The sequence below is a fragment of the Thamnophis sirtalis genome, unplaced genomic scaffold, assembly GCF_051295495.1.
Source record: "Thamnophis sirtalis isolate CommonGarterSnake01/CBP01778 unplaced genomic scaffold, rThaSir2_p1.2 scaffold_3, whole genome shotgun sequence".
In the NCBI taxonomy this organism is placed as follows: Eukaryota; Metazoa; Chordata; class Lepidosauria; order Squamata; family Natricidae; genus Thamnophis; species Thamnophis sirtalis.
The window spans coordinates 9,594,873-9,879,458 of record NW_028261383.1 but is presented as its reverse complement, the minus strand read 5'-3'; the positions used below and the strand labels follow the sequence as shown (position 1 = coordinate 9,879,458).

At 42.7% G+C, this 284,586-nt stretch overlaps 15 protein-coding genes and 1 pseudogene across 22 annotated transcripts; 4 read left to right on the top strand and 12 right to left on the bottom strand.

Moving 5' to 3' along the window:
• Positions 1-12,877: 12,877 nt before the first annotated feature.
• On the bottom strand, positions 12,878-35,999 carry LOC148047124 (uncharacterized). Of its 3 annotated transcripts, XM_087708304.1 has the most exons (5): positions 35,918-35,999; positions 28,730-32,329; positions 15,291-15,379; positions 14,035-14,198; positions 12,878-13,206 (listed from the first exon to the last, which is right to left on the bottom strand). In XM_087708304.1, the coding sequence occupies exons 2-4, from the start codon at positions 31,151-31,153 to the stop codon at positions 14,036-14,038; spliced, it is 2,676 nt and encodes an 891-aa protein (XP_087564430.1). In that variant the 5' UTR covers positions 31,154-32,329; positions 35,918-35,999; the 3' UTR covers positions 12,878-13,206; position 14,035. The 3 variants fall into 3 exon arrangements, 2 of the variants coding, with proteins under 2 accessions (XP_087564430.1, XP_087564431.1); XR_015695838.1 differs by lacking the exon at positions 12,878-13,206 and having other exon boundaries at positions 14,061-14,198; positions 28,969-32,329; XM_087708305.1 differs by lacking the exons at positions 12,878-13,206; positions 14,035-14,198; positions 15,291-15,379 and having other exon boundaries at positions 28,624-32,329.
• Positions 36,000-41,737: 5,738 nt separating this feature from the next.
• LOC148047122 (uncharacterized) lies at positions 41,738-83,285 on the bottom strand. 2 transcript variants are annotated; one of them, XM_087708321.1, is made up of 2 exons: positions 82,878-83,278; positions 41,738-49,239 (listed from the first exon to the last, which is right to left on the bottom strand). In XM_087708321.1, exon 2 carries the CDS (start codon positions 48,043-48,045, stop codon positions 46,024-46,026), a length of 2,022 nt encoding a protein of 673 aa, XP_087564447.1. In that variant the 5' UTR covers positions 48,046-49,239; positions 82,878-83,278; the 3' UTR covers positions 41,738-46,023. The 2 variants fall into 2 exon arrangements, 1 of the variants encoding a protein (XP_087564447.1); XR_015695839.1 differs by lacking the exon at positions 41,738-49,239 and adding an exon at positions 52,658-52,909 and having other exon boundaries at positions 82,878-83,285.
• Positions 69,022-74,679, bottom strand: LOC148047123 (uncharacterized). The gene is made up of 2 exons (XM_087708322.1): positions 74,137-74,679; positions 69,022-72,399 (listed from the first exon to the last, which is right to left on the bottom strand). Exon 2 carries the CDS (start codon positions 71,157-71,159, stop codon positions 69,162-69,164), a length of 1,998 nt encoding a protein of 665 aa, XP_087564448.1. The 5' UTR covers positions 71,160-72,399; positions 74,137-74,679; the 3' UTR covers positions 69,022-69,161.
• A 6,268-nt stretch (positions 83,286-89,553) lies between the features above and the next one.
• On the top strand, positions 89,554-107,010 carry LOC106555205 (uncharacterized). Of its 3 annotated transcripts, XM_087708311.1 has the most exons (7): positions 89,554-90,587; positions 91,075-91,198; positions 91,775-91,857; positions 92,418-92,544; positions 100,315-100,397; positions 102,466-102,592; positions 104,029-107,010. In XM_087708311.1, the coding sequence occupies exons 2-7, from the start codon at positions 91,099-91,101 to the stop codon at positions 106,197-106,199; spliced, it is 2,691 nt and encodes an 896-aa protein (XP_087564437.1). In that variant the 5' UTR covers positions 89,554-90,587; positions 91,075-91,098; the 3' UTR covers positions 106,200-107,010. The 3 variants fall into 3 exon arrangements, with proteins under 3 accessions (XP_087564437.1, XP_087564435.1, XP_087564436.1); XM_087708309.1 differs by lacking the exons at positions 89,554-90,587; positions 91,075-91,198; positions 91,775-91,857; positions 92,418-92,544 and adding an exon at positions 98,627-98,960; XM_087708310.1 differs by lacking the exons at positions 89,554-90,587; positions 91,075-91,198; positions 91,775-91,857; positions 92,418-92,544 and having other exon boundaries at positions 100,318-100,397; positions 102,485-102,592.
• A 3,284-nt stretch (positions 107,011-110,294) lies between these two features.
• On the top strand, positions 110,295-143,950 carry LOC106549518 (uncharacterized). The gene is given in 16 exon segments (XM_087707951.1): positions 110,295-110,426; positions 113,348-113,436; positions 116,809-116,935; positions 118,499-118,787; positions 119,938-120,384; positions 121,707-121,758; positions 122,327-122,655; positions 123,154-123,353; positions 124,766-124,806; positions 135,995-136,444; positions 136,937-137,057; positions 137,221-137,303; positions 137,939-138,065; positions 139,344-141,713; positions 141,716-141,803; positions 141,805-143,950. Coding segments are annotated over 16 exon segments (5,091 nt in total). The 5' UTR covers positions 110,295-110,326; the 3' UTR covers positions 141,983-143,950.
• Positions 143,951-149,259: 5,309 nt separating this feature from the next.
• On the top strand, positions 149,260-159,798 carry LOC106549517 (vomeronasal type-2 receptor 26). Its single transcript, XM_087708316.1, is given in 5 exon segments — positions 149,260-150,659; positions 152,553-153,368; positions 156,039-156,269; positions 156,921-157,047; positions 158,900-159,798. Coding segments are annotated over 5 exon segments (2,385 nt in total). The 5' UTR covers positions 149,260-150,347.
• A 5,045-nt stretch (positions 159,799-164,843) lies between these two features.
• LOC148047121 (uncharacterized) lies at positions 164,844-166,215 on the bottom strand (annotated as a pseudogene).
• A 2,868-nt stretch (positions 166,216-169,083) lies between these two features.
• On the bottom strand, positions 169,084-187,137 carry LOC106556358 (uncharacterized). 2 transcript variants are annotated; one of them, XM_087708327.1, is made up of 6 exons: positions 179,123-179,240; positions 174,909-175,501; positions 174,537-174,591; positions 173,150-173,232; positions 171,785-171,911; positions 169,084-171,199 (listed from the first exon to the last, which is right to left on the bottom strand). In XM_087708327.1, the coding sequence occupies exons 2-6, from the start codon at positions 175,425-175,427 to the stop codon at positions 170,190-170,192; spliced, it is 1,794 nt and encodes a 597-aa protein (XP_087564453.1). In that variant the 5' UTR covers positions 175,428-175,501; positions 179,123-179,240; the 3' UTR covers positions 169,084-170,189. The 2 variants fall into 2 exon arrangements, with proteins under 2 accessions (XP_087564453.1, XP_087564454.1); XM_087708328.1 differs by lacking the exons at positions 171,785-171,911; positions 173,150-173,232; positions 174,537-174,591; positions 174,909-175,501; positions 179,123-179,240 and adding an exon at positions 185,938-187,137 and having other exon boundaries at positions 169,084-170,957.
• LOC148047118 (zinc finger protein with KRAB and SCAN domains 1-like) lies at positions 187,023-209,210 on the bottom strand. Its single transcript, XM_087707949.1, has 6 exons — positions 209,046-209,210; positions 191,833-192,357; positions 189,837-189,963; positions 189,204-189,286; positions 187,872-188,057; positions 187,023-187,142 (listed from the first exon to the last, which is right to left on the bottom strand). The coding sequence occupies exons 2-6, from the start codon at positions 192,286-192,288 to the stop codon at positions 187,023-187,025; spliced, it is 972 nt and encodes a 323-aa protein (XP_087564075.1). The 5' UTR covers positions 192,289-192,357; positions 209,046-209,210.
• LOC148047120 (uncharacterized) lies at positions 199,147-204,914 on the bottom strand. Its single transcript, XM_014061239.2, has 3 exons — positions 204,503-204,914; positions 203,822-203,948; positions 199,147-202,033 (listed from the first exon to the last, which is right to left on the bottom strand). Exons 1-3 carry the CDS (start codon positions 204,575-204,577, stop codon positions 200,577-200,579), a joined length of 1,659 nt encoding a protein of 552 aa, XP_013916714.2. The 5' UTR covers positions 204,578-204,914; the 3' UTR covers positions 199,147-200,576.
• On the bottom strand, positions 204,924-206,881 carry LOC148047119 (zinc finger and SCAN domain-containing protein 12-like). The gene is made up of 2 exons (XM_087708337.1): positions 206,365-206,881; positions 204,924-205,235 (listed from the first exon to the last, which is right to left on the bottom strand). Exons 1-2 carry the CDS (start codon positions 206,818-206,820, stop codon positions 205,059-205,061), a joined length of 633 nt encoding a protein of 210 aa, XP_087564463.1. The 5' UTR covers positions 206,821-206,881; the 3' UTR covers positions 204,924-205,058.
• Positions 209,211-212,251: 3,041 nt separating the features above from the next.
• On the bottom strand, positions 212,252-226,351 carry LOC106552117 (uncharacterized). The gene is made up of 6 exons (XM_087708317.1): positions 226,127-226,351; positions 222,897-223,477; positions 221,688-221,808; positions 221,460-221,542; positions 220,002-220,128; positions 212,252-216,647 (listed from the first exon to the last, which is right to left on the bottom strand). Exons 2-6 carry the CDS (start codon positions 223,284-223,286, stop codon positions 215,086-215,088), a joined length of 2,283 nt encoding a protein of 760 aa, XP_087564443.1. The 5' UTR covers positions 223,287-223,477; positions 226,127-226,351; the 3' UTR covers positions 212,252-215,085.
• Positions 226,352-229,333: 2,982 nt separating this feature from the next.
• On the bottom strand, positions 229,334-235,855 carry LOC148047117 (uncharacterized). Its single transcript, XM_087708326.1, has 6 exons — positions 235,384-235,855; positions 233,998-234,589; positions 233,511-233,643; positions 232,876-232,961; positions 232,279-232,405; positions 229,334-230,610 (listed from the first exon to the last, which is right to left on the bottom strand). The coding sequence occupies exons 2-6, from the start codon at positions 234,466-234,468 to the stop codon at positions 229,550-229,552; spliced, it is 1,878 nt and encodes a 625-aa protein (XP_087564452.1). The 5' UTR covers positions 234,469-234,589; positions 235,384-235,855; the 3' UTR covers positions 229,334-229,549.
• A 313-nt stretch (positions 235,856-236,168) lies between these two features.
• On the top strand, positions 236,169-248,211 carry LOC106549527 (uncharacterized). Its single transcript, XM_014067215.2, has 5 exons — positions 236,169-239,141; positions 239,303-239,357; positions 239,613-239,695; positions 240,488-240,614; positions 243,340-248,211. Exons 1-5 carry the CDS (start codon positions 238,740-238,742, stop codon positions 244,950-244,952), a joined length of 2,280 nt encoding a protein of 759 aa, XP_013922690.2. The 5' UTR covers positions 236,169-238,739; the 3' UTR covers positions 244,953-248,211.
• A 6,375-nt stretch (positions 248,212-254,586) lies between these two features.
• On the bottom strand, positions 254,587-265,622 carry LOC106549528 (uncharacterized). Of its 2 annotated transcripts, none has more exons than XM_087708314.1 (6): positions 265,566-265,622; positions 262,700-263,330; positions 262,420-262,546; positions 262,158-262,243; positions 260,825-260,951; positions 254,587-258,949 (listed from the first exon to the last, which is right to left on the bottom strand). In XM_087708314.1, exons 2-6 carry the CDS (start codon positions 263,132-263,134, stop codon positions 257,346-257,348), a joined length of 2,379 nt encoding a protein of 792 aa, XP_087564440.1. In that variant the 5' UTR covers positions 263,135-263,330; positions 265,566-265,622; the 3' UTR covers positions 254,587-257,345. The 2 variants fall into 2 exon arrangements, with proteins under 2 accessions (XP_087564440.1, XP_087564441.1); XM_087708315.1 differs by having other exon boundaries at positions 260,825-260,954; positions 262,170-262,243.
• A 5,350-nt stretch (positions 265,623-270,972) lies between these two features.
• On the bottom strand, positions 270,973-282,504 carry LOC148047116 (vomeronasal type-2 receptor 26-like). Its single transcript, XM_087708332.1, has 5 exons — positions 282,244-282,504; positions 278,937-279,740; positions 276,587-276,817; positions 274,500-274,626; positions 270,973-271,898 (listed from the first exon to the last, which is right to left on the bottom strand). Exons 1-5 carry the CDS (start codon positions 282,385-282,387, stop codon positions 270,973-270,975), a joined length of 2,232 nt encoding a protein of 743 aa, XP_087564458.1. The 5' UTR covers positions 282,388-282,504.
• Positions 282,505-284,586: the final 2,082 nt, after the last annotated feature.

The window sequence follows — 284,586 nt, the reverse complement described above, 5'->3', positions numbered from 1 at the left end:
AACATGAGGTTTGTTATGGCAAAAACCACCTATGAATAATGCGATAAATGTCTCTAAAACGTACATTTCTAACTGACCCCCTGCCCTGACCCCCTGGAGGCCATTCAGTCCCTGAGTTTCCAGCGTCCGGCGTCCAGACTGAATGAGCCTGGTAGTGGGCCTCTGCCTGTCTCATTCAACCCCCCCTGCACACACACACTGGAGACTCACACTGAATGGCCTTCCGGGGGTCCCACTGGGTGACCCTTCCCAGTCCCTGAGCGAGCAGTGAGGGCAAATCAGCCTGGAGGAGTCAAGAGCGCTCAGCTGCATTGCCTCCTCCAGTCCCTGAGGACCCCCCAGTACTCCGACTGGAAGGGAATCCTTTCGGACCTCCTTCACTCCCTTAGGAAGAACGCCAGTACCAGCCAGACTTCTTAGCCCTGAAAGTAAACCTGGTGATGCATTTTAATGCGATGCCGTATGCAATGCAGGACAGGATTTGTGGCTGAGGTTTGAAATGAGTTGTCTCTGGTGCTCTCTCAGCTTGGTCTCCTTGCAGATGTTTCATTGAAGGACAAGTGAAGAGTTTGCTCTCCACTTGCATTTTAGTGGCTTGTTGTTTCAGTGTTGGTGGAAGTAGCCTTGGAGGTTCTTTGGTTGAGCTATTTATTTACTGCATGTTGATCTGACGTGAATCTTGGATCAATTTGTTTACTTTTGGACTTGTTGATTGTCTCTTGTGGAAAGATTATAGACAGTGTTGCGTGATGGCTAATTTGAAAGAGTTGCTGGACTTTTAGAATTTTCCTAATCTCTTGGCATGCTGTGAGTCTCCAGACTGAAACTAGGGTTAAGTTTGTCAATATCTGGTGAAACTAGGGAGATTTCATGAGTTATTTGGATGGCTAGTTTTTCTTATCGCATATATCTTTCTACATTCCATCCTAGGTTTAATGTTATCCGTGGTTCTTAGAACCAGAAAACAGCTCAATGGCCCATTTTAAGGCTAGGCACGGCTGTTGACTGTTAGTAGATTTTAGAGATTTCTTGCCTGGTGTAACTTTGGCCATGGCATGGTTCTTAGAACCAGAAAACAGCTCAATGGCCCATTTTAAGGCTAGGTGTGGCTGTTGGCTGTGAGTAGATTTTATAGTTTATTTGCCTGGTGTAACTTTGGCCATGGCATGGTTCTTAGAACCAGGAAACAGCTCAATGGCCCATTTTAAGGCTAGGTGTGGCTGTTGGCTGTGAGTAGATTTTATAGTTTATTTACGTGGTGTAACTTTGGCCATGGCATGGTTCTTAGAACCAGAAAACAGCTCACTGGCCCATTTTAAGGCTAGGCACGGCTGTTGACTGTGAGTAGATTTTATAGTTTATTTGCCTGGTGTAACTTTGGCCATGGCATGGTTCTTAGAACCAGGAAACAGCTCAATGGCCCATTTTAAGGCTAGGCGTGGCTGTTGGCTATGAGTAGATTTTATAGTTTACTTGCCTGGTGTAACTTTGGCCATGGCATGGTTCTTAGAACCAGAAAACAGCTCAATGGCCCATTTTAAGGCTAGGCATGGCTGTTGGCTGTTAGTAGATTTTAGAATTTACTTGCCTGGTGTAACTTTGGCCATGGCATGGTTCTTAGAACCAGAAAACAGCTCAATGGCCCATTTTAAGGCTAGGTGTGGCTGTTGGCTGTGAGTAGATTTTATAGTTTATTTGTCTGGTGTAACTTTGGCAATGGCATGGTTCTTAGAACCAGGAAACAGCTCAATGGCCCATTTTAAGGCTAGGCACGGCTGTTGGCTGTGAGTAGATTTTATAGTTTATTTGACTGGTGTAACTTTGGCCATGGCATGGTTCTTAGAACCAGAAAACAGCTCAATGGCCCATTTTAAGGCTAGGCACGGCTGTTGGCTGTTAGTAGATTTTAGAATTTACTAGCCTGGCGTAATTTTGGCCATGGCATGGTTCTTAGAACCAGAAAACAGCTCAACGGCCCATTTTAAGGCTAGGCATGGCTGTTGGCTGTGAGTAGATTTTAGAGATTTCGTGCCTGGCGTAATTTTGGCCATGGCATGGTTCTTAGAACCAGAAAACAGCTCAATGGCCCATTTTAAGGCTAGGCACGGCTGTTGGCTGTGAGTAGATTTTATAGTTTACTTGCCTGGCGTAACTTTGGCCATGGCATGGTTCTTAGAACCAGAAAACAGCTCACTGGCCCATTTTAAGGCTAGGCACGGCTGTTGGCTGTGAGTAGATTTTATAGTTTATTTGCCTGGTTTAACTTTGGCCATGGCATGGTTCTTAGAACCAGAAAACAGCTCAATGGCCCATTTTAAGGCTAGGCACGGCTGTTGGCTGTTAGTAGATTTTAGAATTTACTAGCCTGGCGTAATTTTGGCCATGGCATGGTTCTTAGAACCAGAAAATAGCTCAACGGCCCATTTTAAGGCTAGGCATGGCTGTTGGCTGTGAGTAGATTTTAGAGATTTCGTGCCTGGCGTAATTTTGGCCATGGCATGGTTCTTAGAACCAGAAAACAGCTCAACGGCCCATTTTAAGGCTAGGCACGGCTGTTGGCTGTGAGTAGATTTTATAGTTTACTTGCCTGGCGTAACTTTGGCCATGGCATGGGACCCAACCCTGACCTGGGTGACCGAGACTCTCCAGAGATGCTGCGTCTCTTGTGCCTTCGAAAGAGACGCCGCTGCAAGTGCGCAGGAGAGGGGGGGAGCCCCTCTCCCATCTGCGCTTCCGCAGCTGAAGACTTCATTCCTTGACGGGACGGACGGCCTCTCGCATCCTAAGGTAATTCTAGCGGTGACTTAGAAGATGTGTGAGGTGGGATGCTAATGAATACACTTAATTTAGCGTAGTAAGCATAGCACAAGTGGTAGTTTTAATTCTTAAATGTTTATTTTTAGGAGTAAAACTATGCTTAGAAGTAAAAAATAAGCAAAATATGTGGGGGAGTAGAATTTTCAATGAACTAAAGGCAAAAGTTAACTAAAATTGCTTCAGGTCCAGGAACTGACCCACCTTTCTTGCAGGAAGGTAAACTCCCAGGGCCTGGGGCAATTTTGGGGATGTCTTCCTGTTCTTGGAGAGAAAGAGGATCTCCAGGGCTGGAGGCCATATCTTTGGGAACAGGAGAAAAATCTGCTCTGAGGTTTATTCTCAAGGGCCCAACATTCCTATTCTTTGTATCTTGCTTTTTTCACTGATAGGATAAAAGCTCCTTTGTGAAATTGTTGAATTACTTTTCTAGTCTTTGAGCACCAGGTGGACATTTGGTGATGTTGAGTTTTTATTTATTTCAGAGGCACTCAATGAGTAAAATCAGTCAAAACTGAAGACATCAAAGGTAGGACATTGGTTTCCTTAATTATCCAGTGCTGCATTTAGCCAAGAAGCCTGGCAGGTACTATTGGCAACATGAGGTTTATTATGGCAAAAACCATATATGAATAATGCGATAAATGTCTCTAAAACGTACATTTCTAACTGACCCCCTGCCCTGACCCCCTGGAGGCCATTCAGTCCCTGAGTTTCCAGCGTCCGGCGTCCAGACTGAATGAGCCTGGTAGTGGGCCTCTGCCTGTCTCATTCAACCCCCCCTGCACACACACACTGGAGACTCACACTGAATGGCCTTCCGGGGGTCCCACTGGGTGACCTTTCCCAGTCACTGAGTGAGCAGTGAGGGCGAATCAGCCTGGAGGAGTCAAGAGCGCTCAGCTGCATTGCCTCCTCCAGTCCCTGAGGACCCCCCAGTACTCCGACTGGAAGGGAATCCTTTCGGACCACCTTCACTCCCTTAGGAAGAACGCCAGTACCAGCCAGACTTCTTAGCCCTGAAAGTAAACCTGGTGATGCATTTTAATGCGATGCCGTATGCAATGCAGGACAGGATTTGTGGCTGAGGTTTGAAAGGAGTTGTCTCTGGTGCTCTCTCAGGTTGGTCTCCTTGCAGATGTTTCATTGAAGGACAAGTGAAGAGTTTGCTCTCCACTTGCATTTTAGTGGCTTGTTGTTTCAGTGTTGGTGGAAGTAGCCTTGGAGGTTCTTTGGTTGAGCTATTTATTTACTGCATGTTGATCTGACGTGGATCTTGGATCAATTTGTTTACTTTTGGACTTGTTGATTGTCTCTTGTGGAAAGATTATAGACAGTGTTGCGTGATGGCTAATTTGAAAGAGTTGCTGGACTTTTAGAATTTTCCTAATGTCTTGGTATGCTGTGAGTCTCCAGACTGAAACTAGGGTTAAGTCTGTCAATATCTGGTGAAACTAGGGAGATTTCATGAGTTATTTGGATTGCTAGTTGGTCTTATCGCATATATCTTTCTACATTTCATCCTAGGTTTAATGTTATCCGTGGTTCTTAGAACCAGAAAACAGCTCAACGGCCCATTTTAAGGCTAGGCGTGGCTGTTGGCTGTTAGTAGATTTTAGAGATTTCTTGCCTGGTGTAACTTTGGCCATGGCATGGTTCTTAGAACCAGAAAACAGATCAACGGCCCATTTTAAGGCTAGGCGTGGCTGTTGACTGTTAGTAGATTTTAGAGATTTCGTGCCTGGTGTAACTTTGGCCATGGCATGGTTCTTAGAACCAAAAAACAGCTCAACCACCCATTTTAAGGCTAGGCGTGGCTGTTGACTGTGAGTAGATTTTAGAGATTTCTTGCCTGGTGTAACTTTGGCCATGGCATGGTTCTTAGAACCAGAAAACAGCTCAATGGCCCATTTTAAGGCTAGGCACGGCTGTTGACTGTTAGTAGATTTTAGAGATTTCTTGCCTGGTGTAACTTTGGCCATGGCATGGTTCTTAGAACCAGAAAACAGATCAACGGCCCATTTTAAGGCTAGGCGTGGCTGTTGACTGTTAGTAGATTTTAGAGATTTCGTGCCTGGTGTAACTTTGGCCATGGCATGGTTCTTAGAACCAAAAAACAGCTCAACCGCCCATTTTAAGGCTAGGCGTGGCTGTTGACTGTGAGTAGATTTTAGAGATTTCTTGCCTGGTGTAACTTTGGCCATGGCATGGTTCTTAGAACCAGAAAACAGCTCAATGGCCCATTTTAAGGCTAGGCATGGCTGTTGGCTGTGAGTAGATTTTATAGTTTACTTGCCTGGTGTAACTTTGGCCATGGCATGGTTCTTAGAACCAAAAACAGCTCAACCGCCCATTTTAAGGCTAGGCGTGGCTGTTGACTGTTAGTAGATTTTAGAGATTTCTTGCCTGGTGTAACTTTGGCCATGGCATGGTTCTTAGAACCAAAAAACAGCTCAACCGCCCATTTTAAGGCTAGGCGTGGCTGTTGGCTGTGAGTAGATTTTAGAGATTTCTTGCCTGGTGTAACTTTGGCCATGGCATGGTTCTTAGAACCAGAAAACAGCTCAACCGCCCATTTTAAGGCTAGGCGTGGCTGTTGACTGTTAGTAGATTTTAGAGATTTCGTGCCTGGTGTAACTTTGGCCATGGCATGGTTCTTAGAACCAAAAAACAGCTCAACCGCCCATTTTAAGGCTAGGCGTGGCTGTTGGCTGTGAGTAGATTTTAGAGATTTCTTGCCTGGTGTAACTTTGGCCATGGCATGGTTCTTAGAACCAAAAAACAGCTCAACCGCCCATTTTAAGGCTAGGCGTGGCTGTTGACTGTTAGTAGATTTTAGAGATTTCGTGCCTGGTGTAACTTTGGCCATGGCATGGTTCTTAGAACCAAAAAACAGCTCAACCGCCCATTTTAAGGCTAGGCGTGGCTGTTGACTGTGAGTAGATTTTAGAGATTTCTTGCCTGGTGTAACTTTGGCCATGGCATGGTTCTTAGAACCAGAAAACAGCTCAATGGCCCATTTTAAGGCTAGGCATGGCTGTTGGCTGTGAGTAGATTTTATAGTTTACTTGCCTGGTGTAACTTTGGCCATGGCATGGTTCTTAGAACCAAAAAACAGCTCAACCGCCCATTTTAAGGCTAGGCGTGGCTGTTGACTGTGAGTAGATTTTAGAGATTTCTTGCCTGGTGTAACTTTGGCCATGGCATGGTTCTTAGAACCAGAAAACAGCTCAATGGCCCATTTTAAGGCTAGGCATGGCTGTTGGCTGTGAGTAGATTTTATAGTTTACTTGCCTGGTGTAACTTTGGCCATGGCATGGTTCTTAGAACCAAAAAACAGCTCAACCGCCCATTTTAAGGCTAGGCGTGGCTGTTGACTGTTAGTAGATTTTAGAGATTTCGTGCCTGGTGTAACTTTGGCCATGGCATGGTTCTTAGAACCAAAAAACAGCTCAACCGCCCATTTTAAGGCTAGGCGTGGCTGTTGACTGTTAGTAGATTTTAGAGATTTCTTGCCTGGTGTAACTTTGGCCATGGCATGGTTCTTAGAACCAGAAAACAGCTCAATGGCCCATTTTAAGGCTAGGCATGGCTGTTGGCTGTGAGTAGATTTTATAGTTTACTTGCCTGGTGTAACTTTGGCCATGGCATGGTTCTTAGAACCAGAAAACAGATCAATGGCCCACTTTAAGGCTAGGCGTGGCTGTTGACTGTTAGTAGATTTTAGAGTATTCTTGCCTGGTGTAACTTTGGCCATGGCATGGTTCTTAGAACCAGAAAACAGATCAATTGCCCATTTTAAGGCTAGGCATGGCTGTTGGCTGTGAGTAGATTTTATAGTTTACTTGCCTGGTGTAACTTTGGCCATGGCATGGTTCTTAGAACCAGAAAACAGATCAATGGCCCACTTTAAGGCTAGCCGTGGCTGTTGACTGTTAGTAGATTTTAGAGTATTCTTGCCTGGTGTAACTTTGGCCATGGCATGGTTCTTAGAACCAGAAAACAGATCAATTGCCCACTTTAAGGCTAGGCGTGGCTGTTGACTGTGAGTAGATTTTAGAGATTTCTTGCCTGGTGTAACTTTGGCCATGGCATGGTTCTTAGAACCAGAAAACAGCTCAACGGCCCATTTTAAGGCTAGGCACGGCTGTTGGCTGTGAGTAGATTTTATAGTTTACTTCCCTGGTGTAACTTTGGCCATGGCATGGTTCTTAGAACCAGAAAACAGATCAATGGCCCACTTTAAGGCTAGGCGTGGCTGTTGACTGTTAGTAGATTTTAGAGATTTCTTGCCTGGTGTAACTTTGGCCATGGCATGGTTCTTAGAACCAGAAAACAGTTCAACGGCCCATTTTAAGGCTAGGCGTGGCTGTTGACTGTTAGTAGATTTTAGAGATTTCTTGCCTGGTGTAACTTTGGCCATGGCATGGTTCTTAGAACCAGAAAACAGATCAATTGCCCCTTTTAAGGCTAGGCGTGGCTGTTGACTGTGAGTAGATTTTAGAGATTTCTTGCCTGGTGTAACTTTGGCCATGGCATGGTTCTTAGAACCAGAAAACAGACCAACGGCCCATTTTATGGCTAGGCGTGGCTGTTGGCTGATAATTAAGGGGTGTATGGGGTGTTCAGGGAGGGGTAGCACCTCTGGTGTAGGGGCATGTCGTGCCCTTTTAGGGCAGCTCTTCCACCTTTGGCCCCCACCTGTCACTCAGCTCTCACCTGTGGCTCCTAGTAGCTGTAGCATGCGCAGCGGCCACACCCCGGGCAACAGCTTCGACAGGCTGGCTAAACCAGGTTGAGAGTAGCCGCTGGGTCATTGACCTTCGGTGAAATAGGGACTTGTCTCTCCTGAAGACAGATTCTGGCAGACTGTGCGGATGAAACCTACTAGACTTGGACGAGAGTCATGAAGGCAGTCTCTGCAAGTGATGGGGTAGACTATGGTAAGACACAAAGATGCTCTGGTCAGTCCCTGCGCCCAGCCCATCTCCAAGTGTCTCTTGTCCTGCTATTGGAGCAAGATGGAATCTGGGAAGAGAGAGTGAGGCTGACTAGGCGCACCCCTCCCTCAATCTAATCCAATTCACGCTTGTCTTGAGATCCCCCCAATTCCCATGAGTAGATTTTAGAGTTTTCTTTCCAGCCCCTTGAAGGCGTGTCTCTTTTTCAAACCCCACCCCTCTGACCCTGGCACCTGGGGCTGCTGCCATCCACTGAAAAGACCGAGGAGCCATCCCTCATTGTGGGGATTGGCTGGCGTTTAGTTGACCCACACCACAAATTGGCGAAGAATATGTTTCCTTGGGTGAATTCGTCATAATCATGCGAAGGTAGGGGGGGCAGGGCACCAGTGTGTGGGGGGGTATGGAGTGCTGGCGGAGGGCCAGCTGAAAATGCCTAAGCTAGGTCAGAAGGAGCCGAGGTGGTGCAGTGGTTAGGGTGCAGTACTGCAGGCCACTTCAGCTGACTGTTATCTGCAGTTCAGCGGTTCTTATCTCACCAGCTCAAGGTCGACTCAGCCTTCCATCCTTCCGAGGTGGATGAAATGAGGACCCAGACTGTGGGGGGCGATATGCTGACTCTGTAAACCGCTTAGAGAGGGCTGAAAGCCCTATGAAGCGGTATATAAGTCTAACTGCTATTGCTACTGCTATAGCTGTGATAGGGGCTCGGCTGAAGTGAGCTCGAAAAACTGCTGCGATTAATTCTCCCATTCCACTTGCTGTATATGATGTCAAACTGAACATTAATCTGCACATTATTAGATGAGCAACTAGGAGGAGCATCTGGATGATGAATGCAAACCTACCTGAGCTGTGCAACACCCCCACCCCAATGATTCCTGAAATTGTATCGCCTGTCTTTGAGCCCACTAGAATATTCAAGCAGGGAATACTGTTGAGAAACTAATGCTGGCTCTCCCAGCGGATCCTTAGTTATCTTTTGGATGGACACTTCATAAACTATTGGCAGTGGGTCTCTGCATTTACCAATAATGATAAAATAGTCTGTCAGTAAGAATGAGGCTCTAATGGAGTTTCAGGGTAAGAAAGGTGAGGCACGCCTGATTTAGTCATCTGGGGGAGCCAGATGAAAAGCAGAGCCCAAAAAATACGATATAAAAGTGTGTGATTTTATCAAAGAAAGAACAGGCACCCGAGTTTCCTTATCTCCAGGGCAGAGTCTGGAACTGCTGAATGGAATGATTCCGGAGACCAAATTGTCAAGAAAAATTGGAATTTTAACCTTGACCCTATCAATGCATTGGCTAAGAGAATTGTTCTGTGCAGGTAGAAGCAGGATAATATTCCCTCTCTGAGGGGATTTTTTTGTCATTTTTTTTGTGATGTAGAGGTGCTCTTTGACAACCATAGTGGAACCTGCCCATCGTGGTCATAAGTCATAGTAGTCGTAAAACAAATCTCCCCCTTATGACTGATGATTTTACGTCTCTTTTTGCAGCAGTCATTAAGTGTAAAGTATAATTAATTTAGACACTGGATCTGAAAGTCCATTTTTGCTTCTTTGCCCCGAAAATAAGCTGATTTATTTATTCATTCATTTTTTTATACGCAGACCCAAAAGCCACAAACTGGAAGTGAGCACACCCTCAATGCTATAAAGCATATAGCTGAGATTAGCACATGCGTAGACCCCCCCCCTTCCCACAAAAGGAGGCATCAGCAGTATAGCATTTCTAGGCATCTGGTTTATTTATCGATTGGTTTTACTGCTTCTAATATACAAAGAAGGGATAAGAAAAGACAATAACCAAACATAAATTGAAGTGATAACACAAAAGCAAAACAAAACCAGAAAGAGACAGGAATTTTTTTTAAAAAAAATAGCAAAGAACAAGTAATACCCATCAGAGCAAAAATCTCCATAGAGCAAAATTCAGGGCCATTTTTGCTATGCTTGCTGGCATTTTGCCATAAACAGGGCCAGGGGGAGGGATAGAGAGAACTGGGGAAGCTGTGCAGGTGGAGAGAAGACAGGTGTTGAGGGGGGACAGAGTGGATAATGATGCCCTGGAGCTGTGCAACTTCAACTTTTACGGCAGTGCTCCAGAAGAGATTGGAAGATCCCCCCATTGATCCTAAAGCCAGAATGCAAATAAAGATCGCCAGCCAGAGCCAGAGACCTGTGGCTGCCCACGCCCAAGAATTGATAAAACCAAGTGCTGCATGAACACCTGTATAAAGGAGCCCCCGTTTGATCCCTGGTGGCGCACTGGTTAGAATGCAATGCTGCAGGTTACGTCTGCTGACTGCTGGATTGCTGGCAGTTTGGCAGTTCGAATCTCACCAGGCTCAAGGTGGACTTGGCCTTCCATCCTTCCAAGGTGGGTAAAATGGGGGGACCCAGATTGTTGGGGGCTGACTCTGTAAAACACTTAGAGAGGGCTGTAAAGCACTCTGAAGTGGTATATAAGTCTAAATGCTATTGCTAGTTTACCTGTATGATATTTTAAGCGACATTGAAACTCCTGGCTGTTCAACTGTACGCTAAACACTCCAAGTGCGAATTCCGCCAGAGCAAAATTGACCGTCTTTGGTTTTGTATCTCCCACAATGGGATAAAAATGGACCCTGAGACGGTCCAGGCAGTCCTAGAGTGGGCTCCTCCCTGCACCAAGAAACAACTCCAAAGTTTCTTGGGATTTGCAAACTTTTACTGTCAATTAGTCCCGTGATCCTTTGTTCAGGTAGCACTGTGTTATCACTAGCTTACAGAAAACAGAAGGGGAGGGAGAAGCCCAAACCCAATCAGCCACTGAAATGGACAATGGATTGCCAGGAGGCATTTGAAAAACCCAAACGCCTCTTTGTGGTGGAGCTGGTACTAAAGCGTTGAACCCTAACATCTTCTTCGTCATCCAAGCAGACACCGGGGAGATGACTCTGGACGCAGAGCTGCTGCATAAGGGACCTTGCAGTCGTGTGCCCACACTTCCAAAAAACTGAGCGAAACAGCACAGGTGGGTAGTATGAGACAAGGAACCTATGCAGTGAGTTGGGCACTACTGGCATGGAGGCATTTTCTAGAGGAGAACAAAATTCCTTTCGAGGTCTGGACACGGCATAAAGACCTAAAACTGCTTAAAAAAAGAAAAATCCCAGACAATTGTCCCCCAAGCAAGTGTGGTGGGCTCAGTACTTTAATTATTTGAATTTCACTTTACGGTACCTCCCAGGCAGTTAGAACCTCTTGGAGGATGCCCTTTCATGGCTACCCCAATAAAACAGCTCTAAAGCTGAGATTGTTGCCCATCCAAGCCATTGGCAGCACCACTCCCTACTAGAACTCAAGGACAATGCTTCCCCAAAGGTGCCAGATGATCTTGAAAATAGAGTTGAAGGAGGACAAGTGGTTCAGGGACCACCAAACAGACTATACGGTACATGAGGACTTAGCCTGGGTGGGGTGGGGTGGGCAAATTGTACGTGCCTGAAAGCCAACAAATTGTAGTGCTGGAGAAACGCCACAATTCAAAAACTGCAGGGTGATTTGGCTTTGTGAAAATCTTACATTTCATAAAGCGCCAATTCTGGGGTGGCTGTCACTAAAGAAGGACACTTATAAGGACACAGCCTTTCCCCTCATCTAGGTGGACGCTCGGCATGTTAAGGCCTCGAAGCTCCTTCATACAAGCCATAGAGAGTAACCAGGTAAACCCCAATGAACCCAATCTAATTGTTCTTTCCTTGTTTCTCTGTTTTTTTTCCCAGGACTAACGTCCATGTCAAGGGGGACCAAATGTCAGCACTGCCGTCTTCGCTAACGCTTGCTCGGGGAAGCTGTGCAGGTGGAGAGAAGACAGATGTTAGGGGGAAGGGTGAACCCTGACAGGAACCAGAGGTGCTAAGCAGCTGCCTTCCACTGCTCCAAGGATACCTGGCTTGGGAAAGAATGTGAAACCGCCTAGAATCAAAGTGGTTCTGAAAACTGCAAGCCAGGATGCTATTGGACACTGGTGTTCTGGTCAAGGGGGGAGGGCCACGAACAGGGGGGAAATCTGTAACTTTGTGCGGAAATACTCAGACTTTGCCTGACTTTTAATGCAACCTCTAATCCTTAATAAAAGAGCCCATTGCTTGATCCAAATGGAGTCAAAGATCTTTCTTTCTTAGGGACTTACCTTGGGCAGATTTGGCCATAACCCCAAATGGCAAAATATATTTTTGTAAAATAAAAAAAAAGAAGTGGGGGGGCTGTAGTGCCAGCTCTGTGAGGCAGGCCAGGCAGGGACACCAATGTCTGTCCATTAATGTCACTTTCATGATGGTTGCAACTTCAGGATCATGAAAGTCTGGCTGGGCTCCCTCCCGCCTTCCTCTTCAGCCTGGTCTGAGTCACTCTGGCTGGATTGCCCGGGCAGCAGTTCTTAATCTTCCTTCTGCCCCTTTCAGGGCAGAGCTGGAGGGCAGGACTGTTTGTGAATGGGGCCGAATCCCCCGAAAGAGCCATGGGGGGGGGGACGACCCTTCCCTGCTTGCCATTTTGGGTGCTCTCTAGGACCTCCCCCCCAATCAATCCAAAGCATCTCTGGGGCAGGAAACGGGTGCAAGACCATTCTAATTGGGGGCACATGATGCCTTTCCCTACACTTTCCCTACAGAGACTACCTGGGTTGGGTTCACAACACATTTAATCGGCTACTGCATTCCCACATTTGGGGGAATGGATGGTAAATTTGCCATAGGGGTTGAGTTCACTCTAACCAAGGTTCAAACAAGGTGTGTGAATATGGAGCTGCTGGTCTTTAACTGATCCAGTTATAGGCATCCTAGGCTTTAGGGAATTTGGGGATTCCTTTGTCCTTTTGAAACAGTTCCATTCTCAATCCATCCACCCTGCAATTTGGGAATTATATCAAGCCATAAAAATGGGTCAGTATCCAGTATGACATGGGGATATCTTCAGGTTAAAACCCACACATCTTAAATTTGACAAGTTTGAGAAAGATTGTTCCCACACATCTGGAGGACACCAACTTAAAAAAAAAAATTTGTATCATCTACAGATCAAATTCGGAAGGCAGAAAAGTAAGCCTGCTGCATTCCTTGATCAAATGCTTTATTGAAAATGTTGCTTAATATTCTAAATTATTCTTGAGTGTCTGATTGACTGAGTGATTGATTAAAACTGGCAGACCACTCAAATTCAACAGAATTCTAAATCTACTGGCAGACTAAGAGAGATAGAAGAGGGGGATCTATGCTACTATTGATCTCTCCCCCCTTAGTATTTAATGTAAGAAAGGGTCACGTCTCCATCAATCTCCAGGGTGCGGATTTGTTTGATAGGGACATAGTGATGGGTGTAGTCGAAGAAGGGCTGGTCGTTGGCATAAAACTTGAATTCACGGTTGTCACAGTGGATTGAGAGCTGGGAAGAGAGGAAGGATGTTAACATGGCTGAACTAGCACATCTGGATCACCTACGGCCCTCCACGCAGGGGGGCACGCAATCCACACCATCCATAGCTTGCATCAAAACCAAAAAGCACCCCCTATATATAAGGGATGGGAACTTTAAGAGCGGGGTTCAGAACTGCCATACTGTTTTCTACACAACACACAAACACACGCATGCACACACACCAGCCTTCCAACTGTTCAGATTTTAAAATTGTGCTAGCTGGGAATTATGGAAGATGGAGTAGTCTGTTTTACGTAATTTGAAATCACCAGCTGGATCTTTTTCCCTACTTCTTGCTGGCAACCAGACAAGCTCTTTGCTGGAATCCAGGGGTGTCTGCATAACAGTGGTGGGTCCCAGATCTCATTGTAATCGGTACGGTGCAACAGGGCTGGGCGTTCACCACATGAATGCGCGCAAATGCGCACAACACGCACGTGCATACTTACCACCTGCAATGCTCCACAACGCCCCCGCGATGTTCCAGCTGCTCAGCAGAGCACTGCGCAGGCGCCATATGCTTCCTGCACATGTATGTAAGCCCCGAACCGCTCAAATACCGGTAAGGAGCGCAGGCAGGCGGGTGGGCCCTCCAGAGCACCGTACCGGAATGGTACCTGGTGCTCCCGGCAGGCACCGGTAAGCCCATCTCGGGGCGTACCAGTCATAACCCACCCCTGCCGCATAAGGTAAAATATGGCCAATATATCGATTTCGTAGCAGTGGCAGCGATATTGACTTTTTTGACCTCCTCCCTGTGGATCCCCCTCTCTGCTGGAATCAAAGCCAACTCACCTTAAAAGTCCTGTCCAGGCTGGAAAGGGTAAAAGGTCAATTTCCGTTCCTCATTTTCCCAGTCGCCATTCAAAAAACTATTACGTACTACAGCTCTCCACGGTTTCATGCGAAGTTCAACATGCAGAGCAATATCTTGGCCAGCCATAAAATTGATTTCAAACCTTGGAAAGAGAGAAAAAAGCAGGCATATTAGGCTAGGTCTTTGAAGTAAATAACAGGAAATCCGATTCCCCCCCCCTGCCCCTTAATCCAACAGCAGCCTGCCAGATCCTTCCATGGATGAAGGCTAAAGCAAAAAACAACAACTCTTGTTCCTTTTTCCAAATATTATTTATTGGTGGGCTGCTGCTGAATGTGTAAGTTCCAGTTAGCATTTTAGATATTTATTTGTTCATTGCATTTACATCCTGCCACGGTTTAACCAACTCTCAGTGAGTTATAAATTAGACAAACACATATTAAGGAACCCTGATGGTGAGGTCAGAATGCAGTATTGCCCACAGCCTAGAGTTCGACTGCTCCGGGTTGACTCAGCCTTCCATCCTTCCAAGGTCAGTAAAATAAGGTCCCAGATTATTGGAGGCAATATGCTGACATTGTAAACCCCTCAGAGAATGCTGTAAATCACTATAGGGTATTGTATAAGTTTAAATGCTATTGATATTGCTAAAATAAATATATATATTCAGCAGCAGTCTAGCAGTGACTAGAATTCTTCTGATGAAGAACAGCTGATCACTGCTATATGACAATTTGGCTCCAAATCTTTCTTCAAATCCACCTCCTAACCCAGAATTCCCCAAACTCTTTCCTTGCCAAACCTTTTATCAAATTTCTGATTCCCCCACTTTGGGGGACCCTGCCTTAAGCTAACGGCCCTTGCTTCTTCTTGTGGCACTGAGTTCCACAGACTGTGTTTATACTGTGCAGAATTGTGCTTCCACTCCCCTTAATCTCCTTGTCCTCTGGGTCAAATCTGTGGATGTGTAGAGACAGGAGAGTCGGAGAAAGGAGATGAACTGGGAAAGGACTACGAGGGGTTCTAACACTGGTGCTTTGCTGTGCCAACCAGAGTCCCAGTGTCTAACTCTTGGGCAAGGTGGCAAGTTGGGCCGAAATGTGTGATGCCAGGGAGATGCCAGCAGGGTGGGACCTGTGGCTCTGACTGCAGAAAGGCAACAATGCACAATGGTTACGATTCCATTCCTCTGCCTGAATCCCCAAACGCATGTCAGAAAAATGAGTTTTGAGACCTTTTGCCGTTCTTTGGAATAGAGCCTCGCACTGTGATGGTCCTCTCAGCTCCCAGACCTCCAGGGATGTCACCTGTGTAGGGCACCGGCTGAAATAGGCAAGAATACAGGTTACACTTAACACTCTCCAATCCAACCCTGTGGCTCTCGTCCCTGCTAGTTAAAGGTCAAGGAAGTTGCAGTCCACTAGGTCTTGGGGTGCCAAAGGGGAGGCCCACCACATGGGTGGGAGGCAGCTTGCAGGATCTTGTGTCAGGTGGTTACAAGCATCTCTTCCTTTAACCAGGCAACTCAGCCATTGGCTGCGTTCAAGGGGTTTGTTTGCTCAGTAAAGCTGCCTGCAGTGGGTGGTCAAAATATTCAAGGTGGAAGCCTGGATGGAACCAACAAAGCCCAGGATATTGTCCCATGTGCAATGGACACAGAAAACAGGTGGGCTGGTGATGTTGCTGGTGGGGCTGTTGTGTTGACTTTTTGAATCACAGGCTGTGAAAGACCCTGCATCACAGAAGACTGAGTTTACAGATAAAATCATCAACCTTGGTTCTACCAGCTGGTTTCCTGGTGCAACATATAGGTCTTTCTACTCTGCCCCACGTTGACCCAACAGTAAGGTGACCAGATTTTCAGATTGCAAAAGAGGGACACCCTTCACCGGGGGGGGGGGGGGGGCTTGATTAAAAAAATTTTTTTTGTCAAAAGGTCACCCCAGGACACTGAAACCAGCATAAATACGAATCTGTTGCCAAACAAAATTTTGATCACGTGATCATGAGGATGCTGCAACGGTCGCTAAGTGTGAAAATGGTCGCTAAGTGTGAAAATGGTCGCTAAGTGTGAAAAATGGTCATCATATTGCATCACAAAGATTTGCAAAGATCACATTTGCAAAAAGGAACATTTCTTGTAGTAAATACATTTTATAAACAATTTAAAAGTAAAATTCCCCCCAAAATAATAAAAAAGGTATTCTATAAATAAAAGAAATCCTTAAAAACCATTGTTAAGTATTACACCAGCAATAATTTATACTGTCACCATTTCAAACTATCATCAGAAATACGAATCTGTTGCCAAACATCAACATTTTGATCGCGTAACCATGAGGATGCCACAACGGTCGCTAAGTGTGAAAATGGTCGCTAAGTGTGAAAAATGGTCATCAGTCACTTTTTTCAATGCCATTGTAACTTTGGTCACTAAACAGCCATGTTCCTGACTTAACAACCACCATGATTCACTTAACGTGGCAATAAAAGGTCGCAAAATGAGGCAAAAATCATTTAACAAACGTCTCCCTTAGCAACAGAAATTGGGGGATCAATCCTGGTCGTAAGTCGAGGATTACCGGTAGCCAATTGCAAAAGGCAACTTTACTTGGAACAGGTGAGATTGTGCCCGGATCCCTTTCATGCCAACATCCCATCCTGTCCATGGGGAGAACTCCACAGGCGGACAAAAGCCCCAATCCCCTCTCAACCTCCAGCTGACTCTGCCATCCGCCATAACCACACATGCCCCTCAAAGGCAAAACTCAGGGGGCTGAATTCTACAGGGGGAGGAGTAAAGGGGGGATTTGAGGGGCAGCCCAAAGCACCATCTGTCTAAATTTGCATCAGGCAGGCAGTAACATTTTCATAGACCATGATCAGAGGAGCAGCTGATCCTATGGAGAGACTCCTCCTGCATTCAGTCCCAGGCCTACAAGTGGAAGTACCCTTCCTTCCTTCCTCCTTTCACCTTCCTTCCCTCCCTCCCTCCCTCCCTCTTTCTTCCTTCTAGCCTTCCTTCCTTTCCATTCTTTCTCCTTCCTTCCTCTTGCCTATCTGCCTTCTGTCTTTCTGCACTTTAGATCTCTCTTCCTCCTTCCTTCCTCTTTCCATCCTTTCACCCAAAATCAGGATGTTTTATTAGCATCAGCATCATTCTGCTGAAAATGCCAGATTCTGTGGTACTTCTGGATGAGATTTAGAAAATTACAGAGACATGAGGAACCATTATATAATTTCACTTGGCAAAACTCTGATTAAAATAATAGCAACAAAATGTAAGGTTTTTTAATTTTAAAACTCTAGCAAAACATAGATTTATTTCTAGTTTAGTTAATTAATGCCATTATAAACAGGAATGCAATTGATTAAATAAAAATGACTTTTTCTTTTATTAAGAATACTTATTCTACACTAAACTAGAAAATATTTCATAGGCCCTTCAACAAGTTTGTTACAAATTTTCAGGATTGCATGCATTCTTGAAACTGATACCATGTAATGTTAAAAAGCAGATCACTAACTAAGTACACTAAAAACCATGTTTAATTATTTGCTAGAGGCCAATAGCAATGATGAAGAAATTTCTCTCATCCTCAGTGACAATATTTTTAGGGCCAAAAAATAAAACTCTGTATATTGGATCTGTTGAATGGAGAAAGGCCTGCCCCCCCCCTCCCCCAAATGAGACACCTTCCACGATAATAGGAGAGGAGAGCCTGGAGACAGCAATCACAAGGCAGAACGTAGCTAAGAGAACGGGGCAGCTAAGAGAACGGGGCGGGGGTTGGGAGAAGGCATGGGACTGGCTGGGAAAGGAGGGAGGGAGGGAGGGGGAGAACATGAGTGTGTGTATCCCTCCTTCCTTCAGCCCAACACTCTTGCTGGCATTCTGGCCAGACGAGAGGGACTGCAGAGGGTCTAGGGCAGCGAGTCATTCAATCAATGGGAAACTTGCCTCTTGGAAGGAATGACCCGGTTTGGCTCCCACTTTCAACAATCAAACAGAGAAGCGAAGAGGCAGGAGAGACGAAGCGAGAGCCAAGCCGAGCTAGAGTGTTGGGCTGAAGGAAGGAGGGATACACACACTCACGTTCTCCCCCTCCCTCCCTCCCTCTTTCTCTCTCTCTCTCAAATGGCAAATCGCTGCTGGGAGCCCGGTCTCATTTGGGGGAGGGGGAGGAAGCAAGCCTTTTTCCATTTCAAGGAGCTGCCGCTCCTCCCCCCCCCACCTCTTAGAAGTCCAGCCAGCTGCCCGCCAAGCTCTCCACGGAGACTCACCCAGAGTTTTCACCGCCACAGGCTCTGCTTGGGAGGACCAGGCTATGGAGGGCATAGCATGGTCATCTCAAGCGAAGCTCCACTCCCCCGCATAGCTGCATTGCCCACACGGGCGGGGATTCAAAGTATCCAGCCGGATTTCTTGAATCCCCGCTTGTCTGGCCAACGCAGCTAGGCAGGCTCTGCTTGGGAGGACCAGGCTATGGAGGGCATAGCATGGTCATCTCAAGCGAAGCTCCCCTCCCCCGCATAGCTGCATTGCCCACACGCGCGGGGATTCAAAGTATCCAGCCGGATTTCTTGAATCCCCGCGCGTGTGCGCAACGCAGCTAGGCAGGTTCTGCTTGGGAGGACCAGGCTATGGAGGGCATAGCATAGCATGGTCATCTCAAGCGAAGCTCCCCTCCCCCGCCTAGCTGCGTTGCCCACACGCGCGGGGATTCAAAGTATCCAGCCGGATTTCTTGAATCCCCGCGTGTGTGGGCAACGCAGCTAGGCGGGCTCTGCTTGGGAGGACCAGGCTATGGAAGGCATAGCATGGTCATCTCAAGCGAAGCTCCCCTCCCCCGCATAGCTGCATTGCCCACACGCGCGGGGATTCAAAGTATCCAGCCGGATTTCTTGAATCCCCGCGTGTGTGCGCAACGCAGCTAGGCAGGTTCTGCTTGGGAGGACCAGGCTATGGAGGGCATAGCATAGCATGGTCATCTCAAGCGAAGCTCCCCTCCCCCGCCTAGCTGCATTGCCCACACGGGCGGGGATTCAAAGTATCCAGCCGGATTTCTTGAATCCCCGCGTGTGTGCGCAACGCAGCTAGGCAGGTTCTGCTTGGGAGGACCAGGCTATGGAGGGCATAGCATAGCATGGTCATCTCAAGCGAAGCTCCCCTCCCCCGCATAGCTGCGTTGCCCACATGCGCGGGGATTCAAAGTATCCAGCCGGATTTCTTGAATCCCCGCGTGTGTGGGCAACGCAGCTAGGCGGGCTCTGCTTGGGAGGACCAGGCTATGGAAGGCATAGCATAGCATGGTCATCTCAAGCGAAGCTCCCCTCCCCCGCCTAGCTGCATTGCCCACACGGGCGGGGATTCAAAGTATCCAGCCGGATTTCTTGAATCCCCGCGTGTGTGCGCAACGCAGCTAGGCAGGTTCTGCTTGGGAGGACCAGGCTATGGAGGGCATAGCATGGTCATCTCAAGCGAAGCTGCCCTCCCCCGCATAGCTGCATTGCCCACACGCGCGGGGATTCAAAGTATCCAGCCGGATTTCTTGAATCCCCGCGTGTGTGCGCAACGCAGCTAGGCAGGTTCTGCTTGGGAGGACCAGGCTATGGAGGGCATAGCATAGCATGGTCATCTCAAGCGAAGCTCCCCTCCCCCGCATAGCTGCGTTGCCCACATGCGCGGGGATTCAAAGTATCCAGCCGGATTTCTTGAATCCCCGCGTGTGTGGGCAACGCAGCTAGGCGGGCTCTGCTTGGGAGGACCAGGCTATGGAGGGCATAGCATGGTCATCTCAAGCGAAGCTCCCCTCCCCCGCATAGCTGCATTGCCCACACGCGCGGGGATTCAAAGTATCCAGCCGGATTTCTTGAATCCCCGCGCGTGTGCGCAACGCAGCTAGGCAGGTTCTGCTTGGGAGGACCAGGCTATGGAGGGCATAGCATAGCATGGTCATCTCAAGCGAAGCTCCCCTCCCCCGCCTAGCTGCGTTGCCCACACGCGCGGGGATTCAAAGTATCCAGCCGGATTTCTTGAATCCCCGCGTGTGTGGGCAACGCAGCTAGGCGGGCTCTGCTTGGGAGGACCAGGCTATGGAAGGCATAGCATGGTCATCTCAAGCGAAGCTCCCCTCCCCCGCATAGCTGCATTGCCCACACGCGCGGGGATTCAAAGTATCCAGCCGGATTTCTTGAATCCCCGCGTGTGTGCGCAACGCAGCTAGGCAGGTTCTGCTTGGGAGGACCAGGCTATGGAGGGCATAGCATAGCATGGTCATCTCAAGCGAAGCTCCCCTCCCCCGCCTAGCTGCATTGCCCACACGGGCGGGGATTCAAAGTATCCAGCCGGATTTCTTGAATCCCCGCGTGTGTGCGCAACGCAGCTAGGCAGGTTCTGCTTGGGAGGACCAGGCTATGGAGGGCATAGCATAGCATGGTCATCTCAAGCGAAGCTCCCCTCCCCCGCATAGCTGCGTTGCCCACATGCGCGGGGATTCAAAGTATCCAGCCGGATTTCTTGAATCCCCGCGTGTGTGGGCAACGCAGCTAGGCAGGCTCTGCTTGGGAGGACCAGGCTATGGAGGGCATAGCATGGTCATCTCAAGCGAAGCTCCCCTCCCCCGCATAGCTGCATTGCCCACACGCGCGGGGATTCAAAGTATCCAGCCGGATTTCTTGAATCCCCGCGTGTGTGTGCAACGCAGCTAGGCGGGTTCTGCTTGGGAGGACCAGGCTATGGAGGGCATAGCATGGTCATCTCAAGCGAAGCTCCCCTCCCCCGCCTAGCTGCATTGCCCACACGGGCGGGGATTCAAAGTATCCAGCCGGATTTCTTGAATCCCCGCGTGTGTGCGCAACGCAGCTAGGCAGGTTCTGCTTGGGAGGACCAGGCTATGGAGGGCATAGCATAGCATGGTCATCTCAAGCGAAGCTCCCCTCCCCCGCATAGCTGCATTGCCCACACGCGCGGGGATTCAAAGTATCCAGCCGGATTTCTTGAATCCCCGCGTGTGTGGGCAACGCAGCTAGGCGGGCTCTGCTTGGGAGGACCAGGCTATGGAAGGCATAGCATGGTCATCTCAAGCGAAGCTCCCCTCCCACACCATCCGCTCGCGGCTCTTAATACTCACCAGTCAGCGCAGCTGCAACCTCTTTCGTCTTTTGGTGAAAGGAAATGGAGACTCGCGCAGGCGTGCTGAAAATTTCCCATCCCAGCCAGCTCACTGATTGGCTGGAGTCCAGGTCAATCCAATCAGTGAGCGGGCAGGCTGGGCTGGCTTAAATTTGTAGGTAGGTAAAAAAGCACACTTTTTTTGGCGCTCGCAGCTCCCGCCCATCAGCTGCTAGCTTGCTGGGCTGGCTCATCGGTAGGATAGAGAACAAAACGATGAGCCAGCCCAGCAAGCTAGCAGCTGATGGGCGGGAGCTGCGAGCGCCAAAAAAAGCGTGCCTTTTAAAAAGGCGGGCGGGACGCGGGAAAACGCATTGAAAGGCGGGGGTGTCCCGCCAAAAGCGGGACGTCTGGTCACCTTAGGTATGCAGGAAGGCTAAGATGTAAAACAGGCAGGAATTACTTTAAGCAGTGGTTCCCAAACTTTTTCAGTCCACCGCCCCCTTGGTGCTACAAACTGATCCTCAGTGCCTCCCACCCAGTGGTGGAATTCAATTTTTTTTACTACCGGTTCTGTGGCCGTGGCTTGGTGGGCATGGCTGGGGATCATGTGACCGGGCGGTTTGTAGGACGGAAGGAAGATAGTAACAGTAAAATTCAAAACTGTAACAATTAATTGCACATTTATTCAAAATCCAATTAAAAAACCTTTTTAGTTAATGTTAATTCAACACAATTGTTGAACATGATCCAGTGATACCAGGTTCTCAAAGTCTGATAGTCATTTTTCAAGAACGTTAGTAACGTAGTAAACTCAGTAAAATTTAGTAACTACTTCACTGTTCAGTAAATTCTGTGTAATGCAGTGCATGCCTGATAATTCACATACACACTGCTGCCTTTCCCCCCCCAAAATAACAGGGTGGGGTGGGGGTAGAGAAGGAAGAAGACTTTGTTCTGTGGTATCTGCCATTTCAGAAATGCTCATTAGACTGCCCCACGTGATCAGTCTTTCCGTATTCCTCAATATATTGGTGCCCAGCAGCTGGTCAAAATCCTAGTAGTACTTATGGAACTGTAGATGATACTATGGCAAAATACAAGCCTTGCAGCTCATGTATACTCACACAACATAAGAGTGATTCCATTATCCAGGTTTATCTGTGACAAAGGTCTCACTGTGCATAAATATCAAGATAGGAAGGGCACTTTATTAAAAAAAAACTGCAGTGTTTTGACTCCATTTGGTTATAAAACATCTTGTTTGGAATACTGGAACATTTGTACAGCATTTTCTTCTAATATGGAACGTTGTTCTATCATAATTTTGTTTTGCTTTGTTTTTTTCCTGTATATGACAATATCCAACTTTAGACAGTAATTAGACCACTTTTTAATTTACTTTTTAAATATGTTGGAAATGCTTATCCCTTTTCCACAATCTCCCCTATATTTCAGTGTTCAATTAGATTACTTTGTAACTCAAAGTTTGAGAAACCACCCCAAGTACCCTTCCTCCCGCTCCTCGCTTTTTAAGGCCACTTCTATCCTCTTTCCCCCCCTCCCTGCATGTTTACCTGTGTTGCATTTCTAAGGTGGGAGGGGTAGAGGCAGGCAAGAGTGGCGCATCCGTGTGGAGCGGGGGCAAGAGGGATTGGGGGGGTGGCTCTGTTGCACACGCACGCTGCTGCGATGCAATCCTCGCGGAGGCAGCTCGCAGCACAGTCCCGGAAAGGGAGTCAGAAGTAAAGCCATTTATAAAAGCGCGAGAGAGGCAGGCGAGCGCTCTTGCGTAATGACATCGGACTCTGCTGCGTAATGCAGCACCAATTCCCAATCCCTGAAATGCAGGCCCAAGGACAGCCCTGTTCAGTCCCACATCTCTTCTCCATGCACAGCACACGTATCAGAGGAGAAATGCAGGCAAAAGGCTCTTCTCTTTCTTCTCTGCCTCACTCCCCCCCACCCTGCAGCCTGACATGCTTGTATGCCTCCTGAGCGAGCGAGCGAAAAATCCTTCCAGTCTTTGGGACGTTAGACTGAATTTCACCCCTGCTGGAAGTGCTCAGATGACTGGCGGCCAACAGAGCCCTAGGCAGAATTGCGCCCTGCGAGGGGACCATCTCACGTACTCCTCTGCCACCTCCTTTGCCTCTTAGCGCCTCCCTGCTGCCCCCTTGCCTCTTAGCGCCCCCCTAAGTCATCCCACCGCCCACTTTGGGAACCATTGCTCTAAAGGGAGATGAGAAAATTCTTTCTGACTCTTGACTTGTAAACTGTGTGGCAAATGCTGTGTAAAAGCCCTTCAGTGGACGTTAGTGGGGATAAAGGCTTTGAGAGAGATTTGTTGTTGCTTACAATCCCAATGTGTTCAATTGGAGGCGTGGGCACGTCTGGTAAGGCGGCTGCAGCCGGAAAGGTAAGGAAAAACCAAAAGTGCCTTTGAGTCCAGAAGGATCTCCTTCCTTCTTTCAACCAGATGGCAAGAGAAATTCTTGAGGAGGAAATGGGGAAAACGCCAGGAACCTTCTCTCTGCAGACTTCAAGCATGCTCTGTTAGGCTTGGAGCTGTTTTACTATAGGAGAAATAGTTTGTACAGGTAGTCCTCGACTTACAACAATTGATGCCAAATTTTTTGTTAAATCAGTCACGTTTAGTGCAATTTGCTCCATTTTGTGACCTTGCCACAGTTGTTAAGTGAATAACCACAGTTGTTAAATTAGGAACACAGATGTTAAGTGAATCTAGTTTTTCCCGTTGACGTTACTTGTCAGAAGGTTGCAAGAGGTGATCACATGACCCCAGCACACAACGGTCATAAATGTGAGTCAGTTCCCAAGTGTCTGAATTTTGATCACGTGACCATGGGGATGCTTGAACGGTCGTAAGTGCAAAAAACGGTCGTAACTCACTTTTTGTAAATTGCAGTTGTAACTGAACGGTCACTACATGAAATGTTGTAAGTCAAAGACTATCTGTACTGTGTAGAAGTAGTTTTTCTTCTGAACTTCATATATGTGTACTTTTAAATGGAGGGCTTAAATATTTCCCCGCTCAGACCTTTTAAATAGTTAAATATTAGATATTTCCTAGTTCAGAAGTTTTCTTCTGCTTCAAAGTGGTATGGTTAATGGGGCTCTGTTATGGAGAAAATAAATGGTTCTGCATTTATTGGGGATAGTATTAGAATAGAATAGCATAGCATAGAATAACAGTTGGAAAGGACCCTGAAGGTCTTCTAGTCGAGCCCCCTGCTTAGGCAGGAAACCCTACACCAGATAAATGGTTATCCAACATTTTTTTAAAAGCTTCAAGTGTTGGAGCATTCACAGCTTCTAGAGGCAAGTTATTCCATTAATTGTTCATTGTTAGGAAATTTCTCCTTAGTTTTAAGTTGCTTCTCTCCTTGATGAGTTTCCACTCATTGCTTCTTGTCCTGCCCTCTGGTGCTTTGGAGAATAGCTTCACTCCCTCTTCTTAGTGGCAACCCCTGGGATATTGGAACACTGAAAAAAGCAGAAAAAATCCCCCTTTCATCTTTATTCTCTTTTGGGGCAAGAAATTTTGGATTGAATTGCGGTTGTCTAATACATCTCAAAGTTGTATTGCTTTCAGACGTGTCCCTTGACACTTCAAATACAGGTAGTCCTTGACATATGACCATATGCAGGACAGCAAAAAGAACATATATTGCCACTTGGTTGCGTCCGCTGAGTCCTGCCCAGCTTAGGATAACCCACTCCCTCCTAAATAGGAGGGATACGGGGGACCCCCTGCAGGGTAAGGCTGAGGATTATGTCCAGTTCTTAGCGGACAAAGTTGCTCGGTTTCGGTCGGACTTGGACTCCACCTTCGCAGATCCAGCCGAGACACAGGGGGATAACTTGGCAGACCATCTCTGGGTTGAGTTTCAGGATGTTGCCTCTGGGGATGTGGACAAGGCCATACGAGCTGTGAGTGCCTCCACCTGTATTCTGGACCTGTGTCCCTCCTGGCTGGTTGCCAACAGCAGTGAGGTGACACGAGGCTGGATCCAGGCGGTCGTTACCGCCTCCCTTCGGGAGGGGCACTTCCCCGCCACACTTAAAGCGGCGGTAGTGAGACCCCTCCTGAAGAAACCATCCTTGGATCCAGCCGTTTTCAACAATTACCGTCCAGTCTCCAACCTCCCCTTTGTTGGGAAGGTTGCTGAGAAGGTGGTGGCCTTCCAGCTTCAACGGTCCTTGGAGGAAGCTAGTTACCTTGACCCCTTCCAGTCCGGCTTCAGACCTGGTTACAGCACAGAAACCGCTTTGGTCGCATTGACCAATGATCTCTGGAGAGCCAGGGATGGAGGCCATGCGTCCATCCTGGTTGTCCTTGACCTCTCGGCGGCTTTCGATACCATCGACCATGGTATCCTTCTGCGACGACTGCGGGAGGTGGGGGTGGGAGGCACTGTTTTGCAGTGGTTCTCCTCCTACCTCTCGGACAGGTCACAGTCGGTGTTGGTTGGGGGGCAGAGATCGACCCCGAGGCCCCTAACATATGGGGTGCCGCAGGGTTCGGTCTTATCCCCCCTACTATTTAACATCTACATGAAACCGCTGGGCGAGATCATTCGGAGGCACGGGATAAAATACCACCAATACGCGGACGACACCCAGTTGTATCTGTCCGCCCCGTGCCAACTCAATGAAGCGGTGGACGTGATGAACCAGGGTCTTGAGGCCGTTAAGAACTGGACGAGAGCTAACAAACTGGTACTCAACCCGGACAAGACCGAGTGGCTGTTGTGCTTCCCTCCCAATAATTTGGCCAGTGTTCCATCGCTCAGGCTGGGGGGTCAAATTTTACACCCCTCATATAGGGTTCGCAACTTGGGAGTCCTCCTGGACCCACAGCTGACTTTTGACCATCACTTGTCAGCTGTGACCAGGGGGGCGTTTGCCCAGGTTTGCCTGGTGCGCCAGTTGCGACCCTACTTGAACCGGGAGGCCCTCACAACAGTCACTCGAGCCCTTGTGATCTCTAGGCTGGAATACTGCAATGTGCTCTACATGGGGCTGCCCTTAAAGAGCATCCGGCGACTTCAGCTACTCCAGAATGCGGCCGCGCGAGTGATTGTGGGCGCACCGCGGTTCGCCCACATAACACCTATCCTCCGCGAGCTGCGCTGGCTACCTGTTGATCTCCGGGTGCGCTTCAAGGTGCTACTTACCATCCATAAATCCCTCCATGGTAGTGGATCTGAGTACTTGAGAGACCGCCTCCTGCCGATTACCTCCCTTCGACCGATTAGATCGCACGGATTAGGTCTCCTCCGAGTTCCATCCGCCAGTCAGTGCCGACTGGCGACTACGCGGAGGAGAGCCTTCTCAGTAGCAGCTCTGACCCTTTGGAACGATCTCCCTGTGGAGATTCGCACCCTCACCACCGTCCAGACCTTCCGCACAGCCCTTAAGAACTGGCTATCCCGTCAGGCCTGGGGATAAGATTCTAATCCGCCCCACCCGAATGCTGAATGAAAGTTGCGTTTTATTTTTTATTTTTTATTTACACACTGTCTTATGTTTTATCTTGCACTCCCCTTCCCATGAACTGTAAGCCGCCCTGAGTCCCCTCAGGGAAAAGGGCGGCCTATAAATAACAAATAAAATTCTAAAAATTCTAAAAAATAATTCTGTCCAAAATTTCTGTTGCTAAGTGTGACTTTTGGTAAGTTGACTTTTGTGCCATTTTAGCATAGTTCTTGCTGTGGTTGCTTGAATCGCAATAGTTGTTAAGTTGGTAATAGAGTTGCTAAGCAAATCTGGCTCCCCCATTTCTTGTCCGAAGGTCACAAAAGGTGATCACATGACCCGGGGACACTGCAACCGTCATAAATATGAGTCAGTTGTCAAGGGATTGTTAATTTTGATCACGTCACCATGGGGATGCTGCAGCTCTCTTTAAGTGTGAACAATAATTCTAAATCACTTTTTTCACTGCCGTTTGTAACTTCGAACTAAACAAACGGTTGGAAGTCGAGCACTGCTTCTGAAGCAGCAATGGATTATTTGTTATTAAGGGACAATCACGACTGTTAATCATTTTATGGAAATACGTTGTAAGTTGAGGACTACCCTGTTAGAATAGGTAGACACGACAGACTCCTTTTCCTTATGGAAACCTTACAGAGAAATTTCCTGACAGGACAATTAATCAGTGGAACAACTTACCTCCAGAAGTTGTAAATGCTCCGACACTGGAAGTTTTGAAGAAGAGATTAGACAACCAGTTGTCTGAAATGGTACAGGGTTTTCAACCCGAGCAGGGGGTTGGCTCCGGAGGGTGAAAAAAGGCCCTACGACCAAACTGGAAGTCATAGTTCCTGAACTTCCAGGTTGCCCATAGGGCCGGTTTTCGCCCTCTGGAGGCTTCAGGGAAGATCCTCAAGCTTCTGGAGGGCCTCTAGGGGGTGGGGAGCCTGTTTTCACCCTCCCTAGGCTCCTAGAAAGCCTCTGGAGCCTGGGGATGGCAAAAAAACAGCACCAAAAGTGTGGGGGGGAGAGCGCTGTTCGCACACACATGCATGCTGGGGTCACATGCATAGCATGGGTGTGGGGAAGCCCATGCATGACCCCACTGCCCTCCTCCCACTTTTGATACGCAATCCAAAAAACGTTAGCCATCATTGATATATGTCCTTCCCTCCCTCCCCAATATGAGGTTCAGAGATCTTCAAAAGGTAAGGAGGAGGGTGCGAGGTCGGGTGGGGTGGGACCCTGGGGGAGAGAGTGAAGGGCCAAGGAGACCCAAGGGTTAGGAAACAAAGCAAAAGGATGTCTTGGAGGGTGGGGGGGGCTAGAGATGCCTATGGCAGGCAGGCCTAGCCCTGCGCTAGGCCTCCAAGGAGTTTTTCCCAGCTCTGAGTAGATAGTGTTCTGATTAGCGACTCACATATTTGATTAATGGCTGCATCAGGGAGAGCAGGGGGATTCGGGTAGTTAAGGAAAGCAATTTCACTTCAGAGCCATTGCAACCTGCATCCTTAATTCAAAGCCCATAATAGTTATATCTTGAGAACTACTTATATGCGGAATTCTGGGGCTGAAAATCGGGTGAAATCAAGGTACAGTTGCGAGAAAACATGTACTGTTCGTGTAGTATTATTTTCAGCAGACTCTGTTTGTCTATTGTTGTGACTTAGGTGAAGTTCAGAGCACATTTTATGACCAATTCATGGAAAACTCCATGTAATCCCAAAGGGTTCACATACTTTTTCTTGCAACTATAGAAGACTGAAACTCCACATGTGGGAATTCCATGATCAACAGACAAAAGCTCCACCCAAAATTCCTTTTTGAGGAATTCCTCTACTTTTGGAAAAGGAAATATCCAGACGTTTTGCTGATAACCAGAAACTAGTAGTTAGTCATTTTCCTTTTCACTCCACTTACAAATTTAATCATGAGAAATATTTGAGCAAAATGAATCAGGACAAAAGTTAAACAATCAATTTCTCACATATACTGGGAGATCACAAATGAAATTCAAGCATTCTCTAAATTCATCTAGCTTTCCTCATATGAATTACCTTGTGTGCAATAAGGGATGATTTATGCTTGAAGTAATGACCACAGACTCGACAATTCAAAGATTTCTCCACGGTGTGAGTCCTCTGGTGTGCCACCAGATTGGAATTCTGACTGAAACCTCTCCCACAATCAGGACATTCAAAGGGTTTCTCTCCTGTGTGAGTCCTCTGGTGTGTTGCCAGATTAGAATTATCACTAAAACTTTTCCCACAGATATGACATTCAAATGGTTTCTCACCTGTGTGAGTCCTCTGGTGTTTCACCAGGCTGGAATGATCACAGAAACCTTTCCTACAGGAAAGACATTCAAAGGGTTTCTCTCCTGTGTGAGTCCTCTGGTGTGTCACCAGATTAGAATTCTGACTAAAGGTTTTCCCACAAATAGGACATTCAAAGGGTTTCTCTCCTGTGTGAGTCCTCTGGTGTATCACCAGATTGGAATTTTTACTAAAGCTTTTCTCACAGAAAGGACATTCAAAGGGTTTCTCTCCTGTGTGAGTCCTCTGGTGTATCCGTAGGCTGGAACTCAGACTAAAACCTTTCCCACAATCAGGACATTCGAAGGGTTTATCTCCTGTGTGAGTCCTCTGGTGTCTCACCAGATTAGAATTATCACTAAAGCTTTTCCCACAGATATGACATTCAAATGGTTTCTCACCTGTGTGAGTCCTCTGGTGTTTCACCAGGCTGGAATGATCACAGAAACCTTTCCTACAGGAAAAACATTCAAAGGGTTTCTCTCCTGTGTGAGTCCTCTGGTGTGTCACCAGATTGGAATTCTGATTAAAGGTTTTCCCACAAATAGGACATTCAAAGGGTTTCTCTCCTGTGTGAGTCCTCTGGTGTGTCACCAGATTGGAATTTTTACTAAAGCTTTTCCCACAGATAGTACATTCAAAGGGTTTCTCTCCTGTGTGAGTCTTCTGGTGCTTCACCAGGGTGGAATTATCACTAAAGCTTTTCCCACAATCAGGACATTCGAAGGGTTTCTCTCCTGTGTGAGTCCTCTGGTGTCTCACCAGACTGGAATTCTGATTAAAGCTTTTCCCACAATCAGGACATTCAAATGTTTTCTCACCTGTGTGAGTCCTCTGGTGTTTCACCAGGCTGGAATGATCACAGAAACCTTTCCTACAGGAAAGACATTCAAAGGGTTTCTCCCCCGTGTGAGTCCTCTGGTGTGTCACCAGATTGGAATTCTGATTAAAGGTTTTCCCACAAATAGGACATTCAAAGGGTTTCTCTCCTGTGTGAGTCCTCTGGTGTGTCACCAGATTGGAATTTTTACTAAAGCTTTTCTCACAGATAGGACATTCAAAGGGTTTCTCTCCTGTATGAGTCCTCTGGTGTGTTCGTAGGCTGGAACTCAGACTAAAACCTTTCCCACAATCAGGACATTTGAAGGGTTTCTCTCCTGTGTGAGTCCTCTGGTGTCTCACCAGATTGGAATTCTGACTAAAGCTTTTCCCACAGATAAGACATTCAATGGGTTTCTCTCCCATGTGAGTCCTCTGGTGTGTCACCAGGTAGTAATTGTCACTAAAACGTTTCCAACAAATCGGACATTCAAAGAGTTTCTCTCCTGTATGAGTCCTCTGGTGTGTCCGTAGGCTGGAACTCAGACTAAAACCTTTCCCACAATCAGGACATTCAAAGGGTTTCTCTCCTGTATGAGTCCTCTGGTGTGTCACCAGATTGGAATTCTGACTAAAGCTTTTCCCACAAATAGGACATTCAAAGGGTTTCTCTCCTGTGTGAGTCCTCTGGTGTGTCACCAGATTGGAATTATCACTAAAGCTTTTCCCACAGATAGGACATTCAAAGGGTTTCTCTCCTGTGTGAGTCATCTGGTGTGTCCGTAGGCTGGAACTCAGACTAAAACCTCTCCCACAATCAGGACATTCGAAGGGTTTCTCTCCTGTGTGAGTCCTCTGATGTCTCACCAGATTGGAATTCTGACTAAAGCTTTTCCCACAGATAGAACATTCAATGGGTTCCTCTCCTGTGTGAGTCCTCTGGTGTGTCACCAGGCTGTAATTATCACTAAAACTTTTCCCACAAAGCGGACATTCAAAGGGTTTCTCTCCTGTATGAGTCCTCTGGTGTCTCACCAGATTGGAATTCCAACTGAAACGTTTCCCACAGTCAGGACATTCAAAGGGTTTCTCTCCTGTGTGAATCCTCTGGTGTGTCACCAGATTGAAATTTTTGCTAAAGCTTTTCCCACAGATAGTACATTCAAAAGGTTTCTCTCCTGTGTGAGTCTTCTGGTGTTTCACCAGGCTGCAATTATCACTAAAGCTTTTCCCACAGTCCGGACATTCAAAGGCTTTCTCTTTTGTGTGTGTGGTCTTGTGTCTCAGGAGGTGGGAATATCTAATGAAACTTTTCCCACAATCTCCACACTTATAAGGTTTCTCCATGGAGTGAATCCTCTGATGTATTACCAGGTGGGTATTACGATTGAATCTTCTCCCACACGCAGGATATTGAATGGGTTTTTCTCCTTTATGGTTCCTCTAGTGTTTCACAAATTGGAATCATAACTGAAAGTTTCCCAACAATCAGGACATTCAAAGCATTTATCTCCTATCTGAATCTTCTGATGTATCACCAGGCTGGATTTGTGACTTTCCCATAATCAGGACATTCAAAGGGTTTTTCTTCTGTGTGAGTTGTGTCTCTTCAGATGGAAATGTCTAATGATGTTTTTCCCACAATCTGGATACTCATACAGTTTCTCCCTGGAGTCAATCTACTGAAGTGTCACCAGACTAAAATTGTGACTAAATTTTTTTCCCACAGTCATGACATTCAAAGGGTTTCACTTTTGTGGGAGTCCTTGGGTGCTTCACCAGGGTGGAATTCTCACTGAAACTTTTCCCACAGAAAGGATGTCCAAATGGTTTTATTCCTGTGTGTGCATCCTTTAGTGTCTCACATTAGAATTTCTAATGTAACTTTCTCACAATCTGCAGTCATACGTTTTCTCCCTCCTGTGAGTTATCTGATGTAGCACCATGTTGCCATGCTCACTAAAACATTTACATTGGGAGCACTTCCCTCTTGTGTGGTGATACTTCCATGAACCACAAGGGAGCTGTTGTGACCATAGTTTTTGCCACTTTCAGGTAATTTGTATGGATTTTATCCTTTCTGCCCCCTCTAGTACATAATCAGTTGTGATTTGCAATCTGTGCTTTTCCCACAATAGGCAAATCTATGGAGCTTTCCCACAGCTGATATACTTGAGGAGGTCAAAATTATGGACAATGTCTTGTTTAGTGGTGCTTTCATTTAAGTCGTCTTCTTCCTCACAGAGAGAGGCCTTCCTCCCCACGGACTTCCACATATATCCCTCTTTTGCTGAATGATGTAAAATCTCCGTTCACCTCTCATTCAATTTATCCTTGAGTTCTCCATATTCTGCTTATTCTTTCTCAATTTTCTCTCTTTTGTCAGCTGCTGGAGGAGAAGATTTGTATGGTTTTCTGCAGGAAATGGAAAATATTTTGATTTCTGCCTTGATTTTCTTCCCTTTTCACAACTGATTGTTATTTTGCAGTTGTCCAGAGTGCTCTTATTGCCATCCTGGTCATCTGTAAGATGCAAAGAAAAGTGTAACTTTAATTGTTTATAAAATGGTTAGAGATGAGGTGAAAAAAGAAGAAGTATACACCACTTTTGTTCATGGAAGTCCTCAGCTGCAAATAAGGGCAGAAAATACTGTCTACAACCCCTCCGGTGACATCCTTGTTGTCCTCACTTAACCTCCCACAATTGGAAATGATATTTGCATCACTAAGCAGCTCAATCATTAAGCATCGTGTCACATGACAGTGCCAACTTATATCTGTTCCTCTGTAGTTGCTAAGCTAATTACTATGGGTTGTTAAAGGCAATTTCATATGACCGTGACTTGCAATTTTCTGCCAGTATATCCAGTGATTTTGCTTGTTGGAAGCTAGCTGGGAAGGTCACAATTGGGGATCATGAGTGTGGGATGCCGCCACCATCATAAATGTGCAACTATCGGCAGAACCCAAATTGGTGCAATTCCTTTTCCTGCACCTTCAAAACCAGTCACTACTTTAGTGCGGTCACGGAACAAGTGCTAGGATTACCACAAATTTTGTGGACCAGGTGCACATCTGCTTCTAGTGTGCCATAGTAACTTTGAAGGCTCAGGAAGGAAGTGGTAAGTGAGGACTACCTGTGCAACGAAGATACCAATAGCTATTTTTTAGAAAGTGCTGGATTAAGCACAATTGAATCCGATTAATGTGTGAGTGTTTTCAACTGGTAAGCTGATTTTATTACTCAAAGAGATACGGTCCGCATAAAAATTTAAGCTAATTGAAACCAAAGAACAGAAGAATCTAGGGGCGAATTGTTTTTTTTTTTTTATGGGTTTATGGCCGGTGGTTACCCTATTTCTTTAATGTTTTAAATGCTACTTACATGGATAAAGGAAAGATTACTTCAACATCTCCTCTGACTCTCTTTAAGTGGGCTGTAAACCAATTTACTATAATTTGGCTCCTTACAATTTGACACTTTTATTGCTTGGCTGTGTTTGTCTAAGATCAGATAAGATTGCACAGCTCCCAGCTTGTTTTTACTTGCAAATACCTTAAAGCCTCTAAAGGAAGAAATATTAGCTGCGTCATAAACATGGCGTCTATGCAAGTTTCAAATGATTCATTTAAAATGATTTTCTCCGCGTTTCAAAAGTTGTCTGACACGTATGATAGATTTGAAAAAAAGCTGGACTATTTGTTGTTTTTAACATCAAAATATGAAGAAAAAAATGAGAACGTTGAATGTTTGAATGTTCCTGAAATACAAATGAAGAATGTCAGAAATGAAGTTTCTCAATTTGCTGACACGCCGGGCATCTGGTTTACTTCGGAGGGAGAAAGAGATGCAACGTTTGAAAGGGGGGCAGCCATACAGAAGATTTATTTCAAAAGACAGAGCGCAGGAGGAATGAGAAGCATTAAAGAATTTATACTTTATGAAATATCATTTGCAGAATTTCTGATACCACCACTGAGAATTAAAGACAAGCTGAAAAGTGCAACAAGCGTAGGACAACGATATTATATCAGAGGCATCTTAAGCAAAAAGGTGCGAAGATATTCCTGTTTGGACTTGCTTATAAAGACGTTTGGTGAACTTGTTCCATGAACGGCAATAGGATTAAGGAGGTTTTGTTATTGGAGAGACACAGGCTGATAGATGGAAGAATACAATTCAAAATTAGCTAAACCTAATTACTCTTATTTGTAATAGACATCGCTGAATAATTGATATTGATAGTAATGTATATAATGTGGAGTTGATATGATAAATAATAATTGGATATGAGAAGGGAAGGTTGGAAATATTTTTGGACCATATACAAAGGTTATTAATCACAATAATTATCACTATTAAAAATAAAATAAAACTATATATACAGTTAAATGTTAACTAATATGGGGAAAATGTTACGATATACGATATAATTACATAAAGAAGGGAGAATGATTATAAACTATATGCATGGAAGATGGAATTTTTGGTATTAAATATTATGGATGTTCAGCTAAAACAGGATATGAGGATTTGATGTTAATAGAGGATTTTACAAACAAGTAAATGAAATGCTAGCATGTGGTTATGGATTAAATCTTTGGCATAGTTAAGGATGAAGGATGTTTAAATAACTGTAGTCAACTAAAAGTGGAGGTATAATGATGTCAATATGGTAAACATTTGAGTTAAGATATTTGAATTAATATGGATTAATGGAAGAGATGCACCAAAACATGTTGTACCAGCTGATATACTTTTTTATAATATATACCTGTGTTTTTCCCCCCTCTTTTTTCTTCTTTTGTTTTTCCTTTTTTTCCCCTGCCTTGTTTTTTGTTCTTTTTGTCTTCTCTATGTTTTGATTTTTTCTTTTCCCACTGGTGTGGGCATGTGGTGTTTAAGGAACAAAATAAAAACTTTTTTTTTAATAAGAATAAAATGACAATTGTTAGTACTAGTATTATGAGAATGACTATGTTTAATGTTACTATTGTATTTTTATTAGAAGATATATTAAGAAGGAAATGTAGAGCTTTACAATGTTTTTAAATGTTCAATGTATTATAACATATGGAAGAATGCTGCACAGAAATATTTGTACCCAGATGACAAACTGCTTATGGAAAGATGGAATGTTTATATTTTTTAAAATTGAAAATAAATACATAAAAATTTTAAAAAAAGAGATAATAGGAGACTTTAGCTACCCTGATATCAACTGGGAGACAAAGTGTACAGCAAGCAGAAGATTGAATAGATTCGAAACCAACTTAGCTGACAACTTTGTCATCCCAAAGATAGAGTGAACTAGTGGAAAAACTATACTCGACCTAATTCTTACTAATAGGGAAGCGACAGAAGGAGTTGAAGTTGTCGGAATCTTGGGCGAGTGACCACGTCTTACTGGAATTCAATGTAATGCAAACACAAGCAATAGAATATAACCCAACAAGTGTCTTAAACTTTAGAAGAGCTGATTTTAACAAATTCAGAGCCTAAGCAAAATTTCATGGATAAAAAAGAGAAAACAATGCAGGGAGTGTGGGAAACTAGGGGTGACATGATAGCCATCTTCCAATACTTGAGGAGTTGCCACAAAAGAGGGAGGGGTGTCATCCTATTCTCCAAAGCCCCTGGAGGCAGGACAAGGACCTGCATGGACACTCATCAAGGAGAGAAGCAGCCTAGAATTAAGGAGAAATTTCCGGACACTTCAGAAGTTGTGGATGCTCTATCATTGGTGGCTTTTAAACAGAGACGTTTGTCTGAAATGATATTGGGCCTCCTGCTTGATCAGGGCGTCGGAATAGAAGACCTGCAAGGTCCCTCCCAGCTCTGTCACAAACCCTCCAGTGATGGGAGCACCCACAACCTCTGGGGGGAAACCATTCCCGAAGAATCAACCTTCACTGGAAGGAGACTTTTTCAATCTTCCCATCAGAAGGGAAATTGCAGCCACCAGTTTCACAGCGTGCAGCACCAGTGGACTTAAATTTGGGGAGGAAGGGAAGGAACCTGCAGCAGCAGCTGAGATGCTTCAGCCCAGTTGCTTCTTTGCTTCCAGGCCGTGGAGGAAACCAAACAGCCCGACTTACTCCCGGACTCACCTTCCAGCTGCTGCTTCGATCATGAGAAGAGCAAAAAACCCGCTCTGCACACCACTCTCCTCCCATGAGTGATCCGGAAGAGGAAGTTCAGCTGTCTTAAAGGTGCTTTTTTCAAAAGGCAACTGGACTTTCTTTCTTCTACGCTTCCCGTCGCTTTCCAACCTTTCTAGCAACACAGTACTCGATGGTTTTAACTCCTTTAAGCTCAACCACAGGTATTATCCGCTTTCTAGGCATAGGTGTTGCCTGTTTGAGCACCATCTTCAGATAGGAGGCAGAAAAAAATCCTTCTCCAGTTTCTACCTAAGGCGTTTGCAACAAGTTTCCACTGATTAAATGCTATCAAGTCATTTTTTACTTCTAGCAACCGACTAATCGAGGAGAAAAGCAACCTAGAACTGAGGAAAATTTCCTGACACTGAGAACAATGAAACAGAGGAAGGACTTGCCTCCAGAAGTTGTGTCTGCTCCACCACTGGAGGTTTTTAAGAAGAGATTGGACAACCATTTGTCTGAAATGGTATAGAAAACTGGCAGCCAATGGGACAGATGTGTCACACGTAGGCCACACCCAACGCAGCTCCGTGAAGGGGAAAAATGTGAAAGGTCATGTGACACTGCGAGTTTGATACCGGTGGTATAGAGGTTAGAAGACCTCTGTTATTCTGTATTCTGAAATAACTGAAATAAAGGACACGTGTGGGAAAGAGTGATATGGAAACCATAGCAAGCTTGCTAAAAATACATTGCAACAGGATGTAGGCATGGCTACTTTGGTACTTTCCTTACTGTGCCATATACTGTCAAACAACCAGTTCTGTGGTACTTTAATGTGTAAATTCATGGCTGAGATCATCTGCCTCTGAATCCAATCCCTAGTCCTTCCACCCTTTTCAGTTTTCCTCTCACCCAATGTTAGCAGCTTCTATGTATTGTTGCTGTGGCTGCAAAGTACTGGTACTTAAATGAACTGATTATTATCTGTTATTTTGTTACATTATCGGGTTAAAAAGCACACCCAGAGAGCTCAGTTAATTCAATGCACAGTTCCCCATACTTCTTACGGAATATTAGTTTAACCTGTGCAGACCTTCAGTAAAATGGGAAAAAGTTGCAAAAGATGAGCAAATTCTAAAATGTACAATTGTGTGCAAAACCTTCTGGTCCACATTAGGTGGTGGTTGTAGCAAGAGTGGGATGACCATGTACAGTTATATCTGACTCTCTCTCATTGGAATACAACCAGAAAATTCAGTTGCCTGCAGTATTCAAAAATTCAGAAACAGCTTTCTGAGGGTAACGTGGCAAATATTTAGTGTGACCTCCCTCCACTTTGCTCCTCTAAAACTAAATAGACTGGAACCCTGCATGCTGTCATTGCTACCACCTGTATGTGCCCTACTATTTCATGCAAAAATGACTGTTGTCTATCTTTTATACCAGGTTTGTGCAAGACACACTTGAGCACTCAACAGTGATTGGTATTTCACTCTGCTTATTCCTTCAGTGTGATTTGCATCATTTGAATGATTGGCCTGGGACTCCTAGATAGTCTCATTAAATAACCACAACTGAGTGCAAAATGCCTGTTGCTAAAAGCGAGATTTGTTAAATGGGTTTTGCTTCATTTTAAGACTTTTCTTGCCGCAGTTATTAAATGAATCACCATAGTTGTTAAAGTTAGTAATGTGGTTATTATGCAAAAATGGCTTCCCCCGTTGACTTTGTTTGTCAGAAGATATCAAAAAGGGATTCCCATAGACCCGGGACACTGCAACCGTCATGAATATGATTCAGTGGACAAGTGGTTGAATTTTGGTCTCGTAGTGGATGCTGCAACGGTCATAAATGTGAAAAACAGCCACAAGGAACTTTTTTCAGTGCCGTTGTGGCTTCAAACAGTTACGAAACTACTGCAAAATCCTTCGGAGGACTGCTTCCCTGAGGTGGTCTCATGGTGATGTGTTTTAAGCCAGGGGATCACAAAGATTGTTTAGCTGCCATTGTGAAATAATTATCAACTCTGTGTTGTGGCTCAGGGACTCCTGAGTGTAGGATTCCTGCACTCTTTTGGGCGGGGGGGCTTCTTCCTTGTCTCCTATGCTTGAGCTTGACATTTTGTACAGAGACATGTTGTATGAATGTAATTCATTGACAGCTTCCCAATAAGACCAACGTTCCATATCATTCCAGTCAAAATGCCAAAGGACACAGAAATTGACAGACATAAAATCTTACTTTTGTATCACTGGCATTCTCAAAGGGAAAACAACAAACAAACATTGGATATTCAAGACATGGTATTCAAGATTGAAAATTATGGAATGGTTGTGAAAGCTTTGCTAAAACAACAAGGGGGAGGTGACCTAAGACTTTTGCACCGTACTGTGGCTTTATGGGATAAAAGAACTTGCTGAAGGTGTGCTCAATGTGGATTTTGAGCCAATCAATCAATCAATCAATCAAACCAATCAGAATAGAATTAGAAGCCACATTGGAGGTCCTCTAGTCTAACCCCCTGTTCAAGCAGGAGATCCTATAACATTTCAGGCAATTGGCTATCCAGTCTTTTCTTAAAAAACTCCAGTGATGGAGGAGCACCCACAATTTCTGAAGGCTACCCATTCCATTAGTTCAAGGGTGTCAAACTGGTGGCCTGCATGTGTCACATTGAGTCCACGCCCACTCCTGCTCCATGAAGTGAAAATGCATCATCAAACGTTATGTGTTAGCAACGGAACACCACGAGTTTGATACCCGTGCACTAGGTTAGTTGTTCTCACTGTCAGGAAGTCTCTCCTTAATTCCAGGTTACTCTCTCCTTGATCAGCTTCTATTCATTGTTTCTTCTTCCGGTGCCTTCTAGGTTGACCTCCTCTATTGTTGCAACGTTCAAATACTGAAACTCGGCTATCATGTCACCCCTAGTCCTTCTTTTCTCTAGACTGGCCATACCCAATTCCTGCAACCGTTCTTCATGTTTTACTCTCCAGGTTTTTAATTATCTTAGTTTCTCATCTCTGCACTTTTTCCAAAATCTCCACATCTTTTTGTAACATGGTGACCAAAACTGCATGCAGTACTCCAGGTGTGGCCTTAATAAGGCTTTATAAAGCACTACTAATACTTCACATGAAACCCCAAAATCAAAAGTAAAACCCAAGGTTTACTTTTATACAGGAATGAAATGTTGAACCCCACTTTCCTTGACTTGGCACGATTCTTTGGCTCGTTGCATTGGGTAAAATTAACTCAAAGTTAGATTGGCCCAACACATTCAAGTTCTATCTCATCAGCAGAAAACAAAGGAATATGGGGTTACTGCTCCTGTGGAATTGGCCAAACCAATAATGCATTACCTAGAGATGTATCTCTAGCCAAAGAGGCTCTTTGCACTTTATGTTTTTGAAAAGTTTCTCCAGAAATGATGCAAATTTGCCCTGCCTGGAAACTCTGCAGGTGGAATATGGTCATCAAGAAGAGGAGTTTCAAGTAGTTCATTGAAGTGTTCATTGTTAGGAATATTGAATGAGTATGTTGTGTTTTTTCCCCTCTCCCTGTGTCAGAAAGGGAGTCAGAAGTAAAGCCATTTATAAAAGCCCGAGAGAGGCAGGCGAGTGCTCTTGTGCAGTGACATCGGACTCCAATTCCCAATCCCTGCAATGCAGGCCCAAGGACAGCCCCGTTCACTCCCGCATCTCTTCTCCATGCACAGCACACATCAGAGGAGAAATGCAGGCAAAAGGCTCTTTGCTTCTTTCTCTGCCCCCCTTTGTCCCCCCCCCCCCCAGCCTGACATGCTCGTATGCCTCCTGACCAAGCAAGCAAGCGAAAAATCATTCCAGTCTTTGGGACGTTAGACTGCATTTCACCCTGCTGGAAGTGCTCAGATGACTGGCGGCTAACAGAGCTCCAGGCAGAATTGCGCCCTGCAAGGGGGCCATCTCCAGTACTCCTCTGCCACCTCCTTTGCCTCTTAGCGCCCCCCTGCAGCCCCCCCTTGCATCTTAGCGCCTCCCTAAGTCATCCCACCGCCCCTCAGGGGGCGGTTCTGCCCACTTTGGGAACCACTGCTCTAAAGGGAGATGAGAAAATTGAAAATGTTGAGGTGGAGATTGTAGCCCCCACTTGTGTCAATGGGCCATTAAAATGCCCAAGCTTGTCTATTCTACATAACAAAGTTCTCCCCTCTTCCGCTCCAGAATGGTGAGATTAAGGCATGATAGTATTAGCCCTTTACCCATCTCACCATAGGGCACCTGGGAAGTGGTAATGCTCAACCAAACTTGGACTCAAAGCACACGTTATAGAGCTGCCCCTGTATGGCCCCATGGCACCAATCAGCCTGACAACCAATCAGAATACAAGCACAGATTTAAAGCTCAAAGGGGGTCTTTCAGCATCTTTTTCTTCTTCACCCAACATCTTGAAGGAGGTGATCACCTTTTTCTTCGGCATCTCAAGCCATGTGACCCTGTTCACCACTAAACCATCTTTCCAAGCAGCCTCCATGTTTCCAGTGTTTCTTCCCTACTTGGAACTGAACCCAGAAGGACATTTCTTCCAACAATTCTTAGTCATTTTAGGAGATATGCTGGAAGTTGAATACTGCCCTGTTAGGATCAGTGAATAAGGCAGCCACCTTCCCTTCTCCAATAACTGGGGTTCATCCCCTCTCTTTCTTCCGTTTCTCTGGCTGACTCGGGGTTGGACTTGAAGACCTCCAAGGTCCTCCCAACTCTGTTTTAAAGGGCGATCCCCTCCCCACTTCCCCTCCCTGGGCTTCGTCCCCTCCCTCTCCCCCCCCCCCCGTTTCTCTGGCTGCCTCAGGCAAAGAAGCAATGGATTCGCTGCCCAGCTCACCATCCCAGGCCGGGGGCTGGGAGGAGCAAGCAGGGGGATCCTGCTTGGATGGATGAAGGACTGGATGAAGCCCTTTATGATTTTTTTTATGATTTTTTTTTTATGATTTTATTTAACTTTTATAGGCCGCCCTTTTCCCTGAGGGGACTCAGGGCGGCTTACAATAGTAAGGGAAGGGGAGTGAAAGACAAAATACAGAAAAAAAATGTGAGATAACAAAAAGTACTAAAACACAACATTCACTCAGCATTCGGGAGGGGCAAGAAAATTTATCCCCAGGCCTGACGGGCTAGCCAGATCTTGAGGGCTGTGCGGAAGGCCTGGACTGTGGTCAGGGTACGGATCTCCACGGGGAGATTGTTCCATAGCGTCGGAGCAGCAACAGAGAAGGCTCTCCTCCGGGTGGTCGCCAGTCGGCACTGACTGGCGGATGGAATACTGAGGAGGCCCGCTCTATGCGATCTGATGGGACGCAGGGAGGTTATTGGCAGGAGGCGGTCTCTCAGATAGTCAGATCCACTACCATGGAGCGCTTTATGGGTGGTAAGTAAGACCTTGAATTGCACCCGGAGATCTACAGGCAGCCAGCGCAGCTCGCGGAGGATAGGTGTTATGTGGGCGAACCGAGGTGCGCCCACTATCACTCGCGCGGCCGCGTTCTGTACTAGCTGAAGTCTCCGGGTGCTCTTCAAGGGCAGCCCCATGTAGAGCACATTGCAGTATTCCAGCTTAGAGATCACAAGGGCTCGAGTGACTGTCATGAGAGCCTCCCGATTCAGGTAGGGCCGCAACTGGCGCACCAGGCGAACCTGGGCAAATGCCCCCCTGGTCACAGCCGATAGATGGTGATCAAAACTCAGCTGTGGATCCAGGAGGACTCCCAAGTTGCGGACCCTATCTGAGGGGTATAAGTTTTGTCCCCCCTTTCCGTCCCCCAGTTTTGTTTTCCTTCCTGCCTCCCTTAGTCAGGATGTTAATTTATAGAATACTGTGAACTCTTCTTTTTGATTGATTGTGCCAAATGTTGATTACATATGTGCCTTTGATGTGATAACGATGTAATTAGCTTTGCCTAATAAAAAGGCTCTCTGAAAGAGCAGAGTTAAGCCATTTTCACCCAAGATCAGCCTCGTGTCATCCTTTAGCGTGATCTTTAGCATTAAGTCGTGAAAGTGCTTCATTTAGTTGGGGAGACCTCTGCTTTTCAGCAGACGCTGTCTCTTCAGCTGAGCTCTATATATACTGGTATGCAGGAAGGCCAAGATGTTCGTGTAAAACAGGCAGGATTTACTCTAAAGCAGTGGTTCTCAAACTTTTTCAGTCCACCGCCCCCTTGGTGCTACAAACTGATCCTCAGTGCCTCCCACACAGTGGTGGAATTCAATCTTTTTTTACTACCGGTTCTGTGGGCGTGGCTTGGTGGGCATAGCTGGGGATCATGTGACCGGGTGGTTTGCATGACGGAAAGAAGATAGTAACAGTAAAATTCAAAACTGTAACAATTAATTGCACATTTATTCAAAATCCAATTTAAAAACCTTTTTAGTTAATGTTAATTCAACACAATTGTTGAACATGATCCAGTGATACCAGGTTCTCAAAGTCTGATAGTCATTTTTCAAGAACCTTAGTAACGTAGTAAACTCAGTAAAATTTAGTAACTACTTCACTGTTTAGTCAATTCTGTGTAATACAGTGCATGCCTGATCATTCACACACACATTGCTGCCTTTTGTTTCCCCCCCCCCAAATAACAGGGTGGGGTGGGGGTAGAGAAGGAAGAAGACTTTGTTCTGTGGTATCTGCCATTTCAGAAATGCTCATTAGACTGCCCCACATGATCAGTCTTTCCGTATTCCTCAATATATTGGTGCCCAGCAGCTGGTCAAAATCCTAGTAGTACTTATGGAGCTGTAGATGATACTATGGCAAAATACAAGTCTTGCAGCTCATGTATACTTACACAACATAAGAGTGATGCCATTGTTCAGCCGTGATACAAGATGGCGATTTTATAGCGTTTGTGACTGATATGTGACTACTTAACCGGCTCCACTCTCCTGAAGACCTCTCATCATTAACTATTAAAAGCCTATAAATAACCCTTTGAAATTTGAGGGGAGCGAAAACCCTGTTTATTTGTTTATTTCCATTTTTTATTTATAATGGCGCCCAGATCAAAACAGGCAAAGCGCTCTCTTACGAAGGAGTTTAAAGAATCTGCTATAAAATCGCTGCCCTTGCCTCCTACGCCATCTGTTGGAGATTTGTTAACACAGGAATCTCTTTTTCAAACGCTTAAGGATTTCAGACAGGAAATTAAGGAATTTGTACTGGATTTATATGACAAACTTGAGGCCAAAATTGCCCAAATAAAGGTGGATATGACTGGAGTTATGTTGGTTATGACAGATTATATTGCTGAAATGGAGGACAAATTGGAAATTTTGGAAGAGGCTAACCTTAATCTGACTTCTAATATCCAGACGCTACAACAAGAAATTGGAAATGTTCAAAAACAACTTGTTATGATAAATTATAATAGGAAAGCGTTTGCAATAAGAGTTAGAGGACTGCGCGAAAAGGAACAAGAGAATTTAAAACAGACTTTTGCTGAAGCTTTTAGTCGTTCGGTGGGAAGTCCGGGACTTAATTTTGATTGGCAGATTCAAAAAATTTATCGCCAGAATTCGCGTGTAGCAGAACAGCGACAGCTCCCGAGGGACATAATTATATACTTTTCCACAAAAGAATCCAGAAATGCGATTATACAAAAGTTTTACAATAATAGGCTACGAATCGATGGACAGGATTTGACTGTTTTTAAAGAAATTCCATTTCAGATGTTGAAAGCAAGGAGAGACTATACTTTTTTAACTCAAGAACTTAGAAGCTCCCAGATACAGTATAAATGGGAAGCGCCAGAAGGTATTACAGTTACATTTGAGAATCAAAGATATCGTCTCAATTCTGTTCCGGAAGCTCGAGATTTTTATTATAAGACTCTGAAGGCGGGACTTCCTGATTCACCCGGAAACGTGGAAAGACAAGGAGGAGAGGACAAGCAGCGGACCATCTAACTACAAGACGGAGGGCGTTGTTCTCCCCCTCTCGGAGAGGCAGAAGAACTTTGCGATCTTTGTTTGGTATAGAGGGGTGGAGCTGGATATTGATGAAATATTGGGACTGAACGAGGCGGTGTGGATTCTGGACACACATTTTATGGGACCTATATGCTTGAACTCTAATCTAAATTGCCCAGGACTTTAAAGTGAAGAGAAAGATCGTAATTTTATTGAATTTTGGTTTGGGATGAATGGAGCTGGGAAGCGAGGGGTAGGTGGAAGGGTAACGTAAGTTTGATTAGATTACCTTGAGGTAGAAGGCAAACTGATCTTTGTATAAACTGTTACTTGAATATAAGGTTAAGAAAGACTATTTGGAGAGTCTACAGGAAGTTGGGGTATATATCAAAGAAGCAAGGGACGAAGATAAGATACATATGGAATGATCTACACTGGTTAAATTTTAATAATGATGGGAGGCTGAGCCTAATGCAAAGAGTTCATTTTTTTGTGTGTGTGTGTTTTCTTTTTACTTTTTTTGGGTTATTCCCCTTTTTTCTTTTTTTTCTTTTCATTATTTTTATTTTTAATCTATTTGACTATAAGATATCCTAGAAGGTGTTTGATAGAGAGTTGTGCCGGGTGTGGGACCTGGGAAGTCGGAGGGGATTAGGGAGGGGGGTTCATTGGGGTGGGGGGTGGAAATACAATTTCAATATATAGAATAAGAAGAATGCACTTGTATACTGTTGTTCCTTATCTTTTCTTTTTATTTTTCTCTTTTTTTCCTTTTCTTTCCTTTTTTCTTTTTAGCTCAATTTTAGTAGTTAAGAATTGAATAGATTAATGAATAGAGAAATGCACCAAAGTGAGAAGTAGAGGGAAAGAAGAGGGAGAAGTAAGGAGGGAGGAAGAGGGGAATGTAAGGAGAGTGAGAGGGGAAGGTAAGGAGGGTGAGGAAGGGGAGAAAGGAAGGTAGGAGGGGAAAAGGAAGTAGGTGGGGTGATGGTTAGAGGGGAGAAATGAAAGTTGGAGGGGGAGAAGAAGGGGTGTATGGAGGATGAAAGTGCCAGGTTGGTTTTATACGCTGGACGATGAGTTGTGTTTAAGGTTTTTTTTTATGTCTTTTTTATTGCAAATACTCAGTATATAGGTGATTGTATAAAATTGAAAAATGAAAATGAATAAAATATTTGAAATGAAAAAAAAAAGAGTGATGCCATTATCCACGTTTATCTGTGACAAAGGTCTCACTGTGCATAAATATCAAGATAGGAAGGGCACTTTATTTAAAAAAAACTGCAGTGTTTTGACTCCATTTGGTTATAAAACATCTTGTTTGGCATACTGGAACATTTGGACAGCATTTTCTTCTAATATGGGATGTTCTATCATAATTTTGTTTTGCTTTGTTTTTTACTGTATGTGACAATAACCAACTTTAGACCACTTTTTTATTTACTTTTTTTTAAACTGTATATGTTGGAAATGCTTATTCCTCTTCCACAATCTCCCCTATATTTCAGCGTTCAATTAGATTACTTTGCAACTGAAAGTTTGAGAAACCATCCCAAGTACCCTTCCTCCCGCTCCAGAAACTAGTAGTTAGCCATTTTTCATTTTCCTTTTCACGCCACTTACAAATTTAATCATGAGAAATGTTTGAGCAAAATTAATCAGGCCAAAATTCAAACAATCAATTTCTCATGTATACTGGGAGATCACAAATGAAATTCAAGCATTCTCTAAACTCATCTATCTTTCCTCATATGAATTACCTTGTGTGTAATAAGGGATGATTTATGCTTCAAGTAATGATCGCAGACTCGACAATTCAAAGATTTCTACATGGTGTGAGTCCTCTGGTGTGCCACCAGGTTGAAATTCTGACTGAAACCTCCCCCACAATTAGGACATTCAAATGGTTTCTAACCTGTGTGAGTCCTCTGGTGTGTCTATAGGCTGGAACTCAGACTAAAACCTTTCCCACAATCAGGACATTTGAAGGGTTTCTCTCCTGTGTGAGTCCTGGTGTCTCACTAGATTAGAATTATCACTAAAGCTTTTCCCACAGATATGACATTCAAATGGTTTCTCACCTTTGTGAGTCCTCTGGTGTTTCACCAGGCTGGAATGATCACAGAAACCTTTCCTACAGGAAAGACATTCAAAGGGTTTCTAACCTGTGTGAGTCCTTTGGTGTGCCACCAGATTGGAATTCTGACTAAAACTTTTCCCACAAATAGGACATTCAAAGGGTTTCTCTCCTGTGTGAGTCCTCTGGTGTGTCACCAGATTGGAATTCTGACTAAAGCTTTTCCCACAGATAGTACATTCAAAGGGTTTCTCTCCTGTGTGAGTCCTCTGGTGTTTCCGTAGGCTGATACTCTGACTAAAACCTTTTCCACAATCAGGACATTTGAAGGGTTTCTCTCCGGTGTGAGTCCTCTGGTGTTTCACAAGACTGGAATTATCACTAAAGCTTTTCCCACAGATAGGAGATTCAATGAGTTTCTCTCCTGTGTGAGTCCTCTGGTGTCTCACCAGGTTGGAATGAACACAGAAACATTTCCTACAGGAAAGACATTCAAAGGGTTTCTCTCCTGTGTGAGTCCTCTGGTGTGTCCGTAGGCTGGAACTGTGACTAAAACCTTTTCCACAATCAGGACATTTGAAGGGTTTCTCTCCGGTGTGAGTCCTCTGGTGTATCACCAGATTGGAATTGTGATTAAAGGTTTTCCCACAGATAGGACATTCAAAGGGTTTCTCTCCTGTGTGAGTCCTCTGGTGTATCACCAGATTGGAATTCTGATTAAAGGTTTTCCCACAGATAGGACATTCAAAGGGTTTCTCTCCTGTGTGAGTCCTCTGGTGTATCACCAGATTGGAATTCTGATTAAAGGTTTTCCCACAGATAGGACATTCAAAGGGCTTCTCTCCTGTGTGAGTAATCTGGTGTGTCCGTAGGCTGAAACTCTCACTAAAACCTTTTCCACAATCAGGACATTTGAAGGGTTTCTCTCCTGTGTGAGTCCTCTGGTGTCTCACCAGATCCAAATTTTTAATAAAGCTTTTCCCACAGATAGGACATTCAAAGGGTTTCTCTCCTGTGTGAGTCCTCTGGTGTATCACCAGATTGGAATTCCGATTAAAGGTTTTCCCACAGATAGGACATTCAAAGGGCTTCTCTCCTGTGTGAGTCCTCTGATGTGTCACCAGATTGCCATTCTGATTAAAGGTTTTCCCACAGATAGGACATTCAAAGGGTTTCTCTCCTGTGTGAGTCCTCTGGTGTGTTCGTAGGCTGAAACTCAGACTAAAACCTTTTCCACAATCAGGACATTTGAAGGGTTTCTCTCCTGTGTGAGTAATCTGGTGTGTCACCAGATGGGAATTCTGACTAAAGCTTTTCCCACAGATAAGACATTTAACGGGTTTCTCTCCTGTGTGAGTCCTCTGGTGTTTCCGTAGGCTGGAACTCTGACTAAAACCTTTTCCACAATCAGGACATTTGAAGGGTTTCTCTCCGGTGTGAGTCCTCTGGTGTGTCACAAGACTGGAATTATCACTAAAGCTTTTCCCACAGATAGGACATTCAAAGGGTTTCTCTGCTGTGTGAGTCCTCTGGTGTCTCACCAGAAGGGAATTCTGTTTAAAGGTTTTCCCACAAATAGGACATTCAAAGGGTTTCTCTCCTGTATGAGTCCTCTGGTGTCTCACCAGAATGGAATTCTGTTTAAAGGTTTTCCCACAAATAGGACATTCAAAGGGTTTCTCTCTCATATGAGTCCTCTGGTGTCTCACCAGGTTACAATTATCACTAAAGTTTTTCCCACAGATATGACATTCAAATGGTTTCTCTCCTGTGTGAGTAACCTGGTGTCTCACCAGATGGGAATTCCAACTGAAACGTTTCCCACAGTCAGAACATTCAAAGGGTTTCCTACCTGTGTGAGTCCTCTGATGTGTCACCAGATTGGAATTCTGATTAAAGGTTTTCCCACAGATAAGACATTCAAAGGGCTTCTCTCCTGTGTGAGTCATCTGGTGTTTCCGTAGGCTGAAACTCTCACTAAAGCTTTTCCCACAGTCCGGACATTCAAAGAGTTTCTCTTCTGTGTGTGTGGTCTTGTGTCTCAGGAGGTGGGAATTTCTAATGAAACTTTTCCCACAATCTCCACACTTATAAGGTTTCTCCATGGAGTGAATCCTCTGATGTATTTTCAAGTACGATTGAAATTTCTCCCAGAGTCAGGACATTGAATGGGTTTTTCTCATTTATGGTTCCTCTAGTATTTCACAAATTGGAATCATAACTGAAAGTTTTCCAACAATCAGGACATTCAAAGCATTTATCTCCTATGTGAGTCTTCTGATGTATCACCAGGCTGGAATTGTGACTTTCCCATAATCAGGACATTCAAAGGGTTTTTCTTCTGTGAGAGTTGTCTGGTGTCTCTTCAGATGGAAATTTCTAATGTTGTTTTTCCCACAATCTGGATACTCATACAGTTTCTCCCTGGAGTCAATCTACTGATGTGCCACCAGACTAAAATTGTGACTAAATTTTTCCCCACAATCATGACACTCAAATGGTTTCACTTTTGTGGGAGTCCTTGGGTGCTTCACTAGGGTGGAATTCTCACTGAAACTTTTCCCACAGAAAGGATGTCCAAATGGTTTTATTCCTGTGTGTGTATCCTTTAGTGTCTCAAGACCTGAGAATTTCTAATGTAACTTTCTCACAATCTGCAGTCATACGTTTTTTCCCTCCTGTGAGTTATCTAATGTAGCACCATGTTGCCATGCTCACTAAAACATTTACATTGGGAGCACTTCCCTCTTGTGTGGTGATACTTCCATGAACCACAAAGGAGCTGTTGTGACCATAGTTTTTGCCACATTCAGGTAATTTGTATGGATTTTCTCCTTTCTGGCCCCACTAGTACATAATCAGTTGTGATTTGCAATCTGTGCTTTTCCCACAATAGGCAAATATATGGAGCTTTTTCACAGCTGATATACTTGAGGAGGTCAAAATTATGGACAATGTCTTGTTTAGTGGTGCTTTCATTTAAGTCGTCTTCTTCCTCACAGAGAGAGCCCTGCATTACTGTCTCTCTTCCTCCCCACGGACTTCCACATATATGCCTCTTTTGCTGAATGATATAAAATCTACGTTCACCTCTCATTCAATTTATCCTTGAGTTCTCCATAATCTGCTTATTCTTTCTCAATTTTCTCTCTTTTGTCAGCTGCTGGAGGAAGAGCAGATTTGTATGGTTTTCTGCAGGAAATGGAAAATATTTTGATTTCTGCCTTGATTTTCTTCCCTTTTCACCACTGATTGTTATTTACAGTTGTCCAGAGTGCTCTTATTGCCATCCTGGTCATCTGTAAGATGCAAAGAAAAGTGTAACTTTACTTGTTTATAAAATGGTTAGAGATGAGGTGAAAAAAGAAGTATACACCACTTTTGTTCATGGAAGTCCTCAGCTGCAAATAAGGGCAGAAAATACTGTCTGCAACCCCTCTGGTGACATCCTTGTTCAAGTAATCCTCACTTAACTTCCTGCAATTGGAACTGATATTTGCGTCACTAAGCAGCTCAATCATAAAGCATCTTGTCACATGACAGTGCCAACTTATATCTGCTCCTCTGTAGTTGCTAAGCTAATTACTGTGGGTTGTTAAAGGGAATTTCGTATGACTGTGACTTGCAATTTCCTGCCAGTATATCCACTGATTTTGCTTGTCAGAAGCTAGCTGGGAAGGTCACAACTGGGGATCATGAGTGTGGGATGCCGCCGCCATCATAAATGTGCAACTATTGGCAGAACCCAAATTGGTGCAATTCCTTCTCCTGCACCTTCAAAACCAGAGTCACTACTAAAGTGCGGTCACGGAACAAGTGCTAGGATTACCACAAATTTTGTGGACCAGGTGCACATCTGCTTCTAGTGTGTAACTTTGAAGGCTCAGGAAGGAAGTGGTAAGTGAGGACTACCTGTGCAACGAAGATGCCAATAGCTATTTTTTAGAAAGTGCTGGATTAAGCACAATTGAATCCGATTAATACATGGATGGGACAGGAAATACCATACTTATTGGCAAGACATGGAAGTTAAAAAACTTGTAAATGTTATTCATCTGTCATTTTCAATACACATGTGGATTACAAACTATATCAAGAGGGCAACATCAAGATATAATGGAAGACTTTAGCTACCCTGATATCAACTGGGAGACAAAGTGTACAGCAAGCAGAAGATTGAATAGATCGTAACCAACTTAGCTGACAACTTTGTCATTCCAAAGATAGAGGGGTGAACTAGTGGAAAAACTATACTCGACCTAATTCTTACTAATAGGGAAGCGACAGAAGGAGTTGAAGTTGTCGGAATCTTGGGCGAGTGACCACGTCTTACTGGAATTCAATATAATGCAAACACAAGCAATAGAATATAACCCAACAAGTGTCTTAAACTTTAGAAGAGCTGATTTTAACAAATTCAGAGCCTAAGGAAAATTTCATGGATAAAAAAGAGAAAACAATGCAAGGACTGTGGGAAGCTAGCGGTGACATGATAGCCATCTTCCAATACTTGAGGAGTTGCCACAAAAGAGGGAGGGGTGTCATCCTATTCTCCAAAGCCCCTGGAGGCAGGACAAGGACCTGCATGGACACTCATCAAGGAGAGAAGCAGCCTAGAACTAAGGAGAAATTTCCTGACACTTCAGAAGTTGTGGATGCTCCATCATTGGTGGCTTTTAAACAGAGACGTTTGTCTGAAATGATATTGGGCCTCCTGCTTGATCAGGGCGTCGGAATAGAAGACCTGCAAGGTCCCTCCCAGCTCTGTCACAAACCCTCCGGTGATGGGAGCACCCACAACCTCTGGGGGGAAGCCATTCCCGAAGAATCAACCTTCACTGGAAGGAGACTTTTTCAATCTTCCCATCAGAAGGAAAATTGCAGCCACCAGTTTCACAGCGTGCAGCACCAGTGGACTTAAATTTGGGGAGGAAGGGAAGGAACCTGCAGCAGCTGCTGAGATGCTTCAGCCCAGTTGCTTCTTTGCTTCCAGGCCGTGGAGGAAACCAAACAGCCCGACTTACTCCCGGACTCACCTTTCAGCTGCTGCTTCGATCATGAGAAGAGCAAAAAAACGCTCTTCACACCACTCTCCTCCCATGAGTGATCCGGAAGAGGAAGTTCAGCTGTCCCAAAGGTGCTTTTTTCAAAAGGCAACTGGACTTTCTTTCTTCTACGCTTCCCGTCGCTTTCCAACCTTTCTAGCAACACAGTACTCGATGGTTTTAACTCCTTTAAGCTCAACCACAGGTATTATCCGTTTTCTAGGCATAGGTGTTGCCTGTTTGAGCACCATCTTCAGATAGGAGGCAGAAAAAAATCCTTCTCAAGTTTCTACTTAAGGTGTTTGCACTGAAATAAAGGACACGTGTGGGAAAGGGTGATATGGAAACCACACCAGGCTTGCTAAAAATACATTGCTACAGGATGTAGGCATGGCTACCTTGGTATTTTCCTTATTGTGTCATATACTGTCAAACAACCAGCTGTGTTTGCTGCTTGGGTGACTAGGTAAAATATAGAAGCATGCTGAAAAAAATATACAGGCTCTTTCCCAGCCTTTCTCCAAATCTGAATACAGGTATTCCTTGATTTCCCACCGCACTTGAGCCCAAGATTTCTGTGGCTACGCGAGACAGTTGCTGAGTGAGTTTTGCCCGCTTTTATGACGTTTCTTGCCCCAGTTGTAAGTAAACCTCGGCAGTTGTTGCGTTAGTAACATGGTGGTTCAGTGAATCTGTCTTCTCTATTGGCTTTGCTTGTCAGATGTGACAGGGGAAAAACCTGGTTATGAGCAGAGCTGTACTTAATAACAATTGGACAGACAGCACACCACAAAAAGTCTCACTCTAGGACTCTGATGTTTATTAGAATTTAGAGCATAATAAACATAAAGCTCTTACATGAATCACATTGCAATGAGGGTCAATCAGTCAAGGGGATGGCTTGAGACTGATGGGACACCTCCCATTCTTCACTCTTGCCTTATATACTTTTAAGTCCACAAAGGCACATGACTTTCAGGATTCTGACACCTGGTCATAAGCAACAGGGCAGTTGCTCATTCCTTCAGCCTAAACGTCACAACATTAACTATTTTTGTATATGTGACCAACCTACGTTTTCCCCAGGATCTTAGCCCACCACCAACCACTATATTGCCAGCTATCCTGCTTCCAAAACACATTTTCAACATGCAAAGTGTAATTTCTACATACTCGGGAGACAGAAGTCCATCACACACAAGTCCACCACTGACTTTTCATATGTTAATCAATGCTGATTTGTGTGCTGGGTCTGCAATCCCCAAAACATTCTTAAATACATCCATTTCTTGATTATAACCTATGATACAACGTGTTAAAGCAGGTTTTAATATTATTAACATTATAAAAAAAGATGTTGAGACTCTAAAAAGAGTGCAGAGGAGAGCAACCAGGATGATTAGGGGACTGGGGATTAAAACATATGAAGAACGGTTGCAGGAACTGGGCATGGCTAGTCTAGTGAAGAGAAGGACCAGGGGAGACATCATAGCAGTCTTCCAATATTTGAGGGGCTGCCACAGAGAGGAAGGGGGTCAAGCTGTTTTCCAATGTACCCGAAGGTCAGACAAGGAACAATGGATGAAAACTGAACAAGGAGAGATTCAACCTAGAAACAAGGAGAACTTTTCTGACAGTGAGAACAATCAACCCATGGAACAGAAGTTGCCTTTGGAAGTTGTGGGAGCTTCATCACTGGAAGCTTTAAAGAAGAGACTGGACTGCCATGTGTCAGAAATGGGTCTCCTGCTTGGGCAGGGGTTGGACTAGATGACCACAAGGTCCCTTGTAACTCTGTTAAACGTGAAGCAGATCCAGATGAAGGTGGAGAAAGAACTTCAAAGAGATACTATAACAGCATCAAATAACAACTGTTGAGGCTGTTGAGAAGTGCAAAACCAGAATGTCGTCTCTCCCTCAACACCTGAAGTGGTAAAAGAGGAAGTAAAAAATAAACACACACAGAAAACTAAAACTCAGTTGAGGGTTACAAAACCCCTTTTTTCTTCCTTATTCGTTCTTTTTCCAAAACATCTAGACTTATTTTTAACTTTCCTCTGTAGGAAGGGAACTTCACCGAGACAGTGTTGTACTAGGAAGACCAGGCCAGAAACCTCAAAAACAGTATTGTCACAAGAACCAGACTAGAAATCACTAGAATAAGAATACAAACGTTGACTCAAAATACCCAAGTCAGAGAAATAGAAACTCTGAACGCATTTTAAAAGAACCTACTGAGGATAATTACAAGGGTATCTAGACAATTAGAAACAGCTGCAGAGTACAAATAATACAAAAGATCCGGGAGGTGCAGGAAGAAGTTACCTTTGAAATAAAGAAAGGTCAGAGTGGTAACAGAGAACCGATTAGCTCAAGATTTAATCATAAAACAGTTAAGAGGGAAATACATTAGACACATGATTAACACCAAAAGAAACTAGGGCTCATCCCTGCCCCACGGAGATTACTTTAGGGCAGAGGAATAAGAGCAACACAGGATTAGAACCATGAGCAAGGGCACACACAAAAGGCAATAGGACAAAAGTATTGTAGGAAGTTAAAACCTGCCAGAAAACTGAAATATCCTGGGTAATATTAAGAACATTATATTTCCCTGGATATAAAAAGGGAGAAACCTGTTTTTAAAGACAGAGTAGCTTCCTGGAGCTTCCCTTTGTCAATGAGCCCTGACAGCCTGAGCTAGTCTACTTTACATAATAAAGGTAGGATTAGCCTTCCACAGAAACTCACCATATGGCATCTGAAACTCAGTCAAACTTTGGACTCAAAACAAGTTTACAAAGTTGCCTCTGCATGGCCCCATGGAAGTCTGACAACCAATCAGAATACATTTCTTACACAGGAACAGGAAACAGAGTATAAAGCCAGGAGCTTTCAGCCCTTCTTTCTCTTTTCTTCTTCACCCAACATCTTGAAACAGGTATTCTCCCTTTTGTGTTCAGGATCTCAAACCATGTGACCCTGTCCACCATTAAACCATCTTTCCAAGCAGCCTCCATGTTTCCAGTGTCTTTTTCCCCACTTGGAGCTGAACCCAGAGGGACATTTCTTCCAACAGTAGAAAGAAAGTAAAAGGACTTGTAAGAGGAAAATGGAATAAAAATGTACACTTATTGTATATCGGTGTCAGCTCACCCAGGAACTCTGGTCCACCTCACTGTTGGTCTTGCCTTCCTGAAAGAAAATTAAAAAAAAGAACTTTGCTTTCTAAATTCTTTTGCTCCAGCTGGGAAATCTGAACCCAGGGAGGAAACTTTCTTTCCATCCAACACCTCCTTCTCTTAATTGATATGCTTACGTTATAGGGATCTATGAGCTGCAGGTGTTGAGAACCTCTGCATGCATTTCCAACAGATAGTCCTCGACTTATAAGAATTCATTTAGTGACCGTTTGAAATTACAATACCACTGAATAAAGCGACTTTTGAACGATTTTCTCATGACCATTGCCGGATAAACCACATGATTACGGGATCAAAATTCCATCCCTGGGTTTCCTCCCCTCCGTCTCTCCCGTTTCTCTGACTGCCTCGGGGTTGGACTAGAAGACCTCCAAGATCCCCCCTCCCCACACACTGTTATTCTGTTAAAGGACGGTTCCTTCCAACTGTGCTGCTCCGCATCCCTTTCCCTCCCCTCTTCCCGTTCCCCAGGCTTCGTCCCGTCCCTCTCCTTCCGTCTCTCTGACTGCCTCGGGAGAAGCAGCCCTGGACTCCCTGCCCAGGTGATCATCCCACCCGGGACCCGTTCTCCCCATGGCAAAATGTAGGGGGACCACCAAGTGGGCGGCGCTCTCCCCCCTTTAGGGAATGGGAGGAGCTGGACGGGGAGGAACTATAAGCGTTTCCTGCTTGGAGTCTGCAGAGTCCTAGTAGTTCAGGGGAAATCCACGTGCGTGGCCAGCTGCGATCGGGATCGTATCTTTTCCTGGGCTCTTGGGAGCGGGCGAAGAAGAGAGCCGCCTCTTTCCTATCCAGCGTCAGGTAAGAACTTTCTTTCCTTTCCCTTTCCCTTTTCTTTCCTTCCTTCTTCCCACCTGGGGAAATGCTTGGAGGGGTGATCTTTCAAGGTAGCTTCTTGGGGCGCTCTTATGATCGCTCCTGCAGTCCCCACCTTCTCCTGGGGGAGATTATTCCATCAGCCCTTCCCGATCGTTTCCCGTGACTTTTTTTTTCTCCCTCTGGAGCTGTTTCAGATCCAGAAGGCTTGGGGTTTAAGGGATGCTAACCCGGCTGGAGGGAAAGAGGGCGCTCCCTCTCAGGAGCTGTTGTTTCGGGGAGTTGCTCTGGAGAGCCACCTCCAGAGAGAGTATCAGGTAAAAGCTCCTTCTGATGCCCTCACCCTCAGGATTGACTTTTCACCAGAGTTAATTTCATTCCTGAATTCCTTTTCATTGTTTAATTTAACTGATTTTAAAGTCTTGTGTCCATTTAAACAGCTATCACCCTTTTCCTATAGGCCAGCGTGTCTCAATCTTGGAAACTTTTACGCTATGTGGACTTCAACTCCCAGAATTTTCCAGCCAGCATAGGATAACTGGCTGGGGAATTCTGGAAGCGGATGTCCATGTGTTTTAAAACTGCTAAGGTTAAGAAATAGGCTATTCCAAAGGGCAAATCCCACCTGTAAAACTACTTTTTGTTTCTCTTCTGAGTATCTGATGGGGAGGTGAACATTATATGTGTCAGGATTCTGATGCTCAAGAGTGCAGAGAAGAGCCACAAAAGATGATTGAGGGAGTAGAGGCTAAAACATATAAAGAATGGTTGCTGGAACTGGGCATGGCTAGTTTAATGAAAAGGACTAGGAGTGACATGATAACAGTATTCCAGTATTTGAGAGGTTGCCACAAGGAAGAGGGACAATCAAGGAGAAAAGCAGCCTAGAACTGAGGAGAAATTTCCTGACCATGAAAAAAATGAATCAGTGTGTAACATTTTAAAACATCCAACATTTATGCTCACTAATTTGACAGTCAACTCTGATGTACAAACAAAGGATTATTGAGTTGCGTTTGCAAAGGCAGGCCTCCAAATCCCTTGCCAAGTTGGATTGACACTGAAGGTGTCATAAATATGAGCTTGTTGCTGCCAAGTGTCCAAACATTGATCATGTGACCACGGGGATGCTGCAATGGTCATACATGTGAAAAAGTCCTTTTTTTTTAACATTGAGTTAATTTTACCCAATGCAATCAGGCAATGAATCATGCCAAATTAAGGGAAGTGGGGTTCACTTCCTCTTTGTTGGTGCCAGGCCAAATCTAGTATTAACAACTCAGCACAGCTCCCTGGGATATGGGATGGGATCTACGTGAGGCATCCAGAATCCACCTCTGTGGTGCTTTAATGCATAAATTCATGGCTGAGATCATCTGCCTCTGAATCCAATCCCTGGTCCTTCCACACCTTTCAGTTTTCTTCTCACCCAATGTTAGCAGCTTCTATGTATTGTTGCTGTGGCTGCAAAGTACTGGTACTTAAATAAACTGATTCCCTAGTTAGCTTAAATATATGTAGAATTGTCCTTCTGCACTGTAGCTTCACCAATATGGTTATGGTGTTTGATAGCAAATTATTCCTTTGCTTTTATTTTCACTCATAGACACTATGATGGCTTTGTCTTCATGTCCTGGAACCCCAGTTCTTTGTAGCAGAGGATTAACAGCGTTTTAGCTTCCAATTCAGGTAGGAGGAATCTCCCCTCCCTTAAAGTGCCAGTGTGATCTATTGAAGAAGCCCCCAATAACAGAAGGCAAGACAAGAAACAATGGATGGACATTAACCAAGGAGAGAAGCAACCTAGAATTAGGGGATTTTTTTTTTGTAATAGTGAGAACAGTTAAGCAGTAGAATGGCTTGCCTTCAGAAGTTTTGGGTGCTCCATCACTGGAGGCTTTTAAAAAGAGACTGACTAGTCATTTGTCTGGAATGGTATATAAGGTCTCCTGCTTGAGCAGGGGGTTGGGCTAGAAGAGCTTTAAGGTCCCTTCCAACTCTGTCATTGTTATAGTATCGGGTTAAAAACACACCCAGAGAGCTCAGTTAATTCTTTTTTTTTTTTAATAAGATTTTATTGGTAAAACGAAAATACAACATCCATAATTTGTAAAAAAACAATACAACTACATTTCGAGATATTCCCATACTATCAAATCATATAAACATCAAAGGTTAGGTATCTTATTCCTTCCCTCCCTCTTCTCTTCCCTCATTTCTTTCTTTTCCATACCCTTTTCTTCCCTCCCCCCTTACTTCCTTCTCCCCTGCCTTCCCTCCTTTCTTTTCTCCTTCCCTCCTTTCCTTCCCCCTCCTTTCCCTCCCTCGATCCCTCCTCCTTCTCACATACCTTCACTCCTTCCCTTCCTCTTTCCCTCCTCCTTTCTTTTCTCTTAATCTCCCTCCTCTCCTCCTTCCTTCCTTTCAACACTCCTTCTCTCTTTCTTTCCCTCCCTCTTTCCCTCTTTACTACCCTCTCCTCTTCCCTCCCTCCTTCCTCCCCCAGTTTCTTCTCTTTCTTCTCTCCTTCTTTCTTCCCACCTTCTTTCCCTTCTCTTCTTTCTCTTCCTCCTCTTTATCCTTCCCCCCTTCTTCTGCCTTTCCTATTCCTCTCCTTTCTCCTCTCCATCCTGACTTCCCTACTGTCCTCCTTCCCTCCCCTCTAACCTTTGTTACATTTACATATTTTCCTCTGCTGAGGACAACCTGGTTCTCTTTTCCTTTCCTTGCTTAAAGAGGCAAGGATTGTAAATCCTCTCGCCTCATCTAAAATGAAGTTTAATCGCTAATTTCATGCAGGTAGTTATAGCGGATTTCCTATCAGCTTTTTTAAGTTTTCCCAACATTGTAGCGTAACAAAATTGCTCGACGGTGGGTTCTCGCCCCTGATACATTTCTCCTTTCGCTTATCTCTCGGTTGTTGTATATTGTTCATTTGAGTTATTGGTTTAATCGTATTAGGTTAGTCAGCTATCTCTTTTTGTGTCTTAGTCTTCACTGACTCATCAAGCCATTTGTACAGCTTCTCCCAGACTGTATAAAAGTCTGTATCTTCTTTGTCATTAATTCGCATCGTCAATCTGTTCATTTCTGCTAGTTCTAAAATTTTATTCATCACCATAGTGTTGGTGGGGGCATTTTCACTCTTCCAGCACTGTGCGTAAACAATCCTTGACGCTGTCAGAATATGGACTAGGAGGTATTGGTTAGATTTGCATATTTTTTGATCTATTATCCCTAATAAGAAAGTTTCCGGCTTAAGACTTAGTTTAATTGACAAGATTCCATTCAGCCATCCTAGTATTTGCTTCCAATATGCTTTGGCTACCGGACACGTCCACCACATATGGTAGTACGTGCCCAGCACTGTTTTACATTTCCAGCATATGGCCGAAACTTTTGAAGACATTTTCGCCAGACTTGTCGGTGGAAGATGCCAGCAGTAGAACATTTTATATATTTTTTCTTTATAGGCCGTCGATTTTGTCAATTTTAGGTTCCATTCCCAGACTCTTTCCCAGTCGTCTAGGTCTATTGTGTGGCCGATGTTTTGGGCCCAGGTTACCATGACTTCTTTTACTCTTTCTGCTTCCGTTTTTCGAATCAGTAAGCAGTTGTATATTTTTGAAATTAATTTCTCAACTGGTCCAATTAAAATTTTATCTAATTCCTGGTTCTTGTTCTGGAAGCCGGGTTGTACTAGATCGAATTTGTGTTTGTTTTGAATTTGAAGATATGGCCACCAATCGATGTTTATTCCCTTATCAGCCAAATTTTCCCTGGGGTTTAGTTTGTTTTGGTCGTCTAGCAACTGTTGGTAGGTAACAATTTTATCCAAATTTATCAAATTCGGGTATATCAGGGCTTCCGTCGGAGATATCCATTTAGGTAGTTGCGTGTAGTATCTCCTTCTAATTTCCAGCCAGTCCTTAATTAATACCCCCCTTAAATGGTGACTACTAAAATAATTGTGGATTTTATTTCCCTCGCACCATAAGTAGTTGTGCCACCCGTATTGCAGGTCGTGGCCCTCTATTGTTAAGATTCTTTTATTAGCTAACATTACCCATTCTTTTATCCACATAGTTGTTGCTGCTTGATGATATGTTTTCCATTCCGGTAAGCCCATTCCCCCTTGAGTTCTTTTATCCTGCAGGTGCATATATTTTATTCTGGGCTTTTTACCATTCCATATAAAGTTTCAGATCATTTTGTCCAAATCATTATAAAAATTTTCCCCTAACTTGACCGGTGCCGTTTGAAATAGGTAGAGGATTTTTGGCAAAACATTCGTTTTAATTACTGCGACTCTTCCCATCAGTGATAGTTGTAGTTTTGACCAGGTTTTTAAGTCCTTTTGAGTATTCTGTAACAACTTATCATAGTTGTCTTCTTTTATGGAAGAGCATTTCGCAGACAGCCAGATCCCTAAATACTTAATTTTTTTAGTTACCTTTAATTCCATTGTTTTCTCTAGTTCTCCAATCTGGTTTTTGGGGAAATTTTTTATAATCATTTTTGTTTTTTCCTTGTTTATTTTTAAACCGGCCACACACCCAAAGTTCTCAATGTCCTTCATCAAATTCGGTCCTGAAAGTAAGGGGTCTTCCACGATAAAGACCATGTCATCCGCGAAGGCCTGTACTTTATATTGTTCTTTTTTTATGGTCAAGCCCCTAATTTCCTGATTTGATCTTATCCGATTTAAAAGGACCTCTAGTGACATAATAAATAGTAGTGGGGAGAGCGGACACCCTTGTCTAACACCCTTTCCAATTTGTATCCTCTCCGTTAGTTCCCCGTTGACTATGATATTTGCAGATTGCCGTGAATATATAGATTCTATAATCTTAATGAATTTGTCGCCAAATTTCATCATTTTTAGTTGAGTGATTAGAAAGTTCCAATCTAGGTTATCAAAGGCTTTCTGGGCGTCGACAAAGATTAATGCGAGTTGTTTCTCGGATCTTGTTTGATAGAATTCCAGGGTATCAATTATTATTCTTGTATTGTTTCTAATATGTCTTTTTGGGGGAAAGCCGTTTTGATCCGAATGGATACTTTGATTTAATATTATTTTTAGTCTTTCCGCCAATATTGATACAAAAATTTTATAATCTGCATTTAACAGGGATATGGGTCTATAATTTTGGACCTTGCTACTGTCCGCCTCTTCCTTTGGTATTAGGGTGATGTAAGCTTCCTCCCATGATTTTGGGACCCTACCATTTTGTAGTGCCTCATTACATAGTTCTAATAATTTGTCTTCCATGGTGTTTTGAAGTTTTTTATATATTTCTGACGGAAGCCCATCCGGCCCAGGTGTTTTATAGTTTTTTTGTTTTTGAATGGCCTTTTTCAGTTCTTCTTGTGTGATTTCTTTATCGGAGCTCAGTTAATTCAATGCATAGTTCCCCATACTTCTTACGGAATATTAGTTTAACCTGCGCAGAGCTTCAGTAAAATGGGAAAAAGTAGCAAAAGATGAGCAAATTTAACATTACAATTGGGTGCAAAACCTTCTGGTCCCCATTAGGTGGTGGTTGTAGCAAGAGTGGGATGACCATGTACAGTTATATCTGAGTCTCCCCTCATTGGAATACAACCAGAAAATACAGGAAAGTTGCACGCAGTATTCAAAAATTCAGAAACAGCTTTCTGAGGGTAACATGGCAAATATTTAGTGTGACCTCCCTCCACTTTGCTCCTCTAAAACTAAATAGACTGGAACCCTGCATGCTGTCATTGCTACCACCTGTATGTGCCCTACTATTTCATGCAAAAATGACTGTTGTCTATCTTTTATACCAGGTTTGTGCAAGGCACACTTGAGCACTCGACAGTGATTGGTATTTCACTCTGCTTATTCCTTCAGTATGATTTGCATCATTTGAATGATTGGCCTGGGATTCCTAGATAGTCTCATCAAATAACCACAACTGAGTGCAAAATGCCTGTTGCTAAAAGCGAGATTCGTTAAACGGGTTTTGCTTCATTTTAAGACTTTTCTTGTCGCAGTTATTAAATGAATCACCATAGTTGTTAAGTTAGTAATGCGTTTATTATGCAAAACTGGCTTCCCCCGTTGCCTTTGCTGCAAGCGTCATAAAAATTATTCAGTGGCCAAGCGGTTGAATTTTGGTCTCGTAGTGGATGCTGCAATGGTCATAAGTGTGAAAAACAGCCACAAGGAACTTTTTTCAGTGCCGTTGTGGCTTCAAACAGTTACAAAACTACTGCTAAATCCTTCGGAGGACTGCTTCCCTGAGGTCGTCTCATGGTAATGTGTTTTAAGACAGGGGATCACAAGGATTATTTAGCTGCCATTGTGAAATAATTATCAACTCTGTGTTGTGGCTCAGGGACTCCTGAGTGTAGGATTCCTGCACTCTTTTTTGGGGGGGGGGCTTCTTCCTTGTCTCCTATGCTTGAGCTTGACATCTTGTACAGAGACATGTTGTATGAATGTAATTCATTGGCAGCTTCCCAATAAGACCAACGTTCCATATCATTCCAGTCAAAATGCCAAAGGACACAGAACTTGACAGACATAAAATCTTACTTTTGTATCAGTGGCACTCTCAAAGGGAAAGCAACAAACAAACATTGGATATTCAAGACGTGGTATTCAAGATTGAAAATTATGGAATGGTTATGAAATCTTTGCTAAAACAACAAGGGGGAGGTGACCTAAGACTTTTGCACCGTGGCTTTATGGGATAAAAGAGCTTGCTGAAGGTGTGCTCAATGTGGATTTTGAGCCAATCAATCAATCAATCAATCAATCAAACTAATCAGAATAGAACTAGAAGGGACCTTGGAGGTCCTCTAGTCCAACACCCTGTTCAAGTAGGAGATCCTATACTATTTCAGGCAATGGGTTATCCAGTCTTTTTTTTAAAAACTCCAGTGATGGAGGAGCACCCACAACTTCTGAAGGCTACCCATTCTGCCCCCCCCCCCCCCCCCAGCCTGACATGCTCGTATGCCTCCTGACTGAGTGAGCAAGTGAAAAATCCTTCCAGTCTTTGGGACGTTAGACTGAATTTCACCCCTGCTGGAAGTGCTCAGATGACTGGCGGCCAACAGATCCGCAGGCAGAATTGCGCCCTGCAAGGGGGCCATCTCCAGCACTCCGCTGCTACCTCCTTTGCCTCTTAGGCCCCCCTGCCACCCCCCTTGCATCTTAGTGCCCCCCTGCTGCCACCTTGCCTCTTAGCGCCCCCCCCTAAGTCATCCCACCACCCACTTTGGGAACCATTGCTCTAAAGGGAGATGAGAAAATTCCTTCTGACTCTGACTTGTAAACTGTGGCAAATGCTGTGTAAACCCCCCAGTGGATGTTGGTGGGGTACAAAGACTTTGAGAGAGATTTCCTTGTGTTAGATTTCAATTTGTGAGAAAATTGAAAATGTTGAGGTGGAGATTGTAGCCCCCATTTTGTCAATGGGCCATTAAAATGCCCCAGCTAGTCTATTCTATATAACAAAGTTCTCCCCTCTTCCGCTCCAGAATGGTGAGATTAAGGCATGATAGTATTAGCCCTTTACCCATCTCACCATAGGGCACCTGGGAAGTGGTAATGCTCAACCAAACTTGGACTAAAAGCACAGTTTACAGAGGTGCCCCTGTATGGTCCCATGGGAGCCTGACAACCAATCAGAATATAAGCACAGATTTAAAGCTCAGAGAGGGTCTTTCAGCATCTCTCACTCTCTTTCTTCTTTACCCAACATCTTGAAGTATGTGATCATCTTTTTCCTAGGCATCTCAAGCCATGTGGTCCTGTCCACCATTAAACCATCTTTCCAAGCAGCCTCCATGTTTCCAGTGTTTCTTCCCCCCTTGGAACTGAACCCAGAAAGACATTTCTTCCTACAATTCTTAGTCATTTTAGGAGATATGCTGGAAGTTGAAGACTGCCCTGTTAGGATCAATGATTAAGGCAGCCTCCATCCCATCTCCAATAACTGGGCTTCATCCCCTTCCTCTCTTCCGTTTCTCTGGCTGACTCAGGGTTGGACTAGAACAGTGTTTTTCAACCTTTTTTGTGCAAAGGCACACTTTTTTCATGAAAAAAATCACGAGGCACACCACCATTAGAAAATGTTAATTTTTTTTTAACTCTGTGCCTATATTGACTATATATAAAGTAATTCTCTTGAATCCTCCGCGATTGTTGCTACGGGCGCACGCATGGGACGTCAGTGACGTCCCATGCGTGCGCTACCTCCCGGCGGTCCCCGCGTTTTTAAAGTAAACGCGGGGCCGCAGGGACATAATAGAGGCATCCCTGTGGCCCGAAAGCAACTTTCGGGACACAGATAATGTTCCCTCTAATTTTTTTCAGTGTGAGCAGAAAAGTATAGTGTTTGAGCGGCATATTTTCATGCTTGAGCACCTGAATTTTTTTCACAGATGTCACCTAAGACAACAACGAAATCAGTATTATTTGAAACTCAAAGTTATGTTTATTCAAGGTACCCGCTTAATTAAAAGTGTTATATAATATCAGTATCACTTAACAACGGTCCTGCTTAGCAACCAAAATGTTGGCTCAGAAACTCTGGCATTGAAGCATGCAAGTCTTAAAGCTGTCAAGTTACAAGACCTTTTCACCCCTCTTTAGAAAAAAAAATCCCAAGGGTCTTCAAACCTGACAGCTTTAAGCCTTGTGGACTTCAACTCCCAGAATTCCTCCTCCAGTCATGTTGGCTCAGGAACTCTGGCACTGAAGCATGCAAGTCTTAAAGCTGTCAAGTTACAAGACCTTTGCACACCCTTTAGGAAAAAAAACCACAGGGGTCTTCAAACCTGACAGCTTTAAGCCTTGTGGACTTCAACTCCCAGAATTCCTCCTCCAGTCATGTTGCAGCAACGTCATCTGCGTGGATCTGCTCTATCTTCGGTTTTTTTCACAGGGGGCAGGGCTGCCGCTGAAGGTGCCAACGAGCCCCCGCCGCCACTAGAATAGCTGCTGCCGCCTCCTCCTCCTCCTCCTCCAACAGCACCAACATATTTGTTGCCCAGTGCTGCAGCCGAGGTGAAGCATCCAAAGCTCCCGCAGGCGCCCCCGCCCATGGCAGCGGCGGCGGTGCCTCTCCCTCCGCTCAGAGCACCTCAGCTGGGCTCTGGGTTACCCCTGCCGCCGCCTCCACCTCCGCGGTTTTTCAGAAGCCATGAGGCCTTTTTCCCTGCTCCCCCCCCTCCGCCGCCTTCCTACTAGCTCCCGTGGCCAAATGGCTCCTCAAAAGCACGGCGGAGGAGGAAGGGGGAGGGATAACACGGGGGCCAGCTCAGGTACTCTGCGTGGAGCCTCCACACACAACCGGTGTGCTCCACAAACGTTCCTGCTCACTACCTCAAAAGGGCCCTCGCTGTTTCTCCAGGCAGCCCTCGCCCCTCCGTCCAGCCGAAGGTCGCTCCTCGCCAGGCAGGCTCCCCGCAGCTGCTCAGAGGCTCGCTCTCCTCCTCGTAGCACCGTGAAATCCTTGGGTGGCTCCCAGCTCCTCTGCAATACAGCCAGTCCTTGACTTAGCCTCCATGCAGAGCACCTGAGCTGGCCCCCGTGTTATCCCTCCCACAGTGGTTGAAAAACACTGGACTAGAAGACCTCCAAGGTCCTCCCAACTTTAGACAGTAATTAGACCACTTTTTAATTTACTTTTTAAATATGTTGGAAATGCTTATCCCTTTTCCACAATCTCCCCTATATTTCAGTGTTCAATTAGATTACTTTGTAACTCAAAGTTTGAGAAACCACCCCAAGTACCCTTCCTCTCGCTCCTCGCTTTTTAAGGCCACTTCTACGAATGGAGCGAGGAGGCAGAGGGGGGCTATCCTCTTTCCCCCCCTCCCCTCATGTTTACCTGTGTTGCATTTCTAAGGTGGGAGGGGTAGAGGCAGGCGAGAGTGGCGCATCCGTGTGGAGCGGGGGCAAGAGGGATTGGGGGGGTGGCTCTGTTGCACACGCACGCTGCTGCGATGCAATCCTCGCGGAGGCAGCTCACAGCACAGTCCCGGAAAGGGAGTCAGAAGTAAAGCCATTTATAAAAGCGCGAGAGAGGCAGGCGAGCGCTCTTGCGTAATGACATCGGACTCTGCTGCGTAATGCAGCACCAATTCCCAATCCCTGAAATGCAGGCCCAAGGACAGCCCTGTTCAGTCCCACACCTCTTCTCCATGCACAGCACACGCAGAGTCGTATCAGGAGAAATGCAGGCAAAAGGCTCTTCTCTTTTTTCTCTGCCTCACTTCCCCCCCCCCCCCCTTGCAGCCTGACATGCTTGTATGCCTCCTAAACGAGCGAGCGAAAAATCCTTCCAGTCTTTGGGACGTTAGACTGAATTTCACCCTGCTGGAAGTGCTCAGATGACTGGCGGCCAACAGAGCCCCAGGGAGAATTGCGTCCTGCGAGGGGGCCATCTCACGTACTCCTCTGCCACCTCCTTTGCCTCTTAGCGCTTCCCTGCCGCCCCCTTGCATCTTAACGCCCCCTGCTGCCCCCTTGCCTCTTAGCGCCCCCCCCTAAGTCATCCCACTGCCCACTTTGGGAACCATTGCTCTAAAGGGAGATGAGAAAATTCTTTCTGACTCTTGACTTGTAAACTGTGTGGCAAATGCTGTGTAAAAGCCCTCCAGTGGACGTTAGTGGGGTATAAAGGCTTTGAGAGAGATTTGTTGTTGCTTACAATCCCAATGTGTTCAATTGGAGGCGTGGGCACGTCTGGTAAGGCGGCTGCAGCCGGAAAGGTAAGGAAAAACCAAAAGTGCCTTTGAGTCCAGAAGGATCTCCTTCCTTCTTTCAACCAGATGGCAAGAGAAATTCTTGAGGAGGAAATGGGGAAAACGCCAGGAACCTTCTCTCTGCAGACTTCAAGCATGCTCTGTTAGGCTTGGAGCTGTTTTACTATAGGAGAAATAGTTTGTACAGGTAGTCCTCGTCTTACAACAATTGATGCCAAAATTTTTGTTAAATCAGTCACGTTTAGTGCAATTTGACCATTTTGTGACATTGCCACAGTTGTTAAGTGAATAACCACAGTTGTTAAATTAGCAACACGGATGTTAAGTGAATCTAGTTTTTCCCGTTGACGTTGTCAGAAGGTCGCAAGAGGTGATCACATGACCCCAGCACACAACGATCATAAATGTGAGTCAGTTCCCAAGTGTCTGAATTTTGATCACATGACCATGGGGATGCTTGAACGGTCATAAGTGCAAAAAACGGTCGTAACTCACTTTTTGTAAATTGCAGTTGTAACTGAACGGTCACTAAATGAAATGTTGTAAGTCAAGGACTATCTGTACTGCGTAGAAGTAGTTTTTCTTCTGAACTTCATATATGGGTACTTTTAAATGGAGGGCTTAAATATTTCCCCGCTCGGGCCTTTTAAATAGTTAAATATTAAACATTTCCTAGTTCAGAAGTTTTCTTCTGCTTCAAAGTGGTATGGTTAATGGGGCTCTGTTATGGAGAAAATAAATGGTTCTGCATTTATTGGGGATAGTATTAGAATAGCATAGCATAGCATAGAGTAACAGTTGGAAAGGACCCTGAAGGTCTTCTAGTCGAGCCCCCTGCTTAGGCAGGAAACCCTACACCAGATAAATGGTTATCCAACATTTTTTTAAAAGCTTCCAGTGTTGGAGCATTCACAGCTTCTGGAGGCAAGTTATTCCATTAATTGTTCATTGTCAGGAAATTTCTCCTTAGTTTTAAGTTGCTTCTCTCCTTGATGAGTTTCCACTCATTGCTTCTTGTCCTGCACTCTGGTGCTTTGGAGAATAGCTTCACTCCCTCTTCTTAGTGGCAGCCCCTGGGATATTGGAACATTGAAAAAAGCAGAAAAAATCCCCCTTTCATCTTTATTCTCTTTTGGGGCAAGAAATTTTGGATTGAATTGCGGTTGTCTAATACATCTCAAAGTTGTATTGCTCTCAGACATGTCCCTTGACACTTCAAATACAGGTAGTCCTCGATATATGACCATCATTCTGTCCAAAATTTCTGTTGCTAAGTGTGACTTTTGGTAAGTGACTTTGTGCCATTTTAGCATAATTCTTGCTGTGGTTGGTTGAATTGCCACAGTTATTAAGTTCATAACACAGTTGCTAAGCAAATCTGGCTCCCCCATTTCTTGTCCGAAGATCACAAAAGGTGATCACATGACCCGGGGACACTGCAACCGTCATAAATATGAATCAGTTGTCAAGGGGTTGTTAATTTTGATCACGTGACAATGGGGATGCTGCAGCTGTCCTTAAGTGGGAACAACAATTCTAAATCACTTTTTTCATTGCCGTTTGTAACTTCGAACTAAACAAACGGTTGGAAGTCGAGGACTGCTTCTGAAGCAGCAATGGATTATTTGTTATTAAGGGACAATCACGACTGTTAATCATTTTATGGAAATACGTTGTAAGTTGAGGACTACCCTGTTAGAATAGGTAGACACAACAGACTCCTTTTCCTTATGGAAACCTTACAGAGAAATTTCCTGACAGTTAGGACAATTAATCAGTGGAACAACTTACCTCCAGAAGTTGTAAATGCTCCGACACTGGAAGTTTTGAAGAAGAGATTAGACAACCAGTTGTCTGAAATGGTACAGGGTTTTCAACCCGAGCAGGGGGTTGGCTCCGGAGGGTGAAAAAAGGCCCTACGACCAAACTGGAAGTCATAGTTCCTGAACTTCCAGGTTGCCCATAGGGCCGGTTTTCGCCCTCTGGAGGCTTCAGGGAAGATCCTCAAGCTTCTGGAGGGCCTCTAGGGGGTGGGGAGCCTGTTTTCACCCTCCCTAGGCTCCTAGAAAGCCTCTGGAGCCTGGAGATGGCAAAAAAAGAGCACCAAAAGTGGGGGGGGGGAGCGCTGGTCGCACACACATGCATGCTGGGGTCACATGCATAGCATGGGTATGGGCATGCCCATGCACGACCCCACTGCCCTCCTCCCACTTTTGATACACAATCCAAAAAACGTTAGCCATCATTGATATATGTCCTTCCCTCGCTCCCCAATATGAGGTTCAGAGATCTTCAAAAGGTAAGGAGGAGGGTGTGAGGTCGGGTGGGGTGGGACCCTGGGGAAGAGAGTGAAGGGCCAAGGAGACTCAAGGATTAGGAAACAAAGCAAAAGGATGTCTTGGAGGGTGGGGGAGGCCTAGAGATGCCTACGGCAGGCAGGCCTAGCCCTGCGCTAGGCCTCCAAGGAGTTTTTCCCAGCTCTGAGTATATAGTGTTCTTAGCGACTCACACATTTGATTAATGGCTGCATCAGGGAGAGCAGGGGGATTCGGGTAGTTAAGGAAAGCAATTTCACTTAAGAGCCATTGCAACCTGCAACCTTAATTCAAAGTCCATAATAGTTATATCTTGAGAACTGCTTATATGCACAATTCTGGGGCTGAAAATCGGGTGAAATCAAGGTACAGTTGCAAGAAAACATCTAATGTTTGTGTAGCATTATTTTCAGCAGACTGTGTTTGTCTATTGTTGTGAGTTACATGAAGTTCAGAGCACATTTTATGACCAATTCATGCAAAACTCCACGTAATCCCAAGGGATTCACATACTTTTTCTTGCAACTTTAGAAGACTGAAACTCCACATGTGGGAATTCCATGATCAACAGACAAAAGCTCCACCCAAAATTCCTTTTTGAGGAATTCCTCTACTTTTGGAAAAGGAAATATCCAGAAGTTTTGCTGATAACCAGAAACTAGTAGTTAGCCATTTTCCATTCTCCTTTTCACTCCACTTACAAATTTAATCATGAAAAATGTTTGAGCAAAATGAATCAGGCCAAAATTCAAACAATCAATTTCTCATGAATACTGGGAGTTCACAAATGAAATTCAAGCATTCTTTAAACTCATCTACCTTTCCTCATATGGATTACCTTGTGTGCAATAAGGGATAATTTATGCTTGAAGTAATGACCAGACTCGACAATTCAAAGATTTCTCCACAGTGTGAGTCCTCTGGTGTGCCACCAGATTGGAATTCTGACTGAAACCTCTCCCACAATCAGGACATTCAAAGGGTTTCTCTCCTGTGTGAGTCCTCTGGTGTGTCACCAGATTGGAATTCTGACTAAAGCTTTCCCCACAAATATGACATTCAAATGGTTTCTCACCTGTGTGAGTCCTCTGGTGTTTCACCAGGCTGGAATGATCACAGAAACCTTTCCTACAGGAAAGACATTCAAAGGGTTTCTCTCCACGGTGTGAGTCCTCTGGTGTGTCACCAGATTGGAATTCTGACTAAAGGTTTTCCCACAAATAGGACATTGAAAGGGTTTCTCTCCTGTGTGAGTCCTCTGGTGTGTCACCAGATTGGAATTCTGACTAAAGGTTTTTCCACAAATAGGACATTCAAAGGGTTTCTCTCCTGTGTGAGTCCTCTGGTGTGTCACCAGATTGGAATTTTTAATAAAGCTTTTCTCACAGATAGGACATTCAAAGGGTTTCTCTCCTGTGTGAGTCCTCCGGTGTGTCCGTAGGCTGGAACTCAGACTAAAACCTTTCCCACAATCAGGACATTTGAAGGGTTTCTCTCCTGTGTGAGTCCTCTGGTGTCTCACCAGATTGGAATTCTGACTAAAGCTTTTCCCACAGATAGGACATTCAAAGGGTTTCTCTCCTGTGTGAGTCCTCTGGTGTGTCCGTAGGCTGGAACTCAGACTAAAACCTTTCCCACAATCAGGACATTCAAAGGGTTTCTCTCCTGTGTGAGTCCTCTGGTGTGTCACCAGGCAGTAATTATTACTAAAACATTTCTCATAGATAGGACATTCAAAGGGTTTCTCTCCTGTGTGAGTCCTCTGGTGTGTCCGTAGGTTGGAACTCAGACTAAAACCTTTCCCACAATCAGGACATTTGAAGGGTTTCCCTCCTGTGTGAGTCCTCTGGTGTGTCACCAGGCAGTAATTATCACTAAAACATTTCTCACAGATAGGACATTCAAAGGGTTTCTCTCCTGTGTGAGCCCTCTGGTGTGTCCGTAGGCTGGAACTCAGACTGAAACCTTTCCCACAATCAGGACATTTGAAGGGTTTCTCCCCTGTGTGAGTCCTCTGGTGTCTCACCAGATTGGAATTCTGACCAAAGCTTTTCCCACAGATAGGACATTCAAAGGGTTTCTCTCCTGTGTGAGTCCTCTGGTGTGTCCGTAGGAGGAAACTCAGACTAAAACCTTTCCCACAATCAGGACATTTGAAGGGTTTCTCTCCTGTGTGAGTCCTCTGGTGTCTCACTAGACTGGAATTTTTAATAAAGCTTTTCTCACAGATAGGACATTCAAAGGGTTTCTCTCCTGTGTGAGTCCTCTGGTGTGTCACCAGGCAGTAATTATCACTAAAACATTTCTCACAGATAGGACATTCAAAGGGTTTCTCTCCTGTGTGAGTCCTCTGGTGTGTCCGTAGGTTGGAACTCAGACTAAAACCTTTCCCACAATCAGGACATTTGAAGGGTTTCTCCCCTGTGTGAGTCCTCTGGTGTGTCACCAGATTGGAATTCTGACTAAAGCTTTTTCCACAGATAGGACATTCAAAGGGTTTCTCTCCTGTGTGAGTCCTCTGGTGTGTCCGTAGGCTGGAACCCAGACTAAAACCTTTCCCACAATCAGGACATTTGAAGGGTTTCTCTCCTGTGTGAGTCCTCTGGTGTGTCACCAGATTGGAATTTTTAATAAAACTTTTCTCACAGATAGGACATTCAATGGGTTTCTTTTCTGTGTGAGTCCTCTGGTGTGTCACCAGATTGGAATTCTGATTAAAGGTTTTCCCACAAATAGGACATTCAAAGGGTTTCTCTCCTGTGTGAGTCCTCTGGTGTCTCACCAGATTGGAATTTTTGCTAAAGCTTTTCCCACAGATAGTACATTCAAAGGGGTTCTCTCCTGTGTGAGTCCTCTGGTGTGTCACAAGATTGGAATTTTTCCTAAAGCTTTCCCCACAGATAGTACATTCAAAGGGGTTCTCTCCTGTGTGAGTCTTTTGGTGTTTCACCAGGCTGGAATTATCACTAAAGGTTTTCCCACAGTCTGGACATTCAAAGAGTTTATCTTCTGTGTGTGTGGTCTTGTGTCTCAGGAGGTGGGAATTTCTAATGAAACTTTTCCCACAATCTCCACACTTATAAGGTTTCTCCATGGAGTAATCCTCTGATATATTACCAGGTGGGAATTACGACTGAAACCTCTCCCACAGACAGGACATTGAATGGGTTTTTCTCCTTTATGGTTCCTCTAGTGTTTCACAAATTGGAATCATAACAGAAGTTTTCCAACAATCAGGACATTCAAAGCATTTATCTCCTATGTGAGTCTTCTGATGTATCAACAGCCTGGAATTGTGACTTTCCCATAATCAGGACATTCAAAGGGTTTTTCTTCTGTGTGAGTTGTCTGGTATCTCTTCAGATGGGAATTTCTAATGTTGTTTTTCCCACAATCTGGATACTCATACAGTTTCTCCCTGGAGTCAATCTACTGATGTGTCACCAGACTAAAATTGTCACTAAATTTTTTTCCACAATCATGACATTCAAAGGGTTTCACTTTTGTGGGAGTCCTTGGGTGTTTCACCAGAGTGGAATTCTCACTGAAACCTTTCCCACAGAAAGGATGTCCAAATGGTTTTATTCCTGTGTGTGCATCCTTTAGTGTCTCAAGACCTGAGAATTTCTAATGTAACTTTCTCACAATCTGCAGTCATACATTTTTTCCCTCCTGTGAGTTATCTGATGTAGCACCATGTTGCCATGCTCACTAAAACATTTACATTGGGAGCACTTCCCTCTTGTGTGGTGAGACTTCCATGAACCACAAGGGAGCTGTTGTGACCATAGTTTTTGTCACATTCATGTAATTTGTATGGATTTTCTCCTTTCTGGCCCCTCTAGTACATAATCAGTTGTGATTTGCAATCTGTGCTTTTCCCACCATAGGCAAATCTATGGAGCTTTTCCACAGCTGATATACTTGAGGAGGTCAAAATTATGGACAATGTCTTGTTTACATGTAATGCAGGCCTCACAGAGAGAGGCCTGCATTACTGTCTGGTGCTTTCATTTAAGTCGTCTTCTTCCTCACAGAGAGAGGCCTGCATTACTGTCTGTCTTCCTCCCCACGGACTTCCATATATATCCCTCTTTTGCTGAATGATGTAAAATCTCCGTTCACCTCTCATTCAATTTATCCTTGAGTTCTCCATAATCTGCTTATTCTTTCTCAATTTTCTCTCTTTTGTCAGCTGCTGGAGGAGGAGGAGATTTGTATGGTTTTCTGCAGGAAATGGAAAATATTTTGATTTCTGCCTTGATTTTCTTCCCTTTTCACCACTGATTGTTATTTACACTTGTCCAGAGTGCTCTTATTGCCATCCTAGTCATCTGTAAGATGCAAAGAAAAGTGTAACTTTAATTGTCTATAAAATGGTTAAGAGATGAGGTGAAAAAAGAAGAAGTATACACCACTTTTGTTCATGGAAGTCCTCAGCTGCAAATAAGGGCAGAAAATACTGTCTACAACCCCTCTGGTGACATCCTTGTTCAAGTAGTCCTCACTTAACCTCCCGCAATTGGAACTGATATTTGCATCACTAAACAGCTCAATCATTAAGAATGCACATGACAGTGCCAACTTATATCTGTTCCTCTGTAGTTGCTAAGCTAATTACTGTGGGTTGTTAAAGGCAATTTCATATGACCGTGACTTGCAATTTCCTGCCAGTATATCCAGTGATTTTGCTTGTCGGAAGCTAGCTGGGAAGGTCACAACTGGGGATCATGAGTGTGGGATGCCGCCGCCATCATAAATGTGCAACTATCGGCAGAACCCAAATTGGTACAATTCCTTCTCCTGCACCTTCAAAACCAGAGTCACTACTTTAGTGCGGTCACGGAACAAGTGCTAGGATTACCACAAATTTTGTGGACCAGGTGCACATCTGCTTCTAGTGTGCCATAGTAACTTTGAAGGCTCAGGAAAGAAGTGGTAAGTGAGGATTACCTGTGCAACGAAGATGCCAATAGCTATTTTTTAGAAAGTGCTGGATTAAACACAATTGAATCCAATGAATACATGGATGGGACGGGAAATACCATACTTATTGGCATGACATGGAAGTTAAAAAACTTGTAAATTTTATTCATCTGTCATTTTCAGTACACATGTGGATTATAAACTATATCAAGAGGGCAACATCAAGATATAATGGGAGACTTTAGCTACACTGATATCAACTGGGAGACAAAGTGTACAGCAAGCAGAAGATTGAATAGATTCGAAACCAACTTAGCTGACAACTTTGTCATCCCAAAGATAGAGTGAACTAGTGGAAAAACTATACTCGACCTAATTCTTACTAATAGGGAAGCGATAGAAGGAGTTGTAGTTGTCGGAATCTTGGGCGAGTGACCACGTCTTACTGGAATTCAATATAATGCAAACACAAGCAATAGACTATAACCCAACAAGTGTCTTAAACTTTAGAAGAGCTGATTTTAACAAATTCAGAGCCTAAGGAAAATTTCATGGATAAAAAGGAGAAAACAATGCAGGGAGTGTGGGAAACTAGGGGTGACATGATAGCCATCTTCCAATACTTGAGGAGTTGCCACAAAAGAGGGAGGAGTGTCAACCTATTCTCCAAAGCCCCTGGAGGCAGGACAAGGACCTGCATGGACACTCATCAAGGAGAGAAGCAGCCTAGAACTAAGGAGAAATTTCCTGACACTTCAGAAGTTGTGGACGCTCCATCATTGGTGGCTTTTAAACAGAGACGTTTGTCTGAAATGATATTGGGCCTCCTGCTTGATCAGGGCGTCGGAATAGAAGACCCGCTAGGTCCCTCCCAGCTCTGTCACAAACCCTCCAGTGATGAGAGCACCCACAACCTCTGGGGGGAAGCCATTCCCGAAGAATCAACCTTCACTGGAAGGAGACTTTTTCAATCTTCCCATCAGAAAGAAAATTGCAGCCACCAGTTTCATAGCGTGCAGCACCAGTGGACTTAAATTTGGGGAGGGAAGGAACCTGCAGCAGCAGCTGAGATGCTTCAGCCCAGTTGCTTCTTTGCTTCCAGGCTGTGGAGGAAACCAAACAGCCCGACTTACTCCCGGACTCACCTTCCAGCTGCTGCTTCGATCATGAGAAGAGCAAAGAACCCGCTCTGCACACCACTCTCCTCCCATGAGTGATCCGGAAGAGGAAGTTCAGCTGTCTTAAAGGTGCTTTTTTCTACGCTTCTTCTACGCTTCCCGTCGCTTTCCAACCTTTCTAGCAACACAGTACTCGATGGTTTTAACTCCTTTAAGCTCAACCACAGGTATTATCCGCTTTCTAGGCATAGGTGTTGCCTGTTTGAGCACCATCTTCAGATAGGAGGCAGAAAAAAATCCTTCTCCAGTTTCTACCTAAGGCGTTTGCAACAAGTTTCCACTGATTAAATGCTATCAAGTCGTTTTTTACTTCTAGCAACCGACTTTGCAGCTGAGCCTAGTGAAGGAAATTATATTAAGTTACTCTTTTATAAAATGTTAAAAGGTTGCTTTTGTATTCTTTTACAATGTTAAATGTATAAGCCGTTATATTCTTGTCTAAAATGTGTAATACATTATTGTGTTTTTACTAACTACAAAATGTGTTAAGTAAACAGGACAAGATAAAACTTTGTTTTTCCAAGGCTAGGTACAGAAAGGCACCAGGAAAAAAAAACCAAATAAGAGATAGGGGCCTCTCAAGAAAGTGTCAAGTTGACCCTTTACAATATGGAATGACAAAAGAAACGATGTAAATGAATGAGCAGGAAAGGGGGGGGGAGTTTCTGAGGAATATAATGTATAAAAGGTGTCCTTTGAATGTTATTCTTTGCCCTCCTTGTACTCCATCCACTTGGGAGGAGACTTGGAGGCCGCCTTTGCAAACGCTTTTTATTTTTCTGTAAATCTTTTTGAATTGTGCCTCTGGGTTGTGAGGATTTGATAATTGGGTTTTTAATCTCATACTAGTGAAATAGTGAAATGTGATGTTACTTAACCTTGTGAAGATTACCTATGTGCCCAGCCCTAAAAGTTCATGAATGTTTTACAGAATTACATAATCAGCTTTCTTAGGATTGACTCAGTGGAGATCAAAACCTCTCTAATATTCCAACACTTTATGACTGATTTCCTGTGGCTCCCAGGATTTTAGGACATGGCAGCACTGCAGGGGAGCTAGTTTCACTCCTGCCTGCATCTAAGAGCATCAACCACCAAGCTTCATTCTTGGAGGAGGAAATTTTACATCTCCTAATTGCCATGTGTAAATTTACTTGCACTGAAGTCTCCCATTAAGTCACACAGAGAAACATATACTGCAGGACCTAGAAAATGGAATCTAAGAAAGAGGGCCTGATCGCCTATATGGTAGAATAAATTTCCCGCTCCCCCAATGTCTATTTATCTTTTTATTTTATAGAGGGTTGTTTTTTAATATATTCTGCTATTTTCCTCATGTTAATTTTAATGTGTCTTAGAGAAATGCAATATTCAGTTTCATCGTTCTGCATCCTGAATGTCTTGCAGATTTTGAGGCCAGAATTTCCTAGCCAGCATATCCTTTGCACAAAATATGTGTGCGTCATAAGCAGAGTTTCTGAGTGGTCCCAGTAGGTTGCTGAAGCTTCTAAAAAATACATGGTAAAAATATTATTATTTGTATACTTGGAACCATACCCATTGTTCTTTCTTGCCTTCTGGGGCTTTGGTTCTATGCATCAGACATCTCCAAGAGAAAAAAAAAGAAGTCACATTCATTGCAATGAACTCTTGCGGTAGCCAGCAAAGCCATAAGCTCTTCCAAATTTTTCTGTTCCCTGTCTTAGTCTCCCACTTTATTCCGTCCCAAAATCACAAATCCATGGCTGATAAATATAATTTGTCCCTATTGGTGTAGATTTTTTTTAAAAAATTTTTTAATAGTTTTTTTAAAAAAACATTCCGTAACTGCTTGGTGAACAGTGTATTGTCTGGATGAATGTACTTTGAAGCAATTGCTATCTTAAGTATTCTATATGTATCCATCATCTCTTGCTCTTTTTAGTATTTCAACTTGTAGGACCGGGATGGTGAACTGTTGTGGCTCGGCAGGAGCCTTTGGAGCTGCTATCAGACTCTGACAGCGAGGGGCTCAGAGACACTAGTTGGTCTCCAGGTAATGACTGAGCATGGAATCAGTGAGAGAGGCTGACACAGAAACCTCCTGAGAGTTGTTGCAGGATGCACGCAGGAGAAGGGATGACCGCCTAGGGGATGATAACGAGCAGCTGTGGCTCATTAGGATCTCCTACTGCGGATGGTGCCACGCCCTCGTTGGAGAAGTCAACGTTCCTTTCTGTTCTAGTCAAGTTCTACGTTTGTGTGTAACCATCGAGAAAAAGCACTTGGATAAGTGATTTGATTTATATAATCCTGTTTTGTAGTAGTTTATGAATGAGGACTTTTACCAGAGGATTTATCTGTGTTTATTTTGGGCTCGCAGCCAGCAAGAGCCGGGACTGATAAAAACATTCCCTTGAACGTTCTGTTTGGCTTTAGTTTCTGAACGGGCAAGGTGGAGGTCAGAACAGTGAACCTATGGCAAGCATGTCATAGGTGGCACGTGGGGCTATTTGTTAGGGCACGTGAGGCACTGCCCTGTCAGCTTGCCAGCCTGCATGTGCGCACTGGCCAGCTGACTTTGGCCTTGTTTTGAGGCTGTTTTTCGCCCTCTGGAGGCTTCCTTGAAGCCTCTAAAGTGCGAAAAAGCCAGCCCTATGGGCAAACCAGAAATTTGGAAACGGACTTCCTGTTTGCTCTTCGAGCCATTTCTCGCCCTCCTGACCCTTCAGGAGGCTTCCCCAAAGTCTCCGGAGAGCGAAAATCGGCCCTATGGACAAACCGGAAGTCACTTGCTGTTTGTTCTAATTTGAAATTTAATAAAGTACTTAGGATCCTTAATAAATTATTATCCTTAATACAGGATCCTAAGTGAGATGCCTTATGTTGTGCGGTGTCGCCAAAGTTGAGACGCACTAGCCTATAGGACAGTGATGGCGAACCTTTTTTGGCTCCCGTGCCAAAAGCGGGCGGAGCGTAAGCGGTCGTGTGTGGGCATGCCATACCCATAATGCTATGCGTGTGACCTGCCCCACACGCATGCGCACATGACCAGCAATCCCCCTGCTTTTGGTGCTGTTTTTTCACCCTTGCCAGGCTCCAGACATTTTCTAGGAGCCTGGGGAGGATGAAAACAACCCCTCTCCAGACGCCTTCCGGAAGCCTCAGGAGCTTCCTTGAAGGCTCCAGAGGACGAAAAACGGACCTATGGGGAACCCGGAAGTTCAGGAATGGTGATTTCCGGTTTGTCAATTGTGCTGATTTTCAACCTCCGGAGCCTTCAGGAGGCTTCCCTGAAGGCTCAGGAGGGCAAAAAAACAGACTATGGACAAACCGGTTTGCTCATACGGCCGATTTTTGCCCTCTGGAGCCTTCAGGGAAGCCCCCTGAAGGCTCAGGAGGGCAAAAAATGGACTTACGGGGAACCCAGAAGTTTGGGAAATGTGACTTCCGGTTTGTCCGTAGGGTCAATTTTCAACTTTATTAAAATTTCAAATTATAATGTTTTATTAAATTTCAAATTATAACAAACAGCAAGTATTTACAGAAAAATCAAATTGTAATGAGGGTCAATCAGACAAGCAGTCAAAAGTGACAGTTTGAGGCTGGTTGGCCCTGGCTCACTGTCCAACATGCCACTATATACGACAAAGCACAAGGATCAAAATTCTGCTGTGTAGTCACAGCAACCGAGGCCGTTTTCCTCTAACTACAATGTCACAACATTGTTAGTTTTACATACATTACAACCTGATAGTTCCTCTTTTCCCTCGATCTCAGCTCGACTCACCCTGCAAACTCACCTACCAATAGTATTGAGACATAATATTTCAACATACTTGCAGGTTACAACTTTTTAATAGACACAATAGTATTGAATGCCATGATTTTAAAGAGATCATACAGATTAACACTGAATACAATAAACCTTGCCAAAGAAATATCAGGTCCATAGGCATCTATCAAGAAGCAAAGGCCTACATTATGATGAGTTTCCCCTCACACTAGTTGAATGAAAAGAAGGACTAGGGATGACAGGAGAGCAACATTCCATTAGTTGAGGGGTTGCCACAAGGAAGAGAAAGTCAACCTATTCTCCAAAGCCCCTGAAGGCAGGATAAAAAGCAATGGATGGAAATTAATCAAGGAGAAAAGCAACCTAGAACTGAGGAGAAATTTCCTGACAGAACAATGAAATAGAGGAAGGACTTGCCTCCAGAAGTTGTGTCTGCTCCAACACTGGAGGTTTTTAAGAAGAGATTGGACAACCATTTGTCTGACATGGTATAGCAGGTGTGTCAAACTGGCAGCCAGTGGGCCAGATGTGTCACACGTAGGCCACGCCCAACGTAGCTCTGTCAAGGGGAAAAATGTGAAAGGTCATGTGACACGGGGAGTTTGACACCTGTGGTATGGAGGTTAGAACACCTCTGTTATTCTGTATTCTGAAATAACTGAAATAAAGGACATGTGTGGGAAAGGGTGATATGGAAACCACACCAGGCTTGCTAAAAATACATTGCTACAGGATGTAGGCATGGCTACCTTGGTACTTTCCTTACTGTGTCATATACTGTCCAACAACCAGCTGTGTTTCCTGCTTGGGTGACTAGGTAAAATATAGAAGCATGCTGAAAAAAATATACAGGCTCTTTCCCAGCCTTTGTCCAAATCTGAATACAGGTTGAATGAATTTGCAACCGCAGTCGAGCCCAAAATTTCTGTGGCTAAGCGAGACAGTTGCTGAGTGAGTTTTGCCCGCTTTTATGACCTTTCTTACCCCAGTTGTTAAGTCAACCTCAGCAGTTGTTGCGTTAGTAACATGGTGGTTCAGTGAATCTGTCTTCTCTATTGGCTTTGCTTGTCAGATGTGACGGGGAAAAACCTGGTTATGATCAGAGCTGTACTTAATAACAATTGGACAGACAGCACACCACAAAAAGTCTCACTCTAGGACTCTGAGGTTTATTAGAAATTAGAGCATAATAAACATAAAGCTCTTACATGAATCATATTGCAATGAGGGTCAATTAGTCAAGGGGATGGCTTGAGACTGATGGAACACCTCCCATTCTTCACTCTCGCCTTATATACTTTTAAGTCCACAAAGGCACATGACTTTCAGGATTCTGACACCTGGTCATAAGCAACAGGGCAGTTGCTCATTCCTTCAGCCTAAACGTCACAACATTAACTATTTTTGTATATGTGACCAACATACGTTTTCCCCAGGATCTTAGCCCACCACCAACCACTATATTGCCAGCTAAGCACCTATCCTGCTTCTAAAGCACATTTTCAACATACACAGTGTAATTTCCACATACTCGGGGGACAGAAGTCCATCACACACAAGTCCACCACTGACTTTTCATATGTTAATCAATGCTGATTTTTGTGCTGGATCTGCAATCCCCAAAACCTTCATAAATACAGCCATTTCTTGATTATGAGCTATGATACAATGTGTTAAAGCAGGTTTTAATATTCCTGAAGTTTGGCAGGTAATTTCATATTAATGCTGGACCTTCTCCAAATTCCCTGAGATAGCAGCAACCCAGGGAACTGGATTAGGGACAACATCAGTAGTAAGTAGATTCAGGTCCCCGTTTTGCAAGCTTCTCGCAGAAGGTTACAAAATGTGATCATATGACTCCAGGGCACTGCAACCGTCATAAATATGAGCCAATTGTTGCCAAGTGTCCGGATTTTGATCATGTGACCATGGGAATACTGCCAATGGTCGTAAGTGTGAAAAACAATCATGTCATTTTTTCCAGAGCTTGGTAACTTTGAACAGTCACTAAATGAATAGCTGTAATCTGAAGACTACCTGTATATGTATGACTCAGAGAGAATTGGACTGTGGCTCTTTGTGACAGGGCAGACCTGGTACTCCTGACTACTCAGCACAACTTCCTGGGATGAGCCGAGGTGGCGCAGTGGTTAGGGTGCAGTACTGCAGGCCACTTCAGCTGACTGTTATCTGCAGTTCAGTGGTTCTAATCTCACCAGCTCAAGGTTGACTCAGCCTTCCATCCTTCCGAGGTGGGTAAAATGAGGACCCAGACTGCGGGGACAATATGCTGACTCTGTAAACTGCTTAGAGAAGGCTGAAAGCCCTATGAAGCGGTATATAAGTCTAACTGCTATTGCTATGTAGGATGGGATTTGCTTGAGGCATCCAGAATCCACCTCTGTGGTGCTTTAATGCGTAAATTCATGGCTGAGATCATCTGCCTCTGAATCCAGCCCCTGGTCCTCCCACACCTTTCAGTTTTCCTCTCACCCAATGTTAGCAGCTTCTATGTATTGTTGCTGTGGCTGCAAAGTACTCAAATAAATTGATTCCCTAGTTAGCATAAAGATATGGATGTAGACTTGCCCTTCTGCACTGTAGCTTCAAGAATATGGTTAAGGTGTTTTATAGTAAATTATTCCTTTGCTGTCGTCCCCCCCTCATGGCCTTGTCTTCATTTCCTGGAACCCCAGTTCTTTGTAGCAGAGGATTAACAGCTGTTCAAGCTTCCAACTCAGGCAGGAGGATTCTCCCCTTCCTTAAAGTGCCAGTCTGATCTATTGAAGAAGCCCCCAATAACAGAAAGCAAGAAAAGAAACTATGGATGGAGATTAACCACAGAGAGCAGCATTCTATGCTTCTAATTCTAATTCCTAGAATTAAGGACAATTTTTTTTTGTAATAGTGAGAACAATTAACCAGTACAATGGCTTGCCTTCAGAGGTTTTGGGTGCTCCATCACTGGAGGCTTTTAAGAAGAGACTGGAATGGTATATAACAGTGTCAGCAAGCCTTTTTGGCAACTTTCCATTAGCAGAGGGATACAATCAAGATCAAGTGAGGTACTAATACAAGGGACGTAAAAACAACTTATAGTCATATGAAGATTGAGGTATGATGATAGCTATATATATATATATATATATATAGATATATATATAGATATATATATATATATATATATATATATATATACACACACACACATACATAAATACATATATATATACTTAAAGTCATTTGAAATAGATCTTTACTAGTCTCCCTTTATCAGCATAAATATAACATATATATATATATATATATATATATATATATATATATATATATATATATATATATATATATATATGATTTAAAATATATAACTTGATATGAATTGTAGATGATGACTGTGGAAGGGATGCACAAAAGCTCTTTGTAACCAATTGACACATTTTTACAATTTGTGATGGAAGATATTTTTGTGATGTTTGTTGTGTTTTGTCTGTTTGTGTTTATTCAAAAATAAAAAATACTATTCAAAAAGCACTCAGATTTAATGAAGCTACAACATAATAGCAAGCAATTTTAAAAAACAACTTCACACAGTGAAGCCTTAGTAAGACCACACCTAGAATATTTCATCCAGTTTTGGTCACATTATAAAAAAGATGTTGAGACTCTAGAAAGAGTGCAGAGGAGAGCAACCAGGATGATTAGGGGACTGGGGACTAAAACATATGAAGAATGGTTGCAGGAGCTGGGCATGGCTAGTCTAGTGAAGGATCAGAGGAGACATCATAGCAGTCTTCTAATATTTGAGGAGCTGCCACAGAAGGGGTCAAGCTGTTTTCCAATGTACCCAAAGGCCAGGCAAGGAACAATGGATGGAAACTGAACAAGGAGATATTCAACCTAGAAACAAGGAGAACTTTTTTGACAGTGAAAACAATCAATCCATGGAATAGAAGTTGCTTTTGGAAGTTGTGGGAGCTTCATCACTGGAAGCTTTCAAGAAGAGACTGGACGGCCATGTGTCAGAAATGGGTCTCCTGCTTGGGCAGGGGTTGGACTAGATGACCACAAGGTCCCTCCAACTCTGTTAAACATGAAGCAGATCCAGACGAAGGTGGAGAAAGAACTTCAAAGAGATACTATAACAGCATCAAATAACAACGGTTGAGGCTGTTGAGAAGTGCACAAACCAGAATGTTGTCTCTCCCTCAACACCTGAAGTGGTAAAAGAGGAAGTAAAAAATAAACACACACAGAAAACTAAAACTTAGTTGAGGGTTGCAAAACCCCTTTTTTCTTCCTTATTGGTTCTCTTTCCAAAACTTCTAGACTTATTTTTAACTTTAGCTCTGTAGGAAGGGAACTTCACCAAGACAGTGTTGTACTAGGAAGATCAGGCCAGAAATCTCAAAAACACAAGAACCAGACTAGAAATCACTAGAATAAGAATATAAACATTGACTCAAAATACCCTGAGCTAGTCTACTTTACATAATAAAGGTAGGATTAGCCTTCCACGGAAACTCACCACATGGCATCTGAAACTCAGTCAAACTTTGGACTCAAAACACAGCTTACAAAGTTGCCCCTGCATGGCCCCATGGAAGCCTGACAACCAATCAGAATACATTTCTTACACAGGAACAGGAAAAAGAGAGGTGGGGCTGAACAGAGAGTATAAAGCCAGGAGCTTTCAGCCCTTCTTTCTCTTTTCTTCTTGACCCAACATCTTGAAGCAGGTGATCCCCCTTTTGAGTTCAGGATCTCAAACCATGTGACCCTGTCCACCATTAAACCATCTTTCCAAGCAGCCTCCATGTTTCCAGTGTCTTTTGCCCCACTTGGAGCTGAACCCAGAAGGACATTTCTTCCAACAGTAGAAAGAAAGCAAAAGGACTTCAAAGAGGAAAATGGAATAATAATGTACACTTACTGTATATCGGTGTCAGCTCACCCAGGAACTCTGGTCCACCTCACTGTTGGTCTTGCCTTCCTGAAAGAAAATTTTAAAAAAAACTTTGCTTCCTAAATTCTTTTGTTCCAGCTGGGAAATCCGAACCCACGGAGGAAACTTGCTTTCTATCCAACACCTCCTTCTCTTAATTGATATGCTATGTTATAGGGATCTATCAGCTGCAGGTGTTGGGAACCTCTGCATCTCCAACAGATAGTCCTCGACTTATAAGAATTCATTTAGTTAACATTTGAAATTACAATACCACTGAATAAAGCGACTTTTGAACGTTTTTCTCATGACCATTGCCGGATAAACCACATGATTGGGGGACCAAATTACCATCCCTGGGTTTCCTCCCCTCCTTCTCCCCTGGTTCTCTGACTGCCTCGGGGTTGGACTAGAAGACCTCCAAGATCCCCCCCCAACTCTGTTATTCTGTTAAAGGGCGGTTCCTTCCAACTGTGCTGCTCCGCATCCCTTTCCCTCCCCTCTTCCCGTTCCCCAGGCTTCCTCCTGTCCCTCTCCTTCCGCCTCGGGAGAAGCAGCCCTGGATTCCCTGCCCAGGTGATCATCCCACCCGGGATCCATTCCACCCACCCCGTGGCAGAAGGTAGGGGGACCACCAAGTGGACGGCGCTCTCCCCCTTTTACAGAATGGAAGGAGCTGGACGGGGAGGGGGGAAACTATAAGTGTTTCCTGCTTGGGGTCTGCAGAGTCCTAGTAGTTCAGGGGAAATCCATGTGCGTGGCCAGATGCGATCGCGGTCGTACCTTTTTCCTAGGTTCTTGGGAGCGGGGGAGAAAGAGAGCCGCCTCTTTATTTCTTTCTTTCTTTCTTTCTTTCTTTCTTTCTTTCTTTCTTTCTTTCTTTCTTTCTTTCTTCCCTTTCCCTTTTCTTTCCTTCCTTCCCTTCCTTCTTCCCACCTGGGGAAATGCTTGGAGAGGTGATCTTTCAAGGTAGCTTCTTGGGGCGCTCTTATGATTGCTCCTGCAGTCCCCAACTTCTCCTGGGGGAGTTTATTCCATCAGCCCTTCCCGATCGTTTCCCGTGACTTTTTTTTTCTCCCTCTGGAGCTGTTTCAGATCCAGAAGGCTTGGGGTTTAATGGGTGCTAACCCGGCTGGAGGGAAAGAGGGCGCTCCCTCTCAGGAGCTGTTGTTTTGGGGAGTTGCTTTGGACGAGCCATCTCCGGAGAGAATATCAGGTAGAAGCTCCTTCTGATGCCCTCACCCTCAAGATTGACTTTTCACCAGAGTTAATTTCATTGGTGAATTCCTTTTCATTGTTTAATTTAACTGATTTTAAAGTCTTGTGTCCATTTAAACAGCTATCACCCTTTTCCTATAGGCCAGCGTGTCTCAATCTTGGAAACTTTTACGCTATGTGGACTTCAACTCCCAGAATTTTCCAGCCAGCATAGGATAACTGGCTGGGGAATTCTGGAAGCGGATGTCCATGTGTTTTAAAACTGCTAAGGTTAAGAAATAGGCTATTCCAAAGGGCAAATCCCACCTGTGAAACTACTTTTTGTTTCTCTTCTGAGTATCTGATGGGGAGGGTGAACATTATATGTGTCAGGATTCTGATGCTCAAGAGTGCAGAGAAGAGCAACAAAAGATGATTAAGGGAGTAGAGGCTAAAACATATAAAGAATGGTTGCTGGAACTGGGCATGGCTAGTTTAATGAAAAGGACTAGGAGTGACATGATAACAGTATTCCAGTATTTGAGAGGTTGCCACAAGGAAGAGGGACAATCAAGGAGAAAAGCAGCCTAGAACTGAGGAGAAATTTCCTGACCATGAGAACAATGAATCAGTGTGTAACATTTTAAAACATCCAACATTTATGCTCACTAATTTGACAGACAACTCTGATGTACAAACAAAGGATTATTGAATTGCGTTTGCAAAGGCAGGCCTCCAAGTCCCATTCCAAGTTGGATTGACACTGTAGGTGTCATAAATATGAGCCTGTTGCTGCCAAGTGTCCAAACGTTGATCATGTGACCACAGGGATGCCGCAATGTTCATACGTGTGAAAAACGTCCTTTTTTTAAAGTGTCATTGGATGTGTTGGCCCAATCCAACATTGAGTTAATTTTACCCAATGCAATGAGGCAATGAATCATGCCAAATTAAGGGAAGTGGGGTTCACTTCCTCTTTGTTGGTGCCAGGCCAGACCTAGTATTCCTGATTAACCACTCAGCACAGCTCCCTGGGATATGGGATGGGATCGACTTGAGGCATCCAGAATCCACCTCTGTGGTGCTTTAATGCATAATTTCATGGCTGAGATCATCTGCCTCTGAATCCAATCCCTGGTCCTTCCACACCTTTCAGTTTTCCTCTCACCCAATGTTAGCAGCTTCTATGTATTGTTGCTGTGGCTGCAAAGTACTGGTACTTAAATAAACTGATTCCCTAGTTAGCTTAAATATATGTAGAATTGTCCTTCTGCACTATAGCTTCACCAATATGGTTATGGTGTTTGATAGCAAATTATTCCTTTGCTTTTATTTTCACTCATAGACACTATGATGGCTTTGTCTTCATGTCCTGGAACCCCAGTTCTTTATAGCAGAGGATTAACAGTGGTTCAGCTTCCAACTCAGGTAGGAGGAATCTCCCCTCCCTTAAAGTGCCAGTCTGATCTATTGAAGAAGCTCCCAATAACAGAAGGCAAGACAAGAAACAATGGATGGACATTAACCAAGGAGAGAAGCAACCTAGAATTAAGGTGGTTTTTTTTTTGTAATAGTGAGAACAGTTAAGCAGTAGAATGGCTTGCCTTCAGAAGTTTTGGGTGCCCCATCACTGGAGGCTTTTAAAAAGAGACTGACTAGTCATTTGTCTGGAATGGTATATAAGGTCTCCTGCCTGAGTAGGAGGTTGGGCTAGAAGACCTTTAAGGTCCCTTCCAACTCATTCTGTCATTCTGTTATATTCTGTTATTTTGTTACATTATCAAGTTAAAAAGCACACCCAGAGAGCTCAGTTAATTCAATGCACAGTTCCCCATACTTCTTATGGGATATTAGTTTAACCTGCGCAGACCTTCAGTAAAACGGGAAAAAGTAGCAAAAGATGAGCAAATTCTAAAATGTACAATTGTGTGCAAAACCTTCTGGTCCCCATTAGGTGGGGGTTGTAGCAAGAGTGGGATGACCATGTAGAGTTATATCTGAGTCTCCCACATTGGAATACAACCAGAAAATACAGGAAAGTTGCATGCAGTATTCAAAAATTCAGAAACAGCTTTCTGAGGGTAACGTGGCAAATATTTAGTGTGACCTCCCTCCACTTTGTTCCTCTAAAACTAAATCAACTGGAACCCTGCACGCTGTCATTGCTACCACCTGTATGTGCCCTACAGCAAAAATGATTGTTGTCTATCTTTTATACCAGGTTTGTGCAAGACACACTTGAGCACTCGACAGTGATTGGTATTTCACTCTGCTTATTCCTTCAGTGTGATTTGCATCATTTGAATGATTGGCTTGGGACTCCTAGATAGTCTCATCAAATAACCACAACTGAGTGCAAAATGCCTGTTGCTAAAAGCGAGATTCGTTAAACGGGTTTTGCTTCATTTTAAGACTTTTCTTGCCGCAGTTGTTAAATGAATCACCATAGTTGTTAAGTTAGTAATGCGGTTATTATGCAAAACTGGCTTCCCCCGTTGACTTTGCTTGTCAGAAGGTATCAAAAAGGGATTCCCCATAGCCCCGGGACACTGCAACCGTCATAAATATGATTCAGTGGCCAAGTGGTTGAATTTTGGTCTTATGGGGGATGCTGCAACGATCATAAGTGTGAAAAACAGCCACAAGGAACTTTTTTCAGTGCCGTTGTGGCTTCAAACAGTTACGAAACTACTGCTAAATCCTTCGGAGGACTGCTTTCCTGTGGTCGTCTCATGCTGATGTTTTAAGCCAGGGGATCACAAGGATTGTTTAGCTGCCATTGTGAAATAATTATCAACTCTGTGTGGTGGCTCAGGGACTCCTGAGTGTAGGATTCCTGTACTCTTTTGGGCGGGGGGGGGGGCTTCTTCCTTGTCTCCTATGCTTGAGTTTGACATGTTGTACAGAGACATGTTGTATGAATGTAATTCATTGGTAGCTTCCCAATAAGACCAACGTTCCATATCATTCCAGTCAAAATGCCAAAGGACACAGAACTTGACAGACATAAAATCTTACTTTTGTATCAGTGGCACTCTCAAAGGGAAAGCAACAAATATTTGATATTCAAGACGTGGTATTCAAGATTTAAAATTATGGAATGGTTGTGAAAGCTTTGCTAAAACAACAAGCGGGAGGTGACCTAAGACTTTTGCACTGTACTGTGGCTTTATTGGATAAAAGAGCTTGCTGAAGGTGTGCTCAATATGGATTTTGAGCCAATCAATCAAACCCATCAGAATAGAACTAGAAGGGACCTTGGAGGTCCTCTAGTCCAACCCCCTGTTCAAGCAGAAGATCCTATACCATTTCAGATAATTGGCTATCCAGTCTGTTCTTAAAAACCTCCAGTGATGGAGCACCCACAACTTCTGAAGGCTACCCATTCCATTAGTTCAAGGGTGTCAAACTGGAGGCCTGCATGTGTCACACTGAGTCCACGCCCACTCCTGCTCCATGAAGTGAAAAAGCATTATGAAACGTTATGTGTCAGCAACGGGACACCACGAGTTTGATACCCGTGCACTAGGTTAGTTGTTCTCACTGTCAGGAAGTCTCTCCTTAATTCCAGCTTGCTTCTCTCCTTGATCAGCTTCTATTCATTGTTTCTTCTTCCGGTGCCTTCCAGGTTGACCTCCTCTATTGTTGCAACCTTCAAATACTGAAACTCGGCTATCATGTCACCCCTAGTCCTTCTTTTCTCTAGACTGGCCATACCCAATTCCTGCAACCGTTCTTCATGTTTTACTCTCCAGGTTTTTAATTATCTTAGTTTCTCATCTCTGCCCTTTTTCCAAAATCTCCACATCTTTTTGTAACATGGTGACCAAAACTGCATGCAGTACTTCAGATGTGGCCTTAATAAGGCTTTATAAAGCACTACTAATACTTCACATGAAACCCCAAAATCAAAAGTAAAACCCAAGATTTACTTTTACACAGAAATGAAATGTTGAACCCCACTTTCCTTGATTTGGCACGATTCATTGGCTCGTTGCATTGGGTAAAATTAACTCAATGTTAGATTGGCCCAACACATTCAAGATCTAGCTCATCAGCAGAAAGCAAAGGAATATGGGGTTGCGGAATCAGCCAAACCAATAAAACATTACCTGGATGAATCTCTAGCCAGAGCAGTGGTGGGTTCTGGGTGGTACGGCACAGTACAACCATGCTGCTTGTAGCCGGGAGCAGCACCCACCGTATCAGTACGGTGGCTCATTTGTTCCACCCACCCGTCCACGTTCCTTACCTGTTTTTGAAGCAACAGGCCAATTGCGCACGCACAGCATGTGGCCCCAGCATGACCTCCACCAAGCAGCTGGGTGTCACAGGGTAGTGGTGTGCCTATGCGTGTGCAGCCCATGTGCCTGATTAGCACGCCCGGCCCTGTGCACAGCATACCAGTTGCGATGAGAGCCGGAACCCACCACTGAGCCAGAGGCTCTTTGCACTTTATGTTTTTGAAAAGGTTCTCCAGAAACGATTCAAATTTGCCCTGTCTGGAAACTCTGCAGGTGAAATATGGTCATCAAGAAACGGACTTTCAAGTAGTTCATTGAAGTGTTCATTGTTAGGAATATTGATGGAATATGTTGTGTTTTTTTCGTCTCCCTGTGTCAGGATTTGGTATCATTTGAGGATGTAGCTCTGTTTTTCTCTGTGGAGGAGTGGGCCCTGCTGGATTCTGAGCAAAAAGCCTTATACCAAGAGGTCATGCTGGAAATCAAGAGGAACATGGCCTCCTTAGGTAAAGGATTCTGTTAGGCTCTCCTGCTCAGGCACAGGGTTAGATTAGATGACCTACAAGGTCTCCTCCAACTCCATGAATCTGACATAATACGATTAACACACCACTATTGAAAATAGCAAAAGATATTGAAATTTAGTAGCTGGAACAGTGGAGTTGTACTATAGTTGATTGGTTGGAGAGAGCTGTCTGCTGCATGAGGCTATTTCTACTGTGATTGGTTAATGTGAGTGTAAAGTGGGGAGTGTGTCTCTGCGTGCCACCTGTGGCACGCATGCCATAGGTTCACCATCATGGGTCTATAATGATGGCACTTAAGAACCCAATAAGAGTCCATGGGTTTATCACAAGGATGTAACTACTAGAGAAGTGGCCTGTCTGATCTTCCAGGTCCTCTGAAGAAGGGATCTACCAACTGTAACCCCTCCTATTTTCTCCAATGGTTCCCTTTTTGATTTTCGGCTGGCCCCTCTCACGCCACCCCTCCCAGGAGTCTCCATGCTGCCTGTTTTAGATGCCAGGTAATACAGGGTTCACACAGAGGTTCTGGGAGGCTGAAAAATGGGCTGTCTGAAATGGGCCATTTCTGGCCTCCTGGGGGCTGGGGGAGGCCATTCCCCCCCCCCCCCCAGGCTCCAGGAAAACCTCTGGAGCCTGGGGAGGGTGAAAAATAGGCCTACCGGAAGTCCTGAAACGAGCTGTTTCTGGCCTGGGGGGGGGGGGGGGCTTTAGGGAGGGCTGCTAGGCCCAAAATAGGGCGGGGGGAGGGGGTTGTGCACGCAAACGTGGGAGGGGGTAGGTCTCATGCGGGAGGGAATTCTTAGCATTTATCCATACTGTTCACCAAATCTAGCCTTTCTGGGATGACTCAACATTGCAATAATACTCCTTTGACCACTAGAGGCAATAGGGATTGTTTCAGGACTCTGCACTCTGCACTTCCTTTGCATCCAGATGCTTAGCTTAAACTTAATGACATTGACTTAGATAAGGGGTGAAAATCAGCAGGTTCTGGAGATTCGGTAGCAGAAATTTTGAGTAGTTCCGAGAACCAGCAAGTACCACCTCTGGCTGGCTTCAGAGTGGGTTGGGAATAGAGATTTTGCAGTATCTTCCGCTTGCCACGCCCACCAAGCCATGCTCACAGAACCGGTAGTAAAAAAATTGAATTTCACCACTGACTTAGATCCAGCATATATAAGAAACCAGACTATTTGAACAACCAATCAAAAAAGAACCAATCAGCTGCTTAGAATTTAAATATAGCAAGAGATGTATAAGCCAAGGAGAATTGGACTTGACAATCCTGCTGCTGATGTTACCTAGTCTGGTAATTAAACCTTCAGAAACTAAATTGAAAACGACCTTCGAGAGAGAACCTAAATCTAAAACCCAAACTTCAGGATTACGGAGGACCTGAACGGGGTTGGGCGAAAAGAGCCCGAGGAGGGAGACCCGCGCGGTGCCTGCAGTGCCCCCGCCCCACCCCAAACCCGAAGGGAGACCTTCCGGGGAGGGAGGCGCATGTACGCGGATGCAGTTGCGCGGCTGTGCCGGGAAGGCGGAGGGGATTCTCCCCTGCGCGTCTCTCTTGAGGATCGGAGGGTTGATCTTCGAGGGCGGGTGCGAGGGGAGCTCCCCATCCCAAGGATCCGACTAACCCCGAGATTCATCTTTGCCTTTGACGGGACGCTTCCAAACGGCCGCGCTTTTTGGAGGAGCATCTTTGGAAAAAACCTCTGGAATACAAGGTGTGTGTATTTGTGTCTGTTTTACGTGCTCCCCCTTTTTCCCTCTTAGCATGGGGAAGCAGAAGCATCAATTGGGACAATAATAATCGATTCTGCTTACATACTGCGGCATTTGCAGGGACTCTGGGCAGTTTGCCAAGTGTTGAAAAGATTTAAAAACATTAGACCACCACAAAAGAACGGGGTGGGGTGAAAGCGGAGATAAGAAAAGTGAATGGAAGCAGAAAGAAAAGAGGTTGTTTTTTTCAATCAAGGAAAATCTTTGGATTTATTTTCCCATCCCAGCAGGGAGAATAAATAAACTCCCAAAGGGGCAGAAGGAGGAGTCCTGGCTGTGACTCATGGGTAATTCTTCAAAATTGGATTTTTAAGTGCTTTTTCAAGGGTCCCTCATAAGATTGCACACTGCCCCTCTCTCCTTGCAGAGATTATTCTGCTGGACCTTGCTGATTTATTCCTGGTGGAATTATCTCTGGTGCTGTTTCAGGTCCAGAAAACTTTATAGACTTAAATGGCTGCCGGACTGTCCATAGAAAAGGGGGTTGATCCCTCTCTGGAGCTGCCATTTGGGGGAGTCGATCAGGAGGATCAATCTTGGAAGACATCAACAGGTAAAGGGTCCTTCTGATACCGTTTAATCCTCCGGATTTATTTTGTCTGAGTCTCTTTTTTTCCTGAATTCATGTTCAGGATTTTAGATACTGTGGTTTTTATTTTATTTTTTATATTGCCACTCAAGAAAGTCTTGTGACAGCGTGCATCTAAAAAGGATTTGCCCCTTTGTAAGGTATTCCAAAGGGTGAGCCCTATTGTGAAAAAAAGTTTTTGTCCTCTTTCCAAATTATCTGACAGGCAGGAGAGAGGTCAAAACACTCCACTCATCTCCAAGGGATATGAGGTGGGATCTGCTTGAAGATACAATCTCCCATATCTCCACTGGATCTTTCTTGGTCTCTCATGACTGACAGAAGTATCACTTGACACAAAGTCCATACCTAGGCATCTGTCAACTCCCATGTTCACACAACTTTATTAGTCTCAGTAACCCAGACAGATAGGTTGCTCTCTGGCCATGAGGTACTCATGTCTGCCAATCCTCTGGTCAGCATAAACAGAACAGATATTTTGCATTTGAGGCTCCATATGTTTATAACAAATAATTATTGTGGTTTTTTTCTCACTCTTAGAGGACACAGCAACACAGATGGTATCTTCTGAAACATCTATTTTGTGTGCTGGAGGAATAGAAGAACTTGGGCTTCCAAGGAAGGTAGGAAAATCTCTCCCTCTTTCTTTTGGCAGAGAAGAAATTTGGGGTGCTGCTCCTGTCGAATTGGCCAAAATCATGAAAGGTTGTAGCAGGTGTATTGCCAATAAGAAACCTGTTGCTCTGCCTATTTTCTCCAGGGAAGTTGTTTATTAATCCTAGTTAAAAGCAGGACGTTTTCTTTCAATAGGAATACAAGTAGAAATAGGAATAGAAATGAATAAGAATAGAATACTGTATTTGGCCAAGTGTGATTAGACACACAGGGAATTTGTCTCTGATGCCGCAGCTCTCAATGTAGATGCAAAACAACAGAATAATAATAATAATGAGAGAGTAATAATGAAGAAGGATAATAATATGGGTAAATATACTTAGACAGTACTGTAAGAATTAGTTGTTTAGCAGAGTGATAGCACAATGGGAAGAAACTGTCGCTGTGTCTAGTTGTTTTGGCATGCAATGCCCTATAGCGGCATTCTGAAGAAAATAATATTTTCTGTTTAGATTATTCAGCTGTTCCTTAATAAGAAAGTTTGTACAATGTGCTGTTCTTGTTTCAGAATTCCATTTGTTTTGAAGATATAGCTGTGTTTTTCTCCATGGAAGAATGGGCCCTGCTGGATTTGGAGCAAAAAAAACTGCATAGAGAGGTCATGCTGGACAACTCAAGGAACCTGGCCTCTCTAAGTAAGGGATTCTGTTTTTCTGGAATACTGAAATTCAATTCTGAAATTTGCAGTGGAAGGTATTTTGTAGCCAGATATAAGCAGTTAATTTCTTTCTCAGAGGAAATGCTACCCTCTTCTTTTCCTAGAGTGGAAGAGAGTGTGTCTTTCTAATCCTATTTGGTTAACAGATGGTATAAAACCTTCATGCTCTCTCTAGAAAGAGGAAAGGAGTCCTTCTCTAGTTTCCAAACCTGTCTTCCCACATTGTAGGTAAGAGCTCTCTTCTTCTTTTTATATCATCTGCCTGTAACAATGGCATTTGGAAACTCTATTAATCACACAGGAGCATCACACGGATGTGTCTGCTAGAGAACTGGTAATTTTGATGGGCTAGGTATTCAAGGCATGAGACATTCCAGGGAGATGGCTCCTCTTCCCACTTTCTTCTTTTTCTTGTTGTTAATTGCGAAGTTGTGTCCAACCCATGGACAATGATCCTCCAGGCCTTCCTGTCCTCTACCATCCTCTGGAGTCCATTTAAGCTCACACCAACTGCTTCGGTGACTCCATCCAGCCAATTCATTCTCTGTTGTCCCTTTCTTCTTTTGCCCTCAGTCTTTCCCAGCATTAGGCTCTTCTCCAGCGAGTCCTTCCTTCTCATTAGGTGGCCAAACTATTTGAATTTCATCTTCAGGATCTGGTCTTCTAAAGAGCAGTCAGGGTTGATCTCCTCTAGGACTGACTGGTTTGATGATCTTGCAGTTCAAGGGACTCGCAGGTCTTCTCCAGCACCATATTTCAAAGGTCTCAATTTTTTTGTGCTCAGCCTTTCCTATGGTCCAACCTTCACAGCTATACATTGCAAGTCATGAAAAACCATGACTATACACACTTTTGTTGACAGGGTGATGTCTCTGCTTTTTAGTATGCTGTAGGATTTGCCATAGCTTTCCTCCACAGGAGCAAGCATCTTAATTTCTTGGCTGCAATCCCCATCTGCGGTGATCTTGGTGCCTGGGAAAATAAAATCTGTCACTACCTTCATTTCTTCCCCATCTATTTGCCAGGAATTGAGAGGGCAGGGTGCCATGATCTTAGTTTTCTTAATGTTGAGTTTCAAGCCAACTTTTGCACTGTTCTTCTTCACCTGCATCAAGAGGCTCTAGTTCCTATTCACTTTTCTTTTCTTAAGTTCAGACTGAGAATCACTTTTTTCCCCAAGGGACACCATCCTCATCATGAAAAGAAAGTTAGACATCAATTCTCAGGTTGAACACTTCTCCCTTCCCCTGAAAAATAAACCAACATGGTTTCTCTTATCAAGTCCATTAATGAACACAGGCTCTGTTCAAGAGTCCCTCTTGCTTCCTTGGAGCTGAATCTGAAGGAATAGCAGAGGTGATGGTGCCCCACCATGAGAATAATTTACCCCAAAGAATTTAGGTTTGCATTTTGTAGCCTGCAGAGCAAGAGGGAAGCCTATAGGAGATCTTACTTCAACACAACACAAGCGTAGCCTCATGTTTTCAAAAGATTCTGACAGAAGCAAGGAGAAGAATCACAAAAGAGCTAAAAGAAAGAAGAGGTGGTGGGAGTTTGTGTAATGTTCAAAGAAGGGATCCAACAATGGTGCTTGATCCCTTCCATATCACAGTTTGTGCCAACTTTCCTTTTTTTCTGTTCCAAGCAGGTGATGGATGGAAGATGGAAGGCCAAGAAGCAGCAATACCTTTTCCAAAAGAGAGAAAGGAAGTTCTGGAGAGGATGTTTGGAAAGAAAGATTCTGAGGAAAATCAGTTAAAAGTGGGGCTGGAGAAATACTCTAATTTTCAGTATGCAGATTTCAGTGTGTTCATGGCTGAAGATGATCACCCAAAAAAGGGAGTGTGTCCGTGGTATGGAAAAATACTGAGAGATGAATCAGAATTATGTTATTGTTCCAGAAGTGATACTGTCCAAAAACAAAATACAAGCTCCACAAGAACCATTCCTGTTATCTTATCTCAGAGAATAAAAGTTGGAGAAAAACCATATAAATGCCTGGAGTGTGGGAAGAGCTTCAGAGTCTCAAGTCATCTTACTTCCCATAAAAGGCTCCATACAGGAGAAAAACCATATGAATGCAAGGAATGTGGAAAGAGATTCCAGTTTGCCACAAGCCTCACTTGCCACAATAGGATTCACACAGGTGAGAAACCATACGAATGCCAAGACTGTGGAAAACGTTTCACTCTCTCGGGTTCCCTCACTCAGCATAAATGGATCCACACTGGAGAGAAACCATATAAATGCCAGGAATGTGGAAAGAGCTTCACAAGTTCAGGGTCTCTCACTCGCCATAAAAAGATCCACACAGGAGAGAAACCATATCAGTGCAAGAACTGTGGAAAGCGCTTCAGACAAAAAATTCATTATATCGTACATAACAGAATCCATACTGGGGAGAAACCATATAAATGTCAGGAGTGTGGAAAGACTTTCAGTTCTGCAAGAAATCTTATTTCACATCATAGAATCCACACTGGGGAGAAACCATATAAATGCCAGGAGTGTGGAAAGAGCTTCAACAACTCTCAGGTCCTAACTGATCATAACAGGATCCACACAGGAGAGAAACCATATAAGTGTAAGGAGTGTGGAAAGAGCTTTCGTTCTTCAAAACCCCTTACTTATCATATAAGGATCCATACAGGGGAGAAACCATATAGATGCCAGGAATGTGGAAAATGCTTCACTATGCCGGGTTCCCTCACTTCCCATAAAAGGATCCATAGCGGCGGGAAACCATATAAATGCCTGGAGTGTGGGAAGAGCTTCAGAGATTCAAGTTATCTGACTTCCCATAAAAGGATCCACACAGGAGAAAAACCATATGAATGCAAGGAATGTAAAAAGAGTTTCCGTTTTGCCAGGAGCTTTATTTCCCATAATAGGATTCACATAGGTAAGAAACCATATAAATGCCAGGACTGTGGAAACTGTTTCACAGCTTCAAGTTTTCTGACTTTCCATAAAAGGTTCCACACCGAGGATAAGCCATATAAATGCACAGAGTGTGGAAAAAGTTTAATAACCAGTAGTATGCTTTATCAACACAGATGGAGCCATGCAGGGGAAGTATGCAAATGCAGTGAATTTGGAAAATGCTTCTCTAATTCAACTTTCCTTTTTTCTGATAAAAGAATCCACACTGAGGCAAAACAACACAAATGCACGGAGTGTGAAAAGTGCTTCATTAATTTAAGTTCCCTGACTTCCCATAAAAGAATCCACACAGGGGAGAAACCATATAAGTGCATGGAATGCAAAAAGGGTTTCACAACCAGCAGTCACCTCAGTCGTCACAAGAGGATCCACACAGGGGAGAAACCATATAAATGCACTGAGTGTGGAAAAAGCTTCATACAAAGTAATGCACTTAAGAAACATAGAAAGATTCACTCTGAGAAAAAATTGGGTATAGTTGTGTAGACTGTGGAAAGAGTTTCTGTGTTACTAGAAATTTCATATGATCCTATTATAAAACTATGGACTGTATATGGAAAATTGCGGAAAGTGTTTCCACAACAGAATTGTTCTTTCCCATAAAAGCATTGATACTGGAGAGAATCCATATAAATGCTTGGAATGTGAAAGAGCTTCACAACCAGTAGTGACCTCAGTTCCCACAAAAAGATCCACACTGGTAAGAAATCATAAACTGTGTGGAAAGGGTTTACTCAACATCAGTCACCTTATGGGAAAATTAGTTTATGAGAAACTTACAAAATACAAAAATAATAGCACCCCTAAATGAATTGTGTGACAAAAACACTACAGGTAGATCACAATTATTGAAATTATGATTGGCAACTATCACTAAATGACATTTTCACTAAAGGTGTCGTGTCTGCGCTGGACTGATGTCAATAATTTCACAATGGTGTTAACCAATGCAAATAACTGCAGGATAAGCATAACATCACATGACCATGACTTGAAATTGACACTGCTTGTCAGAAGCATCTGTGAAGCTGGCTGCATTTGACCACAAGAATGATGTAATGGCCCTATGTTCAAGAACTGGTTGTAAATGTATTTTTTTCAGCATTTTTATTTGAACAGTTGTTGAACAGGGCAATTGGCAAGAGAGAAAAGGCACAGCATAACACTCCTGCTATCCCTGTTGTACAGACTGCTCAGTACAAGGTTTGTCTTCCTCACTCTTGGGATGAAGAAAACACCAGGTTGGTCCTAAGGCAACCTTGGCTTTGCTGTCACTATGTAACTGAATAAAGATCTATCTTTTTGTTTTCTTTCCTGCTTTCAAAAAAAATGTTTTATAAAATGTCAGTCTTAAAAGTTTCATTCTTTCTAAATACACTTTTAAATACAGGGCCAAGAAAGGAATACCAAGACTTAAGATGAAAGCTTCCCCCCCCCCTTTAATATTCTCTACTTAATTATAGAGCTATGTTTTCATCCTGATTCAAGTGAAGTCCAGCCCTGTAAATCTTAGGGATGCCATCCAGAGATTCTCAGATTGAGAAGAGTTTGAATCATTACTGACTGTTTTCATCAATTAGAAAAGTAGCTTGTAATGAACGATGACTGGTTGTAGTACCTCAGGAGTTCTCTAATGTTGAGTTTCAGTTTACCTTTGCAGTCCCAATAAATATAAATCTTTTAGTTATAACTTGCAGACAGCAAGGGATTTAATAAGGCATCCAAAAGAATACATTTCATGAAAGGTGGTGGCTATTTCAAAGCCGAAGAGCCAGTGCTGTCTGAAGACATTGCTGTGGTCATGTGGCCGGCATGACTAAATGCCAAAGGCATACGGAACCCTTGCCTTCCCACCAAAAGTGGTTCCTATTTTTCTACTTGCATTTTTACATGCTTTTGAACTGCTAGGTTGGCAGAAGCTGGGACAAGTAATGGGAGCTCACTCCATTACGTAGTGCTAGGGACTAGAACCCCTGAACTGCTATCCTTCTGATCGACAAGCTCAGTGTCTTAATCACTGAGCCACACACCCTTCACCCATGTCACTCAACGTGGTACTTGAATGAGTATCACGTTGCAATGTCAAATAGGACTCTGACCCCTTTGCTGAGGAAACCACAAGGTAAGGATGTCTGTGGCACTTGGTTCAAGCACAAAATTTGAAATGCAAAAGGCAGCTGGCTTTGCTTCCTCTGATGTATAGAGGAAGCCATTGACTTGTGACCACAATTGGAACTGGATCTGTTGCTGAGCCAAGGTGGTTGCTAAGATCTGCCCAATTTTATGAACTTTTGGGGTAAAGTCAAGTCAATCACAACATCTTTAAGCCAATTCAGTTTTTCCATTGAGTTCTTTTGTTAGAAACCAGCTGGGATGGTCACAAAGCATGTTATGATACATGATGCTGGAAACCTGCAACAGTTATGAAATTTTACAGTATACATAATCGCTGGTTTGTTTTTTTCATTAGCACTGCCCTCTCTTAGCCAGGCTTTACATTCATATTCTTGTAGTTATTCATTTTTAAATGATTTCATATACAATGTTAATCCCCCACCTCCGCCTCCCCTTTGGCAACATCTTTGTTAATAAGCGTGCAGGTTGTAATACTGAAAATATATATTGGAACTTGAGAGCATTCGCACAAACTACAGTGAAACACTAATAGCGGTCCCAGTGAGTGAGGCTCTATGGCTGCATAATAGTCTTAGAAAGAGAGAGGGGGGAGGCGGCAGGCGCTTCTTCCGGTGCCAAAGTCAAATATCCGGCCCAGAAATCTGCCCCCTCTACTGGGTGGAACAATGACTCCAGTCCCAATATGACTGACATACAGCCGACCAATGAGGTTCATAATTTTGGAGGCGCGTCTTCGCCACTCAGGTCCCTTCAGTGTACATCGGTTTCAATATCTATACAAGATAATAGAATGTACAGTACAGAAAAACATACATTCCTTTAAATTTCAAAATAATAAAAACATTACAAATCCAGACAGAGATCGGGGGAAAAAATCCAAATTCGCGCTTTAAAAAATCCTTTACTGGCTGCCTCCCAACATCTTGGAGGACCTGGACAGGGAATGGGGGGAAGAATTGCCCGAGGAGGCCTCTCTAGGGAGAAGCACTCTCTGGTTGCAATTTCCAAAGGCTTCCCAGATGCGAGAAAGCCCCCTCCTTCCCCTCCCTTCCTTTCCGTCATTTCTGGTTGCAATCGGGGGGGTGCTTCTTATTGGGTGACTACTAAGATTGTTCCTGCAAGGCAGTCGCCTTTCTCCTTGTGGGGTTCTTTCTGCTGACCCTTCCTGATCGTTTCCTATGAGATTTTCCTCTGGTGCAGTTTTGGGGTCCAGGAGCTCTTGAGTTTCAATGGCAGGAAAGGCGGGCGATCCCTCCCTGGAGCTGCTGTTTAAGGGAATCCCTCTCGAGGATCCCTCCCAGAAGAGATCACCAGGTAACCCTTCCTTCCTTTTGATGCCCTTTATTCTTCAAATGGACTATGCCTGCATTTCCTTCCTTCGTGATTTTTTTTAATTTTTAATTTTTTGTACTGTGTTATTGCAGATACAAAACCGTTATTACAGGTACAGGAACATGGTGGCTCAGTGGCTAAGGTGCTGAGCTTGTTGATCAGAAAGGTCGGCAGTTTGGCGGTTCGAATCCTTAGCGCCACGTAACAGAGTGAGCTCCCGTTACTTGTCACAGCTTCTACCAACCTAGCAGTTTGAAAGCATGTAAAAATACAAGTAGAAAAATAGAAACCACCTTTGGTGGGACGGTAACAGTGTTTTGTGCGCCTTCAGCATTTAGTCATGCTGGCCAAATGACCATGGAGATCTCTTGGGACAGCGCTGGCTCTTCGGCTTTGAAAAGGTGATGAACACCACCCCTAGAGTCGGGAACGACTAGCACATATGTGCAAGGTAGTCCTTTGGGAGAAGGGTGGCATATAAATCCAATAAACAAACAGGTAGGCCTGGGTTTCCACCCAAAATTGAGCCCAAAATTTCTGTTGCTAAGCGAGAAATTTGTTAAGTGAGTCTTGGCAGCTTTTATGACCTTTTTCACATTTGTTCAGTGTATCACTGCAGGTGCTAAGTTAGTAACCTAGTTGTTTAGTGAATTTAACAATCATGGAGTTTGCTTGGCAGCAGGTCAAAAAGGGATCACATGACCTTGGGATACTGCAACTATCATAAATGAGTCAGTTGTTGAATATCCGAATGTTAATCACGTGACCATAGGGGATGCTGCAGTGGTCATAAGGGTGATGAAAATGGTCATAAGTCACTTTTTTCCAGTGCTGTTGTAACTTCAAACAGTCACTAAGTGAACTGTTTAAGGTTAAAGTTACAGGGATTTCAGGATTTAACAACAGAATTGGGTAGTGCATTCCAGGCGTTGACCATTCTGTTGTTGAAGTCGTATTTTGTGCAATCGAGTTTGGAGCAGTTTACTTATCTATTGTTTGCCCATGGATTATTACAGTTGAAGCTGAAGTAGTCATTGACAGATAGGACGTTGAAGATATCTAGGATCTCTGCGGTGCTTTACGGCACAAATTCCCCACTTCAGGTTGCATCTTGACCCCTCCTGGGAATCAGAGGAGAACCAGAAGGTTGACTGGTTACTGTACATCATTAATCCCAGCAACCCAGATGGGCTGTTCTCTGCTCAAAGGCACTCCTGCCTGCTGGCCCCCTCAGTCAGCATACACAAAGAATGTTTTTTCTGAATTTAATGCTCGAGAATCTAGGAAGGCTGTTTTTATCACAAACAGTTCTTTTTTCTTTCTTTCTCATTCTCAGAGACCAGAGCATCATCGATGGTATCTTGCAGAACATCTATTGTCTGTGGTGGAGGGATAGCAGCAGTTATGCTTTCAAAGAAGGTAAGAAGATATTTTCCTCAAACTGCAAATGTCATTCAACATGATCCAGCACTGTCCACTGTGTGTGTGTGTGTGCGTCTGTGTGTGTGTGCGCGCGTGCGTCTGTATGTGCACAGAGGAGTCTGTTTTCACAAGCAGCTTCCTTATACTTCGATAAGAAGTGACAAAGCACTGTATTTGTGAAGGTAATTCTTTCAAGAGGAACTATCTTACAATACAAAGCCACTCTTTTCTTCTTTGGATAGTGAGCAGAATGTACTTGGTAATATAATTTTGGTCTCAACTCTGCAATGTGTGACCCTGTAATATTATTGTTTCAAAGTAGTTTCAAAGAACATAGGTTAAATATAGGAATGGAATTTTTATTGGCCGAGTGTGTTTGAACACACAAGGAATTTGTCTTTGGTGCATATGCTGTCAGTGTACATAAGGAAAATAAAATACATTCATCAAGAATAAAAAGATAGAACAGTGATAGTCAAGGTTACTAATAAGCTATCAAATCATACTTGTAAACAAATAAAACAATATAAATTGAAAGATACAAACAACATGGTTATAGTCATAAGTGGGAAGAGATAGATGTTAGGAAGAAAGAGAAGAATAATGATAATACAGTCTTAGTAAATTATTTGACAGTATTGTGGGAATTAGTTAAGCAAAGTGATGGCATTCAGGAAAAATCTGTCGTCTCTACTTGTTCTGGTGTGCAGAGTGTCCTATAGCATTGTTTTGAGGGCAGAAGTTGAAACAATTTATGTCCAAGATGTGAGGATATAGATATTTTACAGGATGTAGATATTTTCACAGCCCTCCTATTAAATATTGTAGAAATACATTTCATGGAGATGTAGAAGTGAAAACTAGGAATAAATTAGGATGATAGTTTGATTGAGGCTACTGTGGTTTACTGACATATGCCAAGGTGTTCTTAAAAGGATCCACAAGGAATATTTCCAGTTTATATTTTATAGTATACAGTCAACTATTCCTTTTCTAGTTGTCTGCCAACTGTATTTCCTTGAATTCTGCTTTGATTTCTGATAATGTGACAAGATTCATATTTATTCTTAAACAGTTCTGCAATAGCATATTTCATTTTATTCTTCTCAGTCCCCACTATAAATAACAAGGAGTTTTGATCATATTTCATCTGTATCCGTGGACCTTGTGGCAATGATGTACAACAAATTATACTGCTACACATTACATAGACTGTGGTTATATTACAGAGTGCCTTCCATGCAGGACCAATCTTGGAACAAGATAGCTTCTTTCTACAAAATGTTTCTTCCTGAAAGACATTCTTCCCACATGGAAGGTGCAAAGAACAAGGTTACATATAGCTTCACACATTTGCTTATGATTCAAAAAGAGTCTTGTTGTCATATAAAGTTCAAGGTGAACTAGTTTGGAATAAACACAGATGTTTACTCAAAACTTCTTTTGGCATATTCTCTCAGCTATAGCATCTTGATATATGTCAATCAACTCCAGTGGCCTCACAATGGTTATTCGGTTCGTTATAATTTCCACCCATGTTATCTGCAAATAGATAGCATCTCAGCATCTCATGGTACTTCCCAGGGTACCTCTCCCAAAGTATCTTCATATACCTCTTCCAGAGGTGGTCTTCTGCTGGTTTTCACCAGTTCAGGCAAACCAGTAGTGGCGGCGGCGCAAGGCTCCGCCCACCCACCCAGACATCATCACAGACTGTGCATGCCCAGACATGCGCTCCCACTACCAAACTGATAGTGAAGAAAATGGGGTACCATTCCTGACCTCTTCAGTAAGTATTGTGTTGGGGAACAACGTAAGGCAGTGTCTGAAATGTCAGCCAGGACTCTTGACAGAGAAGGAATTTGGAGTGCTGCTCCTGTAGAATTAGCCAAAATCACAAAATTCTATCACAGGTGAATTTCCAATCTGAGGCCTATAGCTCTGCCCATTTTCTCCAAAGAACTTGTTTATTTATCTTACTTGAAAGAAGGAAGTTTTCTTTAAAAAGAAATGTTGCATTGTTCCTTAATAAGAGAGTTTGTACAACATGCTGTTTTCGTTTCAGAATTCCATTTCTTTTGAAGATGTAGCTGTGTTTTTCTCCGTGGAGGAATGGGCCCTGTTGGACTTGAAGCAAAAAACCCTGTATCGAGAAGTCATGTTGGAAAATGCAAGGAACGTTGCCTCTCTAAGTAAGGGATTCTGTTTTTCTGCACTAAAATTACAATGGAAGGTATTTTCTAGCCAGACATAAACAGCTGATTTCCTTCTTTTATATAGTGGAGAAGAGTGTCCTTGGCTGCTTTACTAATCCTATTTGGTTAACAGATGGGCTAAAAACCTTCATGGTCTCTTCAGAAAGAGGACCCTCCCATGTAGTTTCCAATGCTGTCTGATCCACTTTGTGGATAAATTTAAGCTCTCTCTTCCTTTTTATGTTTTCTGTTTGATGGCATTTGGAAACCCAGTTAACACAGGGAGCATCACAAGGATGTGACTGCTAGAGAAGACTGTCTGATGGGACTCAAGACATAGGACATTCCACCTAGCTAGCTCACCCTCCCATTTTCTTCAATGCTTCTTTTTCCTGAGTTAACTTAAGATGAATGAACATACCCACAGACTGGAAATCATCCCCCCACCCCAAAAAAAATTAAAGGAGATCTTACTCATGAAAAGAAGACTAAAGCTCAGGTTCAGGTCTCCCAGCACTTCTTCTTTCTCAGATTAAAATTAAACCAAAATGTTCCTCCATGATGATATATTACCCATTCAGTCATGTAGAACTCTTGCCGATTCTATGTGTAGGTGTCTTCACATCTTCCAATCTTGCACTACTTCTTTGAGTAGCTGGTGTCAGTCAACATTTTCTTTGGTGGCCTGATTTCCTTTTACCACTAACTCTTCCAAATATAATTCTTTTCTCCAGTGGATTGCTCCAGGTGACATGGAAAAATAAGTGAGACACAGTTTTGTGATTTTTGCCTTTCAGTGACCTGTCTGGTATAATGTGCTCCAATATTGGTTGTTAGTCATGTTATCTGTCCAGGAATATACAATAGCCTTCTCTAGCACCACAGCTCAATTTTCTTCCTGTTTTGCTTTTATAAGATCCAACTTTCACAATCATAGGTAACTACGGGGAACATAATAGAATGGACTAACCTACATATGGTTGCCAGGTAGATATCCTTGTTTTTACATATTTGACTCATGTTCATCATTGCTGTGCGATCCAGTGCAATCCGAAGTTTTATTTCTGGGCTGCATTCACTACTTTGAGCATTATGTGATCTTAGGTAAGGCAAAGGTTTCCATTGCACATACATGCTAGTTGTTCCTGACTCTAGGGGGCGGTGCTCATCACTGTTTCAAAGCCAAAGAGCCAATGCAGTCCGAAGACGTCTCCATGGTCCTGTGACTGGCATGACTAAACGCTGAAGGTGCACGGAATGCTGTTACCCTCCCACCAAGGTGGTCCCTATTTTTCTACTTGCCTTTTCACATGCTTTCAAATTGCTAGGTTGGTAGAAGCTGTGACAAGTAACAGGAGCTCACTCACAAATGGTGCTTGATCCCTTTCACACCTCAGTTTGTATCAGCTTTCTTTTTTTTCTGTTCCAAACAGGTGATGAAAGGCAAATGGAGGTTTCTGGACAAGAGGTAGCAGCACCTTTCCCAAAAGGCGTAAAGGAAGTTGTGGAGAAGATGTTTGGAAAGAAAGATTCTAAGGAAAATCAGTTAAAAGTGGGGCTGGATAAATGCTCTCCTTTTCAGTGTGCCGATATCAATGTCTTGGCTGAAGATGATCACCAAGAAAAAGGAGTGTGTCCATTGTGTGGAAAAATTCTCAGAGATGAATTGGAATTATGTGACTGTTCCAGTAGCCACACTGTAGAAAAACAAAACAGAATCAGGAAATGCTTCAGAAGGACTAATCATCTTATCTTAAGTCAGGGCATAAAAGTTGAAGAAAAACCATATAAATGCCTGGAATGTGGAAAGAGCTTCAGAGACTCAAGTTATCTTACTTCCCATAGCAGGATCCACACAGGAGAAAAACCATACGAATGCAAGGAATGTGGAAAAAGATTCCATTTCGCTACAAGCCTCACTTCCCATAATAGGATTCACACAGGTGAGAAACCATACAAATGCCAAGACTGTGGAAAACGCTTCACTATCTCAGGTTCCCTCATTTACCATAAGAGGATCCACACTGGAGAGAAACCATATAAATGCCAGGAATGTGGAAAATGCTTCACTATGTCAGGTTCCCTCACTTCTCATAAAAGAATCCATACTGGAGAAAAGCCATATCAATGCCAGGAATGTGGGAAGAGTTTCAGATCTTCAGGTTTTCTTACTTCTCATAGAAGGTTCCACACCGAGGAGAAACCATATAAATGTACAGAGTGTGGAAAGTGCTTCACCAATTCAGGTTCCCTCACTTGCCATAAAAGAATCCACACTGGTGAGAAACCATATCATTGCAAGGACTGTGGAAAGAACTTCAGACAAAAATATCATTATACTGTACATAACAGAATCCACACTGGGGAGAAACCATATAAATGTCCGGATTGTGAAAAGAGTTTCCGTTCTGCAAAACATCTTATTTCCCATAAAAGAATCCACACAGGGGAGAAACCATATAAATGCGAGGAGTGTGGAAAGAGCTTCAACGATTCCCAAGACCTTATTGCTCATAACAGGATCCACACAGGAGAGAAACCATATAAGTGTGTGGAGTGTGAAAAGAGCTTCCGCTCTGCAAAACACCTTACTTATCACAAAAGGATCCACACAGGAGTTAAACCACATAAGTGTATGGAGTGTGGAAAGAGCTTCCGTTCGGTAAAACACCTAACTTACCATACAAGGATCCACACGGGGGAGAAACCATATAAATGCCAGGAGTGTGAAAAATGCTTCACTATGCCAGGGTCCCTCACTTCCCATAAAAGGATTCATAGCGGGGAAAAACCATATAAATGCCAGGATTGTGGAAAGTGTTTCATAGGTTCAGGTTTTCTGACTTCCCATAAAAGGTTCCACAGCAAGGAGAAACCATATAAATGCACAGAGTGTGGAAAGTGCTTCACCTATTCAGGTTCTCTCACTTCCCATAAAAGAATCCACACTGGGGAGAAACCATACGAGTGCAGGGAATGTGGAAAGAATTTCAGTCAAAAGTATAATTATACTGTACATAACAGAATCCACACGGGGGAAAAACCATATCAATGCACAGAGTGCGGAAAGAGCTTCCGCAAGAGTATCAATCTTACTTCCCATAAAAGGTTACACACCGGGGAGAAACCATATAAATGTATGGAGTGCGGAAAAGGTTTCATAAGCAGCAGTACGCTTAGTCACCACAGGAGGATCCACACAGGGGAGAAATCATACAAATGCGATGAATGTGGAAAATGCTTCTCTAATTCAAGTTCCCTTATTTCCCACAAAAGGATCCACACAGGGGAAAAACGATACAAATGCCCTGAGTGTGGGAAATGCTTCACTAATTCAAGTTCCCTGACTTCCCATAAAAGAATCCACACGGGGGAGAAACCATATAAGTGCATGGAGTGCGAAAAGAGTTTCACAACCAGCAGTCACCTCAGTCGTCACAAGAGGATCCACACAGGGGAGAAACCATACAAATGCACTGAGTGTGGAAAATGCTTCAGACAAATTAGTGCACTTAATACCCATAGAAAGGTTCACTCAGGCGAGAAATCAGGTAAGTGTGTAGACCGTGGAAAGAGTTTCCGTAATAGCAGAAACTTCATATGACCCTATTGTATAACCATAGAAATGTACGGAATGTGGAAATAGCCCCAGTCAACTTCTGATTGTTTACGCAGAGAGAAACCATTTAAGTGTGCTAATTGTGGAAAGAGTTTCTACGGGAACAGAATTGTTCTTTCGCAGAAATGCATCTATACCAGAGAGAATTCATATAAAATGCCCGGAACATGGAAAGAGGTTCAGAACAATCAGTTGCCACAAGATAATCCACATTGGTGAGAAATTATAAATGTATGATGTGTGGAAAAGGATTTGTTGTCCCAACAGTGCTTTTTCAAGAGGCAACTGGACTTTGTTGTTTTTGTTTGAAGACTTTTCTCTTCCAAGAAGCTTCTTCAGAGCTTCTTGGATGAGAAGCAAAAAGCCTACAAATAAAGAAAAATAAGAAAGTCCAGTTGCCTCTTAAAAAAAGGCACCTTTGGGACAACCATGACCTAGATGACTGAGAATTTCCATAGACAAAGGAATTTGCTCAATCTCCATCCTCTTATGGGCATAGGAAAATTAATTCATGAGAAACCGATAAAACAAAAGTAATAGAACTACCTAAATGAATTGTGTGACAAATTTTTTTGAAGACAATATAGGTAGTCTGCAATTATCGCAATTGGGACTATCAACTCCAGCACTGAACAACACTGTCACCAAGCGAAGTATCATGTCTGTGCTGGACTGATGTCAGTCATTCCACTGTGGTGGTTAAGTAAATAAAGGTGGGTTAAGCATGACATCACATGATCATTGACTTTCAATTTACTACCAGCTTCCCATTGACTTTGCTTCTCAGAAGCTGGCTGTAAATGTACCTTTTCAGCATTGTCATTATCCTTGGGCAGTTGCTGAACAAAGCACTTAGCAAGAGAGAACAATTTGCATAACACTCATGCTATCCCTGTTGTACAGACTGCTCAGTACAAGGGCTGTTGGTGTTGTAACATGTTTCCCCGAAAATAAGACAGGGTCTTATTTTCTTTTGCCTCCCGAAATAAGCACTTGGCCTTATTGCTGGGAGGTCTTATCATTCTTGAGGTGGAGGAGGCAGTGAGTGTGGTCATCTCATGGCTGCTGTTTTGTTGCAATATTTTCAGGGAGGGCTTATTTTTGGGGGAGGGCTTATTTTAGCACATGTGCTCAAAAGCCCGATTGGGCTTATTATCCGGGGAGGTCTTATTTTTGGGGAAATGGTATTTAATCTTTCTCACTGTTTTGGGATGAAGAAAACACCCTGGTTGGTTCCAAACCAACCTTGGTATTGCTGTCACCATGTAACATACTGAATAAAGATGTATCTTTTGATTTCTCTTTCTTTCTTTCAAAGACTAGTCTCCAATAATTGTCATAAGTGTCAGCCTCCTAACTTTCATTCTCTCTCTCTCTAAATGCACTTTTAACACATGCGGAGATGCAGGTAAGGAATATCCCAATTACTAAGAAGATGAAAGCTTCTCTTCCATAGGTTCCAAATAAAATTCTCCATGTAATTATGGAGCCATGGTTGAAGTCCAGCCCCATAACGATGCCATTCAAAGCACAGATTCTCTGACTGAGAAGAATAAACCATTATTGATTTGTCCAAGGTAAGTTGTGACGCAGTGGCTCAGTGGCTAAGATGCTGAGCTTGTCGATTAAAAGGTTGGCAGTTCGGCGGTTCGAATCTCTAGTGCTGCCTAACAGAGTGAGCTCCCTTTACTTGTCCCAGTTTCTGCCAAACTAGCAGTTTGAAAGCAAGTAAAAAAATAGGGACCACCTTTGGTGGGGAGGTAACAGTGTTCCATGCATCTTTGGTGTTTAGTCATGCTGGCCACATGACCACAGAGACATCTTTGGACAGTGCTTGCTCTTTGCCTTTGAAATGGAGATGAGCACTGCCCCCTAGAGGGGGTACAACTAGCACATACGTATGTGCGAGGGGAACTTTTTCCTTTACCTTAAGTTTTCCCTAATTAGAAAAGTAGTTGTGATGACAGATGACTGAATGTAGTATCTCAGAAGTTCCAGTTTTGGTTTATTGCGGTCAGTGGTGGGTTTCCATTTTTTTTTACTACTGGTTTGCTCATGCAGGCGGGCATGTGCACCACTTCTGCGCATGCACAGAAGTGGGTGGGCAGAGCCTCCCGCTGCCACCACTACCAGTTTGCCTGATCCTTGGCAAACTGGGAGCAACACACCTTTGGTTGCGGCCCCCATAAACATCCTTTTATTTATAATCTACAGAGAAATTTAATAAGGCCTCCAGGAAAGGAAACAATTCATGAAGGATTGGTTGGATGCATAACAAAAATGTGTATTTCAAGATAAAAGTCATAAAGAATTTAAAATTGTCCAAGTAGTGAGAAGTATCTAATAAAGAGCTTCATGCTCCTAAATCTCCAAGAAGTTAGTCTTCGGATTTGTCTATCAGAAGGCTTCATCTAGTCAGGTAGAGATGTGTTCCCTCTAATGGAGCAGAGTCCTCGGAAGTTAATTCTATTTGCTTCTGAGAGTTTTATATGCTGCCACAGTGCACAAGCATTCATAATGTATGATTAAAACCAGATAGTCTTGATACCCTTTCCTCAAGAATAGTTTGTTAAAGGGGACTGGAGGTTAAAATATATGAAGAACAGTTGCAGGAACTGGGTATGTCTCGTTCAATGAAAAGGACTAGTGGTGACATGATAGCAGGGTTCCGATATCTCAGGGGTTGCCACAAAGAAGAGGGTGTCAAGCTATGCTACAAAGCATTGGAAGGCAGGATAAGAAGCAATGGATGGAAACTAACCAAGGAGTGAAGCAACCTAGAACTAAAAAGAAATTTCCTGAGAGAACAATAAGTGAAACAACTTGCCTTCAAAAATTGTGGGTGCTCCATCACTGGAGGCTTTCAAAGAGAACCTTTGTCAGAAGTGGTATAGGGTTTCCTGCCTAAACGGGGTTGGATTAGAAGACCTCCAAGGTCCCTTCCAACTCCTCTTCAAACCTTAGCCTTTCAAACTCTGTACACACACTCCTAGTTTAGTGAAGAAAAGTGAAGGACTAGGGGAGACATGATAGCAGTGTTCCAATATTTGAGGCACTGTCACAGAGGAGGGGGGGTCAAGCTATTTTCCAAGGCACCAGAAGGCCAGACAAGGAACAATGGATGGAAACTGATCAAGGAGAGATTCAACCTGGAAATAAGGATACATTTTTTGACAGGAGAGCAATCAGCCCATGGAACAGATGTTGCCTTCAGAAGTGGTGGGCGCTTCATCACTAGAGGCTTTCAAGAAGAGACTGGATTGCCATGTGTCACAAATGGTATAGGGTCTCTTGCATGAGCAGAGGATTGAACTAGATGACCTGCAAGGTACCTTCCGACTCTGTTGTTCTGTTATTGTTCCTCCTAGATGATCACCTTGGGCGTCCTCTTCCCTTATCTTTCCAGGATTAGAAGCAGAATCTGCCTCGGGGCATCTTCTCGACAACAGCCTCTTGCTTTCTCAGGTCAACGGGATTTAAAAAAAAAAACCCTGCAAGGGGAAGACCGGAGGTGCCCGAGGGGGCTCGCCCGGGAAAACCATTCTGTGCCCAGCCAACTGTAAAGCCCTAGCAGAGGTCCTTCCGGGGAAGGAGGTGCATGCGCGCAATTGCAGCTGCGCGCCTAGGCTGGATAAAAGCGTTGCCGGCGGTGCTGTGAGGAAGGCGGATCGTGGAAGCTGCTCTGCGCGCTTTTTTTCCCCGTTTTTCTTTTATTTTTTGAGAACGGAGTCCGGACGAGGGTCAGAGCCTCTTCCCCGCGGGTGCCGGACGAGAAATTCTTTCCTTCCCTTCTGCCAGTCCTGGGCACTTCTTGGAAACATAAACCTTAAATGCTTCTTAGATCGCTCATCCGATTGTTTCCACGACCATCACTTTCTCCTCGTGCGGATTATTTTGCTGGCCCTTGCTGGTCGTTTCCCGTGACCGTTTGTGTTTGTTTCTTTTGTTTGTTTCTCTCTTTCTCTCCCTCCCTCCCCCCTCTCTTTCTCCCCCCTCCCCCGTGTGTGTGTGTGTGTGTGTGTGTGTGTGTGTGAGAGAGAGAGAGAGAGAGAGAGAGAGAGAGAGAGAGAGAGAGAGAGAGAGAGAGAGGGTTGTTTCAGGACAAAAGTTAAATGGCTGCGGAAGGGCCCGGAGGAAAGGTGGGCGATCGCTCCTTGGAGCTGCTGTTTGGAGGAGTCGCTCAGGATGATCCATCTCAGAAGAAACCATCAGGTAAAAGGTTCTTCCGATGCTCATTAATCCTCGTGATGGACTTTGCCCGAGTTTTTTTCATTCGTGAACTTCTTCTTAGGTGCTATTTCTTTAAAATTAAATTTGCTGTGTTTTTATATCACCCGTTGAGAAAGTCTCCTGGCTGCCTGCAATTAAAAAGGAATCAGCCTTTTTCCTTAGATGTTTCAAAGGGCTAATCGTCTGTGGGGATTCCCAGTCATCCAGGTCATAGTTGTCCCAAAGGTTTTTTTTTCAAGAGGCAAGAAAGTCCAGTTGCCTCTTGAAAAAAAAGCACCTTTGGGGCAAAGAGCAAACCCTACTAAGGAAAAAAGAAAAAAATGTTGGTCATCTTTCCTGATTATTTGCCCGAAGGGGAACATCCAGCACACCTCCATGGGGTTTTAGGATGGAAAAGATTGCAGTCAATCTCTGTGCTGCTTTATTGTATAAATTCCCCACCTCAGACTGCAGACTGATCCCTACTGGGTGTCAGAGGAGAACCATAAGGCTGAATATATTACAGTATATATTACTGAATATATATACAGTGCATTACAGTAATCTAATGAGCTAACAAGGATATGGATTGCTTTGCCTAAGAAAACCTCTCCAGCCTTCCAAAAATATAGCAATTTGAGGCCAAACAACACAAAATCATAAATGGATCTGTTGGAAGAAATGTCCTTTTGGGTTCAGCTCCAAGTGGGGAAAAAGACACTGGAAACATGGAGGCTGCTTGGAAAGATGGTTTAATGGTGGACAGGACTACATGGTTTGAAGTCCTGAACAGAAAAGGGGGATCACATACTTCCAGATGTTGGGTGAAGAAGAAAAGAGAGACAAAAAAGGGACTGGGTTTTTTATGCTCTGGCCCCACCTCTCTGTTTCTTGTTCCTGTGTAAGAAATGTATTCTGATTGGTTGTTAGACTCCCATGGAGCCATGCAGGGGCAAATCTCTAGACTGTATTTTGAGTCCAAGTGTGGTTGAGTTCCCAGATGCCATGTGGTGATTTGGGTAAAGGGCTAATACTATCATGCCTTAATCCTATCACCCTGGAGCTGAAGGGGATGGATTTTTGTTATGTAGAATAGACTGGCCCAGACTTTTTAATGGCCCATTAACAAAGGTGAGGGCTATTAAGAGTGAGTCTCTTTTCTGCCTTAAAACATGTTTCCCCATTTCTTATCCAGGGAAATATAATATTCTGCCTTTTCAATATTTCCCAGGATACTTCATTTTTCTAGGAGAGGGGTAGGTGCTAACTTCCTACAGATCACAGTGTTTGACAAATGCAGAAATGACAATTTAAGGATCAGTTCCTAGAACCAGGAATTTGATCCCCCGAATTTGCTCTGAGTGTGTTGAATAAATAAAATCAATAGAATACATTCTTTATTGGCCAAATGTAATTGGACACACAAGGAATTTTTCTTTGGTGAATATGCTCTCAGTGTATATAAAAAGACAAGATGCATTCATCAAGTATCATAAGGTACAACACTTGAAAGTCATAGATAGGCAATAAGCAATCAGGAAACAAACAATATCAATATAAATCATAAGGATACAAGCAACACAGTCCTGCAGTCATAAGTAGAAGGAGATGGGCGATAGGAATGATGAGAAGACTAATAATAATAGTAATGCAGCCTTAGTGAATAGTTTGATAGTGTTGAGAGAATTATTTGTTTAGTAGAGTGATGGCGTTTGGGGAAAATACTGTTCTTGGTGTGCAGTGCTCTACAGCATCATTTTGAGGGTAAGAGTTGAAAGAATTTATGTCCAGGATGCGAGGGGTCTATAAATATTTTCATGGCCCTCTTTTTTATTCGTGCAGCGTACAGGTCCTCAGTGGAAGGCAGGTTGGTAGTAATTGTTTTTTCTGCAGTCTGAACGTTAATAATAACAAAGGAAAATATGGGTTATTGGGAAGGGGAATTTTGGGGTAAGTGGCGCTGCTTTCATTTAGATAAACAAGATCACCAGTGTGATTTTTACCTTCTTCCCTATTCAGGGTGGAAACCTCAACTCGTGTTCTGTTCCTTGTGCAGTTCAGTAAACTTTGCTCCAGCAGATTGTGTGGTCTCCACTCAAAATTTGGGTTGGGAGAAAGACGTAAAGCACATACTGGGCCTCTCGGCTGTCTAGTTCAATTGGTTATCTACTATTGAGACAAACACAAGTTTTCTCCACTGGTCTAAATCCAAAATTAAAGGTCTCTAGATGATCCTTGGTTGTATTTGGTTGTTGAGATACATACTCCTTCCATGACTTCACTTAGCCCAATCTACATCCATATGACAAAAAATCTTTAATTTCACCACAGATAGGAAGATATAACCATAGTTTCAATTGGGAAAATGTGCCGATCCTAGACCAGGCCAAGCCCAAAAATGCCAGGGAATTTCTAGAAGCCTGGCACTCTGACAAATCAGCCATCAATAGATACATAGACATTAAGAACATCTATAGACTATCCAAAAGAGGCAATCAATCAACCCAAAAGGAAACAAAAGACTCACCACCAGTAATCACAGATTAACTCCAAGGTTAACTTCAGACCAATCAGGTAAACAATAACCCTATTTGAAACTGCAAACAGCCATCAGTAAACAGCACAACCAAAGACCGCCCTCACCCATACAGACAGGCAAAACCACCAGAATATAAACTGGCAACAAACAGCACTCCTGACTAGCACAAATGAAATTATCTCGTTTGGGTCATGAAATGTCTGAGAAAATAAGCAAACTCAGAGAGCACCAAGGACCCCTAATTTCAATCCTGATCTACAAATAGTCTCCTTTATTGGTCCAATCCATAATCCCTGGCTTCCATTACCTCCCAGCTTTTACACAACCTCATCAGTCTGAGTGTTTGTATAACAAACAGGTCCTCTGCTTGCTTTCTCACTCTCAGAAACCAGAGCAACATCGATGGTATCTTCTGGAACAACTATAGTCTTTTGTGGAGCAATAGCAACGTTTGTACTTGTACTTCCAAGGAAGGTAGGAAAAATCTTCAAACTGCAAATATCATTCAATATGATCCAGCCTTGTCCTCAATAGGTGGGGGAGGGGGCTGTCTACACGAGCAGCTTCCTTGTATTGTGATAGGAAGTCACATATGCTGCATGCATACAGGTAATTATTTCAAGAGAAACCATGTTACAATGCAAAGTCACCCTGTTCTCCATTGGATGCTGAATGGAATGTACCTGATAATATACCATATTTTTTGGAGTTTAAGACGCACCATTTTTCCCCCCCAAAAAGAGAGTGAAAATCTGGGTGCATCTTATACAGTGAATACAGTATTTTTGGCCTCCCGAAACCCTGCCCCCTTAACAAAAATGAATGTACAGAGGATTTGGGAGGTCTACAAAGTGCTCCTGGGGGCTGGGGAGGGCAAAAATGAGCGAAAAACAGGCCGTTTGCTTGTGCGCCCCCCCCCCCAGCTCTCAGGAGCACTCTACAAGCCTCCCAAAGCCTATGCATGCCCTGTTGTTTTTTTTGCAAAAAAACGGGCCAGTTTTCATAAAAAATGGGGTTTTGCTCATTTTTGCCCCTCCTTCCCCCCCAGCCCCAGGAGCACATTGCAGGCTTCTTAAACTCTCTGCATGCCCCGTTTTTCACAAAAAATGAGACCTACAGAAGGTTTGGGAGGCGTGCAGAGTCCAAAAACTTTTTTTTAAAATTTACCTCTTCAAAATCTTGGTACATCTTATACTCCAAAAATATGGTAATTATGGTCTCAATTCTGCAGTACATGACAATGTAATATTATTGGAGCCATGGTGGCACAGTGGTTAAAATGCAGTATTGCAAGATAAAAATAGATATTTACTCAAAACTCCTTTTAGTATATTCTCTTAGAACAGGGGTGTCAAACTTAATTTCATTGAGGGCCACATCAGGGTTGTGTTTGACCTTGGGGGAGGCGTGGCTAGGGGGGGCATGGCCAGCTTGACGTCACTCTTGTCAGGGGTGCCTGTGGGGGCCCAAGTGCTCTGCCAGCGAAAACAGGGTCCCGAGCTGCGTTTTTGGTTGCCCCAGCCTCCTGCAACCCTCTCCATTGAAAACTGAGCTCGTGAGGGCCATGTTTTCACTGGTTGAAGGTTGCAGGAGTTCGTGGCAGCCAAAAATGGAGCTTGGGAGCACGTTTCCACTGGCAGAAGCATCACAGCTGGTCCTTTGCTGTTTCCAGGGTGGTCCTGCGGGCCATATCTAAGTACCCTGCGGGCCAGATCTGGGCCCTGGGCCTTGAGTTTGACACCCGTCTTAGACAAAATGTCTTGTTATGTGTCAATAATCTGCAGTGACCTTATAGGTAGTTTTGATTGCCTTAATTTCTACTAGTGTAATTTATAAATAAATATATAAATTTATAGACACCATCTCAATCTCTCACAGTACTCCCAACAGCTTCATATAGCTCTTCCGTGAGTATTGTGTTGAGGGACAACATAAGGCAGGGTCCAAAATGTCAGATAAGACTCTCCAAATTCTTCTTGGAGAAACCAGCTTCAGGGAAGGTCTGGATGGATCCTCCTATCAGTGGTACATCCAAGATTCATCTATCAGTAGATAGAGAAGGGAGAATTGGGGTGCTGCTCCTCTAGAATTACCATATTTTTCAGAATATAAGATGCTCCGGAGTATAAGATGCACCTTAGTTTTGGGGGAGGAAAATATGAAGAAAAAAATTCTGACTCTGCTTACCAGCATCCATGGTATTCAGCTGGCTAGCTTCCTGTCAGTGTGTAAAAGTTCATGACTTGGAACACATCAAGATCAGCCAATGAATAGGCATAGCAACTAAGTCAGCCAATGAGGGCTATTTGGACTCTGAAACAGTATTTGCTTTATGAACAATAAGGAACAGGAATGATCCTGGTTTAGCTGAGAACTGAAAGTGAAACTGCTTGTGTTTTGCTTGTATTTACTGCTACCTTGGAAAACCTGCTTTTGGTATTGTATTGTATATTATTATTATTTTGAATCCTGCTGAATCAGTTACTTGTGTGTGCTTTCTAAATGTGATTGCTGCTGCAAACTCTGACCAGCCAGATTATCTTTAGCACTTATTGCAGCTTGATTCAGCACAGCTGATTGGCGGGTGGATTGGACTGCCAGAATACCCCCAATCAGCTGTTCCAAGCTGCAGGGATTGCCATAGACCATTGATGCCTCACATTTTTAGCCTCTGGTGTGGTTTGGCGGGGCTACATCCGGTGTATAAGATGCACCCAAATTTTCACCCTCTTATGGGGGGGAGTGCGTCTTATATTCCGAAAAATACGGTAGTCATGAAAGATTATCCCAGGTGTATTTTTCAATCAGAGGCTGCAGCTCTGTCCATTTTCTCCAGGGAAGTTGCTTATTTATCCTATTTGTAAAGCAGGATTTGTCTTTAAAAAGAAATTTTGCATTTAGATTACCGAATTTTCCACGTATAAGACACACTGCCTCCCCTAAAGGAGGCTGAAAATTTGGGTGCTTTGAATGCAGCTTTTTCAAAGCTTTCTTTACCCCTAATGGGGCACTAATGAGTGAAGCGATTTTCCTCTTCTGTACTTTGCCTGCTTTTCTCATTGCTGCTCCCTCCTATGCTCCCTCATTAGGGCTGGAAAAAAGCTTCCAAAGCACAGCTGATGTCAGAGGGAGCAGCAATGAGAAAAGCAGGCAAGCCTCATTAGGGGCGGAAAAAAGCTTCGAATATTTTTACTGCAGTATACTCACCCTTTTGGATACTGGTACATCTAAGTGAGGCTTGGAAGAGTAGAGACGAAACAAAATGGAGTCTGTGCTTCAAAAACAATTTCTCAAGGAATGGGAAATCTACTTCTCTCCAATGCAACACATTCTTTTGAAAATTGTGGCTATCTTCTTTGAATTTTCTCATTTAAGTATGCCCTTCAACTTTTCTGTGGAGCAGATAATTTGATAGTATTACTGTTCCAAGTTTCCAGAATAGAAATAGCATCAATCATGCTGGTTGATATCAGCATGATATCAATCTCAGATACAGTTTAGATAGGAAAGTGCACTCCTTTTTGGTCCAAATAGACTTCTCACTTGCCCTCAATAATGATTGTTTGTAATGATTGCAAGTGAGTGTTAAACAGTGTGGCCTCACTTGGAATACATAGTCCAGGGGATAAAAAGCACATGCGCGCTCAAAACCAGCAAACTTATGTGCTGAAGCTGACCAGACTAAGAACGCTAGCCAGATGAATACCTGGTAGGCAGAATTCCCCCCGCCCTATTTTCCTCCCCAAAAAGTAAGGTGCGTCTTATACTCCGGTGTGTCTCCAAAAAATATGGTATTCAAGTTATCCTTACGAAGAGACATTATAGGATATGTTGTTTCTGTTTCAGAATTCCATCTCTTTTGAGGATGTAGCTTTGTCTTTCTCTGTAGAGGAATGGTCCCTACTGGATTTGGAGCAAAGAACTCTTTATCAAGAGGTCATGCTGGAAAATGCAAGGAACTTGGCTTCCTTAAGTAAGTTTTTCTGGTTATATATGAAGTGACTATTTAGAATACCTTGTTGAAAAAAGAAGGAATAACATCTTTGTTTGAATGTATGATATACAGGGACAATAATGAACATAAGCTTACTCAATAGTTGATTGGTGGAATTATACATAATTGAAAATAGTGATATACAAATATAAATGGTTGGTAAATCTCTTTCATATTGGGATCTTTGATTATATAAAGGTATATTCTTATTAAACAGACAATCAAGAATGTAAGGGAATTAGGCTTATTGAAAAAAAATATTAATTGTAATTGAATATACATTGTACAATGAAAGTGAGGTATTTAGTTATATTAGATGAAAACCTGTGATTGTAAATGTAATTGAGAACATGGATGCAAAAACACTTGTAACCAAAGGACATGCTGTATGTAATGGATGAGATAATTTTTTATATTGTTTTTTTTTATGTTTAAAAATAAAAAAACAGATTGCCAAAAAAAAAAGTAAGATTTCTGGGATGAAATTCTGGTGGAAGGTATTTTCTAGTGAGGCACAAACAGTATTTCCATTTTACGTGTACCATCTTATGTGTTCATTCCAGACATCTTTACTGCTGTTATCCATGTATTTTATGCTATATGCTAAATAAATAAGCGCAGCTGATTTTTAAAGAGAAATATTGACCTCTTCTTTTCCTATAATGGAGAAGAATGTCCTTATTTGCTGTTCCACTCCTACGGTACTTCGTCTGTTAAGATGAACTAAAAACTTTATGTTGCCTGTAGAATGAGAAGACTGGTCCTCCCATACAGTTTTCAATCCTGTCTGTCCCACTTTGTAGATAATTTTAAGTGCTCTATTCCTCTTTATAGTTTCTGGCTGTAATGATCGAAGCCCACAGAGAGCATCACAAGAAAGTAAATGCTAGAGAATTGGGTTTTCTGAGGCACTGAGTTCTCAAGAGATGGGATCTTCCATCAAGGTGACTCTTGCCCCGCATTTTCTCCAAAGCTTCTTTTGTAAATTTTGTTTGTAAATGCGAGGACGACCAAGGATGAACAAACACCCATGAGAACCAGGTTTTTTTTTTCAAGGCAGCACTTCCTCATGGAGTGGAGGCTGATGTTCAGTTCCCAGGTCCAAGTCCGTCACTGATCCACCTTTATCAAGTCAATTTTCCCACCTAGGCGAAGTTTCCCTCTATTTATAACACTTATATACCATGCTCATCTTTCAATCAACTCTCCTGCTTCCTTGAAACTGAATCTGAAGGAGCAGCCGAGCTGATGGTGCCCACCCTGAAACTCAAAATGAGCTGATCTGAAGGATTGAAGTTTGCATTCTGCATTATGGAGGGCAAGAGGGCAGCCTACGGCAAATCTTAAAACATCATTGTATAACAAGCCTAGCCCCATGTTTTGAACACATTCTGACGGAAGAAGAAAGAAGGTTCACAAAAAGGGTTAAAAGAAAAAAAGAACTGGAGGGAGATGGGCAGAGTTTTGATAATATTGAAGTAAGAGATGCAACAATTGGTGCTAAATCATCGGTGTCAACTTTTCTGTTTCTCTTCCAAACAGCTGATGAATGGGAAACAGGAGGTTCTAGCCAAGAAGAAACATCTTTGTCGACAGCTAGAAATGAAGTTGCAGAAAGGATGTTTGGAAAACAAAGCCTTAAGGAAGACCAGTTAAAAGGAGGACTGTTGAAATGTTCTCCTTTTGAATATGCAGATGCCAGTGTCTTCTTGACTGAAGATGATATCCAAGAAAAAGAAATTTGTATAGGATGTGGAAAAATACTCCCAGATGAACTGGGGTTATTTGACTGTTGCAAAAGCCACATTTTAGACCAAGAAAAGGAGAGCAGGTAAACACTCCAGGACCTTTCCTCCTACCTTAAATCAGAGAGTACAAATTGAAGAAAAACTATATACTGTATTTTTCGCTCCATAAGACAAACTTTCTCGCTTCCTCCAAAAAGTGGGTGGAATGTCTGTGAGTCTTATGGAGCAAATATTGTGTCACAGGCCATGTGTTCCTGACATCATGTAGTGTATTACCTCAGGGGTCCGCAATGATCGACCGGTGCCAGTCCTTTGGTGAATAGCAGTCAGGCTGTGGCGACGGGGTCCTTTTGCAGCAGTGGTGTCAATCTCGATTTCATTGAGGGCTTTATCAGAGTATTCTTTGACCTCAGGGGGACAGGCAAGGTCAGGGTGGGTGTGGCCAATTCAACATCACTCATTGAGGTTCCATTTTTGACTGCAATGGCCTCTTGCAGCCCTCTACCAGTGAAAACGGAGCCCAGGAGGGCCACTCATAGCCCTCCTGAGCTCCATCTTCACTGGCAGAGGGCTGCTGGAGGCTGTTGTGGCCGAAAATGGGAGGACTTTGCGCAGTCCTCCTAAGCTCCGTCTTCGCTGGCAGAGGCACCGTGGGCCGGTCCTTCGCTGTTTCCAGGGTGGGCCCACGGCCCAGATCTAAGCACCCTGCGGGCCAGATCCTGCCCTTGAGCCTTGAGTTTAACACCCCTGCTTTACAGTGCCGAACTCTCCCTCTTCTGTCTCTTCCGCACTGCAAAAGTCGATAGGCAGAGATAGTACATGAGAGGACACCTATTTGTGGTCCTCTCAGGCTCCGCCTCCTGCCCTTACTACAATGATGTTCCATATTCGGCGCTCCATATTCACAATACTCCGATGGGGACACCTAATGTAAGGGAGCATTCTGATGGGGATGTTGATGTAAGGGGGGGCAGTGCGGCAACAAAATACAGTCGTATGAATAATGCCTAAAAAGTGTCTTCTAATAAAGTGCCCTCTTTATAAACTGTCCCCTATAAAGGTAAAACCTTAAACGTGTCCTCCCATAATAGTGCATCAGCTGCAGATCAACCCAAATAACAGTATGTCCGCAGCAGATCCCTTATAATAGTCTGTCATTCCTTGATGTTCTCAGCTACATAACAATAAAGGGCACATTACTGACAGTTCTTTCATTACTGTATTTTCTTGCAGAAGAAAGACCCTCATGCTACATACAGGGATGCCAAAGCAGAAAAGACAAGCATATAAAATTCCCTTTAAACTGGAAGTAGTAAAATATGCTGAGGAACATGGAAACAGAGCAGCGGCGAGACATTTTGGGCCACCTCCAACTGAAAAAATGATAAGAGAGTGGAGGAAACAGGTGGATCAGCTGCAAAAAGTAAAAGATAAAAGTAAGCACAATTTTCGTGGACTTTCTGCAAAGTGGCCACAGTTAGAGGCGTACATGAAAGAATGGATCATATGTCACTGGAATAATGGCTTTGCAGTTTCTACAAAAATGATAATATATGAAGCCAAACGCATTGCGGTAGAGAAAGGCATTCAGGATTTTACTGGATCACCATCATGGTGCTACAGATTTATGAGACGATATGGCCTTGCTATACGCACCAAAACTAGAATTGCGGAAAATATGCCATAATAATATGAATCTAAGATTCTGTCTTTTCATAAATTTGTAACTGATGCTAGGAAGAAAAATGATTTTGAAATTGGCCAGATTGGGTTTATGGATGAAAACCTGCTAACCTTTGATGTGCCATCTAATAAGACTGTTGATCTGAAAAGTGCCAAAACCAGAACCGTGACATGAGAAAACATATTACACAATTGTGTTGTCCTGCTGTGCACATGGCACCACATTACCACTGATGTTAACTTTCAAAAGGAAAAGCTTTCCAAAAGAAGTGATTCCACAAAGAGTTGCTGTGTGAGAAAGGATGGATGGCCAAAAACGGAATGAGAGTATAGGTTTAAAAAGTGTGGACCAAACGTCCTGGAGGACTTCTGAAAAAAACTGCTTTATTAGTGCTCGACCAGTATAAAGCACATATTAGTGAAACTACAAAAAATAACTTTAAAGAAGTGGCTAATCTAGCCGTAATTCCTGAGTGTGTTACCAGCCAGTTGCAACCTCTTGATGTTTCCATTAACAAACCATTTAAAGTATTTATGCAAGAAGAGTGGAACAAATAGGTGGCTGCTGATAATTATGATCTGACACCTACTGGACGAATGAAGAGGCCCACTATCACTCAAGTTTGTGAATGGATTAAAACATCATGGCACTCAGTGAAGGATGAAATCGCTGCATTGTCATTCAAAAAATGTGGCATTAGCAATGCCTTAGATGGAACTGAAGATAGTGTCACATATGAAGATAGCGAAGGAAGTGATATCAGTGATTGTTATCAACTGAGCTTCATAAATTCTGACACTAGCTATGATGAGTTCTTGGGGTTTCCAGAAAAGTAGAAGAATGCCTGAACCTTAAAGTCTCGCCTGATTTGTTAATGACAGTGATAATAGTTCTTAATACCACTGTTGACTTTACATGGTTGAAATATTATTCTGCTATATTTTATTAAATATATTAGTATACCATTTGGTTCAGAATATTTTTTTTCTTGTTTTCCTCCTCTAAACTTAGGTGCGTCTTATAGTACGAAAAGTATGGTAAATGCCTGGAGTGCGGAAAAAGCTTCAGGGATTTGAGTTATCTTCAATATCTTCATAAATGACTTAGATGAGGGAATAGAAGGGGAACTTACCAATGTGCAGATGATACTAAGATGTCAGCTAACACCTGAGAAAATAGGCTCAAGACCTAGATGGATCTTGACAGACTTGAACACTGGGCCCTATCTAACAAAATGAAATTCAATGTAGAGAAAAGTAAAAGTTCTACACTTAGGTAAGAAAAACCAAAAATACGCATATAAACTGGGTGAAACCAGGCTTAAGAGCAGTGTCCGTGAGAGGATTCTTGGAGTCTTGGTGGACAACCAGGTAAATATGAGCCAGCAGTGTGCAGCGGCAGCCAAAAAAGCCAATGGAGACATGATACCAATGCTCCAATATTTGAGGGGCTGCCATGGACAGGAAGGGGTCAACCTACTCTCCAAATCACCTGAAGGCTGGACAAGGAATAATGGATGGAAACTGACCAAGGAGCGATTCAACCTAGAAATAAGGGGAATTTTCTAACCATGAGAACAATCAACCAATGGAACAGCTTGCCCTTGGAAATTGTGGGGGCTTCATCACTTGAGACTTAAAGAAAAGATTGGACTGTCATTTGTCCTGCTTGAGCGAGGAGCGGGGGGGGGGGGGAGGTTGGACTAGTTAACCTACAAGGTCCCTTCCAACTCTGCTAATCTGTTACAAGGAATGTGGAAAGAGTTTCCAACCAGCCTGATGTCCCATAAAAGAATCCACACTGGGGAGAAACTGTATAAATGCAAGGAATGTTTGAAAGAGCCTTCATTGGGCAACCAGCCTTACTTCCCATCGCAGAATCCACACGGGGGATAAACCATATAAATGATGGAATGTGGAAAATACTTCACTCTGTCAGGTTCCCTCAGTTACCATAAAAAGATCCACACCGGGGAAAAACGGGATAATTGCAATGAGTGTGGAAAGAATTTCAGGTTCTCTGACTTCCTATAAAAGTCTTCACACCAAGGAGAAGCCATATAAAGGCACAGAATGTGACAAGGACTTCACTACACCAGCTTCCCTCACTCATCATAAAAGGGTCCACACCGGGGGAAAACCATATCAATGCAAGAACTGTGGAAAGAATTTCAGTCAAAAATATTGTACAATACATAACAGAATCCACACTGGGGAGAAAGCATACCAATGGCAGGAGTGTGGAAAACGCTTCACTATGCCAAATTTGTCAGTGCATGGGAGTTCATGACTGGGAAGACATGATAACAAAATCAACCAATGAATAGGCATAGCAACTAAATCACCCAATGAGGGCTGTTTGGAAACTGAAACAGTATTTGCTGGAGACAGCTAGGAGCCTGGACGTAACTTAGTTTAACTTCTCTACTAAAGCTGCAGGCTCTGTGAGCTCAAAACTAGTCTGCTGCTCTGAACTGAAACTGAAGATGTTCTCCTCTGCCTGTGTTTTACTTGTATTTCCTACCATGTTGGAAAACCTGCTTTTGGTATTGCATATTTACGTCATGTGTTATATTACATATAAAGAGAAGTTAATGAATTCTGCTGAATCAGTTACCTATGTGTGCTTTCTGGATGTGGTTGTTGTTGCAAACTCTGACAAAGTTCCCTCACTTATCATAAAAAGATCCACACGGGGAAGAAACCATACAAGTGTTTGAAATGCAGGATAAGTTTTAGAACTAGCAGTATGTTTAATCATCACAGGAATATCAACCCAGGGGAGAAATATAAGTGGAATAAGAATGCAAAATGCTTCACTAATTCAAATTCCCTCATTTGCCATAAAGCAATCCACACAGTGGACAAACCATATAAGTACATGGAGTGTGGAAAGTGTTTCACAAGCAGCAGTCATCTTAGTCACCACAAGAGGATCCACACAGGGGAGAAACCACATAAATGCAGTGAGTGGCAAATGCTTCAGACTAATAAGTGCACTTAATACCCATAGAAAGGTTCACTCAGGCAAGAAATCAGGCAAGTGTGCAGATCATGGAAAGAGTTTCCGTAAGCTGGCAGTCCGGTAGAATTGGCCTGTAGTGCTGCATTCTAACTGCTGCGGCTCCACAATAACTTTGAATGGTCACTAAATGAACTGTTGTAAGTTGAGAACTACCTGTACTTTTGTGTCCCTCAAGTCATCTAATGAGCTACAGTGAAATATGATACTAATAGTACTAATACCATTCTATAAAACCTTAGTAAGACCACACCTAGAATACTGCATCAGTTTTGGTCATCACACTATAAAAAGATGTTGAGACTCTAGAAAAGGTGCAAAGAGCAACAAAAATGATAAGGCCACAGGAGGCTAAAACATATGAAGAACGGTTGTTGGTATTGGGTATGTTCAGTTTCCAAAGCACCTGAGGGAAGGACAAGAAGCAATGGGTGGAAACTGATCAAGGAGCGATTAATCCTAGAAACAAGGAGAAATTTTCTGACAGTGAGAACAATAAACCAATGGAATAGCTTGACTTCAGAAGTTGTGTGTGCTTCATCACTGGAAGCTTTAAGAACAGACTGGGCAGCCATCTGTCAGAAATGGTATAGGGTCTTCTGCTTGAGTAGAGGGTTGGACTAGATGACCTACAAAAGGTCCCTTCCAGTGGTGGGTTACCAATTTTTTTACTATTGGTTTGGGTGCACTTGCGCGTGCATTTGGACAGGTGGGCAGAGCCTCCCGCCGCCGCTACTACCGGTTCGCCCGATCAGGGCCAAACTGGGAGCAACCCACCTCTAGTCCCTTCCAACTCTGTTATCCTATTCTAATTATAATGCTTGATGGCCTCTTTGGGTGAGCTGTGAATCAAGGTGCTTGCAGAGGTTGCCATCTAGTGGATCCTTGCATTATAATACCCAGAGATCTCAACTGGAAGCAGGACTTTTTTCCCCAGGAGTGGATTCAAACAGGATTTTGAAAAGGAGGAAGCAAGCCAGTCTCCACTTGCAGTCTAGTTAGGAAAAAGCACTCTCTCCCATTAACTGCCAGCGCACAAAGAGGCTGAGGGGAACCCTTGCGAGAAAGGAGACCCATATGCAAATCTTCATATGTTCTGTCAGCAAGCAACAGTCAGGCTTGTGTTGACTGTGGGGAAGTGGAAGCCTGGACCTATTTTGAGATCTGAAGGTAGGTGGAAAGGAAGCCTGGACCAATCTGCTTCATCCTCTGGTCACATCAGGCAAGAGAAACCTTTCTCTTTGGGGATAACTTTGTTTGGCAGGAATCCCTTAAAGGTTGAAGTCATTGCCTTCAATTTTGTGCAGATGGGGGCTTGGAGGTCCTTCATGGGTTATCTTGGCCCTTTTCTTGCAGTTATCATCAGCAGTAGTGGAAAAGATGGCCTGGGAGGAAGCGTTAGACAGGCTCTTTTCCATCTCTGAATCAATTTTGAATTGCTCCCTGTGCAACTTTTTTTTCTAATCTTAGGAGGGTTCATTGTTGGAGAACCTGTCCTGCAGACAGAATATCTGCCGAGCATGGGCCTTTTATTCTTCCCAACCAAGAAATTAGATTTTTGAGGATGGGAATGCAGTTTATTTCCAAGGCCATTTGTTCTGGGCTGCAAGAAAAATTCTGTGCAAACCAGAAGTCGGTGTGAGAAGCACCATCCAGAAGATCTATGTGTGATAGCACGCACACATGCGCTTTTGGCACCCAACAGAAAAAGGTTGCCATCACTAATCTATAGACTATGCAAGAGAAAATTAACAAGGAAAAAAGGAACAAAAAGACGCAAGCACCTTTCTACTACCCAGATTAGCAAAAATTAAATCCAAGATTAACATCAGACCGACAATCAAATAAACAATACCCCAATCAAGAAGCTACCAAAGAAGCCAACAGCAAACAGACAAACCAAAGAATCTCTAAGACCACCCCCACTCACACTGACAGGGCAAGCCGCTAGAATATAAACAGACTGAACCTCATGCCTTATTACCACTGATGATGTCACCTTGTTGGGTAATGTAACATCGCAAGAAAACAAGCAAGCTCGGATAGCACCAAGGACCCCTCATTTCAACTCTGAGCTACAAATAGTCTGCTTTATTTTCCTTAACTGTTTATTTCCTCCTCCCTTTAGCTTGGCAGTTGAAAACGTCTTTCATAGTGAGCAAGGATTTTAATTTGTTCAGGATAAAAGCCAGACTTCTCCAAAGATGGGTCAAGGGGCCTGTTCTTACTTTTCTCCTTCAACAAAAGGAAGTTGTTTTGCAGACATAGGGAAATCTCTGGATTTGTTTGGAACAGCATTTCAGCCCAGAGAAAAAATAAACTTGCAGTACACCGAAGAGGAAGGAGAAGGAAAAGTTTCCCCTATAGTTCTGGATGGCACTTGTGGAAAATTCTGGGAAAGGTGCAGGCAGAACATCTTAGAAGAAGAAACCATCAGTTGGCTTGCACAGCATCAACCTTTCAAATTATTCTGTAAGGAGGTTGAGGGACCCCGAGAGCTTTGCAGCCAACTTCATCGCCATTACCATCAATGGCTGAAGCCAGAGAAGCACACAAAAACTCAAATGTTGGACCTGGTGGTCTTGGAGCAATTCCTGGCCATCCTGCCCCCAAAAATGGAAGGCTGGGTGTGAGAATGTGGAGCAGAAACCAGCTCCCAGGCAGTGGCCCTCGCAGAAGGTTTCCTCCTGAGCCAGGCAGAGAAGAAGAAGCAGGAAGAGATGGAGATAAGAGAATATCACCAGGTAATTCAAGATGGCCATGGCGCAAACCAGTGGTATGAACTTCTTAAAGGCTTCCCTATACAGAATGCTGCTATAAAGCATTGCATGCCAAAACAATCAGATGTAAAGATAATCCCCACCCTGTGCCATTACTGCTGAACATTTAATTCCTGTACACAATCTCATTTCTCATCTTTTCTCAACTTCTCATATTACCTATTATCATCCATTGGTTTCTTATGATTTAATGCAATGCGCCCTGCTCCCCTGCACATGCGCGCACGACTCCCCCGTGCTCCCCAGTCACCCCCCCATACACATGACTCCCCCATGCTCCCCGTGCATGTGTGCAATCCCCGTGCCCCGGGGATAGGCAGTAAATTATTCACATCCCTAGTACAAGTAATCTTTGACTTACAACAGTTCATTTAGTGACCGGTTGCAACAGTTCCACCACAAATCCGCGAAGCCCTTATCCGCGGAGACATAAGCGCGAAGACTAATTCACGCCGTTCGAAGCGCTAAGGAAAAACGCGACCCTACCGCGATGACATAATCGCGGAGGGCAAATCCGCGCATTCCCAAGCACTCAGTACCCTAAACCTAACCCTAACCCTAACCCCAACCCTAAACCTAACCCTAAACCTAACCCTATCCCTAAAACAAACCCCTAAACCTAATCCTAACCCTTACCTTAATTGAAATCGGCTTTCTGCCGTGGCGCTGTTTTAAAGCGCCCTTCTGTTGCCACGCTGTTGTCGCGGCGGTGATGACACGCGATGATGACGTCGCTTTAGCGACACGCTTATGTCTCCGCGGATAAGGGCTTTGCGGTTTTGTCGTGCCACAGGTTGCAACAGAATTGAAAAAAGTGACAGGACCATTTTTCCCACTTATGACCATTGTAGTGTCCCCATGGTCACATAATCAAAATTAGGACACTCCGGCAACTGGCTCATATTTATGACAATTGCAGTGTCCTGGGATCATGTGATCACCTTTTGACCTTCGGACAAGCAAAGTTAATGGGGAAGCCAGATTTACTTAACAACTGTAGTAATAACTTATAACCTGCAGTGCTTCACTTTACAACTATGGTAAGAAAGGTCATAACATGGGGCAAAATTCACTTAACAAATGTCCCACTTAGCAACAACAATTTGGGGGCACCATTGTAGTCGTAAGTCAAAGACTGCCTGTATAGGATTGCCCTTCCAGAAAGTGTCTTCATTATTAAAGTATTGTAGCCTTTCTGATTCTAATCCAGGGGTGTCAAACTCAAGGTCCATGGGACAGATCCAGTCCATGAGGTGTTTAGACCTGGCCCACAGGGCCGCCCTGGGAACTGTAAAGGACCAGCTCGTGGTGCCTTTGCCAATGAAAACAGAGCTTGGGAGGGCTGTGCACGCCCCTGGACTCTGTTTTCACTTGCAGAGGGCTGCAGGAGGTCATCGTGGTCGAAAATAGGGCCTAGGGGGGATTGTGCGGCCCCCCCAGAGCTCCATTTTCACTGGCAGAGGGCTAGCAAAACAAACAAAAAACAAAAGGAGAAATGTTTCCCCTTTTGCATTTGAGCATTCAAGAAGGGACAGATGTCGGCTCTGGCTAGCCTAGAGGCCCGGAGCTGCCATACGGGGGGACGGGACTGGGCCAGCTGCCAAGACACGTGCTTACCAGATGGAGATCTCCCTCCTCCACAAGCAATCCAGCTGAGAACTATACATAACTCTGCCTGACTGATTGCTGGGAGGTTGTCACTGAGAACATTTCATAACTGATAACTGACTGAGAACAATCCATGATTGATTGCCGGGTGGTTTTCACTCTGGGTCACAAGGTGATGGGTGTGCACCAATTAAAGTATAAAAGGTGGTGGGGAGCACCAGATGTCAGCTCTGACAATTTATTCATTGCCTTAGTGCTTTGTTGGTCAGTTCGTGCCATCTCTGTATTTTGCTGTTTTCCTTAACCCTTTGGAACCTGACACAGGAAAGGAGAAAGGGAAAGAGGAAAGAAAAAGAAAAAATAGGAAAAAAGCAAGGAAGGAAAAAGAAGGAAAGGGAAGGAAAAAGAAAAAAAGGAAGGAAGGAGGGATGATATTATAAGATGGAGGGAGAGTCTGAGGGAAATCCTGCCTTAGTATTGGCCATCACAGGTGCCCCCGACATGAGTAAACTTGAGCTGGCCACACCCACCCCAGGTCAAACACAACCCTGATGTGGCCCGAAATGAAATCGAGTTTGACACCCCAGCTCCAACCAAAAAGACTGGCAGCTTAGAATGCAAAACATCCTAGCTAACTTACATGCAGCAGATAAGGGGAGTTAGCTTTGAATCTGCTGCTTCTCAGGGAGAGGACAGTTCTTTAATAGTGGCAACCATATGAGCCTTCCAGAAGTACGCAGGGCAGACCAAGGGGCCTGAAGAGGCGCAACTGAAAACAATGGAGATTTCATCAAAATGGAATTTCTCTGGCTAAACTGCCTATATCAGCCCATTGTAGTCAGTTAGTTCCAGGCCATGATACAGTCCCACTAGAACAAGATCCTCTGACTCTTCGCCACCAGCGGTGCTTTTGTTTAGCCTTCGCCCAAAGCCCCACACCAAGAGGCTGAAGCAGACCCCAAGTCAGAATTTCTGGCCCCCTCTGACCCGCACAAAAAGACCCTGAAGGGGGAGACTCTCTGCAGCAACACAAGTGTTCATTGCACATATCCAGCCTAGAGGCTGTAGTTTGAGGACCCCTGATTTATTGCAATATAAAAAAAAATGCAAGTAATTTTTCTATGAACCAGCAAAAATTTTCTTACAGACTACCAGTAGTCCACAGACCACCAGTTGGTGACCACTACTGTAGAATGCACAAAGGATGTTTTAAAAACAAGTACTTTTTACATCTTTTGTTTCACTCTCAGAGAATAGGACAGCACTGTTGTTACCTGTGGAAACAACTCTTCTTTGCGGTGCAGTAGAAACAGCAATTTTGCCTCCAGCTCAGGTAGGAAGAAAATTCTACTTCCCAAAATCAAAATGTAATTTAATCAAAGAGCATCCAGTGAGATTTTTCAGAGCTACTTCCCACACTGTGAGGTCCCATCAAGTCAGTTTTTAAGAGTTCATGCTTTACGTCAGTTTCCCATCTGTTTGCTTATTAATATGATCATGTTTTATTCATTCAAGGACAACTGACAGAATTTTCATGTAAGTCTTTAATAAGTGTTGAATTGATCTCTGAGGACTAACGTAAGCCACTGTTTAAAATATCATGTAGCACTGTAAAAAATGTTGATTAAAACATCTTCCAGTAAAGACTTGATCCTTTATTCAATAGTTCATCCAGAGTCTGTCCTATCAGTTGAATCAAGATTATGGTATAGCTGCCTCTGAACTGGATTGTAGGCTCTGTAGGATAACGTCAATTAATAAAATATCCCAGCTATGTCATCAATCATATTTGAACTGTGATCAATTTTGGTGGCAGATATCTTTAGGGAAGATATTCATATTCCTTATATAAAAACTGATCTAGAGGATTTCTTCATTAAGAAACAGAATTTTTGAATAGTTTTTAGAATTGTACTTTAATAGCAACATTTTCTTTCCTCTCCAGGATCCTGTTTCTTTTGAGGATATAGTGATTAATTTCTCTGGGGAGGAATGGGCTCTGCTGGATTTTGACCAAAAAACTATGTACAGAGAAGTCATGCTGGAAAATGCTAAGATTGTGGCCTCCATATGTAAGGGTTCCTTTTTACACTGGGTCCAAATGGGGAAGGTATAGGTGCTGTGGTGGTGCAGTTGTTAGAATGCAGTATTGCAGGCTAATTTGGCTGACTGCCAGGAGTTCAATCCTGATCGGCTCGAGGTTGACTCAGCTTTCCATCCTTCCAAGGTTGGTAAAATGAGGACGCAGATTCTTGGGGAAATATGCTGACTCTATAAACCACTTAGAGACGGCTGTAAAGCATTGTGAAGCGGTATATAAGTCTAAGTGCTATTGCTATATCATTTAGGCAGAAGTAGCATATTTTTTGGACTATAAGACACACCGGTGTATAAGACACACCAAGATTTCAAAGAGGTAAGTAAGAAAAAAAAGTTTTTGTCTTCCCCAGCCCTCAGGAGCACTCTGCAGGCTTCAGCAGGGCTGGGGGAAGGCAAAATGGTTCGTTTTTCATCAAAACAGGAGCATTTTTCTCTTCCCCCAGCCCTGCTGAAGCATGCAGGGTGCTTCTGGGGGGTGGGGGGGAAGACAAAAACACTCCCGTTTTGATGAAAAATGGCCCATTTTTTGCCCATTTTTCACCAAGATGCAGCTTTTTTCTCCTAGTCCTGCTGAAGCCTGCAGAGTGCTTCTGGGGGGTGGGGGAAGGCAAAAACACTCCCGTTTCTCTGACTATAATGATGGGTTTTGGTAGCCTAGAGAGACCCACAATGTTCGCAGGAGGGATGGAATTCCTAACAATTGGTATTTCCTCTCAGCATGACTAGGAGGTATAACCTCCTACTTACTTGATCCAATAGATGTAGCTACTGCTTTCATTTTAAAGGTCACTTTAAACTGTAGCCGAAATTTTTCAAAAAAATGAATCTTGTGCATGGTCCACCAATTACTTTGATGTTAACCTATAGGTTACCCTAGCCACGCGACAGTAGTTTCCAATAGCACATTAAAACATTACAATTTCTAACAGCACATTAAACAGCACATTAAGGTACCAGAAGTCAAGAAAAATTCCATATGGCCCAAAAGAAATGAAAACAGAAAGGGAAAGTGTGTTAATATTTATATAAAATGTGCAACTAATATCCTTCTTAGCACCCTCACTTTTTGCCTAAATCATCTCATCCTTTTTTTTAAAATCTCAAGCAGGTGATGAACCGACATTTGAGGATGATAAGCCAGCAGCGGAAAAATTGCAAACAGTCAAGAATAAAATTAAAGGAAGGCTCTTTGAAAATCCATGGGGACCAAAAAGGCCTAAGGAAAACCAATTCAACAACACTGCAATGTGCAAAAATTCATGTCTGCTTGCCCCTAGAAGATCATAAAAAGAGACATCTGAATTCCTCCCAATTTTAGGGAGGAAAAAGATGCGCCTTATACTCTGAAAAATATGGTAGATCAGATTAGGAGAGCCAGTTGAGTGTAGTGGTTAAGGCACCAGACTAGAAACCAAAAGACTGTGAGCTCTAGTCCTGCCTTAAGATATGAAAGGCAGCTGGGTAACTTTCTCTTCATTCTCTCTCAGCCCTTGGAAAGCAGGAATGGCAAACCACTTCTGAAACATTGCCAAGAAAACTGCAGGGATATATCAGTCACCTAAAGTAACTGATTTAAAGTAAAATACTGACTCAAAAGCATATTTTTTAAAAAGAATAGAAAATTGCAATGGGCCATTTGTTTAACTATTGGAAAAAACAACAGGATTCTGACACATTTACAGGTCCAGAATCAGCTTTCCATATAAAAGAGCTGCTCTCATCAAACTTTTATCCTGCCACAGGACCTGGTTTTCTTTAAAGGAGATGTGGGAGGACGGGAGATGATCTCCAAAAATCCACCATGGACTAGGAAAGCTGCTTAAGGCATCCCTTGAACATCTTCAGAAGTTGCCTTCAGAAGTTGTAGGTGCTTCATCACTGGAGGTTGGAGATTCTGTCAACCCAGGTCATGGTTGTCCCAAAGGTGCTTTTTTCAAGAGGCAACTGGTTTTTCTTTGAAGACGTTTATCACTGGAGGTTTTAAAGAAAAGACTGTCTGAAAATGGAATAGGTTCTTCAACTTGATAAGGGGGTTGGACTAGAAGACCTACTAGGTACATTCCAGCTCTGTTCCGATTGAAACGTCTGTCCCACCTCTCGCCTCCTGTCATCGCTCAGCATCTGCAGCTTTCCTTCCTTCAATCCACCCTCCCCTTTCACCAGTCCCTCCTTTGGACATCGCCTGCAGGATCCGCCAGATGGCGCGTCTTTGCGAACACCTTAATTAGCTGCTTCGGCTGAAAATACTCGAAAGATCGTTTGCATCTTGCAGGAGTCGAATCCTTAAAGGGACAAGCACTCTCGCCTTGAACCAGGAAACAAGGCTACGGTGGCGGTAGTCTTCACGGAAAGGGGAGCCCGGGTGGAAGGCTGCGTTTCCCCTGCTTAGCAAGCCCCGGTGGCGTCTTCATTGGCTGCGAGAAGCCCGAACCGTCTTCAAGATTCTTCTTCCAAATTGGAGGGGAGGAAGCGTGGAACTTGCACTCCCATTTAAGGTTTGCTCCATTCCTTTGGTCTTTCCTTGCAGGTGTTTTTTTAAGATGGAAAGCCATTTCCTGCAGACTTACGATACGGCTGTGGAAGGGGGGGACGGGGAGAGGCCACTGCTGCTGCTGTCAAACACTGTCAAACAATTTGCTAAGACTGTATTACTATTATTCTCCTCCTTAACTAGTATCTATCTCTTTCAACTTATTACTATAACCATGTTGCTTGCATCTTTCAATTTATATTGTTTTTATTTGTTTCCTAATACAATTTGATAGATTAGTAACCTATGACTTTCATGAAGTGTTATATCGTATGATTCTTGATGAATGTATTTTATTCTCCATATGTACACTGAGAGCATATGCACCAAAGACAAATTCCTTGTGTGTCCAATCACACTTGGCCAATAAAGTATTCTATTCTATTCTATAAACATCAACAGGCAATGGTGGTTGGCATGTGGGGCGAGGAGATGCAGGAGAGCAAAATGGTGAAGTGGAACTTGGTTTGGCTCTGCTCCGCAGGATTCTTTCCCAGCAATTCCTGTGCAATTGTGAACCATGGGCACAGTCCAGACAAACCTGTGAGGTTTACGAACCCCTTCCCTACTCGGCTCCTTGGGGATCATCCAGGTCATGGTTGTCCCAAAGGTGCTTATTCAAGAGGCAATTGGACTTTCTGGTTTTTCTTTGGAGATGTTTCTTTTGTCAGCTGAAGAAGCGTCTTGGATGAGAAGCAAAACATCTTCAAAGAAAAACCAGAAAGTCCAGTTGCCTCTTTAAAAAGTTGGTTCTTTTCCAGCTTCTGAGCCAGCCTGGGACTGCTCCTCCTTTTCTGTTTCCTCTCTAGGTGCTGGAGAACTTGCTGGTGCTCCTACTCAAAGAATCTGTTCTAAATAGAATTTTTTATTGGTCAAGTGTGATTGGACATACAAAGAATTTGTCTCTGGCCCATAAGCTCTCAGCATACATAAAAGCAATAAGTGATAAATCATGATGATCATCAGAAGATACAATCATCGTAAATCATAAGCTATAACACTTCATGATAGTCATAGGATACTAAATAAGCAAAAAACATAAATCACAATGGGATACCAAATAAAGACAAACAACATAAATCATAAAATTCAAACAAGATAATTATAATCTCCTAAAGAGCTAAGGAAATAAGTAATAGAAAAGATGAGAAGGATAATAGCTGGTTTGACATCCTAGGGCATCAAACAGTGTTGTGGGAATTAGCTGTTTAGCAGAGTGATGGAATTGGGGGGAAACTGTCTTTGTGTCTGGTTGTTTTGACCTGCAATCTCCATCGTCTTGAGGGAAGAAGCTGAAACAGTTTATGTCCAGGATGTAAGGGATCTGTAGATATTTTCACAGCCCTCTTTCTGGCTCATGCAGTATACAGGTCCTCAGTGGGAGGCAGGCTGGTTGCAATTATTTTTTTCTGCAGTACTAATTATCTGTTGAAGTCTGTGTCTGTCTTGTTTGGTTGCTGTGCCAAACCATACAGTGCAAATGACAGACTCAATAATTCATTTGTAGAACTGTATCAGCAGTTCTTGGGAAGTCTTGAGCTTTCAGAGTTGACACAGTAAGAACATTCTTTGTTATGCTTTTTTGATGATACAATACAATACGATAAGATACAATACAACAGCAGAGTTGGAAGGAACCTTGGAGGTCTTCTAGTCCAACCTCCTGCCTAGGCAGGAAACCCTATACCATTTCAGACAAATGGTTATCCAACATCTTCTTAAAGACTTCCAGTGTTGGGGCATTCACAACTTCTGGAGGCAAGCTGTTCCACTGATTAACCGTTCTGTCAGGAAATTTATCCTCAGTTGTGAGTTGCTTCACTCCTTGATTAGTTTCTACCCATCGCTTCTTGTTCTACCCTCAGGTGCCTTGGAGAATAGTTTGACTCCCTCTTCTTTGTGGCAACCCCTGAGATATTGGAACACTGCTATCATGTATTCCCACGTCCTTCTTTCTATTAAACTAGACATACCATTCCTGCAACCGTTCTTCATGTTTTAGTCTCTAGTCCCCTAATCATCTTTGTTGCTCTTCTCTGCACTCTTTCTAGAGTCCTCCACATCTTTTCTACATCGTGGTGACCAAAACTGAATGCAGTATTCCAAGTGTGGCCTTACCAAAGCATTATAAAGTAGTATTAACACTTCATGTGATCTTGATTCTATCCCTGTTTATGCAGCCTAGAACTGTGTTGGCTTTTTTGGCACAGTGCTGCACACTGCTGGCTCATATTTAAATGGTTGTCCACTAGGACTCCAAGATCCCTCTTAGTTACTACTATTGAGCAGGGTACTACCTATACTGTACCTGTGCATTTCATTTTTTGTTGCCTAAATGTAGAACCTTATTCTTTTCACCATTGAATTTCATTTTATTAGATAGTACCCAATGTTCAAGTTTGTCAAGTTTCTTCTGTATCTTAAGCCTGTCTTCTGGAGTGTTGGCTATTCCTGCCAGCTTGGTATTATCTCCAAATTTGATGAGTTCCCCATTTATTCCCTCATCCAAATCATTGATGAAGATGTTGAAGAGTACTAGGCCTAAAACAGAGCCTTGGAATACTCCACTGCATAGTTCCCTCCATGTAGATGCAGCTCCGTTGAGGACTGCACGTTGAGTGCGGTTGGTCAGCCAGTTACGAATCCATTTGGTGGTGATGCTGTCTAACCCCAATTCTTCTACTTTATCTAGTAGTACGTTATGGTCTACCTGATGTTTTTGACATTAGGTGCAGAGAGAGCTCAGTCAGGAAAGCATCTTCTCGATTAAAGAGTGAAATATTTGCAAATTCAGCGGATCTTCTCTTGGGGAAATCTTCCAATTGCCTGAAGCTTCGAGAGTGGCAGGGATCCCAGAGAGCCTGAAGATCAGTGACTCTATTCAATACAGGTAGCTCTCAACCTATGACCAGAATTGAGTCCCAAATTTTGGTTACTAAGTGAAACATTTGTTAAGTGAATTTTACCCCATTTTATGACCTTTGGTACCACCAAAGTGGATCACTGCAGTTATTAAGTTAGTGACACAATTGTTCAGCGAATCTGGCTTTCCCATTGACTTTGCTTGTTAAGAAAGTTATGAAAGAGGATCACTTTACTACAGGCCACCGCAACAGTCATAAACATGAATCAGTTTCTAAGCATCTGATTTTTTATCACAAGACCATGGGGATACTGCAATGGTGATAAGTGTGAAAAATGGTCACAAGCCACTTTTTCCAATGCTGTTGTAACTTTGAACAGTCACTAAATAAACTGTTGTAAGTCGAGGACTACCTGCATGAAGACAAATTTCTTTGAGAACAAGAGGAAGGGGAGCTGCACCCCAATGTTAATTGATCCCTGATTCTGTATTCCCCTGTAGTATTATTCTAAGTGGATGCTTGTATATTTCTTTTTTTTTCTGACTTAATTTTTTTTCTCCACTAAGCTTTATGGAAGCATATTACCTTTCTTCCACTACAGGCAAAGTTTCATGTTCTCTGGAGAGGAGACAGCCCATCATTTAAAGTGATTCAAGTTGTAGTCTTTCTCCCAGAAATGACCATTGCTTTCTAAATCTAACAGAGCCTTCGATTTCATTGGAGTAGCATTTCAGCACAGAGAAAAATGGTGTCACACAACAAAGCAGGGGAAGAAGAAGAAAGGTCCCACATTGTCCTGGTTGGGACTAATGGGAAATCCCGGGAAAGAACCAATTACAAAGTCTTGGAAGAAGAAACTACCAGTTGGCTGATACAGCATCTCCAGTTCAGAGAGTTTTGCTACCAAGCTGAGGGGCCCAGAGACGTTTGCAGCCAACTTCACCACATTTACTGTCAATGGCTGAAACCGGAGAAGCACACAAAAGCTCAGATGCTGGACCTGATGGTCCTTAAGCAGTTCCTGGCCATCCTACCCCCAGGAATTGAGAGCTGGGTTCGGGAGTGTGGAGCAGAGACTTGTTCCCAGGCGGTGGCCCTTACGGAAGGTTTTCTCCTGAGCCAGGCAGAGGAAAAAAAGCAGAGAGAATTGCAGGTAAGAAGTTAACAACCCTAGGGGTCCCCAACCCCCAAGGCTACAGCCCAGTACTGAGTTGTAGCCCGTTCGGAACTAGCCTGCACAAACAGCAGGCAAGCATGTGCAAGCAGCTCCATTTGTGCAGGTGGCAGGTGCTTGCTCATTCAAGAAACTCAATTTGTCCACTGCTAGCACAAATGGAGTTTCTCATGTGAGCACATGGGCTCACTACATGTGTGGAACCATCCCCTCTCTCTCCCACACCGCAGGTCGCAAAGTCGGAGTCAAGATCTGAAAAACTGTGTTGTTGAATTCATGAATGTTTTCCTTCTGGTGCTATTGCCATGGATAAAATTTGATTTCCACTTTGGAAAGATTAGTGTGGTGTCTCCCATCTGTCAATTTTTCAGGACATGTGAGAATTAGTCTTTCTAAAGGAAAGTGGAATTGGGGGATAAACAATAGTAATGCATTCTCCACTTTTTCTCTCTCTCTTGGCTGCTGCTTCAGATTAAGGGGGTTTACAGGGAGATGGCCATGGAGCCCTCCAAATGGGTGGATACATCATGCCCCCTTAAGGAACCTGTTGGGAGGATCTGCCAGGAGACTCCATCTCAGAGCATATCAGCAGGTAAAGCTGTGTTTCTTTGGGTCTTTGCACTTTCTGAACTAGTTTCTTTTAGGAAATTTAGTTGCACTCCATTGCTGTATGTGGCTAAGATTTATTGCTATTCTCCAGAATGTATTGTTAAGTTTTAAAATATGTATTTCCTCAAGTTTTATCTTATTGTCAGATAACAGAGCAACATTGATGGTACCTTTAGAATCATCTCTGATTTATGGTGTAGCAGGAACAGCTATTGAGCTTCAAACTCAGGTAGGAAAAGAATGCCTTCCTTCTTCTGTATTCTAACACTATGTATGCTACTGTCTCCAAAACCATCTGAATCCTTTTTTCCAGAGTGAATTTCTTCCACTGTCAAATTTAATCCATTTTTTTAGAACAGGCGCAGCTCCAGTGATCTAATGACAGCATATTTGAAATATCAAACAGGAATCTCCCAACTCCTTGTTGAGTAAGCCACTTTCCAGGAAGGATGCCAACCATGATCAATGGTGCGCCCAAGGCCTATCTCACCAGTTGTTTCCATAAGATGTTGGATTTGCTGCTGAATTCTGCAGTCAGAAACATTTATTCAGTAAGACAGAGCAGCGTTTTCCAAACAGTTCTTCCTTCCAGAGTACTGTGAGAACTTGATGGGGTACCATGATATACAAAGAATGAATAAAAATCGATGCAGCTAATTTTTACAGTAGAATGTTTCCTCTCAAGCCTGTTTCATCTAACAGGCTGTGTGACCTGAAAAACCTGACAGAGAACTTAACAGTACTTTCTGGTCATATTAACAAGAAAACAAACTCTCTGCTGCTAGTGTTTGTTCTTTAAAAAGAATACATGCAAATCCTTCCTGGACCTGTTCATTAATTGGGAATGTTTCCTTTCTATTACAGAATCCCATATCTTTTGAAGAGGTAGCTGTATTTTTCTCTAAGGAGGAGTGGGCTCTGCTGGACTTGGACCAAAGAACTCTTTACAGAGAGATCATGATGGAAATTTCTGGGAACCTAGCCTCCATGGGTAAGTGATCCTGTCTGTTCTAGGGTCAGATAGCTGGGGAGAGTAAATCCAAACTAACCAATTTATTTGCTTCTTAGAGCAAATGCTGATTTATTCTGTTCTCCAGTGGAAGAAAATATCTTTAACTGATTGTTCCTCCCTGTGGCAGGGAGGGCTAAAACCTGCATAGTGTCCTTAGAGAAAGGGAAAGAGCACCCTCCCATTAGATTTCTAGTGTTGCCTCCATTGGTTTGCATATTACTTTGGGAGCTCCTTTTATTCTTTTATTTCTAAACTGATGGGATTTGAAAAATAGCACTACTACTAGGGATGAAACTGCTAGAAATTAGGCTGGATTCTGGCTGAATTCTCAAAACATTTGACAACTTAGCGAAATGCTCCTGCCATTTTCCATAAGACTTTCTTGGTTGCACTGCTACCTACAGATCCAGAGACAGATGTGGAAGAAGGAGCGCTTCCAGGCTGGGTAGGTAGCTCCTTTTTTTAAAGAGAATGCAACTTTTCCCCAGATCTCTTCAGTTCTAAAATCCAGATTTTTCTTTATCAACAGAACCTTCCTCTTACTTTAACTTTGATTTCTTCTCCCTCATCCAGTCCATCATTGTGTTCTTGGGGCTCTCTGAGCTTGCTTGTTTTCTTGCAGATGTCATGCAGGAAGAAAAGCTCCCATTTGCGTGTTGTCTGAAGTGTTTGCTGCCCATATGTGGTACTAATAAAGGAGAATATTTGTAGCTCAGGGTTGACATGAGGGGTCCTTGGTGCTCTCTGAGCTTGCATACTTGGACCAAAGAACAACTTTTTTCCCTGCATGATGTCTGCAAGAAAAAAGCAAGCTCAGAGAGCACCAATGACCCCTCATGTCAACCCCGAGCTACAAACATTCTCCTTTATTAGTAGTACATTATTGTATCAAGGCAAATTTCAAGAATGCCTATTACTACCATGGAATTGATTAATAAAGAGCTGTAGAGCTGTGATAATAGCTTTCCTAAGTGTCATGCTAACACTGAATTCACAAGGGACAAGAACACTATAGAATATTGTACATCAACTACCTAGATGCCAAAGAAAAGTTCACATTCTGGATAACTGATGACAAAAAGCAGGGAAATTCCAGTAAAGTAGTGTCTTATTCATGATTCTACCACATGGTCCATAATAATGGAAGAACAGCGGGAAAATAAAAGATGCATCTAAATGGATTTGAAATCCGATGGCACCCTCAGTATGTGTATTAAGTTAACCCAATACAATGTTTCTGTTTTATATCCAAAACAGGTGATGGACAGAAGAATGAGGATGATAAAAAACAAGCTGTGGAGATTTCCAGAAGAGCCAAAATAAAAACTGAGGAAGAGAAATTTGGAAATCAGCAGGGACCAGAAATGAAAGAAGAAAGCCAGTTCAGCAGTTGGGTGGAGAAATCCCCTACTTCTCAATGTGCAGAAATCCATATCTTTCTGACCCAAGATGAGAAAGAAAAAACTTGTACAAGGTGTGGCAAAATATTCAGAGATAAATCAAATTTGTGTGAATATTGCAAAACTCAAAATAAAGAGAAGCATTATGAATGTACAGAATACGGGGAAAGTTGCGACTGGAGCTTTCCTCATACATTACATCAAAATATCCATATTGGAGAAAAACCTTATAAATGCACCGAGTGTGGAAAAAGCTTTGGGTGGAATTGTCGCCTTATGTCACATAAGAGGATCCATTCAGGAGAAAAACCATATAAATGCTTGGAATGTGGAAAAAGCTTTAGTGGTTTGAGTTCATTTAGTTCCCATAAAAGGATTCACTCAGGAGAGAAACCATATAAATGCCTGGACTGTGGAAAGAGCTTCAGTATGAGCAGTAATCTTACATCCCACAAGAGGACCCACACTGGAGAGAAACCATACACATGCCTGGAATGTGGAAAGAGCTTTAGTACTAGTAGTTCACTTATTTCCCATAAAAGGATCCACACGGGGGAGAAACCGTATAAATGCTTGGATTGTGGAAAAAGTTTCAGTATGAGCAGTAACCTCACGTCTCATAAAAGGATTCACACGGGAGAAAAACCGTATAAATGCCTGGATTGTGGAAAGACCTTTAGTAAAAGCAGTTACCTAACTTCTCATAAAAACATCCACACAGGGGAGAAACCATATAAATGTATGGAGTGTGGAAAAAGCTTCAAGGGACTGAGTTCATTTATTTCCCATAAAAGGATCCACACAGGAGAGAAACCATATAAATGTGAGCAGTGTGGAAGGAGCTTCCGTAAGAGTGATAATCTTACTTGCCATATGAGAAAACACACAGGGGAGAAGCCTTATAAATGTACGGAGTGTGGCAAGAGCTTCAGTACCAGTAGTGATATTACTTCCCACAAAAGGACTCACTCAGGGGAGAAACCATACAAATGTCTGGAATGTGGAAAAAGCTTTAGGGGCCTGAGTTCCTTTACTTCTCATAAAAGGATCCACTCAGGGGAGAAACCATATAAATGTATGAAATGTGGAAAATGCTTCAGTATGAACAGTTCTCTTATTTCTCATAAAAGGATTCACACAGGAGAGAAACCATATAAATGTGAGCAGTGTGGAAGGAGCTTCCGTAAGAGTGATAATCTTACTTGCCATATGAGAAAACACACAGGGGAGAAGCCTTATAAATGTACGGAGTGTGGCAAGAGCTTCAGTACCAGTAGTGATATTACTTCCCACAAAAGGACTCACTCAGGGGAGAAACCATACAAATGTCTGGAATGTGGAAAAAGCTTTAGGGGCCTGAGTTCCTTTACTTCTCATAAAAGGATCCACTCAGGGGAGAAACCATATAAATGTCTGGAATGTGGAAAAAGCTTTAGGGGCCTGAGTTCCTTTACTTCTCATAAAAGGATCCACTCAGGGGAGAAACCATATAAATGTCTGGAATGTGGAAAGAACTTCAGCAAGAGTGATCACCTTACCTCTCATAAAAGGATCCACACAGGAGAGAAACCCTATAAATGTCTGGAATGTGGGAAAAGCTTTAGTGGCTTGAGTTCCTTTAATTCCCATAAAAGAATCCACTCAGGGGAAAAACCGTATAAATGTATGGAATGTGGGAAGAGCTTTAGCATGAGTGGCGCTCTTACTTCACATAAAAGGATCCACACAGGAGAGAAACCATACAAATGCTTAGAGTGTGGAAAGAATTTTAGTCAGAGTAGTTCGCTGAATTATCATAAAAGGATCCATACAGGGGAAAAACCATATAAATGTGTGGAATGTGGAAAGAGCTTCAGTATGAGCAGCTCTCTTACTTCCCATAAAAGGATCCACTCAGGGGAAAAATTGTTCAAATGCTTAGAGTGTGGAAAGAACTTCAGTCAGAGTAGTTCGCTGAATTATCATAAAAGGATCCATACGGGAGAAAAACCATATAAATGTGTGGAATGTGGAAAGAGCTTCAGTATGAGTAGCAACCTTACTTCACATAAAAGGATCCACTCAGGGGAAAAACTGTACAAATGCTTAGAGTGTGGAAAGAACTTCAGTCAGAGTAGTTCGCTGAATTCTCATAAAAGGATCCATACGGGAGAAAAACCATATAAATGTGTGGAATGTGGAAAGAGCTTCAGTATGAGCAGCAACCTTACTTCCCATAAAAGGATCCACTTGGGGAAAAACTGTACGAATGCTTAGAGCATGGAAAGAATTTCAGATGGAGCAGCCGTTTGATTTCCCATAAGCAGATCCACTCAGGAAAAACTTTATCAGTGTCTGGAATGTGGAAAAAGTTTCAGTGGCTTGAGTTCCTTTAATTCCCATGAAAGGATTCATACTGGGGAGAAAACATACAAATGCATGGAGTGTGGAAAGAGTTTCATTATATCATCCCAGTCAAATGATTGTCAGAATGTATTTGAAAAACTCCAGGGATAGAACACCCCCAATTCTGGGAGGCAAGCTACTTGATTAATTGTTCTCAGTCAGAAAATTTCTCCTTACTTCTAGATTGGATCTGCATTTAAGATTACTTCTTGTTCTGCTCTCTGGTGCTGTTGAGAATAAGTTCCCCTCTTTTGTGTAACAGCCCCTCAAGTACTAGAAGTCAGCTGTCATGTTACCCCTAGTCCTCTTCATTAGCATACCTAGCTTCCTAAACTGTTCATGACAAATTAGCCTCCAGACTCTTTATCATCTTGCTCTACTTTGCATAATTTGTAGGGTCTCATTGCCTTTTTTGTATCATGGTGAACAATACTGGAAGCAGTGTTTTAGGTGTGGCCTCACTAGTGCAGTATAAAGTGACTATCACTTTATATGATTTTGATTATTCTCTCTGTTGATGCAGCGAAGAACTGCACTGGCTTTTTTGGCAGCTGCTGGACATGGCTGACTCATACTTAAGTGGTGGTCCACTCTTAGATCTCTTTCAGTTACTGCTGTTGAAACCAGGTACCAGCTATTTTTGTACCTATGCATTTGGTTTTTCTTGCCCAAGTGCAGGACCTTACCTTTTCTCACCACTGAACTACACCTTATTGGATAGGGCCCAATGCTCGAGTTGATCTTCTAAAATATTAGCAATTCCCCCCAGATTGATGTCATATGCAAATTTGATAAGTTTGTCTTCTGCCCCCTCTTCTAGCTTATTTATGCAGATATCGAAGAGTATTGGCCCAAGATAGAACCATGAGGTACCCAACTATATGACCATGGTGGCTAGATTAGATATAGTAGGCAGGAGCTTATTGATGGACTGTTATGGTGAAATGATGTATTTTGCATCATAATGAATGGTAAGTAATTGAGCAACAATAAAGGTTGTTTCCATCTATCTTGGGAAGTATAGTACCCACCTACTTATCAGTCTAGGAATTAATACATTGATTTTTAAGAGGCAACGTATCATAATGGAGGAATCCTACCTTGAAAATAACAAATTAAATCTTTTGTTTGAAACCTTGAATTGGATCAGCTTCATAATGGTCCCTATATTTCTCTAAGCCTTTTATCATCTAGTGCAGGACTTTGGACTGAATATGCCACTTTTGTTTCAAATTTTCACTCTTTTTTTTTAAAATGCATTGTATTAAATGTTAATAATTTATGTGATATAAACATAGTAAAAGTTGTGATTAGTATATGGTACAAATGTATGCTTTTGTGTTTTTATTTTGCACAGAGAAAAATATAGAAATAAAGTTTTACTTTTTCCAAGTATTTTATAAAATGATTAGTAACATACATATATGCAAACATTATAAATGTGAGTCAGTTGTCAAGCATCTGAATATAAATCACGTGACCATGGGGATGCTTTAATGGTCGTAAGTGTAAAAAATGATCATAAGTCACTTGTTTTGATACTGTCATAACTTCAAATGGTCATTAAATGAACTTTTGTATGTTGAGGACTCCTGTAGTTTCTTAGTGTTATGGAACAGATTTAGATCTTTTAAGTATTGTATGTAATCAAACTTGTCCAAGGGCTGTTTATTCTAGGGAACTTTGGCTATTTTTTTTTTAAATCATACACTTAAAAGTCACATTCCTTTGAACCCTGCTGTTGGGAGAAGACTTAGGATACCACAGATAGGCAAAAAAATTGAAAAAATTGATTCTCTTCTTTTTGGTATGTGATGTCACACTGATAAAAAAGAGATGCATTGTGATACAGTGTTATCATTTCCCCTCCCAAGTTGACCTTGCGGATGCCTCTGGAAAGGAGGACACCCTGGGGGAAAAAAACCAAAACCCAACCAACAACCATTCCAGTCAAAGTACTAAAAGATTACTTAAAAAAAAAGATTTCACAATCTAGATTGTCTATTCCTAACATTGCAAAGAATCAGAAACATTTCCTGTATCTCCCTAGCCTAATTTTTAAAAGTTCATTAAGAATGCCAGCCTTCAGCCTAGAATGGTTCGGGTAGGTATAATAATAATTAAACTACATTTGATGGCTTGCTGAGTTAGTACAGTTTGCATGTACTTACTGTATTTTTCCACTTGATTGTACAACTTTCAGAGTGTTTTGAAAGTAGCATTTATTAAGGCACTTAGAATTTCAACAACTGCACAAACAAGAGCATAAACCAAGAAGCAGGCACATTTCATACACGCTTAATAAACTAGCCATCTGAATCATCATTTTTGCATTTAAACCACTTCTATCTAAACTTAAGTGCAGCATTGCATTCTACCTTCACAAATTTTATTGTATTCATTTCAACAATTTTTATTGTTGCACTGCCAATAAAATACTCTGGGGAAGTTGTCATAAAATGAATCACTTTATGCTTCCTTAATTGAAAAATAGCAACTTTGATTGCTTAATTTAAAAAGTTAACTAAGACACATTCCAAAAACGGAATTGTTTTCTATCAGCTAAGAAAATTCAAAGAAATAAAACAGCCTTTCTCTATTTGTATGTGTGTTCATTAGATTTATATTCCAGGAACTCAATGGTGCCTCTTCATAATAATAACCCTGAAAGGTAGGCTTGGCTAAGAGAAAGGTATTGGCCCAGAGCACCCCAAGGAGCTTCCATGGCTGGGTGTGGGCTTGAAACAACCTTTGGGCATGAGCCATTGAAGGCCTGTATACAGATAGTCCTTGACTTACAGCAGTTCATTTAATGACCATTTAAAGTTACAATCGCACTGGACTAAGTGACTTATGACCATTTTTCACACTTACGACCACCAAGGCATCCCCATGGTCACATGATCAAATTCAGACACTTGGCAGTTTGAGTCAGTTGCCAAGCATCTGAATTTTGGTCCGTGACCATGGGGATGCTACAACAGTTGCAATTGTAAAAAACAGCAATAAGCCACTTTTCTCCGGGCCATTATAACTTTGAATGGTGGCTAAATGAACTGCTGTAAGTTGAGGACTGCCTGTATCTTAGATTCAATAGCAACTAAATCTTTTTTCTTTCAATTATGCTCCCCAGATAATTCAAATCTCTCCCCCCCCCCCCCCAATCTACAGTTTCTCTGTCTGGAAGGGAATTTGCACTTACTTTATCTTTCCTTCGCCCCTTCTCCTGCATCATGACCTGATGTTCTATCATTTTTGGCTGCATTTTACACTGTAGGAGGAAGGATCCTTTGTTCTCTATCCCCTCACAAAAGAGATGATTCTCCTCATGGACCTTTAAGTGCCATCTTTTTATTAATCTTCCTATTGGCATTCCAATTTTAATCTGCCATCTCTTTTTGCTCCTTTCATTCAGAGGTTTGGATGAACCACTCTTCTCTGCTATTTCACATTTTTTTGAGGCAAACTTTTCTAGAACTTAATCTTTTGCCATTTAGGCTCAGGGTTTCCTTTGCCATTTTGCACTTTCTGAGCTAAAACGTTCAAGAATTTAACAATATTTTTTTCCCATTTAGGATCAGGTTTTTCTTCAATATTCTTTAATTTTCTTGAGAGATCCTTGGTGCTCACTGAGCTTGGTTTTTTTGCAAAGATTTCATTACTCAAACTAGATAATATCAGTGCTAGTGTAATATTCTTTCCTTCCGGACCTCAATTTGGCTCTGCCACAGCTTTTCACCAGGGCCACCATACTTTATTACCTCAGACCAGTTTTGGCTCCTCAAATAAAAACTGTTTCTTAGTATCTTCAATACAGTGGAAGCGCTTCAATCTTTAGTACAGGTTTCAAAACCAAGTCTCCCAAGGACTTCGAGGCAGAAACCTCTCAGCGATAAAGCGATTTTACGAGAAAGAAGACTACGGCGTTCTACCTCAGGGGTTCTTCATAGGCGGGAGGTAAATTATTAGCTCTGCCCTTTCCAACGTTTCTTTGGAATGTCACAATAACGGCTAAAGAGGCGGAGGGGAAGGTAGTTTGAGAGGTCACGTGACTTCAGAATGCCGCTCTTTTTTTGAGAGCGAGCGCAGCGCTACTGCAATGCGCAGGCGCGCGCGGGTCTCTCTTGGTCCCAGTCAAAAAGAGTCAATAATATCTTTAAATGGCGACCTTTCCTCGATTCGTTTTTGAGTCTCCTTTCCAGTTTTCTCTCTCTTTTCTCTTCCTTTCAAATTCTGTCGGTTGGTTTGACAGAAGCGCTTAAGGTGGCTAAAATTTGGGGTTCACCTGTTATGGGGTTCAGTTTGTTTTGGGCAAGACGTCCTTCACTATCCATAATGTGTGGGGTTCCCCCTCCCCAGGGCTAAATGGAAATAAAGCTCAAGTATTTTGACCACTTAATGAGAAGAGAGGACACATCGGAGAAGACTCCGTTGCTGGGAAAGATGGAAGACAAAAGGAGAAGGGGACAGCAGCTGATGAGATGTGGTTAGAATTAGATAGTGTCATTGATGGAATGAACATGAGTTTGGGCAGAATAAAAAATATAATAGGATAGAATTGAATAGAATACAACAAAACAACAGAATAGAACAGAATAACAGTTGAAAGTGACATTTGAGGTCTTCTAGTCCAACCCCTGCTCAGGCAGGAAACTATTTCAGGTAAAGGTTGGTCACTTCTTAAAAAACCCCAGTGATGGAGCATCAACAACTTCTGGAGGCAAGTTGTTCCACTGATTAATTGTTCTAACTCTCAGGAATTTTTTCCTTAATTCTAGGTTGCTTCTCACCTGGATTAGTTTCCACTCATTGCTGCTTCTCCTGCCTTCAGGTGCTTTGGAGAACAGGTTGACCCCTCCTTTGTGACAACCCCTTAAATATTGGAATATTGCTATCATGTCACCCTTAGTCCTTTTCATTAAACTAGACATACCCAATTCCACCAACCGTTCTTTATATGTCTTAACCTCCAGTCCCCTAAACATCTTTGTTGCTCTTCTCTGCACTCTTCCTAGAGTATCAACACCTTTTTTTATATCATGACAACCAAAACAATGTGATATTTCAAGTGTGGTCTTACCAAGGCATTATAAAGTGGCATTGGCACCTCATATGATCTTGATTCTATCCCTTTGTATGAGATGGTTAAATAGTGTCATGGATGCAATGAACATGAATTTGGGTAAATTCCAGGAAGTGGCGGGGGGGGGGGGGAGAGACTGGCATGCTGAAGGCCATGGGATGACAAAGAGTTGGGCATGACTTAGTGACTAAATAAAAAAGAAAACAATTGCAGTCCAATTTTAAGGTTTCATATTTTGTGAATCCATTCTACTGCTCTCTTGAATGTCCCCTCAACTCTTTATCAGTCCAATTGTGTTCATAAAACTCTAAATCACGTTGAATTTAAACATAGTTTATTGAATAAATCATAAAAAGTTTGGCTTAAGCAATACATGAAGCCATCAATCACACTGGCTAGTTTCATGCAGTATTCTAAGAAACTGGGAAAGGACACTTGATGTAATGGTTTATAAGAACCCCAGTTTACTAAGTCTCAATATTTCAAGCAAATTATGCTGCTGTTTGTAACTAATAGTTGTCTATGGCTCAGTTGGTTGATTGGTTTTAGGTGCTCGCATAATGTTCCAAACTAACTCAATGACTTACTGATTCCCAAACAACATTATTAACAACAGATTATGTTCTGTTTCATCAAATAAAGTTTAAACATCATAACTTAGCAAAGATTTAGAATTAACCTGTTTGTTCTCATACAATCATAAAGTTTTGAAAGATCCCGATCTCTCAAGTGGTATATAAAATAAAGCTTCATGGAAAATATTTCAGCACCAAGACTGCCCGGGTCTTATACCAATTCTTTTCTTCCCTTTGACAGATTTCAATGAATCCCACATGGCAAATTTCATTGGTAGCTCTTAATCTCTGAATTTCTTTTAGATCCTTCCATCATCCAGATGAAAGCTGTTTTGCTGCTATTGAACCAGACAGGCGAAGATACTTCTGGAAGGAAGGCCCTCTTTGCTGCTATGGGTGTTCTGCACCTCTGCAGAAGAAAATGGGTAAGTTCAAAGGAGAGGGCAGGTTAAGGTCAGGTTTATGGGAAGAGGACAAACATTTCTTGCAACCTATTCTGAGATACTCAAAAAACTTCTTTTAATTGTGAGGATAATTCCAGCGCTCTGCATTAATGGCTGAATGTATTAGTTTTCCATGGAAACATTAGGGGGAAAAAACCAGTTTATACGGACCTGTATAACACGAAACATTGAGGACCAATTGCACATACATAGATACACATTTTTTAGATCTGCAATTCTTATTGCAGCATTTAATCTGTCTAAAGTTTTATACAAATCGTTTGGGTTCTGAGTCCAAAATATACTTTCATCTGCATAAACACAAACTCACTTAGTTAAGTATCCAATAAGTACATTTCAATCCAATCAAATATTGATTATAGCCATGGACTAGAAATATACCTAAGGGGTCCTGGTATTCTCTGAGCTTGGTTGTTTTCTTGTAGACGTTTCATTATCCAAAATAAGTACAATCATCAGGGAACTCATCTGTTTCTATTTTCACCTATTTTTCTTTCTCCTATTCCGTAGATTGAGGATAAGAATCTTATTTCATTTTTAGACTTTAAGAAGTTAAAAGGTTTTCCCAAAACAGCCTTGGTGAAACTCATGAAGAAACGAACCATCAGATGAAAATCAGGAGTGTTTTTAATGTGAACATCTGATCTTGGGTAACACTTGGACCTGAACAACCATCTCAAGGCATCCATTGGTCCTTCCAGTTCAAACAGTCCAAATGAAGAAAACGTATGAATTAGCAGAAGACATTATTTATTTAATCCATGTTTAGAAGTATGAATCCATACAGAGTCCCTGTTGTATGATAATGGCATATTACATACTCATCTTTAAGAGTTTTTCTTAGTCCTTCACACCGCTAAAGAAAGCTCAAGTTTGTATTCACCATAGGGAACTTGTTAAAGACTTCAGCATCCTTCTTGCACCTGCTTCCAGAAATATGGAGACAGAAAATGTATTTAATCTTATAATTATCGAGATATAGTGATTTGGCCAAAACCCAAAGGTATTCCTGCATCAGCATTATGCTCAGCCTGATTTAACATCTTGCCCTATCATGCCTGGGCAGGCTAATGCCAAAATAACATCATTGTGTATCATGGAGAGTTTAGGCTGAGATTAAGTGCAGGCATAGACATTAATGCCAGTGTAAGAATTAATATTATCCCCTTTGTAATGTTGAAACCTTGGCCAGATTCAGTTCCTGATATGGCCTTGAGTTCAGCAAGAAGGGAAGAGACTTTCAAAGGTAGAGCTGGAACATTATGTTCTGTTGCTTCTGCCCAATGCAGCCAGCTGGAAGCCAAAGATGAAATGCCCATTGAATTTCATCATAGATCAGGAGGGGTTCAAGAGTTATTATCAGTTGGGAGACTTCCATATTGGTGGGATTCTCCCTGCGACTCCTGTCATGTTCTACCCATTTGTGTTCCGCCAATCTCCTTCCACCAAACTTGCAAAGTAAGTCATTTGACAGACGTGAATTTAATATTATTAAATGTGATTCAGCTTTCATGGATCCCTGATGACCCTGTTTGTCAAGGACAGCATTTTCTGTCTTACTCATGGAGAAAAATTGATCTCACCAATTGCTACTTTTTACTGTCTTGAGAGAGAGAAAAATATGAAATAATTATCCAGGCTCTGCTGCCTTTTACTTAAGAGTTGCTGTCATTCATTTTAGATATTTCTAGCATTAATCCAAAGAAACCAATGTAGCATGTGAGAGGTTCTGGGCATACTGAATCATTGAACCAGATTTTTATTACTTTCTGTGAACAATCCAAAATAAGACTACAATTGAGCAAAGATCTTTTTATATGTAATTCATCTAATTTTCATTTTGGCGTCCCAAAGTTCTTTGCTGGAAGAAAGAAAAAGAAAGAAGAAGAAAAAGAAAAGACAAAATATATATAAAAAGGAATAGAAGGAGCTCGAAATTTATTTTGTGGTGAATACAAGTATGATTACAAAATTATCTCTTACTCTTATGGTTACAAAAATACCCTCTCTTTTTTCTGTTATCTATTTTTTTTTCTACAGTAATTATCAAAACCACAAATCATGAGCATTTTCTTCTGTTTCATGCAAAATACCAATAAGGGATTTCCAATGAGCAATAAATGTAATTTAACAAGAAAGTTTTTTCTTAATGTAGAAGTATTTATTTAGCTCTCTATTAATAAAATCCTCAGCCCTTACTGCAATGTTTCACCATAATGCTTCTGAAATGGAACTGGCCCTTGAGATCCAAGAAGAAATCTAAGCACACGTCAAGAAAATATTTTGGTATTAGGTAGTGAAGAATTTGATAGATAGTTTATCACTGAATAGCAAATTAGAAAAAAACTGATCTGATGCAAATATTTTATTGCAGCAAAGGGGAAATACTGTACTGGAACATCCTGTCCTTTATTTTTACTGTTTATGAGATCAACCATAACCCTCAACTATTGGCCAACTTCACCCTGGGTTACAATTTATTGGACAATTATTTTGATGCGAGGAGTACTTCTGAAGCCATGGCAGACCTGCTGTCATCTGGACAGGCCAATATTCCAAACTACCACTGTGGGAAGCAGAACAGTTTGTTGGCAATCATCGAAGGCACTCATTCTGATACTTCTAAGCAGATTTCAACCATGTCAGAAATCTACAAAATCCCACAGGTATGACAATAATGTCTGGCTGGAAAAAGCATGTTCATTTGAAGTTGGTCTGGAACAGGTTTTGAACATGTTAAGTAAACATGTAAAAATATTGTATGACTCAGTGGGAAAGGAACTGTGGATATGTGATGCTTGAACAATGGGAAAATATGTGGATGAAAGGTTTAAAATTCACACTGAACTATAATTTAAAAGAAAATGTTTATAAGATGATGTATTGTTGGTATTTAACACCGGATAAGTTAATTAGAATGTATAAAGGTATTTCAAATTAATATTGGAAATTAAAAGTAAAGAAGGGATCTTTTATCATTTATGGTGGACATGTGATAAAGCAAATAAATTTTGGAGTAAGATTCATATTTTAAACGAGGATAAAGATGAAACCAGAAACTTTTCTTTTGCCTTTAATGGGAAAAAGACTTTGGGGAAAAATGGAACTTTGATCTTATATATGTTGACGGAAGCAAGACTATTGTATGCATAAAAATGGAAGGACATTTCAAGTTCCACCATGGACAAATGGCTACAGAAGCTGATGGAGTTGGCAGAGATGACTAAATTGACTGTTTTGATCAAAGAAAAGAAGTACTTTTGTTGCTACATGGAGAACTTCTGTACTTTGTGCTTAAGGTGGAAAAAAATGAAACTTTGATTTTGGGTTTTGCTAATTAGATTGATTTGTTGTTATAGAAACGGCTAGTTAATATTATTACGGAAAAGTAAAAAGTTGAGATTTGATGTTAATGCTTTATTCTACTGCAACTGAGAGTTGGAAATTTTTTTCTTCCTCCTTTCATCACTTTCCCCCCTCTCCTCCCCATGTATTTTATTGTATTTTATTCTATAATCTAATAAAATGTTTAAAAATAAAAAAAATAAAAAAATAAAAAGGCACATATGAAGAGCTGTGGTGGCATAGTGGTTAGAATGCAGTACTGCAGGCTACTTCTGCAGACTGCCGACTGCCTGCAGTTTGGCAGTTCGATTCTCACTGGCTCAAGATTGACTCATCCTTCTGATAGCAGTAAAATGAGGACCCAGATTATTGGGGCAATATGCTGACTTTACACCACTTAGGGCTGTAATTCAGTACATTATTATAAAAGTAAAATGCTATGGATTTAATCCCATTTTATTAAAGATACTACAAGTTATGGAGTTCTTGATGCTAAGAAGCAATATTTCCAATAGTATAGGTCAAGTTAAGTGGGGTTTTTTTGTTTGTTTTATTAACAGTGCCTTATCTTCTCCGATCATAATTAAAATTTGGATTTTTTAAATAAATGGAAGGAATATAAAGTTGGCTTATTTGATTAAAAGATATATGTTGTTATCTCTAGTAACCCTTAATGGACTTTTGCTGATCAAGACTAAACATCAAGGCTTTAAGTTTATGTTTATAGACCAATGATGGGATATGGGAAAAAGAGATAATTTGTATTTTAAGAGAAGGTGATGTTATTAAAATTATTTATACTTATTGTGATGAAGGAGGGTCATTTCTTTATAAATTCCTTTTTCTTTACCATATTCTTATTTTTTTCTTTTTTAATTCTATTCTTTTCTGCACTTTCTATTTTTTATTTTTTGTATTACTATTTATCTTCTAGCTATAATTTTTAATTAAATTACTATTTAAAATATTGGATGTTGCAATCCTGCTTACAGCTAAGAAGAAAAAGAAAAAAAATATGGTCTTGCTAGGAGGTGTCTGTCTTTTGATTTCTGGATACAAGCTGTCATCCAGGGATCCTACAAGATCTCAACCTTTATGTATCATGAGGTCAACAAATCATTTTTTGACTCCTTAATGCAGGCAAGCAAATAACTGAGGTTTGTCATAGAAACCAGGGACCAAGGCAAAGACCTGTCTTATCCCTTCCTCTGTAGGTCAGCTATGGTTTTGTTTCTCAGACTTTGAATGAGAAAAATTAGTTCCCGTTCATGTACCGGATGGTCCCCAAAGAAGAACATTTCTACCAAGGGATTGCCAGGATGCTCCTGCATTTCAGATGGAATTGGATTGGTCTCATTACTCCAGACTCTGAAAATGGAGAGAGATTCATCAGGACCTTTGTCCCAGTGCTCGTTCAGAATGCAATTTGTGCAGTTTTCATATACCGCTCCCCCGTTTTAACCAAAGAAAGAATAAGCTTTGAATTTGAAGTATTTCGTCTCTGGAACAATGTCAGTGTGCTGATTTATTATGGGGAATATCGTTTTTTCTACGGCACAATATGGCTTATGCAAGCTATAATTGAAAAATTCATCAAGCCCATTGTGGGTAAAGTCTGGGTGACCACTGCTTCATGGGATCTCTCCTTGAACCTAGATCTTAATATTTTGCTTGCCCAGCAAACACATAGCTTCCTTTCCTTCTTAATCCACAGAAAAAAAGAGGTGAACTATGATGCGCCTCGGAAAATCTTAAGGGCTTTGAGCCATTTTCAGAGGAAGGCATTTAACTGCTTATATTCAAAGCATGGGCTATCAAAGAGAGGAAGGATACGGTGTCAAGAGAAAGAAAACCTGGAGTCTTTGCCTAAAGAGGTGGTTGAAAAAAACCTGTCTTTAGACAGTTACAACATCTACAGCATCCTCCAGGCTCTGGCGCATGCCTTAAATGCTGCACATTTATCAAGATCCAGACAAAAGAGAATGGTCTATAATGGCAGGCAAGCTCCGTTGAGTATTCAGTCATGGCAGGTATTGATTTTTCCTTCTCCATCAAATTGCTGAAAAAATAATCAGTATTCTGATTCATGATGAGCTTGGTGGACTCAGAAAGCATTTCTCCCTGATCCATTCCATATTCTCTGTTGACAGAAGACTGACCCCGATCCATCCCACAGCTGTTCTTTTCTACCCCAAAAAATATTTTCCACTTACCAAATTTGCGGATGATACTAAGCTGGCAGGAATAGCTAACATCTAGAAGATAGGCTCAAGATCCAGATGGATCCTGACAGACTTGAACCCTGGGCCCTATCTAACAAAATGTAATTCAATGTAGAGAAAAGTAAAGTCCTATACTTAGGCAAGAAAATCCAAAAGCAGACATATAGACTGGGTGAAACCAGGCTCAATAGCAGTAACTGTGGGAGGGCTCTTGGACTCTTCGTGGACAACCTGTTAAATATCAGCCAGCAGTGTGTGGCGGAGCTGAAAAAGCAAATGCAATCCTAAATTGCATTAACAGAGGGATACAATCAAGATCAAGTGAGGTACTAATACCAGTCTCTAAAGCTTTAATAAGACCACACCTAGAATACTGCATCCAGTTTTGGTCACCACAGTATAAAAAGGATGTTGAGATTCTAGAAAAAGTGCAGAGAAGAGCAACCAAGATGATTAAGGCACTAGAGGCTAAAACTTATAATGAACAGTTGCTGGAACTGGGTATGTCTAGTTTAATGAAAAGAAGGATTAGGGGAGACGTGATAGCAGTCTTCCAATATTTGAGGGGCTGCCGCAGAGAGGAGGAAGCGGGTCAAGCTACTTTCCAAGGCACCCGAAGGCCAGGCAAGGAATAATGGATGGAAACTGACCAAGGATAGATTCAACCTAGAAATAAGGAGAAACTCTCTGACAGTGAGAACAATCAACCAATGAAACAGCTTGCCTTCAGAAATTGTGGGAGCTTCATCACTGGAGACTTTCAAGAAGAGATTGGACTGCCGTTTATCAGAAATGATGTAGGGTCTTCTGCTTGGGTGGTGGTGATGTTGAACTAGATGACCTTCCAATTCTGTTAATCTGAATCTGAATCTACACTTCATTGGTGACACTACATCTGGAGTTTGCAAAGTTTTGGGCATATATTTTCAAAAGTGAAAATAGAGTCAGAAGAGGTGACAAAGATAAGGGATGTTTGAGGATATGACAAAGGATTTGGTGAAGGAACTTGGAATCCCCAGTCTGGAGAAAAGACAACTGAGATATTATCTCAGTGTCACAAATGTGCCATAAGGAAGATGGTTTGCAACTCTTCTCCATGGCCATAGAAATTAGGACTACAAAAATAGGTTTTACATTGCGGTTACCTAGATTTTGTTAAAGAACAAGAAAAAACTTCCTAATTGTAAGATCCATGAAACAGTCTACTCATGGAAATTGTCCGTTGTTCATCTCAGGAGGTTTTTGAGAAGAAGCTGGACAGCTATTTCTTGAGGATTGGTTATCCTGCACATTCACTGGTTTGCATAAGGTCAACTTTGTGACCTTTTCCAACTCCATGGTCTTATGATCCGATAGAGAAGTCTTGTCTAGTTCATCCCTTCTCTGGTTGCTATTGAAGAAACCAGCTTCCAATTCTAATGTCCACTTCTGTTAAAATTGGGCATATAGCGACACCAATTTACTGATTCTTGGACTGAGCTAGCTGCATGATTTATTGGGAGAATGGTCAAAAGAAAAAATTGGGAACAAGAAGGGAAGCCTATCTGTTGTGGCCTGTCGGCTGCTGGCCCCTCCAGCAGCCAAATCAAGAGGAGGAGGCATGGGAGTCAGGGTCAGCATCAAGGCAACCTGAGAGCTCTGAGGGAGAAGTGGGAATGAAGCTGGCAGAGAGAGAGCGACAGAGGTGGAGCCAGGGCCATCCATCAGCCTTCAGATGGAGAGTCAACAGCCCCCAGGTCTGGAGGTGGCTGACTAAGGAAGAGGAGGAACAGCTGGGTCCAGGGCCTGATGTACAGATGTGTAGAAGGCAGAGGAGAGGAGAGCAGTGGAAATCCATGAGCTGATCCTGGGGAAGGAAGAGCCACTGCTACTACAGAAGCCCCAAGCCCCACCCTAGCTTTAAAGATAAAAGACAGGGGGCGTAGATGAATAGATGTGGCAGACAACTATTCATCTTTCGGCTGGACAGACTTGTTAGCCGGCGGTGAGAGATAAACTTTTTGCCAGGGCTGATGGTGCTCCTAATAAAGGAATCTTTGAGTTAACTTCAGAGGGTTTGTCATGTTTGGGGAGTTGGGTCAGAACATTATCCTTCTCTACCTTATTTCATTCTACCAATACTTATCTACCAGAGATTATATTTAAAGTCCCTTTGTTTACTAGGTGGAAGTGGAAATGATCCTAACATTTAAAGATTCTTTCAACAGAAAATCCAAAATGTGCTAATGTTTAAAATGCTTACACTCCTGCCTAAAAATTAGCCTTGGGACCATTCATTCCAATTATACCAAACAGAGGGGACCTTAATCCACACATGTGTTTCAATTTCTCCAAAGAGGAAAAATTAGCAAGTCAATTCTTTCCTCACACATGTGAGTTTGTTGTCTTGGAAGATTAAAACTTCAAGAGGACAGGGCTGAACAATCTCAGTGGGTTTCCTGCTTTTGAACACTGACATTATTTTTCCCACCATTCCAGCTTCACTCTTTCCTAAGAAATGTCCACTTTTACAATACTTCCATAGATGGCGTGTATTTGGATGAAAAGCGGGAACTGGTTGCTGCGTATGACATCATGAAATGGATAGTGTTTCCCAACCAGTCCCTTGGAGCAGTCAAGTTTGGCAAGATAGACAGACAAAGGGGATTCAATGAGATGAAATTCACTCTTTACCAGAATGTCAGAATCTGGACCAAACGGTTTAACCAGGTAGGGACTAATGGAACAATTTGTAATGCATGTAGATTAAAGGGTGAAGATATCAATAAGATTTTTCCTGGGGTCCATAGACTTTCCCTCTGATGTTTTCTCTCTGTTGTGGCAAGGAATCATTTAGGTCACCTAATCAGCATTACTATTGACTGACGACAGGCCTGTTTCCCAAGCTTTGGTCACTTCCGTGGCTGTTTTGTGCCTGTTCGTCCAACAATCTTAGTAATTGCAAAATTGAATGTATGCCCTTGTTGCAATGTGAGGCTGCTGATGAGCTTGGCTCTCTTCGCCTGGCCATTTGCCTGTGTTTTTGCAATCTGGTGGTTAGCTTCCTCCCTGTCTCTCCTACCTAGTCAGAGGGATTGCTTCTGCATGGATTGATTGAAGCCTGGGAAACAGGTTTCAATCAAACAATAAAAATAAATAAAGCTATCCAATCAAAAAAATAAAACTTCCCCAGTGAAGTTTTGTTGGTCACTCTCCTCTCTTCTGTTCCCTTGGCAAACTCCTGTTGGTTCTCCCTGTTCACCTCATCATAATAGGTGCAGAAGCTACCTAATTATGCGTGGACAGCCACTCTGAATCTTCCTTTTCTCTCCGTAATTTCCATGATCAGCACCTAACACTATTTCATCTTCCTTGTTTTAGGTCCTTCCTCAGTCCAGGTGTACTAAAAGCTGTCATCCTGGACAGGCCAAGGTGGTTTTGGAAGGAAAGGTCCCTTGCTGCTATGCTTGCTCTTTGTGTGCAGATGGAACCATCTCCACTCAGGAAGGTGGGTAACCCCAGTGTGTTTGTGTGTGTTTGTGTGTGTGTGTGTGTGTGTGTGTGTGTGTGTATTCACTTTCCAAAGCCAGAGATGCTCACTAGTCACTGTGGGCCTGCCTTTCATTCTGAGCCCTCTTACTGAAAAAGGGAGCTCTCTTACCCTGTAATCCTAGATGAAAATTGAGATTAATTTATTCATTTGTTTATTTAATTTATAATCTGTCTGGCTCATATAATTTCAAGACAATATAACTAAACAATATAAAAAGAGCATTAAAGAAAAGAAAAAAAAATGCTTCCAGAGAAAGAACATTACCTCAAATAAACCACTCCTCTCCAGGGATTGCCTGGGGATGGGCAGGTTGTGGACTCTATGAATCTGTGGTGGGGGGATGGATGTCATTCCAGAGGTCAAGCAATACACCAAAGCAGGTGCCTTTCTAGGCTTCCAGCAGGTGGCACTTTTTAATCAATGAGATGTGCAATACGCCAACTCTGTTAAATTGGATAGAATGAGCAGCAGCCAAAGAAAACAGATAGTCCTTTAGATAACTTGGCTACACCAAGTGACACAGATACATATTCACATACACATACAGAGAGGGGGAGAGAGAGGGGGAGAGATGGGGAGAGAGGGATAGAGAGAGTGGGGTAGTGGTGGTGGTGGTCTGTAATTAGCCAATTGCCTGATGGAAGAAGTTTTCTTTATGGCTGGAAAATGGATTTCCATTACAAATGTAGAATACTGCTTGGGTGTGATATACTCTTAACAAAAATTTTAGAAACAAAAGTTTAAAATGCCATCTGCTTGATACATGGGATCCAGATTTTGAAGCTATTTGACACCTGAAGTTTTATACCTGATTTTAAGAAAGATGAACAATCAATTAAAGTATCATGTAGTCAGGTTTTCTAGGAGCCAATGTGAAGAAGTTCACTCAAATTAGCCAGTATAATAAATAACTCTCAGAGAATAAGTAATTCTTAGAGATTAGATTTTAAATCATAATTTACAATTTATACAATAAATACAATTTACAAAGTCCATGGCTCATGCACATTAAAATAAATTGAGGCTATAGGGCCAGCTTTAGAACAGATAAACCTGGAGGAAATCTGTATATATGATTGCCAAGATTCAACATCAACGGGATAATAATCATCAATCATGTTTACTGTTAATAAGATGAGGATTCATTTATTAAGGTGGTACGATGCTAAATCTTTCCAGACTCACAGTGGCTTATAACAATGGGAGTTAAGATGGTGCAGGGAGATGAAATTTAATTTCCTGCTTAGTTCTTTATGTCACATCAGAATTTTCTTCCAAGGTTTATTCTGAGCCCAGGATGTGAGTTCTGCATCATTAACCAAGAACATCTTACAGAGGGAAGAGCACAAAGATGAAATTCAGTGAATATTACTGCTTCAATTAAGCAGTTCATTTGCTTTAACTTATCATCCTTAAAAAAAACAAGACATAATGCATTGATCACACTATGTATTCCATAGGATTAATAAGAGCTGTGGTGGCACAGTGGTTAGAATGCAGTATTGCGGGCTAATTTTGCCACCTGCCAGAAGTTCGATTCTCACTGGCTCAAAGTTGACTCAGCCATCCTTCCAAGGTTGGTAAAATGAGGACCCAGATTGTTGGGGGCAAGAAGCTGACTTTGTAAACTGCTTAGACAGGGCTGTAAAACACTGTGAAGTGATATATAAGTCTAAGGCTCTTGCTATTTTATTCTGAATGCCATTAAGGGTTTTTGTGCCTTTTATGGCCTTTACACTAACTATTTTAATTTAAGAAGATATAGAATTGATGCCAGTGATTCTAAAACCATTCATCAACTTCTTAGATGCAAGTGATTGCCACAGATGTCCAGAAGATCAGCATCCAAACAAAGGTCAATATCAATGTGTCCCTAAGATTATAACTTTCCTGTCGTATGAAAAATATTTGGGCATCATCCTCGCTTCCTTGGCTTTATTCTTATCACTAATCACCAGCTTTGTGTTAGGAATCTTCATTAAATTTCTACAAACTCCAATCGTTAAGGCAAATAACCGGGACCTCTCCTATATCCTCCTCATCGCCCTCCTGCTTTCCTTTTTGACCTCCTTCCTGTTCATTGGCCAACCGAAGAAAGTTACCTGCCTTCTCCAACAAACCACATTTAGCATTATCTTCACAGTTGCTGTTTCTTCAGTTTTGGCCAAAACATTAATGGTGGTACTGGCCTTCCTGGCCACAAAACCAGGAAACAAAATCAAGAGATGGTTGGGAAAGAGTTTGGCCAACTCTATTGTTTTTTCTTGCTCTGGTCTCCAAGCTCTCATCTGTATTATCTGGTTGGCGGTTTCTCCTCCATTTCCTGATTCTGACATGCACTCCCAGCCTGAACAGATTGTCCTGAAGTGCAATGAAGGCTCTGTCATCATGTTTTACAGTGCCCTTGCTTACATGGGCTTCCTGGCTGCCATCTGCTTCACAGTGGCTTTTCTAGCCAGGAAGCTGCCTGGAGCCTTCAACGAAGCCAAGCTGATCACCTTCAGCATGCTGGTCTTCTGCAGTGTCTGGATCTCCTTCGTGCCAACCTACCTGAGCACCAAAGGGAAATATATGGTGGCTGTTCAGGTCTTCTCCATTTTGTCCTCCAGTGCTGGCCTTTTGGGCTGCATCTTCATCCCCAAGTGCTACATTATTATCTTAAGGCCTGATTTGAATACAAAAGAACAAATAACAGGAAAAAAATAAGCATGTCAACCATTAGAAAAAAAAACTTCTTAATGTTTTATTATCTGATTTGTTCCCTTGTCTAAACTGTAGTTTGGCTTGCACTTGAAACTACAGTCATACTAAGAGTTCCAATGCTGTTTATAGGAAACTGTTCTCCTTTTCAATCAAACTGATAGCTTGCTTGCACATTATTAAGTCTGGAAAGCATATCCTTTTGGAGAAAGGCCCCCAGTTTGAAAAAAAGCAAGTGGCCTTCAACTTTCCCCAGTGTGCAACATTTTAGTAGCAAGGATCTTTCCAAACTAAACTTTGCAGCCACCCCTCTCAACTTTTTGGGTTGATTGATGGATAATGATAGGTTTCAGAGGGAGCTGGGAGTTATACCTGAGAATCTGCAGAGACCCTAGTTGGTGACTGAGGTCCTAGACAGGATTGCACTCAAGCAGCTTCTCTTGACCTATGGATCTTGTCATTCTCTATAGTTTACGGAGGAACCAAGAGATGAAATAGATTAATAGCAATAGCACTTAGACCTATATACCACTTCACAGTACTTTACAGTTTTCTCTAAGTGGTTTACAAAGTCAGCCTATTTCCCTCAATAATCTGGGTCATGTTATCTACTTCGGAAGGAAGGAAGGCTGAGTCAACCTTGAGCTGGTGGGAATCGAACTCTGGCACTCAGCAGATTTAGCCTGCAATACTGCATGCTAACCACTGCGCTACCACAGGTCTTGGCTTATCTATTAAAATATAATTGGAGAGACAGTGTCAGAAGGCAAAGAACTAACTTGAATGAATACTGGTAAGACTTTGTTGCAATTTATGTAGTGAAGTACAAATACTTATCTGCACAAATGATGTCTGCAGATAATTACCCACTGGTCCTTTTTGTGTGAACCTTTCTCCTGAGGAAGGAAGATGTGGAGATTCAACTCCAGGGGGTGCTGAAGAATATCCTGAATTTCCAGCAGATAGTCCCTTGGGTTTATTCAGAGTTAGATGTTGACATGAATACTGGCCTAGTAGAGATGCCCATATTATATCTTTGCTCAATTATCTAAGAACAGTTTAATCACATAGCTCCTGAGGAAGAATCCTATGGAATATGAGCTTGGCTACCTGTGCTTTAGATCCACATCTTCCCGGCTAGTTAAGGTCTCCTGGGTGATAACATGAGGGTGGGGCTAGCAGTAGTAAGTGCTTCTTTGTGGAGGGAGTGGTGGCTCGGTACTTAAAGGAGGCTTTGCTTCACCTCATTCTTAAGAAGCCATCACAAGAACCCACCCAGTTGGAGAACATTTGTCCTATCTCCAGCCTCCCCTTGTTGGGGATGACAATTTGGTCACACTGCAGTTTCAAGGGATCCTGGATGAAGTCAGGACTCAGATGTGGACATGAAATGAAAACTATTAGTTGTGGGTTTTGATGTTATTTGGTGGGACCAAGATGGAGCTAATGTGTCAATTTTCATTCTACATAACCTGCAGATGCCTTCATTACTACCTACCATGATATCCTTCACCAATGGCTCCAGGGGTTGAGAGTGGGGGCACTGTGTTGTCCTGATTCACTTCCTCCTTTCAAGGCCGTTTTCAGGTGGTGTGGATCAGGGGTAAGAGGTCCAATGTCCAGCCTCCGTTTTGTGGGGGTCTTTCAAAGGTTGGTGCTCTCCCTGCTCCTGCTTAACATCTACATGAAACCACTAGGCAAGATCATCTATCACCATGTCACCTGTATGATACTCAGCTGTACATCTCTGCCTGTGATGAGTTAAGCAATGCTGTGATCCCACCTCTCTTGGTGCATGAAAGCTGTTGAGGTCTGGACAGGGAACCACAGGCTAAAAATGAACCTGGCAAGATGGAGTGGCTTTAATTTAGGGATTCTTTAGCTTTTGGAGAATTACCATCTTTGGCAGTGGATGAGGATTGATAGCCAAATCTGGCCCTAGGTTCTGCCTCAGTTTACCTTCCCCATAAGTAACCAAGTCGTAAGATGATTTAAAAGCAATTTATTAGGGTAACCCTGATAAAGTAGGATCTCCCTAAAAAAAGGGAGAACCCTGAGACCCATCTTACATTCCTTTTTAAAATAAACAGAAAAAATGCAAAAGGAAAGTTGATTGGACAGGATAAATAAAACCTCTTTGCATAGGAAGTCAGTTATGATGTCAGGTGGGGTGAGGTGAGGTGGTAAATTGTAAGGAAAAAGGTTGTTTGGAGTTCGTAAAAAGACAAACCAGACCCCTATTTGTACCAACAAATTTTTCTTATCAGGATATAGTCTCCAGCCAGTTTATCTTTTCCATTTAGGAATGTTAAAAGCAATTGATCAATCCATACAGCAATAGGATAAAAAGTTTTTGTGCATTCCAATCTGTAATGAGACTTAACACTCTTTTAAAAGAGAGAGAAAAATATATTAAATTAAAATACAAAGTAACTACAGGTAGTCTTTGATCTATGACCACAGTTGAGCCCATTTCTGTTGCTAAGTGAAACTTTTAATTGAATTCTTCCCCATTTTATGACCTTCCTTGCCACCGTTGTTAAATGAATCATTACATTTGTTAAATTAGTAACATGGATGTTTAGTGAATCTGGCTTTCCCATTGACTTTGCTGATCAGATGGTCACAAATGGTGATCACCTATATCCCAGGACACTGCAACCGTCATAAATAGGAGTCGGTTGCCAAGTGTCTGAATTTTGATCAAGTAACTAAGATGCTACAATGTTTGTGTAAAAAATGGCCATAAATCACTTTTTTAAGTGACATAACTTTGAACGGTCACTAAACAAACTGTTGTTAAGTCAAGGACTACCTGTATGTTAGTTAACATGTTACAAAATCCATGTCATGTGCCTCTCAGGTTGCACTAGACTAACCCAGTTCATAATCTGGGGGTTCTCCTGGACTCGTGACAACTGCTCGAGATGATAGTCGTGGATAGGAGATCCTTTGCACAACTACAAACTGTACACCTGTTATGCCCATATCTGGACTAACATGTCTTTCTCAACAGTCATCCATGCAATGATCACCTCCTTTCTGGAATATTGTAAAGTGCTGTAGGTGAACTGGCCTTTGAGTATCCAAAAGGTCCAGTTGATTCAAAATGTAGCAGCCAAACAATTTTGCACAAGCTGAGGCTTGCATCTCTTTTCTGGGTGGGAGCGACACCGTGTGCCAATTTGTTTCTGGGTACACTCAAGGTGCAGGTTATAACCTATAGGGTTTGAGCCAGGCTATTTGAAGGACTACCTCAACCCACAAGGACAGGGAAGTAGGTCTCATCTATTACAGCCTTGGTGGCACAGTGGATCGAATGCAGTATTGCAGGCTGGCTCTGCTCACTGCCAGGAATTCGATCCTGACCAGTTCAAAGTTGACTCAGGCTTCTGAGGTTGGTAAAATGAGGACTCAGATTGATGGGGGCAATAGGCTGACTCTGTAAACAGCTCCGAAAGTGCTGTGGAGCACTGTGAAGCGGTATATAAGTCTAAGTGCAATTGCTATTGCTACATATAGTGTGTCAGCACTCCTTCATTGAGTAATTAGGAAAGAAAACCACGAGACTCCATTGATAGAAATCAAGTGTACTTTTACTAATTATAAATGATCAGAAGCACAGCAAAGCGAAGACTGATTATTTAGGCGCGAAAGCGAGTGATATATAAAATAACCCATTCCCCACCCCTTGGCATCCCAGTTGCAGTCCAATCATAATTCTCCCAAGTGTCAGGTGTGAGATAACTTCGAAAGGCATCACCAAGATGGAATGTCGGTGCCGTTGGCCTTGGCGGGAACCTCCTCCGCATGCGCAGTCCGACAGGCAGCAGAACTCCAGAATCTTCCTCCAGCACAATTAGTAAACCCCTCCCAAATACCATGCCCCACCTCCCCGTTTCAATGGCAGCTGAAGCAGCAGCAAAGCAGAGGCTGACAGTGCTGTGGAGCACTGTGAAGCGGTATATAAGTCTAAGTGCAATTGCTATTGCTACATATAGTGAGACTACAAAAAGGGACCTTCTCAGTGGTGGCCCCTTCCCTATGGAATATCATTTCCCTGGAGGTACCCTGTTTTCCCAAAAATAAGACCTCCCTGGATAATAAGCCCAATTGGGCTTTTGGGCGTATGTGCTAAAATAAGCCATCCCCTGAAAATAAGCCCTTCTTGAAAATATTGCAACACAGCAGCAGCCATGAGGTGACCACACTTGCTGCCTCCTGCACCTCAAAAATAATAAGACCTCCCCAAAAATAAGGTCAAGTTCTTATTTCGGGAGTCAAAAGGAAATAAGACCCTTTCTTATTTTTGGGGAAACACGGTATGATTGTCCCCATCTTGTTGCTTTTCCCAAAGGCTCTGAAGGCCTAGTTTGTCAGCCTGGGAACCCTGAATGGAGACGGAGCCAAACAAGTATTGGTTTGATTGTGTTGCTGCTGCCACTAGGAAAGGAGGGGGAGGTATGGATTTTTATGTTGTAAGATACCTGGAGTCACCTGTGTGTGAGTTGGGCGACCATATAAATTTATTGAATAAAATAAATAAAATTTGCATCATTGATTGCTGGATTTGGGTGAAACAGTAGTGCTTGCTTAACAACAGTAATCAGGACCAGCAGCTCCTTTGCTAAGCAACACAGTTCTAAAGCATGACATCGTGTGATTGTGCCAACTAACAACAGGAATTGTGGAATCCCTGTCGCCATCATGGGGTGAATCCCATGTAGTCACAGTGTCCCTTGGTCATGTGATCATTATTTAGGACCTTCTGCCAGCTTCTCTATTGTCTTTGCTTGATGGAAACCAGCAGTGAAATTGGAGATGGGTAACTATATAAACTGAATATATACCTGAAGGCAGGACAAGAAACAATGGATGGAAACTAATGAAGGAGAGAAGCAATCTGGAACTAAGGAGAAACTTCCTAACAGTGAGGACAATTAACCAGCGGAACAGCTTGCCATCAAAAGTTGTGGTTACTCCAACACTGGGTACTTCCAGCTGTATTCTGATTCTCATTCTGATTTATCATGTTTCTGAGGTACCACAATTCACCGACAATATTCATACGGCTTTTCTCATCCATGGATCTTTTTATGAGAAGTAAGATTACTACTCATACTGAAACTCTTTCCACACTCCATGCGTTTATAAAGTTTTTCTCCTGTATGCGTTCTTCTGTGGCAAGTTAGAGAATAGCTAATACTGAAACTTTTTCCACACGCTATGCATTTATAAGGTTTCTCACCAGTGTGATCCTTCTATGGCAAGTAAGGGAAGAACTAATAGTGAAGATTTTTCACATTCCATGCATTTGAAGCTCTTTCCACATTCAGTACATTTTTAGGGTTCCCCCCACTGTGAATTCTTTTGTGGGATGTAAGATTACTATTCTGAGTAAAGCTTTTTCCACATTCCGTACATTTATAGGATTTCTAGGGTGAATTGTTTTATGGGAGGTAAGGGAACTACTTTTACTGAAGCATTTTCCACACTCTATGCACTGATACATTTTCTGCCCTTTGTGGATATTTTTATCTGAAAAACCCTTATTGAAGTTTTTTCCACATTCTACACATTTTGATGTTTTTGGACCACCGTGAATTATTTTATGGGAAGTAAGTTTACTGCTCATGCAGAAGCTTTTACCGCACTCCACGCATTTGTACTGTTTTTCCCCCGTGTGGATCCTTTTATGAGAAGTTAGAGAACTGTTCATACTGAAGCATTTTCCACACTCCACACATTTGTACACTGCATTCAGTTTTGGTCACCATGATGTAAAAAAGATGTGGAGTCTCTAGAAAGAGTGCAGAGAAGAGCAACAAAGATGATTAGGGGACTGGAGACTAAAACATGAAGAATGGTTGCAGGAACGGTATGCCTAGTTTAATGAAAAAAGGACTAGAGGAGACATGATAGCAATGTTCCAATATCTCAAGGGCTTCCACAAAGAAGAGAGAGTCAAACTATTCTCCAAAGCAGCAGAGGGCAGGACAAGAAGCAATGGGTGGAAACTAAACAAGGAGAGAAGCAACTTAGAACTGAGGAGAAATTTCCTGACAGAACAATTAATCAGTGAAAAGACTTGCCACCAGAAGTTGTGAATACTCCAACACTGGAAGTTTTAAAGATGATGTTGGATAGCCATTTGTCTGAAGTGGTGTAGGGTTTCCTGCCTAAGCAGGGAGTTGGACTAGAAGACCTCCAAGGTCCCTTCCAACTCTGCTATTCTATTCTAATCTAAATCCCATGACTGGTTCTCTGTATCCCCAGATCGGAGCCAATCCAGGATCTGCAGGGAAACAGTCTAGCGGAGCTGGATCAATCTGGGCTTTGCCTTTTTGCACACCCTTCTCGCACACCTCCATCGCTTGACTGCAGGATGAAACTATCCCACCTGCCCCCTTTCCTCGTCCCCATCGCCGTTCTCATCCAGGCACCTGAAACCCTCGAAAGCAATCGTTGCAAAAAGCAAAGAGGAAAGCATCACGAGGAAAAAGATTGCAAACCCCAGGCTTTTCCCCCTGCAAGCTCGGCGCTCCGATCTCCAAGACAGGGAACTATGGTTTCCCAAGGCCGGCAGGTAAGCGCAGGTGCTGCGGCCACCCTTGCCGGCCAGCTGCCCCTTGGTCTCCAGGAAGAGTTAAAGGGAGAGAGTGCTGCTTCCTAGAAGAATCACTCCGAAGGGAGGGGGGCTATCACTTCCTGCCCTCTCTTGAAAATCCTAAGGTGGGGGTCCCTCCAGGCAAAAAGCTCTTTGGTTGCAGGCCGTTCTGGGTTGGGGAAGAGGGGAGCTTCTTTGCCAGAGACACCCACCTAGAGGTTCCCGAGTGCAATGGCAGGGGGGAAATGGGGGTAGGGTGGGATGAGAGGAGAGATAGAACGTAACAGAATGTAATAGAATAGCAGAATTGGAAAGGACCTTGGAGGTCTTCTAGTCAAATCCCCTCCATAGGCAGGAAACTCTACCATTTCAGACAAATGGTCGTCCAATTACTTCTTAAAAACTTCCAGTGTTGGAGCATTAACAACTTCTGGAGGCAAGTTGTTCCACTGATTAATGGTTCTGTCAGGAAATTTCTCCTTAGTTCTAGGTTGCTTCTCTCCTTGATTAGTTTCCACCCATTGCTTCTTGCTTTGCCCTCGGGTACTTTGGAGAATAACTTTTCTCTCTCTTCTCTGTGGCAGCCCCCCGAGATATTGGAAGACTGCTATGATGGCTCTCCTAGTCCTTTTCATCAGACTAGACATACATAGAGCCGAGGTGGCACAGTGGTTAGAGTGCAGCACTGCAGGCTACTTCAGGTGACTGCTAGTTCGGCAGTTCGACTGTTCAAATCTCACCGGCTCAGGGTTGACTCAGCCTTCCATCCTTCCGAGGTGGGTAAAATGAGGACCCGGATTGTTGTTGGGGGCAATATGCTGACTCTGTAAACCGCTTAGAGAGGGCTGAAAGCCCTATGAAGCGGTATATAAGTCTAACTGCTATTGCTATTGCTACCCAATTCCAGCAACCGTTCTTTGTATGTTTTTGCATCCAGTCCCCTAATCATCTCTGTTGCTCTTCTCTGCACTCTTTTCTAGTGTCTATATTGTACAACCATATCATTGCTCAGAGTAACGCCTGTAGTTTAAATAAGGAGACTGGAGGAGATGGGGAGGGGAGCCAATAGCTTTTCTGCATTGTTTCACATATTTTAGGAATAATAAGAGTTGAAAGGAACCTTGGAGCCCCCTGCTCAGGGTATGTCTAGTAGTTGCATGAAAAGAAGGACCAGGGGAGACATGATAGTAGTGTTCTGATATCTCAGGGGCTGCCACAAAGAAGAGGAAGTCAAGCTCTTCTCCAAAGCACCTGAAGGCAGGACAAGCAGCAACAGGTGGAGACTAATCAAGGAGAGAACCAACTAAGGAGAAACTTCCTGACAGTTAGAACAATTAATCAATGGAACAACTTGCCTTAAGAAATTGTGAATGCTCCAACATTGGAAGTTTTCAAGATGTTGGATAACCATTTGTCTGAAATTCCGTTCGTGTGAGTGGAGGGCACACACACCCGCCACTCGTACAAAGACGTGCTGGACTGCCAAGCTGGAAAACCTGGGGACTTAGAGAAATCTTCAGAGCAGATTGAAAGTAATCTGCTAGCTCCCTAACCCTAACCCACAACTTCTGGAGACAAATCTTTTCACTGGTTAATTATTCTCACTGTTAGGAAATTCCTCCTTAGCTCTAGGTTGTCCCCTTCTGATCTGCTTATCAGGTTACAAAAGGGGAATTACATGACTGCATAACATTGCAACTGTCATAAATATTTAACAGATGCCAAGCATCTGAATTTTAGTTGTGACGATGGGAATGCTGCATTGGTCATAACTTGAAAAATGGTCATAAGTCATTTTTTCCCCAGTGTTGTATCTTTGAGTAGTCACTAAACAAATGGTTGTAAGTCACGGACTACCTGTATGATATCTTGATTATGTTTTCTTTCTGAAAACAGAAGCTTAAAAATTAAAAATTGTACCAACGTACATAACTTTGTTGTTGTTGTAGTTGCGAAGTCCAATGCTCAACGTTTTTAAGAAGATGTTGGATATCCATTTGTCTGAAGTGGTGTAGGGTTTCCTGCCTAAGCAGGGGGTTGAACTAGAAGACCTTCAAGGTCCCTTCTAACTCTGTTATTCTAAATTCTAAGTCGTGTCCGACGTATCGCGACTTCATGGACAACATTCCTCCAGGCCTTCCTGTCCTCTACTACCCTCTGGAATCTATTTAAACTCACGCTGATTGCTTCGGTAACTCCATCCAGCCATCTTATTCTCTGTCATCTCCTTCTTTTTTTGCCCTCAGCCTTTTCCCAGCATGAGGCTCTTCTCCAGTGAGTCTTTCCTTCTCATCAGGTGGCCAAGTATTTGAGTCTCATCTTCAGGATCTGGCTTTCTAAAGAGCAGTCAGGATTGATCCCATCTAGAGCTGACTGGTTTGATCGCCTTGCAGTGCAAGGGACTCGCAGGAGTCTTCTCCAGCGCCTGAGTTCAAAGGCCTCCATTCTTTGGCGCTCAACCTTTCTTACAGTCCAACTTTCACAGCCATACATTGCAACTGGGAAAACCATAGCCTTATAGGAACTTTTGTTGCTAGGGTGATTTCTCTGTAAAACAGCTAAAAACAGCTGAAAGCCTTGAGTGACATCTAAGAAAGCAGGGAAGTGTTGAATCTACACAAACCTTCGTAATATATAAATATTTGGCTTCACATCTTGCATGAATTCAGAAAACTTGAATTGGCTGGCACTAATATCAATTTTTATTTCATATCCATTTACAGGTATGCAGAGTCCGGACAAAACAATAAAATGTAATAACATAATGAACTAAGATCAGCAATATAACAACTTATCAATTTATTTCCTAGTCCGCTGCAACCATCATGTATGTACTGAGCAGTAACAAATTTCTTCCAGCTTTGTAAAAAGTCCTGCAACAAGAAGCATTTTAAGAGCCTTTTTAAACTTCGAGGGTAACTCAAGCCTCTTGCTCATGTACGTTGGTATATTCTGTGAATTTTGCCAATTTCACACAATGTGATGTTTATCCAAGAAACTAGGGCTGAGCAAGCATACATAAGAGGGTAATGACCCAACATGAGGGTCTGAGGGGTGTCTCAGGAAATTGGGGAGCAGGATTGGGGAACAGGGAGCTCACTCACCTAGCGATTCCAGAGTACACTGGTAGGAGGAAAATGGGGATAAGGTGAGGTGAGGTGAGCTTTGGAATGAGAACAGAGATGGCAGACTGGAGGGGCTTCAGGAATGGGGAACCAATAGCTTTTCTCCATTGTTTTATAGATCTTACGAATAACAGAATAACAGACGCTTCTGCGTATGTGCAGAGGTGTCCGGGCGGGTGGGTGGAGCCTCCTGCCGCTGCTGCTACCGGTTTGCCTGATCTGGGCCAAACCGGGAACAACCCACCTCTACTTCTCATCCAAGAAGTGAAATGTCATCAAAGAAAAAAACAAAAAAACAAAACAGAAAGTCCAGTTGCCTCTTAAAAAAAGTACCTTTGGGATAAACATGACCAGAGGTGGGATTCACTTACCTTCACTACCAGTTCGCAAATGAGAGTGCATGGGCTTCTACTGAGCATGCGCAGTGCTCACGTTACATCCAAGTAGGTGGAAGTCGCCGCTACCTGTTCACGCAATCCGCAGAGAACCGGCTGAATCCCACCACTGATCCATGACTTGGATGACTGAGATCTATAACAAGATCTGTGAGGGGAGGGGTCCCCCATACTGACCTTTTAGAAGAAGGGGCACTAATACTGTTTCCCACACATAATGCATCTCTTTTTCTCAGGTGTAAGAGAATAGGAGTAACAGAAGACCATTCACTACTGAACTTTTTCCCCTGCGTGAACCCTCTTATGAGAAGTGAGGTGACCATTCTGACTGAAACTTTTCCCACATTCTGAACATTTGTACGGTTTCTCCCCTGTGTGGGTCCTTCTGTGGCATGTAAGGGAAGAACTCATTATGAAGCGCTTTCCACATTCTGGGCACTGATACGGTTTCTCCCCTGTATGGATCCTTCTGTGGCAAGTAAGGGATGAGCTGATACGGAAGGTTTTTCCACACTCCAGGCATTTATATGGTTTCTCCCCAGAATGGATCCTTTTGTGGTAAGTAAGATCACTGCTGGTGTTGCAACTCTTTCCACATTCCGTGCATTTATACGGTTTTTCACCCGAGTGGAGCCTTTTGTGAGTGGTAAAGGAAGTCAAGCCATTGAAGCTCTTCCCACACTCTGTGCATTGGTAAGGTTTTTCCCCAGTGTGGATCCTTTTATGGGAAGTAAGGTAACTGTTCATGCTGAAGCTCTTCCCACACTCCGCGCACTTATACGGCTTTAGCCCAGTGTGGATTGTTTTATGAGATGTAAGGTGACTGTTCTTGCGGAAGCTCTTCCCACACTCCCCGCACTGATACGGTTTCTCTCCAGAATGGATCCTTTTATGGGAGGTAAGATTATTATTCCTGCGGAAGCTTTTCCCACATTCCGTGCATTGATACGGTTTTTCTACCGTGTGGATTCTTTTATGGGCATTCAGATTGCTGTTCTTGCTGAAGCTTTTCCCACACTCCGCACATTTATATCTTTTCTCTCTAAGTTCAAAATCTTGGTGTAAAGTAAGAGGAAGGTTCAAACTACACTTTTTATCACTGTCCCTGCATGCAGGTGGAGAGAGGAGAGGTTTTTCCATGTTTCTGTTTAACTGGGTTTCCTTGGGACATTGTGGTCCCCAGAGTTTTTCAGATATATTTCCTCTGATTTCAGTTTCCACTGATTTTGAAGGCTCTACAGCTTGTTTTGTGTAACTCTCAGCCTGTTGTCCATCACCTGCTGGGAACAAAATTAAAGAAGAAAGAACATTTCACGGTTAAGGTACAAATGCAGGGTATTTCTATAGAAATGGTATGAAGATTTTAGATGTGGTGGCTCAGTGGCTAAGATGCTGAGCTTGTCGATTAGAAAAGTTGGCAGTTTGGCAGTTTGAATCCCTAGCACCACGTAACGGAGTGAGCTCCTGTTAATTGTCCCAGCTTTTGCCAACCTAGCAGTTCAAAAGCATGTAAAAAATGCAAGTGGAAAAGTAGGAACCACCTTTGGTGGGAAAGTAACAGCGCTCCGTGCACCTTTGGCATTTAATCATGCCGGCCTCATGACCATGGAGACATCTTCTGACAGCGCTGGCTCTTTGGCTTTGAAACGGAGATAAGCATTGCCCCCTAGAGTCAGGAACGACTAGCACATATGTGCGAGGGGAATGTTTATCTTTATAAACAATAAATGTATGAATACTTTCCTCTTCCATAGAGAGAAAAATATCAGATGGGTATTTCTTTTAATAAATACATCAGCTGGTTACTTTTGAGTAGATAATGTGTTCCAATGCTACGTGAGCCCAGAGGAAAGAGAATTCCTTACCTAAGGAGACCACATTACTTGCATTTTCCAGCATCACCTCCTTGTAAAGAGATTTTTCATCAAAATTCAACATGGCCCACTCTCCGTTGGAGAAAAAAACAGCTACATCTTCAAAGGTTACGGGTTCCTAACACAGAAAGAAAACGTTTCCAATTAATTAATAATTTCAGGAACATTACAAGTTGTCTTTCTTAATGAAAAAAAAAAACCAAACCAATGATTCTGCAGGACCTTCAAACCTGTTTTGTGGCTACATTGCTTAGGAGTCAACTGATGGCAAGATACTGGATCAGGACTCTTACTCATCTACAACAGTAGCCCCCAACCCTTCAGTACCAGGGACCGGTTCCATGGAAAAAAAAATTCTGGACCGGAGGGAATGTGGTTTTGTGGGTTGCCTGCATCCCGCGGACGGGGGTTTGCATGGCCCAGTTGCTGGTATGCCATGGCCCGGTGCCAATCCATGGACCGAGGGTTGGGATGGGATTCAGCCGGTTTAGATTGGTTTGCGCAAACCGGGTGCTAATTTTACATCTGGTTTGCCGAACCGGTAGTTGCAAGGACTGGTTGGCCCCATCCACCCTACCCCTCCCATCCCAGAAGTTTCCACATAGCCTGTTTTGGATGCCAGAGCACACACGGATGTTCTAAGAGAGTGAAAAACGGGCCTCTCGGAACTTCCAGAAATCTGAAAACAGGCTCATTTCGGGCTTCCGGAGTCCAGGGGAGGCTGTTTTTACGCTCCCAGAGGCTCGAGAAAAGCCTCCAGAGCCTGCAGAGGGCAAAAACTCCCTCCCTTCTGCCGTGGTGCCAGAGGCTGAGTAGGCCACACCTACCATGGCCATACCCACCCAGCAACTAAGCAGAGAACAGGTTGCTAAAATTTTTGAACCTCACCCCTGGTTGGGGATCCTTGATCTAGAAGGTAGCTACTTCAATGAATTGGTCAGAGAGCCCTGCCTGACAAGTGAACTAGCCAACAAACTCCACTGAACACCTACACGAAGTTGTTTGGAGACATTCTCCAGATAGCAGCAAGAATGCCATAGTTCTGCAGATGACTTAACAACCATAATGGCTTCGATGTTACCTAGTCTGGGTAATGAAACATCTGCAAGGAAACAAGCAAGCCTGAAGAGCACCAAGGACCCCTCATTTCAACCCTGAGCTACAAATATTCTCTGTTATTGGTCCCTAATGGTTTTCCCATCAGAATACTGGAAGCTTCTCATGATCCAGAGAGCAAGCTAGAGGAAGCTAATAAAATAAAGGAGATGGCACCAGAAAGGCGATTTGAACCATTAAGAACGGAGTAGGATTCTCTTTGAAGAAATCACATTGGTACTAGGAAGAGCTTACTCCTACCTGAGTTGGAAGTACAACCACTGTTTCTGTGCCACCACAAAAAAGAGAAGATTCCACAGGTAGCATCACTGTTGTATCATTTTCTGAGAAAGTGATAGAAAAAAACTAATTACATATTTTAAAAACATCTATCACATAGTCTATCTGGTTGAGTGGTTAAGGACCCAGGCTAGTAACAATGAGACTGTGAGTTCTAGTCCTGGCTTAGCTATGAAAGCTAGCTGAGTGATTTTGGGTCAATTATTCTGTCTCACCCCAACTCACCTCATAGGATTGTTAGGTGGAAAATAGGAGAAGGGAGGTGTGTTGAATATATATTCACCGCCTTAAGTTATTTCTAAAAATAATAAAGGTAGGATATAGCAATAGCAATAGCAGTTAGACTTATATACCGCTTCATAGTGCTTTTACAGCCCTCTCTAAGCGGTTTACAGAGTCAGAATATTGCCCCCAATAATCTGTGTCCTCATATAAATAAAGTAAATTAATAATAAAGCAGAATACAATGGCCTTCTTACCTATAAAGCTAAAGTACAGATAGTCCTCGATTTATGACAATTTTCTGTTGCTAAGTGAGACATTTGTTAAATGAACTCGTCCCCCGTTTCATGATCTTTCTTGCCATGGCTGTTAAGTGAATTGCTGCAGTTGTTCAGTCAGTAACAAGGTTGTAAAGTGAATCTGGGTCATTGAATTTGCTTGGTAGATGGTCGCAAAACAGGATCACATGACCCTGGGGACACTGCGACTGTCATAAATATGAGTCAGTTGCCAAGCATCCAAATTTTGTTCATGTGACCATGGGGATGCTGCAATGGTCGTAAATGTGAAAAACAGTCATAAGTCACTTTTTTCAGTGATGTAACTTTCAACGGTTGCTAAATGAATTGTTATAAGTCGAAGACTATCTGTATTCTTGAAAAACAAGCTCATGAATAGCTCAGATAGTACAGACTCTTCAGGTTGTCGTATCAGAAGAATCTTTCTATCAACTTGCAAAACATCCCTGGCCTGCTCTCGAGTTGCCATAGGCAAGAGGAATGGGAAAATGAACTGCAGCTGCAGTGAAGGAATCGCACTTCAGTCAAAACAAAAGCACATCCCAACTATCTCTCTGTTAAGGCCATCTCTGCGGTTACCCACAGTGGCCAGAGGGTAGTGATCTCTACAACCCACAAAATTGCTTCTTTGGAGAATTTGACCAATGACACACCTTGGGGGAAGGGAGGAAACAGCGCCAGGATGTAAATTAAGTGAATTCAGAGTTGGCTTCACTTGGAACATGCTGACATTAAACTTCTAATAAATAACTGGATTTCTTTTGAAGCTTGGCTCGAGGCTCATGATTTAATTCGGGCATTGGTCGGAACCCTGACATTTTCTTTACCTGAAGATGGGTCCAGAATTGATTTCTCCTGGGAGATCCCACCAAAGACCAGCTCCTGAGGAGGATATTTAACACAGTTTTCAATGGCCATTTCAATGAAGGGCTTTGTAATTTCATTGTACGAGGTGCAATGACAATAAAGTAAATTTAATTTAACTTAACTGAGCCTAAAACAATAAAAAAGTGAGGAATTTATTCTATTCTATTCTATTCCGTTCCGTCCCATCCTATCCTCAGAAAGATTCAACACAATAGAATATCTAAAGTGGAAATTAAATCTCCTCCTCATAATATTCGTTGTAGAAGGGAAGCATTTAAAAATTGAGTACATTATTTCCCACAATTACTTCTTTTTGAATGATCCTGTCTCACCTTCAGCTTCTTCCCCTCTGCTTGGCTCAGAAGAAAGCCTTCAGCCAGGGCCACTGCCTGGGAACAGGTTTCTGCTCCACACTCCCGGACCCAGCTGGTCATCTCTGGAGGAAGGACAGCCAGGAACTGCTCTAGGACCAGAAGATCCAATATCTGAGCCTTTGTATGCTTTTCTAACTTTAGCCACTGACAGTAAATATGGTGGAGTCGGCTGCAAAGTTCCCGAGGCCCATCAGTCTCTTGGTAGCAGAATTCCTTGAAAAAGTAAGTTTGTAGAACCCCATTGGAAGGTTTCCCTTCCAGGATGCATTTATTGTTTTTTCCCATGAATTTCCCAGAAGTCTTGTTCAGTACAACCCCGGGGTCTTTTCCTTCTCCTTTCCTTGCTGTGTGTTGTTGTGTGTCTGTTTTCCTTCTGTGCTTAAATGCTGTTCTGGTCAAATTCAAAGGACTTTCCCGATCTGCAAAGCATTTTTCACTGATAGGAGCAGGATGGCAGGAAGAACTCCCATGCGCCATCTTGGGAGACAAGGAATTGTTCTTCCTGGAAAACTGGAAACCTTACACACAACCAAGTCTTTTCAGCAACCGAGCTAAGGGGAAAAGGAAACAAAACCCATTTTAAAAAAGGCATGGACAACGCTGCTCAGAAATCCTTCACAACTTTTTTTGTTAATCGCCCTACAGCAATTGGAAGTTTTTTTAAAATAAGAAACATACTTCGTTGTTTTACACATAACTGTTCTGTCCTAGGCTTCCCCAAAAAGCACGAGTCAGAGTCCTGGTCCGGACAAAACTTTTGTTAAACAAATGTGAATTCCTCTCATTCACATTCAGCAAAGGCCTGGCAAACAGTCTTTCAAAGGAACATTTATGACCACAGACCTTATCTATCTTGGAAAGCTGCCATGTAAATATTTTCCAAATAAAGTGCTGTGCAAGGAAAGACTGGGCACAGAGTCTCAGATTCACGGACAGATCTTCACACACCTGAAACAAATCGAATGACTGAACGAACAAAAGCCCACTCCCCTTTCGTTCCTCTTTTATTTCATATGGGAGTGGCCAATTACCTTCTACCTGTGACTTTACTCCCAAGTCTACCCAAATTTGTGAGTTGTTCTTTTCTTCTGGCAGCTCTGCACATGCACACACTGGGAATAGGCTCTAGCTGTTCCTCTGCCTCACTGCTATCTAGCTCCATAGGCACCTGATCACTGCCAGATGGCCTCAGCCCCATCTCTTCCTCCTACGCAGAGCTCTCGTCCGGGCCTTCCCCAGTCTCCAGGACTGGCCCATGCCCCTCCCTAACTTCCTCACTTTCCGACTCTGCTGCCAGTTCTGCTGGCTGCAGGCGGGCCACAACAATGACAATCTTCTTATGTTGGTGGTGGTTTGTTCTCTGAGCTTACTGTTTAGCCTTTGAACGTTTCATCACCATGCTAGGTAAAATCCTCACAGGGGCTTTGGCTGAAGCGTCTCGTTTCAGTTCTTCACCGCTTTTATAAAAAAAAACCTGAAACAAGATGCTTCAACCGAAGTCCCCATGAAGATATCCCGTAACCTGGTGACAAAATCGCTTTTATAAAATCAATGAAGGACTGAAACAAGACACTTTAACTAAAGTCCTGCTGAGGAAGTTACCTTGCCTGGTAATAAAACGTTTGAAGGCTAAACAGCAAGCTCCGAGAACAAACCATCACCAATATCTACCATCTGAGCTACAAATATTTTCTATCATTTCCAATCTTCTTATGTTGAGTGACATAAGAGCATTTCTTAGCATTCTCAGAAGGCTGCATGGAGGCCTACTAGGCCCAAAATGGGGCGCACGGGGGAGGAGGTTATGGCACATCCCCCACGCGGTTCATTTTTGGTCCCAGGAGGCTGCAGGGAGGCCTACAAGGCCCTGTATCAGTGATGGCTAACCTTTTTCCCATCGCGTGCCAAAAGTGGGGGAAGCGTAGGCGAATCGTGCCCGGGGGTGCCCACACCCATAATGCTGCATGCACGACTCCTCTGCACACATGTGGGTGTGACCACCTCCCTCCCCCCGCTTTTGGCACACAATGGACCCATTTTTCTCCCTTCCCGGGCTCCAGAGGTTTTCTAGGAGCCTGGAGAGGGCAAAAACAGCTCCCTCCGCCCCCCACTCCTGGAGGCCCTCCGGAGCATGAAAAACGACCCAATGCACAAATCAGAAGTCTCTTCTCGAACTTCCTCATTGGGTTTTTAAAACTTTGCATGTTGGGTTGTTTTTTGCCTTCTGGAGGCTTCATGGAAGCCTCCAGAGGGTGAAAAACGGCCGAAAAAGAAGGTCAAAGTCAACTGGCCAGTGCGTGCATGCGCGCTGGACCTGACGGGGCAACGCCTCATGTGCCCTAACAAATGTCTCCGATTGCCACCTGTGACACGCATGCCATAGGTTCGCCATCATGGCCCTATATCATTCTGGACAAGTGGCTGTCCAGTCTCTTCTTAAAAGTGTCAAGTGATGGCTCCAACACCGGAAGTCCCAAAGGTGTTTTTGGAAGAGGCAACTGGACTTTTTGGGTTTTCTTTGAAGACGTTTTGCTTCTCATCCAAGAAGTTTCTTTCAGCTGTTGGATGAGAAGCAAAATGTCTTCAAAGAAAACCCAGAAAGTCCAGTTGCCTTTTGAAAAAGCACCTTTGAGATAACCATGACCTGGAGGACTGAGAAGCTCCATAGACATCCTCCAACACAGAGTTTGGATGACCATTTGTCTGAAAGTCTGTAGTGGTTCTCAGTCATCCAAGTCATAGTTGTCCCAAAGGTGTTTTTTCAGGAGGCACCTGGATTTTCTTGTTTTTTCTTTGAAGATGTTTCGCTTCTTATCCAAGAAGTTTCTTCAGCTCTAACAGGATGGTGGGGAATGGAAGGATTTCTATTCCTTACAGACAGCTGGCATTTGCATCCTTTTTGAGGGTCGTTCATGGTACCTGTACTCAGCACTACTCAGGTGACACTGAGGACACAGATAAATCTTCAAGTGGCCTCAGTGACTCTCTAACAGGATGCAAATGACCAGCTGTCTGCAAGGAATAGAAATCCTTCCATTCCCCACCATCCTGTTAGAGCTGAAGAAGCTTCTTGGAGGAGAAGCCAAACATCTTCAAAGAAAAAAACAAGAAAATCCAGTTGCCTCCTGAAAAAGCACTTTGGGACATTTACAGATAAACAAAGTTGGAAGGGACCTTATAGGTCATCTAGTCCAACCCCCTTGCCCCTGCTCAAGCAGGAGACCCTACATCATTTCTGACAAACGGCAGTCCAATCTCTTCTTGAAAGCGTCCAGTGATGAAGCTCCCACAATTTCTGAAGGCAAAGCTGTTCCATTGGTTGATTGTTCTCACTGTCAGAGAGTTTCTCCTTATTTCTAGGTTAAATCTCTCCTTGGTCAGTTTCCATCCATTATACCTTGACTGGCCTTCAGGTGCTTTGGAAAATAGCTTGAGTGCCTCCTTTCTGTGGCAGCCCCTCAAATATTGGAACACTAGTATCTTGTCTCCCCTGGTCCTTCTCTTCACTAGACTAGCCATGCCCAGTTCCTTCTTCATATGTTTCAGTCTGCAGTCCCCTAATCACCTGGTTGCTCTTCTCTGCATTCTTTCCAGATGTTTCTCAACATCTTTTTCACAGTGTGGTGACCAAAACTGGATGCAGTGGTCTTACTAGGGCTTCATAGAGTGGTATTGATACCGCACTTGATCTTGATTGTATCCCTCTGTTAATGCAACTGAGGATTGCAATGGCTTTTTTGGCTGCCACTACACACTGCTGGCTCATATTTACCTGGTTGTCCACTAAGGCTCCCAAGATCCTTCTCACCATTTGTCTGAAATGGTACCATAGGGCTTCCTGCCTAAGCAGGGGGCTGGACTGGAAGACCTCCAAGGTCCCTTCCAAGCCTGTTATTCTGTTCTGCTTCATTCGCAGATCGGAGGCAATGCAGGGGAGCAGTCGAGCGGAGCTAGACCAAACTAGGCTCTGCCTTTGCTCCCACCCCCCTAGATCTCCCTGCCCCCTCCAGCCCCCTCCCCGCCCTTACTGCCCGGCTTTTCCAGGACAAAAGCACCCCCCTTGCTCTAAGGCTGCAACCCTCCAACCATTTGCAAAGGCGGGTTTGCAAAAGAAAAGCTGCTTCGCCTGACATCCAGAGGGAAAAGGAAAGGAGGGCAAACTCCAGGCTTACCCCTCTCAATCCGGCACTCCGCACTCCAAAGCCAGCCGCGCAGCAGGAGGATCCGCGCTCCGGAGCTGGAGAGCGACGAAGACTCAGCGGTCTTGCAAGTCGCCGGCCAGCCTCCCCGCCACCCCCGGCCATCCAAGGAAGGGTTAAAGGGAGAGAGTTGCTGCTTCCTAGAAGGGACGCGCTAGGGCCTGGGGTTTTCCTTGATGGTGCTGGCGCGGCGTCCTCCGGGCTGTTTGGTGCAAGCTGTCCTGGGTTGGGAGGGAACGGCGAGACTCTTTGCAGGAGATCGCCGTTTAATGCTTGCTTGCTTGCACCAACCCGATAACAGAACAGAGTTGGAAGGTACCTTGGAGGTCATCTAGTCCAACCCCCTGCTCAGGCAGGAAGCCCCATGTAGTACCATCTCAGACTAAGTGTGGTCCAATCTCCGTGGTTTGCTTTAGGCTTGGCTCAATTTCAGAAAATGTCTATCTAATTCATGTTTTAAAAGAGCTGAGCAGCCTATTTCGGTTAGCATGTTAAATCAGTTCGCACTCAGAAAAAGACTGGATTGTAGTCCACGGGGGCTGCCACAAAGAAGAGGGAGGCAAGCTATTCTCCAAAGCACCTGAGGGTAGAACAAGAAGCAATGGGTGGAAACTAATCAAGGAGAGAAGCAACTTAGAACTAAGGAGAAATTTCCTGACGGCTAGAACAATTAATCAGTGGAACAACTTGCCTTCAGAAGTTGTGAATGCTCCAACATTGGAAGTTTTCAAGATGTTGGATAACCATTTGTCTGAAATGGTGTAGGGTTTCCTGCCTAAGCAGAGGGTTGGACTAGAAGACCTTCAAGGTCCCTTCCATGTATTCTATTTCCATTTTCTATTTCATCCCCATTCCCCATCCCTTGCCTTTTTAGCCAGTCCACAGCTCCAGCTGGCTATGGAGATTCTCGGTCATCCAGGTCATGGTTGTCCTAAAGGTGCTTTTTCAAAAGGCAACTGGGCAGAAGCTGGGACAAGTAACGGGAGCTCACTCCATTATGTGGTGTTAGGAATTCAAACCGCCGACCTTTCTGATTGACAAGCTCAGCCACTGAGCCACCTTTAGTGTAGCTTAGTGTTATGTAAAGGGGAATTTATTAATAATGAGGCCTGTTTTGTTTTAATAACTTTCCTAATGATTCCAAAACTGATATTTGCCTTTCAGAGCTTATTATATAGAGTTCACATCTGCATTGTGCTTTACACGTCAACCCCGGAATTTTCCTCCTCTTTATAGACAGCTTACAGTTTAGCAGCATATATCAAGAGCAGCATATATATGGGGGCTGTTCCCCCCCCATACTTAGCTCTTACTAAATGAGACCCACATTTACACTGACTAGCCAGTTGAAAGAGATCCTTCTGGAACTTCTCACAATCTCTCTTAGCTTTTTCTACCCTGAATAATTTAGTAGTGTAATCTTTAAATGGGACACTGTTTACTGCTGAGTCAGTAAGTTAGTGGCCGTTGCATTTTCTTCTGAAGATTTTTGAGTAAATCTATATATATAAAAGTGTGCGTGCATGTGTTTGTGTGTGTGTGTTCCAGCATAACTCTGGAACACCTTGAGCAATTTCAACTAAACTTGATACACAAATGGCTTACCGTATATACTCGAGTATAGGCCGACCCGAATATAAGCCGAGGCACCTAATTTTACCACAAAAAACTGGAAAAGTTATTGACTCGAGTATAAGCCTAGGGTGGGAAATGCAGCAGCTACCGATAAATTTCAAAAATAAAAATAGATACCAATAATGTTTTTGAATATTTATTTCAAAGAAAAACAGTAAACTAGCGGTGTATTCAATGAAATACTTCACTCACCTCATGATGCTGATGTCCCGCTGTGATGATGATGTCCCGTGCAGCCACGGGAGCGATGTCCCGCCTCCTATGACACACGGCACAGTGATTCCTATCATTGGATCACTGTACCAGAGGAGGTGGGACATCGCTATGTGGCTGCTTGCCATAACAAGGAGGAGGTGGGACATCGTTGCAGAGCGGCAGGAGGGGGAGGAAGGGGAATCGTAAGACAGCCCTGCATTACATTAGAACGTGAGTAGGGGGGATGGTGCGGTGCGCGCTGCGCGGCAAACTGACACAGAGGGAGGGGAAACTCACAGGGACACTGGGCCATTCACGAGTGTCACCCAGCGGCATGGCCCCGCCCCTTTTTCTCCTCCATTTCGGGCAAATTTTTCACTGACTCGAGTATAAGCCGAGGCGGCTTTTTTCAGCCCAAAAAGTGGGCTGAAAAACTAGGCTTATACTTGAGTATATACAGTACTTTCTGGAAACAAATATTGTGGGGTAAAACCAATCCTGCTAATTATCTCCCAATAAATGAGTGTGGGACCCAATCTACACATGGGTCTATATATGCATGTCAGAAGCCACACCCCCATTCAAATTCAACAAGGTCCAAGACAAAAAGATTAGTGTCAAATTGATTAATGTCATGAATTAGTTTGACACTGATTAATATTAACAGATGAAAATTGTCAGTCAAGAAACAAGCTAACTGATAGGTTCGTATATCCAAACTAACTGCATAAATTCACACTTCACTGTCACATATCAGCACTCTTCTCCCTCCTTCCAGCAGCGACAAGAAAAATAAAACAGTGGTTCCTCTGGAAAAAGAAGAAAGATAAGCAGGGATAACACTGGAAATGAAGTGAGGGAAAGTACCGTATTTTTGTGAGTATAAGACACACCTGAATATAAGACACACCTTAGTTTTGGGGAGGAAAATAGGGGGAAAAATCTGCCTACCAGGTATTCATTTTTATTCCCATAACACCAGAAAAGCAAGCAAACACAATAATATAATAAAACGACACTTTTTGCACTTTTTTCTTTCCCCAGGCTGCCAGGGAAACTTAATCAGCTTAACTAGATGTCTGGGCATTCAGCCAAAAGCACTTCACACCTGGTAAAAATGTAACAAAGCTGAATCAACAAACCAGCCCAGCACTTGCTGGAAGAAAACCATTGAGAAAACTCAGATAGCCAATAGGAAAAATCCCTGCCTTGCCTTGCCTTGCTCTTAAAGGGATAATCCCCAAAAGAATAGAAATCACGTAGTCACAGGAACTCTCTACCTTGCTCTTGAGAGGACTATCTCCCAAAAACAGAAACTGGACAAAAGAAGTACCTATTAAGGCAGTCTTCAAATCTTTTGTTGGCTTCTCCCAGCTAGAACGAATCAGGAAATATTTCCAACAGTATGCTGCAGTAAAAATATTCGAAGCTTTTTTTTCATCCCTAAGGTGCTGAAAGTGTGAAGGATCTTCTGATCTTCCACTTCACTTCACTCATTAGCACCTCATTAGGGCTGAAAAAAAGCTTTCAAAAAGCTACATTTGGAGTATAAGACACACCCAAATTTTCAGCCTCTTTTAGGGGGGAAAAGTGTGTTTTATACTCTGAAAAATACAGTAATACAGGTGATCCTTGCTTATTAATCATTCATTCAGCAACTGTTTGACTTTCCAATGGCACTGAATAACTGGTACTTAGAATCAGTCATCAGAATTACTGTGTCACAGTGATGCAGCTGCCATTTTCTACTCTTAAAGGAGAATATTTGTAGTTCAGGATTAAAACCAGGGATCCTTGGTACCCTCTCAGTTTGGTGGTTTACTTGGAGATGTTTCATTACCCAAACTAGGTATGAAAATTATGATGATCTGATGATGTTACCAAGTTTGGGTAATGAAATGTCTGCAAGAAAGCAACCAAACTCAGAAAGCACCAAGACCCCTCATTTGCCGGGTTCCCACAAAGCCAATGGGATGTTACAGTGACCATGAGTCATTCTTAACGAGCAAGGGTGACTTACCATATTTTTCAGAGTATAAGATACTCCAAAATATAACACGCTTCTAGCTTTTGGGAAGGTAAACAAGGGGGAAAAAATCTGCCTCTGCCTCCCAGCAATTTACCTCTTTGCAGCAAACAGCAAGTTTCAGTTTCAGCACAGCCTGATTAGCACCAGCAGTGGTTATCAGTTGGATCAGCCTCATCAGCTGTTTCAGGCTGCAGGGATTGCCATAGCCTATTGCTGCCTTTGCACACCCCATTTTCAGTCTTGGCATCCCATTTTCGGCCTTCACATGCTCCATTTTCCATCCGTTCTGGGCGGCGGGGATCAGAATGGGCGGAAAATGGGGCGTGTGTAGGCCGAAAACAGGGCACGCAATGGCCAAAAATGAGATGCAGAGGCCAAAAATGGGACGCGTAGAGGCAGCAATAGGCAATGGCAATCCCTGCAGATTGAAACAGCTGATGGTTGGGAAACCGATCCAACTGACAATCAGCTACTTGTGTTAATCAGGCTGTGCTGTCACTGAAACAGGCTGTTTGCTACAAAGAGGCAAATTGCTGGGAGGCAAAGGGTGGGGGGCGGCGGTTGGGTGGCGCAAAATTCATTGTATAAGACACATCCAAATGTTTACCCTCTTTTAGGGGGAAAAATGTGCCTTATACTCTGAAAAATATGGTATTTAGTACCGTATATACTCGAGTATAAGCCGACCCGAATATAAGCCGAGGCACCTAATTTTACCCCAAAAAGCTGGAAAAGTTATTGACTCGAGTATAAGCCTAGGGTGGGAAATGCAGCAGCTACGGTAAATTTCAAAAATAAAAAATCAGTGTTATTTGAAACTCAAAGTTATGTTTATTCAAGGGACCCGCTTAATTAAAGTGTTCTATAATATCAGTATGACTTATAATACTGCAAGTCTGCAATATTAAAATACTTGTATAGGGGATCCCCGGGATCCCCCGAAGAGATCAAATCACAACCAGTATGCCACCTTCTTGGTATATTGTTTTTATTTTCACTGAGTTTTTAAAAATGAGCATTATTTCATCCTTTTTTTCTTTATGTTTGATTGGTATCTGCAATTTGTGTTAATTCTGTTCATACATATAATATAAATGAAAAACCCAGCTCTCTTAAAAAATATTTTAAGTTCTTTCTGGTGCTCCCTTTTAGAATTGGCCAACTAATATTTCTGTTCACCCAACTAATGTCAGGCAGAGTTAACTGAAAAAGTAATTTTTCATGAAAGGACATTTTCCTAGGATTTTAATTGTTCTTACTGTCAGATTTCTCGTTATTTCCAGCTTGAGTCTCCTTCTGACAAGTTTCCATTGCTTCTTGTCCTGTCCTCAGGTGCTATTGCTGCCGCCGCCTCCTCCTCCTCCAACAGCACCAGCACATTTGCTGCCCAGCGCTGCGGCTGAGGTGAAGCCGCCAAAGCTCCCGCTGGCGCCCCCGCAGCGTTGGGCGGATATCCGGCAGTGCTGTTGGAGGAGGAGGAGGCGAACCAGCCTGCCATCGCCGGCCACTGCCAGCCCCGCCGCTCTTCCCACCCCCTTCCAAGCCCCACAGTCCAGCGGATGGAGCAGCGAAGCCCTGGGGCTTCACTGCTGCTCCCCGCATTTTCTGCACGGGGATCCCTTGGAGAGGGGATTCCAGCCTGCCATCGCCAGCCACCGCTAGCCCCGCCGCTCTTCCCACCCCCTTCCAAGCCCCACAGTCCAGCGGATGGAGCAGAAGCAGCTCCGGGGCTTCGCTGCTGCTCCCCGCATTTTCTGCACGGGGATCCCTTGGAGAGGGGATTCCAGCCTGCCATCGCCGGCCACCGCTAGCCCCGCCGCTCTTCCCACCCCCTTCCAAGCCCCACAGTCCAGCGGATGGAGCAGAAGCAGCTCCGGGGCTTCGCTGCTGCTCCCCGCATTTTCTGCACGGGGATCCCTTGGAGAGGGGATTCCAGCCTGCCATCGCCGGCCACCGCTAGCCCCGCCGCTCTTCCCACCCCCTTCCAAGCCCCACAGTCCAGCGGATGGAGCAGAAGCAGCTCCGGGGCTTCGCTGCTCCATCCGCTGGACTGTGGGGCTTGGAAGGGGGTGGGAAGAGCGGCGGGGCTAGCGGTGGCCGGCGATGGCAGGCTGGAATCCCCTCTCCAAGGGATCCCCGTGCAGAAAATGCGGGGAGCAGCAGCGAAGCCCCAGAGCTGCTTCTGCTCCATCCGCTGGACTGTGGGGCTTGGAAGGGGTCGGAAAGAGCGGCGGGGCTAGCGGTGGCCGGCGATGGCAGGCTGGTTTGCCTCCTCCTCCTCCAACAGGCAACAGCACTGCCGGATCCAGTTGTAGACTCGAGTATAAGCCGAGGCGGCTTTTTTCAGCCCAAAAAGTGGGCTGAAAAACTCGGCTTATACTCGAGTATATACGGTAACTCTAGGGAGCAATGTTCATCTCCATTTCAAAGCCAAAGAGCCAGCACTGTCCGAAGATGTCTCCGTGGCCATGAGGTCAGCATGACTAAATGCCGAAGGCGCACGGAACACTGTTACCTTCCCACCAAAGGTGGTTCCTATTTTTCTACTTGCATTTTTACATGCTTTCGAACTGCTAGGTTGGCAGAAGCTGGGACAAGTAATGGGAGCTCACTCCATTACATGGCGCTAGGGATTCGAACCGCCAAACACCACGTCCCTTTACAAGTACACTATCACATGAATAAATGCTTAGCAACTCAGTGTGCTTCTATTAATAGACACATCTATTTCGAGGATTCCTCAGTGTGTCTCTATTAATAGACACACCTTGACTACTTGACTATTACTCTGCTCCTGACTTGTCCTTCCTCCTTCAACTTTGCAGATACAATACTTTCTTTGAGTCTGTTGTGCATTCGTATCCAACTTGACGGATGGTGTTTATCAGCTCAGAACTGGAGTCCAAGCAGCTCTTTCAACAGTCAAAACATTTATTTGGTTGTCCCCTGTGTGGATCTTTTTATGAGAAGTCAGTTGACAGTTCCAAGTGAAGCTCTTTTCACAGTCCAGGCATTTGTAGGGTTTCTCTCCTGAGTGGATCCTTTTGTGAGAAATAAGATTACTTCGCTGATTAAAGCTCTTCCCACACTCCATACATTTATAGGGTTTCTCCCCCGAGTGTATACTTTTATGGGAGATAAGATTACTTCGCTGGCTGAAGTCTTTCCCACATTCCATGCACTTATAAGGTTTCTCCCCTGAATGGATCCTTTTATGCAAAGTAAGATCACTGTTGGTACTGCAGGTCTTTCCGCACTCAGTGCATTTATAGGGTTTCTCCCCCGTGTGGATCCTTTTATGGGAAGTAAGGTGACTGCTTATGGTGAAGCTCTTCCCACACTCTATACATTTATATGGTTTCTCTCCAGTGTGAATCCTTTTATGAAAAGTCAGATGGCCGCTCTGGTTGAAGCTCTTTCCACATTCTGTGCATTTATATGGTTTCTCTCCAGAATGGATCCTTTTATGTGAAGTGAGCTGACCATTCTGACTGAAGTTCTTGCCACATTCTGTGCATTTATATGGCTTTTCTCCCGTGTGGATCCTTTTATGAGAAGTGAGTTGTCCGCTCTGACTGAAGCTCTTTCCACAGTCCACACATTTATACGGTTTCTCGCCTGAATGGATCCTTTTATGGGAAGTCAGGGAGCTATTTTCACTAAAGCTCTTTCCACACTCAAGGCACTTATATGGTTTCTCCCCCGAGTGGGTCCTTTGATGGGAAATAAAATGGCTGCTGTTGTTGAAGCTGTTGCCGCAGTCCGTACATTGATAGGGTTTTCCTTCTACAAGGATGCTTCTATGGAAAGCAAGAGGGATGTCCCACTTGAAACTTTCCCCATCTTCCATGCATTCTTCTTGAGTCTCTTTCATATAAATACTGGGGTGTTCACAAACATCTGATTCTTCTCTAATTATTTCTCCAAATATTCCTTTTTCTCCCTGATCTCCTTGGATCAGAAAAAGATGAACATCTGCATTTTGAGAAGTAGAGGAGATTTGCAGGTCACCATTTAACTGGTTTGCCTCTGGCCATTGTAGCCCTTGCTGATTTTGAAACACCTTTTCTCCAATTTCACTTTTGACTGTTTGGAAAGCTGTCTCTTCATAATTCTCATTCTCCCATCTATCACCTGTTGAATCAAAAAAGAAAAAGTCCATGAGAAATTGAAAGCACAACTTGAGAGTGCTGTTAGGAATCAAGCCTCATTAGCTGCCTTTTATCTAGTATTTCTCTGTTAAGGTCAAGGTTCCCTCGCATATATGTGCTAGTCATTCCTGACTCTAGAGGGTGGGGCTCATCTCCGTTTCAAAGCCAAAGGTGCTTTTCAAGAGGCAACTGGACTTTCTGGTTTTTCTTTGAAGACATTTTGCTTCTCATCCAAGAAGCTTCTTAAGCTCTAGCTGGATGGTGATCTCCCATTCCCCACTATCCAGCCAAAGTTTAAGAAGCTTCTTGGATGAGAAGGGAAATGTCTTCAAAGAAAAAACAGAAAATCTAGTTGCCTCTTGTAAAAGCACCTTTGGGACAATGGGTCAAGGTATTCTCCAAAGCACCTGAAGGCAGGACAAGAAGCAATAGATGGAAACTAATCAAGGAGAGAAGCAACTTAGAACTAAGGAGAAATTTCAGGACAAGTTAGAACAATTAATCAGTAGAGCAACTCCCCTCCAGAAGTTCTGAATGCCCAACACTGGAGGTTTTTAAGGCGATCAGACAACCATTTGTCTGACAAGTGTAGGATCTCTTGCTTGTGCAAGGAGTTGGACTAGAAATCCTTCATGAATTCATCGGGAAATGAATCCTCCATGAATTCATCGGGAAATGAATTCTCTTCCAACTCTGTTATTCTGCTGGTTACTTTGTAGTAGAAAATATCATCCCCATCTATCTTAACATAAAATGAAGAAAAACCCTTACCTAAGGTGGCCAGATTCCTAGCATTTTCCAGCATGACCTCCCTGTATAGATTTTTTTGGTTGAAATCCAGCAGAGGCCATTCTTCCCCGGAGAAAAATACAGCAACATCATCAAAAATCAGGGGAACCTGGAACAGGAAGAAAACATTCCAATATCAGTGAAGAGTTACTGGAAGTATTTACATATACTTCTTTAATGAACAAGTCCCAATACCAGAGTTTCTCTTTGTACTAGATCAGGGCTGTCAAACTCCTGGCTCATGGGATGTGTCATGCGCTGGCCACGGCCATGTTCGGTTTAGCAAAGAGAAAAAGTCCTGATATGTCATGTGACTCCACCATGACATGAATTTGACACCCATATGCTAGATAAATAATCACATCCTACAGATATTTTTTACATTACTAAACAGGAGAACTCAAGGTATTGATTGGTAAATGTTTCACTGATTCTACTGACTCTGTACTAAACATTTGATATAACATCATATCCATCGGAGGGTTACCACTCCAATATTCCTCTTGATCAAATGATACCACAGCCATGGATGCTTCCTTAAATAGGAACTTCAGATCCATTCTGTAAAGAGGCTTGCGGAGTCCTCTTCGAAATGTTAACTCATGGCTTATGTTGTCCCTCAGGTATCAACGCAGTCCTTATTCAATGGATCAGTGAAGATTCATTCATTCCCAAATGAATGAATTCATCGGAAAATGAATTCCAGGAAGGATGATGAAATGGCATCAATTCAGAAGTCATAATGCAGCCTTGTGTGGACTCTTAGTTATCTACAGGAAGGTTGCTCATGCTCTAAATATTGATTAGAGGGGAGTTAATGAAATGAAAGAAGTTGGCTGTACCCAGTGGTGGGATTCAAATAATTTAACAACCACTTCTCTGCCCTAATGACCAGCTGGGTAGGCGTGGCTCAGTGGTCATGTGACTGGGTGGGCGTGGCCAACTCAATATCACTCACGTCGAAGGGCGCTTCACCTTAGCTGTTACAATGTAATAAGGGTTAACCGGAGAGGTAGTTTCTGTAATCAGGGCAATATATTAGGCTAGAAACAACACCAGAATGTTTCCTTCCAGCCATCCTTACAGGATTAGCCCTGTAAAGTGGGGAAAAACAAAATGAGATTTATTCCAACAACCGGTTCTCCTGAATAGGTACAGTCTGGCTGAATCCCACCACTGTCTGTACCCATCTTGGATGAAATTGGATGCCCCTTGAGTCATTCTAATTTGTTGGGGGAGGGAAACATCCTCCTACCTGAGCTGGAAGAGTAACTACTGTTTCTGCTCCTCTGTGAAGAGGAGATATTTCCACAGGTGCCGTCTGTAACTTTCCATTCTCTGACAGTGAGTTAAAAGAGAAAATATGTATTTTAGAAACATCAAAAAAATCACACATAAAACTATTTTTGCACTCAGGTCTAAATGTCCTTTTCCAAAACAAGGCAATAAAATAACAGTAGCTCAGAAACAAGTAGTTCTTCACTTGCAACCACAATGAAGCCCAACATTCTGTTTCTAAGCAGGACAGCTGTTATATGAATTTTGCCTCACTTTACAACCCTTTGTGCCACAATTGTTAAGTAGATTGCCGCAGTTGTTAAAGTTAGTAACAGCTGTTCAGTGAATCTGGCTCCCCTATTGACTTTGCTGGTCAGAAGATCACAAAAGGGGATCACACGGACCTCGGAGACTGCAACCGTCATAAGTACATGCCAGTTGCCAAGCATCACGGGACTATGCAGAGAGTGGAACGGTCGTAACTGTGAAAAACAGGCATAAGTCTCTTTTTTTTCAGCGCCATTATAACTTTGAACAGTCAAACAGTGAACTGTTGTAAGTCAAATCAATTGTAGTAATATGTAGTATGACTGTGGGAACCTTTCTTTACCTGATGGGATATTCTTAGATGGCTCTTCCTGGGAGCTCTCCCCCAAGTCCACCTCCTGAGAGGGATGCAGCACATCTCCCCATGCTTTAGAGCGGTCAACGGCCACCTCCACGAAGGGTTCCTGAAACTGAAATAGTAAGAGAAAAGAATGCATTTCTGCCCAATGCTTCCAATGCCAGAGCCCCTTTTGGAAGCTTTTCACATGTCCTGGCAAAGTTACCAAAAGGAAACAATAAAGAACAACAGAGCTGGAAGGGACATTGAAGGTCTTCTAATCCAACCCATTGCTCAGGCAGGAAACCCTATATCCTTTCAAACAAATATTTGTCCAATCTCTTCTTAAAAGCTTCCTGTGAGATTTAGAACATCTCAGTTGAAACATCAGGAGACAATGAACAATTAAAAAAAGCTTTATTGAACTTTTGCAAAAGGGCCCCCCCTTGAACTCATGTTGAGCCACAGAGGAGAGCAAGTAATACATATGAATATTGGATTTAAATACAATTCCAAAGAAGACAGACCTCATGTCACACCCCTTATTATTATTATCATTGGTCAACTGTCGTTATATAAGTTTTATAGAACAGTTTATATAATAGTTGTTTTCCCGGACATTTGCAACATCTTTTATCATACCAATACTTATCAATTTTAGCATGACAGCTGCTTCCCTGCCAATGTTAGCCTGACCTGACCTGGAATGTTAATCAATTTATAGCTTTGTTACTCCCATAAACTCCCTTCTTACACAACTAATGTCTTACAGATTGTGTCTTAGGTTACACAATCTGATATCTCATACAGAGATCAAACATGTGCCTGTCCTCTTGCTTAGTTTTGCTTGCTTAATTTTACAGGAATAATTTTCATTTCTCTCACTTCCAGTTTTGGAGCACCAACACCTCTGGAGGCAAGTTCTTCCAATAATTAATTGTTCCAACAGTCAGGAAATTTCTTAGTTGGAGGTTGCCTCTCTCCTTGATTAGCTTCCACCCACTGCTTCTTGTCCTGCCTTCAGGTGCTTTGGAGAATAGCTTGACTCCCTCTTCTTTGTGGCAACCCCTGAGATATTGGAACACTGCTATGAAGTCATCCCTGCCTAGTCCTTCTTTTCATTAGACTAGACATATTCAATTTCAGCACCCATTCTCTATGTTTTAGCCTCCAGTCCCCTATCATTATTGTAAGAATATCTATCTATCTATCTATCTATCTATCTATCTATCTATCTATCTATCTATCTATCTATCTATCTATCTATCTATCATCTATCTATCTATCTATCTATCTATCTATCTATCTATCTATCATCTATCTATCTATCTATCTATCTATCTATCTATCTATCTATCTATCTATCTATCTATCTATCTAATCTATCTATCTATCTATCTAATCTATCATCTATCTATGGCTGTGTGTGTGTGTTCCAGCATAATTCTGGAACACCTCCAGCAATTTCAACCAAACTTGGTACACAGATGACTTACCCTCTGGAAACAAATACTGTGGGGGTACGATAACCCTAACACCCCTCGGGGTGTGTATTCTGTTAAGATACAGCCTGCTGTGCCTTAAAATGGCTTCTATGTACTGCCATAAAATGACTTCTACTGTACAGCACAGTAGAGTTGCCATGGCAACAGCCTCACAGTACTCCATAAGGGGGCTCCCCCTGGTAAGGGAGAAAATCCAGCATTAGAAATTATGTTTGGTCCGGACATTTCCCCCCTATAAATACATACCCGGGAAATGCTGGTTTATTGGCTAGTAATAAAATAAAACAATAAATTATTTTATCAGTCAATAATAAATTTATAATATTTATCAATAAACTTTTTTTATAAATATATAAAATTAAAATAAGAAACTTTTCCCGCAGGACAGATTACTCTGCTACTGAAGTCATGAGTTTCCCAGAAGGGAGATGTTTAAAAATTCAGTAACCATTTTGCATCCTCCAACTCTTTTGGTTACACTTGGCACATCTTCCTACCTGCAGTTGTCCCTCCTCCTTCTGCTCTGCTTCACTCAAGAGGAAACCTTCTGCCAGGGCTACTGCTTGGGAACTGGTCTCGGCTCTACATTCCTGGATCCAGCTCTTCATCTCCAGGGGCAGGATAGCCAAGAACTGCTCCAGGACCAAGAGATCTAGCATCTGAGCTTTTGTGTTTCTTCCAGGCTTTAGCCACTGACGACAAAGATAGTGTAGTTGGCTGCAAACCTCTCGTGGCCTGTTGGTCTCCTTCCCACAGAGATGTCTCAATCGTTGCCACTGACCAGCCAAACTGGCATTTTCTCCCTCTTGGTTCTTCTGCCCAATTCTCTCGTCTTTCCACTCAGGCTGTGAAGTACAAGCAATTCTTCCGTCCTCCGGTAGGTACCGCAAATCCATTTTGATTGCTTTTTCCAATAGAGGTAGAATCTTGTTTGTTTTCTCTTGATTTTCCATGTTCCTTTCTTGACGGGGTGAAAACTTCGCCAAGTGGCCCTCGGCCTTCTCTCTTCATCTGTTCCGGCTCTGCATAAAGAAACTCATGAGCAATACAAGGTATTTCCAGAGTGGTACAGGTAGTCCTCGACATATGACCACAATTGAGCCCAACATTTATGTTGCTAAGGAAGATGTTAAGTGAAATCAGCCACCATTTTACAACCTTTTTGGCTAGGGTAGTTTAATGAATCACTGCAGTTGTTACCAGTTGTGGGATCCAAATTTTTTTACTACCAGTTCCGTGGGTTTGGCTTGGTGGGCGTGGCAGGGGAAGGATACTGCAAAATCCCCATTCCCTCCCCACTCCAGGGGAAGGTTACTGCAAAATCCCCATTTCCTCCTGATCAGCTGGGTCTCGGGAGGCAGAGAATAGATGGGGTTGGAGCGAGTCAGAGGTGGTATTTACCGGTTCTCCAAACTACTGAAAATCTCTGCTACCGGTTCTCCTGAACTGGTCAGAACCTGCTGAATACCACCTCTGGTTGTTATCCTGTTTCCCCCCCAAGATACGACCTACTCAGAAAGTAAGTCATAGCTGGATTTTTACCCATGTGCCCAAAATAAGCCCTACCCCCCAAAATAAGCCTAATTTAAAACCCACTCACTCCAGGGTGCATGGATAAAAATTAAGCTAGGGTGGGGGTGGGGTGGAGCTACCCTACTACTTACCTTCAGATAGTTGCAGCCAGGCCTCGCACACCTCGGTTCCTTTCTACTGTAGCCGACAAGGCTTTCCTGAAGGCCTCTGTAGTAGTGGTGCAATTCAGCCGGTTCTATCCAGTTCGAGCAAACCGGTAGCTGTGGCGGTGGGAAGCTCTGCCTACCTGCCTGGACGTCATCACGTCCCATTTTTGACTCTTTGTGCTTGCGTGGAAGGACCTGTATATGTGCAGAGGTGGTGCGTGCACTCACATTTGCGAACCGGTAACGAAGGAAAGTTGATTTCACCCCTGCTCTGTAGCCAATAACAGAGCTCCGGATTGATCTGGAGCTCTGTTATTGGCTGCAGAAGCCTTCAGGAAAGCCTTGCTGGCTGCAGAAGAAATGGGTCGAGGTGTCCAAGGCCTGGTTGCAACTATCCAAAGCTGAAGAACTTCCTGAAGGCCTCTGACAGCGAAAAGGACGGGCATGGCCCGTGCAAGTAAGGTGAGTCAGTAGATGACATCCCTCCTTTGAAAATAAAACCTGTTGCCTTTTTTGGTGGCCAAAAAAAATATAAGGCAGGGTTTTATTTTTGGGGAAACACAAGTAGTAACGTGATTGTTAAGCGAATCAGGCTTCCTCATTGACTTTGCTTGTCAGAAGGTTGCAAAAAGGGTTTGCATGACCCTGAGCCACCTCAACTTTTCCCAAAAGGCAACTGGACTTTCTAGGCTCCCCCCCCCCCTTTGAAAACATGTTGTTTCTCATCCAAGTAGCTTCTTTAGTTCTTTAGATGAGAAGTGAAGCATTTTCAAAGGGAAAAAAACAAACAAGAAAGTCCAGTTGCATCGTTGGGACTTGTCCTTCGTCTAGCCACAGCTCCATCCACCCTGTGTTCACTCATCCCAAGTGTCAGCAGCGAACCCCAAAGGTGCTTTTTCAAGAAGCAACTGGACTTTCTGGTTTGGCTTTGAAGACCTTTTGCTTCTCATCCAAGAAGCTTCTTCAGCCGAGAAGAAGCAGCCTTTCAATTCATTCCATTGAGGAAGCATTTCAGACACACAAGGGCAACCCAAAGACAGTAACAGAGTTGGAAGCAGTGGTGGGATTCAGCCAGTTCGCACCTATTCGGGAGAACCGGTTGGTAACTTTCTAAGTAGTTCAGAGAACCGATTGTTGGAAGAAATCTCCTTTTGTTTTTTCCACTTTACAGGGCTAATCCTATAAGGAAGGCAGGAAGGAAACATTCTGGTGTTGTTTCTAGCCTAATCTTTATTGACCTGCTTACAGAAACTGCCTCTCCTGTTAGCCCTTATTACATCGTAACAGCTGAAGCGAAGCACCCATTGACCTGAGTGACCTTGAGTTGGCCACGCCCACCCAGTCACATGACCACCGAGCCCCACCTACCCAGATGGTCATTAGGGCAGAGAACCGGTTGTTAAATTATTTGAATCCCACCACTAGTTGGAAGGGACCTTGGAGGTCATCTAGTCCAACTCCCCACTCAGGCAGGAAGCCCTATAGTACCATTTCAGACAAAGGGGTGGTCCAAACTCTTCTTAGGAGACCAAGGAGTCTCCATGAAGTGGAGGAAGAGAGGGCAAATGAAGAATCAGAACCAGAATAGAGCTGGGATGCGACAGGAAGTTCTCCAGCTGGACAGATATGGGGGATGTGAGCTCTGAAGAGCCTCATATGAACCCTGTCTGACAAACCAACTCTGGGGATCCTTTTTTTGATCAGAATCCCCACTGGAGGCGGGGGTGAAGAAGGGCAGCATCTCATCAGACCCAGAGGGAAGCAACAGTCCCTCGCAGGTCAGAGATTTGAATCGGAGTCGGGGCAGCAGTCTTCAACATGGCTGACAAGATGCTGATTGGCGAATGGAACAGGGGGGAAAATGGAGGGAAATAAAAGCAGGCAAAAAACTTCAGCAGTCTTGGCAGTGGTATAGGGAAAACTGTAAAAACTGCAAAAAGCGGAGGTGTCCCAACAAAAGGGAATAAAAAGCAGAAAAAATGGTTTTGGAGGTTTTTGGTGCCTAAGGAAAATTGAAGTAAGAGGTATGCCCCAACAAAGAGAAATATAAAATACTCTTGTGAGGGTGGCCTGGGGAAAATTGATGGGAGTGGAGGTGTTAAAACAAAGAAAAGGGGGAAGATAGGAACAGAGAAGTGGGACAAAAGACTTACTAGGAAAAAATCAGATATTTAAGATAAGGGAAAATACAAAGCAAGATAAGGATTTTATTCCTAAATATGACAATAAAATGGAGTTGCTAACTAGTTGAACATAATAATGGAAAGATAACTTAAAAAGCCAAAATATATGGAATATGGATAAATATTAAACTGATATGGGGAGGTTGTAAAGCAGAGGTTTGTGTTTCACTTTTATACATGATAATTAAACTGAGCTGCGAATTGACTGAAAATGACAACAGAAGGACAATTAAGCATGGGTTAAAATATATGAAACATAGATATATATATATATAGAACTTTTAAGATGATGAATAAAGTGAGATGTTTACTGCTTGTTATTTTACATAATAGATTAAGGAAATTGTAATGAACATTGAACAGTGAGGTTTATCATTTATAGACAACGATTGATTTGATTTGATTTATTGCATTTCTATGCCGCCCTATTCCCAAAGGGACTCAGGGCGGCTCACAAACCAAAGTAAGGGGGGGGGATACAAACAGGAGGAAAAACAACGGACAAACAACTACAAACAATTAAAAAACACACTCAACAACCACACAATTCGAGCGGGGGCGGGGAACCCGTCAGCCCCAGGCCTGTTGGAACAACCAGGTTTTAAGAGCTTTGCGGAAAGCCTGAAGGATGGTGAGGGTCCGAATCTCCACCGGGAGCTCGTTCCAGAGAGCCGGAGCAGCCACAGAGAAGGCCCTCCTCCGGGTGGTAGCTAATTGGCATTGGCCAGTAGATATCTTGGGTTAAATTACTTAAGGGTAATTTAACCCAAGATATAGAAAAATGGAGAGGGAACATGAAATATACTTACAATGGGAAACTATTGAGATTAAAAGACAGAATCACAAATTGGGGGCGCGTAAGGATGTATAATTATATAAAGATAATGATGAGAATATCTGGGAATTGTAACCAGGTCTACATCTCGACCAAAATTAGGCAGGTTTTTAAAAAAAAGTACAATGACTATATATGTATACTTTTTTGTTCTATTTTTTTCTTTTAAGAAAGGAGGAGAATATATGTTAAAATTAAATATGTATATTGAAAAGGAACTATAAATACCATCAATACAAAAGGGAAGCTTGCTCAGAAGTTGAAGTACACCAAGTAAATGAGATGAAGAGTGGGAAGGAGAGAGCTAAGGGAAGAAGAGAGGAAAAGGAAAGAGGGCAAGGAGTGGGGAAGAGGAGAGAAATGAGGAGTGGGGGGGAGAGGAGAAGGAGAGAGGAAGGGGAAGTAGAGTAGGGAAGGATAGAGGGAAGAAAGGAAAAAGAGAGGGGGAAGAGAGAGAGGGAGAAGAAAGTGAGGGATAAGGACAAATATGGTGTCTGGAGAGCAGAAGAGCTAATAATTGTGTTTTGGGAGATGATGGTAAGATGAATTGATGTAAATATTTAATAATACAAAACGATTGCGGCTATGTAATTGTATACATGTAATTATATGCTATGAAAATGAAAAAAATAAAAAAATTACCGGGGGGGAAAAAGAACTAGAATAGAGCTGGAAGGGACCTTGGAGGTCTTCTAGTCCAGCCCGCTGCCTCAAGCAAGGGATCCTATACTAGCAGGAGAGTTTGGGTCTGGATATGGGAGGGCCTGATCCTGGTGGTGCAGGGGGCCACCTTGCAAAATGCAAACTTCAAATCACCCCCCTCCATTCCCCACCCCTCCTTTTCCTTATTGCAGAAGCCCTCTCTTCCCACCGTTTTTTCCAGCATCCCCAAGAGTTTGTCTCACCTGCCTGGAGATTTGTAGACTGCTTCCTCCTTCGTTGGTCGGAGGGGGGGTGTCTTATGGGGAGGGGGGCTCGTCTCTTTTACGGGAAAAATTTCCCCCGCCCGCGAGTAGGCCGAGAAAGGGAAGGTTTTGTGGGGACATCGGGTTTCGGGGGGGAAGACTTTGCCGGGAGGACCCGCTTCCTGCTTTCCTTTCCTTGCCAACCCGCGGACGGGCTGGCAAAATGAGCCTGCGCATGCTCACATCTGTGGTGAAGTTTGGAGTATGCCAATACTCCGTTGCTTCTGACGTCCGCCCCAGTCTCTTATTAGCAAGGGGACCATTTCCGCGGGGGGGGGGGGAATTGTGAGGAGACCGAATTCCTGAGTTGGTTTATATTACCATAATCCCCCCCTCCCGTGACAGAAGAGGTGGTGTTAAGATTTAGGGGTGTCTGGCTCAAACCCCAACACTCCAGGCCCTTTATGTTTCTTTCAAGAGACCTAACTCCCAAAGCTTATTTAAGTGCATGTCTGTATCTCCCAGACTGGGAAAATGGGAAGCTAAGCAGGGATGGGAGACCACCAGGAAATCTCAGGAATGTAAGGGTCCCGCATAGAAACTCAGAAGATTAATATTGTAATAACGTATTAATCAGTATTCAAAAAAATAGGGCTAATATGTGTATATATTCAATTTTTTTCTTTTTTTTAATCCATTTTTAAATGTCTTATTTTTCTTTAATTTTTGGGAGTTTTTTATTTTAATCTTTATGTGTATGGGTTTTTCCCCCCTTTTTCAATGCACTTGTCTTGATTGATTTGTGTCTGTATTTTTTTCTTTAATTTTTTGAAGTTTCGTATTTTAATTTTTAAAAAAATGCAATTTGAATTTTTTAAAAAAAAGAAACTTAAGAAGATGGGAAAAAGCATTGAAGACCAAAGGAAAACAAATTCCTGGAAAAAGTGCCCAGATAGATGTGACGGAAAAAAATGTACATGAAAAAAACCAATTTAAAAACTACTGAGATTTTTCCGTGTTTAGAGATGGAAGAAAGGAAAGAATGGAATAAAACTGTACAACTGGCACAAAAACCCACCACCATAGTAAGAGAAAGCAAGAACCTATCTAATTTTCTAAATATGATTTGCATTTCTGTCCATTAATATTAGTAACAATCTCAGGTCCAAGAACAGAATTTATAGATAGATCAAACAACGATCTAGAAATAAAGGGGATTTTCTTAATAATCAGAGCTTCAACCTGCAAAGCTGAACATTTGCGGTAATTATAAAATGCATTGCTGAGATCAAAATCCACTCCTTTGATACCAAACTTTCCAACTTTTTTTTAAAAAAATCCTCATTTTGAAGTGAAACACCATTTTTGTTGTCTTTAGCATCTTTCATCATGCTTTATGATGTCATGAAGAATCACAGTGGCGCAATGATTAGAATGCAGTACTGCAGGATACTTCTGCTGACTGCTAGCAATTTAGCAGTCTGATTCTTGCCGGCTCAAGGTTGACTCAGCTTTCCATCCTTCCGAGGTTGGTAAAATGAGGACTGATTGTTGGAGGCAAGATGCTAACTCTGTAAACCATTTAGAGAGGATGCTAAAGCAGTGCGAAGAGGTATATAAGTCTAAGTGCTATTGCTATTTACTCTTCCTGGTCTCGTTAAACAAAGACACTTTGTTAGTGTTCTATAGTTCCTGCTTTTTCAACAGTCTGCACGGAAAGTAGTTGCTCCTTAGTCTATGTGTTGTTAATTTTAACCTAATTGCAATCTTTATGTATTGTGGGTTGCAGGAGTTTCTTTTCAATTGAAGGGGGGGGGAACCTGTGGAGCCCAAATTTGACATGTGTAGCATTTTATTTAGCTTTCTATTATACTCATTCCTTTTTCTTTCTCTTTATTATGTAAAGGGGAGGTTCGGGCTTGCCACATTGTCAAGGTGGGGGGGGGGAGAGGAGCGAATAGTGAGGATTGTTTTGGCTACTAGGTGAGCTTCTTTTCCCATGGAAACCAAAGCTGTTCCTGCTGAGAACGGAAGGTGGAGTTTGAAGACACCTTGCAATGTGGATTGAGTGTTTATTGGAGAATGTGACTTTTGAGGGATATTTCTAACTTACAATATAATGTGGTGTAATTCCAGTATGTGTCAGATCCGGAATTACAACAGACTTTGCCAATTTGATGCCTACCTAAATAAAGGAAATTTTGTTTTCGAAGATGGACTTTGCACATTTCTTCTTTGAACGGGTTTCAAAGTTGATTAAACTCAATGATAAACACTAAAACACGCTGACATTTCTAATGCTTAAGAATTTTATGATTATTCCTTAATATGCCAGCAAAAACAAATACAAATGAGCAAATAATAAGGCAGATAATACTATATAAATCATCATTAAAGTCAACAATTCTATTGATTCAAAAGTGAATCCCATTTTCTTGGCTGCATTTTGAATGTCGTGAAGAAACATTTGATCTGTTTTGACTTTTTCCATTCCATTTCTCTGAATGATCCCTGCAATTTACTGTTTTGGGAGAGGCTTGTGTTCTCTATTCAATGCATGGATTTATAAATCTTTTTCCCATTTCCCCTTAGTTGCTTTTTTTCCAAATCCCAAGCAGCTAGGATACCATCACTGTAAATATGTTAGAGGGCTCTTTTGTCCCAATGGGCTGATATTCCCCAAGTTGGACTCCTCCAAAATTGCCTTTGGTTTTTGTTACCTTAAACAGTTTAGCATATCTCCTGCAAATTGGGACGGAGAAGAAACAAACAGCTACTGCATTTTCTTCCAATGGCTTCTAAGTACTATGCACACACCTTCCAGTCAGCCTTCAAGCCCAGATAGTTTTCATGACAATCTTGTTCAGAAATGCTCTTATTGCCTCTTGTATAGGATTGTGTGTGTGTGACTGACTTCAAATAATTCAGCTGGCTTTCATATTATGAAACAACTAGAATCTCAGGGTGAGTTTTAGGGTTAGGATCTTTAACCACTACACCAAACTGAAACTGTATGGCAGGGTTCCCCAATCTGTGGGCTGCAGCTCACCACCGGGTTGTAGCATATTTGCAACTGGGTTGTGTGAGCAGCAGGCGCCGGCTTTTGGAGCGCAATTCGTGTGAATGGCATCACAAGGACTTCTCTCTTGCATGGGTGGAGTTGCGTGTGCTCCGGCCCACCAGTTATGCAGTCAGATCAAGAGTGAAATTCAGCAGGTTCTGGAGAACCAGTAGCGGAATTTTTTTGAATAATTTGGAGAACCAGCAAATACCACCTTTGGTTGGCCCCAGAATGGGGAGGGAATGGAGATTTTGCAATATCCTTCCCCTGGAGTGGGAAAGGAATGGGGACTTTGCAGTGTCCTTCCCCTGCCACACCCTCCAAACCACACCCACTGAACCGGAAGTAAAAAAATTGAATTTTACCCACTGAGTCAGATTCCCAATCCGCCCCCCAATATGGGCCACAAAGCCAACTGCTCCTAAGGCCTAGTTTGACACCCCTAGTATAGAGCAATTTATAATATCTTGCTACATTTTGAAGCTCTTTCCATGTTCCATGCAGTTATACAAGTTCTCCTTGGTGTAAATCTGAAGACAATTGCTGTGGCTGAGGTTCTGTCCCCTTCATCCAAAACATTAACATGGTTTATATCTCATGTGTACCCTTTTATGGGAAGTAAGATTATCACTCTTGCGGAAAGTCTTCCCACATTCCAGGCAGGTATACGGCTTTTCACCAGTGTGAATTCTTTTATGAGAAGTCAGGCTACTATTCATAGTGAAACTCTTTCCGCACTCGGTGCATTGGTATGGTTTCTCCCCTGTGTGGATTCTTTTATGAGTAGTGAGAGAACCGCTCCTCCGGAAGTCCTTTCCACACTCCGTGCATTTGTACGGTTTCTCCCCCGTGTGGATCCTTCTATGGGATGTAAGGCAACTGCTCCACCTAAAGCTTTTCCCACATTCTGCGCATTTATATGGCTTTTCACCTGAGTGAACCCTTTTGTGTTCACTCAGATTAGTGGCATTCCTGAAATTCTTCCCACACTCCGTGCATTGATGCGGTTTCTCACGGGAGTGGATCCATTTATGGCAAGTAAAGGAACTCAAGTCAATGAAGCTCTTTCCACACTCTGTGCATGTATAGGGTTTCTTCCCCAAATGGATCCTTTTATGCAAAGTAAAATCACAGTTGGTACTGCAGGTCTTTCCGCATTCTGTGCATTTATAGGATTTATCCCCCGTGTTGATCCTTTTATGGGAAATAAGGTGACTACTTATGGTGAAGCTCTTTCCACACTCTATACATTTATACGGTTTCGCTCCAGTGTGAATGCTTTTATGAAAAGTCAGGTGGCCGCTCTGGCTGAAGCTCTTTCCACATTCCGTGCATTTATATGGTTTCTCTCCAGAATGGATCCTTTTATGCAATGTAAGCTGACCATTCCGACTGAAGTTCTTGCCACATTCCGTGCATTTATATGGCTTTTCTCCCGTGTGGATCCTTTTATGAGAAGTGAGCTGTCCGCTCTGAGTGAAGCTCTTTCCGCAATCCACACATTTATATGGTTTCTCGCCTGAATGGATCCTTTTATGGGAAGTCAGGGAGCTATACTCACTGAAGCTCTTTCCACACTCGAGGCACTTATATGGTTTCTCCCCCGAGTGGGTTCTTTGATGGGAAATTAAATGGCTGCTGCTATTGAAGCTGTTGCCGCAGTCCGTGCATTGATAGGGTTTTCTTTCTACATGGATGCTTCTATGGAAAGCAAGAGGGATGTCCCATTTGAAACTTTTCCCATCTTCCATGCATTCTTCTTGCGTCTCTTTCGTATAAATACTGGGGTGTTCACAAACATCTGATTCTTCTCTAATTATTTCTCCAAATATTCCTTTTTCTCCCTGATCTCCTTGGATCAGAAAAAGATGGACATCTGCATTTTGAGAAGTAGAGGAGATTTGCAGGTCACCATTTAACTGGTTTGCCTCTGGCCATTGTGGCCCTTGCTGATTTTGAAGCGTCTTTTCTCCAATTTCACTTTTGACTGTTTGGAAAGCTGTCTCTTCGTAATTCTCATTCTCCCATCCATCACCTGTTGAATCAAAAAAGAAAAAGTCCATGAGAAATTGAAAGCACAACTTGAGAGTGCTGTTAGGAATCGAGCCCCATTAGCTGCCTCTTTATTTAGTATTTTTCTGTTAAGGTCAAGGTTCCCCTTGCACACATGTGCTAGCCGTTCCCGACTCTAGGGGGCGGTGCTCATCTCCGTTTCAAAGCCGAAGAGCCAGCATTGTCCGAAGATGTCTCCGTGGTCATGTGGCCAGCGTGACTAAATGCCGAAGGCGCAGAGAAGGCTGTTACCTTCTCACCAAAGTGGTGCCTATTTTTCTACTTGCATTTTTACATGATTTCTGCTAGGTTGGCAGAAACTGGGAAAAATAACGGGAGCTCATTCCATTATATGGCGCTAGGGATTCGAACTGCTGAACTGCCAACCTTTCTGATCAAGAAGCTCACCGTCTTAGCCACTGAGCCACTGTGTCTCTATTTCTCTATTATTCCATTTTTATTTTTGGTCTTTTTATGACCCCATAATCCCTTGCATCGGCGTGGAATCAGGGCAACTGAATAAAGCTGAGTGTTTTACTGGCCGGATGCCCTTCCTGTCCCCAATGCGGAGTTCGCAGCAGATATTCTTTGTGTCCAGAGAAATAAATATCTGCCACTACCTAGGATCGTACTCACAGTGTCCTGATAGTGAGGCGAGAGATCCAACTCTAGACCACCACAACACTCTCTTTATTACCACATTCCTGCTTTTAAATCTTCCAGTCCTTCCCTTTCAAGGTCCCTATGCACACATTCCTTCTGCCTCATGACACTCAACTACCCTGATACATTATGTTATTTCTACCAGTGTATCTTCCGATTAGTGGTGCTGGGGATTACTGTTGGAAATCTAAGCAGTTGACAAGTGATGGTTCCATCTTGTCCCATTTTTCTTAATATTTGGTTTCAAGTATGAAGAAAGACAAGCTGTCAAGTTAAATTTAGATTAAAAACAAGAGATGGATGCCATTGTTCTACAGGAGAATCGACTTGGAATCTAAGATTTCATCTATTTTGGATGAAGTCCCATGCTCTGGATAAAAGTTGTACAGATTTGGTTTGGGGAAAACCAGCCTGGATATGTCTAGTTTAATAAAAAAGGATTAGGAGTGATATGATAGCATATTCCAATAACTAAAGGGCTGCCGCAAAGAAGAAGGGGTCAAACTGTCTATAGAGATTCTTAGTCATCCAGGTCATGGTTGCCCCACAGGTGTTTTTCAAGAGGCAACTGGACTTTCTGGTTTTTCTTCGAAGACATTTCGCTTCTCATCCAAGAAGTTTCTTAAGCTCTGGCTGGATGGTGACCTTTCATTCCCCACCATCCAGCCAGAGCTGAAGAAGCTTCTTAGATGAGAAGCGAAATGTCTTGAAAGAAAAATTAAAAAGTCCACTTGCCTCTTGAAAAGCACCTTTGGGACAAGGGGTCAAGCTATTCTCCAAACCACCTGATGGCAGGACAAGAAGCAATGGGTGGAAACTAATCAAGGAGAGAACCAACCCCAAACTAAGGAGAAACTTCCTGATAGTGAGAACAATTAATCAGTGGAACAACTTGCCTCCAGAAATCATGAATGCCCAACACTGGAGGCTTTTAAGAAGAGATTGCACAACTATTTGTCTGATATGGTGTTGGGTCTCTTGCCTATGCAGGGGGTTGGACTAGAAGACCTCCAAGGTCCCTTCCAACTCTGTTATTTGCTATTTCCTTTATAGTAGAAAATATCATCCCCATCAATTTCAAAATAAAATGAAGCAAAACCCTTCTTACCCAAGGTGGCCAGATTCCTAGCATTTTCTAGCATGACCTCCCTGTATAGATTTTTTTGGTTGAAATCCAGAAGAGGCCATTCTTCCCCGGAGAAAAATACAGCGACATCATCAAAAATCAGGGGAACCTGGAACAGGAAGAGAACATTCCCCTATCAGTGAAGAGTTACTGGACATATTTATATATACTTATTTAAACGAACAAGTCCCAATACCAGTTTCTCCTTGTGCTTGATCAGGGCTGTCAAACTCCTAGGCAAACAGCCTCACACGCTGGCCACACCCATGCCTGGTTTAGCGAAGGGGGGGGAAGGTCCCGATATGTCATGTGATGCCCCCGTGACATGAGTTTGACATCCGTGTGCTAGATAAATAATCACATCCTACAGATAAATTTTGCAATACGAAACAGGAGAACTCAAACTAAAGCTAAAGGTTCCCCTCGCACTAATCGTTCCCAACTCTAGGGGGTGGTGCTCATCTATGTTTCAAAGCCGAAGAGCCAGTGCTGTCCGAAGACATCTCCATGGTCATGTGGCTGGCATGACCCTGTTACCTTGCCACCAAATACGGATTAGAGGGGAGTTAATGAAGTAAAAGAAGTTGGCTGTGCCCATCTTGGATGAAATCGGATGCCCCTTGAGTCATTCTAATTTGTTGGGGGAGGGAAAAATCCTCCTACCTGAGCTGGAAGAATAGCTTCTGTTTCTGCTCCTCTGTGAAGAGGAGATATTTCTGCAAGTAACCTCTGTAGCATTCCATTCTCTGAGAGTGAGATGAAAGAGAAAATATGTATTTTAGAAACATAAAAAAATCACATATAAAACTATTTTTGCACTCAGGCCTAAGGTCCTTATTCAAAACAAGGTACAGGAGCTCAGAAACTGGTAGTCCTTGACTTGCAAGCACAACTGAGCCTAAAATTCCTGTTACTAAGCGAGACAGCTGTTTCATGAACTTTGCCTCATTTTACGACCTTTCTTGCCACAATTGTTAAGTGGATCACCATAGTTGTTAAAACAGTAACACAGTTAAATGAATCCAGCTTCCTTATTGATTTTGCTGGTCAGAAGATCCCAAAAACGGGATCACACCACCCTTCATAAGTACATGCCAGTTGCCAAGTATCATGGGACTATGGGGATGCTGTAATGGTCGTAAGTGTGAAAAACAGGCATAAGTCTCTTTTTTTTCAGTGCATTATAACTTTGAACAGTCAAACAGTGAACTGTTGTAAGTCAAGTCAATTGTAGTAGTATGTAGTATGACTGTGGGAACCTTTCTTTACCTGATGGGATATTCTTAGATGGCTCGTCCTGGGAGCTCTCCCCCAAGTCCACCTCCTGAGAGGGATGCAGCACATCTCCCCATGTTTTAGAGGGTTTAACGCCCACCTCCACGAAGGGCTCCTGAAGCTGAAATAGTAAGAGAAAAGAATGCATTTCTGCCCAATGCTTCCAATGCCAGAGTCCCTTCTGGAAGCTTTTCACATGTCCTGGCAAAGTTACCAAAAGGAAACAATAACAGAACAACAGAGTTGGAAGGGACATTGAAGGTCTTCTAATCCAACCCATTGCTCAGGCAGGAAACCCTATATCCTTTCAAACAAATATTTGTCCAATCTCTTCTTAAAAACTGCCAGTGTTGCAGCACCAACAACTTCTGGAGTCAAGTTCTTCCAATGATTAATTGTTCTCACTGTCAGGAATTTTCTCCTTAGTTCCAGGTTGCTTCTCTCCTTGGTTAGTTTCCATCCGCTGCTTCTTGTCCTGCCCTCAGGTGCCTTGGAGAATAGTTTGACTCCCTCTCCTTTGTGGAAACCCCTGAGATATTGGAAGACTGCTATCATGTCTCCCCTAGTCCTTCTTTTCATTAAACTAGACATACCCAGTTCCTGCAGCTGTTTTTTATGTTTTAGCCTCCAGTCCCCTATCATCATGGCTGTGTGTGTGTGTGTGTGTGTGTGTGTGTGTGTGTGTGTGTGTGTGTTTTCTAGCGTTTTCTGGAACGCTTCAAGCAATGACTTACCCTAAGAAAACAAATACTGTGAGGATAAGACACCCATAACATCCCTTGGTGTGTTGTTTTCTGTTAAGATACAGCCTGTTGTGCCTTAAAATGGCTTATAGTGTACTATGTAAAATGGCTTCTACTGTACAGTGCAGTAAAGTTTCCATGGTAACGGCTTCACAGTAGCCCACAAGGGGGCTGGTAATGGGGAAAATCCAACATTAGATATTATGTTTGGTCCGGACATTTTCCCCCTATAAATAAATACCCGGGCAACGCTGGGTTATTGGCTAGTAATAAAGTAAAACAATAAATTATTTTACCACTCAATAATAAATTTATAATATTCTCAATAAACTTTTTATAAATAAATAAATAAATAAAATAAAATAAAATAAAAATAAGAAGCTTTTCCCGCAGGAGAGATTACTCTGCTACTGATGTTATGAGTTTCCCAGAAGGGAGACGTTTAGAAATTCAGTAACCGTTTTGCACCCTCCGATTCTTTCAGTTACACTTGGCACATCTTCTTACCTCTAGTTGTCCCTGCTCCTTCTGCTCTGCTTCACTCAGGAGGAAACCTTCTGCCAGGGCTACCGCTTGGGAACTGGTCTCGGCTCTACATTCCTGGATCCAGCTCTTCATCTCCAGGGGCAGGATAGCCAAGAACTGCTCCAGGACCAAGAGATCTAACATCTGAGCTTTTGTGTTTCTTCCAGGCTTCAGCCACTGACGACAAAGATAGTGTAGTTGGCTGCAAATCTCTCGTGGCCTGTTGGCCTCCTCCCCACAGAGATGTCTCAATCGTTGCCACTGACCAGCCAAACTGACATTTTCTTCCTCTTGGTTCTTCTGCCCAATTCTCTCGTCTTTCCACTCAGGCTGTGAAGTACAAGCAATTCTTCCGTCCTCCGGTAGGTACCGCAAATCCATTTTGATTGCTTTTTCCAATAGAGGTAGAATCTTGTTTGTTTCCTCTTGATTTTCCATGTTCCTTTCTTGACGGGGTGAAAACTTTGCCAAGTGGCCCTCAGCCTTCTCTCTTCATCTGCTCCGGCTCTGCATAAAGAAACTCATGAGCAATACAAGGTATTTCCAGAGCGGTACAGGTAGTCCTCAACATACGACCACAATTGAGGCCATAATTTCTGTCGCTAAGCAAGAAGTGAATTCTGCCCCCATTTTACAAACCTTTTGGCCAGGGTTGTTAAATGAATCACTGCAGTTGTTACCTTGTTTCCCCGAAAATATGACCTCCTCATAAAGTAAGTCATAGCTGGATTTTTCCCTGTGTGTCCAATATAAGCCCTACCCCTTAAATTAAGCCCTAATTAAGAAACCTCCCACTCCAGGGTACACGGATAAAAATTAAGCTAAGGTGGGAGTGGGGTGGAGCTACCCTACTACTTACTTTCAAATAGTTGCAGCCAGGCCTCAAACACGTCGGCCCATTTCTTCTGTAGCCGGCAAGGCTTTCCTGAAGGCTTCTATAGCAGTGGTGCAATTCAGCCAGTTCTATCCAGTTTGAGCGAACCGGTAACGGCGGCGGTGAGAGGCTCTGCCCATTTTTTATGCTTTGTGCATGCGCGGAAAGTTCTGCGTATGTGCAGAGGTAGCGTATGCACTCACATTTGCGAACCAGTAGTGAAGGTAAGTTGATTTCACCCCTGCTCTGTAGCCAATAACAGAGCTCTGGATTGATCCAGAGTGCTGTTATTGGCTGCAGAGGCCTTACTAGCCAATAAGAGAGCTCTGGATCAATCCAGAGCTCTGTTATTGGCTACAGAAGCCTTCAGGAAAGCCTTGCTAGCTGCAGAAGAAATGGGTCGAGGTGTCCAAGGCCTGGCTGCAACTACCCAAAGCTGAAGAAGTTTCCGAAGGCCTCTGACACTGAAAAGGAGTCCGGAGATGACACGTTCTAGTGAGGTGAGTCAGTGGACAACACAAATATAATTGACTGGCACATGGTTGATATGGGTTCTTGCCAGCTTCCTAGGTATCAACCAAGTATCTTCTTAAAATGTATAATTATGATGATGAAGTTGCCTTGCATGTACAATGGGTGCTTTTGTACCAGATGCAAATTCCTTGTGTGTCTAATCACACTTGACAAATTCAATTCAACTCAATTCAATGTCTACAGAGATTCTCAATCATCCAGGTCACGGTTGTGTGAAGCTGCTTTTAACAAAATACAACTGGACTTTCTTGGGGTTTTTTCCCCTTTGAGAACATTTTGCTTCTCATCCAAGTAGCTTCTTCAGTTCTTTAGAGGAGAAGTGAAGCGTATTCAAAGGGGAAAAAAACACACCAAGAAAATCCAGTTGCATCTTTGGGACTTGCCCTTCATCTAGCCAAGCTCCATCCACCTAGTGCCCGTTCACCCCAAGTGTCAGCAGCAAACCAAAAGGTTCTTTTTCAAGAGGCAATTGGACCTTCTGATTTTGCTTTGAAGACCTTTCACTTCTCAGCCAAGAAGAAGCTTTGAAGACCTTTCATTTCTCAGCCAAGAAGAAGCTGAAGAAGCTTCTTGGATGAAAAGCAAAACGTCTTCAAAGAAAAAACAAAGTCCAGTTGCCTCTTGAAAAAGCACCTTTGGGACAACCATGACCTGGATGACTGAGAATCTCCAAGGACTCTCAGCAGCATTCTTAGACATAGAATAACTTTACTGTCCCTTTAAATGTACACTAATCAGCATACATTAAGCATACTACCTTTCCATTCATGTCATTGGGGAAGCATTTCAGATACACGGAAAACCCAGAGACAGAATAACAGGACACAGTAACAGAGTTGGAAGGGACCTTGGAGATCATCTAGTCCAACCCCCTGCTCAGGCAGGAAGCCCTATAGTTCCATTTCAGACAAAGGGGTGATCCAATCTCTTCTTAGGAGACCAAGGAGCCTCCATGAAGTGGAGAAAGAGAGGACAAATGGAGAATCAGAAACAGAATACAGCTGGAAGGGACCTTGGAGGTCTTCTAGTCCAGCCCCCAGCCTCAAGCAAGAGATCCTATACCAACAGGAGAGTTAGGGTCTGGATGTGGGAAAAGGCCAGGCTCCTGGAGGGCCTGATCCTGGTGGTGCAGGGGGCCACCTTGCAAAATGCAAACTTCAAATCACACCCCTCCATTCCCCCACCCCCTCTTTCCTTATTGCAGAAGCCCTCTCTTCCCACCGTTTTTTCCAGCATCCCCAAGAGTTTGTCTCACCTGCCTGGAGATTTGTAGACTGCTTCCTTCTTCGTTGGAGGAGGGGGGGTCTTGGTGGAGGGGTCGTCTCTTTCGCGGGAGAAATTTCCCCGGCCGCGTGGAGGCCGCAGGGGCTGCACGAAGGTAGGGGGGGGAAAGGGTTTCGGGGGGGGGGGAAGACTTTGCCCGGCGGACCCGCTTCCTGCTTTCCTTTTCATTCCAATCCGAGGACGGGCTGGCAAAGGGAGTCTGCGCATGCTCACATCCGTGGTGAAGTTTGCAGTGTGCCAGTACTGCGTTGTTTCTGACGTCCTCCCCACTTTCTTATTAGCGCGAGAAGGGGACGATTTCCGCTGGGGGGGGGGAGGGAGTTGTGCAGAGACCGAATTCCTGAGTTGGTTTATATTACCATAATCCCCTCCCCTCCCGTGACAGAAGAGGTGGTGTTAAGATTTAGGGGTGTCTGGCTCAAACCCCAACACTCCAGGCCCTTTATGTTTCTTTCAAGAGACCTAACTCCCAAAGCGTATTTAAGTGCATGTCTGTAACTCCCAGACTGGGAAAATGGGAAGCTAAGCAGGGATGGGAGACCACCAGGAAATCTCAGGAATGTAAGGGTCCCGCATAGAAACTCAGAAGATTAATATTGTAATAACGTATTAATCAGTATTCAAAAAAATAGGGCTAATATGTGTATAAGTGTTCAATTTTTTTCTTTTTTAAATCCATTTTTAAATGTCTTATTTTTCTTTAATTTGGGGGAGTTTTTTCTTTCAATCTTTTGTGTATGGGTTTTTTTTTCTTTTTCAATGCTCTTGTCTTAATTGATTTGTGTCTTTGTGTTTTTTCTTTAATGTTTTGGAGCTTTGCATTTTAATCTTTTTTAAAAATAATATTTGAATTAAAGATGGGGAAAACCATTGAAGACCGAAGGAAAACAAATTCCTGGAAAAAGTGCCCAGATAGATGTGACAGAAAAAAAATTATATCAGAAAAACAATTTAAAAACTGAGATTTTTCCACGTTTAGAGATGTGAAGAAGAAAGGAAAGAATGGAATAAAAGTGTACAACTGGCACAAAAACCCACCACCATTTTAAAGTGAAACACTGTTTTTGTCTTTAGCATCTTTCATTGTGCTTTACGATGCCATAAAGACCCACAGTGGCACAGTGGTTAGAATGCAGTACTGCAGGCTACTTCTGCTGATTACTGGCTGCCAGCAATTGGTCAGTTTGATTCTTATTGGTTCAAGATTGACTCAGCCTTCCATCCTTCCAAGGTGGGTAAAATGAGGACCCAGATTGTTGGGAACAATAGGCTGACTCTGTAAACCGCTTAGAGAGGATTGTAAGTGCTATCACTATTTACTCTTCCTGGTCTCGTTAAACAAAGACACTTTGTTAGTGTTCTATAGTTCCTGCTTTTTTGACAGTCTGCATGGAAATAGTTCAGTGACTACTGCCGGTTTGCTCAGGGGAATGTGCAGAGCAACAAAAATTGCTCTGCGCATGGGCAGAAGCAAAAAACAAAACAGGAGAACCGGTTTGTGGCGTGGCAGGCCTGGGTCGCTTCGGGTTCCAGCGACCCAGGCCGCCAAGCTACTACCAGTTCAGACGAACCGGTCTGAACCAGTAGGGACCCACCACTGAAGTAGTTGTTCCTTTGTCTATGTGTTATTTATTTTAACCTAATTGCAATCTGTATGTATTTTGGATCGTTGCAGGAGTTTCTTTTCAATTGAGGGGGGGGGGGGCAGCCTGTCAATCCCGAAATTGACATATATGTAGCCATTTTATTTAGATCTCTATTATACTCATCTATTCCTTTTTCTTTCTCTTTACTATGTAAAGGGGGGGGGTTGGGCTCGCCCCATTCTTAACATAGGGGGAGGAGCGAATATATAATGAGGATTGTTTTGGCTAGGTGAGCTTTTTTTCCCATGGGATCAGAGGCTGTTCCTGCTGAGAACGGAAGGTGGAGTTTGAAGACACCTTGCAATGTGAATGGAGTGTTTATTGGAGAATGTGACTTTTGAGGGATGTTTCTAACTTCCAATATTATGTGATGTGTCAGATCCGGAATTGGAACAGATTTTACCAATTTGATGCCTACCTAAATAAAAGAAATTTTGCTTTCGAAGATGGACTTTGCACATTTCTTCTTTGAATGGGTTTCATCACTTGGAAACCTGACAGTTCATCTACTTTGTTAGATTGGGTGAATGGAAGAGGCAAGACTCAGGTTTCAGCAACAACAGCTCTTTATTAAGTGACAACTATGTACAATCCAGCAAAGACTCTGTCTGGCAGCAGCCCTTTTATAGGGAGCTGTCAGACCTCTCGACCAATCACATTTGAGTATTGTTCCTGCCGGATCAGAGGATCCTGGTGGAAACTACCATACTGGCTATCAGTATGTAACATACTTCATAAATATTGCTGGGTTCGCTAGCTGGTAAACCGTCGTTGGGAGGCCTTTGGGCCAGAACCGTTCTGAAGGGACGGTGAAGAAGGATAGGTGTTTCAGGACCGCGAAGAGCAAAGGGACGGTGAAGAAGGATAGGTGTTTCAGGACCTTCTCAGCTGGTCTCAAACAAGCTCTCTAGACCGGCAGCAGGGATGGTGGCCATCTTCAATGACCACTCTGAAACCGGGGCATCCGGACCAAGTTTAGAGCAGGAGCAGTGATTGGACGAAGTGTTGGGACTGGGAAGAAGGCTGGCCAACCCAAGAGTAAAGAAAAACTTAAATTTGGACGTTAAAAAAATTCTTATCCAGAGATTTAAAGTAGCGGCTAAGTGGCATTTGAAAACGAAGGGAGGGAAAATAAAGGGGGGGGGGAATTGTGACTGCTCAGGAAGATTGTGGCTAAAATATTTGGAACTGGAATATTTAAAATAAAATAAAAAAGGAAAGGAAGGTCGCAGAGAAAATAGAAGGACTTAGTGTAGGTGGATTTGGGACTTTTGACTAGTGAAAACACTGACAAATTATTGATTTGACTGATTGGAGGATGGTAAAAGCCATCTACTGTAGGAAAGAGAGCATCTGGCAATAAATAACGGTTCAAATCTCACTGGCTCAGGGTTGACTCAGCCTTCCATCCTTCCGAGGTGGGTAAAATGAGGACCCAGATTGTTGGGGGCAATATGCTGACTCTCTGTAAACCGCTTAGAGAGGCCTGAAAGGCCTATGAAGCGGTATATAAGTCTACTGCTACAACAGTGGAAAAATTCAACATTGAACATAGAAAAGATAAGAGGAAGTCCCTCTAAGGAGTATATGGCCTTTTCTTGTTGTTTTGATTCTGTTTTGCTACTGCTGAGAAAGAAAGCTAAAAATTTTGAAATGGACTGATTTACTCTGGGACTGGATATTACAGCTGGAAAAACTTGGAAACAAGAGAGACTTAAGTGTGGTAAAATACAAAAAGGGAAGCAAGGAGGGAAGGAAGGAGGGAAGGAAGGAGAGAAGGAGAGAAGAAAGGAGGGAAGGAAGGAGGGAATGTAGGAGAGAAGGAAGGGGGGAAGGAAGGAGGAAAGGAAGGGGGAGAGAAGGAGAGAAGAAAGGGAAGGAAGGAGGGAAGGAGAGAAGGAGGGAAGGAAGGAGAGTAGGAGAGAAGAAACGAGGGAAGGAAAGAGGGAGGGAAGAAGAAGTAGGACCGTTGTAAGATAAGATGGATCTATGGGATGGTAAGAAAGCAATCTTCAAGTATATTGTCAACTGTAGGGAAAAAATTGTTATAAATACATATTATTAATAACAGTTATGAGATCATATAATTGTGAATGTATATATGAAATTGATAAAATAAAAAATTTAAATAAAAAAATAAAAAAAATACAAAAATATCAAAAACTTCTTAAACTTAAAAATGGAGTGTGGGATGTTTGAAGAAATACTTGTAATGTTAAAAGATGCACGTTCAACACTAAAAGGTATTAAAGAACCAGAAAAATTAGTAAAATCAGTGAAGCAAACAAAGTAATAGCCAAAAGTCAACATGGGTTTGTCAGAAACAGATCATGCCAGACTAATCTTATTGCATTCTTTGATAATGTGACAAAATTAGTGGACCAGCGGAATGTCATAGATGTAGTTTACTTGGACTTCAGTAGGCAATTGATAAGGTAGACCATAAACTACTATTAGATAAGTAGAAGAATGTGGGTTAGACAGCATCACCACCAGATAGATTTGTAACTGTCTGAACAACCGCACTGAACATGTAGTCCTCAATGGAACTGCATCTACATGGAGGGAAGTATGCAGTGGAGTACCCCAAGGCTGTGTTTTAGGCCCAGTACTCTTCAACATCTTCATCAATGATTTGGATGAGGGAATAAATGGAGAACTCATCAAATTTGCAGATGACACCAAGCTGGCAGGAAGAGCCAACACTCCAGAAGATAGATTAAAGAAACAGAAGGATCTTGACAAACTTGAACATTGGGCACTATCTAATAAAATGAAATTCAATGGTGAAAAGAGTAAGGTTCTACATTTAGGCAACAAAAATGAAATGCACAGGTACAGTATAGGTGGTACCTTGCTCAACAGTAGTAACTGTGAAAGGGATCTTGGAGTCCTATTGGACAACCATTTAAATATGAGCCAGCAGTGTGCAGCAGCTGCCAAAAAAACCATCACAGTTTCTAGGCTGAATAAACAGAGGGATAGAATCAAGATCATGTGAAGTGTTAATACCACCTTGGTAAGGCCACACTTGGAATACTGCATTCAGTTTTGATCACCACGATGTAGAAAAGATGTGGAGATTCTAGAAAGAGTGCAGAGAAGAGCAACAAAGATGATTAGGGGACTGGAGACTAAAACATACGAAGAACGGTTGCAGGAACTGGGTATGTCTATTTTAATAGAAAGAAGGACTAGGGCAGACATGATAGCAGTGTTCCAATATCTCAGGGGTTGCCACAAAGAAGAGGGAGTCAAACTGTTTTCCAAGGCACTTGAGGGTAGAACAAGAAGCAATGGGTGGAAACTTACCAAGGAGAGAAGCAACTTAGAACTGAGGAGAAATTTCCTGACAGTTAGAACAATTAATCAGTGGAACAGCTTGCCTCCAGCAGTTGTAAATGCCCCAACACTGAAAGTCTTTAAGAAGATGTTGGATAGCTATTTGTCTGAAACGGTATAGGGTTTCCTGCCTACGCAGGGGGTTGGACTAGAAGACCTCCAAGGTCCCTTCCAACTCTGCTATTGTATTGAAATACATAGAACAGGATGTAGGAGAGAAATTGATAAAGGGAAATATAAATGAGAGGCAAATGACTAACATTGGGGGGTGAGGTGGGAACCTGAAAACAATAACCAACTGGACAATCTTAATGAGACTTATAGAGACACAAAAAGAGCAGGGAGAAAAAAGGAAAATGCTATCCAAAAAAAGATAACAACCTAAAAACAAAGAGAGAAATAGTGGGGAGTAAAAAAGAGGAATCCAAGTGTTCAAAATATAGTTGTGGAAGAATGTTATGGGAAATTCAGAAGAAAAGATATAATACATACAAAAGGAAAAAGAAAGCGGGGGAAGGGAATTTAAGAGTAGAAGATAGAAGGACAAACAGAAAACTGAAGAAAAATAGAGCAAGAGATGAGTTAAGAGAAAAGTTAGGTAAGGCGGAAGGTAAAAAAGAGATACTAGAAGAAAATGAAATATGTTGATACTGCTTATGATATATAGTGTGGATAACCAATTAAGTAAAATGCTTGTTATATTAAAATTGAGCATGATGATATATGCTACATATAGAAATTAGAAATAACAAATGGAAAATGATAAAGTTGGTTTTTTTTTTCTTTCTGAACAGGTAGTAAACATTTTTGAATTTCACCCACTTAGATTCCCCCTCCCCCAAATTCGGGCCAAAAGTCACCTGCTCCTAAGGATGTATTTGATACCCCTGGTTTAGAGCAATTTATCAGATCTTTCTACATTTTGAAGCTCTTTCCACATTCCATGCAGTTATACAAGTTCTCCTTGGTGTAAATCTGAAGACGACTGCTGTGGCTAAGGTTCTGTCCCCTTCATCCAAAATATTAACATGGTTTATATCTCATGTGTACCCTTTTATGGCAAGTAAGGTTGTAACTCTTGCGGAAAGTCTTCCCACATTCCAGGCAGGTATATGGCTTTTCACCGGTGTGAATTCTTTTATGAGAAGTCAGGCTACTATTCGTAGTGAAACTCTTTCCGCACTCAGTACATTGGTATGGTTTCTCCCCTGTGTGAATTCTTTTATGAGTAGTGAGAGAACAGCTCCTTCGGAAGTCCTTTCCACACTCTGTGCATTTGTACGGTTTCTCCCCCGTGTGGATCCTTCTATGGGATGTAAGGCAACTGCTCCACCTAAAGCTTTTCCCACATTCTGCGCATTTATATGGCTTTTCACCCGAATGGATCCTTTTGTGTTCATTCAGATTAGTGGCACTCCTGAAATTTTTCCCACACTGTGTGCATTGATATGGTTTCTCACCGGAGTGGATCCTTTTATGGCAAGTAAAGGAACTCAGGTTAATGAAGCTCGTTCCACACTCCGTGCATTTATAGGGTTTCTCTCCTAAGTGCATCCTCTTATGGGAAGTCAGGTGACAGCTCCACCTGAACTTCTTTCCGCAGTCAACACATTTGTAGGGCTTCTCCCCTGAATGGATCCTTTTGTGGGAAGTAAGATGGCTGCTTAAAGTGAAGCTCTTTCCACATTCCGTGCATTGATAAGGTTTCTCGCCTGAGTGAATCCTTTTGTGGGAAATCAGGTGACTGCTTATGGTGAAGTTCTTTCCACACTCCCTGCATTTATATGGCTTCTCCCCCGAGTGGATCCTTTTATGGGACGTAAAGGAACTCAGGCAACTGAAGCCCTTCCCACACTCTGCACATTTATAGGGTTTCTCACCTGAGTGCATCCTTTTGTGGGAAGTAAAGGAACTGAATCCACTGAAGCACTTCCCGCACTCGGTGCATTTATAAGGTTTTTCCCCAGAATGCATCCTTCTGTGGGAAGTAAAGGAACTCAGGCCACTGAAGCTCTTTCCGCACTCTGTGCATTTATACGGTTTCTCTCCTGAATGGATCCTCTTATGGTAAGTGAGACCGCTGCTCCACCTGAACATCTTTCCACACTCCATGCACTGATATAGTTTCTCACCTGTATGGATCCTTTTATGGGCATTAAGATTACTGCTCTTGCTGAAGGTTTTCCCGCATTCAGTGCAGGGATATGTTTTTTCTACAGTTTGGGTCATTTGATGTAAGGTAGGAAGGAGGGACCAATTGTAATTTTGATCACACTCCCCAAATTTATATTTTTTTGCTTTATCGTGAGTTCTGCAGTATTTGCAGAGATCTGAATTTTCTCTACGTGTTTTTCCACAGGTGGGACATTTCCTTTCTTTTTTGTGTCCTTGCTGGCTAAGATAAAAATGGATTTCTGCCCACTGAGGAGTACAAGATTTTGCTCTTCTCTTGTGTAATTGGTTGCATTCAGATGTTTCTGGTCCCCGCGGATTTTCAAACATCTCTTCTCCAAGGTTGTTTCTGACTGTTTGTGCATGCTCTACAGATGTCTGTTTATAATTTGCACTCTCTGGCCACCCAACTCCTTGGGATAAAAAGAAAGATAAAAATGTATTACACTTTTAAAGCAGAAAAGGTAAAGGCCAGAAGACTCAAATCCGGGAAGCTCCCACTGGCACTTGAATAACAACTTTGACATCGATTACCAGTGGAAAACCAAATGGGTCGCTGAACATCCAGACATAGGAAGACATAAAAATGAGCCCACAATTAAGGTGCGAGGCTTTGACCTGCCATCCCATAATAGACAATCCTGAATAGGATTTGCACCTCACGTGACGTCTGCCAGGACTCTCTCTATAACAATAGCAATAGCACTTAAACTTATATACCGGTTCACAATGCTTTTACAGCCCTCTCTAACAGAGGTTCGTTGCTCCTGGTTTGGCCCAGATTGGCTGAACTGGTAATAGCAGCAGCGGGAGGCTCCACCCACCTGCCCGGAAACTTCTGTGCATGCGCAGAAGCGTCGTGCACCCCCCAAAACACTAGCAAAAAAATTGGCAACCCACCTCTGCTCTTTAAGCAATTTACAGGGTCAGCATATTGCCCCTAACAATCTGGGTCCTAGATATTGATATTTCAACATAGATATTATACTTTATTGCATTTTACTAATCTAGGTGAAATATTAATCTATATTCCTAGTCCATGAATGAGATGCCATATGCTAAATAGTAATAGCAGGAAATGTGTGTGCTGTCTGGGATCAAATAATGAAGACTCGGAAGACACAAATTTGATCTAACTGGGACCACAGTTGTAACCCAGGAGAAATCAAGGAGAGAAAGAGAATTCCTCTGGTTTTCACCAATAAGTCAATAAACAGACACATTGACATTAAAATACAATACAATAGCAGAGTTGGAAGGGATCTTGGAGGTCTTCTAGTCCAACATCCTGCCTAGGCTGGAGACCCTACACCATATCAGACAAATGGTTGTCCAATCTCTTCTTTAAAGCCTCCAGCGTTGGGCATTCATGATTTCTGGAGGCAAGTTGTTCCACTGATTAATTGTTCTAATTATCAGGAAATTTCTCCTCAGTTCTAAGTTGCTTCTCTCCTTGATTAGTTTCCCCCCATTGCTTCTTGCTCTACCCTCAGATGCCTTGGAAAATAGTTTGACTCCCTCTTCTTTGTGGCAACCCGAGATATTGGAACACTGCTATCATGTCTGCCCTAGTCCTTCTTTCTATTAAAATAGACATACCCAGTTCCTGCAACCATTCTTCGTATGTTTTAGTCTCCAGTCCCCTAATCATCTTTGTTGCTCTTCTCTGCACTCTTTCTAGAGTCTCCACATCTTTTCTACATCGTGGTGACCAAAACTGAATGCAGTATTCCAAGTGTGGCCTTACCACGGCATTATAAAGTGGTATTAACACATTGATCCAGGCTACTAATAATTGAGAACAAAAGAACTGCATCAACCATAATCCCGAAGGTAGCCTTTTAGAATGAACAAATAGGCACCTCCCTACATAACAACAAAAATCACAACCCATCCATTCACAAGAAATTGGACCACGTTTCATTAAAACAACCAGCCCTCATTAACAACAACAACTTGCCAAAACCAGAGCATGACTCAGAAGCATCCAAACAGACACTAATTTACATCGCACAGACAGTACTTAGAATCAAAGACCATGTCTTGGTAACAACAGCCATCCAATCAAACAGTCCAAATTCAGAGGTAGCTGAATAAACAACAACCACACTAATTTGCATCCCATAAATGGCTATTTAAAGGAAGGTGTTCAGACAGGCGAGCACAATTCAAAGTGCTTGAATGGTGACAAAACGTTGGCAACCAAATCGCCAAGCTCAGAGTTCAGACCAAAACATTATCAAGAGTCTTTTTCATTTTTATTTGTTCTGGATCACAAAGTAGGATTACTCATTGGTACATGTATTTTAACTATACTTCCTGTCTTTCTTATCAGGACGTAGGAATGGGGAGTAGGGATTGAACTAGGGATGTTCACATTTCACGCCCATAGATTCTCCCTGCTGTTCAGTCTCAACATGAAGCCATGTAAGTAAGTAAGGTAATCTGGAGTTTATTATTGTGATATCAGTAGTGAGGAAGGTGAAATGGAGTCAAATCAAGGGTGAAATTCACAGGTTCTGACAGATTCTGGAGAACCGGTAGCAGAAATTTTGAGTAGCTCAGAGAACCGGCAAATACCATCTCTGCCTGGCTCCAGAGTGGGGAGGGAATGGGGATTTTGCACTATCCTTCCCCTGCCACGCCCAGCAAGCCACGCCCACAGAACCGGTAGTAAAAAAATTTGAATTTCACCACTGAGTCAAATAATTGATGTTAAAACAAGAGAAAGCTGTGCTGTTGAAAGACAAGTACAGGTAGTCCTCAACTTACGAGCACAATGGAGCCCCAAAATTTCTGTTGCTAAATGAGACAGTTGTTAAGTGAGTTTTGCTCCATTTTGTTCAAGCAGTCACGACCTTTCTTGCCACAGTTGTTAAGTGAATTGCTTCAGTTGTTAAGCTAGCAACATGATCGTTAAGTGAATCTGGCTTCCCCATTGACTTTGCTTGCCAGAAGGTCGCAAAAGGAGATCACATGATCACAACGGTCATAAATACGAGTCAGTTGCCAAGCGTCTGAATTTTGCTCATGTGACCACGGGGATGCTGCAGCGGTCATAGGTGTGAGAAATAGTCGTCACTTCTTTTCCAGTTGTAACTTTGAACGGCCACTAAATGAACCATTGTATGTCGAGGACTACCTGTAACTGGAAAGGGAATATGAGAGCAGAGCTCCAAACTGCTTGAATGAGCTTGCATTCCCTTGAAAAAACAGTTCTGCAGTCCTAGCATGTTATTTTACCTCAGGTCTCATGAGGTAGCAGCTATTACAATGAGGACCTGAGGCAAATGTTAGTACATGGCCATACCACCGCCTGAGAAGCAAGCAAAGAAGTGAGTAGGGCCCAATTAGTAGTAATTCTGTTTACCACAGGTCTATTGTGGCTTCTAAATATCACTGAATGAGAGGATGTTTTCTCTACGGGCAGCAAGATAATTTTAGTCCTCAGTGAAAAGTACAGTTTAGTTCTAATTTCTTCCCTCTTGGAAATGAATCGATCAACACTTGTCTGTGGAGATTCTCTGTCTTTCAGGTCGTGGTTGTCCGAAAGATACTTTTTCAAAGTCAACTGGACTTTGTTTTTCTTCAGTCAGAACAGAAGAAAGCTTCTTGGATGAGAAGTGAAGTGTCTTCAAGAAAAAACAAAGTCCAGTGGCCTTTTGAAAAAAAAATTACCTTTGGGATGAACAGGTCAACATTTCCACTAATAAACTAGAAAATACCTTTCCTGCTGAATTGAAACCAGAGCAGAGTTGAACCTTTACCTGTGGAGGCCATGTTCCTGGCATTTTCCGACATAACTTCGTTGTACAGGATTTTTTGGTTGAAGTCTAGCAGATCCCATTCCTCCAGTGAGAAGAAAACAGCTACATCATCGAAAGACAAGGAATTCTGAAACAGGAAGAAAGATTTCCCAGTTAATCAACAGCTCCAGGAAGGGTGTTCAAAGTCTCTTTTAATTATCTATCCCAACATTTATTTTATGCATTTTTCTTGGACATAGGAAGATCTCAAAGTCCTTAAATGTCTGTTTGTCAACTCATAAAGCATTTGCACCTGTTATCAAGTTGCCATGGAGAGGAAAGGGGGGTAGCACATTCCACGCATACCTTCGGCTAGAGTCGGCAGGCTTGTGAGACATGCACCTCGTTGGAGAATGTGATTTATGACACAGTCTTAGGGGAGGGAAGAAACAGGGGCAAAGTTCAGCTACAATTTAAACGAGGTTAGATCTGACTGCAATGGGGTATTGCCGAAATGGTGTTCCTAATAAATGGATTTCTTTTGAAACTTGGCTTGCTGCTCATGAATTAATTAGGGTATCTTTCAGAAATATGACACTGTTCACACCCTATATCCTTCAAGATCAAGTGATGGGACAGACCTTGGGTGTACTATAAATCACAGCTGAACAAAGCATTGGGAGATTCCTGTTTGATATTTATCCAATAGTTTAGGTTGGTGATGGCAAACCTATGACACGCATGCTAGAGGTGGCATGTAGAGCCCTCTCTGTGGGCATGTGCACTGTCATCAGCTGCTCTTCTGGGTTCTGGCATGCACATGTGCATCGGCCAGCTGATCTTTGTGCAAAGACCAGCTGACTGGCACACGTGCGTGATGAAACCCAGAAAAGCAGCTGGCTACTGCACACATGAACACCGGCCAGCTGCTCTCTTTCAAATTCCAGTGGTCCAGTGTACATGCGGGCATGCTCCAGTTTCAGTACTGTGCCAAAAAGGTTAACCATCGCTGGTTTAGGTTATCCCTCGGGGACCAGCGTATTCTTCCTACAATAGCTATGGGGGTTTGCCTCTAGGCAAGATGGGTGGCACTTGAATGAGAAAGAAATAAAGAAATAAAAAAGAAAGAAATGAAAGAAGGAAAAGAGAGAGAGAGAGAGAGAGAGAGAGAGAGAGAGAGAGAGAGAGAGAGAGAGAGAGAGAAAGAAAGAAAGAAAGAAAGAAAGAAAGAAAGAAAGAAAGAAAGAAAGAGAAAAATCTTCCAGAAGGCAGTATGAGATGCCATCAATTCACAAGTGATATGCAACCCTAAGCAAGTTCTCAGGAACTTCATTGTGGCCAGACAAAATTGGTTAGATTGGCACTAATAAAATGAAAGGAATTTGCTTTGGAAAAGAGATTTGGGCCATTTTGGAGAGCAAAGCATGCTCTTCAAATAAATCACAGACTTTGAGGAAAGAGTGGAATGCTTTAGCTTACCTGAGTTGGAAGCACAACCGCTGCTTCTACACCACAAAAGAGAGATGGTCCCACAAGAGTTATCAATGTTTTATTCTTGGAGACTGAGATTTAAGAAAAAAAGTGTTTAAAGAACATTACAAAGAGAAACTAGGGACAAAAGCCACTCGTTCACAAAAGTTATAGTACTTTTACAAAGAAAGGGAGGCTGTGTTAATTCCCATTGCATCAGAAGGACTCCTCTTTTACCTGCTAAGTTCTCAGATGGACCCTCCTGGGACACTTCCTGAATGCTCAATTCCTGAGAGGAATAAAGCAGATCCCTCCATGCTTCAGTGTCTTCTGCGGCCAACAGGAAGGGCTTCTGAACCTGAAATACCCACAAGAAAAGTAGAAAAAGCATGTTACTGTCTTGTTCTTAACTATAGAGCCAGAAATCAATACCCAGAGAAGCGGGGATTAACGCCAGACAAACAAGCAGTAAACAGTAGTCTAATCAAGGAACTGCCAAGAGAAAACACCTCCATTGATAAGACAAACTGAAGATGTTACCTAATTGGGTATTGAAACATCTACAAGAAAATAATTAAGCTCCATAGTTCAACCCTGAGATGCCAGTATTTTATAGTTCTCAACTAGGCAAGAGAATCATTTGACAAAACAAACAAATGAAATCACCTTCTAATGACTTACACTTAGAATAACTTTATGAATGTACACTAATCGGCATACATTAAAATGAAATGTTGTTGCATACAGCTCTCAAAAGGTCATCACCTCCAATATACACTACACAAAAATGACAAAATAAATACATAAATAAATACAAAATATACCTACATATGTTATATGACACAGAGAAACAACACAGTCTAGTTCAGATGTATACATGTACATGGCGAGAAAAATGAATCTTGCGAGTTTACCAGATGGATGGCATAGGGAGCAAAGCTATTACAGAATTTGGTAATCCTGCTATAAATATTTCAAAACCTCCTCCCAGAAGGGAGCAACAGAAACAGACCGTAAAGTGGGTGTGTGAGGTCTCTAACAAATGCTTTGAGCTCTAAGCACATAGAGCTTATAAGGAGTATCCTAAATAACAGGAAGTAAGCTTCCTATGATCTTCTCCGCTGTCCTCACCACTCACTGTATGGACTTTCTATTTGAGGCACTGCTGCCACCAAACCAAACAATGATGCAGTTTGTTAAAACGCTCTCAATCGTGCCTCTGTAAAAAGTGGTCAGGACAGAAAGAGAAAGATATACTTTCCTCATTTGACACAGGAAATGCAGGGGGTGGTTTGCAACCTTCACTGAGGAGGATGTGTGGGAAGACCAGTTCAGATTGTTATCTGCCCCTAGATACTTATGTTTAGCATGTGAAAGAAAGCATATTCAATAACAACGTTCATAATTAGGTTGCCCAAATAATTACCATGATTAAAAAATTCTCACCTGCTGCTCTCCCTGCTTGTGGTCATTTGCCCTGCTCAAGAGAAAGCCCTCTGCAAGGGCTACAGCTTGGGAACTGGTCTCTGCTCCACATTCCCGGACCCAAGTCTCCATCTCTGGGGGCAGGATGGCCAGGAACTGCTCCAGGATCACCAGGTCCAACATCTGAGCTTTTGTGTTTTTTTCCGGTCTCAGCCATTCACGATGAATTTGGTAGAGTTGGCTGCAAAGCTCTCGGGGTCCCTTAGAGTCCTGGTAGGAGAATCCCTTGAAGGAGGGATTTTGTATAATCCAATTGGTGGTTTCTCCTTTCAGGAACTTTTTTTCTATGCATGTTTCAGCAGTCCCAATCAGAGTGACCCTAGGGCCTCTTTTGTCTCCTCCCCCTATCATGTTGGGTGAGGTCACTTTTTCTATGTGCAGAGATGTATATCAAAAAACAAAAAACCAGGTGCATCCCTAGATCTCCAAAGTAACCTTGTTTTGGGGACAGCAAGAAAAACTCCCTTTAGACATCTTGAGGAGGTTGTGAGATTTTGATCCTTGGATATCCAGAATTTCAGATGATGCTTTTAGCACCCAACCTAAGAGGAAAAAGAGAAGAAAAAACCCCACTTCAGAGGAATGTGAAAGTTCTCCAATAGCAATAGCACTTAGACTTATATAACACTTCACAGTGCTTTACAGCGCTCTCTAACCGTTTTTACAGAGTCAATAGCAATAGCAATAGCAGTAGACTTATATACCGCTTCATAGGCCTTTCAGGCCTCTCTAAGCGGTTTACAGAGAGTCAGCATATTGCCCCCAACAATCTGGGTCCTCATTTTACCCACCTCGGAAGGATGGAAGGCTGAGTCAACCCTGAGCCGGTGGGATTTGAACCGCTGACCTGCTGATCTAGCAGTAGCCTGCAGTGGTGCTTTTAACCACTGCGCCACCTTGGCTCTTCAGCATCTTGTCCCCAACAATCTGGGTCCTCATTTTACCCACTTCGAAAGGATGGAAGGCTGAGTCAAGCTTGAGCTGGTGAGATTTGAATTGCTGAACTGCAGCTAGCAGTCAGCTGAAGGAGCCTGTAGTACTGTACTCTAACCACTACCAACCTCGGCTCAAGGTAGCAAAACAACATTCTTGTTCAAATCTTTGCCAAATCTCCTCATGAAACCCAGCCAGGCTTTGAGGAAATTGGCAATTTGGGGTCTTTTCAGATGGGGCCCTTTTTCTTCACAATGGAACAACAGAATAACTGAGGTGGAAGGGACCTTAGAGATCTTCTAGTCCAACCCTCTGACGATTCCTTCTGCAGGAGGAAGGACTGCTCTGCATAGTCTTTGTTTCAACCTTCCTAAAAGCTTTGAGAAGAACTCATCCATTTCAGGGAGTCACAGTCTACTGAACTGGACATGCCACAGGGATAGGCAGGCATTTTCCTTGAGTATGGGCCCCAGATGAAACAGGGTTCAAACAAGTCTTTAGCCTGGGATAGACCTTCCCGTGTAGGTTCCCAGGATGCAAGTTAGATACATATAGAAATGAGTCCACTGACTTAGGAAGAACAGAAAATTCAAACTTTGTGGGGGTTTGCCTGCAGGACAGATTCAGACTAAGACAGTTGGAAGGGACCTTGGAGGTCTTCTAATCCAACCCCTTGCTCAAGCAAACTCTATACCCGTGATAGTGAACCTATGGCCCATGTACCAGAAGTGGCACACAGAGCCATCTCTCCGGACACGCCAGCCATTGCCCATTGCTTTTCCAGATTCTGGCACGCATCACGCATGCGGGAGGGCCGGAAATTGGAAGAGCATCTCTATGGCGCGCATGAGTGCATTGGGAAGCTGAGATTTCAGCTTCCAGCACGTATGTACCAGAAACTGGAAGGTCAGGTGACCAGTGCGTATGCGCATGCTGGAAACCGGAAGGTCATTTCCCGGCACGCCAGTGGTGGGTTCTGAATTCCATTCCAATTGGTACAGTTGGAATGGCCCTGGTGTGGTGCGCGCATGTGTAGTACTTGCCTGCGATGCTTCTACAAGCCTTTGGGATGCTCCAGCTGCTCAGCGGAGCACCGCGCAGGTGGCGTACCCACCATGCACGTGCGCGGAAGCGCCAAAGGCTTAAAGCACAGGTCATGAGCTCGAGTGGGCCCTCCGGAGCACTGTACCAGAACGGTATCCGGTGCTCCAGGCAGGCTCTGGTACGCCCATACTGGGGTGTACCGCTGCAACCCACCACTGTGGCACGCACATGCGCACTGGGGAACTCCTTTTCTGTTTCTGGTGCTCCCCCACACTCCTGTTTCAGCACTCGATGCCGAAAAGGTTTGCCAACACTGCCCTATACCATTTTAGACAAATGGATGTCCAGAATCTTCTTAGAAATCGCCAATGATGGAGCACCACAACTTCTGAAGGGAAGCCATTGCACTGATTAACTGTTCTAACCATCAGGAAATTTCTCCTTAGTTCTAGATTGGATCTCTCCTAGATTAGTTTCCACCCATTGCTTCAGAAATGATGTAGGGTCTCCTGCTTGGCAGGGGAAGGTTGGACTAGTCTAGACTAGATGATCTCAAACTCTGTTATTCTGCTATTCTTGTTCTCCAGCACTGAGCCAGGACCACACCCAAGACTGGACTACTACTGTTTGCGGACGATCCATCAGGAAGTCTTTGATCCATTCATAAGTGAGGGGATGGAAATTCAGGTCAGTCAACTTTTCAATGAGAATGCCTGGTAAGATGGTGTTAAAGGCCGAGCTATAGTCTATAAAAAGCATTCTGACATAATTCCCAGCTTTCTCAAGGTGGCTCAGTGCAATATGTAGAGCGTCCCCTGTTGACCTGTTGCTTCTATAAGCAAACGGGGTTGATCAAAATTTGGTGGAAGACAGGACCTGAGGTGTTGTAGAACCAGTCTCTCAAAGCACTTCATTACTATAGACATCAGTGCAATGGGTCTATAGTCATTCAAGCTTTTTAGGGCTGCTTTCTCGGAACTGGGATAATTGTGGCTGCTTTCAAGCGTGATGGGACTCTAGCCTGTTGCAGGGAGAAGTTAAAAATCCTTGTCAGGACCCCAGGACTAGAAGATCTCCATGGTCCCTCCCACCTCTATTCTGATTGAATTGCCTTGGCCGCCCAACCCTCCGCTCCCTTCCCATCTGGGCTACGTGCCCCCCCCTCCCCAGTTTGCTACAGGGAACGGGAGAGAATCCTGCCTGGAATCTCTTACCTGGAGCGAGCAGGGAAGAAGCAGAACCCGCGATCGGCCGGGAAACACCCGTATTCAAGTTTGCAATCCCGCCCGGCAGGATTCTGGATCTCGGGGAAAGATCTTGGGGAGAATTTGGGCTCAGCTCCCGCTCAAATCGCTCTCTGCGAGCGCGTCTCCTGCTTTATTAAGCCGCTCAGCTGTAGCCCGGCGGGGAGATCTCCGTTCCCACGAGGATTTGCACACACAGACCAGCTTCTTTGCTCTCCGCTGGCTAGAGTTAAAAGCAGAGAGAGCCGCTTCCTAGAAAGTCCCTGGGGTGGAAGGTGGGTGGACGGTCACTTCCTGCCTCCCCCCCCACACTTTTGAAGGTCTTGGCCAGATGCTTCCCCAGAGCGCAATTCTTTGTTCGGCTTTGCCTTAACTGGGAAACAAGGATGCAGTTGTTGGATGCCGAAGTCTGCAGGAGGGCGCCATCTAGTGAAGGCCGTTTCCTGCAACGCCCCCAAGAATCTTGGTGGAGAAGTGCCCTCTTGGTGCCCAGAGGTGCTTGGCTGAGGGCCAGAAATTAACAGAATAACCAAGTAAAATGGAATGGGATAGGATTAGAACAGGACAGAATAGACATAGAATGGAATAGAATAGAATGCAGAATAGACTAGGAGTTGGAAGGGACCTTGAAGATCTTCTAGTCCAACCCCCTACTTAGGCAGGAAACCCTAAACCATTTCAGACAAATGGTTGTTCAATCTCTTCTTAAAAACTTCCAGTGTTCTGGAGGGAAGTTGTTCCACTGGTTGATTGTTCTATCTGTCAGGAAATTTCTCCTTAGGTCTCAGTTGCTTCTCTCCTTGATCAGTTTCCACCCATTGCTTCTTGTCCTGCCCTCAGGTGCTTTGGAGAATAGCTTGCTTCCCTCTTCTTTGTGGCAGCCCCTCAAATATTGGAACACTGACTATCGTATCATCCCTAGTCCTTCTTTTCATTAAACATATTGTGGGGAAATGCTTGAAAATTAATATTTTGTCTATTTATGTTGATTAAATAATAAAGAGAAAAAAGGCATGGATTTTCCCAGAAGAAAGAACTTTATGAGACAATTTGAGGTCCCAGAAAATTATATTTTAGCCTCCAGTCTCCTAATCGTCTTTGTTGCTCTTCTCTGCCCTCTTTCTAGAGAAGTGATGGCGAACCTTTTTTGGCTCATGTGCCAAAAGCGCATGGGGGGGCATGTGTAGGTGTAACACACCTATAATCCTGTGCGCACAACGCCAGTGCGCATGTGTGCATGACCAGTGCTCCCCCCAATTTTTGGCATGCTTTTTTCGCCCTCCCCAAGCTTCACAGGCTTTATAGGAGCCTGGGGAGAGCGAAAATAACCTCCCCCCACCCCGAGGCCCTCCAGAGGCTTCAGGAGCTTCCCTGAAACCTCCAGAGCGCAAAAAAATGGCCCTAGGGGCAAAGCGGAAGTTCAGGAATGTACTAAATGTACTAAAACCGGGCCTACGAGCAAACCGGAAATATGTTCCCGAACTTACGGTTTGCCCATAGGGCTGGTTTTTTGCGCTCCAGAGGCTTGCCTCCAGAGGGTGAAAAATGGCCTCAAAAGAAGGCCAAAGTCAGCTGGCCAGCACACGCATATAGAGCCCTACACCATGTATATATTCTTTCGTCATATCTTTTAGAGAAAACAGTTCCTAAGCAGTCTGTCCGAGTTAGATTTTAAACACTGTGAATACATAACAATCATTTAAAGAGTTTTATAGAAAAATCAATCTGTAATACACAAGCAAGAACAAATAACTACAAATGAAACAATATAAAACATAAAGATAAATTAATCTCAGCAATTATTGATTGTATTCATATTTTTTCTTAGCAACCTGGAAATCCTTCTGCTGATAACTCTAGAATTTCTTCCAGGCCCACCAAAAATTAATAACCAGGATGGAATCTGCTTAGTTTCAAAGAACACTCAAAGTTCACTAATTGCTAATTAAGTAGTAATAAGTAACACCTTTACAAATACAATCAATAATATTCATTGTTAATATTTGTAGCAAAACTCAACCATCATTCCATCAAATCCACCAAGTTGTTATTTTTAATTCTTTAGGACACTTTATTTAATTTTGAGAAAGATAAATAAAATGAAATTAAAATTAAACTGTTTCTGGATCCATTCCATTTCTAAAGTCAACAATCTGCCTCACTATCGAAGATTAGATGTAGTCCAAGGTGTCAGAAATTAGTAGATGTTTGTAGTATGCAGTCTCCTCCTTTTTTGTTTTGTTTTTGAGGTATGTAAAATTAAAGTTCATCTGAAGCACTTTCCATACTTTAGAATTTCTTTTCTATGTGGTTTCATTTATGGGAAATCAGGTTACTACAATGGACAAAGTTTTATTCAGTCTCCATAACTTGTGTGGTTTCTTCCCTTTCTGCTTTTATTTTCATATATATAGATTGTCCTGGACTTATGACCACCATCAGGATCAGAATTTCCATTGCTAAGCAAAGCGGTTAAGTGAGTCCAGTTGTGTCCAGTTTTACAACTTTTGCCAGTTATTAAGTGAATCAGTGCAGTTGTTGAATGAATCATATCATCATTAATCCCGATTCTACCATTGATTTTGCTCGTCAGAAGCCAGCTTGGAAGGTTACAAATAGTAATCACGTGACTCCAGAACACTGCAACTATCATAAATACATACCAGTTGCCTACCCCCCAATTTTGATCACGTGACAAGTGCGAGGTCTGGTTTTGTCACTTTTTTCAGTACTGTGGTATTTTGGACAGTCGCTAAACAAATTGTTGTAAATTGATGGCTGCCCATAAAATAATCTGTTAATACTGAAGTACTTTCCACATTAACTGCATTTATATGGGTTCTCCCCACTGTGGCATTAAGAATACTCTTCTGAAGCCTTTTCCACATTCCAGACATTTAAAAGATCTCTCTCCTGTATGAATCTTTTTATGGGAAGTTGAGAAATGTCACTGAGAGGCATGGTAGCCTGGAGGTGAAGTCGCTCAGCTCCCACTCAGAAGGTTGAGTTCAATCCTAGGTACCGGCAGATGTTTCTCTAGCAGGTTGCAAAGAGAAAATGTCTGCTGTAAACTCCATGTAGGTGTCAGGAAGGGCATCCAGCAAAGTTAAACACTCAGTCTATTGAATTGTTTTGACTCCACCCCGAAAAAAGGGATAACAGGTTTATTTTTTAAAAAAAGGATGTTTTCACTGAATTTTCCCTCCATATTTAGTGAATTTATACAGCATTTCCTTTGTATGAATTCTTTGTGGTGATTAATATCCAAATCTTGGGACACTCGACTGCAGAAAATCCACCTATGTGGTTGCTATAAGCTGACACACTTCACTGCTTATAGTTAGTTTCCTTTATTAATGATTACAATTTAAAAATATTCTCCTTTATTAATAATTAGTCAACATAATCAATGGAAAGCTCATCCCCATGCTGTCTGCATTCAAATGGCTTTTCTACTCTTTCACGTGAAGTAAGGTATCTGCTGTTATGGAAGCTTTTACCACACCTCGTAGATTTGTATGGAACTTCTTTTCTATGTGTTCTGTCATGTCGAGTTAGATCAGCAATTCGCTTGAAGCTCTTTCCGCATTTCATGCATATATACGGTCTTTCCCCTGTATGGATCTTTTTATGAAATTTAAGAGAACTCTTCGTACTAAAGCTCTTTCCACATTCCATACACTGAAATGGTTTCTCTCCTGTGTGGATCCTTTTATGGGAAGTAAGGTGACTACTCAGGGTGAAGTTCTTGCCACATTCTGTGCATTTGTAAGGTTTCTCCCCTGTGTGGATCCTTTTATGCACAAGAAGGGAACTGGAATCAGCAAAGCTCTTTCCACATTCCGTGCATTTGTAAGGTTTCTCTCCTGAGTGAAGCCTTTTATGATAAGTAAGATGACTATTTTGAGTAAAGCTCTTTCCACATTGCAAGCATTTATAAGGCTTCTCCCCTGTGTGGATCCTTTTATGGGAAGTAAGATGACTACTCTGAGTAAAGCTCTTACCACATTCCATGCATTTAAATGGCTTCTCTCCTGTGTGGATTCTTTCGTGTGCAATAATTTTGCTGTACTTGCTGAAGCTTTTCCTACATACTTTGCATTTAAATGGTTTCTTTCCCATATAATCTTGTTGATGCAAAGTAAAAGAGCAAAATCTCCTGTACTTTTTCCCATCATCTTTCCATTCACATTGTTTATTTAAATCTGATTGATCTTCAAATATTTTCTGAAAATCTAAACATTGTCGCCTTCTCTCTGTTTTAATATCTTTTGGGGTCTGGAAGTCATAGATTTTAGGACATGAATTAGAATTTTTATGCCTCTGAATGTTTACTTGAATTCCCTCTTGATTTTTTGAGGGACAATGATTTTGAAATGTCTCTTCTTCCACTTCAACTTTGACGATTCGCAATGGCTCTATCTCTGTTTCCTGTTTGTTCTTCCGCTCGTTACCTATTTGGGAGAAAAATAATGAACCAAGACAGAATATTCCAAATTATCATTACATTGTATAAAGAAGTACAGTGGTACCTTGGTACTCATCATTAATTGGTTCCAGGAAGCGCGATGAGTACAAAAAATGAGTACCAAACAATTTTCCCCCATAAGGAATAATGTAGTGAGTCACAAGACAGCCATTACTGACAAGTTCTAGCTGGTGTATTGAGTACCAAGCAAATGATAATTACCACAATAAATGTTTTGTATCAAAATGGGTTGAGTGCCAAATTCAATGAGTTTCAAACAGAGGTGGTATTCAGCAGGTTCTGACCAGTTCTGGAGAACCAGTAGCAGAAATTTTGAGTAGTTTGGAGAACTGCTAAATACCAACTCTGACTGGCCCGGCCCCCATCTATTCTCTGCCTCCCAAGTCCTGCCCCATATTGGGAGGAAATGGGGATTTTCCTCCCGATGGAGTGGGGTAGGAATTGAGATTTTACAGTATCCTTCCCCTGCCACGCCCACAGAACCGATAGCAGAAAATTTTGAATCCCACCACTGGTTTCAAACCAGTTGAACACCAAAATACTACTGTACTTCTTTCTAGCACTTAATATTTTAGGGACATGTTCATGGCCTTATAAATTGCAACAAAACCCTTGAATTGCACCTAGAAAGGAACTAGTATCAAATGCAGCTTCTTAGCATAGTTATTATAATGCAGTAGCATGTTTGAACCTAAGGCTTTTGGTTAGTCTTCAAGGACAGCTGCATGTAGAGTGAGTTGTAGTACTCTAGTTAAGAAATGACAATAGTCTGAGCAACTATTCACATTTCTACTAAATAAGGATTCTACTTATTTCCAGTCACAGCTGCTGAAGCTGGGCAAATACCTACATGCCGCATGGCCACCATCCATTATCACTACTGTCAAATTGCAGGCCAGTCTATTATTTTGTGGAGCACAGTCCCACCCGCAATCAAAATGTGAATTATTGTAGAAGTATCTATGGAGATTCTCAATCATCCAGGTCATGGTTGTCCCAAAGGTGCTTTTCCAAAAGGCAACTAGATTTTCTTGTTTGTTTCCCCTTGAAAATGATGTGCTTCTCATCCAAGAAGCATTTTCAGAACTGAAATGGTTTCTTGGATGAGAAACAAAACATTTTCAAGAAAATATCAAGGAAGTCCAATTGCCTTTTGGAAAAGCACCGTTGGGACAATCATTCTAGAACTTGCTAATTTCTAAATTGGCACAATTCTATTGTTCTTGAGTTGAATGTGCTCCTGTTTTAGTCCACTCAGATTCTGGCAGCTTTCAGACAGCGATTCAAGAACCCTGCAATTATCACCTTCTGTCCAGCCCTATATGCAACAACGTATATCTGGGTATTATGTGTGTTACAAAATGTGGAAATGATCTAATTGAAATTGAAGCAAGTGCGAAAAAGGAAGGAATGCAAAATAACTCTGCCTTAACTTTGTTTAGTAGGAGAGAGCCCAAAGATAAATTTTCAAGTTTCTGTTACTATATTGCACAATAAAGCAGAACTTGTGAAATTCCCACAGGATCTGTTTCTCAGCCTGCCAGGAAGGTCAGAGAACTACAAATAAATGGATTCCATCCAACTACAAAATACTCAATCCAACTGTTTGAACAGAGAGCAAGGAGGATCTTACTCAGAAAAGCCACATTCCTACAAGTCTCCAACATGATTTCTTCGTGGAGAGCTTTCTGATCAGGGTGTAGCAGAGCCCACTCCTCCTTGGTGAAATAAATGACCACCTCTTTGAAGGCTATGGAATCCTGAAAGAGGAATAAAGAAATTATTTATTAAGAGACAGACTGAGAAGGCTTTCAAGATCTCTTAGAAATCCCCAGAGCAGAAACTTGCAATAAAATAAACAAATATTTTTTCTGGCAATTTTCAGAATTAAGGAAATAAATGGATATCGCTCACATCCACTAGCTGAAATTACATTGAAGATAACGGCTGATTAACTGTACCAAGGCTGATTAATGTTTCATAGGATTTGATCTACTGAATGCATGGATAAAGCATCATTCCAGATCTTCCCCATCCTGAGCTCTTTCTTGTGTCCACCAGAGCTGCTCCATTCCAGAAAGTGGTTGGCAACTGATCAAGTGAAGCTTATTCATACAGTGGTCCTGATCAGGAAAAGGACTGATTCTACATTATAAATACAGTTTTAGCAGTAGAAGTCTTAACTAAATCACATATGCAATTCTGAGGATGGGAAAAATTTTCTTCCTACCTGAACTGGAAGGACAGCCCCTGTTTCCACTCCACCAGAAAGAGAAGTTTGATTTCCCAATGGGAGAGGACTCATTGTTTTGTTCTCTGTGGGGAAGACAAAGATTTTAAAAAATTGATCTTTTTAAAGCATTCTTAACACAGTATATACTGGGGAAAGCTAAATAATTTGTGTCAAGTGGGGCAAAATTTGGTTGCGAAAGAAGCTCATGAATTAAAGCACAGGTAGTCCTTGACTTACGACCACAAAATTTCCATTACTAAGCAAGAGCTGTTAAGTGAATTTTGTCCCATTTTATTACTTTTCCTGCCACAGTTGTTAAGTGAATCATTGAAGTGGTTAAGTTAGTATCACAGTTGTTAAGTGAATATGGTTTCCTCACTGACTTTGTTTGTCAGAAGTCGCAAAAGGTGATCACAGGACTCGAGGGCATTGCAACCATCATAAAAATGAACTAGTTGCTAGGCATCTGAATTGAAATCACGAGATTGCTGCAATGGTTATAAGTATGAAAAACAGTCACTTTTTTCATTGTAACTTCAAACAATCACCAAATGAATGATTGTAAGTTGAGGATTACCTGTAGTTCAGAGAGCTCTTGATGGCTTTTTGCCATTACAACAATCTTTTCTTACCTGGTGATCTGTCCTGAACTGGATCCTTTTGGGAGATGTCTCCTAAGAATGGATCCCTAGAAGATTTGAATGAATTTTCTCTTGCTTCAGAGCATTCAGTGACCAAATTAACACAGGACGTCTTCACTTGCAACTGTATATATCATAAGGGAATGGATTTAACATAAATTGGACAAAATGTATTTCCAAATTTCCATCCCACCTCCCCTATTGCTCCACGTTCATCTGTGGGGAAAAAGCTTGGGTTCCTCCCAACTCCTGGGACATTTTCAGAAAAGGCAACAAACACTTTAAGAAGTTATACTCCTTCCTTATACATACAATTAATAACAGAAAGGACTGAGAAGCTTTTAAGTTCCCATCTAGTTTTAGTAATGATCCCTCCATTTCAAGGTTGGCCTGAGTTAAGACTATTATATGGCCAGCTGTAAAATGGACTGCATAAACTTTGATATATTTATTATCACTCCCTCAGAACCAATCAGACCTTCATCTCTTCCTGCTTCTTCTCCTCCACTTGGCTCAGAAGAAAGCTTTCGGCCAGAGCCACTGCCTGAGAACTGGTCTCCACTCCACATTCCTTGACCCAGTTCTTGATCTCTGGCGGCAGGATGGCGAGGAGTTGCTCCAGGATCACCATGTCCAGTATCCGAGACTTTGAATTTCTCTCTGGCTGCAGCCACTGGGAACAAAGATAATGAAGGTGGCTGCATATTTCTCGGGGGCCCTTAGTCTCCTGGTAACAGAACTCTCTAAACATTTGTCGCTGGATGTCAGTGCAGATTTTTTCTTCATCTGGGATCTTCTGCTTACATGTTTCCCAAATGTTTAGATAGGTCTCCTTTGGAAGGAGAGGGTGTACTGCTATTCTCTCACATTCTGATTTTTTTCTATCCATTTTCCATCTATGCTCAATCGAAATTCCCAATGGGTAAAAGGTCTCCAAACCTTCTTCCATCTATAAAATCAGAACGTCTGAAAAGAATCCAAACAGACCACTGAGCCCTCTTCGGTGACAAGTTTTGTTTCTATGGAAACAGGAAGTTTGAAGATAAAACAGCATACATCCAGCTCCCAATCTGTGATCAAAAAATTTAAAAAAGAATATTAATATATGACAGAATTGTCCTAACCCCGACAATTTTCAATTTTTTAAAAAATAATGTTCAACCAGAGTTAATGCTTGGGGAGAACATTTGCAATCAAAGGGATTTTCAGATGGGAGACTGGGCTCTATTTCTCCTAAATGGAATTCTCTCATTGCAAGCAAATCTTTGCTTTGAGAGTCCTTGAGAGTACAAGATAATTTTATCAGCCAGAAAGCAAAAAAAGATTGGATGATCATTTGTCTTAAATGGTATAGGATTTCTTGCTTGAGCAGGGAGTTGTATTAGAAGACCTTTAAGGTCCCTTCCAACTCTGTTATCCTGTTATTCTTTTGTCAGGATTCTACACTGATCTTCGAAAGGCTTTTCTTGGTTAATTTTTTTATCTTTTACAGTACAGTATTCCAGCCACTATAGCAGCTCTACACCTGAAATCAAACGCAAGATGAAGGGACCAAAGCTGTCTTTTAAAAAGTAATTAAAAGCAGACTTTTCACATACTTTAAAAAAATATCTATACTTTTAATAAACCCATAGAATTTGTTTAAACTTTCTGAGAACAATTGAAACCTTTTGCTATATAAATTTAGCTTTCACTTCTGCAGATTCTGTAGATAATGCATGCTTTTGCTCGGGACTGCCCTCTCTCCTGAGATGCTACAAAATGCCCGTTTCCCTTGAAAGGGGAAGCCGAGGCTGCAACCTTCAGGAACATATAAGCACCCAGCCAGCCCCTGGGGAAGCACTATGAGGGAAGCACAACCCACCCGTTTTGCCAGCCCCTGCGATCTAGGCTGGAAACGGCATTCCAACCGCGGAACTCAACCGCATCAGGACATCCGCTTCTTGTGAAGCAACACAGATACTGTCGCAGAGCGTCAAGAAGGCGCTTCCAGCCTCGCAAAATCTCCGTCCCTGGAAGGCATTCAGTCTTTGCTTCCCGGAAGTGTCAGTGGAGGATGGCTTTTTCCTAGAGAGGCCAGACCCTCCACTTCCTGTTCTGCTCAAAACTCCAGCCTTGCATGTAGAGAGAAATCTGTCGGATCGAAGGATCGTTCCCAAACACGCAACCGGACTGAATGCGACTCCCTCCGGATGGAAAACGAAAGTTGCCTCCGTACCACTGCAGAAAAAGCAGGGGAGCGTTTGGACGAGAAAGCACGGGAAAAGGGGGAAGCCAGTCACTATGTAGCTGGGCTCCGCGGTTGCCAAGCGAAACCCAAAGATCCGGGACCCCAACAGTTGGCAGAGTAGTCCCCCCCCCTCCCCAATTTGATCCATTATTGTTCGTAAAGGTTTGGGTTGAATATTCCATGTTTTCTTCGCATGAGGCACATGAAAAGAAGTCGAGGACTACTTCTTTTGCTGAGTGGGAAGATGCAGACAACTCCCCCAAACACAGGTAGTCCTCAACTTACAACAGTTCATTTAGTGACCGTTCAAAGTTACAACGGCACTGAAAAAATGACTAATTTTCAGTTACCATTCCAGCAGTCATGTGATCAAGATTCAGATGGTTGGCAACGGACATATACCGATGCTGTGCCCCAGAATCATGTAATCACCTTTTGTGACTGTGACAAGCAAAGTCAATGGGGAAGCCAGATTCACTTAACAACTGGATTGCTAACTTATCAACTGAGGCAAGACAGGTGGTAAAAGGGGGGAAAATTCACTTAACAAATGCCTCACTTAACAACATAAATTTGAAGTTCAATTGTGGTTGTAAGTCGAGGACTACCTGTAGAAGCCATTCTTCTGAGCTCTATTTTTTTTTTTTTTAGAAATAGCTTTGGGGGAGGTTTTCTTTATCTTTTCAACCTTCACGTAAATCTATTTTCCCGTAGTTTGGGCAGAAGATGAGCTTCAAAGAGTTCTGTGCAGAAAGGAAGAGCTGGGAGTGCCATTTGGGATGGGGATACAGCTGCCCAATCCCCACTCATCATTCACAGATGAATGGAATAGGAATAGAATAGAATAACAGAGTTGGAAGGGACCTTGGAGGTTTTCTGGTCCAATCCCCTGCTCAGCAGGAGACTTTCTCCCATTTTAGACAAATGGTTGTCCAGTGTCTTCTTAAAAAATCCCAGTGTTGGTGAACTCACAATTACTAGAGGCAAATTGTTCCCCTACTTAATTATTCTCTGTCAGGAAATTTCTCCTTAGTTCTAGGTTGCTTCTCTCCTTGATTAGTTTCCATCAATTACTTCTTGTCCTGCTTTCAGGTGCTTTGGAGAATAGGTTGAACCCCTCTTTTTTGTGATAGGAAATTTAATTGCTTATTTTTATATCTTTTCAGGAGGAAGGACTCCCCAAGGGTAAAGCAGAGTTACCTCAAAACATGTGGCCCTTTTCTCCCCTCAGCATTGTCAGTGATACATCTTCTGACAATCTTTGCCTCTCAAACCCCTTCAGGATTCCTATGTTTCTTCCGAGGGGGTGTGAGTTCTCTTTCCTGCCCCCCAACTTCTAGCGTCACCTTTCGAATGAAGCTTCGGATCCTACCCGCCTCCCCTCCGTCTCCTTTGAGCGGGTGGAAAGCCGCTCGGTCTGAGGGAACTGCGGGAAGCGCAGGTCCCTCAGCCAAAAGTAGAAATGAGCCAGGATGAAAAAACTAAGGGGAAAAATTCCCAATAATTGGGGAGGAGGTGGTGGAAACGGACGGACGGACGACTCCAGCAGCCTAACAACCGCAGACCTCTCTGTCGCGCCTCCCTCACGGACGGAATCCGCCGCTCGATCTGAGGGAAGCGCAGACACCGCGTCAAAAAACAACTTCGCGTGAGCAACGGACAGTAGTCTCCACAGCAACCGCAGCCGCCTTCAACCACGCTGCTCTCCCATTGGCCAACGTTCTTCCCCACGGACCATTCGCGGCGCCGCCGCGGAAGGCACGCGCCTTCGCGAAGAAGTGGTCCGCCGACCGAGCGTGGGGCTGGCCGGCTCGGCTGCCTCTCCTTGGTGTGGGCGGAGCCGGAAGCAGGAGCTCCTCTCTCAGAGCTTTTGAGCGGGCGACTGCCGCTGGTGGGTGCGGTGTGCGCAGTTGCGAGTGGAGGGAAAGTCGGATTTCTGAGGGGAAATCCCTTGACCTGGCTGCCTCTCCCTGTCTGCTATGTCACACGCGTGAATCTGGAGTGACTCCGGCTTGTGACCCTTGCCTACTGGAGTCGTTTCAGGGCCTCCCACTGCAGATCCAGGGAGCGAGCTGCAAGGCTGCAACTCTCCTGACTCTCGGGGGGCGACTGAGGGACCCCACTTGTGGAGCGCCCATCCCCCAATTGCTCTGCTGATCTGCCCAAAGAAGCCCCTCAGATCAGAATGAAAAATACTCTCTTTTGTAAAGTGGCTTGAAAGGCATGAGATTCCCAACAAGAATAATAGAGTTGGCAGGGACCTTGGACGTCTTCTAGTCCAACCTGCTGTTCAGGCAGGAAGCCCTATACCAGCGGTTCCCAACCTTTTGGGCTCCAGGGACTAGTTCCGTAGAGAGAGGTTTTTCCATGGACTGGAAGATACATGGTTTCATATGTGCTGCCTGCATCCTGTAAATGAGGTTCATTTCTTTGCACAGCTGGTTTCTGGCATGCTGCGAACCAGTGCCAGTCCGCAGACTCAGGGTTTACAACCCCTGCCCTATACCATTTCAGACAAATGATTGTTCAATCTCCTCTTAAAATCTTCCATTGTTGGAGCATCCTCAACTTCTGGAGACATGTCGTTCTACTGATTAATTGTTCTGTCATGAAATTTTTCTTTAGTTTTAGATTGCTTCTCTCCTTGATTCATTTCCATCCATTGCTTTTTGTCCTACCTTAAGGTGCTTTGGGGAATAGGTTGCTCCCCTCCCTTCTTTGTAACAACCTCTTAGGCATACCCTTGGAAGTGAGTCTTCAAAAGACTGATCCTCCTTTGCATTATATTTTACATTGCAGGTTGGGAATAAGAAGCAACTTCATCCTCTGAAGGTTTTTCTTACACAAGAGACAAAAAGAATAGAGCAGCAAAGATGAATGAATGACACTTAAATTTCTCATCGGAGTTTTTATGACATTCCAGTTCCCTGAACGAAAGAAGCTTTGAAGACTTTCACTCATTGGAGGGTGCAGTTGAGCTCCGAGGGAACATGAACCCAGGAAAACCATCTTGGGAAGGACTGGCACTTTGTGATCCTCTTCAGGAGAGCAGTGCAATAGGCCAAAAAAAGGCAGGACAGAGGATTCAGAGTGAAAAAACAATTACTTTCTGCGCAAAGAGACAACCCTTCAGGGAGCTCCGCTATCAGGATGCTGAGGGTCCCCGAGGAATCTGCAGCCGCCTCCACCATCTTTGCAATCAATGGCTGAACCCAGAAAAACATACAAAAGCCCAGATGCTGGATTTAGTAGTCCTGGAGCAGTTCCTGGCCATTCTGCCACTGGAGATGGAGAATTGGGTGCGGGAATGTGGAGCCGAGACCAGTCCCCAGGCAGTGGCTCTGGCTGAAGGCTTCCTCCTGAGTCAGACAGGGGAGAAGGAGCAAGGAGAGGTGCAGATCTAATTGTTTACAAGTGAGGGAATAATGCCAGTGTGAAATATTTGGGGCATTTTTATATTTCCATTCACAATTATTTTTGAAAGTGATTTGTTCTGTGTTTCTGTGTTCCCACATGTGGTACTTCTAACATCTTTCTTTGCTCTTCTCCACAGTTGCCAATAGAGATGTCCATTCAGAATTTGATGGCTGAGCATCCTAAGGCAAGAAGTGAGCAGTTAAATCCTTGTCAGAACAATTCAATTGGAGAAATTTCTCCAAAGGATCTGAATCGAGACATGTCACCAGGTAAGGGAAGGATCCCTTCTGCTACAGTGAAGTTCTTAAGAGCACTCAGAAGATTTTTATTCCTTATTTTTAAAAATTAGCTCATGGCCCTATGTGCTACAATAGCATTTATTTTTTGTTTTCCCCTGAATTTATAAAGCATTATTTTTAAAAGTATCTATTTCCTCCATCTTTAAGGGGCAGAGAACAGAGAACAGTTGGTGGTAAGAGAAACATCTCTTTCCAATGAAGCAGAAGCAAACGTTGGGTTTACAGCACAGGTAGGAGGAAAATTTCCTGTACTCCCAAAAGTGCAAATATGATTAAAGCAAGAAGCATCTGGGCTATCCCCCACCTACATTTCAACCTCTGTTCCAACATGAGACTCTTGCCACCTCAAGAGGTCCATGTGGCTTGTCCTTTTCTTATATCTTCAAAATATAAAATACAAAAAGAAAAAATAAAGGGAAAACAAGGGAGGAAAAATAAAACTTTTTGTTATAGAAATGGCTTGTCTGTCTGTCTGTCTGTCTCTCTATTTATCATTTCTATAGCAACAATTCTAATCAGCAAAATCTAAAATCAAAGTTTTATTCCCCCCCACAAAAAACCCCACAACAATCTAAAAGTGGTTTCCAAGTAGAAACAAAATGAATGTTGTTCTTTTCTTTAATTAAATAAGACAATTTAGTTATCTCTGCTAATTCCATCAACTTTTGTTGCCATTTGTCCATTGTGAGGCTTTATCCTTTTTTTGATCAGCTCCCTTCCAATGAAAAGATAGAGCTGGAGCAGCTCTGAGGGATGGAAGGCTGGAACTGATTCTTTCAGAACAAATCTATGATTTGGGTCTTCACGAGCACTGAATCCTGACAGATGCAATAAAGTTAATCAGCCTTTCAGACTCTGATGGTGTCAAGAGAGGATGGAGAAAGAAACCTTTCCTTTTACTCTCTCAAATTCTGAAAACAGACAGGAAAAGCTTTATGAATGTCACTGCTTCACGGTTCTCGTGAGAGAATTTGATTTTCCCTGGCTTTTCTATTAGTAAGAAACGTTTGCTTCTCTTTCAGGGTTCCATATCCTTTGAGGAGTTGTCCATATACTTCACCGAGGAGGAGTGGGGTTTGCTAGATTATGATCAGAAAGCTCTGCATGGAGAGGTCATGCTGGAGATGTCTAAGAATGTGGCTTCTCTGGGTAAATAATCGCTTTTTGTAATTTGTCCAGATATACGTAGTCTTTGACTTTAAAAAAATCATTTAGTGGCTGTTCGAAGTTATAATGGCATTCGAAAAGGTGACTTATGACAGTTTTTCACACTTAAGACCATTGCAGGGTTCCCACATTCATGTGATCAAAATTCAGATGCTTGGCAACTGATTCATATTTATGACTGTTGCAGTGTCCTGGGGTCCTGTGATTACCTTATGTAACCTGACAAGCAAAATCAATGGGAAAACCAAATTCATTTAACTATGTTGCTAACTTAACAACTGCAGTTATTCCCTCAACAACTATGACAAGAAAGATAGTAAAATGGGGCAGAACTCACTTAACAAATGTCTCACTTAGCAACAGAAATTTTGGACTCATTTGTGGTCGTGTTGAGGAGTACCTATAGTTGGATATGGCAACTAATTAGAAGGAATATATTTTGTTTCTTCCATGTTATTCCCTAACCAATAAATTATCTTGGCTATTAAATTCTTGAAAATGGAAGTTTAGATAATATATATCAAACTGGTAACTGTATGAATCATTGACAGTCAAAACACAAATATCACATCTACTTCAACAGATGCCTGCTGGCAGTTAGGAAAGGGATCCTGGCAGTTTACTCCAAAAAAATAAATACCAATCTACTCTGAGGATCGTGAACAAAAATTAAAAACCATGTTTGAAACTACATAGAATTTTTTTAAAAAAGTCAATAGTAAATGGCTCGTACAGAACTGTGTCATCTTGACTGTGTGCAAAATCATGTATTTTGATTTGAAAAACTGAACAATATCATAAAGCTGGATTGGAGCCAGAAAGAGACCAAATTTATTGAAGAATAGAGAAGTTGCTCTTTTGGAAAGATGATAGTGATTTGAATTATTTAACTTGGAGCAAAGTTGGTCAGGGGACATATGTCATACAATCACACATTGCATAGAACCAGTGAATAAAGAAAATAGTTTCTTGTTCACTAACAATATTATGAATATCTCCATTAAAATGAAATGTGAGATACTTAGGAAAATACAGATAGCATAGTTGGAAAGGACCCCCTGCTCTGGCAAGAGACCCCATACCATTTCAGAAAATGGTTGTCCTATCTCTTCTTAAAAATCTTCATTATTGGAGCACCCACAACTTTTGGAGGCAAGTCATCGCACCAATTAATTAATTCTCACTGTCAGGAAATTTCTCCTTAGTTTTAAGTTGTTTTTCTCCTTGATTAATTTCTGTCCATTGTTTCTTTTTTAGATATATAAAGTTTTTTTTATTTTTTCATTTTCATAACATATAACCACATGTATACTATTACATAGCATACATCGTATTGTATTATTAAATGTTTATATCAATTCATCTTACCATCACCTCCCAAAAACAATTATTGGCTCTTCTGCTCTCCATATACCATATTTGTACCTTATCCATCACTTTCTTCTCCCTCCTCCCCCTCCCTACCTCCTTTCTTCCCTCTGTCACCCTTCCCTTCTCTACTTCCCCTTGCTCTCTCCTCCTCTCTCCCCTTTCCACTCCTCCTTTCTCTCTTCCTCTTCCCCCCCTCTCTCCTATCCCTCTCTTCTTCCCTTACCTCTTTCCTTTACTTCACAATTTTCATCTCATTTACTTGGTGTATTTCAGCTCTGAGCAAGCTCCATTTTATGTTGATGGTATTTATAATTCCTTTTCAGTATACATATTTAATTTTAACATATATCTTCCTTCTTTTTTAAAAAGAGAGAACAGAAAGGTATACATATATAGTCATTATACTTTTAACACACACACACCCGCCTAATTTTGGCCGAGATGTAGACCTGGTTACAATTCCCAGCTATTCTCATCATTATGTTTATATAATTATACATTATACATCCTTACGGGCCCCCACTTTGTAATTCTGTCTTTAAATCTCAATAGTTTCCCATTATAAATATATATCTTGGTTTAGATTACCCTTAATTGTCTATAAATGGCAATCCTTACTGTTCAATGTTCATTACAATTCCCTTAATCTACAATATAGAATAATAAGCAGTACACATCTAACTTTGTTCATAATCTAAAACGTTATATACATGTCCATGTTTCATATATTTTAACCCATGCTTAATTGTCCTTCTATTGTTATATTCAATCAATTAGCAACTCAGTTTAATTATCATGTATAAAAGTGAATCACAAACCTCTGCTTTACAGTCTCCCCATATCAGTTTCATATTTGTCCATTTCCATATGTTTTAATCCTTATTTAATTATATTTCCATTATCATATTCAGTCAGTTAGCAACTCCATTTTATTGTCATGTTTAAGAATTATAACTGTGGGTTAATAGATCTTACCAGGCTCTCATCTCGCCTCTGCACACTCCTGTTGAGCTGCTTTGGCCTGGAGCCAGCTTCTTGTGCAGCCATGTTGCCATGCTGCTGCCCTGGCTCCAATTCAGAGGGCAAATCTGTGACCTACAAGGGACCTATTGCACTCCCTCTGGGTCTGATAAGACTCTGCCCCTTCTCCACCCCCCACCCCCCGGACTGGGACGTTCTTTCTGGCAACCCTTCAAATACTGGAAAACTACTATCATATCTCCCATAGTCCTTTTAATTAAACTAGACATACCACCTAGATGTAAACTAGAATAAAGGAATGGTTACAATAGATGGCTTAACTGGATTTCCCCCCACTGTTTCTTTCTCTCTCAAGCAGGCAGTAAACAGAAGAATGAGATTTATCAGGAATCAAAAGAGACACCAATACAGATTCTAAAAGTTGAAGTGGGAGAAGAGAATCAATGGCAACCAAAAAGTGAAGACGGAGTCCAGCTGAATGATCAAAGGGGGGAAAATCCTCCTTTATCTCTGAAAATCTATGATTTGCTGGCCCAAGAAAATCTTAATAGAGAAGGGATGGGACAGTATTCAGGCTGTGATGAAGTATTTGAAGAACAATCAATCTTCAGTAACCCATGTCGATGGAGACAGAAAGGGAACAGGTATAATCAGAACTGCACTCCTCATTGGAGAGATGAGATGGGGGGAAAAACTTTTGAATGTAAGGACTATGAAAACAAATTGAATTACTCCAGTAACCTTATTTCTCATCCAAGGAAACACACGGGTGAGAATCCATATAAATGTATAGTGTGTGGAAAGAGCTTCACAAGGAACGATAAACTTACCACCCATATAAGAATTCATACAGGGGAAAAACCATATAAATGCACAGAGTGTGGAAAGAGCTTCACGAGGAACGACATACTTATTTCCCATAAAAGGATCCACACGAAAGAGAAACCATACAAATGCATGGAATGTGGAAAGAGTTACAGTCACTCCAAAAGCCTTATATCTCATGAAATTATACACAAAGGGGAAAAACCATATAAATGCATGGAATGTGGAAAGAGTTTTAGCCAGTGCAGTAGCCTTATCTATCATAAAAGGATCCACACAGGGGAGAAGCCGTACCGGTGTATGGAGTGTGGAAAAAGTTTCACAAGGAATGATACATTGATTTCCCATAGACGAATTCACACAGGGGAGAAGCCATTTAAATGCTTAGAATGTGGAAAGAGCTACAGTCACTCCAGAAGCCTTATTTCTCATGAAACAATCCACAAAAGGGAGAAACCCTATCAGTGCTTGGAATGTGGAAAGAGCTTCAGCCGATGCAATAGCCTTACCTCTCACAAAAGGATCCACACAGGAGAGAAACCGTATAAATGCATGGAATGTGGAAAAAGCTTCAATCACTCCAGTAACCTTAGAACCCACAAAAGTATTCACAGAGGAGAAAAACCACATAAATGCCTGGAGTGTGGAAAGAGCTTCACAAGGAGCACAGATCTTACCTCCCATAAAAGGATCCACACAGGAGAGAAACCCTATAAGTGTATGGAATGTGGAAAGAGCTTCACTCATTCCAATACCCTTACTTCTCATAAAACCATCCACACTGGGGAGAAGTCATATAAATGTACCGAGTGTGGAAAGAGCTTCAGTACAAACAGTTCTTTAACATCCCACAAAAGGATCCATACAGGGGAGAAACCATATAAATGCATGGACTGTGGAAAGAGTTTCAGAACAAGCAGTTATCTTACTTACCACAAAAGAATTCACACGGGGGAAAAACCCTACCAATGCCTAGAGTGTGGGAAAAGGTTTAATCATCCCAGCACCCTTGCTTCCCATAAAACAATCCACACAAGGGAGAAACAATATAAATGCCTAGAATGTGGAATGTGTTTTACACAGAGTTGTCACCTTACTTCCCACAAGAGAGCCACAATGGGATTTAACTATATAAATGCTTAAAATGGGGTGAGACCTTTCATCTTCGTCACTTGCATGGAAAAAACAAGTGCTTCAATGAGAATATTCTTGTTACTTGATCTTAAAGGTAGATGACCACATAAGTTAGAAAGAGAAATATTCCTCCCCTGAGGTTACAGATAGTCCTTGACTTACAATGGTTCATTTAATAACCATTTGAAGTTACAATGGTACTGAATAGGGGGATTTATGTCCGTTTTTCAGATCACTGTTGCAGCATCCCCATGGTCATTTGGATGCTTGGCAGCTAGTTGATACTTATGATGGTTATGATGATACTTATGATGGTTGCAGTGACCTAAGATCACATGATCAGCTTTTGCAAACTTTTGACAAGCCGTCAATAGGGAAGCCATGTTCATTTAACAACCATGTTACTAGCTTAACAACTGGAATGATTCATTTAAACTCTGCCAAAAAAAGTTTTAAAATGGAGCAGAACTTTGCTTAATAATTGTCTCACTTAGCAATATAAATGTTGGTCGTAAGTTGAAAACTACATGTTTATGGTCCTTGATGATAAGCAGTATTCAACCATTCAGACTCTAGGTCCGGGGTTGGGGGAAATCTACATTTGAATTTCTTTCTCTTATCAACGTAAGTCTGCACTATATATTTATTCTCTAGTATTTTTAATAATTTTCCTTGCAATGTTAGGGCTGATAATCAACTCTATCAGAGGCCTTGGGAGCTATACCCAGATTTCCCAAGTGTCCACTAAGGTGGTAATTATGCAGTTTGAGCTTTCTTTTTTTATATATATAAAAAAAATTTATTACATAGACAACACATACACACAACAATAAAACAAAAACAAAAAAAACATCACATACAGCATGTCATTTGGTTACAGGTGTTTTAACATCCATATTCTCAAATAATATTTACCATCTCAGATTTTTCAACTAGTATAACTAAATACCTCACTTTCATTGTACAGTATATGTTCAGTTACAATTAGTATTATTTTTTTCCAGTAAATCATGATTCCCTTACATTCTTGATTATCTATTTGATAACAGTATACCTTTATATAACCCCATGTAGTAGAATTTTTTTTTACCAACCATTTATATTTGTATATCACTGTTTTCAATTATGCATAATTCTACCAATCGACTAGCAGTTTGAGCTTTCTGATGATAGAATTGACCCTGCTTTGACTTCATTTCCCCCCAAAGCAAAGTATAAAGTGCCAGAGAAAGGCAGAAATAATATTTTTCTTCAGTATTTCATAAAAATAATTTTAGGAATGACTAATTTGCTTGTAAAGGGGTGAATGGCTCGGCAGTTAAAGATGCTGAGCTTGTTAGCTGGAGGGCTGACAGCCTGTATTTGAGACCCGAAGTCAGGATTCCGACAAATGCTCTAATAAAAGCAGAAGCCTGAAGCCAATATTCAAGAAAAAAATGTTTATTAGGAGTGCCAAGGCCATACAGACCTAGTGAAGCCAGTTCTGACCCTATTCAGTTTGCGCCTTGCCTCTGATTCTGTTTCCCCCTCCCCCCAAAGTATGTCATCAATCACATTCCCCAAGGAAGCAATTTTGTAGGTTGTAGAAGTCACTCCCTCGGGCTGTTACTGGTTTCTGTGGAAATGGCCTTAACTTTGGCCGACTAGGATGTGCGTTGTTTTGACTGAGGTGCAAATTTCTTGGTGCAGCTGTGAGGCTCAATTCCCCATCCCCTTGCATATGGCAACTCGGGAGCAGGTTAGGGAAGCTTTACAAGTTGACACCGAACACCGCACAGTGGGGTGAGCTCCTTGGCCCAGCTACTGCTCATCTAGAAGTTTGAAACCGTGCAAATGTGAATATATTATTGGTACCACTTAAGTGGGAAGCTAATAGTGTTCTATGTACTTTGGTGTATAATCATGCTGGGCCCATTACCACAGAAATTTCTTCAAACAATGCTGGCTCCTTTGGCTAGAAAACAGATGAGCACCTCCCCTTAGAGTTGGACATGACTGAAAGGGAAACCATTTACCTTTAATTTGCTGTATTAGAAGCGAAAGAATGTGATCTCTAAACAAAAGTGATCAACCTGTAAGCTTACCTCAAAATTGTAGAAGAAATTAAAGTTTCCAAAGAGTCATTTTAGATGTTTATGCTGATTAAAGGTAATAAATTTGAGAATGCTTGATGAATGTTCATAAGGTTGCCTTTTTAAACGTAATGATGATGATTAATATGCTTAGGATGAGATTTCATAGAAGTGAATGGGAATGGAGAAATCTTCCAAATGCAGTGATTTTATACAAAACATACTATTTAGAAATAAAGTATAGAAAGATGCAGAGTTCAAATCTTACTCCATGATAGAAATTAAGAGACAGAATCCAAAAATGCATTGAATGAATGAAAAGTTGCAGCAATACCAGAATTCCTTAATATGCATGAAATCTCAAAGTCTTTAGAGATTTCTACAATACAATTTGATTGAATATGGTGTCTAAATTGCTATTGGCACTGAAGAAGGTTGCCTGATTATTAAATTGATCAATTAATGTACCATCAAGTCAGTGTTGACTCTTAATAATCACGTAGATAGATTTTTCTCCATGATGATCTGCCCCAACTTTGTTTTTTAGATCTTCCCTAATTAAATGGGACCACCTAATACCGATCCTAAAACTACCAGATTTAATTAAGTTGAATTATCTAATTTTTTTTTACTGGATTTTGGAGTCAAGTCCCAAAGAGAGGCAGTTGTCAATATCATTCAGCATCTGCAGGAAGTTCAGCAGGTTGGTTGGATGCTTATGTAGTGTCTTCTGAAAAAAGTGCATCTTATTTTTGGATTATAAAAGATAATTAGATATTTATCCAGACATTTGTAAAATAATAAGTTCCTCCAGGATTGGCCTCTCTCATTTTTCTTCTTCAGTAGGTCCCTGAATAAAGTTGAAACTGGTCTTTTTTTAGTATCAATAAATGAATGACATTCTTGAAGCATTAGTTTCAAACTGATTTTGGTAAGATAAACAAATTGGTTGAAAATAATAGAATGAGTCCATGCAAAGGTCTTCATTTAAGAAAAAGAAGGTGAACATACAGATATAAAATTGGGATATTTGGTTTAGTAATAATAATTTGGGGGCATTTTAATATGCAGTCTCAACTCTCTAGACATAGGTTTACTATTTTCTTTGAGTTCATTATGCAGTATCTGTAAACAATTTAATCTGTTTATAATATCTGTAATTACTGAATGTGTAACTTATAAAATATTCAAGTTTTTCCTGGTGGTCTGATTTGATTTTGTTTTATCTAGTGCTGCTGTTTTTGATTTGTTTCATTTAGAGAGCCTTCCTGCTCCATATATGATTCAGGGTGGCGTGTTGAGTGCTCTAATTGAAATGGTAGTGAAAAACGCAACTTAAAAAGAATAGAAATGCTGGAAATCAAAACACTAAATCTCATTTTGATTCCTCTTCATTGATTCGTTGTGTGCCATTCTCATTTTTGACACAATTCTCTAGATTATCTTTTTCTTCTTAGAGAGTGGAAATCTTCAGGAGAACATCAAATAAACCTGTAAACGGAACAATTCTGCTTATTAATATAACTTAATCTATATCTCTGTAAGAAGGAAGGAAGGGGAAATAGTCACATTTTGAAGGTTCTGTTAGCCAGTCTAGAACAATAAAGTATAATTCTAGTCCACTTATCTGGCCAACTTCCTAGGCTGACTGTAAGGCTTGCTGCAGCTCAGGACCTTAGAAAAGAAAGGCCCTTGACTCCATTTGGTTGAAGTGATATGTTCTTTTACTAAGGTTACGTGGTTGTAGCAAAAGAAAGACTTGATCTGAAGATTTCAACATAAAATGTTTCATTTTTCCCTTTCTGTAGCCCTCCCACCCTTCTTGACCAGTCCATCTCTGTCTAATGATGTGCTGTTTAGATGTTTTGGGAACAGTTCAGATGTTTGGCACCACTGGGTGCAATTTCACATTTTTTCCCAGGCCAGGTGTCAGGGTTCCAACCAATTTCACGAATTGTAGAAGTCCCTCCTTCCAGCCACTGTAAATCTGCATGGAAATGATCTTGACGTTACCAGCTGGAATGTGATTTGTTTTGACAGAAATGCAAGTTCCTCACTGCAGCTGTGAGGCTTGATCCCCCTGCCTATGGCAACTTGAGAGCAGGTCAGGAATGCTTCCGAGTTGACACCAGGTGTCTTTGAAGACTGGTACATGCCGGTTCTCAATAGAGATGGAGATAGCATCCACTTATGGGTTAACCCTGTCTGTTCTCTGATTGGACTGAGTCTGATTACTAATTAATTAGCCACCTATATAAACCCGTCCCTGTGAGTGACTCCACCCAGCTTTCGACTCACTCCACTCTGGACAGTTGTGTTATCCAGTGTTTCCAGTATTTGAGCGAATCTCTCTTTATTGATTCTCAATTTGGCAGTGAGTAATTGCGGAAAAGAAGAGTGGGCTGGTGATATCAGAACCATCCAAAGTGGCCAGCAGGAGCCTTGGGGCTCTCGGAGAGAGGCTTATTGAGGCAATTCTACCCAGCCTCGAGCCACAGGTGCGGGGGGGGGGGGGGAGTCACGCGCTGACAAGCCAGCCCTAAATCTTCATACTGTGCACTGCAATCCCCGGAACAGTATCTCCCATCTGCTGTGTGCAGCCGATTGTGCAGCGTGCTTGCGCAGCTGTGGGGCACTTGACAGGGTTGCCCCCGGCGTCTTCAGGCCAGATCACAGGCAGGAACTGCCACAACTCTGGGAAACATCATTCCGACACCACGGGGAGACAAACGGTCCCCTTAAACTGCTTTCGCGCCCTGCAGGCGGTAATTGAGGGCATGTGTGACCACATTGGCCTGAGGGGGCTCTCAGAAGCCTAGAAAAAGTACCAGTGGCCATTTTGAAAAGGAAAAATTTGGCACAGTCGCCATTTTGAAAAATAACTCGTTCCAATGGCAGACAGCAACGTGTCAGACCATCCTGGCATTGAAAGAGGCGGTCAGGGGGGGTTGCTGTTAGTAGCTGGAGGGCCCGATCCCCTGGCCTTGCCTGCCTCGTCCCAGGGCAACAGTACAACTAAGCCACATAATAAGAGCTCTAAGGGCTCTAAATCATCCAGCAAGGGCTCCAAGTCTAAAAAGACTTCTAAGTCGACAGACAAAGAGACTACCCCTCAGACCAAGACCGGGCCTCATCACCATTCCTCCACTTCCAAATCAGACCGCAGCCCTCCTTTGCAGTTGGATCCTGGGCCTGGCCCATTTAGCCCAATGCTGTCTATTAATACTTCAGGGCTCTAGGGGCAATCTGTACCACCAGCCCCTATGGTGCCCTATGGAGCCTCGCCTACCTGGCAGACATGTGGCCACATTTACGCCCACGGCTGCCGGCCTCCGCCCTGAGTACCCGACCCCCACCACTGGACTACCAGTCCTTCATTGCAGAGGCCATTAAACATGGGATTGCGGCTGGGTTGCAGCAACGACGAGTGCTGCCGACACCACCACTGACTGCCCCGGTTCGCGCCCACAGAGATCTCGTGCCCAATCAGTCACCTCAGTGCCCACATCGCAGTCGATCCCTGGCCTCAGAGGAAGGGGGGATCAGGGAAGTCGAACTGTCTGAGGAAGAGGGGGCAAGCCCAGACAAGCCAGTTGCCTTGGGCCTCTCTCCACTGGCCCTGTTCAAACCTCTGCTTTCCAAGGCAATCACTGCAGCCAATATGGGGGGACAGGTAGAGACTCCCTCAACCTCTGGAGCCACCAAGTCAGTACATGGTTTATGGACATAAATTGGAGACGAACACCATCCCTGCTCCCCAGTTGTTTAGGGACACAATCCAGAGGCAATGGGCTGCACCAACATCAGGCCCGGCCCTGTCCAGCTCGGACAGGTGCTTTTATAATATGGCAGAGGGCCTTGATAAACGGTTGCTATGATCGACGGTAGATGCCCCAATTTCAGCCCTTCACTCTAACACTATGTTACCCGGATCCCAGGAGGAGGCCCTAAAACCCGAGGAGAAGAAGGCTGATCAAACTCTCCAGCGGGGTCACCAAGCAGCCGCTTGGGTGGTCCGGGCTTCATCAGCAGCTTCCTTTTTCTCTTGTTCTAGCCTGTGTTCATTGCAGCATCTGCAGGAGAGAATCACGGCTGGGGATTCCAGGGCACACCAGGACCTGAATAAGATCATAGCTTATAGGTGCAGTTTTCGGCTGATGCCACCCTGAGTGCCACCAAATTTGCCTCTTGGGCCATGGCATCATCCATGGCCTATCGACTGCTTAAAATGCACTCCTTGCAGTCAGTTTTAGAAGGGGTGCGACAGGATGACTATCTCACCTCTATCGACTTGACAGAGGCATATTTGCATATACCTATCCTCCAGGACCACCGTTGTCCCCTCCGTTTTTGCTATGATAACTGTCATTATCAATACAAAGCCCTACCCTTTGGCCTCTCATCTGCCCCTCGGGCTTTCACTAAGGTGTTGGCCACCCTGATGGCACATTTGAGGACAGTGCCCATCAGGATTATGTCTTATCTAGATGACATCTTGCTATTGTCACGCTCTAGGGATAAGGCCATGAAGGACCTCAACACCACTATTCAAGTCCTCCAATCCCATGGTTTTTCCATCAACAGGAACAAGAGTCACTTTGTACCTACCACTCACATTTTGCACCTGGGGGCTTGGATTGACACAGAGGCATCCCAGGTGTTCCCCTCTGAGGAGAGACAGGACAGTCTCTGCCAATTAGTGTCTCAGGTGGAGAGGGAATGGAAGGTTTCACTGGCTACTTTGTCTAAATTACTGGGGAAGATGGTTTCGGCCATCTCAATTGTCTCTTGGGCCAGACTACACACCAGGGAATTGCAATGGCTCCTACTGCCCTTCCAAAGGGAACAGAGGAGCACTTCCCTGGCTAGAGTTACCTTGCCTAGCGAGGTACATCACTCCTTGCATTGGTGGAGGTCCCCTGCGATCAAAAGAGGGTGTCATTTTGGGGTGGAGGACAGGATCACGATCACAAATGATGTGAGTCTCCGAGGTTGGGGCACCCACTTTGACGGACATTTTGCACAGGGCAAGTGGTCAGAGGAGGAAGGTACCTTGAGTATTAACCTCGAGCTTAGAGCCATCCGTCTTGCCCTCCTCCACTTCGTAGACTTGATCAAGGGGACCCAGGTACTAATTCTGACAGATAACATAGCAATAGCAGTAGACTTATATACCGCTTCATAGGCCTTTCAGGCCTCTCTAAGCGGTTTACAGAGAGTCAGCATATTGCCCCCAACAATCTGGGTCCTCATTTTACCCACCTCGGAAGAATGGAAGGCTGAGTCAACCCTGAGCCGGTGAGATTTGAACCGCTGACCTGCTGATCTAGCAGTAGCCTGCAGTGCTGCATTTAACCACTGCGCCACCTTGGCTCACATTATGGCCAAGGCCCATATGAACAGGCAGGGAGGCACCAGGTCGAGAAAACTAATAGGGGAGGCGGAAGAGCTGGATTGCTCGGCGGAGATTAACCGTCTTTCATTACGGCACACCTACACCATTCCCCCATATCCAAGTAGGATTCAACTATTAGAAGAATTTACTTGGTCTGATTTTGAGCCAGATAACAAATAAACTAATAACAATAAACACAAATGGGCAGCTTCTATAAGTAGAATTTATTCATTCAATTATATACAATGCTTGACGGCAGCCTACATCATTAGGGATCCACGAGTAGATATGTATACAAGCAAACTTTGTTTAGATATGCAGATTGAGGTGCTCTTGCCTTGGGCATTGATCCTGAGATGCATGTTGGATGTGTTTATTAGGATGTTGCCCTGAGGTCATGTAAAATTCGGAAAGGAAATCCTCCCTAAGTGTGGATTATTATGAGGGGATCTGGCATTTTCCCTTATCTTGAGGGGATTCTTTGGTGGAGTTAGTGAGGTGCATGTCTAGGGGTTAGGATTGTATATTTATTCTGAGGTTCCAACAGTTCAGAGAACTTCTAAAGAGGAATGAGAGCAAATCAAAGGTTTTCCTATGTTCTTTTCTATATAAATTCTAACTATCTTATCCAGCAAGCTGCTAGTTTACCCAACAACCAGAATGCTTTATTTCCATTGGTTGAACACTTTCCTCTGGGCCAATCCTGGCTCTGCCTAAGAAGGAAAGGTTCTTTGGTATGATACCGTGGTAGTTTGCTGTGTTTCTCCAGGGAATGCTGGGATTTTGGAAAGGGAGGGGGGAGCACAAGGCAGGGAATGAGTGTCCTCTGCCATGAGTCTCCAGGAAAAAGCATAATTGAAATGAGTAATGCAAGCAATGAGGAACAGTCATTGTAGACATACTTTTCATATACAGGTAGTTGACTTACAACAGTTTGCCAAGTGACTGTTTCAACTTACAACAGCAATGAAAAAACGTATGGCCATTTTTCACACTTAGGAGGTTGCAGCATCCCCATACTCATGTGATGTATGCTCAGATGCTTGACAACTGTCTCACATTTATGATGGTTGCAATGTCCTGGGGTCATGTAATCACATTTTGCAACCTTCTGACAAGCAAAGTCAATGGGGAAACCAGATTCACTTAACAGCCATATTTCTAATTTAACAACTGCAGTGATTCACTTAACAAACGTGGGAAGGAGAGTCGTGAAATGGGGCAAAGCTCACTTAACAAATTTCTCACTTTGCAACGTACGTTTTGGGGTCAATTGCAGTTGTATATTGAGGGTGACCTGTACTTTTCTTTGTATGCAATTAAGTCACTGCAGTGTTGGAAGATTTTTCTATATCCTATGCATTTATGAATCCTCCTCCTAAACTACCTAAAGGTAGTTCTCGCTTAATGACTGGTTGTTTTAAAAGTCTTCAAAGTTTTGACAGCCAAGAATGGGTTCCTTACAGCCCATAAAGCTGTAAATGGTCGGCTATTGTAAATGGTCATGCTATCCTCCCCTAACTGCATGAATGGGTTTGCTTAATGACAGCTGCTCACTTAACTGCAGTGAAAAAGGCTGTGAAAATTACTTCCAGTTATGTGAGTTCCTCAACTTACAACTACAATTCTGGCTGTAAGTTAAGGACTACTTGTAATTAATCATAATCACGATGTTTAAAAAGGTAACATTATGAACATTCACCAAACATTATAATTTTTCCTATCTTTAATCTGCATAAACGAATTGACTACACAGGGCCTCTGCACATTTTAAATTTTCTATCATTTTGAGATAAGTTCATAGACCAACCAATTTTTTACAGAGGAAACCCATTGTTTGGCTTCAAAGGGTAGCAAATTGCAAGACATATATGGAAATAATGATTCCTAAATCTAATTTTAGGAAATATGGAGGATTTTTTTTATGAGAATGATTTAAAGTATACAAATGAATTTATTAAAGAATATTCTATGACTGAGTTTAAAATACAGATGTGCACAAATGATAAATATGTAGTTGCTAAAATGTATAAACTTTTATTGAAATTGGTAATGGAAGAACAAGTAAGAAAACATATGATAAAGTAGGCTATAAATATTGGTATATAGATGAAACAAGGGGGAAATATGGTTCAAATGATTGAAATTTACATTATAATATTAATATTTTTATAAGATAATGTATCATTGGTATGTCACCAGAAATTATCTAGAGTGTACAAAGGCACTTCATTATGTTGAAAATCTGAACAGCAAAGGAAGAACATTTTATCCATCTTTGGTGAACGCGTATGAAATCTAGAAAATTTTGGATCCAAATACATATACTAATTCACACGTTTTTAATAATTTTACAATATACAACTGAAACCACAGGTCTTCATTAGGAATGATCTACAAAGAGTTGGAAAAAGTCATGGAATTTTACTTTTTGTACATGGTAACTGCAGCAGGACTATTATATACGCAAAGATGGAAAGTTTCAGGATTACTTACAATGGAAGAATGGTTGATGAAAATGATGGAACTTCTAAGATGACCAAGTTGACTTCTTTAATCAGAGAAAGGCAATTATCTGTATACTACAAAAACTCTCGTGTCCATAACCTGCAACTGGTCAAAATGGTGCATTGCAGGACAAAACGTTTTAAACCAAGGTTCCCCAAATGAGCTAATTTACAGAATACATCCAAAATCCAGGTCTCTGTGGGATTGAAATTTAGAAAACTTGTGGTTGCATTGGTGCTGCCCCTTTGCCATCTAGAAATTTAATCCTCTCATACCAGATGAATTGGTCCCACCATTGGTTGCTGGGGGGTAGTCAGATGCAGTCAAGCTAGCAGGAAGTTGCAAATCACATGCACTGCTTTTTTGCCCTTTGCCATTCAGTTTCTCAGTTTGGGTAAGAAAATGTCTCTGAAATTATGACACAACCAATAACAGTCTTTAAAAAAAGGTAAACGTTTCCCTGTCCAGTCGTGTCCAACTCTAGGATGAGATGCTAATCTGTTTCTTGGCCAAGAAAATCAGTGTTATCCGAACACATTTTCTGTGGTCATGTGGCCAGCATGATTATATGCCAAAAATGCATGGAATGCTGTTACCTTCCCACCAAAGAGGTACCTACTAATCTACTCACATTTGTGTGATTTCAAACTACTTAGGTGGGCAGGAGCTGGGACAATCAATGGGAGCTCTTGAACTCTGGTTGTCAAATTTTCTACCTGACAGGCTCAGTGTCTTTAACCGCTGAGCTCACACACATTTTAAGTCTAATATACTACTAAAACTCTCATGTCTGATAACTCTGTAACCTTCAACCGGGTGAAATGCTGCATCACAGGGCAAAACTTTTGTCAACAAAGATCCCTCAAATGGGATAACGTACAGAATACCAGGACCCATTACTTCCAAGGAAATGAAATTTGGGGGGGAAATTGCCATTTTAACACCATTGTGCTGCTGGTCAGTACTGCCTGTGATAAGATGATCTTCTTTTTTAATATTCCCTGACAGTTTTCCACAAGTCCACAGGGAGCTTGGAAGGAATAGATATGATAGTCGACACTCCTGGTTGCTTTTCCACTAGCAAAGTTTTTGGTTATCGGAAGCTTGCAGGGAGATCAATGGAAAAATGATGCAGTCTCCCTCAATTCCTCTGCACCAGAGTTGAATTCACTTACCTTCCCTACTCGTTCAGAAATGTGAGTGCACATGCTGTGTCTGTGCACAACCTTCTGTGCATGCGCAGTACTCATGCATTACGTCAGGGTGGGTGGGCGGAGCCTCCTGCAGCCACCACTACCGGTTCACCCGAACCAGAGAGAACCAGCTGCATACCACCTTTGCTCTGCACTTGCATTGCTGCTGGCCTCTCATACACTGCCTCACTCCTGTCCCCACCAGGCAGCATGCACTTACCAACATGATAGAAAGGAAGAATAGGCAGGAAAAAAGAGGAAGCTACTCCTTTGTATTTTTTTTCATTTTTTTTTACTTCTGTTCTTGCACTTATAACTTTCTCTTTAATTTATTTTCTATTTTTTTTAACTTTATATTAGTTTCTATTAGATTTGTATTTATGTTTAATAAAAATTTTCACAAAATTGTATGTATAAAATAATTGATACATTGCTTGGGGAGAAAAAAAAATTAAACCAGAATCAAACCATCACCTGAGAGTTCATAGGGAGAGAAGGGCCCCACATGGGCCCTTGGAAAATTCGGAGGCAAGTCTCAAAGTCATTTGTAAGGTTGATCAACACCCTGCAACTCTTAACATGAAGAGAAAGCATTAAAAATACTAGGGAGAAAATGTAGAACCTATACTTAATATCCTGATGTTCATAGGTAAAGGTTCCCCTCGCACATATGTGCTAATCATTCCTGACTCTAGGCGGCGGTGCTCATCTCTGTTTCAAAGCCGAAGAGCCAGTGCTGTCCGAAGGTTCTCTGTGGTCATGTGCCCGGCATGACTAAATGCCAAAGACATACAGAACGCTGTTACCTTCCTATCAAAGGTGTTTCCTATTTTTCTACTTGCATTTTTACACTTTTGAACTGCTAGGTTGGCAGAAGCTGAGACAAGTAATGGGAGCTCACTCCGTTATGCGACGCTAAGGATTTGAACTGCCAAACCGCTGACCTTTCTAATCGACAAGCTCAGCGTCTTAGCCACTGAGCCACCGTGTCCCTCTGATGTTCATACTGCTTGAAAATGAAATTTTGATTTCCTTCTGAGCCCAACCAGTTTTTGAAAGATAGGATATTACTCATCCTCAAAAGCCAGGTGTGATCACAAATAAATTAGTAGTGAATTGGGGTATGCAAATACCTCCCTTTCAGGTCAAACACTCCAATAATTTTTTCCATGCATTTTCCTTCATGGGTGATCAGATCAGACCCCAAAATGAACGATCTTAGCGCATTTATTAGTTAATCTTCACTGTGGATTTTTTGATGGGAAATAAGGTGAGAACTTTGAGTGAAACCCTTTCCACATGCTAGGCACTTATATTTCCGCTGCCCTGTGTGGATTCTTTTATGGGAAGCAAGATTGCTGGAGTGGTTGAAACTCTTTCCACACTCTACACAGTGATAAGGTTTCTCTCCTGTGTGGATCCTTTTGTGGGAAGTGAGCGTGCTAGGGTGACTGAAACTCTTTCCACAGTCTGTGCATTGATAGGGTTTCTCTCCTGTGTGGGTCCTTTTGTGGGAAGTGAGGGTGCTAGGATGATTGAAGCTCTTCCCACAGTCCATGCACTGATAGGGCTTCTCCCCTGTATGGACTGCTTTATGGAAAGCAAAGGTGCTAGAAAGATTGAAGCTCTTTCCACAGTCTGGGCATTGATAGGGTTTTTCCCCCGTGTGAATTCTTTTATGGGAAGTAAGATAACTGCTAGTCCTGAAGCTACTTCCACATTCTATGCATTTATATGGCTTCTCGCCTGTGTGTATCCTTTTGTGGGAAGTTAGGGAACTGTTTGTCCTGAAGCTCTTTCCGCATTCCATACATTTATATGATTTCTCTCCTGTGTGGATGGTTTTATGGGAAGTAAGGGTATTGTAGTGAGTGAAGCTCTTTCTGCACTCCTTGCACTCATGTGGTTTCTCTCCTGTGTGGATCCTTTTATGGGAAGTAAGATCTGTGCTCCTTATAAAGCTCTTTCCACAATCCATGCATTTATGTGGTTTTTCCTTTTTGTGGATACTCTTATGGGTACTCAGATTACTAGAGTGGCTGTAGCTCTTCCCACACTCTGTGCATTTATAGGGTTTCTCCCCTGTGTGGATCCTTTTATGGGCTGTAAGATCTGTACTCTTTGTGAATCTCTTTCCACACTCAGAGCATTCATACGGTTTCTCCCCTGTATGGATTCTGATATGATTGACAAGTTTGTCATTTCTTGTGAAGCTCTTTTCACATTCTGTGCATTTATATGGCTTCTCCCCTGTGTGAACTCTAATGTGGGCAATAAGTTTATCGTTCCTTGTGAAGCACTTTCCGCACACTGTGCATTTGTATGGTTTCTCCCCTGTATGATTTTTTAAATGGGTGATAAGTGTGTCATTCCTTGCAAAGCTCCTTCCATGAACAGTACACTTGTATGGATTCTCTTCGATGGGATTCATTTTATGGGAAATAGGTTTGTGGAGGTAGTTGAAGTTGCTTTCATAATCCTTACATTCTAATGTCTTTTTCTCCATCTCATCCGCCCAATAAGATGGGGAATTCTGATCATACCGATTCCTTTCCTGTGTCCATTCAAATGGGTGAGTGAAGTTAGATTGTTCTTCAAATATTTTATTGAAGTCTAAATACTGCCCCATTCTCTCTCTATTAAGATCTTCTTGGGTCAGCAAATCATAGATTTCCAGACATAAAGGAGGATTTATTTCCTGTGGATCATTTAATTGGATTCCATCTTCACTTTTTGGTTGCCAATGATTTTGGAAGGTTTCTTCTCCCACTTTAACCTTAAAAATCTGTAAAGGTGTGTCTTCTGGTTCCTGGTAAATCTCATTCTTCTGCTCATTGCCTGATTGTGAGAGAGAGAAAAACAGTGGGGAAAAAATCATTCCTTCTCCTCATAAAGAAGACTCATGAAAATATCAAGAACAACTGAAAAATCAAACAACACAACCATATTCAAATTATCCTACTTCAGACATATGCAAAGGCCTGGGTCTCTGGAGAAGGGTCTAATGCTGAAAAGTTCAATGGTCAGTCTTCTTTGCATGAAGAAAAGTACAACCATAATAAAGTGGATGGATTTACTTACAGTGGCAATGAACGTACTGCTGTGAGCCATGGTAGCACAATGGTTAGAAGGAGTACTTCAGGCTACTTTTGCTGACTGCCGACTGCCTGCAATTTCGATCCTGACCTGCTTGAGGTTGACTCATTCTTCCACCCTTCCAAGGTTGGTAAAATGAGGACCCAGATTGTTGGGGGCAATATGGTGACTCTTTCAACTGCTTAGAGAGGGCTGTAAAGCAGTGTGAAGTGGTATATAAGTCTAAGTGCTATTGCTATTGGTGCAAGACCTCAAAACCCAGACCATCATGGAGAAAATCTGTCTTCTCAGTTAATCAATCAATCAATCAATCAATCAATCTGACATTTACATTTAATGGAGGAATCCTGAGTTCTAATACTCTTAGTGAGCACAACATTTCTAAAAAAATTATACGTTCTATGCAGTGCATCATTTTGTATCCCCCATCATGAATCCCTGGATGCATGTTTGCTCCAAATTAAAGAATCAAAATCACTATCAACTTCAGCTCTTCACAAGGTGCCTGCCGGAATAAGAGGCCATTTTCTCTATGTCTTAGGAGGAAACACCCATGCACAACCTGGAGAAGGCAGCCTTATACAGCCAGCAGTTACTTTGCAAAGGACTATGGTGGCTGTGATTGGCTAGCAGTGGGAGCAAGAAGATGGCAAATGTAAGCTAAGAAGGCAGGAGCCACAGTGTACAAGGAGCCAAAAAGATATAAAGGGTGGGGGAAGATAACTGTGTGTGGGAACTGAAGTTTTCCTGTGGTTATGGATTTCGATCACAGGATTGTGGGGGCAGAACAACAATCATAATTTCAGGGATTGGTTGAACGTACCTTTCTTCAGCACCATTGTAACTCTGAACAATTGCTGAACAAGTGGTTAAGTGTACCTTTACTCTCGAGTATGAGAGCATGTAGAGAAAAGGAATATATACCTGTGTAGCTTCTGTAAGACCTCCCTTCCTGAAAGCTACTGGCCAGCCTATGCAAAGCTAAATGCACTGCATAGTCAAAGGGTTGAACCAGTATGGAAGATACCTATGCTTGAAGGTCAATAAAGACCAAAACTACCACCTCCAACAAATCAGCACCAACTCAGAAAACTCAAACTGCCCAAAGAACTGCTGATTCAGTTCTACAGAGGAATTATTGAGTCTATCATCTGCACCTCCAAGACTGTGTTACTATTATTATTCTCTTCCTTCCTAGTATTTATCTCTTCTCACTTATGACTATAACCATGTTGCTTGTATCTTTCAATTTATATTGTTTTATTTGTTTACTAGTACGATTTGATAGCTTATTACTAACCTTGACTATCACTAAGTGTTGCATCTTTTTATTCTTGATGAATGTATTTTATTCTCCATATGTATACTGAGAGCATATGCACCAAAGAGAAATTCCTTGTGTGTCCAATCACATTTGGCCAATAAAGAATTCTATTCTATCAAATATTAACAGGTAGCACTTTGCAAAGGCTGCCTATTTGAAGCTCACTGTCTGAATTGTAGCTTGCAGATTCAAATGGCAAGCCTGGTTTCTCAGGTGCAGAATACCTTGGAAGGAACCATACAACAGATGGCTTCCAATTACAAAACACCCTATTTGGACAGAGGATTTCTTACACAGAGAAGCTACATTCCAGGAGGTCTCCAGCATGACTTCTCCATGCAAAGCTTTCTGTGTGGGATCAAGCAGGTCCCACTCCTCCTTGGTGAAGAAGACAAACAACTCCTTGAAGGATATGGGATCCTGAAAGAGGAAGGAAAAATTTCTTACTAATAGAAAAACCGAGGAAAGTAAAGTTTTCTAAAAAAAACAACCCTGAAGCAGTGAAATTCACAAATGTTTTCCTAGCTATCTCAAAGATGCTTTTTCAAGAGGTAACTGGACTTCCTTATTTTTCGTTAAAGATGTTTCGCTTCTCATCCAAGAAGCTTCTTCAGCTCTGATTGGATGGAGGGGAATGGAAGGAGTTATACTCCTTGCAGATACCTGGTCATTTGCATTCTTTTTAGAGTCACTGAGGCCACCTGGAGGTTTATCTGTGTCACCAGGTTCACCTGAGTAGTGCAAATGTGTGTGGTGCAAGGTTAGTATACTCTTACCTTTCCTACCGGTTCACAAATGTGACCACACATCTAAAGTTGTTTTGCTCACACATGCCACCTCTGTGTATGCACTTTTGGTGAAAAAAGGGCCTAAATGGGATATCATAGAGCCGAGCACACTAGGGCGGAACCTCCTGCGATATCCGCTGCCGGTTTGGGCGATCTGGTCTGAATACCACCTCTGGCATTGAGCCTTCTTGGAAGTGCTGAAAGGTCTGTGTTGTAGCAACACAGATAAACCTCCAAGTGGCCCCAATGACTCTCCAAAAGGAACGCAAATGACCAGCTATCTGCAAGGAGTATAACTCCTTCCATTCCTCTCCATTCAATCAGAACTGAAGAAGTTTCTTGGATAAGAAGCGAAACATCTTCAAAGAAAAACAAGGAAGTTCAATTGCCTCTTGAAAAAGCACCTGTGGGACAACTATGACCGGGATGATTGAGAATCTCCAGAGATGTTTTCCTGACTGGTTTAGAATGTGAGAGATTATAGGGAACAATTTCATTCTCAATCATCTTTTGGCACCACCTTGGTCCCAAAGATTGATTAAATTCACTGCGTCTCTTAGGACTCAGTGCCCCTGAATGCCCAAATCACAAACTCATTCTTGAACCATCAGTTCCAACTCTGCCTTCCATCCTCCAGAGCTGCTTCAGCTCTATCCTTTTATTGGAAAATAGCTGACCAAGATAAGGACAAGCCAGGTGGACATCCAGAAGAGGAAAGGGTCCCACATTGGAAGAGAAATTGAATTTATTTTGGAAGTGGGAAGTAGACAGGTGGACTAAATAATTCTTGCTTTAATCATATTGACACTTTTTGGGGCACAGGAAATTTTCCTCCTACCTGCCCTGGAAGCCCAACATTGGTTTCAGCTTCACCAGAAAGAGGAGATGTTTCTCCAACCACCACCTGGTATATGACGCTGTTCTCTGCAACCAAAAGATGGAGGAAATTGATTTTTTTTTTAAAAAAGAATGCTTTATAAATGCAGGTGTAAAATACAAACAAATACCACTGAAGCATACAGGGCCTTTCACTTTACAAACACAGGAGTGAAAAACCTTTGAGAAAGAACTTCATGGCATCAGAAGGAATCCTCCCTTACCTGGTGACAAGTCCCGATTTAGATCCTTTGTGGAGATTCCGCCAAGGAAATTGTTTTGACAAAGATTTACTGGATCCCCTTTTGCCTCAGGAACCTCAGTGATTAACCCCAGGAAGGACGCCTCCCCCTGCAACAGTGAAGAGCAGCAAAGAAGGGTGTGAAGTGCACATGGGAATGCAGAACAACCCTGTTTCAAAAGCATTTGGGCAGGGCCATGTGAAAATGCCCCAAAATATTTAAGACTGGAATAATTCTCCCCATCCACCCCCTTGAAACCAACCTGCATTTCTCCTTGGTGCTTCTCCTCTCCTTGGCTCAGAAGGAAGCCTTCAGCCAGGGCCACTGCCTGGGAACTGGTCTCGGGTTCGCATTCCCGCACCCAGTTCCCCATCTTGGGTGGCATGATGGACAGGAACTGCTCCAAGACCACCATGTCCAGCATCTGGTCTTTAGTGTGCTTTTCTGGGTTCAGCCATCGTTTGCAAAAGTGATGCAGGCGGCTGCAGAGTCCTCGGGGACCCTCAGAATCCTGGTAGCAGAACTCCCTGAAGGGTTGCCTGTTTGCACCGAAAATCACTGTTTCTTCATTTTGGATCTTCAATCCTGCCTTTTCTTGAATTATCACACTGCCTTCCATGTGAAGAGAACCACAAAGTGCCAGTCTTTCCCAAGCCGCTCTTTCTTGGTTCATTTTTCCTCTGGGCTCAACTATCATTCCCAAAGAGTGGAAATCTCTAAAGCTTCATTCATTCGCAGGTGTGCAATTTTATTCTTTTGTTCTCAGGACCGGAAATGTATAAAAATTGTACGGATGAATTTAACAAGGCCACTGATTCATCTTTACCATTCACCTCTTCTTGCCTCTGTAAAGGGAAGACTTTCAGAGGCACAAACTGCCTCATATTCCCAACCTACAATGCAAATAATGGAAAAGACCATCAGTGTATATTGTCCCAAAGGTGCTTCCCACCCACCCCCAAAAAAGGACTCTCTTTGTTTTTGCTTGAAAACGTTTTGCTTCTCATCATAAGAAGCTATTGAAGAATTGAAGAAGCTTCTTGGATGACAAGTAAAATGTCTTGAAGCAAAAACAAAGAAAGTCCAGTTGCCTTTTGAAAAAGCACTTTGGGAACAACCACAACTTGGATGACTGAGAATCTCCACAGACATCATTTGAAACTCCCTTCCAAGTAATTCCTTGTTGGAAATCTCCTGCCTTTCATGTCATCCCTTGAAGCCACTGCGAACATATAATATTCAAGAATGAGGGTATTTTTCAGATTGTTGGGGCTATTGGGAAGATCCAGCAAAGCAACTCCACCAGTTCAGTCATCTTCCTGCTTGGAGCAGCCTTGAGGCTCCGAAGTGGTGCTCCAAAGAGGCAGGAGAGCTGCAGTATTAGATAACTTTTATTGTCACTTTTTGTGTGTGAATAAACTGCCATACATTACACGGTGAAAAATTCTGATGCCCGCTCTCAAAAGACAATAAATATTATTTATCCCCCAAGCCCTGGTGCCCCTTCCCTGCCAGTACTGTTCCCCTGCACCCCGGTGCGCTGTGGATCCAGGAAAGGAGCTCCAATACTGTGATTAATGTGTATGTATATATGCATATGTATATACTTGTGTGTGTATACAAGTATACATATATACACATCAGAGGTGGGATTCACTTACCTTCCCTACTGGTTTGCAAACATGAGCACACTCACACGTGCCTCGTCTGCGCATGTGCACTGTCTTCTATACATGCGCAGTGCTCACATATTTCATCGAGACTGCTGGGCAGAGCATGCGAATGCATATGCACACACACATATATAATACAATACAATAGCTGAGTTGGAAGGGACCTTGGAGGTCTTCTAGTCCAACCCCCTGCCTAGGCAGGAAACTTTATACCGTTTCAGACAAATGGCTATCCAACATCTTCTTAAAGACTTCCAGTGTTGGGGCATTTACAACTTCTGGAGGCAAGCTGTTCCACTGATTAATTGTTCTGACTGTCAGGAAATTTCTCCTCAGTTCTAAGTTGCTTCTCTCCTTGATTAGTTTCCACCCATTGCTTCTTGTTCTACCCTCAGGTGCCTTGGAGAGTAGTTTGACTCCTTCTTTGTGGTAACCTCTGAGATATTGGAACACTGCTATCATGTCTCCACTAATCCTTCTTTTCATTAAACTAGACATACCCAGTTCCTGCAACCACTCTTCATGTTTTAGTCTCCAGTCTCCTAATCCTTTTTGTTGCTCTTCTCTGCACTCTTTCTAGAGTCTCCACATCTTTTCTACATCGTGGTGACCAAAACTGAATGCAGTATTACAAGTGTGGCCTTACCAAGGCCTTATAAAGTGGTGTTATCACTTCACGTGATCTTGATTCTATCCCTCTGTTTATGCAGCCTAGAACTGTGTTGGCTTTTTTAGCAGCTGCTGCACACTGCTGGCTCATATTTAAATTGTTGTCCACTAGGACTCCAAGATCCCTCTCACAGTTTCTACTATTGAGCAAGATACCATCTATACTGTATCTCTGCATTTTGTTTTTCTTGCCTAAATGTAGAACCTTACTCTTTTCACCACTGAATTTCATTTTATTACATAATGCCCAATGTTCAAGTTTGTCAAGATCCTTCTGTATCTTAAGCCTGTCTTCTGGAGTGTTGGCTCCAGCTTGGTGTCATCTGCAAATTTGATGAGTTCCCCATTTATTCCCTCATCCAAATCATTGATGAAGATGTTGAAGAGTACTGGGCCTAAAACAGAGCCTTGGGGTACTGCACTGCATACTTCCCTCCATGTAGATGCAGTTCCATTGAGGACTACATGTTGAGTGCGGTTGGTCAGCCAGTTATATGCATACACATACACATGCACATGCATACATACATATACACACACAACGTATATGTATATGTACATATACACACATTGTTTAATCACAGTATTTGAGAGCCTTTCCTGGATCTGCAGGGGGGAACTCTGGCAGGGAAGGGGCATTGGGCGCGCTATTTCCGCCTCCCCCTCCCCGGGAGGAGGCACAGCCACTCCGCATTGAGAGATCAGAGAGGGAGAGGCAGCCTGCTTGCTCAGCCTGGACTAGAGGAGTCCCGGATATCCAGATTCAGCCCCGCATTCCGGACTCACCTGCAACAAGGACCCCTAAAGGTTCCACGAGACACTCCTGCTTCCGTCTCCGCCCACGTCCAGCCTCCAGCAGGACAGGCAGCCGAGCCGCCCAACCGCCCGGTACGTAGGCGGGTCGCTTTCTCGTCAAGGATCCCGCCTCCCGCGGCCGCGCCGGGATTGGCAAGGGGGGGGGTACGATTGACCAATGGGAATGCAGCGGGGTTGAAGGCGTCTGCGGTTGCTGTGCAGACTAAACTTCCCTCCGTCCTCCCGAATTGTTTTCATCCTGGCTTGCTTCTTGTCTCGGCCGCGGGAACTGCGCTCCCCGCAGGTCCCTCAGACCGAGCGGTTTTCTAAACCCGTTCAAAGGAGGCAGGCTGGAGAGGAAAAGGCCAGGACCCAAGCCTCATTCAAGGGGTGATGCTAGAAGTTGGAGAGCAGGAGAAAGGAGTCCCCAGAGGAGAATCAGAGGAGGCTCAAGGAGTTTGAGAGGAAAGATTGTCGGAAGAAACGTTGCCGTCAATGCCAAGGGGAGAAGAGTGTGACCCAGGACTGATCCTGGCCAAAAACGAACCAACAGGCTAGTATGGCCATCAATTATTGGTCGACGGATAATAATTTACCAATGGTGGTAAAAATGGAGTTTTCCTCATAAACTTTCCCTCATAAAGACACAGAAGGAGAAGGGAGGCATATGTAAATGTGCTCAAACTGAAAAAGAGAGTGACGAATGTGAGGTCCTGACCTATCAATGAATCAACAGACCAATATGGACATCAATTATTGGTCAGTGGACAAGGCGGCGGTAGAAATGGAGTTTACCTCATAAAAACATTGAGGGAGGAGATGTATGTAAATGTGCTCAAAATGAAAAAAAGTGAACTGATCTAAGATCCTGACCTAACAATGAACCAAAAAGCCAATATGGCCATCAACTATTGGTCAATGGACAAGGTAGTGTAGAAATGGAGTTTCCCTCCAAATTTTCCCTCATAAAAAAGAGGAAGAAGGAAGGCATATGTAAAGGTGCTTAAACTGAAAAAGAGAATGGCAGTGTAAAGTCCTGACCTAACAATGAACCAATAGGAGGGAGGAGCCCAGGTGGCGCAGTGGTTAAATGCAGCACTGCAGGCTACTTCAGCTGACTGCAGTTCTGCAGTTCGGCTGTTCAAATCTCACTGGCTCTGGGTTGACTCAGCCTTCCATCCTTCTGAGGTGGGTAAAATGAGGACCCGGATTGTTGGGAGCAATATGCTGACTCTGTAAACCGCTTAGAGAGGGCTGAAAGCCCTATGAAGCGGTATATAAGTCTAACTGCTATTGCTATTGTTAATAGTCCAATATGGCCACCTAATGTTGGTCAAAGGACCAGGGAGTAAAGGTGTTGGAGCAGAGAGGTTTCCTCCTGAATCTGTTGATGAAGGAAGGGAGGAATATTTAGAAGTATGTGTGAAAACGATCTAGGTTTTCACTTAGATATGAACCAGTGTGCTGCCAAAAAAGCCAACACATTCCCAAGCTGCATCAACAGGCTGTATCAAGATGAAGTGATAGCACTGCTTTTACTTATACTGCACTAGAAAGGTCACACTTGGAATATTGCATCCCCTTCTGGTCACCATGATACAAAAAAGATGCTGAGACCCTAAAAAGAATACAGAGAACAACAACAAAGATGATATGGTGCTAAATGGTATGATGAACAGTTAAGGGAACTAGATATGTCTAACGAAAATAAGGAGTAGGGGGTGACATGATAGCAATCTTCCAGTACCCAAGGGCCATCTCAGAGAAGAAGGGGTCAACTTACTCTCCAAAGCACCTTAGGACAGGACAAGATGGACGCTCTATAAAGAGAGATCCAACCTGGAACTAAAGAGAAATTTCCTGACAAAACAATCAGTGGAACAGCTTGCCTCCTGGAGTTCTGGGTGCTCCATCACTGGAAGTTTTCAAGAAAGATTGGATAGTTATTTTTCGGGAATGTTGTAGGTTCACCTGATCAAGCAATAGCAATAGCAGTTAGACTTATATATCGCTTCATAGGGCTTTCAGCCCTCTTTAAGCGGTTTACAGAGTCAGCATATTGCCCCCAACAATCCGGGTCCTCATTTCACCCACCTCGGAAGGATGGAAGGCTGAGTCAACCTTGAGCCGGTGAGATTAGAACCGCTGAACTGCAGATAACAGTCAGCTGAAGTGGCCTGCAGTACTGCACCCTAACCACTGCGCCACCTCGGCTCTTGAGGATGATTGGATGAAAAGACCATCAAAGTCTCTCCCAATTCCATGAGTCTATTCAAAGTGGAGAGAAGTATTGAGATAGGTACTTGATTAAAAACTAGCAATAGGCTTGTATGACCCACCATATGTGTCAATGGAAGAGGCGGAGTTGGAAAAGGGGTGAAAACAGAGAGATTCCATCAGCTGAATATCCAGAAGTGCACAAAGTGAACTGGTCATTAAACAATTACTTAGTGTAATCTATTACAGTATGTTAATTTCCTACTTCACTAGTTTTTCTGCTCTGTACCCACTTCTTCCTGTGACTGTTTTTTTGCATTCCTTTTTCCTCTTACCTCTAAATGCATAAAATTAAATGTGGGCGTGTACAACGCGTGTTTTTCTGAAAACTAAATCCATTGCTCCCAAAAGTTGTGCAACCAAGAAGGCTCAACCACCTTTTCTGCAGCCACTTCCTCCAAAAGACACACTGCTGAGCAAAACCTGTAGGCGTCACAGACACCTCAAAAACTCATTTGCTGCTATTGCATACTGATTGATGTGTCAGATATTCCTGTGTAGCCTGCAATTATTTTTAGGATATTAATCTAACCCTTTCCCCTCTACAAATTGTGTAGGTGTGGTTTAAGAGCTGAAAGACCCAGGATGAATCTAGGGCAAAGATTAAAAAAAATCTGAGCATCCTTGAGCAGTGATTGTAGTGTTTTCTTAGAACACAGTTAATTTTTTTTCATATTTACCAAGTGCCATGCTGCAGGTTGACATACCTCTTCTTTTTGACAAAGGAATTTATTAACTGTTATATTTAAACAATTTGAACTTTTTGTTTATATTATTTATTACCGTGTCTTTGGCCCATATTTAATTTATATAAAACATTGGCGTTTCTAAAGTCTGAATTAATGTTTTATCTGTGCCTGGCTTTTTGTTTATTTAGATTTATAGGGTTGCCTTACTCAACATATAATTTAGGGTTGATCACTCTATAAATATTTTTATTTAGAATAACATGTTGAATGCTGGTCACTCTTCAATAAATAATTTGAGGCAAATTTAGGTGGGAGAGAAAAGCACATTTAATATTAATCTAAATTCTGAAAATTAGGTTCCTCTGCATACATTGCATTTATCTTGATTTTATTTTTTCCCCTCTCAGAGATGCAATTCTTCACCAATGATGGAAGTCTGCATGAAGACATTGAATATTTGAGACCAGCATGTTAGAACAGTTTTGGAGGTTCTATTAGGCTCACTGAAGAAGTTTCTACAACTTCCGAAGGCAAGGCATTTAACTTGAGAAGAAAAAGTACAATGTTTGGAGATTTTAAAATTCTATAATTTTGAGGTAAGCTTGTGGGTCAGCCTTTTCATTTAAATATTACATCATTTAGCTTCAGATAAAAGCAAATTTGGTAATTCATGACACTATTTTTTATGAAACAGAAAAAGCCAGGTCAATTCTATCATCTGGAAGTTGAGTAAATGCAAAATCACAAGCCAAAGAGTCACATTGGCCCTTGGAAAATGTCGGTGTGGCTTTCAAAACCACCTTTTGACTGTAACTGTTAACATGACAAGATCAATCATTTTTTTAAAAAAGGGAATGAATGTACTGTATAATGTCTACTTATTAATGTTCATATTGCCTGAAAATCAAATTTAGATTTCCTCCTACACACAACCAGTGTTTGAAGGGTAGGACACTGTTCACCCTCAAAAGCCAAATGTGATAATAGCTAAGTAAAGTTAATAGCAAATTTGGGATATATACAGATAGCTCCTTTTGAGGACAAGTAAAAAGTTTACACTGAAACATTCCATGCACTTTCCATCATGGATGATGAAATCTGCAAAATAAAAGGCTTTTACTACATTTTATGCATTCAAATAGTTAATCCTCACTGTGGATCTTTCTATTTGAAGTAAGGTGAGAGCTCTGAGTAAAACCTTTCCCACATGCTAGGCATTTGTATTTTCTTTTGCCCTGTGTGGATCCTTTTATGGGAAGCAAGATAGCTGGAGTTGTTGAAAATCTTTGCACACTACACACTGATAAGGTTTCTCTCCTGTGTCAATCCTTTTGTAAGAAGTAGGGGTGCTAGTATGATTGCGGCTCTTTCCACATTTTTATGCATTGATAGGGCTTTTGCCCTGTATGGATTGCTTTGTGGAAAGTAAAGTTGCTAGAGAGATTGAAGCTCTTTCCACAGTAATAAAAACAATAAAAATTATTTTATGGGAAGTAAGAAACTTGCTTGTCCTGAAGCTTCTTCCACTTTCTATGCATTTATATGGTTTTTCGCCTGTGTGGATCCTTTGGTGGGAAGTTAGGGAACTTTTATCCAACATTAGAAATTACATTTGGTGCAGAAATTTTCCCCCTATAAATAAATACTCAGGCAATGCCGGGTTATCTGCCAGTAAAACCTATTGTACAAAACAAGTACACATATGTTATAGTAATTAAAAGAAACTGAATATATGAGCAGGAAAAAAATGTGGGAAAAGGGAAAAATAAAATTTGTATATTTTTAATATAACATTAATGTAATCCTTCAATGTATTATTAAATCCAGACCATACCAAAACATATTCTTCTATTGTTTCACTTTTGGAATATGAAGACAGTTAAAAAATTGATCACAACTTATTTTCATGCCAATTCTTAGAAGCAGGAAATTATTTGTTTAATATAAAATAATTTTCCGGACTGAGGCACAGGATCTTCATAAGACGTCACCTTCAATATTTAAGGGGGTTCATGCAACATCACATGTACATCTTTAATTACTTGATTTTCTCCCAGAACTATATCAACATATAGAATCCAATCTGCATTTAACAATGCTTTCAGAAGAACTAAGTTTTAACATTTGAAAAAGTATTTATTTTAATGTGTGAAACATATTTTAACATTTTAATGTTGCCTTCATAGTAGATTATTAGATCAATTATTAAATAAAGCTCTGGTCACTGTCAATCTTCCCCCCAAAAGGGCAAAATCAGGCAAACCTGCTCTTATTGAATTCTATAGACAATTGGACATATGCACTTCTCCCAGTGGTAGAATCCAGAGTGTGCTACCAACCAAATCACCAAAGTTAATTTCTCCAGAATCTGTAGAGGGAATCAACTTGTTTACTTCTCAAACGATTTTGAGAAGTTTGTGACAATTGTCAGGTTATTTTATATTCCCTTTCAAGCCATCTTTACTATTTGCCGTTAGATGCTCCTTTGTATTCAGATCTGGCCTCAGAATGATAATGTAGCACTTGGGGATGAAGATGCAGCCCAACAATCCAGTACTGGAGGCCAAGATGGAGAAGACCTGCACCGCTACCATGTACTTCCCTTTGGTACTCAGGTAGGCAGGCACAAAGGACACCCAGACACTGCAGAAAACCAGCATGCTGAAGGTGATCAGCTTGGCTTCATTGAAGGCCCCAGGCAAGTTCCTGGCCAGGAAAGCCACCACAAAGGAGATGGCAGCCAGGAAGCCCATATAGCCCAGGGCAACATAAAACATAGCGACAGAACCTTCGTTGCACTGCAGGACAATCTGCTCGATCTGAGAGTGCATGTCATCCTCGGGAAATGGAGGAGAAACTCCCAGCCAGATGATGCAGATGACAACTTGGAGACCAGAGCAAGAAAGGACAATGGAGTTGGCCAGGGTCTTTCCCAGCCATCTCCTCACAAGGTTCCCAGGCTTTGTGGCCAAGAAGGCCAGCACCACCATGATAGTTTTAGCCAAGACAGAAGAGACAGCAATGGAAAAGATAATGCTGAAGGAGGTTTGTCGGAGAAGGCAGGTGATTGGCTTTGGAGGACCAATGAAGAGGAGGGAAGTCAGGAAGGACAGCAGGAGAGAGACCAGGAGGACGTAGGAGAGGTCCCGGTTGTTGGCTTTGACTATGGGAGTTTTTAAGAATTTGATGAAGATTGCTAAAATGAAGACAGTGACCAAAGATAAGCTGAGAGCAAAGGAAGCCAAGATTATCCCCAAGTCTTCTTTGTAAGAAAAGAAGGTTATACTTTTAGGGATACATTTGTTTTGACCTTTATTTGGATGGTGATTTTTTGGACATCTTGTGCACTTCTCTGCATCTGGGGAGAAGACAGGCAAGACCTCAAATATTAATGTTACACAATTATAATAAAACATGCCTTTGTAATACTGCCTACAAATAGTAAATCATGGCTATGATATTGTATCTCAAAAATCTAGGGAGTTTTGGGAAAATTAAATTCAAGGGAAAAATGGATTGAAAGCTCTCTAGTAAAAACAAGAAAGGAAAACAGCCAGGATTAACAAAAAGGATGGACTTGGTGTAGGCAGTAGTGGAAATAAACTGGCTAGAATGGAGAGGAAGATCCCAAAAAGGTGAAGAGCTTCCTAAGATCTTTATCACCAGACAGCTTAACCCTCAAAAATTATATGAATCCAGATCCTGGCAATTGAAAACTCCATTGTATGGTTGAATACTCCTTTCTCAAATATTTGTCTGGTGTGCTAATGAGGATCCTTTCTCGAGAATCTGGATGCACGGGGTAGATATTTATTTCATGACCTAGTAATTGAATCAGATTCAGCCAGTGGGATCAGCTAGATGGTATTTGGATGAGAAACTTACACTGATACATTTTGAGAGAGTTGCAGACATCTGAGAAAAGAGGGCATACAAAAAGTCAAGAAGGTGATTTGTGGGTGAGTGATTTATGTCCATTATCTTGATCTTTTGCCTTCTCCTCACTCATAAAAGGCAAAGGTAAAGGTTCCCCTCGCACATATGTGCTAGTCCTTTCCGGCTCTAGGGAGCAGTGCTCATCTCTGTTTCAAAGCTGAAGAGCCAGCTCTGTCTGAAGACATCTCTGTAGTCATGTGGCCGGCATGACTAAACACCAAAGGCGCACGAAGCACTGTTACCTTCCCACCGAAGTGGTCCCAATTTTTCTACTTGCATTTTTACATGCTTTTGAACTGCTATGTTGGCAGAAGCTGGGACAAATAATGGGAGCTCACTCCGTTACGGGCACTAGGAATCTGAATAGCTGAACTGCTGACCTTTCTGATCCACAAGCTCAGCGTCCAAGCCACTGAGCCACCACATTCCTCTTTTCCTCACACATGGAGGCCTCTAATTCTAATGATTTTCAACAAATATTGAGTGCAATTCAATTCAGCCTACTATCAGTGATTTACATAGCCCCAGTAAAGCCATACATGTTTCATGGGTCAAAGATGAGGTGACAGGCATTAATTTTTATAGAACACTTTGTCTACATTGGTATAAATAGCATTTAGAACTTAGACATATACCACTTCACAATGCTTTACAGCCCTCTCTAAGCAGTTTACAGGGTCAGCACATTGCCCCCAACAGTCTGGGTCCTCATTCTATCCACTTCGGAAGGAAAGCTGGTCAACCTTGAGCCGGTGAGATTCGAACTGCCAACTGCCAAATTGCAGACAGTTTGAAGTCAGCACAATTAGCCTGCAGTACTACATTTTAACCACTGCACCACTGCGGCTCTCCTCTATCAATATTTTTAAAGTAAGACAAATCTGTAGTTTTACAGTGGTTGTTCCGCTTCAGATAAGTGAATGGTGCCCCTGATGTGTTTGTGTTAGTTCCGTTATTTAAATGGCTGATTTTTTTTCAGATAATGTGCACACCCTGAGGAACTGGCCCTATGGACCCCTCTTCAGGGACATTTCTTTCATTATTGACTTTCCTTTTGTATTCATGGAAGGCATAATGCCCTCTCTCAGCAGAGAAGCAGAGTTGAGCCGATCTTCAACAGACAGGCTCCTACAGATAGAGGTTGACAAGCCATGGTTGCTTAATCAGTTTTTCTACAAAATGTTGCCATATGTACCAGATCAGGTCTAGGACAATTCATTGCTGCCAACGTGCCACGACCAACTTGCCATGGCCAACTTGCTGTGGGACAATTCAATGCTGCATTAATCATTTCATTTGGTTATTTTTATTATTGGCGACCACGTTATCATCCAAATTATTATAACTCTTGTTTTTCTGGATTTTTAATTTTATTATTATTGCCCACAGTTCTGTCAAAATAAATTTAATTTTTGTATTTGTTGACTTGTCCCTCAGCAAGCTGTCCTGCAGTGAGTTGGCCACGGTGAGATGGCCGTGGTGAATTGTCCCATTCTTATACCAGACCTGGGCTGCAAAAATGCAGACAACAATTCACTATTTAAAAAGATATACAAAAATGAACTCTTTCTTCTGTCTCATATTTATCTAGGTTTTCAACCTAGATCTGTTAGTTTTCCTCAGTTTACTTAATAACTGGCTTTTTTACATCACCCATGAAACTCTTTGTTCACAGCTCACAGGTTTACTTCCAAATATTCCTGAATGGAAATTCTTCATGAACTGTTCTCCTCATCTTTCAAGAACTCCTCTCCCCTTGGTGTCTCCTACCCATGTTCCCTAAAAATAAGACCTCCCCCGATAATAAGCCTGATTGAGTTTTGAGCACCTATTCTAAAATAAGCCCTCCCCAAAAATAAGCCCTCCCTGAAAATATTGCAACGCAGCAGCAGCCTTGAGGTGACCATGCTCGCCACTCCTGCACCTCAAAAATAATAAGACATCCCCGAAAATAAGGCCAATCGCTTATTTCAGGGCTCAAAAGAAAATAAGACCCTGTCTTATTTTCGTGGAAACACGGTACCTTCCTGAGTGGAGATGGTTCCTTCTGCACACAAGATACATGCGTAGCAGCAAAGAGGCCTTCCTTCTAAGACCACCTTGGCTTGTCCAGGGTGACAGTTTGTGGTACACCTGGAGCGAGGAAGGGACTGACCGAAAAAAGAAGAAGCATCAATCAAAGGTGATTGGGTGTTGCCACCATCATGAGACATTCATCTGTTAAATATGTCTGCTCATCTCTACACTGTTTCTCTTTCTGTCGAGGAAGAGGTTACGTTGGATTGGTTTATTATTATTTTTTAGAATATACCTAACTAAGTGGAGATGATACTTTTGCTGGAAGTCTTCAAAGAGAACTTGAATAATTTACCGTCAAAGATGATTTAGTGAATCCTATGCTGAAGAGGGGTTTGGAAAAAATGATTTCTCAATCCAGCATTATGTTCATTGATGAAAGAAGGGGTTGGACTGGGAAAGCAGAATAAATATAACAGAATAATACGGTTGGAAGAGACCTTGGAGGTCTTCTAGTCCAACCCCCACTCAAACAGGAAACCCTATACCAGAGGTGTCAAACTCGTGGCCCACGGGCCGGATGTGTTACACGCTGGCCATGGCCACCCCTGGTTTAGCGAAGGGGGAAAAAGTCACAATACGTCACATGATGACAATGTGATGCCATGAGTTTAACACCCCTGCTCTATACCATTTCAGACAATGGTTGTCCAATCTCTTCTTAACAGCTTCCAGTGTTGGAGCATCTACAAGTTCTGGAGGCAAGTTGTTCCACTGATTAATTGTTCTGTCAGGAAATTTATTCTTAGTGCTAGATTGATTCTTTCTTTGATTAATTTCCATGCTTCTTGTCCTGTGTTGTCCTATAATATATTGCCTGATATGCAGAAGGATGCTTAGCCATCACATGAAAATCAGTGGTGAATCTTGAAGTGGGCAGGAAGGAGATTCTGGGGAAATAGGAGTATCATCTTCAATAGGACCAATGTTAATTTATGGAATTTTCTCCTAAAGAGCTGTGGTGAACACAGGTTGATGAGACATGTCTCAGTAGCTATGTCTCAAGTCATCTATTACATGAAACCAAGTATTCTTTAATTATGGTTATTGAATTAATCATGGTTAGCTAATTGTGCAGAATTGTCAGTATGGAGTAGAGGCTAATATATTTTAATAGGATTGAGAGGAGGAAGTTAAAACCTACCCAAGAAAATTTCTTTAGAAAAGTTGGAATCTGAGCCAAATGTCTACCTTCATTTATAAACACAATAATTGGGTTTGTCAATAAAATAACCTAAATCAAATCAATCATGTTATGGCTTTGAAGTGTAAATTCAGGATACTGTACATTTTTTCTAAGATTAAATGTCATAGGATTTTGAGGGCAGAACAAGAAGCAATGGGTGGAAATTAATCAAGGAGAGAAGCAACTTAGAACTGAGGATAAATTTCCTGACAGTTAGAACAATTAATCAGTGGAACAGCTTTCCTCCAGAAGTTGTGAAAGCCCCAACACTGGACGTCTTTAAGAAGATGTTGGATAGCCATTTGTCTGAAATGGTATACGGTTTCCTGCCTAGGCAAGGGGTTGGACTAGAAGACCTCCAAATCCCTTCCAACTCTGGTATTGTATTGTATTGTATTGTATTGTATTGTATTGTATTGTATTGTACTGTACTGTACTGTACTGTACTGTACTGTATTGTATTGTATTGTCTACATCCTGACCTTTGGAATCACTTAACTTTGCTCTTTTAACTACAACTCAGCCAAGACAGATAGTTTTGTTCTTAAGCTGCTGACAGCAATCATCCCATCACAGCTTGCTTTAATAAAGAAAAATAGAAGGAAGAAGATCCAAGTACCATCTGAATCTGGATAAACCACATATATTTCTTGGCTAAAGTTTCTCATTCTGTGATTCATGGCCCCCTCTTCTTTTTTTTTAATCCAAGGAGCCCAACAACATATTTGAGAAAGAAGAAGATCCCGTCAACCCATCAATCCAGCACTAGCAACTCGCTATCCACTTCACAACTAGTTGGAAGAATGAAAGAAAGGTTGGAGGGCATTAGATGAGCAACCTCAGCTAACCTGGTTAAACCGCTGGGACCAATTCATGGCCTCCTGGTCAAGAATGAATTCCAGGTCTTTGGACCTCTGTGGTTTGTCTATCCACCCAAACTTCACAGCCCCAAAAGTCTTATTAGGAAAGAGCACCCAGTTCATGGCATCAAATTTGGCAGCAAGGTCCCCTTTCTCATCCAGATACACTCCACTCATGCAAGTATTGTAGAAGTGGGAAACTCCCAGGAAAGGATGAAGCTACAATGGCAGAAAAAACAACAAAAAGAGGAAATCTAAGGAAGTTCCTACAAGTAGACTTGGATTTTACTATGAAGCTCTCTATAGTGATGGGCGTGGGAGAGATATAAGGCAAATTTCAGTCACTTCATGCCTCTAAGATTAAAAATATAACAGAGTTGGAAGTGACGTTGGAGGTACATTCAATGATACAATAACAGAATTGGAAGGGACCTAGTGCAACCCCTGCTTCAGACAAATGGTTGACCAATCTCTTCTTAAAAACTTCTACTCTTGGAGCACAGAGAACTTCTTGAGGCAGGTTGTTCCACTGATTAATTGTTCTAACTATCAGGAAAGTTCTCCTTAGTTCTAGGTTGCTTCTTTCCTTGATTAGTTTTCACCCACTGCTTCTTGTCCTGCCTTCAGGTGCTTTGGAGAATAGCTTGACTCCCTCTTCTTTGTGGCAGCCCCTGAGATGTTGGAATAGTGCTATTGATGCTTTAGATGTCCCCCAAAGCTGCTTTGCAAAGTGAGATGGGTGGCCTTTGAATTTGATTTAAAAAAAATAAAATACCAATTTAACCATTCTTCTTTATGTTCCTTGCTGTAGAAATAATGTCTATTTCTATTTTCACCTAGTAACTTTTGTGAACTCTCACAATTTTATTTAAATAGGAAAATATGTTTTTATTTGGATATCACTTCCGAATTTGTGCTTGTGGGGGGGAAAAATGAAACTTTGACTTTAGTTTTGTCAATCAGAAAGATTTGTCGTTGAAGTATATATTTTAAATCTTAAACACATGGCAAACAATTGTTTTTTTTCTGTTTTCTAACTACAAAAACAAAAGGGAATGTTAATGTATACTTTGGTGATTATCAACTAGAAATGTCAACTTTTCTTTTTTTTTAGATTGTCTTAGATTTTAAATGGTCATTTTGTTAACACATATTAATAGATTATTGTTTAGAGATTGTTGCTTTTTTGCGCCTCTGGAGGGAAGAGGAGGGAAAGATAGTAAATAACCCCTACTTAACTATAATAATAATAAAGAATACGTTAGAGAGAGGAAATGTTAGATGTCCTATCAATTGACTTTTTTTTTGTTAGAATATGTTATAAAGATATGAAGATATGGAAGATTAATTGAGACTGGGGGAAGGAAAAAAATGCCAGCAGATGGCTGTGTTTTGAAATCTTACTTAAATGAAATGGTGGTATGGTGATAGTAAAATATATAATTTTTTAACATATATAATTTAAATTGAATAGAATATATGTGATTGTAGAAGGAACGCACGAAATGTAATTGTGACCAATGGATACGCTTTCTACAAGATGTAATGAAAGATGATTTTTTTCTTTTTGTGTTTTTTCTGTAATAAAACTAATTAAAAAAATTCAAAAAAAAGAGAAAGATTTGTTGTTATAGGATTGGCTAGTTATATATTAATATGTAAAAGCAAAAAGTTGAGGTTGGACTGTTTTCATTTTGCACTGTGCTAAGAAGAGTCAGAAGTCAATACCTTTTCTTCCCCTTTTCTTTTCTCTTCCCTCTGGTATCTCACACCGTATTTCCCCTGCTCCCCTTCCTTCCCTTCATTTCCTATTGTTTCTTCTCTTTTCTATATTTTATATAATAAAACAAAACCTTAATAAAAATTAAATACATATTAAAAAATGAATTTGATTTTAAAAACAATAGCAACTATTCAGTGATGTAGTAGAATCAAGGCATTGATACCGTGATATGGAACTCCAGCCAATGAATCCAAAAACGGGATGGAGTGGAGGATTTCCTACCTCAATAACCTCATAAAATGGAAGAAGACAATTGAAAGCTTAACTTCTCTACACAATTTAAAATGTCTTTGAAACTTGAAGTCGTACCTTTAAGATTTTTAAAAGAAACCAGTGATGGGATTCAATTTTTTTTTACTACCAGTTCTGTGGGCATGACATGGCTTGTTGGGCAAAATCCCCATTTCCTCTCGATCAGCTTGGACTCAGAAGGCAGAGAATAGATGGGGGTGTGGCCAGTCAGGTGGCATTTACCAGTTCCTCAAACTACTCAAAATTTCCACTACTGGTTCTCCAGAACTGATCTGAATACCATATCTGAAAGAAACCAAATACCTGCCACGTCTGAAGGACCAGCCTGTGATCTCTTTCCTTCCTTGCCTTTTGGTTGGACTTGGATAGGTAGGCATTGTGTGAAGCCCGAGCGACTGCCCAGGCGAGGTTGTAAATACCGTACCCATCCAAAGAGAAGGTTTTTTCCACCACCTCTTCCTGCAGGGTATCCAGTTCCTCATTCTCCCGGCATCTCACCCTTCCTTTCACAGAAAACAGGTGTCTGGAATATGAACAATTGAAGACAATTTTGCCAAAATTTTGCATAGGGTGAAAAAACGTTTCAGAAACCGGTGGTCTTTTTTCAATATGGACTAAGAAAGAGAAAAAACCGCGGAGATGCCGAGGAGACAGTATGTCATCGGATAAATTCAGAGTGAGATCCCACATGGCTGTGGTGATCCAAACTTTTGCCAGGATAGGCTTGACGTGCCTTTCAATGTGGGATTGCAAGGCACTTATCAAGCTGTACAAGTAGCGGGATTCCCCGTAATATATGAAAACGCTGACATTGTTCCACAAGTGAAATGGTTCATTGAACAACAGCCTCATTTTCCAGGGCAATACGGGGATGTTCACCGAGAAGGCTACACAAATTGTGTTCCTTGTTAATATGGGACTCAAAGTCCAGAGGAATCTTTTTCCATTGTCAGTGTCTGGTGCTAGAAGACTGACCCAGTTCCATCCGAAATGGTGGAGCATTTTGACAATTCCCCAATATAAGTATTCTTCTTTGGGGACCATCCGGTAGATGAATGGGAAATGGGTTTTATCATTCAGATTTTCGGACACAAAACCATAACTGACCTAGCAAGAAAAAGAAGTGTGGGGAAAAAATGTTCAGGATAATGTTTGAAGGATATGATCTTCTCCGTTTGAGCAGTTCTTTCTCCCAAGATGTTGGTATAGTTAGGCAGGATGATGAAGCAGACTGTGTCAAGATCCAATCCACCTGTTACTACACCAAGATAAAAGTTCCTCTCACACATATGTGCTAGTCGTTCCCAACTCTAGGTGGCAGTGCTCATCTCCGTTTCAAAGCCAAAGAACCAGCACTGTCCAAAGACGTCTCCATGGTAATGTGGCCGGCATGACTAAACACTGAAGGCGCATGGAACGCTGTTACCTTCCCATCAAAGGTGGTTTTTATTTTTCTACCTGCATCTTTACATGCTTTCGAACTGCTAGGTTGGCAGAAGCTGGGAAAAGTAACAGGAGTTCACTCCATTACACAGCGCTAGGGATTCGAACCAGTGACCTGCCAACTTTTCTGATCGACAAGCTCAGCATCTTAGCCACTGAGTCATTGCATCCCTAACACCAATTCATATTAACGACTGAAGTCTTGCAAGCTCCTACCAAACTAAATTAAGGGAATCATCCTGAAGCCCAGCTACCACGTCACTTAACATATTTACATAAATGCTTTCAAACTGAATAGGAAGAAATATTTTACTGGACCAGTTGCTGTACAAATTGTACAAAAATATGTAATAATAATTTTCCACTCCTAATTTTTATCTGTACTATCCAACCATTTATAAAAAAAAGTTGCATGTTCTAAAATACTCTGTCTTCTTTTTCTTTTCTTTTTTGCATCAATCTGTCCATTTCTGCATTTCTAAATTTTTAAAAATTACATCATTCTCTGTAGGTGTTTCCTCATTTATCCAGTACAAATGTGCAAATACAATTCTTGCTGCTGTCAAAACATGTAATATTAAGTATAGATTCCTTTTATCATATTTTTCAGGTATTATGCCTAGCAAAAATATTATGATATGTGGTGGACATGTGTAAAAGCAAAGAAATATTGGACAAAAATACATATAAGGTTGGGAAAAAGTTAAAACAATGTATAGCTTATAAGCAATATTCCAATATCTAAGGGGCTGCCACAAAGAAGAGGGAGTCAACCTATTCTTCATAGCACCTGAAGGAAGGACAAGAAGCAATCGATCAAAGAAACTAATCAAGGAGATAAGCAACCTAGAACTACGGAGAAATTTCCTGTCAGTAAGAACAATTAATCAGTGGAATGACTTGCCTCCAGCAGTTAGTAGGCGCTCCAATGCAGGAGGTTTTTAAGAAGAGATTGGACAACCATTTATCTGAAATGGTATAGGGTTTCCTGCCTGAGTAGGGGTTGAACTAGAAGACTCCAAGGTCCCATCTAACTCTGTTATTCTATTAACTGGCATCTCTTTACAAACAATGAAAGAACGAATAGTGTAAGAAAAGAACATTATAACATTCATTCTCTGCATTCTGCCTATCAGACTGTCAGCTTTAAAAAAAGACAAAGATTTTCACTTTCACCTTATGCGGTATGAACAGGAAGAGTTTGCTAATGGTAAAAGAAGTTCCACAATGGAACAGATTGCCTTGTGAGTTGGTAGACACTGACATCCCCTGAACTCCACTGAAGATGTTACCTAGCTTGTAGTGGTGGGTTCCTGCCAGTTCTAACCTCTTCTATAGAAGAGGTTCCACAAATCTACTGTGCCATTTTGAACTGGTTCCAGCTCCCTCCCTCTGCCCGTCCGCATCATGCTTGCCACGCCCACCGCCCACTGATTGGCTGGCTCACCAATCGCCCCGCACGCCTCTAACGTCCTATATAAACCTTAAAGTCTTAAAGCTGTCCTTGGGGTTTTTTCTAAAGGGTTAGGGGTGCAAGGGTCTTGTAACTTGACAGCTTTAAGACTTGCACACTTCAATGCCAGAGTTCCTGAGCCAACATGACTGGAGGAGGAATTCTGGGAGTTGAAAGTCCACAAGTCTTAAAGCTGTCAAGTTTGAACACTCCTGGTTTTTTTTTCTAAAGGGTTAGGGGTGCAAGGGTCTTGTAACTCAACAGTTTTAAGACTTGCATGTTTCAAATGCCAGAGTTTCTGAGCCAACATTTTGGTTGCTATGCAAGAGCATTTTTAAGTGAGTTTCACCACATTTTACAAGTTGGCCACACCCACCCAGTCACATGACTGCTAAGATACTCCCACTCAGTCACATGGCCAGCAAGCCACTCCCACAAAGCAGGTCACACCTACAGAAGAGGTTCTAAAAAGTTTTGAACCCCACCACTGCTAGCCTGGTAACAAACATTTGGGTACCAACCCACAAGCTCGGAGAACGGACCTTCTCCCTAATCCTACACTCGAGCTACAGATATTTGCCACTATTGCAAAACTTGATCTCCATTGCCCTGTCAGCTTTAAAAGTGTCTTTCAACTTGCTGTTTCAATGGTCATGGCATATTCCTGGGCAGGACCCTTCCAGCTTTGGCTTTTCTCCCCATCTCCATTCGTACCTGTGGCATCTTGTAGAGGCTCAACATGGTGGAAATCTGCTCGGAAATGTTGGACTCGGTCCCCTCAATCACAGCCAGCAGCCTCTTCTCTCTTCCACAAATGTAGTTTGGAACATTTGCCTGTCCGGTGGAGAGCAAATCCATCAGAGCATCGGAGGTCAGTCCTGGTTCGTAATAGTTCTCGTAGATGTCATAACCCAGGGTGATATTGGGCAAAACGTGGGGATTCTGGTTGATCTCGCGAATGGCAAAAAGAAAGGACAGAAGGTACCAGTGGGCATTATAACCTTTGCTTCAAAACAAAACAAAACCCACAACCACCTTTAATATTCATTCAGCATTTTAACTATTCATTCAAGCACAGGTTGGATCCCAGACCCTTTCTAACCCTATCCTTGTTACTCTTACTAGAAGTAATAATTATAATACGAAAACATATGAAGAACTGGGCATGGCTAGTCTAGACAAAAGAAGGACTAGGGAAGACATGATAGCATTATTCGAATATTTAAGGGGCTGCCAAAAAGAAGAGGAGTCAGTTTATTTTCCAAAGCACCAGAAGGCAAGACAAGAAGCAGTGAATGGAAACTTATCAAGGAGAGAAGCAATCTAGAACTAAGGAGAAACTCCCTGACAGTTAGAATTCATCAGTGGAACAGCTTGCCTTCAGAATTTGTTGGTGTTTAATCACGATAGGCTTTTAAGAAGGGACTGGACAACCACTTCTCTGAAATGATATAGGATCTCCTGCTTGAGGAGGTGGGTCAGACTAGAAAATCTACATGGTCCAACTCTGTTCTGGTTGGTTGATTGATTGATTGGATGGATGAATAGAATAACAGAATTGGAAAGGACCTCGGAGGTCTTCTAGTCCAACCCCCTGATTAGGCAGGAAACCCGTACAGCACTTCAGACAAATGGTTAGCCAACATCTTCTTAGGAACTTCCAGTGTTGGAGCATTCACAACTTCTGGACTCAAGTTGTTCCACTGATTCATTGTTCTCACTGTCAGAAAATTTCTTCTTAGCTCTAAGTTGCTTCTCTCTGATTAATACAGTCTTTGCAGAAGAAAATCGGTAAAATGAATGAAGATTTTCCTTGAGGGATTGCTCATGGTGGAGGGGAAATTGGGTGCATCTGACAACAGGTTCCATGCAAAATCATACAAAATCCACACACCCCAAGATCTACTTACAAAACTGGTTGGTTATAGAGAGGCTCCTGGAAGGTTGCTACTGCCGACCAGATTGACATCAGGGAAACAATTCCACCAATATAGAGGTCCCCTGGGCGGTAAAAATTGTACACCCCCTTCTGATCCTTGGTGAAATCAAGGGGGCATTTTCTCCCACCAGCTACACTGGGCAATAGAAGCAGAAGCAGGAAGAAGAGGAATAGCTTAGCTTGCATGGCAGCCCTCAGAAGCATTTCTGGGAGCAGTAGTCGTTGGACTAGAAGACCCCAAGGTCCTTTCCAACTCTGTTGTTCTGTTCTGTCTTCAAAAGAAAGAGCGTCCAACCACAACTTCCCAGAATGGTAGGGAGTTGATTCTGCACCTCAAGTGGGTGCATGTCACTCTGAACACATTGGCTCCAGAGGAAGCATTTATTTGGCATGTGGCTTTCCAGGCAAGATTTATCAAGATGTTGCAGCAGGTTGCTTGCCAGGTTCAGAGATGATGAAACTCCTTTGAGGGTTAAAGGGAAAAAAGACCATAATTTTCACAATTACAATGTAGAGCGCATCTATTGTGCCAGTTTGATCTAGTGGTTAAGGCACCAGGCTAGAAAGCAAGAGAACATGGGTTCATATCCTGCCTTAGGGATTAAAGCCAGCTCTGGGTGACTTTGGGCTAGTCTCTCTCTTTCTCAGCTCAATCCACCTCAGAGGGTTGTTGTGGGAAAAACGGGGGGAGAGTGTGTGTTGTACATACATACAAGAGCCTCAGTGGCACAGTGGTTAGAATGCTGTACTGCAGGCCACTTCTGCAGACTATTGGCTGCCTGCAATGTGGCAGTTCAAATCCCACCAGACTCAAGCTTGACTCAGCCTTCCATCCTTCCGAGGTGGGTAAAATGAGGACCCAGATTGTTGGGGGCAATATGCTGTAAAACGGCTTAGAGTGGGCTGTAAAGCCCTATAAAGTGGTACATAATTCTAAGTGCTGAGTGCTATATTCGCTGCCTGAGTTATTTGTAAAAATAATAAATATGCAATACAAATAAACAAACAAATAAATATTATTTTTGGCTTCCAAAGCAGGTCCAGGAGGGAAGAAAACATGTTTCTGAAACCTCACACATTTGACATGTGTCCTTTGAGGCAAATCTGGTGTTTCCTAC

What these genes read in the sequence shown, in the direction of transcription:
- LOC148047120 (XM_014061239.2), bottom strand. Translation starts at nt 204,577, where the DNA reads ATGCTACAGAGGTTACTTGCAGAAATATCTCCTCTTCACAGAGGAGCA. An exon ending in AAGCTATTCTTCCAGCTCAG is followed by an intron (nt 203,949 to 204,502) that starts GTAGGAGGATTT and finishes TTCCTGTTCCAG; the next exon opens with GTTCCCCTGATTTTTGATGA. An exon ending in TAGGAATCTGGCCACCTTGG is followed by an intron (nt 202,034 to 203,821) that starts GTAAGAAGGGTT and finishes TTGATTCAACAG; the next exon opens with GTGATGGATGGGAGAATGAG.
- LOC106555205 (XM_087708311.1), top strand. Translation starts at nt 91,099, where the DNA reads ATGGCTGCCGGACTGTCCATAGAAAAGGGGGTTGATCCCTCTCTGGAG. An exon ending in CAGTTATGCTTTCAAAGAAG is followed by an intron (nt 100,398 to 102,465) that starts GTAAGAAGATAT and finishes TTTTCGTTTCAG; the next exon opens with AATTCCATTTCTTTTGAAGA. An exon ending in AAGGAACGTTGCCTCTCTAA is followed by an intron (nt 102,593 to 104,028) that starts GTAAGGGATTCT and finishes TGTTCCAAACAG; the next exon opens with GTGATGAAAGGCAAATGGAG.
- LOC106556358 (XM_087708327.1), bottom strand. Translation starts at nt 175,427, where the DNA reads ATGGCGCATGGGAGTTCTTCCTGCCATCCTGCTCCTATCAGTGAAAAA. An exon ending in TGGTTGTACTTCCAACTCAG is followed by an intron (nt 171,912 to 173,149) that starts GTAGGAGTAAGC and finishes TTTCTGTGTTAG; the next exon opens with GAACCCGTAACCTTTGAAGA. An exon ending in AAGTAATGTGGTCTCCTTAG is followed by an intron (nt 171,200 to 171,784) that starts GTAAGGAATTCT and finishes TTTTGTTCCCAG; the next exon opens with CAGGTGATGGACAACAGGCT.
- LOC148047123 (XM_087708322.1), bottom strand. Translation starts at nt 71,159, where the DNA reads ATGGAGAAACCTTATAAGTGTGGAGATTGTGGGAAAAGTTTCATTAGA.
- LOC148047119 (XM_087708337.1), bottom strand. Translation starts at nt 206,820, where the DNA reads ATGGAAAATCAAGAGGAAACAAACAAGATTCTACCTCTATTGGAAAAA. An exon ending in AGGAGCAGGGACAACTAGAG is followed by an intron (nt 205,236 to 206,364) that starts GTAAGAAGATGT and finishes TTACTATTTCAG; the next exon opens with CTTCAGGAGCCCTTCGTGGA.
- LOC148047116 (XM_087708332.1), bottom strand. Translation starts at nt 282,387, where the DNA reads ATGGATTTGCTCTCCACCGGACAGGCAAATGTTCCAAACTACATTTGT. An exon ending in GCCTCTACAAGATGCCACAG is followed by an intron (nt 279,741 to 282,243) that starts GTACGAATGGAG and finishes TTTTCTTGCTAG; the next exon opens with GTCAGTTATGGTTTTGTGTC. An exon ending in TGGTCCTTCAGACGTGGCAG is followed by an intron (nt 276,818 to 278,936) that starts GTATTTGGTTTC and finishes CTGCCATTGTAG; the next exon opens with CTTCATCCTTTCCTGGGAGT.
- LOC148047117 (XM_087708326.1), bottom strand. Translation starts at nt 234,468, where the DNA reads ATGGAAGAAGGTTTGGAGACCTTTTACCCATTGGGAATTTCGATTGAG. An exon ending in AGTTCAGGACAGATCACCAG is followed by an intron (nt 232,962 to 233,510) that starts GTAAGAAAAGAT and finishes TCTTCCCCACAG; the next exon opens with AGAACAAAACAATGAGTCCT. An exon ending in GGGCTGTCCTTCCAGTTCAG is followed by an intron (nt 232,406 to 232,875) that starts GTAGGAAGAAAA and finishes TTCCTCTTTCAG; the next exon opens with GATTCCATAGCCTTCAAAGA.
- LOC148047124 (XM_087708304.1), bottom strand. Translation starts at nt 31,153, where the DNA reads ATGGAGAAACCTTATAAGTGTGGAGATTGTGGGAAAAGTTTCATTAGA. An exon ending in CATCCCTTATTGCACACAAG is followed by an intron (nt 15,380 to 28,729) that starts GTAATTCATATG and finishes TGCCTATTTCAG; the next exon opens with CCGGTGCCCTACACAGGTGA. An exon ending in ATTCCAAAGAACGGCAAAAG is followed by an intron (nt 14,199 to 15,290) that starts GTCTCAAAACTC and finishes TCTCTTTCCAAG; the next exon opens with GTTTGAAATCAATTTTATGG.
- LOC148047118 (XM_087707949.1), bottom strand. Translation starts at nt 192,288, where the DNA reads ATGGAAAATCAAGAGAAAACAAACAAGATTCTACCTCTATTGGAAAAA. An exon ending in AGGAGGAGGGACAACTGCAG is followed by an intron (nt 189,964 to 191,832) that starts GTAGGAAGATGT and finishes TTACTATTTCAG; the next exon opens with TTTCAGGAACCCTTCGTGGA. An exon ending in TAGTTACTCTTCCAGCTCAG is followed by an intron (nt 188,058 to 189,203) that starts GTAGGAGGATGT and finishes TTCCTGTTCCAG; the next exon opens with GTTCCCCTGATTTTTGATGA.
- LOC106552117 (XM_087708317.1), bottom strand. Translation starts at nt 223,286, where the DNA reads ATGATAGGGGGAGGAGACAAAAGAGGCCCTAGGGTCACTCTGATTGGG. An exon ending in ACAAGCAGGGAGAGCAGCAG is followed by an intron (nt 221,809 to 222,896) that starts GTGAGAATTTTT and finishes TGGGTATTTCAG; the next exon opens with GTTCAGAAGCCCTTCCTGTT. An exon ending in CAGGAACATGGCCTCCACAG is followed by an intron (nt 216,648 to 220,001) that starts GTAAAGGTTCAA and finishes TTTTATCCCAAG; the next exon opens with GAGTTGGGTGGCCAGAGAGT.
- LOC106549527 (XM_014067215.2), top strand. Translation starts at nt 238,740, where the DNA reads ATGAACCCAGGAAAACCATCTTGGGAAGGACTGGCACTTTGTGATCCT. An exon ending in TGAGCATCCTAAGGCAAGAA is followed by an intron (nt 239,358 to 239,612) that starts GTGAGCAGTTAA and finishes TCCATCTTTAAG; the next exon opens with GGGCAGAGAACAGAGAACAG. An exon ending in ACGTTGGGTTTACAGCACAG is followed by an intron (nt 239,696 to 240,487) that starts GTAGGAGGAAAA and finishes CTTCTCTTTCAG; the next exon opens with GGTTCCATATCCTTTGAGGA.
- LOC106549528 (XM_087708314.1), bottom strand. Translation starts at nt 263,134, where the DNA reads ATGATAGTTGAGCCCAGAGGAAAAATGAACCAAGAAAGAGCGGCTTGG. An exon ending in AAATCGGGACTTGTCACCAG is followed by an intron (nt 262,244 to 262,419) that starts GTAAGGGAGGAT and finishes TTTTGGTTGCAG; the next exon opens with AGAACAGCGTCATATACCAG. An exon ending in ATGTTGGGCTTCCAGGGCAG is followed by an intron (nt 260,952 to 262,157) that starts GTAGGAGGAAAA and finishes TTCCTCTTTCAG; the next exon opens with GATCCCATATCCTTCAAGGA.
- LOC148047122 (XM_087708321.1), bottom strand. Translation starts at nt 48,045, where the DNA reads ATGGAGAAACCTTATAAGTGTGGAGATTGTGGGAAAAGTTTCATTAGA.